The sequence below is a fragment of the Athene noctua genome, chromosome 25 (assembly GCF_965140245.1).
Source record: "Athene noctua chromosome 25, bAthNoc1.hap1.1, whole genome shotgun sequence".
NCBI classification, from domain to species: Eukaryota; Metazoa; Chordata; class Aves; order Strigiformes; family Strigidae; genus Athene; species Athene noctua.
The window spans coordinates 1,675,103-1,907,037 of NC_134061.1; the positions used below are offsets into that span (position 1 = coordinate 1,675,103).

Sequence of the window (231,935 nt, forward strand, 5' to 3'; positions counted from 1 at the left end):
ATTTAAAACAAACACAAGATAATACTTTTACCACACAATGCAATTAAACCGCAGAACTCAGTGTCACTGTCGCTATCGTTAATTATGCCAATCATTATGTAGTTAGACGTATTTATGTAGGTCCACCACTGCATATTAAACATGGGAGGGAGCCTGGATGTAGCTTCAGACTCAGGAAACCCTTAAACCACTGTCAGGCTCCAGAAAGCTGTACCAGAAGAAGGATAATCCATATATGTCCCATTTTATTATACTCTTTCCCCAAGCAATTGTATTTGGGAACTACTGGAAACATCGATCCTGGCATAAATGAACAAGTGTGGCAGTCTGAAATTCTTTATTCTGGCATTCCTGAAACGCAGCTCTTTTGTGGTGGAACAAACAGAGGCACAAACCAGCAAAGCGGTGATGGGGATGAGGTGAACGATACCTCGCTGTGTGCAACAGAATGGCTGAAGGATTTACAGAGGCAGGATGATACGGCCAGGCACTGCTAGCTGTCTCCCAGATGGAAAAAGAAACTGGGACAACGTAAGTCTTTAGGCTGTACCTAGCTGGTGCTGCTCAACTGGATAGTCTACACAGAAATGCCTCGGAGGCCCATTATTTTTGCACATTTGTCTAATTTACCTTTCAAGAAAAAATACTGCAATCACGGTCACATCGTCATGGCATTCCCACTCTCATTGTCATTCATTTAAGCAGCCGTTATCAGATGATGCCCCATCGTTATACATGGGGTTGATTTTTGGTTTGTTTCTATTTCAGTTTCACCAAGGAAAGTTCTTCCTTTAATAAAGTTTCAGAAAGAAACACAAAACAAACAACTGTCTTTGGGGAAAAAAAAAAACAACTACTGGGGAAAAAGTCCTTCAAACCAGCTGCAGCCCTCTGCTGCCATCGTATGGGAACTGCCTTCGGAGCAGCAAGAAAACCTCTCCCGAGGGGTTCAGTTACTATCCCCAAGAGAACTAGTCATTCCTAGTTAGCTACTTCGGCAGCAGAATTTGTAAAAAGAAATTGTTATTTTAAAAAGCAGTTTTCTAGTGAATACGAACTGTTTACGGCTCTAACAAAGACTGGCAGCTTGCCGTGGGTTCCCCGCGATCGCAGCACCATGGAACAATTCTGGTTTGCAGTATAATGCCATAGTGTGTAACGGCTGCTCGGCAGTTTGTAACTGCTTGTCGTAGCGCAGCCTCCGCTAACAATGTTTGCAGCTGCTATTGTGCCACAGTTTTGTTTTACGATGCTACGGCTTTGCTCTAAGACTTACATTATGGCACGCTCAGTGCTGTGACATCTTTCCACTGCAGCGTAATTAATTTGTATGCAGGCTTCACAGTCCTGTGTAAGCTTGTCCTGCAGCACCAAACTGCTACTCTGACGTTAGCAAGCGCCGGGGACTGGCACTGTTGCTTGAGGTCATGTTTTACCTCAGCAGACTGAAGATGGAGTTTGGCGAGCCTTGTCTCAGACAGGAACAACTTTGTAGGACGTGAGAGTTGTGCTACAACGCAGGGCGGTGGTGCACTGAGATATGGTCGTGGCAGCAACCCACGGAGGAGACCGTAAGTGTCCTAATGTCCAAAACCTGGAGTGATGCTCCTTGTGGTACCCCACAGTGGGATCTGGAGGGAAGGATCCATCCAGAGGCACCTGGGCAGGCTGGAGCCTGTGCTAAACTCCTGCAGTTCAACAAGGCCAAGGGCAAGGTCCTGCTCATGGGTCGGGACAATTCCCAGCACAAACCCAGGCTGGGCGAGGAGGGGATTGAGAGCAGCCCCAAGGAGAAAGACTTGGGGGTGTTGGTGAGTGGAAAATTATAAGCCAGCAATGTGGGCTTGCAGCCCAGAAAGCCACCCATGTCCTGGGTTGTAGCAACTGTGGGCAGCAGGGCCAGGGGGGGATTCTCCCCCTCTGCTCCGCTCTGTGAGACCCCCCCTGCAGGGCTGGGTCCAGCTCTGGGGCACCAACAGCAGAAGGACACGGACCTGCTCGAGCGGGGCCAGAGGAGGCCACGGAGATGCTGGGGGGGCTGGAGCCCCCCCTGTGAGGACAGGCTGGGAGAGTTGGGGGGTTCAGCTGGAGGAGAGAAGGCTCCGGGGAGAACTTAGAGCGGCCCCCCAGGGCTGAAAGGGGCCGCAGGGAAGTGGGGAGGGACCCTCGATCACGGGGGTAGGGGTGGGATGAGGGGTGATGGTTTTAAACCGACAGAGGGGAGATTTAGATCAGATCTAAGGCAGAAATTCTCCCCTGTGAGGGGGTGAGGCCCTGGCACAGGCTGCCTGGACAAGCTGTGGCTGCCCCCTCCCCGGGAGGGTCCAAGGCCAGGCTGGACGGGGCTTTGGGCAGCCTGGGCTAGTGGAAGGTGGCCCTGCCTGGGGCAGGGGGTGGCACTGGATGACATTTAGTCTCCCTTCCCACCCAAACTGTGACTCCATGTGCACACACTGGCCCCCACACACCTCAGGCCCCCACAGCAGTCACCCACTCCACGGCGGGTCACGGCAACCCTGCCCGAGGCCACCAAACCGCCCCGGGGAGCACCAAGTGTCTCACCTCGCCCAACCGGGAGGCGGCGGGAGGCGGGTACCGGCCTCCCTTCCCCGCCCGCCGCGCTGCCAGGGCCGCAGCCGCCTCCCGCCCGCCCCTCGCTCTAAGATGGAGGCCCAAGGGCCTCCAGCGTTAATTATTCATGAGGGGTGGAGCCTCGCCGGGTGCTGACGGGCAGGGATGGGCGTTACGGGGAGGACGCTTATTACATATTCAACAGGGGGGCGGGGACAAGAGGGCGGGAAAGCCGCGCCATGGCTCTCGCTTCCCGCTCCTCCCCCTCAGCGCTGAATGGGGCGGCGGGCGAAAAGGCGGGAAAATAATTATTACAAACAAATCAGCACAAAACCCCCAGAGAGGGGCGGAATTATTCATAATCCCAATGAAACACTGCCGGAATAAAACAATTGTGTTGCCTGAGGTCATTTTTTCCCCTCCAACGCTAATTTAACCGCCATTGGCCCCCCTGACAACCTCCACCCTGAACCGGAACTGGTTTGTTTTTTGTTTTTTTTTTTTTTTCTGTGTTTGCAAATATTTCTGCTCCCGACTCAAGTCCAGACGCGCAGGTGTGCTTGCCGGTGTGCACCTGTCTGCGGCGCTAAACCCAGATTCCCCTTTTACCTCCAGCACCTAGTGACGTTTGACTGAAATGCTTTAAAAAAAAATTAGGTTTAATTTTTTTTTTTTTTTTTTTTTCTTCCCCTCAGGGACACGGGGTATGGTGCTCCCCAGAGGCACTGGGGTCTGCTCGCCTCCCACCCCCTCACTCTTCCGCTGCTCCCCTCAGAGGCAGCCTGGCATGGGCCCAGCCGGAGGGTGTTTGCGGGGAGGAAATGTCCCTGAGGTAAAAAACAGCTCCTAAAGCGCTCTCTGTAAGTAAGCATCGACTGCCAGACCTTCTCTGTTAACTGCGTGTAGGTTTGGGGCCACGGGTCCCCGTTTTCAGCCCTTTAGCCCCAATTTTGACAGTCTGGGAGGGGGGAGAGGGGCTGTGGAGGGCCGAGGAGAACAGGGCCTAGACGGTCATTTGGCCTAAAGGCCTGTCATAGCCCGGCTAAATCCCAGCCAAAAGGGCAGGTAAAAGGCCAAATATAATCTACTCCCTCAAATACTGCAGTCCGAGGAGCAAACCCACCCTGAGCTGAGATAAAAAAAAAGCAAGTGCTGGCATTTCCCTTCCGACTGGGCCCTGAGGGGATGAGCCCAAACCACCCCCCCACCCCAACAAAGAAATCCCTGTTGCCATCAGCAGTGCCATCAGGGTGCCCCGAGATTTGCTTTCTAATCAGGGTTATTCACCAATTTAAATGCTTATGGGACTGATTTGAACTACCAGTCTGCTGTAGAGGCTACAGCGTAAATAAAAATACGGGGTTTGTAAATTGTCAGTGTAGGCCGGGGGGTAACAAGGACTAACACAACTCCACGGCTGCACTCGATGCTCTGAGGTTTGTCATCCCTCACTTGAACTCGAACGTTTTTATTTGCACTGACAAGGAAAAAGAGAAAATTGGAAAAAAAAAAAAAAAGAAAAAAAAAAAAAAGGAAAAAGCCCTGTCGAGTTAATATTTGAAGCAATTCGTTCTATGCTCTTTGTGACAAGGCAGGGAAACGGAAATGTTCCAAACCAATCTCCAGAGTAAACAACCTTTTGCAATAAATGTTTGCCAAATGCTAACACAGGGCTCAGAGAAATATCAGGACAAAAGTGCATCCATTAGCAGGAGTTTAGCGACTGCTTAAGGACAAGAAACATTCTAGAGGGGGGTTGAAAGTTGATGCTTTCTGCCTTGTAAACAAATTAGCTTATAGCAACAAACAAGATGACCCTTCTTGGCTAATATTATGAGTTTAGCTTGTTAAATATTTAACATTTACCTTTCAATTTCCAGTCTGGATTAAGCAGTTCTCTAAACAAGTGGTATCCCAGCAGCAGATGGAGATGCACAGACCATTGCCCAGCTCTGGCTGAACTCCCCAAGAAATAAAAAACACGTTAAGTCAAAGAGGAAGCAAATGGGAGCTTTCAGTAAAGTCTCTAAGCTTTGGCTTTGAAACTCACTGCTTGTACTCATTTTTATTTACATTAATTTCATCTAGCTCTGCTCTAAATTAAAATAGTGGTAGTCAATTCAACTTCAATCAAATTGAACAGAAACGGACTGGAACTGGCTGAGTACTTCTGAAAACCTCCCTTGTTTTTCTTCCATATAACACAATTGCAGACCCAAGGTAAGATTTAAAAAAAAAAAAAACCACAAACCCACTTGACGATGCCATAAAACCTTACAGTACAGTCCTGCTGAAGACAATAAGGGGAGTGGAGGAGGAAAAGAAAGCATCACAGGATTGCAAATGTATTTCTAAAGTATGAATCGGACACATGCATCAGATTTAGCCTGTCTTGAACAAAGTTTCGTGGTGCCCTGTTTATAAGCAGGAGTGGAGTGGCTTTCTATGTTGCGTCTTGAATCCACAGTTGTGTGTATAAAATTTCCACTGATTTCAGACTTTTCTTTCTTTGCTTCTAGAAGGTAAACATTTTCCTTCATATAACCATATGTTTATCTATAGGTGGTTTCTTGATTGTTCTTAAGGGTGTCACATCAATTTTCTGTCTCTTGCCTGAGCAGCATAAAAGTCTAATGAAACACTAATTTTAGGAGCAGTTACATTCGCTCATGAGCCTCGTCGAAGTTTAAACTATAAGCTTCTTTAGCTAGCTAGAATTATACCGTACCTAAATTAAAAATGCTTCCAGTGAAGTATAACTTCCTTAAACGTACAATGCAAACTATCCAGCACACAAGCAGAAGTCAGCCAAGCCCATTTGTAAGGCTGTTAATGAAATGCCCCGTATTCTCTCAGTTGTCTGTACAAACAGTGCTCCCATTGTGGATGTGGTAATTTTGCTCAGTGGCATATTAGAGAGGTCTGGCTTGCGTGCTTTCGTAATAAATATGAAGGATGTTTGGAACTTGTTTTCTGTAATTTTTGTAAATTTTTAATCTTTGAAACAATGAGTCTATTCTCTGACTGTATTTCCCACTGATGGTAACTGGGATGTTGCACTGCAGCTTGGACGGGTTCCAGATACGTTACTACCAGTGCTGCCAGCTCTTGTAATTATACTGCAGCACTCATTCTCTTTGGCAATTTCCCTAAAGCCTCAGCTGCTGGAGTCAAGAAGTAGTGTGAAAAATCTCAGTTTAAAAAAAATATTTAAGAGGTAGTGAGTCACTAACTCATTGTTGCCTGACATCGTGAAGTGTACCTATTCTAGAGACTCCGAAACCAGAAGGCAAATCAAAAGAAAGTATTTATCGATCTTTTAAAACTCATTATTTTTCAGACCCTCATCAATTTGGCAAAGCCTGGGTCACTGGGGTTTATTTAGATAGCAATACTATATCATTTCTGTGGATATCACACAGATAGTCATTATATGAAATTAGCCATGTATCAACTTAAATGCTGCAGGAAAAAATGGTTTGAAGGACCACTTTGTTACTTTTAATCTTGTTTTTGGTCACATGCAAGCGTGTGTATAAGCAGTTATCACTCTAATGACATTTCAGCAGCATCCCTATAACTTTTTTCTGTTCTGTTGAATAATTAGTGTAACAAGGTAAAATAATACTGATAATTATTCTAGCTTGTACCATCATTTATACTCCCTTAAGAGTTTCCTTTCAGAATTATTTTCCCAACTTTCTGATATCACCAGTGCTTTTATTTTTTCCTTCTCTAAGATCAGCTGAATACTCCATTCTCTGAGACATGGATTTAGAAAATCATGTAGTAAATTGCATGTCATTGCACTAAATTCAAACAAAAATTTATCCTACGCATATGACAAGATTTTCACACTCCATCACTGTGACTACAGTGCGGTGATTTCCTCTTAGCCTAGCTCTGGGTATAGTATTTTCCTCTTCTGAAAATAGGACTTCCATATTTTCTCTTCAGGTTAGATTTGTTGGACTAACAGAACAATGACATCCACTGCACGGACCAGCTGCACTTTGATTCCCAACCGAAAATACAGACGCAGCAACCGTCACTCCAGGCAGTGCTGGAACATCTTGGGCACAGATTCCCAATCTCTGTCAACACTTGACTATTTCCAAACGCTTCCACTAGAGATCTTTCAAATGGTATTGAATTATCTCTCAGGTGAGAATCTGATAAGAAAGGTATTACTTCCAATATCTGAAAATTGCCACAAAAGTTTTCCATTTAGAAAAAGCTATTATTATTTAAACCGTTTTAGCTGTTAGCTAGTTGAAGTCATTTAATGTGACTCATTCTCTGTATTTTCAGCTTTTATGTATGAAGAACCAAATGACCAAAATTTAAATTATAATTACAAACTATTTGAAGTGCTTTTTGCCTATTATGTGTGAAAAGTGTTCCTTAGATCTATCCATTTCTAATTACTACAGTTTGTTGGCAAAGGAGATAAACAGTAATTAATTTTTGTTTTATTTGTGAATCTTATTGCTCAGCCTATTTTTCAAGTAAGATAAAGATAGTGACTAGTGATCAGCATTTTTCTTGCAGTAAAGATTTACAGGTATACTGGGTTTTGCTTTTTCAGTGAAGGATATCAGCGTGCTGAGCATGGTGTCGAAAACCATCAGCAACAACCTTATTAATTACATCTCAACCTCATCAGGAAACCGAAGGCTCTTACTGCAAGACTTTCATAACCTTGAGCTACCTGGCAAGAGAGAAGGATCCTATATTTTAGAGCACTACAAATCTCTAGGTGATACTTTAATGCAAATGGAACAATTAGGGGAGAACCAAGCTCAGTTAAAAGGTTTCTTCTGTTATATGCATCGATCAGTAAAATGCTGAGGATACGGCCCAAATCATTTGTGCAGCTCTCTCTGAAAGTGAAGTTCCTCCCCATGCCAAATAGCCCCCTCAAATAGCATTAACTGGTGGGGAGAGGTGGGAGGAATTACCTGAAATTATTCCAAAACCTCATAGTTATGGAAAAAATAATGTATGTTCTGCCTCCTCTATGTTTATTTTTTCCTATTAAATGGCAAGCAGGGGTTGGGCAGAGGATCAGTTCTCAGTAGTAGGTGTTTCCAAATTTAGTTTGTTTGGACACCGTTACTGGAAACTGCAGCAGAAACCACGAGTCCCAGGCCCCACACTGGCTGGAGGAATTTGGCTGTCCAGGCCGCCTTCATGGATCACTTCGGAGGAGCTCGCATTCCTCAGTCTGGGAAATGCAGCCGCAGTGCTTAAACCCAGCCTAATTCTGAAGTGACCAGCAACAGTTGCCATCAGAAAGGCTGCTTGATAGTCTGCTGGAGACGTATTGCAGATCACATTCCACTGCTTAGAAAAGGAGTATGCTCGTCACAAAAATGTTATCACAGTTGTCCGTGACTAGCATTCTCCCTGGCAGCTTCGTATCAAAGGCTGAAATGGGCGTAGAGAACACATTTTCCTCTTGCTCTTAGCTTAAGGGCAATGTAAAAATGTCTGTGCTTTTGCTGTCATGGTATGGTGAGTGCGAAGAAAACCTTTCTGGGTGAAAAGATTCACTTGTTCTTTCTTTCAGCTCCTCAGACTTCTGGTGTAGCGTGGTAGAAACCTGCATCGGAATAACATGGGTGCAATAGTAATGAGTGCTGTACAGCCTCAAATCCAAAACCGTTTGCTTATTAACTTTTCTGCTAATTTTTAAAACTCATAGATTCTAATTCATTCTAAAGCATCCTATCAGAGAAGAACATTAAACAATTTGATCCATATCTATTTACTTTTACCTGTCTGATTAAAAAAAAACGTTGTTTGTTTGACAGAGAAATAAAACAGAGCCAGGGTCAGATGCAGAATTATAAGTATGGTTTGAGCTGAAGTCGTGAAATAAAGGCATTCACAGAGTAAAGGAACACTGTTAAAGCCATTTAGACCAAAACCCTCCTACTGTAAGCAATCCATGTAGGTTTTTTTAGGTATCTTAAAATAATCTTAGGGGTTTATTTTTAAAATGAAGCCTGAAACCCTACAATTCTTCAAAAAAAAAAAAATTAAACATTAGTTTGGGCTTTCTAGTAGCCCCATACAAAATGGCAACTTATTTAAATGTAGGTGTGAGCCCATCATTATGGTAGGCCAGTAGCAAACCCATGACATACTCAAAACATAAAGCTCTTTGGCAATATCTGTGTCATCACTGGAAGGCTCAAGAGAACGTTTCTGTTAAGAGGTCAGTTGCAAAATCAGTATTTACTTTACAGCGGGAAAGACTGGACTCAACGGCAAAAATTTGTTCAGAGAGCCTGGACGGGGTCTACGTATTACATAAATCTCACTTAAACTCAGAGGGGTCTGGCTCCACTCAAGTCCATGGCAAAATCTTGCAGGACTTGTAATGGGGTCAGAATTTCAGTCATTGTTTAAAATGTGAGTTATAAATGATGGTGGCACTGTCCTTCCGCACAGGGGGGATTTGGCTGTACAAAACCCGGAGCAGTCTGTTTTGCTCAACCCTTTGTACTCAAACAGTTTTTTCCCCACGCTGATGGCTGTATTCTGCTCTGCAGCTACGCTGTCTGAACAGTTTCAACTGTTCTTCAGGGAGTTCTCTCCAAAGTCTCATCTAGTCACTAGAAAATTGACTTGACTGAGCTTTGGACCATGTCCTAGGCTAATGAATAAATTATGTCTGTCATGTAGGAATGCTAACACGCTTCTAAATAAGGGAAGAGTCGATTTAGAACCAAAGGAAATGCATAAAGTACTTTTTGATATTGAAGAAGTTACGTATTTTTTAGGAGACTGACAATGAAAAAAAAAAGTCCCATCCCACACCCCCACACCCCCCCCCAAGTAAATGCATTTCTGTGGATTTCTTGATTACTTAACAGACAATATATATATATATTTTATTCTGGTAAAAGCAAGCTGTTAACCCATTTGCTATCAGTAGTGTAGAAAAGAAAGCTGCTTAACAAACAGCTGTTCCACACTATAACGGACTCCAGACTTTGACATCCTAAACACATACCATTTCGGTCCTGTATAGGAAAATAATTTTACCTCTTAGCTATGTTTTACATTAAGACAGTTTAGAATATTTTCAGAGCATGTGGCTATCTTGAAAAAATTTTGGAATCTCAGCTTTCCATGATGTAAGGGGAAAACCAGCATTCCCCAGGGTACTGTTAAAAGAGGTGCAACAAGCAACATTTATTTCCAATATTTTTAACAGCTGTAATTCCAAAACCAATACAGTAATTTTTAATAAAGCTCCAACTGTGACTAACAGAGACTTTAAAACAACACAACAAACAAGTTACGGCGTAGGAAGCCTACTTACTCCCCGACAACGTTTTTTCAGGGGAAGATGCCCCCATTACAAAAGCCCTTCCCCAGAGCACAGGGTGCTCTTGTGTCACCCCCTTTGCGGGGCAGCAGCAGCTTCTTCTGAGCAGCGGGTGCAGGTGTGGGATGTGAATGCTCCAGGTAATTCAGGGACGTACGTGTCGTGTGTGCATACTCACAGTCGTGTATGTGTTCCTTCTGTTCACAGGGTTGTTGCTTAAAAGATGCACATTTCTATTGCCTACAAAAGATCGGCTCAAGTATGTACACAAGATTCTCTCGGAAGTAAGTTCACGTCCCTTTTCACTGGTGTTTGGAATTGTCCCTTGCATTTACAATACCGTTTCTAGAAGGCAACTGCTGGTTGAATTTTGCCTTTTACTGTCCCTTTGCTGGAGTTTATTACTACTGTGTGATGAATTTATGGATTTGAAAACGCTCTCATTTTAATAACAATAGAAAAGTCAGCATACTGAACACAGGCCAGTTCTTCTGAGATTCCATATTCCCCAGTCAGTGGTTTTCAACTTTCCTTCAGTTTGTGGACTACTAGAAATTCTGCAGTGGAAGAGCACAGGTCTTCGCAGAAATCTTATTTTTCCAAAACCAGGGTTACTCTTCTTAGAGACCTTTTCCACACTCATTTGTCCAGAGTTTTGAGCTTAATGCTAAGCCGTAACATAGGTACTATAACTTGTTTCCTTACACAGTAAGGGAAGGGAATCCTTCTGAACCTCTCTAATCAGTATTGTTGATACACCAGTAGTACAGAGAATTTCAACCACAGGAATTAGTTTATGGTCAGCTGAGATAAATTACTAGTGTTTTGCACTTGCAGGTTTCCTGTTTTAAACTTAATGGCTGTCCAAGTCCTTTGAATTGTTTAGGATTACAGTGCTATGGGGTATTTTTACAGGTACAGTATCTTTATGGAGAGAAGGCAAGTATCACAAACAGAAAATTAAATTCATTTTCTAAATTAATGTGTGTTTTTGCAAGATATTTAGAAGTGTAAGATGGCTTTGAGCCTCGGAGTGTAGGGGAAAGGTATTTATTCACACAGTTCTCTGAATTTCCTTTCTGGTTGTTAAAATTGCTGATTGGACTCTTGAGAATTCCTTGGTCTGGATTTCACTACCAACCAGTCTGGATTTTGATTAGCGATTTATTATCTAAGAAGACACGGGAGAAGGGGAGCTTTTTATTACACGGCTTCAAATTCACAAATCAAGAGCAGAGATGGTTTAGTTTAAAAGTAAATGGCTATACACATCACATGCCAGAATATTTTTGTTAGCTCATGGTCGCTCGAAATTAATTAAAAAAAAAATCAGCATCAAATTAATTAGTTCAGCAATCCACAGTTTATTTACTGTAATGACTACTGTGATTGCAAATATGCAGTAAAACACTATGGGTAGGGCCTTTTTAGCACTACTTGAGATGTTTGATTGTGAAGTGTGAGAATTGCCCTAATGGAGGCTTCACTGGAGAGTAACTTTGTTTAAAAAAACACAGAAACAAGTTCTCTCTCGGAAGAACAGGCATTCTGAGCACAGTTTAAATGCATTTAAGTCTTAGAAACTTGTGCGTGCAGTTGCTGTATGCATACACAGCATTAAAGTATTTGATAATGCAAAAAATGTGACGATCTTTCTGTGGTTAAGAGTTACAGATAATTCTTTGTACTGGGATGTTTGTAGCAAATACCTTTTGTGTACTTTTCCACGTAAGGTTCAAAAAATTAGCTCTTGGCCCTGAACGTGGAACACCATTAGCAGCTTTGGATTCTGGGCTGCGTTAAGCTTAAGTACAACCTCTGCCCTGATGTGCAGCACCTCCGTAGCAGATAACGGTCCCCTCTGCTCATCAGGGGGGATGCTGTGCAGGCCCCACCCTCCAGGTACGACACCTTCCCTCCCAGTTCTTTGGAGAAATTGCAGGGCAGATTGTGTTTATCTAGTGCGAGAAATGGCATTGTGATCTGAATCTATGGCTCAATCGATTCATTTTTGCCCCCTTTCTTTTTTAACCTTCAGATCCTAACAGCCGGCTGGGATGAACTAGAGTGTCACCGGGTTTTTAACTTCCTCTGTGAGCTGAGCAGTTTACCCCGTAAAGTACAGACAGTTGTCAGCAGCAAACCGGGTAATCAGCAAAGCCGACGGAAGTCCTACAGAATCAAAACACGCTAGCATGGAGAAGTCAGAAAATGGATCTTGATTACTGCAGACACAACTGAGAATATTTTAGCTTTGCAGCACCACAATCCTTTCCTGACTCTCCTGTATGTTCTGTTAGCTCCAACATTACACAGAACGTGGGCGTTCTAAAGCAAACACTTGGCCTTCCCATAGATGAATACAGCTATTTTTTTCTTCACCAAAAGCAAGGACAAGTGCTTTTGTCTTCGACATATACCTTGTAGTGAAGAGAGCTGTCTTGAGAAGCATTTAGGGTTTTTTTGAATCATTCCATTATCAAACCAATGCGTAAGGGATGTATATACGTAAACAGCAACACGGACTTGAGTCTTTCCTACTATACACCAGTGCCAGTGAAATCAATGGGAAAGGACCCACTGTAGAAATAAAGCGATGCAGTAAAAACTTAGGTTTAATATTTCTAAAACACAACACTGAGGTCGTACATGCCTCTCAAGGAATTCTCATGTTTCCCAGCACAGAGCTGGGTATTTCTGTGGAAGGCTTTATACACACTTCCTCCTATTTCCACCTACTGGTGCCAAAAACCAGAAACTAAAAACCATAGCAGAGTGCCCTTGAAGACATGCGTGAGTTGCTGTAGAAAGGTACCAGAGGGTGCATCGATAGATTTTATGGCCTGAATTAGTGCAACGTATCCAAAAGAGCCCAGACTCAGGAAGTAACAGCTGAGAATTTCATTAAATCCCCCTAGATGTTCTTGGGCAGCTTTAAGGAAATCCTTTCTCTTCCTATTACAAAAAAGTGATCATGTGTATTGTATGAGGCTGAACGGATTTATAATATCTATGTTCTTTTACCCCAGGAAGTGCCCGAAATCTAGAGCTACAGATAAGATTATACTGTCGTAGTGTCTTGTTGAACCACTGGATTCATCAAAGTGATTCTGCGTTTTGGCTTTCTCGGATTTTAAAGCCGTGGCCCATTGTTAATCAAGCTCGCCTGCTGTATATCATCTTTGGGCCAGTGTCATCCCTTGATGGTGAGTAGTCTGGGGGGTTAATTTTTGAGGTTTGCTCCCTGAGAATGAGATTTTCTTGCTGGATGCAGCGTTTCTGAAAACCAAGCTTTATGCAAATAAAATGTAGCGTAATGTAAATGTAAAATGTAATCGTATTGCCCGCCCAAATTTTTCTGCTTAACCAGATCTCAATAACATACATAAAATACATAAATTGTATATATGTGTATATATATATATATATTAAAAAGTTACAATTCAAGTGAAGAAATTGCCCCTCTGTTCCTCTATTCTCCCCTGCTTAGGGTAGAGTTAGCTCAAATGTACCTCAAAGAAACAGCTGTTTCTCTGAGGAAAAGCATGCTTTCTCACTTAATTATTAGATCTGGGATTCTTTAAATCTCCCTTTGGTTCATGCTGCAACTACCACCATCCCTACTAAGATGACAAAAGGAGAAAAAAACCTCAGTCACAAAGACTGAGTCATCTTACTTAAATCCCTTCCTCTGACTCAGCTCTAAGGCCCAGTTTAGCACCTTCCTTGTTTTTTAAAAACAAACAAACAAAAAGTCCTTTGTCACTTAATAGCAGTTGTGATTAATATATTGCTCAGGACATGTGATCTGGCAGAAAATGATAGAAGGACCAACAGATGACACCAGTCTGAAAGGTCTGGCAGATGCCATTAAACTGCTGTACGATACAGAAGCGAGAGAATGGACAGCAGATGATGTTATCAGTCTTGTGGATGAGCTGTCAGGTGTGGTTTTGCCTTTCTCATTAATCTGTAGGATTATATGCCCATGTCCTCCAAATCTGGCAATAAGTGTGTTTCAGACACGCAGGTGCCTGGGGAAAATCACTGTAATATTCCTCACAGTAGCTGTGGCATAACTGGAAAAGTCATTATCCTTGGAAGCCAGGCAGTAGCTGGGGACGAGAGAAACCCGGCACTGATTACAAATTCAGGCTGTCTCTCCCCATTGTGAAATATTTTAAGAACCTGTGCAGACCTTTAAAATTCAAGTCTTGTCTAACCATTATTACGGAAACCTTGTCCAAGCTGTCTAAACTGAAAACATAATGTTTGTTCTAGCCAAAATTCTACCAAAGGATGTTAATGGCTACAGAGAAAGTCAGTTCGGGGTGAGATTAGATCACATGAAGAGCTGGTAGGAATCACTTATGAGACTTTGTTGCTGCAACTGTATTCCAGAGGGTATCCCCTCACAAATTCGGGTTTGCTATCAAAACCAACAGTTAATAAATTCACATCTCCCAGAACAGTTACTGCAGCACGCCTTTCTTTTTGTTCAAAGATCACTAAAATTCTCTTTATTTTATTACACAGTTGTTCCCCGGGAGTGGCTCATGGAGAACAATGCTCGGCTTCTTGTTCTGAGTGGAAACAGCATTTGCTTCACTTTCATGGCCAGTAAAGCTGTGAATGGGAGAGCCCTCGATTTAGCCAGACTTGTGGTCTTCCTGGCTTTGGTGAGTACTACTGAACAGAGCAGGCTCAAGCCTTTTGCTTCTTTGCCCACAGATTTGTTGTTTCCCCATCTACTCCTACAAACCAGGAGTAAATCCAGTCAGAGGCTTGGTACTCTTCCACCCTCTGGTCCCTGCAAGCTGGCCAGCCCGTCCTTGACTTAGCAAAAGGCTGACAAGTTCCCGTTTTAGCTTGCCAACAACAAGAACAACCTCTATGGCCTCCTAAAAAGCCGTGATTTTCCAGGCCATGGCTGCCACTGATCCAGTCATTCATTAGTCAATAGTTAATTCTAAGATTTAATCTTGCCTTTTATAACATCGTGCTCATCATAAAAGCTGTGTTTCTAATATTTCCTGTGCACGCCAGGTCTGTGAGAAGGACCTGTACTCCATGGACTGGGTGGTAAAAATGATGCAAAAGGTCTGCAAAGTTTTCAGCACTCCGGGAGAGAGAAAAAACTTTCTGCAGAGCGTGGAGAGCGCCTTTGCTTACGTGATCATGGACATGGTACAGGCAGTGCTGTGGGGTAAGCCTGTGGGTCTGCGAGCCTGAGGTGTTTGAATAACATAAAATAATCGATCAAGTGTCCTAATTGGGAGAGACATTTCTCTGAACCGGTCTCTCTTGTCTAAGAGATTCCTAGCATTGTGGATGGCGAAACCAAGAGTCTTTCCAAGTACGTCCCACCAGAGCTCTGAGGCCGAGGTCCTTCTGGGCTGGGTCTAAACCCAGGCTCTGGGCAGGTGCCAGGCAGCCTGTTCAGCTCCACAAGCTGCAGTTGCTCCCCATCCACAGCTTGTCAGCCTTGAGAAAGCCTCGAGACCGGTTCCGACGGCAAGCTGTAAGGATGAACGGCCTGCTCAGTTAGGACAGATTTTTGTCTTAACGCACAATTGTTCTTGTCCATCTTTGGACAAGCTGCTGAAGGAATTCTGGAGACAGTCTCCTGTGTTATTTCACAGCTGTCCTGCCATCAGGTGCAGTAGCTGATGTCTCATAAATCTAAGCGGAGGCTGCTGATTCAGCCTCTGCTGAAAACACTGCAGCAGTAAGATTTATCTTTGAAGAAGTCATTTGGTTTCACTAAAATGGTTTTCTTTGCCCTGGTAGGGGATCATGGTGAAGAGGACAACATCATTTTGAATTTATTCCATCTTATAAATGCACAAGCGAACTTCCATAGAGAAATCCTGTTCCTGACCCTGGGAAAAACCAGCAACACCATTTGATGCTCTGAATTTTTCAGACTTGCTGGACTTACTCCTGCTGGATTATTTTTTTTTTTTTCTTTAAACATTTGCAAAGCAGTGTCTGATTATTTCTTAAATTTCCGTTCCAGTAAGAGCTGGAGTAGCAGCAGGAGAAGCTGGTGACATAGGTGTCAGACCAGCTGAAAGAGCTGATGGAACCTCTGAGCAGTCACAGCGGAGTTGTGCACAGTTTGCTCCTCGGAGGCCGCGTTACGATGCTCGGAGGAAGCTCAGAGGGGCCTCTGGTTTGGGAACACGAACTGCATTCTTTTCCCACTGTGTATGTTTGCATACACAATAAAAATGACATGGTTTTCATATTTGGTGTGCATACACATCTTGAAGAATGTTGTCTTAGTTCAGAAGCGAAAACATTTTGATCTTTTAATTTTGTTTTCTCTTGGGAATTGGAGGAGAAAGAGACAGGCATAATTAGAGAAGCACAGCTACGTTTTCCCACTTTGCCAGGATCTCTCTTGCTAAGTCTTGCATCCTACCACAGAACTACTCCATCGATTGTCCATTCAGCTTTAGCAGAACGGGGAGATTCCTGAAAGCAATTTCACTGCTTTGATCAAGCAAGGCAGGCTTTTTTCCCCTCAAACTACAGGCGCCTTTTAACCATAAAGCAGAAGAAACTTCAAATCCCTCTCCCTGCCTGGTGTCATAACTGAACTGTTAAAGCGTATTTGCCTTTATAGGATGTAGCTAAGTTGAAGACACACGTTAAACACGCATAGGTGAAGGTTACCATTTCATTGAAGGATATAAATGTTTGCTACTTATTAAAGGTTTTGATTTTCTGCTCTATTGGCTTCAAAACAGAAATATGTAATGCGTAATAAAAGGCGCTTACTTTACTGTGCACTGTTTACAACACGGCTGGTTTCTTCCTACTATTACATAAACCTTCATCTCCACCTCAATCACTTCTCAAATGTTTTAGTGCTCCTCCAGGACCAGATTGTAGCTGCAGGGCCCCTGTTTAGCTTTGAAAACCCGTCTTCAACCGCTGCAAAGAGCCCAGCCGTGCCCATTTATCTCAGCTGCCCCCACTTGATTCCATCAGTAATGAGCCGACAACAGCTCTGTAATGATTTGCTTGGAAGTTTGCATGTTAAAGTTCTTGCGACATTTGTTGAATATACAATTACAGGCAGGGATTGACTGCGTTAAGGATACGGGATATCATTTTTTTTGGAGGCTCTTTGTGGCGTGCCGGTAGATGGCAGAGGTGAAGCCTTCCCCGAGAGGAGTGTCTGCAGGCGATGGCTGCTAACATCCCTTTTTTCTCGCTGTTTGAAGGTTATATTTAAGAGCACGCTGCGATGCTACAATTGTGCTGCAACTACGTCTTATGTCTGAAGTAAGCAAAATGCAAGACTCTGCTAGCTCTTCAGTGAACAAAACGCCTCCAGACATGTCCCTAACGACCCCAAAATGCGACCAACCAGACTGGCCACAGGGAAGTGCAGCCAAGAAGCCGCCGAGGAGGAACGCTCAGCCCGGCTCGCTGGCTGTCCCTCCCTTCCTCCGCAGGAATAAATCACCTCAACGGATGGAATCCGGAATAATGGAGCCCTGACCCACCGAGGCCGGGGTCTTGCTGGGCCGTGAGGCTGCTTCTCTGTGCCACGACACAAAGCCTTGGTGCAGCTTCTCTGCCCGTGTCCGTCTCGTCTCCCGGGGCCGCGGACACAGCGGCAATAAATTACAGCCCGTCACAAGGGGTGCCATTATGCGAGCGCGGCGACACAGGAAAAGTGAGTTCTTTGATTCCCTGGCAGCAGCCAACAAAGCTGAAATGTCAGCTCTGCTGGCGCTCGCTCGCTCGCTCTCGCAGCAGATCCTCCAGGAGCACAAGCTTTAGGAAGCTGCCAGTTGTGAAATACCGATGGCGTTATTAATTATTATTAACAGCTCTTCTTCTTACACACACACCAGCTCAGCAAGTGTTGGCCGTCAGTTTTCGCAGTGCTCACACACACGTTCCCACCAGGCGAGGCCTTTCCTCCTCAAAGCTCAAGCCCACCAAAGCAGTGCTTCCCAAACCAGTTTGGTTTGAACTGGAAAACGACACCAGGCCTTGCAGCCTCCTTTCCCCATATCTCCCTCCGATTGTCTCTCACAATTAACCACCCCCCCTGCTAATGGTGTCCAGGTGGGGAGCCCCCGGGCAGCGCCGCGCACCGGGGGAGCTGGGACAGCGATACTTGAGCAAACAGTGCTTTTTCTTCTGCTGCCAAATTTGAAATGCTGCCGTGGGGAGTCGATAAAAACCCTCCCAGGATGAGAAGGAAAATTCCCCCTGTGCCAGGGGAGCTCTTTAGGGCGCAGGGCTGCACCCTGGCTGCAGCCTGGGCTGCGGAGCGCCGTATCCCATCGGCTAAAGAGCTACCCCGGGCGCTGCGGCCCTCGGTCCGGCTGCAAACGCCGCCCCTGCCCGGAGCTTCCAACTCCTTTGCCGTCCTCAGCTGCTGGGCTGGGTCGCTTCACCTCCCCGCGCGGCGCTGGCCGGTCTGGGGCACGGCGGAAGGGGCTGTTGTGCATAGCTGGCGGGTTTGTAAGGCCCTCCGAGGGGAGAGGAACCTTCAGAGTGAGAGAAAATTATTGTTCCTGGTTTCACACTCAGCTGAGTTTCCATTCCATGCATTCCTCGTTACTCACTCTCTCTTAATCACTGCAGATGTTGATATCAGATACAGACTCACCAAGTGGAGGTTATTGAGAACATGACTTAGGCTTGAAGAAATTCCTCCCAGAGTATTTCAAGCTTCTGATTTTCGACTATATTTGGTGGCGGAGTGAGAAGCTTTTCCGCATCTCCAGGGCTCAGCGGCGAGGGACCGCCCTGGGCAGCTCAGGCTGAGACCAGAGCACGGAGAACACGCTTGGGACCGAAGTCACCAACTTCGTGTTTCTCTCGGGAGTTTTACTAACAGGAAATTGCAGTGTCCAGTATTCAGCTGGCAACAGTAACCACAGCCAGCATTCCCAGACTCTGAAATCCCTCTTCTTTCTGTAAACACCATCTTCTGAAAGTCTCATCGACCAGTAGCCGTGTACCCCGGCGGTGCCCGTGCAGCCCCCGCGCTCACCGGAGCCTCTTCCCTTGCCCCCACTCGTGTGATGGTGCCATGGTTAACTGACGAGGCATGAGCAGTTTTCCCCATTACAGATATTTCGGGTGCTTAGAAAAAATAAAAATTTCCAGGAGAGACCAGGCATATGAAAATTTTCTCTTCTAGGAGGATGAAATTTTCAGTTGGAAAAGAGCTTTGCTTGTGACTGACAGTGTAAGGGCAGGGATTGATGCAGGGCTTCATAAAAGGACAGGAAAAATTCTCTTGAGGCCTCAAATACCTCCCCAGACCTCTCCAAGCTGGGAGAAATTAAGCTCTGAAATGTTCTTTCCATCCCACAGAAATTTCCATCCTATTAAAAAAGTTCCTTTCTCTACACTGATATTGACTGAGACCTCCCAGAGCTCCCCTGAACCTGTGAGGGGACCTGAGTGCAGGGCAGAGCCTGGTTCAGACCCCCGGTGCCAGGTCAGGACCCCCCCGGGGATGCAGAGGTGTCTCGGTGGGGTTTGTGGGGATCCCGTGGTTCTCGGGGTGCCCCCGTCTCTCCCCAGAAGCAGAGTTTGCTCCCGGAGCCGTGTACTCCCCAGCCCCATGGTCACTGCCCAGGGGTGCGTTTTGACAGGGCCAACACCAGCAGACGCCTTCACGCTCTCGTGTCGTTCCTCTTTATTTAATTTCCTTCGACGTTTTTAATTAAAAATATAAGTGCTTTTCGAAAAGAAAACCCGACTGACCGACCTCGCGAGCGCTCATCCCAGGGGGCTAAGCCACCCGGGGTGGAGGGGGCAGGACCCTTCGCACCCCCGGCCCGGCAGCGGGACGCCCCCTTGCCCCGGCCACCCCATGTCCCCCCTTCGCCCCCCTGGGCCCCCTCCGTGATGCCCCTCGCTCCGCCTTGGGCAGCCGGTTCCTCGCCGAGGGTTAATGCTGTTCCAGAAGGCTCCGAGGGAGGTGGCCCAGGCAGTGGCTGTGGGAGAGAAAGGAGAAACTGGGCTGAACTGGGCCGGGACACTGGGGGGGAGCACAGGCAGCAGCAGCCCCCCTTCGCCCAGCACGGGGAGGGGCAGAGGCAGTGGGACGACCCCCCCGCTTTGCCTCCTTTAAAATGATGTAACCAGGATCCCTTCTTGCTTCTCCCCTAAGCTGTTTCATTTCTCTCCCTCTTGGGAACAAAAGCTCCATGTTTGTGCTGCGCCACTCGAAAAGGCAAAGAGCAGCTTTTCCAGACGGGAAGGGGCTGAGGGACCCCGCAGGGAGAGCCCAGGGGCCACACAAAAGCCGGGGCACGTTTCAGCGGGCGAGGTGGCCTGGTTTATAAAATAAACCCTGGTGCCCTCCTTCCAGCCCTGAGCTCGGCTGCCTCAGCCAGGCAGAGGCACCAGCAGCCAAAGAACCTTAAACCCTAAATTATCCCCGCTCCCCCCTCTCCCCCGACACGTTTCTCCCCAGAAATTAAAGCCCGGTGGGACGAGGAGCAGCCGGCTCACCTGGACGACGCTTCGATTGCGAGGCTGATGCTGAGCCGCATCTTCCCCGGCATGGCTCTAGAGCATGTAAATGATGTAGGAGAGGATCACCAGGCCGATGATGGCAAAAAACATCAGGATGAAAATATCCAGCATGGCGAGCGAGGAGCCGGTGGGGCGGGGGCTGCCGGGCTCCCCGCGGCGTGGAGAGGGGATGCTCCTCCGCTCGCCAGCCCCCGCGGCTCAGCCGCTGCGTCCTCCCTCCCCTCCCAGGCCGAGCACGGCTCTCGCTCTGCTCAGGATGGAGAGATGATGCCGGAGCTGACGGAGCCGCTTTCCTGCAGGCAGGCGGAAAATAAAGGGACAAAGAGAGGCGGTCAGAGGGGGCTTCGGCCTCGCCCGGGCGGCGGAGCCCTCGCGCAGCCCCGAGTGGGGCTCCCAGGAGGCACCGTCTGCTTCAGCCCTGCTGCTTCCTACCCAAACTGCTGCCCGGTTTAGGGGTGCTTACGGTGATGTGACCCCCCCTGTTTGCAGCTGGGGAAGGGCCCACCCTATGGGGGAAGAAGCAAAGATGAGCTTTGGGCACCACAAAGCCGTGGCGATCGGTCGGGACCCCTGTGAACTCTCACCTTTCAGGGTCTGGGGGACGCAGCGTCCTTTGCCTTCGGTGTCACACCACCTGCTTCAGCACGGTTTAAAGCAACACGGTTTTAAGTGAGCAGCAACAGCCGCGGAGCCGTTCTATTTTAATTTTTTTTGGCTAGTGCTGCTGATGCAAATACCACTGTTATCCCCAACACCTTCAAGATTTTCTTTTCCCACTGCTGAACAGTGTAAATTGCTGAAAATCCCACCTCGAGAGGCTGCAGCGGCCGAGCTAAGCCGTGGCCAGCTGGGCTCGGAGCACCAGCACTGGCTGGGTCCTGAGGGCCCGGCTGTCACGGTGCTGCGTCCCCAGAGACGGGACCCGGCGCCCGTGCTACGCTGCCCGCAGCAAAGCTGAGCATTTCCCTGCGGGGGTCTGGCCTCGGAGCGGGCACCAGCACGCCTGAACCCCAGCACATCCCAGCCCCACGCTGTGCCCAGCCTCTGGCCTCTCAGACCGAGACCCCAAAGCGCGTCAGCAAGCGGGGAGGCATCACCTGCGCCTCCACGAGGGTTTCTCCAACGTGGTTCAGGGCTGAATTTCGAGGCTGATCTCCCGGGTGGCCGCAGCACGTGAGCCAGACACACTGCAGGCGGGCTCCAAGCGCATCCCTTGGCTTCCAGCCACGCCGAGAGCAAGGGATGAGTCAAGAAGCTGCGTCCCAGGTGGGCTCCCAGCGTCTCCCACTCCCAGGGCAGCCAGGCAGAGATGAGGAGCCCAGCTCTGGCAGCTTCCCCCAGACCTGAGAACCCTCACCACGTCCAAAAGGAGCAGGAAAACAGCCAGAAAAGCGACCGCAATCAAACCCGGCACAATCGGCAGGTAAAAATTATACTTTTATTTTTAATTCGAGTAAACCGGGAAGAGAATCGGTTGGTTTGTTCCATTCGATGGTTCGGTTAAAAAGGCCAAATAACGTTTTTTATTGGTGGTGTTCAACCCGATGGGAAGGAGTACACAATCAAGCAACGGATCCAGAAGAAAACACGTTCTAAGCTCAGCACTGAGACGCAACCGGGGAAGCTGGGATGGACGAGGTCTATTTTACACATGATGAGAAGCAATTTAGCTTTTAATTTTTCTTTTTTTCTTTTTTTTTTTACTATTTTATTTATTTATTTATTTTAAATACAGGTTTAGGTGCTTTTCAGCTATGAAAAAAGGCAAAAAAGTGCATAAGTCGAGAGAAAAGGCATAAATCAAGCAGTAAGAGGTTTGTTTCCCATGGCAGGGGAGAAGAGGCAGGGCATGGGAGGGGAGAATTAGGACAATGGTTTCAAGGTAGCATTAAAAAAAGGTCCATATACCAAAACGTAATTGCCTGTGTTATTTGGTCCATTAAAAAACGGTTTATTCACATTGATACTCCCCCCCAATCCCAGACAAGAACGTGATTAAGAAGAGGATTAGCAGGGAGATGTGGACTCCCCCCCTGCCCAGCCACCCCCTCTCCCCTGCTCTTGTGCTCGCTTGTTTTAGCACCAAACGGGATTCCCATCCCGTAAAGCCCATCCTGGCAGCTTCTGGGGTCCCGTTTTCACCCCGAGGGGATGACGGTGCCAGGAGTCCCCATCTCCCCCCATCCCGTTGCAGCCAACTGGGGAACAAGCCAGGAGCAAAACGCTCCCCTGTCCCTGGCTCCTGCCCTCCCAGCGGGTCTCTGCCCTGCTGGAACCCCCTCCCTGCCAGAACAGCATCTGCTCCAGCAGCCCCCGACTCCGGTCACCCCAACTCTGGTCACCCCGACCCCAGCATCACCCACGAACCAGCTCTGCAGCCCCGTGTGCTCTGAGAAAGGGGACTGCAAGCACGAGGCAGTGGGATCCTCTCCCTCTCCATGAGACCATCCCCCAGGATGTGTCCCCAGAGCCAAGGAATGGCTCAACTTGGCCACTTTGGTCCCTTAATTCCCTCTTTTCCTTTGGGAATAGCAAAAGCAGCAGCTTCCCCTTGGAAGCGCAGCCCAAGCCCCGAGCAGCCCGCCAAGGGGACAGTCCCCTCCGGCTGCCCCATGCCCGTGGGCCGGGCAGAGCCGGGGCTGTGAGCGGGCACAGGGCAGCGCAGAGCTGGAGGCAGCACGACGGCATCACCACCGCCCCTTCGGCTTCTGTGACCCGGGAGAAGAGCATCCTGCTCCCACCCTCCCCGCACAGGCTTCCAGTTATACCTGTCCCTGTCCAGCTCTCGGACCTCTGGAGCCCAAACAAGAAGGGGACAGGGATGTGCTGCCAGATTTTGGTCCACAACGTGATCCTGTGTCTTGCTGGGGACCAACAAGAGGTGCAGGGTGTTTCGGGGTGCCAAACCCCGGCCTCTGCCACTCAAGACCGAGCTGCCAGAGGGGACAGTCACCCAGGACGGTCCCTAGCATGGTGGCAGAGGGGGAGGATCTTTCACACGCAGCTCAGAAGAGGCACAGGGATGGGGGCTGATCCTGCCGGCTCCCCAGACCATCCACCCAGCCGGTGGAGGGCTCAGGAGGGTCCCTTCAGCCCAGCAGCAGCAAGAGAAAATGAGGAAGATTCTGAGTGAATTTGGGGAGCAAGCACTAAGAGGAAGAGGCTGCCCCAGAAGGTGGGGCCCAGGGGACCCCCAAAGAAAGCTGGAGCTGCAGGGGGGACTTGAGGTCTTGGTGTCACAGTGCTCCCCCCCAGCGCAGAGGAGCGGGGAGCCCGGCCCGTCTCCAGCCCTCGAGCGGGAGCAGCAGCCTCTGGGCGAAGCAACGCTGCGGCTGCTCCGCTTCCCGCACCAGCACGGCCCCGGCTCAGCCCCGGACGGATCGGGGAGGCCGAAGGAAGAAGCCAGAGCCCCAGGCAGAAGCAGCAAGAGCTGCCTCCAGGCCTGTCCAGAGCAGCCGCTCTGAAACCCAAGGAGAAAGATTTAGCTTAAGATTTAGCTTCAGATTTTAATTGCGAACGTTTTTCTGTTTGGAGGACTGAAGGGAGCGAAGACTGAATGGAAACACGGCACAGAGGAGCCGGGAAAAGCAACGGGACAAGCCAGAGCCCGAGCGGGGCAGGGTGGAGGCTGCCAGCCCGTCCCTCCCGTCAGCCCAGGGCAGCCCTTGGGACGAGCATCCCCCACCTCGTCCACCCAGACATCGCCCATCCCCGCCACAGCGGGGGGAATTTGGTCCTAAGACGGTCTCCTCCCCCCTTTGCTGGGGTCCCGGGAAACACCGGAGCGCCCGGGAGGGCTGGAGAGGAGGGAGACCGAAGGAGAGGGAAAGCTGCAGCGGTTTGGTCTCTCGAGCCCCCAACATCCCTTGCAGACAGTCCCTCGGTCCCGACAGAGCTAGAACAAAGCTAAATTGGCAAGAGAAACCGGAGAGGGCTGCAGAAACACAGAGTAACCGGGGTGTCAGGACGCGGCTCCGGCGGGCGATGCCGGAGCGGGCGGGATAAGGGATGCTGGGACAGAGAGACGGACACACACACACACACGGGGGGGGCCGGTGTGGGCTGGGGGCTCGGCTGTCAGCCACGGGCCCCGTCCCCTCCCGCCGCTCAGATGGCCTCCACGTAGTTGGCGGGGAGCATGCCCGTGTCGCCCGTGCGCTCCACCGTGCCGTACATCCACCCGTCGTCGATCTGCTGCACGTTGATGATGGTGTCGCCGTCCTGGAAGGAGACCTCGTCCTCGTCGGCCGCGTTGTAATCGTAGACGGCGCGGAAACGCTTCTGTGGGGAGAAGAGGGGTCAGCGGGCACAGACCCTCCCCGGGCCCTGCCCCGGACGGACAGAGCTGCCGTCCGGGGGGGTTCCGGGGGCAGGGAGCTGTGATGGATCCGGGAGGTTCTCACCGGGCGCCGCGCAGGGACGCCGGCGCCAGCAGCACCCGTGCACGTGGAAACCCGGCACCCGGCGCTACACACCTGCGCCTCCCCTGCACCGGGGCGGGGAGCAAGCGCAGCAAACCCGGACCCTGGCGGGGGGCTGGTGCTGGGGCTGTGAGCCCCGGGGCTGTACTCACCCCCCCTCCAGAAGGAGCGTTGCGCTGTGTCGAGGCCGGTGCCGCAGGCTCCTTGTAGCCGTAGGACTGAGACGATGGCTGCTGGTAGCCTTGGGGAGGGGGACAGACGGGGTCTGTTACCCGGAGCTGGTGCTGGGACGTGGGGGACACAGCAAAGCCCCTCGCAAAGAGCCGCCAGCGGTGCCCGCAGCACCCCCCCCGCCTTACCTGGGTTGCTGGGTTGGACGTGGTGAGACGGCTGATGCTGCTGCTCTGCGGGTCTCCGGTAATTGGCGCTCTCCTGGGAGTTCCTGCGCTCCAGCTCAGCACCCTCGCTGGGGCTCGGGCCCATCCTGCTCCTCTCGAACTCTTCGTGGTATTTTATCTACAGCGACAGGAGAGGAAGAGGAGGTCAGAGCGCAGCCCTGCGGCGCGGGCCACCAGGCTGAGCCCGGCCCCAGCCCTGGCAGCAGCTCCCACGGCCCTTCGGCGTCAGCAACGTCCTTCACCTCGTCTCGGCTCATTTTTTTTTGCCACTGAGGACTCGGCACCAGCCACCTCACAACCTCCCAGGGGGGCTTCTTCCCCCACATCTCCCCCAGGCCATGGGGACGTTTGCTTAGACCCCTTTGTGGCACAGAAAGGAGGAGGTTTAAGCGTCCTGTGGGTGGGAGATGTGTTTTTTTCAGGCGTGGGTGAGATTCAAGACCAGGCTCCCAAGCCCCCAGGCTGCAGGAGCACGGAGCAAATCCCCCCCCCAAGGCTCAGCAGATGCCACAGAGGAACCGCTCCAACATCTACCCCCAGGTCTCTCTGAAGCCTGAGAGGGCCTCGGGGGGTTTTGCTGCGGGAGACTCAAGGCAGATACCACCAAACACACCAGCTGCATCGGACGGAGCCTTCCCCCACAGCCAGCACAGGGGGCCCCCCCCCGCAGTGGTTAACCCAACTGCCTGGGTGTGGGTGTAAAAATTAATAGGCACTTGTGTTAATGAATGCATTGCCATCGGAAAGCACCTGGAGCCCATTTGTCTGCTGGTTAAACAGTTATTTACTGAAGGGCACTACAGCAGGCTCTCGGCGCAGGCAGAGCCCGGAGCAGAGCCCCCCCCGTCCTGGGAAGGACACCCTGGGGGGAGCATCCCGCTCCCCCCTGCTTCAGGCAGCCCAAGGCTCAGGCTCTGCGCAGCTCCGCTGCCGGGAGGGTTTCCCCACGGGCAGCACCACGGGGCGGTTTGGGGCTCCTCCATGCTGCATCGGGGCCCCAGTGAGTGTGGCTGTGCCGGGCAGCCCCCCCCCCCGGCCCCCCAGTTTTGCTGCCCGTGCGCCCACCCAGCTGCACCCCTGGGAGCGGATCCGCTGAGCGCCGAGCTGGGCTTTCTGCAGGGAGAGGGGGTTTGTTTCTCGGTCTTTATGAAGTGGGTCACTGCAACCCCAGGCTGGCGGCCAGATGCTCGTGGGGAAGCTGCTGAAAAACGCTCCCATGGCCGAGAGGGGGTGAAAGGGGCCGAGCAGAGGGACACGGCCCCATCTCTCTGCTCTGTTATTTAATGGCCCCCAAACCTCCACAGATTCTCTCTGTCTCTCTCTCAAAAAAAAAAAAAAAAAAAAAAAAAGAGGTGCTTTCTGTAAGAGCCCCGTGCCAGGGCAGGGAAGCTGTGCTCATCTCCTGCCAGCTCACACCCCACCGAAAACCTGCCCCCCGGAAAAAATCTTCCAGCCAGTCCCTTGCCTTCCCCAGCCCCTGCTGTCCTGGGGGTGGGTGTGCAGGTGAGATCCCGCGGCTCCCCCAGGAGAGACCAGTGCTTGCCAGAGAGCTGCACAACGGGATCAGAAGAGGGAATAAACCACCTCCTCCTGCCCCACCGGGCATTCCCCGGCTTGCCTCTGCCAGCCCCCGCCGTGGGCACCCGCCTCCCTCTCCCTGTTCACCCCCCCTCCCCGGCCACCCAGCAGCTCCCACCCCAGGGGCTTTGTCTCCAAGACAGGGATGGAAAAGCGGGAGCAGCTCAGGGCCCTGCGGGGCTGGAAGCAGGGGAGGAGCTCGCAGCAGCCGCCGTCGAGTGGATGCTCGAGAGGTTTCTCACGCAAAGCTTGGGGGGGGGCGTTTAGTGGTCAGGGGGAAGCCGCCGGCCTTCCCCCAGCTCCGGGTGTTTGATAAGGAACACGCGTGACGCTTGCTGATGGCTAAAGGTTAATTAAGTCCCCGCGCTCTGCTGGAGGCAGATGCCACCGCGGGCTCCTGCGCTGCGTCGCCTGGGAGCGCAGGGTTGAGTTTGGGCAGGGGACAGATATAACCCCCCCGCCGCCGCACCCAGTGCCGCAGCTCTACGTGCGAGCGGAGCTGCATCCTCCTCGTTTGCCATGGCAACGCGCAGGCGTCCACGGCTGCCACCAGCACCTGGATGTGGACGGAGGCTGCTGGGGGAAGCGTGAGCTGCCCAGCCAGCTGCCACTGAACTTAGGCAGGGTTTTAAATTTTAAGGGCTGAGGCTCTTGCAGACAGGATCTCCCCTCCCAGAAGGTCACGGGAGGATGGAGATGGTGCTGCGCAACCCCTGGGTGTCAGGGAAGCTGTGCGTGGCCAAGGGACCTCGAGGAGCTCCCTGCAAGGCTGCTCTGGTGGCATGTAGGTGAGAAAGCGGTTGGTGCTGCCTGTCCCACTCTCGGGGCGGGTGACAGCAGCCACAGGGACCCTGGGGACTGTCCGTGGCCTTGGCACGAACCAACGACAGCAGCTGCAGCCAAGGGGCCCGAGAGCCGGACGGCTGGAAGGGGCTTTGCGGGCGTCAGGAGGGGTCGGGGCAGGCGGAGCCGGGCAGAGGACGGTCCCAGCTGCAAAGGGACGGGAGGAAGAGCTGGTGCTTCCACACACAGACCCAAACCAGGGAGAGCAGCAAGGGGTGAGGGGTTACGGTGACAACCAGGGGCTGTCCCCGGGCCACGGCTGCCCCCCGCAAGTGCCACGCTCCGCTGCTCCCCTTCTCGCTTCTCACAGTCCGTGTGGAGTTGAGCTCCTGGGGACTTGGATGCCCCTCTTGACCCGGCGGCAGCATCTGCCAGCATGGAGCAGCTGGGAGAGGAGCAAGAGGGGCACAAGATGCCCGGGCAAAGGCGCTGGAGAATGAACGCTGCCGGGCTTCCACGATGCAGAGCCCCCACAGCCTCCTCCGGCGGGCGGGAGGTCACGGCAATATCACACGCGGAGAGATTAGAAGCTACTCACGTTGCTGATCTGATCCTGAGTCTTTTTGATTCTCTGCAGCTCCGGGGTGTCAGCCACCACGCTAAAGCCTTTCCCCTTGTTCTTCTCAAACTCCTCCTTGTAGCGAATCTGGGGACAAACATGAAAAAACAGATTTAAACACGGGGGAAAACTGGTGTGCACAGCAGCTGGATTCAGCAACAGCTCCTCACCGTGACCCACGTGCTTCATGAGATGCAGCAGCTTTCTAGCGGGGCCTCTGCCTTGCTCAGGAGACCCCCCAGCGTACCCAGAAATAGCAAAAGGGGGTACTGCCAAGAGCTGCAACACACAGACAACTTCCTATGCATCTGCTGATCTTGTTTCTCTCTCAGCGGGGGCTGGGGTAACTCAGATTTACTCTGAATTTCCTGTGGGCTACCAGCGCACCCCAGACACGTACCACAGAGCAACTGACCCACGGCGAGCTGGAGCCTGCTGGAGGGCCCCGAGGACTGGACGAGCTACACCCCAACAAAGGCACGTCCACCTCAGGGGCCGTTCGGCTGCTCTGGGAAGGAATACACCCAGAAGACCAGAACAAAACCAGAGGGTGGAGGGTGGAGGCTGGCAAAACAAGCATCCTCATTTCTGTTTGCCAGACACTGACATCAGCATCCCTTCCCATCACACCCAGGAGCTGAATAGTCCCCGTTTTCTGTTGTGCTGGTTTTTGTTGTGCTTTTTTGTTTTGTTTTGTTTTTTTTAAATATAACTCTACACAGCTTTAAGACCGGGGTTTCCAGCTCTCCCAGGAGGGAGCTAACACAGAATCCCAGAATCATTCAGGTTGGAGAAGACCCTTGGGATCATGGAGTCCAACTCTCAGCCTGACTCTACAAAGTTCTCCCCTACCCCACATCCCCCCACAGCTCATCCAAACGACCCCTAAACTGCCCCCCCTCCCTGGGCAGCCTGTTCCACTCTCTGACCGCTCTTTCTGGGAAACATTTTCTCCTCATGCCCAGCCTGACCCTCCCCTGTTGGAGTTTCAAGCCGTTCCCTTGTTCTATCACTAATGACCCGTGAGGAGAGCCCAGCCCCAGCCTCTCCACAACGTCCTTTCAGGGAGCTGTAGAGTGATGAGGTCTCACGGCGAGAGCCCAGACGTGCTCCCAGCCCTCAGCAGCCTCAGCTCCGGGGGCTGCCGGTCCCACCCCAGTCCCCGCTGGCCCCGCTCTGCGCAGGACGCTGCTCCCACCCACCCATGTCTCCCAGAAGCAGAAGCAGCTTCTGCAGAGGCTGAAACCCAACCGCTGCCTCGATGGCTCCAACGGGGAAGGAAACAGCACCCAGCTGCCTGGCCCGCCCCAACACAGCAGCTTTGCTGACTTTCAGATCCGAGCGGCCAGAAAGACGCCCCGTTCTCATGGAGGGGGGGGAGCAGACGTGCAGAGAGAGACACCCCAACCTCCTCCATCCTCTTTGTGGGGATCTGACCCTCCTCCAATGACTGTCAGAGCTGCCTCTGCCTATCTGGGAAGCAAAGAGCCTCCCGGGGATTCACCTCCCCGGTCCCTGCGGGCAGTTGTGTGTTGTCCCCGCAGGGGGAAGGTCACCACCGCCTCTCACGGAGCAGATCAAACCTGGGCCCGGCGGCTCGGCTCTGCCTGTGCAATGTGGGGCCGATGCCCACCCCCTCGGGCCGGGGGGAGGCTGCGGGCAGTGGGACAGAGGTGCTGGGGGTGTGAGGAGCAGAGCAGGAGCCCTCTTTGACGGAGCAGGCCGGGAGAGCAGCCGCCGCATCCCTCCCCAAGCAAGGGAAATGCTCAGCCCAGCACACGCTGGTGTCTGGCCAGCGCAGGCAGTTTCCCGTAACCCTTCCCGTCCCGCAGCAGGACGGCAGCCCGCCAGACAGACGGACAGTGGGCCGGGAAGCCGGGCTGGCCCCACAGACAGCGAGCTCACAGGACGAGGGCTCTGCCTGCAGACCGGCACCGCGCTCACGTGCCGCGCCAAGATAAAGCTCGGACGCAGAGAACCGGCAGCACGGCGGAGGGGGCGGAATAAAGCTGATTTCTCCCCGACACACACTCCTACAGAGACACTCCTTCAGACCTCACATATCTGCCTCCCATCCAGACAGCACGTCCAGCTGGGCCTGGAAACACCTTTCAGGAAAAAGCTGCCAAACATGTGATAATATCTTCTGGAGAAGCCAAGACACACCTCTGCTGCCATCTGGGCTCTCCCGTGGCCTTGCCTGGCTCCAGCGCCGGCCCTGGCACAGCAGGCAGGGGCAGGCAGCATTGGGGCCGCACTGATGCGCCCAGGTCAGACCCCCCCGGGGCTGGAGGCAGCCAGGGCAGCACGGAGCAGCTCCCGCTGCCGCGCTGCTCAGAAACGGGAAACGAGCTATCCAGGGGAAGTCAGACACGGCGGTTTCCATTTTGCAGAGGCTCAGGCCAGCTCCGTGCAGCCCCTGCCCCGGCTGGCCTGGGGTGGCTCGGGGGGGGCTGCAGCGCCTGCGGCTCCGAGGGTTTTGTCGGGAGCAGGAAGGGATCAGCCGGCAGCTCTGCGCCGGGTGCTGGCAGGCTCACGGGAGCTCAGTGTGGGCTGCAGGGGGGAGGTGTGGGTACCCCAGCATTTCCTCTCCCCGTCCTGCAAACCAGGAGAAATGCAAGCGTTGGAAGCACAGCCTCTACACCTTCAGCACAGCCATGGGGGGTGACAGAAACTCTCACGCAGATGGTATGATCTACGAGCCACGTGAAATTTCTAACTCTGATGTGACACGAGAAAGCAAAGGCTTAATGGACCGGGCTGCAGAAGCCACGCTGGGTGGATATTAATACAACCGAGATGCCAAAGCACCGAGGACACGAGACCAGTTTCAAGGCAGAAGCCTCCTTTTGCTGGAAACAATAAGAAGGAGAAAAAAAAACCCCAACTTTTGCTAGCTGTGGTAGAGAACGTATCTCAAACATCACCCATTAGGAAGGAGCAACCTCGAGGTGTTAACCATGGGGCACGAGGAACCGAGGGTTTAACAGAGCTGTGACATAAAACCGATGACGCAGACCTGGAGAGGGGATCAGGAGGGGGTGAGTCAGCCCCAGCGCCAGGCGGGCAGAGGGGCCGTGGTTGTCCTTTATCTGCTCTGCTTTCAGTAAAGGCTGTTTTCCCTGGGAGCTCTGCAGCCTGGGCGTGGGATGCTGGCCCTGCCGTTGTGCCTGGAGATGCTGCTCGGAGGGTTCATCCCGCAGCCTCCTGCCCAGCCTGCCCCGAGGAGGGGGCACCGGGCGCCCACGCTGGCTGCAAACACACAAGTTGATGAGCTGTAAGAAATCCAGGCTAGAAAGATAAAGAGTCACCAAGGGAGAAACTAATCACAAGGCTAAGCAGTTCCTTTTGAGAAGTTCTGTATTTTCACCCTCCTAAATCCCACCCCCTCCACCTTCCTTGGGTTTTTTACCCCTCTAACTTCCAGGATACAGGAACTTGGCCCTAAGAAAAAAAAAAAGCCATATGGGGATGCCTGACTGCAGGGTGGGGGGACCCGACCCAGGGGCGAACCCAACCCTGGAGTCGTGGGGGAAGATGCTGGTACATGGGGGCAGGTCTCCCCCAAAACACACGTCCAAGGTTGGTGCTCCCAGCTCGCTGGGGCTCCTGCACCCCAGCACGCCCGGCCACGGAAACCAGAGCGTGGCACGAGCACTGGGGCGATGCTGGGAGGAAGCAAGGGAGGTCACGGGGCAGATGTTGTCCCCACGCTCAGCAGGGGAACGGCAATTTAACAGGATCCACGGCCCTTCCTGGCACAGGAGTGGCCGGGTCCTGCCGGGCTGCAGCCACGGTCAGGGCTGAGCGAAAAGGCCGGAACGGAGGGAGGAAACGTTCAGACAAGGCACCTTTCAGCTGCTCCCTGGCCTTACACGGGCATGGGGTTGTGCAGGCAGGAGTCTGGCAGGCAGTGCTGGGGAGGGGGGAGAGGTGACCCACGACCCCCGGCCACGGGGGAATCCCACCGCCAGCACAGGCTGCACTTGGAGAGGCATGAGTCCGTGCTCCAGCCACGCTGCCGAGGTCCTGCTCCCTTTGCTCCCGCAGAAACTAGAGTGCAGGTGACCCTGGGTGACAAAGAGGGACAGAAACGCACGGTTCGGTACATCCCGCCGAGCCTTCACAGGGCACCAGCTCAGCGCTGTGCAAAGGGCTGTGAAGATCCATCGCTCCTGCCCCAGCTGCCAACCCACACCCCCACTCCTGTCACTCCGCTCGTGGCCAAGTTTCAGCTACATGTTGGATGGAAGAGCTGAGTGAGGCAGACAGCGCCACATCCACACTTCATCCCATTGTAAGAAAATGGGATCCACAATTCACAGAATCCCAGAATCATCCGGGTTGGAAAAGCCCCTGAAGCTCCTCCAGCCCAACCATGACCCTCCCCCTGACCCTTCCCAACTCCCCCAGATCCCTCAGCGCTGGCTCAGCCCGACTCTTCAACCCCCCCAGGGATCCCGGGGACTCCCCCCTGCCCTGGGCAGCCCATTCCAACGCCCAACAGCCCCTTCTGCACAGAAATCCTTCCTCAGAGCCAGCCTGACCCTGCCCTGGGCAGCTTGAGGCCATTCCCTCGGGGCCTGGCGCTGGGGCCTTGGCTCCAGAGACTCATCCCCCCTCTCTGCCCCCTCCTGGCAGGGAGTTGCCGAGGGCCAGGAGGTCTCCCCTCAGCCTCCTCTTCTCCAGACTGAACCCCCCCAGTTCCCCCAGCCGCTCCCCAGCAGACCTGTGCTCCAGACCCTGCCCCAGCTCCGTTGCCCTTCTCTGGCCACGCTCGAGTCATTCAATGGCCTTTTTGGGGTGAGGGGCCCAAAAAATCACGTTCCCAGAGGCAATGGGAAGGAGAGCGACGACTGGTGCATCCACGCGTTCTCCGAAGGGAGCCGGAGAACAGCCCTTCACACATGACAACCCCTCGCAGGTCTCGGCTCAAGCAGTTAAACCCCGCTTACATCCACATCCTCAACGCCACCAGCAGCTCCCCGAGGTGCCGGCCGTGGGGCTGCAGGAGGGACGGGAGGTGGGTACCTGCCTCCCACACCACGGGAGCCTCCACCCTCTGGCAGGAAGGGCTGTGCCCAAAACCACCCATTTTAAGAGTTTGAAAAAGGAGCCACAGGACGGGAACCTACAATTTTCTTGCCACACGTGGGCTGTTAGAGAAGGCTGCAGGCGTAAAAGCTGTCACTTTGGAGACTCGTTTAGCTGCACAAGACATCATTATCCAGCGTCTACCAGTGACCGGAGCAGGAGACGCCTCCTCACCCGACACAAATAGCGGAGGCATCGGGAGCGACATGAACCCGCTCCGGCTCGGCACGCAGCTGCCCCGTCCCCACCCTCCGGCGAACAACCGGCTTTTCCAGTCACACCGCGCTGGACAAACAAGGGTAGTTTTGGTGGGAGGAAATATGGGATCAGCCCCCTCAGGGTCACCCACGAGGACAGCAGCTCCCCAGCAGCTCTGGCCCAGAGGAACGGGCAGAAGTGCTGGGGAATATCCCTCCCACGGCCGGAGAACGACCCTCCACGGGTTAGGAATCCCTGGCAGAGGCCACAGACCCAGGGATCTCCTGTCCCCGAGTGCAGCCCCCAGCCACAGCCTCCCCGCAGGGACACGCTCTGGGGGGAGCCTCACATCGAGGACCAAAGGCTCCAACGGCTGAGTCTGGCTGGCGAAGTGCAAGCCTGAAGGCACGATACGACTGCTCGCATCACCCTGACCTTACTCCACGAGGGATTTTACTGCCTGCCCCAGCAGTGCCAGCCAGGACGTGCTTTTAGGTGGCACTGGAACTGGCAGACGGGAGCACCGAAGCCCTCCTGCCAGGCTGTCACCGCTGCAGAGCCCAGCCAGCCCTTCTCCACAAGCCTTTCCCTGTCTCGGCGAACAGCTCCAGTTCCTCCAGTTAATTTGCAAGACTCTGAACACCTCCTCCCCCCCTTCCTCGCTGCCTCTGGAAGGGCTGAGGTGACCTATTCCCGTCCCCAGGGGTTTGCTCAGCTCTGCAATTAGTAAGAAGGGACTGTCAATAAAGCTGCTGGTGCTTTAGCTAGAGCGCTTCAAGAAATACAAATGTTTGGCGCTTGGAAAATAGGAGACTCCCTTTGTAGGCAGAACAAAGGCAGAGAGGAATTAAGATCTTATCTGAAGTGTGTTTGGGATCTCTCCTCCCCAGGGCTCGGGGCGATTCAGCCTGGCAGTGTCCACCTGGTTCAGGTTTGCCACCTCCCTCCCACTGCTCCCGCGTCCCTCCCAGCCCCTCTCCGCAGGGGCTCTGCCAGCACCCCCCCAGCACCCTCCACCCCCTCCCACTCCGAGACATCCCACTTTGCAGCTCATCCTGGTGTGAAACCAGCACTGAAAACGTGGGGTGCTGGCGTCTGGGAAACGGGAAGCCTCTGCCTGCACCCCAGCCCCTCCTCTGACACGCAACCGGGAGCGTGCCGAAGGCTCCTCCAGCCCTGTGCTGCCCCCGCTCCAGCCCCCAGTGTCCAGGGGACCAGCGGGATGTGACGGGGACAGCGGTCCTGCTGGCATTTGACTTGGAGACACCAACTTCTGGAGGTGCAGGCTCAAAAGAAGAGACACCCCCTCCCCTGCAAGGCAGCTGGCTCTGCCTCCAGTCACCTCCCACACACCGCAAGGAGCTGAAAGTCCCAACCAGCTACGGAAAAGCCCAGGCAGCAGAGCACGCTCCCTCCCCAAGGTCTCCTTTAATAAGCAACAACTAACGAAGAGCCTGAATCCATTGTAAAAACAGCGCTGGAGAGTCCGGACCACTCGCTGCAGCATTATCTCGATTGTTACCATGGAAAAGCAACTGTGTCTCCCCTTAACCGCTCTAGGAAACACAAAGCCAGCCCCAGGCTGAGCTCTAGCTCTAAGCTCGAGCCGAGCTGCACTTGTGCAAGCCAGGGAGCTGTTGGGCAACCGGCTCTGAGGAAGAGACCTTACAAAAGCAGAGGTTTCAAAACTCGATGCTGGCGGCACCAGCACCACCAGCTCTAACAGGTGAGGTCCTGAGGGTCCCCCTCCTCCTCCTCCTCCTCCTCCTCTGCTGGATGCGTTCCCAGGGAATCTGCTTCTCAGCTCCCGACACTCTCAGGCTAATGGGAAGAGAAGGAAGGTCACTGCATCCTTCACAGCGCGGCGGGGAGAGGATGCACTGAGCCCAGAAGATCACTGCTCACCCTGAAAACACCACGGCACATCCCGCGCTCCCCTCCCTCTGGACCGTTACGACGCTGAGCCGAGCCAACGTGCCTGGCTGACAACACCCCCAGCAGCCTTTTTGCCCCTTTTCAAAGGAAAAAAAACCTAAACAGATTCCCAGAACAGTCGCCACATCCTGTGCTCTCCTGTGAGACGCTGACTCAAGCCAAAATTGCTGCTGGACGCCTCTTCCCCCAGCCTGCAGCTCTGCGACACCGAAGCTCATGACGACGGTTCAGGGCATCGTCTGAGACGCTTCAACACAGCCAAGTCCTACAAGAAGGGTCACCCACGCTCCAAAACTGCCCCTTTCTGGGCCAACCTTGCCTTTCCGGCTGCTTCTCTGCAAAACTGATACTCGCATTTCTGCTCTCGGTATCTTGGAGTAAGAGAAGGAGCCTGGGGATTGCTCCTTGGCCCCAGCCAAGGGACCAAGGGCCACGCGGTTCCCACCCCGTCACCCAGAGTCGTTGGCGCGAGGACGCAGCCCACAGCCCTGCGTCACGGCTGGGGACTTTTGCTGATCCAGGGACACCTTCCGGGGGTAAAATGGGACATGTCTTGACAACACCCTTCTCAAACAGGCTCTTCTCTTCCCACTAGAGAAAGAAATCCTTATCTGTGCCAGTCGTTATCCCTTCTATCTGTTTATTTCTGCTTGCCAGAGCTTTCAAGCCCTACATGATTTGGGTTTACCTGAAATACTTGCCTAGAGAGTCAACGCCTGTCCAGATGAAGCCGTTTGCCATTTCGCCTGATTTTGTATCAGTTGGGAAAAGGTAAACTGGTGCAAGGCACAGACTGGGAGAGGCAGACTGCCTGCTGCACCCTTCCCACCTCCGGGAGGTCCCAGCACCCACGGATGAAAGGAACAGCAAACCCAGGTGCGATGGGTGAGACCTGCGAGGAGGGACCCACACCCCAAACCCGCCTCTGCCTCCTCTGGGCGAGGATGGGGGAAAGCACCAGAGAGCAGGAGGACGCGGGCAGAGTCCGGCGGCCCCGGGGCGAGGAGAGACCCGCGCGCTCACCTGGCTCTGGAGCTCGCTCTGCTGCTTTAGACGCAGGTTCTCGGGGGTGTCTGCCACCATGGTGAAGGACTGCTTCGGGTAGTGTCTGGAGAGAGAAGGGGGATCATGAGTCACAACGTTCCCGCAGGCCACGGTCACGCTCGCTGCCCCTTCCCACCCAGCGCCTCCCCCCAGCAGCTCCAAGGGCTTCGGCCCCGCTCCAGAGCGTCCCGGGGAGCAGCAGCCGAGCTGGGACACACCACGGGGGGTGCAGCAGGAGCCACTGGGGGTGACGGGGTTTCTCCCTGTGCTCGCTCACCTCTGCCCAGCGCCCTCCCCAGCAGGTAACCCAGTGAGAAACATGTATCTCCCGATCTCCATGTTAACTTCAGCTCAACCTCAGTTTTATCAAAAAAAAGGAAGGGGAGGTGTTTTTTTTTTCCCCAGGGGACAAAGCCGTTCCAGGTTTGTGCCTGTCTGATTTCTGGAGAGACCTTAATCCATCTTCAACGTTTCATTAAACAGTCCTGAGGGTAACATTAGCCCAAGCAAACGCAGAAACTTTGCCCATTTCCCTGTTTCAGCTGTGAAAGGTCAGAGGGGACCAAGAAGGTTTTACTTGCTTATTTTACTGCCGTTTCGGCCACGCAAATCTCACATGATGGTTTCCTGGTACTGCAGAATATCACACGCCTGGCATAGCCCATGCCAGCGTCACCATGCCCAGCTTGGGGCACAGGCTGCACCTCTCACCCACACCAGTTCAACACGTTCAGCGAATCCTCAGGACATGCCCGGGATGGGAGGAGAGCAGCAGCAGGAGACCTCCATCGTGGTCTGGCTACAAGCCACACCATTGCTCTGGAGTGCCACACAGCAGTTTCTGAAAGCACACGCAGCCTTTGTAGAGACGACACAAACCAACAGTGAGAAGAACTCAGGTACTGGGAGAAAGTAAATATCTAATCCTAAAGCTGGAGGCTGCTACAAGCCCCGTCCAAGCAGATGTTAAACTTCACGTGGCCATTCCCACCTCCCGGAGACACAGAAAACAGCACAAAGCACATCGCTGCCGTGACAGGGCACGTCCAAGTGTGCAAAAGCCTCCAGCCAGGCTGGGCCAGACCCCAGCGGTGGGTTATTGCTGGAGTCTCTCACGCTGAGCAGTGGCAGGGTCAGTCCCAGCACTCCACAGAATCAATCCCAGACCCATCCGGGTTGGAAAAGCCCTTGCAGCTCCTCCAGCCCAACCATGACCCTCCCCCTGACCCTTCCCAACTCCCTCAGATCCCTCAGCGCTGGCTCAGCCCGACTCTTCAACCCCCCCAGGGATCCCGGGGACTCCCCCCTGCCCTGGGCAGCCCATTCCAACGCCCAACAGCCCCTTCTGCACAGAAATCCTTCCTCAGAGCCAGCCTGACCCTGCCCTGGGCAGCTTGAGGCCATTCCCTCGGGGCCTGGCGCTGGGGCCTTGGCTCCAGAGACTCACCCCCCCTCTCTGCCCCCTCCTGGCAGGGAGTTGCAGAGGGCCAGGAGGTCTCCCCTCAGCCTCCTCTGCTCCAGACTGAACCCCCCCAGTTCCCCCAGCCGCTCCCCAGCAGACCTGTGCTCCAGACCCTGCCCCAGCTCCGTTGCCCTTCTCTGGCCACGCTCGAGTCATTCAATGGCCTTTTTGGGGTGAGGGGCCCAAAACTGAACCCAGGAATCGAGGGGCGGCCTCACCAGTGCCCAGCACTGGGGTAACGGTGTTTTCCCGTCCTGGCCCGTCACTCGGGGTCCTGCTCTTGCCCACGGCCAGACCCGCTCCGGGCAGCCGCCCTCGCTGTATGTGGAGCCCGACACGTGGTGCAGAGGAAACAGTTTGCAAGAGGAAGGTTTCCAGATTGCTCAGCACCAGCTGCTGTGGAGGCAAAGCCCTCTGCTCCCCAGGAAAAGCCCCGAGAGGAAACCTGGCACCGAACAGATGGCAACTGCTCTCGCAGGACGGCAGAGAAACCAAAGACATCCCACAGCAGCACTTCAGGTTTACAGTGCAGATAGAGAGCGAGAAGGGGAAAACTGCCTTTTGAAAGGGTCAGAGGTTTCTCTTTCACAAGAGTTGAAGCAGGATTCCCAACCCGGGTGGCAGAAACAAACTGCAGGATTTTAGGAAAGTTACGGAAGAGCAGGTGGGAGGCACAGGGACACCAGCCCCATCCCTGGCTGAACGCACACGGCATCGGGGCAGCACGTCATGCTGCAGCTCTGTTTCACTTTCAAAAACATGCAAGAAATTGATAAATTTTCTTACAAAGCCGGGCAATCCAACTGTCCTCTCACTGTAGCAGCTCTTGAAAGAGGTGACCGGGGCTAAGCAGGCCACTAAACCCAGACTGCAGCTCCTCGCCGAGAACTGGGAGCGAGTGGACAACCGGGGAGCTGAAGGCTTCGAGCACAACCCTGAGCCCAGTCCCAGGGCTGTAACTCAGCCTGTGCAGCCTCCAGCTCCCACATTTCCATCCGCGCGGCTCAACCAGTGGCTGAGCCCAGCTCTCACCCGAGGGCCATGCAGCAAACTATGGGATGGCTGCAGCTCCTGTCCCTTCCCAGACCACATGAAACGGGTTTTTAAGAAGCCCCTGAGCTCTGCTTTGGGAGCTGGTGTGCTCCAACATTAGCAACTATCTATTTAGAGAATCAGCATTAGCACCTCTGCCCAAGGCTGACCGAAGCGTGGCCAGGCGAGGGAAAGCGAGCGGAAGGCCAGCTGCATGCCAGGGGCTCTGGCTGAGAGCTGCTGCCTTCGAGCAGCACTGTCGGAGCAGGACAGCAATAGATCAGCAACCGCAGACCTGCAAGAGCAGCACATACCTCAGTAAAGCAGCAATGCAGGAAACTCAAGAATAAAAATAGCTGCCTCAGCCCCGCTGAAAAAAAATAGAGAAACCCCCCCCCTACACACAGAGAAACCAACCAATGCAGATGCGGTTTGCAGAAAGGGGAAAAGGCAACTCCGCCAGCAGCAGCTCGCTGCTTGCTCCCCTCCCCAGCCCCCCCAAAACACCACGCCACCCCCTCCCTGCTCCAGACCTCGTCCCGCTGGACGTCACCGGCTGCCGCGTCCCATCGCCCCCACCCCAGCCGCCTGCTGCTGCCAGGGGCTGCGTCAACGCCAGCGTCCCGCAGGGATGGGCAGCATCTGATGGGTGGCTGGGTGTGACAGCAGAATGGGAACGGCCTCAAGCTGCCCAGGGCAGGGTCAGGCTGGCTCTGAGGAAGGATTTCTGTGCAGAAGGGGCTGTTGGGCGTTGGAATGGGCTGCCCAGGGCAGGGGGGAGTCCCCGGGATCCCTGGGGGGGTTGAAGAGTCGGGCTGAGCCAGCGCTGAGGGATCTGGGGGAGCTGGGAAGGGTCAGGGGGAGGGTTATGGTTGGGCTGGAGGAGCTTCAACTCACTCCCCAGCCAGCCCCCACCCCTCACCAGCCCCCACCGATGCAGCCATACCCATGCCAAATAAGCCTGAATGAGCCCTCCACAGCCCCCCCCCCAAACATCCAGCAATAAGATCGAAAAGAACAGGAATCAGTTTTCCACAAACAGATCACCAAATGCTTGAAGGATATAGTTTAATCTCTGTTTAAATTAATCTGATTAGAGGGGATCTAAGACTGTGTGTTTAGGCTCCCTTCCCCACTGCCTTCAGGCACTGCTGTGTCAAGGCTTCACGCTGGGATACAGCATCAAGGCAGATATTTCAGCAAGCTACCGCCTGCGGCTCGCTGCAGAGAAATTCCTGCAGTAAGACTCCAATAACGGCAAAATCCGATTCTCCGGGAGGGTCCAGGAGCGAGAGACACCGGGCAGACCCCACACCGCAGAACCGGTTGTGGTTTATTGAAGCGCTCTGGACACTCCGGCCGCAGCTCCTGCCCTCCCGGCAGCCGGAGCCATGGGGCCGGGGGTGTCTGGGGGGTGAGAGCCTGACCCCCCTCTGGCGCAGACGCTTCGGCAAAGGCCGTGGAGCTGCAGGGGCGAGGGAGATTTTAGAAGCAGCAAACCAGAGTAAAGCACCTTGGGACCAAATCCACCCCAGCTGCCGTCTGCTGCCAGCAGAGACGAACAGCCGGGGCGGGCTGGCGAGGGGGGAGCTCGGTCTAAATGACATTGGCCCAGTTTGGCCTCTGGTTAGCAAAGGTGGCTCCTGCAAAGGCTGCTGCGATCGCACAGGGGTAATGCATTCACACCCTGAAGAGAGAGCGTCGAGAGAAGGGGGCCCTTTGTCATCGCAAAGGCGGCAAAAACCCTTCTTAGCGGCCAGCGAGCTCCGGTGGCCACGGCAGCGTCAGGAGTTTGCATTTTACACCCCTCGCTCAAGGGGTGCTGCACCTCGGCCACCCCCAGGGACGACTCCCTTCCCCTTCTGCTACGGGGAGGCTGGTACCTGGTGGGCAGCGCCAGGAGCAAACACCACGGGCAGGAGATGGGCATTTTCTTTGTCCAAACCCAGCGGGCAGCTGCTGGGGTTTAATTAACAGCGGTGCCAACCCGGGAACACCCCCCCTCAGGGTACAGGGGCAGGAGGTGACAAGTCCTGAGACTGGTCTCGTTTCACCCGAGGTACCGCTCACATCCTGGAGCCCCCTCCTGAGTTTCTTGGAAGCCACCACTGGACTCACAGCAAGGTCAAAGAAAACAGCCACCTTTAACGGACAAGCAGCCCAAACCCCAAACGCCCTCCCAAGATGAGTAATTCTCCATTTGCAGAAGGCGTGGGGCGATGCACACCAGCCCCAGATCTGTCGTGGGGATGGGAACGGAGCTCTGTCCCAGTCCTACGAGCAGAACCAAACGCCTTCACCACTGCCCGGGGTCTTCGCAAATCCAGAGGATTTTTTCCTGCTGCTCAGCAGCAGCTTTTACAGAGATCCCCAATTTTAACAGCCCCATCCCCTGCAGGGCGCTGAGCTGGAGGCTGCACGCAGCCCCCAGGCTGGCAGGGCAACCACCCAGGGAGACATATGGCTCCGTGAAGGGCAAATGCCATTTTTAAGTTGTGTGCACCGCCAGCCAGAGCTGCATTTACAGCTCAGCCACGGCCCAGAAGCTCCCGTACTATCTGCTGGTGCTGCCAGTCGAAATCATCCCATTGCCATGGCAACTGCATCCCATGCCCTGGGCATGCTAATAACGCTTGGGAGAAGACGAGTCCCCAGCAGCAGCCTCCGGATGCGGGGAGGAGGGAAGCCCCAGTCACTGCGAGGGCTGGAAACGGGAGAAATTCATCCCCGTGGAGCTCAGAGAAATTGAAAAGCCGTGGTTGTAGGGGAGGGGAAAAAAAAAATAAATCTGAAAGACAGCTGAAAGCCCTGCTTCTTGCTTTTACAGGAGCACCAGACCCAGAGCGGGTTGTGCCCTGCTACAGCCACAGCCTGGCGAGGGAGAGGAAGAGATAGCCATAGACCACACAGCCTGAGCTAGAATTAGGCTTCCGCTTCTGTCAGATTTTTGAGGAAACCTCCCAAGGATTTGAGGCAGCTTTTCACTCAGCCTTCAGCCCCTACAGACTGTTGTGAGCAGGCAGGAGTAATCTGTCCGTCTGCGCTAGGCGTGGGATGCAATGCACAAGTTGAGAGTCCTCCCCTAAGATTAGGCATCGCTTTTTTTTTTTTTCCTCAGCTCAGGAGATCTGCCTGATAACGAAAAGGCATTTCAGTCCCTGGGGAATTTAAGGTCGGGGGTTCCTGATGCAGGAGCAGTGACAGTTCCCCCCCCCCCCCCGGCCCACCGCCAAAGCCGGCGCTTCCCCTGCCCAGCCAGTACAAACACAGACGCCCAGATTCCTGCCACACACCAGAGAGGGGAAAACCATCTCCTATGCATGAGAATCAGCCACAGTAATAGTCAGCAATAAATTAAATCTTAATGAGAAGGCAGCGAGTGAATTGCCTTGGGTTGGCAGCGCGGGAGGCAGCGCGTGCGTGGGAACGGGGCATCTGCGGGAGCCGCGGCGAAGGTGGCTCGTGGCAGCAGACCCGGCTCTCCCCCTTCTCACAGTCACGGCGGAGGAGGGAGCAGAGCTGTGGGTCCTCGCTGCCCTCCCCCAGCCCTCCCCATAAATAGGTCTTGGCTGGGGAAGCAGGGAAGGGGGAGGGTGTTTATTGCTCAACCTGCCTCACTTTCAGAGGCGGCGTTGGGCACCGCACGCCAGATCCACCCGTGCAGTTACCAGCCACCCTCGCCCACGGGGCCCAGAGCTGAAGGCTTCCAAAACTGGGACCAGCAGGAACGTTGGTGCCACCACAGCAGCTTCCATGAGGCCCTGAGCCCCAAGTCTGGGGGGGACGGGGTGTCCTGCCAGCAGCTGAGGGGGCATCACGCTGCCAGAGCCCCTGTACGCTCCCAAAACATCCCCCCCCTGCCCTGGAGCCCTTCGCACCCCCTCTGCTGCAGGAACACTCGCTTCCTAAATTATTCCAACAGGTAGAGAACCACACAGGGAACAGAAGTCACATGAAGGGAAAATGGAGCTTTGAAAGGTCCTTAGAAAAACCCTCCGGGCTGCGCAGGCTTCAGGCACAAGCAGCCTGAGAAGACAAACAGGGGGGAAACGGCTTCAAACCATCCCTCTTCTGACAAACTGCAGGGAAATAATTAGTCCCACGCACCCTTAGATGTGACATTTGTGTAAAGTCTGCTGCCAAGTAATGGTTATTCAGGCAAAACGAGTAACCTTTCAAGAGCAAATGGCAGCCAGGGAGAAAAAAAACCACAACACCCGTGCGAGGTACCTGGAGGGAGGTGCCCCGGTTCCTACTTCTGGCTGATGCTACAACAAAGTCCAAAGGCTTTGCTCCCATTTTGGCAGGAGCGTCCCGGTGTTTTCCCTGCCTGAGGGGATGGGATGCAGGAGGGTGAAGTGGGGAGGGAGCCAAGTTTCGGTGGGTCTCGGGGACTGCCTGATGCTCTGCAGCTTTGGTGATGCTGCGGCTGCAAAGCAGGAGGGGTGAGGAGCCTGGGCAGGGCGAGTGCGTGTCAAGCCCTCGGCATCCCCGCAGCTGCTCCATCAGACACGGATTATTTTAACAACTGATGGAGAGGAGCCTGCTGGTCTCGGGGGCAGAGCCGCCAGACGGTCAGCGGATTGGCCTCGCACCTCGGGGTCTCTCCTCGCAGACACCGCTGGCATCCATCCTCTGCCTGATTAGAGTTGAACGAAAAGGGACACGCAGGGTCCCTCCCCCCGCGGGGGGCTGCTGTCAGATGAAGCCAAGTGGCACGCGAGTATGTGGGGCAGAGGGACACGTGACGGAGCAAAGGCTCGCCGGCGTCGCGTCCTCGCTCCAGGCTGGCGGAAAAATATCCCCTTTAATCTGCAGCTCTGCAGGACCTCGGGTGATTACACCCATCGGGAGAGACGCGAGGAAAAGCCACCCCGGATTTCACACGCTGCAGAAGTAACTGAACGGGCAGCTGAGGAGGAGCACAGCGAGGGCAGAGGCAGCTTTGGGGCAGAGGTTGTCTGTCCCGGGCAGGCAGCCAGCCCTGGCTCAGCGTGGGGCATCTGCCCCCCCGGACACAAACAGCCCAGAGCTCCTTCTGGATCCCGGCGGCACCTCCAGCCCCGCAGGTGCCACCCACAGAGGGGGCGGCCACTCGCTGCCCTTGAAAACCCACAAAAACCCAACGCACGCAGTTCCTCCTCCAGAAAAAAGGAGCTTTATGGCCCGCAGCGAGACCCTGCGTACGAGCCCTCGGCAGGAGGCCCCGGCCAGGCTGCGCCGGGCCAGCCGCAGCCCCCAGAGACGAGGCGGTTTTGGTTGTGTTGCTAAATCAGGTCAATCGAGTCTCCTCCGGCCAGATAGAGCCTGTCTGGTTCCCGCATTAGGAGCTGTGTGAACGCAGCAAGCCCGAGGCAGAGGAAAGTTGACGCTGCTGTTAACGGGGAGTTGCGGGGCTCCCGCGGGCAAACCCTCCGTCTGCACCCCACAGCCCTTCCCCGGGCAGCTCTGCCTCTTCCCCGGCACAGCCACGGCAGAAAGAGCTCACCCAGCTCACCCGAGGGGACAGCTGCACGACCAAAGGCAAGGCGAAGGAAGCTCCTTCAGCAGGGACATGAGAAAGCAAACGCAGACCCCTCCTCCCGTACACCCACCAGAAACAGCCCCATAGCAGCACCCGGGTCCCAGTTTCCTTGTGGCCACACCTGGGCAGCATTTTCACCCTCCCAGACGCAGAGCAGCAGCGTAAGGGCTTCCCCAGGGATCTCACTTCCAGATCCATGGAAATCTCCAAGCACTTGCACCCCGTCACATCCCAGTCCCGCCCAGAGAAACGCCTTCGCAGGGAGCCAAGCTGAACGGCCCTACTTGAACTTCGGCCTTCGGAGCTTCTCACAAGCTGGAGACGGAGTTGAACTTCTCCAGAAAGAGACTGGTGGGACCCATTTCTAAACCCTCATGTAGGTGCAGGTTGGCACCATCCAGCTGCTCCACAAAGAGCCAACTGATGCAGGTCTGTTAGCTACAAGGGCCAGCAGGACTCAGAACCCGTATCTGTTCCTCCAGCAAGATGGATTTACACCATCGATGCTGTGTGAGACGACTGAGGGTTTAGAAGAGACAACTGAGGGTTTAGAAGAGGCTCTCCAGCCCGAAGTGCTGCTTGTACTGGAGTACAGGCTGCTTTTGGCAGACTTGTCCAGCAAGCAGCAGCGCAGACTTTAGCAAATACACCGTCCCTTCCCCACCCGCAAACCTGCACCTCCGAGAGGTGACAGTCACCTCTGTGCAGCTGTACCGTGGTTTTGGGAAAGAAAAATTAAACAAAGGAAGTAATAGGGTCTGCTTTGCCAAAAAGGCTCCCGAGTTCACATCCTGCCTTTCAAAGAGTTGCTGATTCTTGGGGACAAGCTTAAAAAAAAATAAACTGTTCTTTTTTTAATAATAAAAGCAGCGTCACGCCGCTTTGCAGAGGGCTTGCAAACATCCTACTACAAAAGAGCAGGCTGCAGAGGAAGAGTTCAGTTCCTCCCAGCGTTTTCAGGGAGAAGCTGCCAAAATGGCAGGTCCAGCCGCTGCCTTCCGCCAGCACCCGCTCCCAGCCCGCCCCAAAAACTGGCTTTGCAGAAAGTAACTGAGAGCCCAACTCTGCAGGACGGAGCTTTGCGGAGACCCTCCCATTGCCCACCCAGCGTACCCCTGCCAGGGTAGCACAGGGCTGGAGGAGGCAGGAGAAGCAAAACCCGTGGCCAGCAGCTCTAGCACGGCTGCAGGGTTTTGCTCTGCCAGTTCTGCTTTCCCTCAGCACAGCAGCATCTACCTCACCCCCGTCCCCAAAGGCTCTGCCAGCAGCTACCGAGGGTGTTGCAGAGCAGCACGCTGCCTAAGGAAAAAAAAAAACCCAGCCTGTTTTCACAAACCTACTTTAATCCATAATGGAAAGATTTCAAGCGAACGTAGGAGAGCAGGGGTTGCCAAGCTGCGGAGTCAGAAATCACTTCTGGAAAGGGCTCTGCTCGTCACGCCGCTCCCCCTTCCCACCGCTGACCCCCCCAAAACAGAGCACTGCCTGTCCCGCCCTCCCCCCGCTGTGTTTATGGGAACAGACCAGGCTTCCCAACCCAGCTGGGTTTTTCCACACATTTTTTTGGCCCCAGGCACGGATAAGCAAGTTTAGGAAAGTCAACATCCATCTGCCCCCCTGCAGCAAGGTCAACGCTGGGCAGCCCTTGCTGCAGACTCAGCCCAAACCCTGCGCTCCTGGCTCCAAGGATGCTGCCTGGCTGCTGCCCGCTCCTCCGGGCAGGGCTGCGGGCAGCTGCCGAGCCCCAGAGCTCTGCCTGAACCCCCAAACTCAGCCCGAGCAGGGTGAGCTGCCAGCCCAGGGCAGGAGGAGCGGGGATGCTCCGTGCACAGCAGGACAGCGACAGTGGGAGGACCCTCACCCACCCAGGCAGCACCCCCTGACTACAGGGGAGGGTGTTTCTTGGGAAAACGAGCTCACTCACCATCTGCTCTGCTCAGATGAGATGGTTTAGTCTTTAGCACTAAGCGGGCACCGCACACCTGAAGCAGGAGCACATATTCCCCTCCTAAATCCAGGAGCAGTTGGGAAACATCAACCAGGTGGGTGGAGAACACCCGGGGGTATCGGGAAGGAGCAACGTGGCAGGGTGAGCTCGGGAGGGAGAGGAGTCATCTGCGAAGAGTCGCGGGGAGATTTCCTCTCGCCCACCTCTGGCTTCACCCACAAACGCTCAGGGTTGTGCACCCCATGGCATCACAGGTCTGAACTCATCTCCGGTAGCGTCCAGCACAGGGAGAAACCGGCCCTGGAGAGATGGTAACAGGCACAGATGAGGTGGAGGGAGGGTAGCGGAGCCCCTCGGAAGCGTTTTGGATCTCCAGCTGCGGATTTCAGCCGTGAGAGGTCCGGGGTACACAGGCAGCACCTGCAGTAAGCCCTTCCCGAGCACTTCTGCAAACAAGACGCTCCACCCCGAAGAGGCTTCGCTGACATTCGCAGCCTTCAGCCATGAAATCACGGCGTTACTCAGGAGCTTTCCCACACCCCAGATCCTTCTCCCCACGGAAGAGACACCAGCGAGTCCTTCCCCAAACACAGCAGAGGCAAAGCAGAGGTGCCCTGGACCCCCCCAGCACCTCAAAGCCACGTGTGTTGGGGGTCCTTCCCCCCTTGCCCAGCAGCATATGGGGACACCAGCTTTCATTTACACCAAGACAAAAAGCCGAGGCTGTTCTGAGCTCCACGGCACACAAAGTGTGCGCACCAAGACAGAAAGGCAGTTCTCATCCAGAAACTCGGCACAAATAAAGCATGGGATAAACACCTGGACTCCATCCCAGCAACACAGTTGTTCCTCTTTCCCTTCCTGCCCCCCCCCCCCCCCAAAACTTGGAAGATCGCTTTATTAATGTAGTAGGCTGCTACCAGATGGAGCAGAGAGGTTTGCCAAGAACAGATCACTGGCTTCTTGTGAAGCTCAGAGCAGCTCACTAACTTTTTCCAAGCAAGGAGTTAGCCCAGAGGTATTGGACCGCTCGTTCTGCATGGAAAGGCAACGATTTAACAGTGAGAAATCTGCCAGGGAGGTTCTCTGGGTCATCAACAGGAATTAAAAGTTTTACAGGTCCTGCCCTGAGTCACTGGGCCCCAGTAACACCAGGTGCTGGGTCTAGGTAAGCCGGGCAGGGCAACTGCCGAGCTGGGAGCCGCTTGCCCTGACTCAGCCAAGAGGAATGTCAGCACCGAGATCCCGATCCCCCGGGACACATCAGCACACACGCCACCGGGTGTGGCGTCTGCAAGGAAAGTCAGCGCCTCGAAGGGAGCCTGGAGTCAGGCAAGTACAGCAGATGGGGGAGCGGGGACCCTGCCGACACCTACGGGAGAGAGTTTTGGCGGTCTGGCTTAGCCTTTAGCCCCTTTTTTAGGTAGGGGGAAAAAAAAAAAAAAAAGGCAGTTTGTGAGGGGGATGTGGAGATGCAGCAGCACCATGATCTCCTTGTGCTCTGCACTGGGGGCCAGCCCGAGCCAGGAGCAGGGAGGTGAGCGGAGGGTCTGGGCTGGCAGCTCCGGCTCCCGGGTGCGTTCGAACAAAGGATGCTGCGTCAGGCCAGCGGCCGCTCCTCCGTGCTGGGGGAGGAGGGACTGCTGAGCAAGTAGGCCATTAACTTCCTGCCAGCTAGTCTGCAGCGGTAAGGAAATAAATAAAAAAAAAATAATCCAGCCCTGTGGGGTGTGCAGGCGGCGGAGGCAGCCCCTCTGATCAGCCGTGCTCCAGCAGCAGGACGCGTGTGCTCAGCAGAGCTGGGCTTTCCCAACACAGGCGTGTCCAACAGGGCGACTGCTTGTTCATCAGCACAAATCCGGGCAAACCCACAGCTCGGAGATGAAGTCTGGCCTCAGGTCTTGTCTAGATGTCCTCCAGGGAGAGGAGCAAAACCAACCTGTAGCCAAGCCAGAGACAGAAAAGGAGCCTCCTGCCAGGGATGCAGCTCCTTCTCCTCACGTCCCAGCCCCACGCCAGCTCCCCTCTGCGCTGCCCAGGGATGTCTCTGACCCCCCAGACCAAATACACAGCTTTGAACTCTCAGATGGGATTTTTGAGGCACAAATCCGTGCTGCAAAGCTCGGGGCTGGAGGCACCGGGGTGGTCTGGAAGGAGAGGACCAGAGTCCTGCTGCTGCAGGTATCGCCCCCGTTTGGGACTCACAGCCCTGAGCCCCCAGCCTCAGCCCAGAGCTCTGCTATCCCTTAGCACAAAAACCAACTTAAAGCCTGTAGATATAAAGTGCACATTTGGGAGCAGCTGGTCCCCTTGGACGCACATGCAGCTTTGCCTGTCCTTTACACCAGGCTCTCCCCATCCTTCATTTGCAGAAGCCTCAAACTTCAGCTGGCTCTTGCCCTTCCTCCACTCGTACCTCTAAGTTCAAAGTGCTCACGTAAAAAGAGATAAGCCCAGCCTTGAATGCTCCTCCCAGTGACTCCCCGTCACCCCAGTGCCCAGCTGAAACCAAAAGAGGAATGGTGAGGGGGGCGACACACACCATCACATCTGTCACCAAGCAAGTTCCCATCACGGGTGGGCATGGGGAGGGCGGAGGGCAGAGTTAACCAGCCACCTTCGGGAAAGGCTTCACAGAGATCTACGGCTGGGGTACTGTCAGATCGGGAGGAAGCCCAGCCCTCTTCCTCCTGCTCTCTTGAAGAAAGAAATGCAGGAATTTGGCAGAAGGCCACGGTTCAAACAGAGGAGACCCTGTGCTAAGGCATGTTCAGAAAAGCAGCCTCTTCCCTGCCAGGATAAACGTTGCTTTTCCACCCCCTTCTCAGGGGATGGAAGATGTTGCCCCTCAACTCCGACATCAGCAGGAGCTGTCTGGAAAGGGTGGGCTCCTTCTGCGCCGGGCTCTGCCAGACACACTCACCTTCCCTGGACATTTCTTCCTCCCCAGGACACTCCGGGGGCAGCAGAGAAGGAACCAAAGCCACATCCGGGCATTGCAACCGTACAGCCTCCACCCCAGCGGACAAGGGGCTGGCAGCTGCCAGAGGCAAAGCCTCGTGTGCCAGCAGTTTCCAGCTGCTCTCACTTCCCTTTGCTTTAAGGCACGGCCGGGCAAAGCAAAAAGAACAAAGCACTGAATGCGGGTTTCTGCACAGAGTTCTGAACATCCAGGGCTACCCTGGGGTAGGAGCGAGACAAACAGCTGCCTCTTCTTCAGGGAGGCTGCTAAAGGGTTAAGACAGCAAGCCAGCATCAAAGGGAGCTCTGGAGCAGAGGGGGTTGAGAAACTGAGATGGGTCGAGGTTGCGCAGACTCCTTGGAATCTCAGGAATTTCCCATTATTATCCCACTTCCCTTCCAGCAGCTTGGAGGGAGAGAGCACAAGAACAGGACCCCAGGCCCATCCCCACGGCCACCGGGGATGGGCATGCCCTAGCCCACGGTGCCAGGCAAGGCTCTCTGCGGGGATGCCCACGATCCAGAGGAGAAAGCTTTGCTCCAGGACACTAAGGAGAGCTCCGGGGTCTGGCCTCCTGCAGCTCTCTGCAAGTCAAGGTCTCAAGCTCACAGATGGCTGGACCACCGCGGTGGGCCGAGACCTGCCCAGCCCAAGAACAAGCACCCCTCTAATCAAGAGCTCTCCCTGCCCCAGACCATGGGCTTCCCCCTCATCCAGTTACCCCAGGGCAGTTCCCAGTTTCACCTCAGCAGCTGGAGCTCTGGCAGTGCTGTTGGCCCCCATACAACCAGATAAGAGTTATTTGCTACTTTTCACCCAGTTGCCACCCGGCATTTCAGGTGAGATCCCAGGGCACAGCCACTACCAGCCAAGACAAGAATGCTACAAGTCCCATCTCGGTTCAACGCAAGTTCTGGACTTTAGACAAGTCACAGTTGTCATCCACACCCGATATCAGCAACAACCAACCTATAAAAGAGCTACAGGAGTGGGAGGTTTCCACTAAGGCACCATATGGCTGATGGTCTTACTGCTTCTTTCTACTCGCCTTAGACATTAATAGGGTAATACCCGTCTCACAAGGATGTTGCCGGGGATTAATGTTTTTAGAGTACTCTGTGAATGGCCCATCCTATACAAGGCTTAGTAGTAGTACGCTATTGAATTTTCTTTCTAAGAACTGTTAATGGGTAAGAAGCAGCTACAAAAATCTTATTGCAAAGCTGCTTTATAGACATTAAGAAACAGGTCAGGTATGCAGAGCTCAGCGCAATCCTGTGGGCTCAGTAGGGACTAGTGCTGGTTGGGCAACAGCAGAGCCCAGAAAAGCCACACACAATTAAGGGTCTTTCTTGATAAAAAAAATAAAATAGGGCCCAGTGAACATCCACCAATCAGAAGCAGCCTGAAAGATGCAGGAGAGTGAAGTGAGGTGCAGCACAGGCAGCTTGTTCCACCCTGCTCTGCCTCCACCTCCCCACGCTGCTCAGGAGAGGACTCCGAGTTCCAGCTGTATTTATTTACCTTCAGATGCATTCGCCTCGCCAACACCCAGGGCAAGTGCCAGTGGATGAGTGAATGCACTTGGCCACGAGCCCAGCAGAGCCCAGCCTGCAAGCGTGACTCCCGGGTCCCTTGCTGTCTCACACTCTCTCCCCCAACACCGTATTCGGTTGGGGTGGTATAAACACCTTCTTATTTCCCTTTAAGGGGATACAGATTAAGATCAGCTCCGTGTAAACACCTGCCTGTATTTGAATTTTATTCACCTTCTGTCTGCCCAAGCTGGAACTGGAGAGCAGGCATCAGCTGGCATTTAAGCCTGGAAAACACTGGTTTAATACCAGCATTAACTGGCCTGTGTGACTCCTTCAGCTTCTTCACACGCACGCCCAGAAAATGCTGCGGAGCAGCAGGGAGAGAGAGTTTCTGCAGAGGTCAGGGTTCCCCACACCCCTCATTTTAGGGTGTCAGGTCTGGTGCCCAAGGAGGAAGAAGGTCCAGCAAACCCTACAGCACGTCCCAGCCCCGAGGCTTTCTCAGTGGCAACGAGCGAGTAGCAGAGACTTACGCGTTGCAATACGGCTTCTTCTCGTAGCCCTTGTAGTTCTTCATGTTTAGGGTCATCTTGCAGGTCTCACAGTGGAAGCATGCTTTATGCCAGAACTGGAAAGAGAGACAAGAGAATCATTAACACGAGTGACTTGCAAAACAGGGCCACGTCCCCCGAGAATCGCACAACTCAAAACTCAGCAGCTCCTCCCGCCTAGAGGTGTCAGTGGTAGCATCATCCATGGTCCCTGCAAAACCCAGGACAGATCCTCACTAGTTGAGGAGACAAGTAAATCCCTCCGGGTCCTCCCAATGCATCTTATCTCAAGAGGGCCTCAACGCTTGTGACCCGCATCACAACAGCATCTTGCTTCCTTACCTCCAGACCAGGAATTCGTGGGCTCAGCCCAGCACTGAGCAGGAGAAGCCGCCTACTCAGAGGCACAACACAAACCCCTGTGAGCAGGGAGCTCCTCAGCAGAGTTAACAGCTGGTGTTTGCAGGCTTCAAAGTTGCTGCTTTAAGGGTTTTTTTGCTGATGTTAGCCAAGAGATAGCCAGAAGAGCAGGTCAGGTAAGGCTGCACAGAGACACTGAGCCAAGGAAACGAAGACAAAGGAGAGACGGTTCTCACGAGCAGCAGAGTCTGACAGGGACAGCGCGAAGGTTCTCACCAGACACCACCCTCCTGCTGCAGCCTCAGCAGCTCCTCACAAACCCTCCGGCCCCAGGGGATGCAGGATCACCCCAAGCACTCCTCATCCTCACGGTGGGGCTGTCAAGAGTTATGACTGCTCCTGCCGGGGCTGCAGCCTAACCCCGGGCAGGGCCGGGGAAGAGGAGGCTGCTCGCCTGACATTCTGGTGAAGGGAGTTTTTGCATCGTCTCCCCCACAGCTCTTGCACCAGCAGCCTCCAGCTGCCCCCACATCCTACCCGAGATCCGTCAGCTGCACAGAGGTGTACAGCAGCAGAGCTAAAAACACCCTCCCTGAAACTCAGCTCATGGCTTCACACTATGGGTCACACACCTAAAGAACTCGGGACTCCGCTGTTGATCTGTCTTTAACAAAGTTTTTAGGGCTACTCAAAGAAATTATTTCCACGCGGCATTTAACCGGCCCAAGTGACTTTCTAGGCTGGAAGGAGCCCGATGAGAACAGCTCAGAGCTGCTACCAAGCAATTCTGCAAAGCTGCTCAACCCCACGCAGACCACGGCTGATGCTCTGCCAGGCACTAAGTGACCAGACTTTGTGCTTCCTCCGGCAGCCACAGCCACTTCAGGGGTCTGGCGTGACCTCGCGGGGACCAGACCGGGCACGGCCGATCAGGAAACACGCAGGCAGGAGCCAAGCTGGAGCAGCACAGCAGGCAACACACAGCCCTGTCTTTACTCACTCGAAGCAACGTCTTTACTCACCCCAGGTAAGGCCGTGCTGCCCTAGAGTTGCCCTTCCTCCTCAGCTGATCCCCCTATTCAGCAAGCCCCCCTGCACAGCACACAAACCCCCAGCATCACCCCAAAAAAAGAAAGAACAAGCCCAAAGCCACATTAGCAGCTCATAATACCGAGTAGATTACAGTCACCAAGCCTGCAGTGTGACACCCAGGACCGGGAGCCAGGCACACATTTAACGTGCAGCAAACAAGCCCAGGGAGAACAGCTGGTGGTTGTTGCTACGATTTCCACCCTTAAGCTTTTAAAAAGTCATTTCCACCACCGCAACTACTGGCTCTGTCTGTGTTCCTGCAAGGAGACGGCAAGAGCCAAGCCTAAACCCTTGTGCCACCTACCCACAGGTACCACACCCGGAGCACAAACATCGCCGCGGCTCTACGAGACTATGACTCAGCCCAGAAGGACAATTTGCCTCGTTTCAGTTGCTCAGAGCAACATTATTTGTTCTTTTCCTCTAGTTATACAAGTTGCTCCAGAGCTCGCTGCTAACGGCGAGAGGGGGCTTGACGGCGCCACGCGCCGCTGCGGACCAACACCCTCGTCCACATCCAGCCTGCACAGGATTATTTTCCCCCTCCCTCTCCCAGCTTTCAGACTCTTTAAGGATAGACAGATCAACAGCTGAGTGCTGAGTTCTTCCGGCACCCTCAAAGTTACAGCCTTTCAGTTGAGCTACTGCCACATTAGAGGGAATTAAGAGACCTCTCCGAGCTTGTCAGCCATTCCCAGCGCTGGCGCAGCTCCGCACAAATACCAGAGATGCCGCTATAAATACGTGGCGATGAGCTGACAGCCAACATGACTTCAGAGCCTCTTCCTCCGAGGAATACCCAGGCTCCCAAGAGCCAAGGAGTATCTGGCCAGGCCAGCTGTCCCCCGCCTGTGGCGGTCTCCACAATCAGCACAGCAGAAGCGCTGCGCTCGGGCGGCCTCGCCCCCAGCCGGGGAGCAATCCATGCCGATTCAGTTTGCGTGAGGCGTCGTTCAGCAGAGGTGTTTCTGTCCTGTGGCTCTTACGAGGGACTCCGCAGCCTGAGCTACCCAGAGAGTACCACCCCCATCTCTAAGTCTTGCTGCCACTAAAACTTTGCCTCACCGCTCTGTATTAACGCCAGATCCAGGAATCTAAACCAGCACTAAAAGGAGGGCTGCAACACAGCCCTGACACAGGGGAACAGCAGCTATGTAGGCTTCCAGGAACGCAACTGCTCGCCCTCCAGCACGGCTGCGGAGAACGAGGACAAGCTTCAAATAGGTTTTGAGGAGCACAAACGCCCGTGCTCTCCAATTCTAAGTCTGAAGAACATCTGGAGGCGATCCCAGGGACGACTGCGCAGTGCGGCTCACCCCAGGCCGCAGCAGCCCGTACCCCACGAGCAGCACGCTGGCCGCGGTCCAGGCACGCTGCTCGGGGAGAGATGGAGCCCTTGAAGCAACGGTGCCACTCACAGCAGACTAGACCCGGGGACAGAGCTCGCTGCCACCGTTCCTGCGGGTGTATCCATTTATAGCTCACGCCGGGGCCACACAACACCCCCCCACCCAGCAAAGCCATCGCTCCGCACCTGGAGCGTCACTGGGGTTAGAGGACAACACGAGGAGAGACTCCTCGGGCTGAAGGCAAATCCTTCAGCGGGTTTAAGGCGCTGTCGGGGCTAGTTCTAACTTCTAGTCATTTCAGAAAAACTCATCTGACATCAGCTTTAGGTGGGTTCCGCAGTTGCAGCTGCAGCCACCAAACCCTGCGACGGGCGGCACAGGAGATGTCACTTCCCCTGCGGAAGCCAGGACCTCGCACGGCACCTTATCCGGAGAGAGGCATGGGGGAAGGGAACGGCACCCATTTCCCCAAGCCCGAGCAGGGTCATTTTTGCCTTTTGCAAGGTGACGAAGTGAAAAGTCAAAGAGGCAGAACTTGCGGGCGGAGTTCCACCCGAGCAGGAGCTGTCAGCAGTCTCGCTGCTCCGGCTGCGTTTGGAAAGGCTGATGCAGCACCGAGTTTTCCCTCATTTACTGTAAATCTCACAAGGGAGACGGGACTCTCCCGATCTCGCTGCCAGGAGGAAGCCAAGCGCATCTGCTTGTCGACGCCGCAGCACCGAGAGCCGGAGCGCAGCTACTCGCACACTTCTCCTCCCAGAAGCCTCGTGGTTCGGCTTCAGCACTCCCAGCACTTACACAAACAACAGCCCGGCCGCCCTTTCGACTTTGCTCCAGGTGGAGCGAAACCAGGGGAGCAGCCGCTCGGAACAGCCCCGTCCTCCTACGGGCAGCGGGGAGGCTCTGCCAGGCAGGAACGCCAGGAAAAAGGAACAGAGGGGGTGTTGCGGGGGGCTGCTGTCGGGTTTGGGACGCGCTTCATCGCAACGCTGACCGGGCAATGGGTTTTTTTAAGCGAGAAAAAGCTAAAAAGCCCCCTCGGAGTACAAGACGACGGCAGCAGGCAGAATACGTGGCCGCAGGCGGCACGTCAGCGGTGCCCTCCCGGCCACACGCAAGTGCCAGCTCCGAAGGGGCACAAACCCCAGAGCGGCTGCGCGGGAGGAGGCAGCGGGTTGCGGCCCCCCCACTTTCCCCTTCCAGTTACCCCCAACTGGGACACCCCGCAGCTACGCGAGGCCAACGCGGGCTCCAGAGCGGGTTCTCCGCGCCCAAGGCCCAGGTCAGTGCCCGGGACACAGGGCTGAGAGTTGAGCTTCGAGCCATTCCCAGCTGAAGGAAGAAACATCATCTGTTAAAAACGCGGGCACCGGGGTCCGCCGAAGCTCAGGAATGTCGCCGCCGAGATCCGCGCATTCGTCAAGTTACTTTTTTTAGTCCCTAAACTGGTCGTCCCAGAAGCCTGGAAGAAGAAGGGGAGGAGAGCGGCTCAGCCCCCCCCCCACCCAAGGAGGGGTAGGGGCAAAGCCGAGGGACGAAGCCACCTCCGGGCAGGTTTGAGCGGAGCTTTGGGTTTTGATGGGAAAATGTTTCAAAAATAAAATTGAATAATAATTTAAAAAAAGAAAAATAAGCACTCAAAGCGTTTGCGCACCACGTTAAGGCAGCCTAAAGTCTAAAGATTGAATTCTGGAACGTCGAAGTATCCATTGGGATGGAAGATTTTTTAAAAAAAAAAAGGAAAAAAAAAGGAAAAAAAAAAAAAAGCTCGGGTAATGCAAACCAGATGAGGTTCCCGGCTTCAGGGGAAGCGTTTAACTGTTGCTTTCCATCGGCCTCCGCAGGCGCCCGGCTGCTGCTTTTTAATTATATATAAGAAAAAAAAAAAAAAAAAGGCCCTGAAAGCTGCCGGGGGGGGCTGGGAGTGGGGGTGCCCCCCCCCGAAACCTTAAGAAAGGGGTGAGCAGTGCGGAGATACCCCGTGGGGGGGTGGTTTAGCCCACCCCATGCGAGACCTCATGCTGATAAACCCACACACACCATGGGGGACCCCCCCCCTTACGGGGGGGGGACACACACCCCCCCGTTTTTTCCCCATGGGCTCACCTTATCCAAGCAGTTCACCTTCTCCGTGGGGTAAACGATTTTCCCGCAGCGAGCGCAGTTGGGGTTCATGGTTAGAGAAGAGCGGCTAGGGGGGGGTCTAAAAAAAAAAAATAAAGAAAAAAAAAATTTAAAAAATCAAAATACCCCCCCCCGGTTAAAAAAAATAAAAATAAAAGACACCCCAAAGCTCGTTCCGCTGCTGCTGCTTCTGGGTCTCCGCCCGCTTCGCCACGACCCTAAATAGGCGGAGAGGGGAAGAGGGGGGGGGAAAAATGGGAGGGGGGGGGGAAAGGGGAGGAGCAGCGGGGGCGCGCACGCACACGTACATCCTCCCCCCCCCCTTCAAGCTCAAACTGCGCAAACGCGGGTGTGTGTCCCCAAATTTTGATGGTGACACCCCCGGGGGGTGTTTTCCACGCGTGTGCGCGCCCCCCCCCCCCCCCCCGTTCCACGCGCGTACGCGCGTGGAACGGGGGGGGGGGGGGGGGGGCGCGCACACGCGTGGAAAAATTGGGGGTAAAGTCGCCCCCGGCGAATAATTTTGGGGCGCGGGGGTATAGCTCAGTGGTAGAGCATTTGACTGCAGATCAAGAGGTCCCTGGTTCAAATCCGGGTGCCCCCTCGCGAAATAATTATTTTTTTTTTAAATTTCCATTTTTAATATTTTTTTTTTTTTTTATTTTCACACCCCCCCCCCCGCGCGCGATTTTTCTCCTTTCAGGAAACCGCCCCACGCGGGTGGTGCTGGACGATTATTCGGTTTGGGCTCGCTGTGGGGTTCCGACTCATTTTATTTTTTTTAATGGGAAACTGTATTTTTAACGTGTTTTTTTTTTTTTTTTTTTAACGGGAAACTGTGTTTTCAACGTGTTGGTTTTTTTTTTATTTTTTTTTATTGAACGGCAAACGTTTTTTAATTTTTTTGAACGGGAAGAGATCTTTTTTAAACGTTTTTTTAATGGGGAAAAAAAAGCATTTTCAACCGTGTTTAAATGGGAAAAAACATTTTAAACTTTTTTTTTTTTTTTAAATGGGGAAAAAACACTTTAAACGGGAAACGACATTTAACTTTTTTTTTTTTTTAACGTGAAACGACATTATTAACTTTTTTTTTTTTTAACAGGAAACAAAATTTTTGACGTTTTTTTAAACGGGAAACAACATAAACTGTTTGTTTTTTTTTTTTTTTTCCGTGAAACGACATTTAAAACTTTTTTTAAACGTGAAATTAGATTTTAAACTTTTTTTAAACGTGAAACTACATTTTAAACTTTTTTAAACGTGAAATTACATTTTAAACATTTTTTTAGCGTGAAACTACATTTTAAACTTTTTTTAAACGTGAAATTACATTTTAAACTTTTTTTAAACGTAAAATTACATTTTAGACTTTTTTTAACGTGAAAATACATTTTAAACTTTTTTAAATGTGAAATTACATTTTAAACTTTTTTTAACGTGAAATTACATTTTAAAATTTTTTAACGTGAAACTACATTTTAAATTTTTTTTAACGTGAAATTACATTTTAAACTTTTTTAAACGTGAAATTACATTTTAAACTTTTTTTTAGCGTGAAACTACATTTTAAACTTTTTTTTAACGTGAAATTACATTTTAAACTTTTTTTTTTTTTTAACGTGAAACGACATTTTAAACTTCTTTTTAACGTCAAACGTTTTTAACGTTTTTTCCAGCGTGGAAAAAAAAAATTTAACTTTTTTTTTAAACGTGAAACGACATTTTAAACTTTTTTTTGACGTCAAACAACACTTGTAATGTTTTTTCAAGCGTGGAAAAAAAAATTAACTATTTTTTAACATGAAACGACATTTTAAACTTTTTTAACGTGAAACGACATTTTAAACTTTTTTTGTTTAACGGGACAAAAACATTTTAAAAGTTCTTTTTAACAGGAAACAATTTTTTTAGCGGGAAAAAAGCCATTTTAAACTTTTTTTTTTAACAGGAAATGACCTTTTAAACGTGTTTTTTAACGGGAAAAAACCCATTTTTAACGTTTTTTTAAACGCGAAACGACATTTTGAGCTTTTTTAACGTGAAAAATTTAAACTTTTTTTTTTTTTTTAATGGAAACAACATTTTTAACGTGTTTTTTTAACGGGAAACAACCCACAAAAGCAGGGCAAGAGACCGGCGTGGGCGAGCGGGAGCACCCTCACTCCTCAAGCTACGCCGAGCGCGGCGCTTTTCCCAAATCCAATTCCCAGGTGTCGCTTTTGGGCGTGGTTCTAGCGAAACCAGGTTTGGATTTTGGGTGGAATTCCAGCAAAATCCATCAACGCGGTGCTGCAGAAGCGCTCGGAACTTCTCCGCAAGGCCAAACCCGGGCCTGTGGGGGTCACACGCCGCCCCGGGTCGTGCCGGTTCTTCCCGCGTGAGTCGGGCGGGCGGCGTCGATTGGGGTCGATTCGGGTTATTACGGGGCAAAAAGCAAGAACACGAATTCCATTTTTTCTCCGGGGGGAACGACGCCTTAATTCCCCTTCCCCGGGCGCCTGGTACACGGGAACAAACCTCGGCGACGGCGGCTCGCGGGCGGGTTGAGTAAAGCACGGCCACACCAACGCGGGCTGCGCTCGGCTCTCGTCCCCCTTATTCATTTCAGGATGCGGCTTAAAATCGGTTTCCTCATTTAAGCTCAGCTTATCGGCTCCTCTCACAAAGGCGCCCACTCCTTCCCTTTCTGATCCCCTCGCCCAACGCTTCCCAGCCTCCCCCCGCCACCAAACCACCCTCCCACCCTTTCCTGGCCCATCGCAGCTTAAAATAAGATGAGTTTTTTTCTGCTCATCCAGCTCTCTGGGATGCTGGGGGTGGTTTTTCCTCTCTTGGCGCAGCAGACGCTGACGGGTGGGGGCGGTTTTTTGTCACCCAGATATTTTAGGGCCGCGCCACCGGTTCAGCCGCGCCCCTGAGGACGGTGACGCTGCCCCCCCGGGGGTGGCCGAGGGCTTCGCTCCGTCGAGGCCCAGCTCCAGCTGCTGGTTTTTTCTTTTTCTTTTTCTTTTTCTTTTTCTTTTTCTTTTTCTTTTTCTTTTTCTTTTTCTTTTTCTTTTTCTTTTTCTTTTTCTTTTTCTTTTTTTTCTCTCTGTTTTTTCTCTTTCGCTCTCTTTTTTCTTTCTCTTTCTCTTTCTTTTTCTCTTTTTTCTCGTTCTCTTTTTTCTTTCTCTTTCTCTTTTTTCTCTTTCTCTTTCTTCTCTTTCTCTTTCTCTTTTTTCATTCTCTTTTTTATCTTTCTCTTTTTTCTTTCTTTTTTCTCTTTCTCTTTCTCTTTCTCTATTTTATTTTAATTTCCACAAGCTGCACCACGTCTGGTGTCTGAAGCATCCGGCCCCTCAGCTCTGCACCCTCCTCCTGGTGACTTTGTGGGGTGACAGGTGTGAGGTGACATCCCGGGACCCCGTTTAAGGGACACCCTGGGTAGCGCCGTGGTACCACCCGTCGTTACGCCGGACGATGCATCAGTCCTTGTCTCTCATTAGCTACAAACCACACGTTTACTGTGATTTTATAGCCGTGGGGTGACAGGATACTTCTTTGCTTTCTGAACTCATTATCTTAAACGTATATTTCCCATTATTTGCTTTCAAGCTGTCAAGGCGCTTTCTCAGCCCTACGCGGAGGAGCGGGTAGATGAAATATTACAAGCAGCATCGCTTGTGCTTTCCTCCTGAAATTAGATTTAGGCGATCCCGGAGGAAATAAAAAATCATTTATTGCCACCAGGCAAAAAAAAAAAAAAAAATCTCTTTCACTTTGCGGTTAAATTACACTGGAATTTGCAGGATCAGAAATCCACGTGGAGGCAAAAGCCAGCCAAGGGCAATTCCTTCTGCTAACACGGAAAAAATTCCTGCCTCGCTGGCGGGAGCGGGGCGAGGGATGAACCTTCCTGGCAAAGCTGCTGCCGGCAGCATCGTGGGCAGAACCCGGCTGCCTGCAAATGTTTTACACCAGCTTGGAAAATAACGAATTACCGCTCTTGCTCCCGATTTTCTGCCCACGCTCCCGGTTCCCCGAACCTCCGCGCCTGGCTCCTCGCCAACCCGGGCTTTGCCGGGTCCCATCGGGAGGGGGAGAACCGGCCCACCGGACCCTCCTGCTCGGCGGTTCCCGGGTAAACGGCCCCGTAGCTCCCGTGGTGCGAGTGGCACCGGGGCGGGATGGGGTGACCGCCGGTCCCCGACCGGGCGGTGCCGGTGGAACGGGCCCGGGGTGGGGTGGGGGGGGGCATGGCCGCCGGTGCCTGTCCGGGGGTGTCGTGGCCGGCGGTTCCTGCCCGGGCGGTGCCGGTGGACCGGGCCGGGAGGGTCGTGGCGGCCGGTTTCCGCCCGGGAAAGGGGACGGGGGTGTGTGTGTGGGGGGGGGGGGGGTGTCCCGCGGCGGCAGCACCGGGAAGGCGGCGCGGAGCAGGCACCGGCCGGGCGGGGGTATAGCTCAGTGGCAGAGCATTTGACTGCAGATCAAGAGGTCCCCGGTTCAAATCCGGGTGCCCCCTTGTTTTATTTTTTTTTTTCCCTTTTTTTTCTTTTTTTTCATCTCCCCTCACCCCGAAACTAAACATCTAAAAAAGGATTTTTCGCCCCAAACGATCTCCGGCGGGGGGCGGCCCGAAATCCCTCCGCCTTGCCCGCGGCGCCCCCCGGGTCCGTCCCTAGAGCGGGGCCCCGCGGCGGGTCGCGGCCGCTCCCGGTGCTGCCGGTACCGGCGGGGGGGGGGGGGGGGGGGCGTGTGCGCTCTCCCGCCGCCTCGAGGGGGCGCCGCGGGGCGCCGTAGCCAGCGTCACGTGACTCCCCGCCGCTCCACGTGAGGCGGGCCGGCCTCGCCACGTGACACCAAACGGGGCGGGGCAGCCCCATATCCCGGCGTGCTTTGCGCGCGCCTCTTTCTCTTCCGGCGCCAAGATGTCGAAGCGAGGTGAGATGGGCCGGAGCGGGGGGGGGCGCGGCGCGGCGGCGGGATCCGGCTCCATCCGGTGTCCCGGGGCAGAGGCGGGGTCTGGCGGAGCTGGGGAGCGGTGTCAGGCTTCGGCCGGGCGCGGAGGCCGCGGCCGGGGTCACTAACCCCCTCCCGGGGAGGCGCAGGCCGCGCTGGCTCCCCGCTGCCTGGAGGCCGTTTGCGCTCCGTCCATCGGGGTTTTAATCCTCTTCTCGACCCGCAGGACGCGGCGGTTCCTCCGGTGCGAAGTTCCGCATCTCCCTCGGTCTCCCGGTGGGAGCTGTAATTAACTGCGCCGACAACACGGGTGAGCGCTGCTGCCGGGGCCTTGAGCCGGGGCTGCCCGGTGGGAGGGAAGCGGCCCCTGGAACGCTGTGGAAGGGGATTGTCAAAACCAGTTTTCCTTCTGAAAAGCTCTTGTTGGGTCTGTGCTCGTGGCTCAGTGAGATGTCGTGGAAGGAAACAGCAAAAATATCACTTCTGGGTGAAGCAGCAGCCCCTTCTGTCGGCTTCAGTCGGTGATCTGACAGGGGAAGCACAGGTCGTACGAGGAGCCGCTGGGGGAACTGGGGGGGTTCAGTCTGGAGAAGAGGAGGCTGAGGGGAGACCTCCTGGCCCTCTGCAACTCCCTGCCAGGAGGGGGCAGAGAGGGGGGATGAGTCTCTGGAGCCAAGGCCCCAGCGCCAGGCCCCGAGGGAATGGCCTCAAGCTGCCCAGGGCAGGGTCAGGCTGGCTCTGAGGAAGGATTTCTGTGCAGAAGGGGCTGTTGGGCGTTGGAATGGGCTGCCCAGGGCAGGGGGGAGTCCCCGGGATCCCTGGGGGGGTTGAAGAGTCGGGCTGAGCCAGCGCTGAGGGATCTGGGGGAGTTGGGAAGGGTCAGGGGGAGGCTCATGGTTGGGCTGGAGGAGCTTCAGGGGCTTTTCCAACCCGGATGATTCTGGGATTCCCCGGCAGCCCCGTTAATGCCGTCGCTTCTCTCTGCAGGTGCCAAGAACCTCTACATCATCTCCGTGAAGGGGATCAAGGGGCGCCTGAACAGGCTGCCGGCGGCTGGCGTGGGCGACATGGTGATGGCAACTGTCAAGAAGGGCAAGCCGGAGCTGAGGAAGAAGGGTGAGTGTGGAGAGGAGCGGCGAGTCCCGTTGCACCAACAGGCAGCTCCTGCCCGGGGCCTGCCTGCTTCTCTTCGAGGGGGGTGGAGGCAGCCCGCTCGTCCGAGGGGAGCGCGTGAAGGGGGGCACCGAATCGCTGGAGCGTCACCTCCACCCTTCTGAAAAGCACACGTTGGGTCTGCGTGCAGTGGCTCAGCGAGTTGTCGTGGAAGGGCAGAATAAAGGCATCGCTTTTGGGTGAAGTGGCAGCCTGTGCTGTTTATTTCAATCAGTGGTGTGACATTCTGCCTTGGAAAAGGTTGGTTTTTATTGTTGTGGAGGGGAATGGAGGAGCGCTTGTTGAATATTGTCTGTGAATTAATAATATGCTTCAAAACAAAAGGCGGGAAAGTGGAAAAACACTGAAATTCTCCAAGTGCAGATGCAGCTGTAAGTGTTACGTGATCAGTTTAAAGTGCCCTATTAACTATAAACTAGTTCCTGTTTGTGAAGTGCTGCAAGTATGTGATGTGAAAAAAAAATCTCCACCCCAAACCTGTGCGTTGAGTTAGAACCCGCAGCAGAACAGCTCCTCTGGGGGATCTGTCGCTGGACTGGGAGTTGAACAGGACGTTTGTGATCCTGAGCTGCTGGTTTCTCTTTGCAGTGCACCCAGCAGTGGTCATTCGGCAGCGGAAATCGTACAGGAGAAAAGACGGGGTGTTCCTCTATTTTGAAGACAACGCAGGAGTGATTGTAAATAATAAAGGCGAAATGAAAGGTACGGCCGAGGATCTGGATGCAGCGGGCAAAGGGAGAACATGGAGAGGGGTGGGAGGTTGGCGTTGGCAGAGGGTTGTGCTCTCCTGGGGCGGAAGGGCCCAGATTCTCCTCAGACACAGGAAAACACAGTCTGGCTGAGATAGTGTTTATGTAAAACGTTGCCCTGAACAATCTCTGCACCTACTCAGGCCTCTAATGCGCCGTCATCTTTCTCTCTTCTGCAGGCTCTGCAATCACAGGCCCCGTGGCTAAGGAGTGTGCGGATCTGTGGCCCAGGATAGCCTCCAACGCAGGAAGCATTGCCTAGACGCGTTCATCTTCGCAGAGATAAAATAAAAGTCCTTGTACCAAATAAGTAGTGTCTTTCTTGCCAAAGCGCCCTCCTCTGCTGAGCAGGACGGAGTTAGAATGAGGGAGGTCGTGCTGGGAAACCTTTTGACGGAGCTCCTTGCGTGGCTGGATTCAGCAGGAAAATGGGATTTGGAGTTTTTAGTATCTAGCGATGTCTCTTTTGCAGGCAGGTTCCTATATTACTGGAAAATATTTGGAAAGGGGTTGCACTGGAATGACTTAAATCTTAGCAATACGGACTGAATCGATCCAATTTATGCACAGCTAGAAACTGGGAGGGGTCTACAAGAGCCCTTCCACAAGAAGCTGTCGTACAGGGGCTCTCAGAATTGTAGGTCTGGAATTTATTTTTTTTTTTCCAGAATGGCCAGTTTTAATTGCTTAGAGATACCGGCCTGTTTCTGTGTGTGGGGAAAAACATTGCCTGAAAGCGATCTGTACCGTGAGCTGCAGTTGGCTGTGGACTGGGGGGGTCTCTTTAAGCCTTGCTGAAGATTTGCAAGGACACATCACGCCCACTGCTGCTGGCTGAGGTGGTGGCTGAAGCACATGCCTCCACACCCCCATCAGTGGTGAAACAGGCCCTGCGGTCACTGATTGCTAATTGCAAGCAGAAGGGGTGATCTGAACTTTTCAAGATGAAGAAAGGCTCTGAGATCTGAGTTGGAAGGTATGTCCGTGCAAAAAAACTCCTTGTGCGGTGTGAAGTTGGTGATTTTCCTGGTGTCCTGGCTGAAGCAGAGGAAGGAATTATTTGGCTGTGAACTGCAGGTCAGCTGTCTGCCCCTCCTGAGCGAGGGGCAGGGAGGTGGCCTTGCACCTGGGCTCGTGAGTGGAAATAGGGGTGACTTTGTGCTGCCTGTCGTGGCCCCCAGGCTGACCCCAGCACAGACGCTGCTGGGGGCACAGGGCAGGTAATGGGGGGCTGCAGCCCCTCCCTCGGGCAGCCCCTGGTGTGGTTGGACTTGGCTGCATCAGCCCTGGCACAAAGCTGTTCCCACAGCACGCTTCAATTTCCCTCTGCTTAAAGATTTCTGATAACTTTCGTGGTATTCCTGATGCTTTCTGTGCAGAGGGGCTGTCTGGAGGGTGGTGAGGGGAGCCAGAGCCTCAGGGAATTTGTACCACAAAGAGGTAACGATGGACAAGAGCACAGTGAGTTGCAAAGTGGTTTTAAACAGCTGGTTGGCCTGACAAGAATCTGCAAAATATCGTGGCCTGAAAAGGGTTTCTCAGACCTTCCCCCAGGATCCTCGGGAGGTGTGTGCTGGCAGTGGCTGGGGAGGGGAAGCTTGGAACAGGGCTCACACGGACTGAAGGCCACTCTCGTTTCTACAGGCCGTTCCACGGACCCTGCAAGTGGTTGCAGCTTCTTCCCAGCCGACGTGGCACTCACGGGAGGGCACACGGGAGCTCTGGCCGTCACCGCAGCGCTCTGGACCTGTGGCTGAAGCCCATCTCTTTCTTTCTGAGCCACGAGCGTCTTTCCAGTGTGCTGCTGCTGAAGGAGCTGTTCCTCAGACCTGGGGCGAGGTGCAGAGACCTGCTTAAGAGTAAGGAACCCCCGCAAAAATAAAAGTGTTCTCCCTTGATCTATTGTAACAGCTTGTGCTGGATTTTTGACTTGCAAGGATGTTTTTCTGAGGCAGGGTATGGCGCGATAGTTGGGTGAAACGCTTTGGGTGTTTCTTTCTGGGCATCGCCTGCCTTTGGGCTGCCCCTCGGGGAGGACGGAGGGGTTGGGGGGGAGTGTGGGAGGTGTCGTGGCAGGTGTTTCTCTGCGAGGCCGGTTGTGCTCTCGAAGGGCAGGGCACACCCTGAGACCAAACAGAGGTGCAGCCCAGCGCCGTCAGCGGCGTTTTGAAGTCAGTGTTTCGCTGTTCGTTCTTCTTCTCCACGATGGGATGATTTAGAGAAGGATAATGGGGAATTCATGAGCCTGGCTGCCAGGAGCTTGGTTTGTAAACGTGGTGAGAGAGGCGGGGAGGGGTTTAAGGTGACCTGAGGGGTAACGCCAGGGCTGGTGCGTGCGCGAGGCAGCAGCAGGAGTGTGAGTGCAGGGGGGTGGAATGCAGCAGAGCCGCCCCGTCCGTGGCCACGAGCAGCCGTACCTGGGAGTGCTGCCCAGGTGGGGGTATAGCTCAGGGGTAGAGCATTTGACTGCAGATCAAGAGGTCCCCGGTTCAAATCCGGGTGCCCCCTCCCCTTTTTCTTCTTTTTCTCCAGAAAACATTGCTTCAGCGCTTTTTATTTCAATTCTTTTCCCGTAACCTGTCTGCAGGATCCAATCTCAGTCTGATCGGGTGGTGGCCAGAGAGAAAGCAGCAGATTCCCACAGGAGGAAGAGGAGTATCGGGGAGGTGTTTGTGAGGAAAGAGAGAAGTATTTTGTGAAAAGCTGCTTTTTGTCCTGGGTTAAATTTGGGGAGTTTTGATGTGAGACCATTACCCAGGAGATTTCTGCTGGGCAGTGCGGTGGCAGCAGGGGGTATAGCTCAGGGGTAGAGCATTTGACTGCAGATCAAGAGGTCCCTGGTTCAAATCCAGGTGCCCCCTCCCTTTTTCCTTCTTTTCTTGGGATTTTGGGGTGCTTGTTCGCTGCAAGGCAAACTGGTAAGATCAGCTCAGTTTTCTCTCCTAATAATTCCTTTTCACGTTACAGTCGGAGCTGGAAAGCGTGGGAAGAATGTCCAAGACTGAGGCAGTTGCTGTGTTGAGACACCGTGTGCTGAGAAAGAACCGAGAGAAACTGGGGGAGGAACCGGAGAGGTGGCTGGAGAGGAACGGGGCCAAGGTCGTCTGGTACGTGAAGCAGAGGGACAGCGTCTGTCTGCGGTGCTGGAGAGCCGTGACACAAGGTCTTTTGGTGCTGTCGTGTTTCAGTGTTGTGATTTCTGCCGCGGGATCTGAGTCCCGCACCACAGAGGCCGGGGACTGGGGAAGAACACCCTGTCCGTGGTGTTTGGTGAGCAGGTGTGTGCGGGGGGTATAGCTCAGTGGGAGAGCATTTGACTGCAGATCAAGAGGTCCCTGGTTCAACTCCAGGTGCCCCCTCTTTTCTCCTTTTTCAGCCCTTCTCCTGCCAGAATTTCTCACAGAAGGGTGATGGAGAGCTCCTCTGGGGTCTCCTGAGCTCGTGCTGTGCAGTGAACGCTGGTGTCTGAGCTCTGTCACTCAAGGTCTTGAGCCCCTGACTGTAAGGAAAGTGCAGGGGTTGTGTCCTGTGAGAGAAACATCTCCCTGATTCTGTGTATTTGTCTCTGCAGTTGTTATATTTATCATAATTTATCATATTTAACCCCCTGTACCCCCACTGGCAGGCATGTGAGGGTGTGCAGTGGGCTGTCAATAAGGGAATCTAGCCAGTGGACATAAAAACTTGTTTCTCTTGGAGAAATGTTTTTAAAATGTCCTTGTGAAAGCCTCGTGTGCGGGGGGTATAGCTCAGTGGTAGAGCATTTGACTGCAGATCAAGAGGTCCCTGGTTCAACTCCAGGTGCCCCCTTTGGGTTTTACTTTTCCCAGGAAAAAGCCCGGGGAGCATTCCTGGTTTGGATCTGCTGTGTGCAGAAGGCAGGTCTCTGAACTCGAGTAATCTAGATATTGAGCACTCGATGAAACCCTTCCTGTGAAAATCAGTATCTGTGTCAGTAACGAAGCAAAGACCGAATGTTGGTTGGTTGGCTGTTGCAGTAGCTGTTTTAATCCACGAGGAAACTGTCAGGCCTCTAGTATGTGTGCATAACTAGACCCTGTCTGAGTGATTTGTCTCCAGATTGTGTGCAGCAGCTTTCTGTGCAGAGTTTTCCTTGTGCATCAGTGTGCTGAAGAGGGTGCTGTCATGTGACACAGTCCAAGCAGCACAGAGTCGGAGCTATGTACGGAGTTTTTTATTGCTCCTTCAGGAGTATTAACCCAGGGGGTATAGCTCAGTGGGAGAGCATTTGACTGCAGATCAAGAGGTCCCTGGTTCAACTCCAGGTGGCCCCTCTTTTCTCCTTTTTCAGCCCTTCTTTTGCCAGAATTTCTCACAGAAGGATGATGGAGAGCTCCTCTGGGGTCTCCTGAGCTTGTGCTGTGCAGTGAATGTTGGTTTCTGAGCTCCATTGCTCAAGGTCTTGAGCCCCTGACTGTAAGGAAAGTGCAGGGGGTGTGCACTGAGTAACTACTCGCTCTCTGTGTGTACTTGTTTCTTTTATGATTCTGTGTAGTAATTCCCTGCAGAGCCTTTGGCAGGCACATGAGGGTGTGCAGTGGGCTGTCAATAAGGGAATCTAACCAGTGGACATAAAAACTTGTTTCTCTTGGAGAAATGTTTTTAAAATGTCCTTGTGAAAGCCTCGTGTGTAGGGGGTATAGCTCAGTGGTAGAGCATTTGACTGCAGATCAAGAGGTCCCTGGTTCAACTCCAGGTGCCCCCTCTTTTCTTCTCCTGCACCCCTTCTTCTGCCAGAATTTCTCACAGAAGGGTGATGGAGAGCTCCTCTGGGGTCTCCTGAGCTCGTGCTGTGCAGTGAACGCTGGTGTCTGAGCTCTGTCACTCAAGACTCTGAGCCCCTGACTGTAAGGAAAGTGCAGGGGTTGTGTCCTGTGAGAGAAACATCTCCCTGACTCTGTGTTTTTTGTCTCTGTTCATGGTCTGTGTAGTAATTCTCTGCAGAGCCTTTGTCAGGCACGTTAAGGTGCACTGTGGGCTGTCAAATAAGAGTCTGCCCAGTCCTTGCAGAACCTTGTTAATCCTGGAGAAATGTTTTTGAAATGTCCTTGTGAAAGCCTCGTGTGCAGGGGGTATAGCTCAGTGGGAGAGCATTTGACTGCAGATCAAGAGGTCCCTGGTTCAACTCCAGGTGCCCCCTCTTTTCTTCTCCTGCACCCCTTCTCCTGCCAGATTTTCTCACAGAAGGGTGATGGAGAGCTCCTCTGGGGTCTCCTGAGCTCGTGCTGTGCAGTGAACGCCGGTGTCTGAGCTCTGTCACTCAAGACTCTGAGCCCCTGACTGTGAGGAAAGTGCAGGGGGTGTGCACTGAGTAACTACTCGCTCTCTGTGTGTACTTTTCTCTTCACTTGTTATATTTATCATAATTTATCATATTTAACCCCCTGTACCCCCACTGGCAGGCACGTGAGGGTGTGCAGTGGGCTGTCAATAAGGGAATCTAACCAGTGGACATAAAAACTTGTTTCTTTTGGAGAAATGTTTTTAAAATGTCCTTGTGAAAGCCTCGTGTGCGGGGGGTATAGCTCAGTGGTAGAGCATTTGACTGCAGATCAAGAGGTCCCTGGTTCAACTCCAGGTGCCCCCTTTTTAGCTGCTTTTTCACCCTTTTTTTTTTTTTTTTCTCAAATCAGAGACCGACCATGCAGCGACTTTCTTCCCCCTCTGAGGTCTTGGAAATCACTCGGTGATCTTTCGCCAAGCTTTGACATTTTTCTGTCTCTTCTTGGAAATACTGCACGTACATGCAAATCCAGTGGCTGAGCTGAGTTGCTGCTGGTCTAGTTTTTCCTGTTAGTCCTTAATTTAAACAGCAGACGTGTGTAAGCAGTATTTAATCTGCAGGTGTGTATGACAACGTCTTTCTAGATGCGGAGATCTCTCCACACGTTTCCACAGGGCGCTGGGACGGATGACCGGTCTGTGTCGGGTTGCTGAGGTGATGTCGCGCTCTCGGGCCCGCCCGGGGCTCGAACCCGCCACCCCCGGCGCCGCGGGCGGACGCGCTGCCCCTGAGCTGTGCCCCGGGCGCGGGGCGCTCGGGGGAGGCTCTTGGGCGCGACGCGATGGCTCCGGGGCAACGCGCCGGGCTGGGAACTGCGGCGTCGCCGGTTCTAACCCCGGCCCCGTCCGCCGCCAGCGGCCGCGGAACCCCCCGGCGCCTGTGACAGACCCGCTGGCGGAACCGCGCGGGAGAACTTTCGCTCAGGAGCACCCGAATTCCAGCGCTGGGGGCTGGGGGGAAAGGAACGACCCCAGGCCCTGCCTGGACGGGACCGGCGGCGCTCGGGGCTCCGCACCCGCGGGGAGCGGGCAGCTCCGCCGATTCTCCGCCGTTCGGCCCGCTCCGCTACCCGGGGAGCTCACGGAGCGTTCCATTTCCCCGCCGCACGGCGCTGGGAGGGCGCGGCGGGGCCGGCTCAGCTCCGCCGCCATCTTACCGCGCCGCGGCGGAAGTGACGACAAAGAGAGGCGCCGCGCGCCGTGACGACGCGCCTCGGGACCCGGTAGCCGCGGCCGCAGCGCGCGCGCTCGCCTGACCGACCGCCGCGATGGGGGGAGGCGACCTGGTGAGGAGGGTCCCGAGCCCCGGGGCGGGGGGGGGGGGGGAGGCCAAGAGGGGCCGGGAGTCCCCCCCGGGGCTGTGGGGGGCGGGCGGCGGTGCTGGTGGCGCGGGGCTTCGGGGCCTGGCAGCGGGGCCGCCGGTCGCAGCGGGGCTCGGTGCGGTGGGAGCGAGCGGGCGGCGTTCTGCGGGCCCCGACCTGGCGGTGGAAGGGCTGCGGGCGAGCGCGGCTGGGAGCGGGCCCTTCCCCGCGGCCAGCGGCGGGGGCAGGTGGCCCTTTAACGGTCCCGGTCTGTTATCCCCGCTCCTGCAGAACCTGAAGAAGAGCTGGCACCCCCAGACCCTGCGCAATGTGGAGAAGGTGTGGAAAGCCGAGCAGAAACATGAGGCCGAGCGGAAGAAGATCGAAGAGCTGCAGCGGGAGCTGCAGGAGGAGCGAGCGCGTGAGGAGATGCAGCGATACGCAGAGGACATGGGCACTGTCAGGTGAGGAGGGGCTGGTGCCCCCCCGCCCCAGATTTGGGGTAACCACCCCAACCATCCTCGGGGGGCTGATGCAGTGGTGTGGGTGCTCTTGGTGCCCCTGATCGAGCCGTGGATTTACGGTCTCTGGTGATAAAATGTTTCCACTCCCTTTCATAAGTCAGTGCCTTAAAATGTAATTTTAGAGCTGTGAGAAGGAAAATAAAGACGGTCTTGTCTTCAACAGGAAAAGAGAAGAGAAGTTGGAGTGGATGTACCAGGGTCCTGGAGGCATGGTGAACAGAGAGGAATATCTTATGGGTCGCCCTGTGGACAAATACATCTTTGAGAAGACAGAAGACAAGGATGCAGGCTGTTCCAATGAGACGGGGCTTCTCCCAGGCTCCATTTTTGCCAAGACAGGTGCCAATTCTGTCCTAGACATGGCAAACAAAATCCGGGAGGATCCGCTGTTCATGATAAGGTACTAAACGTGGAGCTGAGAGCAGTAGTAGAGGAGGCAGAGCATCAATATTAGTAACTCGCCCAGAGCTGTCTTACTTCTCTTTGTGAGCACCACTGTTGTGCCTGTTCCTCAAAGCTGGGTCTGCCTGTTTGTGAGCTCTGGGCTGTAGGTGGCAGTCCTGGCTGCAGAGAGGTCACTGGCCACTTACATGACCGGTAGGATTTTGGTTGGGTGTTTTAGACACGGCAGCAATAATCTCAAATAACATATTTGAGTCAGTTTGCTGCTTTGGGATGATTTTGCTGACTTGATTTCACATCTAAGATTTCGTCACCTGAATGAGCCGATGATCATGAGGTGGAAAAGATATAAATGCAAAGATTTTTATTCTGCATTGATTCATCTCTACCAGCTTAACTCACCTTTTATGTGAATAAATATATCCAGCCTGCTCTGAGAAAATTGTAGGAAGATTGATGGTAGCAGAGGACGTTTGTTTACCCTACTAGTTGCACTCTTAAGTGGAGAAGAAATGAACAGGCTCCTAAATTGGATTTACTTTGCTGGATGTACAAAACATGCCTGTTTTCCTGCTTTATGTTTTTAGAGCTTGCAGTTGATTGGTATCTTTCATGAAAATACCATTCTTTCAGTTGTTTGAAAATGCTAATAATTTTTTTTTTTCCTGCTTTAGAAAAAGGGAGGAGGAAAAGAAGAGAGAAGTTCTGAATAATCCTGTTAAAATGAAGAAAATCAAAGAATTGGTAGGTGTATCTCAGTACTCCTTTACAGACTCAAAGCATGGAATACCTTGCACCAAGGGGAGGATTATAGGTCAAAATTAGTATTGTTTAGGATAGGAAACGGAGTTCTGTTTCCTGATTCTTTCACAGAAAAACGTAAATTCAACACTGTAAATCCTGAGCAAAGTTCCTTATCAGTCTCACAGCAGGAAGTAATTTCCTTTCAAATTCAGTTTTACTCCTCTTGCTCTTTTGGTGTGCTTTACCTTAGCTGGTGATTAATGGCTGATGTAGCACAACAGGGTGGTTGCAGACGTGGGATTTGACACGAACTGATACCAAACTGACACCAGGGAAGGCTCCATTAAGCTCTTTAGTTTTGAGAGACCCTCGTTAAAGGGTTTAGGTTTTGTTCCAGGAGCCTTTCTGTGGAGAACTCTGTGATGTGATACTGACTGCCCAGGTGTAGAGACAGGGATTATTCCTAATGAAATGGTGTCTTGCTTTATAGCTGCAAAACAGTTTAGATAAAAAGGAGAAGAAGAAGAAGAAAGAGAAGAAGAAGAAGCACAAGAAACATCGACATCGCAGCTCTAGCAGTGAAAGTGACAGCAGTGATGAGGAGCGAGGCAAAAATAAGTATGTTTTGAGGTTTTGTAGTAAAAACACCATGTTTTCTGGTTAATTTGTTTTGTTTTCATGTCTTTCTAATCCTGTCTGAGTTTTATCTTTCTAATTAATGCTTTTAATTTGCCTAAATGTTTCTATTTAATTGGTTTTGCATCATTAAATTACTTTTATGACAGCTTAATGTTAAAAAAATATTGTCTTCTTGAATTTCATCTGCTTCAAAAGTACTATTCTGTTTTCTCCTTAGGTCTCAGAAGAGGATGAACAGTTCCTCCTGGAAATCTGCTCCTTTCAAGGTCTCAGGATACGGCTTGCAAGTAAGTACGTGTGTGTTGCACAGCTCTTCTGGCAGCAAGTGCTCTTAGTGAGGGAAGAACAAGAATTTTGGCAGTTTGTTGTGAGACTGCTTCACTGGCTGGAAAAGGATGATGAGGGGGGGCATGCTGTAATAAAGTTCTTATTCAATTTGAATTCATCTAAGCCTTGAAACTAAAGTTGTTCAGATCCTGGTAGGACTTTGGTCTGCTCTGAATTCAAGTTAAGCTGTAGTTAGTTTCTCTTCAGAGTTACCCATCTGTTCAGATATGCTGCCTGACTGTCTGGGCAGATTAGTTTCGCTGAGCACGATGAAGAAATAATCTTTTTTTTATTCACAGGTGTTGATGAGAAGCTAGGAAGTGAGATAAGTTAAATGCAAACCACAACATACGCTCCTTCCTGCGCTTAGCCTAGTCTGAGCTCTCCTCTGTGGCCTTACGTTGTTGATGTTGTGCTTTTCCAGGAGGTCTGCTCTTTAAAAGACACTTTTGAATTCCAGGTTAGAGACCCTGACCAGAGCCACAGGTCTCGGAGCTCTCCAGCTGCCGGCCAGGAGAGGGCCCCCCACAAGCACCGGGATCGCTCCAGGTCCAGGAGCCGGTCCCACTCCCCTCAGAGACGCTCTAGCAAGAGGAACTTGGAACAGTCGGGGTGCAGGGGGTCACGATCTCCTTCCAGACACAGTAAACAGTGAGTGTGACTAACCTGGATGGTGTAAACCCGGGGCTGCTGCGGGAGGAGTTCGCTAGAATCAAAATCCCCTTTAGTCATCTGTCACTTCAGTCTTCTGGCCGCATTGTTGCTCAGTTCTGGCTGTAAAGACAGGAGCTGTGCAGAAGCACATGGGTTAACTCCCGGAGGGGACACCTGTCTGCAATTGCTCTCTTCATCTGAGAATGTACCCTCCTAGGTACGCCCTTTAGGTGCTGTGCCAGTGCTTCATTTGGGCTACCGAGTCTCTTTAAAAGGTGTTTATAAATGTTGAATTCTCTTTGCTAAATGCTGATAAAATCAGGTACAAAGTATTTATTGTTTGCTGATGAAATAATAAAAGCTGGGTAAAAATAGATGGAAATTTGCAGTGTATTAAGGGTCATTAGGATTTCTTTTCAAAGTGGACAGGTGACAGCCCTGCACTTACGGAAGATGTCTTGGTTTTTAATGCATACAAAAAATCTGGGGAAAGCTTAGAGGTGTGATTATGTTCATCTGTCCTAACAAAAGATATTTCTGGGTTACAGACATTGCAATCGGGAGGAGAAGGGCAGAGCTAGGAGCCCTTCCCCTAAAAAGAGCTATCGCAGACAGCATACTCCGGGTTACACGAGGTAAGCAAGGTCTCGTTCCTCTGCCTTTGGGTGGAAGCTGCCCTGGTGATTGTGAAACAGCTGGGTGTCGTCTGTGAACCAAATTTTATTCTGTTGGCCAAACCAGATTGGATCGAATGTCTGGAAAGTTGGACAGACAGTCCTAAAGTGCTTGGTTTGGTGCTTTTGAGCTTGATTGTTAGTTAACACCTTGGATGGCTTCCCAAACCAATTCACAGGGTTGCTGGTTCTCCGTGGGTCACGCATCACTATGCAAGGCAGTAATGTGAAGTCACTCTTTGTCCCGTGGACTGTTAATTAGAAGCATTCGGTTTCACTGTCATCAGGAAAATATGACCTTGACAGCATCGTCTTACCAGTCAATTAAAAACAAGAAGGCTGAAAAGAGGGAGAAAACAGACTCTTGCTAGGGGTGTGGTAAAGCAGAACATTTAGACATGTACTTACAAGCTCTGCTGATCGGCTACTAAAGAAAAAAACCCTGTTAAACACCCCACCCCTAATTTTGGGGATTGTAAATCATCTTAAAGAATGGAAAGCAAGAGGGGGGTGGGGCCCAGCATGCTATTGATTCACAGCACTGCTGTTTTCTGCACAAATAGAAAGATCTCTCCAGAGGAACTAGAGCGTAAACGCCAGGAAATGATGGAAAACGCCAAGTGGCGGGAAGAGGAGAGAGCAAACAGCCTCAGGAAACACCGAAAGGAGGAGGAGCTGGAGCGAGAACTGGAGAAACTCGACTCCCGAGATGGGAAGTTTTTCAAGTGAGCGTCTTCTGTTATCTGCTTTTTCATTCAAGGGGAATGCAGGCCCCAGCTGAGGAGTGAGTGATGGCCTCCACGTTTGAGATGTTTCAGCTTACGGTATGAGATCCATCTCTGCCGTGTTTTAGAGTAGAACTAGTGACATCTGCTGTTCCCAGATTCTCTTTTAAACCCCCAAAATAGATAGTTCTGCGATAGCTTTGGTAGTCAGACTTGGAAACAGGTAACCAGTTATTTTTTGGCCAACCTGTAGAAGTGACTCCTAGTGTTTTACATCCAGATATTAAAAAGTTCTCTATTTTTAGGAGCTTGCAACAGTTTTAGGCCTGTAAGTCTGCTGAGAGTCTGTGTGCCGAGAGCTTGTGAGACTGAAACCTGCGTTCAACATAAATAAGACCGTTTCTAAACACAGGTGGTAACTTACAGTCCCTTGTGCACGTGACAGGCGAAGGAAATTGGAGCAGCACAAGGCCTCCCAGAAAACGCAGTGCTGTGTGAGAAAGATCCTGTGGCAGTGCTACATATTTGGGAGCTGCTGCAGCATAGTGTTGTCCATCTGTGAATTAGAGGAGAACGTGTACTTAATTCCTGAAGCTGCCCAGAGCTGGGGGGTCATATAAGAGTGGCTTAAAATCACAATAGATTTTCTCCATGAGCAAAATCTCTTGTGGACAGAAATATTGGTCTGTTTCCTTGTGCGGAAGCAACCGGTTGAGCTAAAAAAAAAAAAATCTTTGTGTTTAAGTTTGAAGAGGGAGATGGGCAGGGGGAGATAGTTCAGGAAAGCACAGCAGTGTGATCTGAAGCAGTAAAAGCAAGCGGGTGGTCCCAGGGATCCCTTCTCTCTCCTGTAGCTAATGCAGTTAACTCTGGCGTTTGGCTCCCGGGGGCTCGCTGCCCTCAGTTCAGGAACACGTTGCTTTTCCCTCGTTTGCTTCACAGAAAGCAACCATGTCCCCTGTGACGGATGCATTTGTAATTAACAGTTAGTTATATTTGGAAGACGGAGGAGACTTGAGAGCTACTGAAAGTATATTTGAGCACTGACCTTAAAATAAGGCGTTGAATCTGTTACAAGCCAAACTAAAAGGTATTCAGTTCTTTCTGCACAGGCTTTAATAGGAAAAAATTTGCTGGCTTCTGTGTTAGATTAATTGAGGTAGATGAGTTGGGGATGGTGAATCCTGCTAGAAGTGGTGTCATATTTGGAAAGAGATTCTGATTTCTCTCTTTGGTTCAATTTTCTGCAGTCGCTTAAAACTAGAGAGCGCATCTACTTCCACCCTAGAGGACCGGGTGAAACGCAATATCCACTCCCTTCAGAGAACCCCAGCTGCCTTGGAAAAAAACTTTATGCAGAGATGAAACTTGTTCTTCCTCTGCTCCTGTGCAGAAGTTAAACGGACACTTATTCCCAAAGGTGAGAGCCCTCCAGCACAGACTCGCTGCTCGCTGCAGGAACAGTTGCTGTCTCCCAAAGAGGCGCTGAATTTCGGTCCTGCAGCGTGTTCTGGACTCCGGGCGTTGTGTATGCGTTTGTAATGAGTACAACCTTGCAAGAAAACCTTTGTTGGAGAACTCGTGAGCCTTTGTATTCTATTTTTTAAAGTATTGCCAGATCTTTTCCTTCTCTCTCCACCTTGACTGGTATTTTTGTATATTGTTATTACCAAATTATACCCGGTGGTAACTGCTTTCTACGTTGGGCAGATTGTCCGAGCTCTTTATAGGACAGAGCAAAAGACCTATTTTTGTTAGTCCTTAAAAATCGTAACAGAACAAATTCACATGTGAGTTAATTTCGTAAAGCTACATGAGTAACAACGCAAAATCCTGTTCGATGCTGTCACCGTTTCAGGTTTGGGTTTGGAGGGTGATATTACACGGGTCTGCAAAATACCTGTTGCTGTTATTTGGTGGCTCACAGGTTTGAATGAGGTTTGACCCAAAGGAAGCTGCTTTGAAGGGAAAGGAAATGAGCAGAGCTTGATAGAGCAAATATTTCTCTGGGATTTTGTAATGTATTCCATGTGTATATGTACAGCAGTGGAGATCTTTTTTAAAAAAAAAAAAAAAAATTTAAGGAACTTTACTCTCATTTTTAAACGTTCTTTGTGGCTTTGGGGGCTGGGAGGGGCTTCCTGTCCAAGGGGAGTTTTGTGACCGGCCGTAGCTGCCCCTGGGGGGGTGACCGGGCCCCGGGGGGGCTCCCCGCGCCGCCCCGGCCCCTGTCCTGGCCCTTTAACCGGCGGCCTGGGACGTGTGCGCAGCCCATTCATAATTCCAGGCGCGTCGCTGCTTATTGGCCCGTTCAGAGCGGGGCGTGGCCCAGGCGGTGACGTCACGCCAAGCGGGCGAGCCCATCTCCGGGACGCGGGGGAGGGGCGGCGCTTCCCGTCCCCGTTCCCCGTTGCCCCGCCGGGCCCTTCCCGCCGTTGCCGCTCTCAGCCCGCGCCTCGCCGCGCTTCCCCCCGCGCCTGCCGCGGGTTGGGGCGGGGAGACCCGGCGGGCAGCGCCGCGCTCCCCCCGCCCAGCACCGGCGGCTCCCCCTCCCGGGCCGGGACATGGTTCCGGCCGCTCCCCGCCCCCTCAGCCCGCCGCCATCTTGGCGCCTCCTCGGAGCGGGGCCGGAGCGGGCTCGGCCGGGGCGGCTCCTCCTCAGCGGTGGAGCGAACCACCGCGGGGCGGGGGGGGCAGGGGGAGGCGGGGACGGAACCACTGCGGCAGCGGCGGGGGGACGGCGCGGGGCAGCGTAACGGGCCGGGCCGGACCAAGGGGCAGCGGCTGACAGGGGCGGGCGGTACCACCGCGGGAGGGGGGGCGTGTGCCGGGCAGGGCGGAACCATGCGGAGGCGCTGGTAGGGGGGAGCCCGCGGGAGGGGGTTCGGTCCGGCTCCCGGGGCCGCTGCCGGGTCCGCCATGGCCTCGAACTGCGCGGGGGGCTCGTCGGCGGGGGGCGTCGGGGCGGCGCTGGGCTCGGCCCTCAGCGCTAGCAAGACCAAGACTAAGAAGAAACACTTCGTGTGCCAGAAGGTGAAGCTGTTCCGGGCCTCGGAGCCGCTGCTCAGCGTCCTCATGTGGGGGGCCAACCACACGGTGAGCGCGGCCCGCAGCGGGCCCTCCCCGCCCCCTCAGCCGCGGCCCTCCGGGTCCGGGCCCCCCCCAGCCCCTCGGGACGGGATCCTCCCCCCCCCCCAAACCGGGCTTTTCCCCTCAGCGAGAGCCCGCTCCCCCCTCCCCCGGATCGGGCCCGTGCCCTCTCTCCCTCAGGCAAAGGCTTTTCCCGCCCCGCTCAGAGCAGGGCCCTCGCCCCCCGGCTCGGGCTCTGTCCCCCACGCCCCTTTCCCCCCTAAATCGCAGCTTCCTCCCCCCTCCGGCATCCGCTCCCTAATCCGGGTCCTTCCCTGGATTCCCCCTCCCCGGGCACCCCTGGACCCGGAGCGCTCATCCTGCCGGCCCGGTGGATGCCCGCCCTGGGAGGAGGCTCTCCCTGGGCTCTGCTCCTTCCCGTCCCTGGGGTGCCGTTCTCTTGGGGTCGGGGCTCCTTCCCCGGAGCGTCCCCATCGCCGGGTGCAGTTTGGGTGTGTCCCCGTCCCCCCCCCGCCCCGGGTCAGGGTGTCTCTCCCGGCCATCACCTTCCTCACGCCTGGGGTGGCTTTACGCTTCTCTGCTGCTAGACACGTCTGTGCCGGAGCACGCCTGCCCCCTCACACCCACCCGTCTGCTGCGGCCTCTTCCCCGACGCCTTTTCCAGCACCTCTTCCCGACACGTTTTTCTACCCAGGACTGGGGAGGGGGAGCGATGCCGTTTTGGTTTGCGTCCCTTTGTGTCGGGTGCTGTTGCCCTGGCAGACCCCCTCTCTGGGACCCTGTCCCCTGTCACAGCCCCCCCCTTTCTCGCTCAGGGCAGTCCCTGTGGCCCCGCTACAGTGAGGGGACTCCCGTGTGTCACGACCCGGAGGTCCCACGCAGTGACAATCCTGTTCCTCAGTTGGACATTTATGATGTATGAGGACAGTTACATGTGTGTCTCATCTCCATCCCAAAACACAAAAGGGTCCTTTGGCCCTGCCTGTCCAGCCCTGTCTCCCTCTGACTTTCGGCTTCAGCTGCCTGAACTTGGGCCCTGTATGTCCCCTGGACTCTCAACCTCGGTTTCTCTGGGCAGTGTTGATACAGGTTTTAGGAGGGAGCTGGGAGACGGTCCCTTGGAAATGTCTGTGGTGGCTCAGCTCCTTAATCCACCTCCTTTGGAGGTTCCTAAGACTGTCTTTGTTTTTCTCTGGAAAATTCTCCCTCATCTGTGATGGTAGGCACAAATCTCGTGTTGGAAAGGAGGATTGATTTACCACTCTTGGATGTGGGATGCCGCTCTAGGAGAATATTCAGGTGGTCAGAGAATTCAGAAACCTCATCCCTTCCTAAATTAATACGCTTTTAGGGCTCAAAGACACCTATTTCTCTAGTGGATTAGTGGATGTTTCCTAGAGAGTGAAAGGGATTTATGCTTAATTTTTGCAGAAACAAATAACACACCAAAAATAAAATTAGAATTGCATTTCTAGCTTGCCTGACGATGGAGTGAAAGCTTCCAAATGTAGTTCAACACAGCGCCGTCTTTCTGAGTTAAAGGATGTTCCAAGTGCTCGCTGCTCAGAGCCTTGCCCAGGAAGCAGGATAATGAATTTAATCAGGCTTTGATCAGTGGCGCTATTAGGAGCCCTGAAGAAATGGAAATTGGTGGAATTCTTCTAAGTTTCTGGCCTCTTAGGGACAGTTGTTGCTTGGTGGCAATTAGCTTTTTTTTTTTTTTTTCCTTTTTTTCTTTTTTCTGTAGCTGTTCGGGTACTAGGAATCTGGCAAGTTTTTTAGGCACTGGATCAGGACAGTGCAACTTCTGGGGCACTTGGCTGTGAAAAATTTCGGCAAAGGGAGGAGGGCAAGCTGTCAGTTCTGTATGAACACTAAGCTAGTAATAAGATTATATCAGATGCGTGTTATGGAGAAATTGCTGCCAGAAAGGAGAACCGTATCCTGAGGGGCTGGGAAGAGGGTTAGAAAATTTCAGCTGTGACCTCCTCACCCTCGGACAGGCATCCGGGATTTCCCAGCAATTCTTGCTAGTTCATTTTCCTCCACCTCTCTGCCAGGGGTGTCCCTTTGTGTTTGGGTGAGCCTTGCGAGTGCCTCGGAGGGTTGGTGGCCGGTGTGACCGCGCTGCAGAGCAGGCTGCGAGCTCAGGTGGCTTTATTTGCTCAACACATGAGCAGCTGCTCATCCTGGTCTGCGTTTGGGGGATGATGTTGGTGCCCTGGTTATGTGGGAAGTGGAATTGCTTATGTGATTCGAGCGGATGGGTCTGGCCAGTTGAGGAATATTTTCAGGAGTGCCTTTGGACTTGGTTGGAAGTCTTTTGGGGGGTTGTTTAATGTGTTGGCTTCTGGACCACGGTTTTAGAAGAAGCGATGAGTCTCTCGGCTGTGCCTGCAGAGCCCTGCCTTGGGCTCCCCGCAGTAGGAGGGGGAGAAAACTGCTATCAGCACAACCACAAGGTTGTGCCAGGAAGATTCTGTCAAACATACTTGCATTTGAGATGAACTTTTTCATGGACAAATCAAACAAACAACCGTTTCATGCAATCCACCGTTTCTGTTGACTGAAAAAATTCCCTTGGGTCCATTAACTGAGTCTGGCAGCAGTTGGGCCCTGCCTTGTGTTTAAACAAGCTTGTTAGCAGCTGGTGTGAATACAGGCAGTGATGGGTCTGGAGAGGATCAGGAGCAGTGATGTTAGCGCACCAAGAACAGGAACTGGTTTCTGGAACACCAGTTCTGAGCATTTCTGTTCAAAGAGTCAGCTGGGTCTTGGCTGTCCTGCGGGTCCCCAGCCAGCAGTTAAACCGAGTGAACTGGGATCAGGGTGGGGCTGTGGCTGGTGTAAGCGGGGCCAAACGTGGGTGGGTTTAGTCCGACAACTAAATTTTAAACTTGAAAATGGTGGAGGGGAGAACTTGTGCAGATAGGAGGAGAAAGTGGAAGTCCCAGAGGCTCATCCTTCCATTTCTGAGTTTTCTGTAAGGCAATGTAAAATTCAGCAGACGTGGAGATGGTTCCTGGGGAAGCTTTGCTTGCGACTGCTGTTGTCATGGCATTGGAAGAGGCGATGCAGCTCCTCGCTGGTGGTTATGTGCATGTTGCTCCGTGCACGTTCTCCACGCCCCGGCTGGACGCGTGTGCACGGGAGCTTGCCAGCGGCAGAGGGAAAGTTGTGATGGTTCTGGAAGGGAGAAGCCATCTTGCGCTGAACACGGCAGCGTTGTGTGATGCTCTGGAAACCATAGAAACGGTTGTAAGGTGCTGATTAGACAAGGCACTGGGATCCCAGTGAGTTTGGGGGTTGTTGGAGGGGTGACTCTTGTATCTGTTTGTTAAATGGGTGGCCGAGTTCGCGCGAGTCGTGGTGATGCTTCTCTAGGTGGCAGTTCATCAACTGGAAACGATCCCTGGAGCTCTGTGGATGTTGGCAGGGGCAGGGGGTAGGCATAAACAAATCTCATTTTTGTGGAAATGGGTAGATCTCTTCTGCTGGCTGCGTGGATCTTCCCCAAGGCAGCCTTCGGCGCTCCGGGTACTGGCTGAAGCACCAGCCGATCTCCTAGGACCTTTAGGAGTGGTGCCAGCCAGTACAAAACACAGCTATTTAGTATTCGAGTGAAATAGCAAAATTGGGATTTGCAGCACGCTTCTCCCTTCTCTGCAGTGTTGTTTTTGGTGTTGCCATGTTAATTCTAGCCAGAGCAGCATCTGCCACATATCAAATGTTGAAGTCCTATAAATTGGTCCTGGCGCAGGGTGAACAGCGTGTATTTGTCCTTTCCAGTACCTGCTGTCTGCTGTGGCTCTAACTGGCCTCTGGGGAGTGCAGCGTGTGGCCATGGCCATGACAGCCCCCGTGAATGGTCGAGGCCGGTGGCTCTGAACCTTCTTCTCCCAGGATCTCCTGTTAAAGCAGAGATTCCAGGAGCCCTTTTCCTTCTCAGGGCATGGAAAGGAAAAAAGGTTTTCCTGGGTGGTTCAGCGAGGGGATTGGGGCTCAGCTGCCTGCTCTGTCCCTGACTCGCGTGGCCGTGAGTGGGTTGTTTTAACCTTTCCCGTCCTCAGCTTTTGTGTGAAGCGAGGGCAGCGCCTGGGAGGCCGGGTGCTTCCCGAGGCCGTGCCGAGGCGGTGGGTGACAGGCCACCCTGCGCTGGCAGGACACAGGGCAGCACTGACTGACTCCTCTGCCCATGACGCAGCGTTGGGCTGCAGCTCCGTCAGGACACAGGAGACTTTCCAGCAGGCTTCAGAGTACTTTGGTCGGGACGAGGTGGGTTTGCTGTCACTAGGGGATGCTTTTTTTTTTTTCCTCTTAAAGCGTGCTGGTGTCCCCAGAGCGCTGATAGAAAATATTGACCACAAGGTTGAGGCTTCCATAGCATTGCATGGGGGGTTTGTTAGCTTGGATACTGATTAATCATGCTCTAATTCAGGGAAAACTATTTTTTTTTCTCAAACCGTTGCCCAGTTGTATTAAGCAGCAGCAAAGTTCTGCTGCAGATGTGGGTTTGTCTCCATGCTTAGTTAAAGTGATTTTGCTCTGTGTCTTTTACCTCCTTCCCCAGAGTATTAAAAAGTTTAACTAATGTTCACAAAGTACTTTGAGATGCCTGAGTGAAAGGCTTTGAGAGGAACAAAGTATTTTTATTTTCCTGAGCAAATTCCTGTTGTAAAGAATCCTAGAGAGTAGACTCACACACTCCATCATCTGGATCTTGTTAGTAAACAAATTGCATTTTCCCATCAATTTACTAATGGTAATTGCCACTTTGAGGCTACAGTCAGGTTTTGAAACAAAATTATGCCTGGCCTATTCGTTCTAACAGCTGTCCCTGAATGACACAGAATATTGATGTGTCTTATTGAAAAAGGAATTGGCTTTGGTGGGCAAGACAAATTATCAACTACCGATAAACCCAGAATCATCCTGACTGGTGTAGCTCAAGAATTCAAGTGACCAGGAAATAAAAGCTGAACAGACAGAGGGGCGGTGGTGTTTTTCCAGCCCTGTAAGGCCAGGGGTGGCTGTAGACTTCTCAGCGGCGTAGGCAAAAATGAATTCTGCTGACTGAGGATGAAGGGCCCGGCCACTCCTGCGGGGGGAAGGGGGGAGCTGCTGCCTGGGGAGCTGGAGAAAGCGCCGAGCTGAGCTTGCTGTTCCTCTGGCTGCTGGGCAAAAGGAAGAGGAGGGTGACGGTTGTGACTTTGGAGAGATGAGGCTCTTCTCTCCCTCACCTACTGCGGGTGCCCCCAAGCCCCGGTCCCTCCTCTGGTGGCATCTGGCTGCCTTTACACCGCGGCTCTGGCTGGGACCGTGCCGCTTGGAGCCAGCGGGCAGCCTGCTGCCTCACCTCTCTCCTCGCTGGGGTGACTTCTGGACACACTGGCCTGCTTGCCTTGCCCGGGAAATTGCTCCTTTGTTCTCAGAATACGGTGAAACCAGCAGAGAAATGTGAAGCATCTTTTTCTTAGTGCCCCTGCTGTCGCCTTGTGAAGATGTCGATTGGTTTGTCTAAAATGTGTCTTAGTTTTAAATCCTCTGAGCTCTGCTCAGAGCCTCCGAGCCTGGTGCGTGTCTGAGCCTTTTGTGAGGCTGAGGGGCGTGTGCCATTCCCGCTGCTTCTGGCCTGGGGAGGGGCAGGACCAACGTCTTAGGTCTTTCTCCAAAATGCAGGTGGCAGTGACAAAATGTACTTAGTGATGCTTTCAGCCTGGGCTGATCCCTGTCAGGTTGTCTGTGCTTTCTATCCAGTGGGGGAATAGAAAACTCCTGGCCTAAGAGAACTGTGCAAAACCAGGCTTGTTTTCAAGAGGATTCAAAGGCAGATTAGGTCTAAAAAGCTGGATGCCTTACAGAAAACCAGCATCATGCTGGGTCTGGAGACAGAACCCTGGTCTGAAGAGCTCATGCTCTAAATTAGCTGTTCTTAACTTTTTCTGCTTTGTGGACCTCTAAAGCCTTTTTAGTGGAGGTGTGGAAATGCCCCAGGCACGGGCTGCTGTACAGCAGGGACCTGCTCGCTGTGCTTCTCAAAACAGCCCCCGGCCCCTGCGGTGAGGGACCGAGGTGTGTGACTGCGGGGCTGGCTGCTGCCGCACCTCTGCTCTCTGCAGCTGCCTCTTCCAGAACAAAGCACCGAGTCCAAGATCTCGCTGCCCATCTTGTGGCCAGCGCCAAGCCCCAGAGATCTCCAAAGCTCCAGGTACAGGCAAACTTTCTGTAGCTGAGTGACATCTCTTTGTGGGAGACAGGCGGCGGGTCAGGCCCGTGGGAACAGGCTCCCTAGGAGCCAGGGCTCGCTGGGCACCTCATTGCTATGCACCTTGCTGTGACCTTGCCTTCTGTAGCATAAATACACAGAGACACACACTCTGCTATATATAATCTCCTGCTACACGCCTCTCCCTGGGGAGAAGGCGAGAGAGCAAACATGTGCCAGGCGTTAGTCACGTTGCTCTCGGAGGCTGCTCAGATTCCACCATGATAAGCACAGGAGAGGATCCCTGTAGAGCGGTGCTGTCGGCTGCTCCTTTGGGCAAGGTCTCCTAGTGTTTCACTTGGCACCGTGCTGCAGGACCTGGCCAGATGAGCCTTAGGAAGGGGAACTGGATGCTGAGGATTGTACTGTGAGAAGGGAGGGTTTGGGATATCCCTTTCCCAAGGCGGTGTGGGGGCTTTTCATTCCTCTCCCTTTGGCATCCTGAGGGAAGCGTCAAGCACGGGAGTTACTGCGGGAGCACACAGCGCAAGTCCCTCTCGCCTAAAAATCAAATAATAAAACCAACCAAACAAACAAAAAACCCTAACCAAAGTCACATTTGCTTTCAGGCTGGTGTCAGAAACAAAGGGTCAGTAGCCATCTGACCAAGAGCTGCTTTGTGCAGTGGAGGGCAGCCTGGCAGTGCTGGGACTAGAAATGGCCAATTCAACTCTTGGGCCGTGATTCTGGGTCCTGGCATGAACCCCTTCCTTCTCCCCATCTCCTCCAGTGCCCAGATCCCAAAACATCCAGAAAGCTTTGCTGTACACAGCTGGAAGCGGGGAAAGGCTTCTGCAGGGGGTTTTTTTTTGGCTGTTGTCAGGCTGTTGTATCTCGGGAAGAGTGAGGGCATCTTTTAAACAAGCTGAGGTATCCTGGCGCACCATTTCTGCCAGTCGGGAGACTTGCAACAGGTACAACATTTGCTTTGAGGTTTCTGCTTTGGTAGAAATGAGGACATCCAGAGACGTCTTGACATCTCACTTTGCTAACATTTGTGTCTGAATTTCTGGCAGGGGGGAGACAATCTCCAAATCGCTGTTCCCTCTCAGCCGTCAGCACCCTTCCTCCGCTCTGGAACAAGCTGATAATAGCTTGTTTGTGCCTTACCCACCGTCGAGAAGAGGGCTGAGAACAGGCGTGTCTAAGGAGCTGTGCTGTCGGGCTTCCCCTCCTGTTAGACAGCAATAATTAGTGGCTGGAGGCAGCGCCTCTTTCTTGATACAGAATTAGCTGTTTTCTCTCTTCCCCCCCCCACCCCGACTTCACCCTGAGAGGAAATCACTGCGTGGGGCTCTCTGATACCGCTGTTTGCAGCAGCTGGGAGCTGGACACCAGGGTTTGGGACATCCCTTCCTCACCTGTGGTCCTCTTGCCTTTCCTCTCCTTTAGCTGCAGCTGGAGGAGCAGCTCAGTGCAGGATCGAGCCTTTAGCTTAAGCCGGGGGGCATTGGCCTCCCTGCTCCACAAATGATGGGAGGCGTGTGACATTATTCATTCATCTGTGCAGCGTTCTGCATACATCCCAGAGCACTTCATGGGAGTGCTTAATGCTCCTCGGTGCTGCTATCAAGTAAATACCGGGCAGGGTTTTAAAGAGCATCATCTCCGCTCTTAACGGAGCGGTGGCCGGTTTACTTTCCGCTTATCTGTTGTGTGGGATGGCTGTGTCTGAAAATAGTCATCTTTTCTCCTTGCAGTGTGTATGTGTCTTTCTTCCAGTCTGACGTTTGTTAAATCTGGTCTGGTTTTCTTTTTTTTTTTTTTTCATTGGTAATGATGGAGGAAGGATGTGAAAAATACATACTTCATCAAAGGCTGGCTCATATAATTAGACAGCTCACTGCACATCTCCAGAGCTGGGAGCTCCGTGGTCCTTGCAGAGTGAAGATCCCGCTGCAGAATGGCTCCCTCACGCCTCCGTTCATCCCCGCCTCCTTGGGGGAGCTGTGGCAGCGGCAGCGTGTGTCCCGTTGGTTGCTCGGGGAGGAGCGGGGAATCCCGGAGCTGGAGTCCCATTTCCTGAGGCGGCCGGCCCGGGCCCGCTCCCAGGCAGCAGGGAAGTGCCACGCGCTTTCCGAGCCTGCTGGAAGTCACTTGACCTGCTTGAGATTTTTGGTGTTGGGAACAGACCCCAGGCCTGACTCCTGGCCAAACCCTGCTCTTGCCAGTGTTGTCTGCTTCTCTCCAGCATTACCTGCTTGGCACAGTAATTATGGGAATGGAATTGTGATGATATTGCTTCCTAAATCCAGCGTGTTAATAGCAGTTCAGTGAGATGGGACCCAGGTGATTCCGGTGAAATCCATGTGAGTGAAAGACACTGGGGCTGTCCTCAGAAAAGGCACCTCGGAAATGTGCTGCCTCTTGACCTGCTCTCAAACGCTGGCACAGCCTTGTCAGTGCCTGGGCTTGCCTGGAGCAGGGTAGCCAGATATAATCCAGAGGGGGGTTGTTTTTTTTTTTTTTACTATTGATGCTTTCACTACTGGGTGCTGTAGCATGAGCCTGTCTGTACAATAGTAGCTGAACGTTCATTCTTCTGCTTCCCTGTATCCCTGTGGCTGCCACACATGACTAAGGAGCAAAAACAATCTAGTGGAATGACTCATCCCTTTAGAGAAGGTGGGATAAGAGCAACAAGAGACAGCGAGCATAGAAACAGCATCCACAGGAGAGCTGTGCTGTGCTGCACCAAAGCTACCCAGAGTCTCTTCTGGCTGGCCACGATGAAGACTCTGGTCATCAGTGATTTGTAGCAGTGAAAACTAATTAAGAAATTAGCTGATGCCACATTTTCCTAAGTAAAGGCAAAGGTGATTTATTTAAAACAGAAAATCTGCTATTTCTTGGTCTGCAGGTTTGTCTCAATTCTAAGCTGTGTCTTGGGTGGTCAGTGGAAAGTGAACAGATGAAGGAGCCAAGGCTGGCTTGGGAGTACTCACCAAGCACAGCAGTTGTTCTGAAAGTCTAATGGGCTATATTCCGTCAAAACCAGCTTCTGGGATATTTGACATCCCCCTAAGTCCATTGACAGTAACTGCAGGTTAGTGGAACTTGTGTTTTGAGTCTCCATTTCCTTTCTCTTTTAGATCAACGAACTCAGCAATGTTCCCGTCCCTGTCATGTTAATGCCCGATGACTTTAAAGCCTACAGTAAGATTAAGGTGGACAATCATCTATTCAACAAGTAAGTAGGGGCTTCCCAATTTGTTTGTCTCTGTAATTAGAGCCCTTTGCTGTGGGGGGAAACCAGTGTGTTGAAGGCTTTTTGGTTTTTTGTTCCCTGTTGTAATGCCACGAGGGTCTGGCGTGGCTGGACACATGCCCCAAGTCTGCACTCGCCTGGATGTGGCAGGGGTCAGCCTGTCACCAAGACGCTGTCTTGTGGTTTGGTTTATATGCTTTGGGTGATGAGGAGCCTGGTGAGGCCGGGCTCAGAAGTGGCACCACTACACATAGATACTCACTGGACTGGGTAGAAGACAGCTGATATTTTAGAGTTCACAAAGTTGCCGAAAGCCCTGGGGCTGGAGTTTCCTGCACATCTTGGTTATGCACAAAAGTGAGGCAGGACTGTCTCTTGGCTCCTGCTGTGCCCTGTCTGGGTGTCCTGTCCTGACCAGCAGAACCCAAATCCCAAGGCCATGGAGGAGAGGACAGGAATTTGTTCTCCCTGACCTGCTAGTTCCTTGTCTTTGAGGCTGTTCACAGGATACAGCTGTGACGCTGCGTTACATGGATTATATGGAGTTATCCCCTTCTCCTTTTCCCAAAAGATTAATTTTTGGAAGCCCTTTTAAAGCCGTGGTGGTGAGTGGTGCTCAGAGCTGCGTTCTCTGCCCTGGCTCTCTGTGTGCAGGTCTGCAGTGCTCCCTGATCAATGATCCCTTTCCACTAAGTTTCACAGGGATCAGCTTTTGAGAGTGGGAGTGTGATTCAAAAGTTTGTCTTCTCTGGCACCTACAATTTGCAGTATCTTCTCTTCCCTCTTCTCCTACATAGATTTTAGTTTCCCACGTCTTGATGCAAAGGATTCTCACTGAGAATGAGCTGACAAAATCTCCCACTGTGTCCAGGCAGGACCATCCTCTCTGCCTCTTCCCACTGGGCAGAATAAGAGCTCTGGGAGGGAGTAGGTGCAGTGTCCCTCAGCGATGGGGAACGTTGCCTCTTGTCTGCTGTGCTGTGCTCTGGGGAGGCCCCGTTCTGGCTGGCAAAACTCGCTCTGTAACGGTTGGGACTGGTCTGGAACATGCCAGACTGGAGCTGATTCACCCCCTCTCTCCTTAGCGTTCTGGGTGAGATGGTTTGTCGTGAGTTGACCTTTCTTTTGACGCACGAGTGATCTGATCTGATCTGAAATCAGAGGGCCCACACCCCCCCCCCTTTCCTCCAGCTTTTCATCTTAAACAGTAACAGTGTGTTGCAGGGGGCAGCTGCGTTACTGAACAGAACAAAGCAACAAAGGAGGAGGAAAGAGACAAGTTATTCTGTCAAATCTGTGCTTGTGACAGGGGAGATTGTTCTGTGAGACAGACATCCTCATCCAGAGAGCCTGTTAGTCAAAAGCTGAATCCTGCAAGCATTTCTATAAACAGATAACTTCTGTAGGCATCCAGAGAAATAAGCTACCCTAATGAGAGTAAATACTTGCAGAATAGCACCGTTGAAGGTAGGAGGGGGCTTGGATATCCCGGGGGGTTAGCGGTGAAGTGGGAGAAGAATTGAGTTGGATTTCACAAGCTGATCATGGCACAAGAATATCTTTTCTGCTTTGCCCTAGGGAGAACTTGCCAAGTCGCTTTAAATTTAAGGAGTATTGTCCACTGGTGTTCCGAAACCTCCGAGAAAGATTTGGGATTGACGATCAAGACTACCAGGTACTGTCTCTTCTCTCCCTTGCCCTCCTAACACCTGTCCCTAGGACAGAATAACCAAGCTGGCAGAGAAACTATGATATCAAGATTCTTGTGTGGTCAGTTTTTAGGGGTTTATAATCATGGCTTGAACGATTTTACCATAACCCTAAGGGCCCACAGCAATGGAGTTGATCTTACAGTGCTGAGCACTGGGCAACTGCAGAATGGAAAGATGGTCCCTGCTCCAGAGAGCTTACAGTCAGGCACAAAATAGGAGGCAGCAGATGGTTGCAGGCAGACAGGAGCTGGAGGATAACAATGATCTAGTGCAGAACATCTGCAAAGAAAATGAGTCTGTCGTGTTTTTACAGATTCGGATGCTGCTTTAACCGAGTGTGTGTGCCAGGCATTGGTGCTGTTGAATTGGGTTTATCAAGGTGGCTGCTGCGTTGGGACCTGTCCCCTAAGGCTCAGACTTGCCTTGGAGGGGAGAGACGTTTTCTTGTCTTAGTATCGCTGGGCTTAAATCCAGCAATAGAGAGATGTCGCAAGTCTTGCTGCTACAGCAGGGCCACCCTTCCACACACAGCTCTTAGTCTTATGCACACAGGAGATGTGTAGTAGCAGGCTGCTTCGAGACCTCTTAAATGAGGGAAAAGCCAGTGCAGAAAAAGCCTGGCTTTGATAGCTGCGTGGCCTTTAGCAGGCCGGGTGTTAGGTAATTAAACCCGGTATCTTTGGCACGCCACTGCTGTTGATAGAGCCTGGCAGTGTACCAGCACTGACTGGTCAAGGGCTTCAACTAAAATACTCTCTGGAATCTGCCAGCCCAGAGGGGCACTTCTTGCTCTCTCCCTTCTCTGCTTTCAGGTACAAGCCCAGCCATGCTCCCTGCTGCCTGTGTTGTGGGGAGAGGAGATGTTCCTGCTAATCCCACCAAACTGCTTCCTTCTAGCAGTGTCTGTGTGCCCACCTCCACATACCGTGTGTACGCCCTCCCCAAGCATGTCAAAATTCTCCCTGATTCTATCTAAATTATTGCCTGATCTCGCCCTCTTTCGAGGTTAATATAATGAAGAGATCTGGTTTCTTACTCCAGCTGCATGGCTTATTGCACTGGTGAGGCACTGGATCTACTTGATCCAGTTTTTGCTCTCGTGTGGGATGAGACAAGGAGCAGATGTGCAGCACCTGCATCCCATCCTCTGCCTCTTGTTCCCAGACAGGGGGGGGTCCCTCTGCGAGGAGACTTCTGAGGATGCTGGCATCGGTGTTCGGGGCTTTTTGCTTCTTTGTGTAACCGTGTCTCAGTTGCCTCTCTCCTGGCTGCCAGGGCCCATCCTACTCTGCTGCCTGTTCTCAAGCATGCTGGGCACTCTGAGGGTGTTCGTTCCAAGTGAGACACATTTTTTGAGCAGAACTGACAGCCGTCTTTGCTTTTCTTCTGCAAGGGGCCAGCCGTCCCCAGGAGGAATAGTAAATGCTGCTGCTGCCTCGCCACTGCCTGTGGCAGCCCCGGTCTGGGCGACTGCCCGTCTGCTGTCGGAGCCAGAGCTCAGTGCAGCCTCGGGGGGCAGGTGGCCTTCTTGTGCCTGCGTGTGCTCAGTGCCTCCTAATTACCTGCGAGCCACGAGCTGTGCACACAGATCTCTCCTGCTTGTGATGGAAGATCTCTTATTTTCAGGACGCGGCTGCTCAGTCCATGCTTTTCTTGAGCACATGCCTGTTAGATTATTAATTTTATTTTTTCCCTCCTGCCATCAGGCCTGTTCTGTAGGCAGCGATGGCGTTTTGCCAGGAGCAGCAGTACCATTGCCTCCTGCTCTGTTGACAGTAGTCCACGCCAGGCTGTGTATGGCTCCTGAGGAGACTGCTTGGCCAGCAACACCCTGCCCCTGGGGCTGGCTGTACCAGGGAATGAGTCTGTGCTGGCTTCCTCCATAACCTGCAATGTACTCGCATGCAGTGAAGTCATTAGCTCCTAATTAATTATTTTTTCTCCCAGTGCATCCGCTATAGTATATTTTAGAAATTTTTTTTCTCAGTGTCTTTTAAGAAACGATGAGAACCATGTGAAGTCACTTGCATAGAAGCACCCACAATCTTGTTGGCTCTAAATACCCAGTTTATCATTTACACTTTACCTGTTGCTCTGAAGAATTACTTCTCCCATCTCTGGGGTAGAGCAGTTTGGCTCTTTAAAAGTGTCCAGCTAGCACAAAAAGCAGAAAACATTCATTGAGCTAAATTCAGGTGGGTAAAATGTGATGGCTTGAGTGGGAATCGAGCCAGCCTGCTAAATATAACACCCGAACTGTGGAAGAGGTGGGAGTGACAGGAAGGGAACGAAGTAAACCTAAGGGCTGCGAATTTGGTAATGTCCATATGTGGTCACAATTTCTGCTTCCCATCTCCTCTAGCAGAAAAGCTCTGTGGTTTTGAGGTGAGGGTTGATTAAACCTTGTAGCACAGACTCATTTGCAAATGTCAGCAAGAAGCGAGGGGTTTGGGTTGGGGTTTTTTTTTTGCCTTTATTTTCCTGACAATTTCTAAAGCCCTTGGCAGGAGTAGAGTTTTTCCCCTGCTTCATTAAAGTTTTAAAAGCTTTAAATGCTTCATTCTGAAAGGAAACCTCTCGGCTCTCTTGCAGCGTGACATGGTAAATTCCCTCTTTCGCAGCAGGCTCTGCTTGCCTGCGTCTGCAGAAGAGCAGGCTCCCTCTGCTGTCTGCTCTTCAGAGAGCTGAGGGAAGGAGAGAACCCTCTAACTAGCAGCTAAAAAAATACGGCACGAAATGCGTTCTCCAGCCCCGAGATCCTGAAAGACACATCTACCTTGAGCTGAAGCCCACTGTCCAGGGGTCAGAACCGCTGTGTTTCAGAGCACAACTCTCACCTCTCCCCATCTGCTTGCACCAGTGGCAAGGAAATGCTCGTGAGAGCCTGTACTGTTGGTTGACAAAATGGCTTCTGAACAAACAGGGGTGGCTGGGCTGGTGGAGTCAGAAGGCAGTTGCTGAGAAGTGGTGGAGGAAACACACAGGAGACTGGTGACCTGCTCGGCTTAGGCTGGAAGGTGTGAAGAGCCAGTGGCTCTAACAGTGGGGTGAGGCTCACAGCAAGTCCTCCTACCTGGGGAGAGGCATCAGAACAAAGAGCTCTGCCGTTTGCATGGGATTTTCCGATTGTGCTGCATGTATGAAAAGAAGCTGCAATGTTTCGTTGCTAAGGATGGAGACAGGGATATAAAGACAGATGCTGCTGGTTGTCGGAAGAAAAACCAAGCTATTTATACTCACAATCTTTTTCGTCTAATTGTAAGAATAGCAGAGGCTCCAGGGTAGCTTGTGGTTTCTGGATGACCTGTAAAGAATTTCCAAACAATTCAGACTTGCCGGTTTAGTCTGCTTTTTGATGGAAAAGGAGGCAGGTCATTTCATTCATTCTGTTCTGTTTTTCCTTAAACCTTGGAAATACCCTGACTGTTTTTAAATTTCCAGGAGGAAATGCTAAGAAGTCTTGGCCTGTGTATACTCTCTCTTTAAAAACCCCTTAGTAAAAAAAAAAAAATCTTCAAAAATGCATGCCAGGTGTTGGAGTAAAACACGTAAACAAATAGAAGGCCCAGATGGAAGCTCTAAAACACCACGTCCAGACTTCTAAACAATTGGGTTAACCTCAGTCGTGCTGAACACTCAAGGATCCTTGATTACTAATGGCCAGGACACTGTCACAGTCACGAAGGTGGAGCACAAGGTCCCAGGCATGTCTGTTCTTCCAGAGCCAGGCTCTGGTCACCCCTGTCTCACCTGCTTTCCAAGACTGCTCTTCTTCTCCAGGGAGGTGGCAGCTTCTGCCTCTCCTCCCCACTTTTTTTGTTCTGCTTTTCTCAGAACTCGGTGACACGAAGCGCCCCGGTGAACAGTGACAGCCAGGGCCGGTGTGGGGCCCGGTTCCTCACCACCTACGACAGGAGGTTTGTCATTAAGGCAGTGTCGAGTGAGGATGTAGCAGAGATGCACAACATCTTAAAGAAGTACCATCAGGTACGGTGAGTCTGGAACCCTGGGAGGGGAGGTGGCAAACACCTTGGGGAGCATCTTGTTGTGATTTGCTGGGGAACTGGAGCTTGGATTCACAGTGTGCAACCTGGCAGAGCTTGCAAATAGCTTTTGCAGAAGGAAACAGTGCTCCTTAGCATCTGAGAGCCAATTATGGCACAGCTGCCTGTTTCTTCATGGTGCTGAGCCCTTTCACAGCTCACCCTGTTCCTTACATCAATGAATTATGGATCGCTGGTACCTGAGATCTGTAAACATGCTCCTAACTCAATCCTCTGAATTAAACTTTCCAGAGAGACCAGGGAGGAGACGATTACGTGGAGCAAGGAAGGGGAGGCAAAGTGGGACAGCTGGAAATGTCCTACCCTGGTCCCCATTATCTGCCAGTCCATCTGCTCTTTCAGACACACTCGCATACCCACGAGAAGTGAAGTTAGCCAGTGCCACCGAGAGACTCGCCCCGCTGAGCCTGAGTGGCGGAGGTGCACACCTAGCCTGTTACAGCAGGCTGGGCATGCTTGTGGGATGGGATCCTCCGTCTCAGCTCAGGGCTGGAAGATTCTTACAATGCCCTAACTTGCTTTTCTTGAGACCCTAGGAGCATTTGCAAGCCTCCTTTCCTTTCACATCGGTGTCAGGTGGCTGGAACTGGAGGCTTTGCTATCACCTTGCCGAGCTTGTGTTCTGTCAGAGCCGGGTTTTGTGTGACAGTACTGTCTTTCTGTGCCCTCCCTTCCCCGCTCTCCTCCAGTTCATAGTGGAGTGTCATGGGAACACCCTCCTGCCCCAGTTCCTTGGCATGTACCGGCTCACCGTGGACGGAGTAGAGACTTACATGGTGGTTACCAGAAACGTATTTAGTCACAGGCTGACTGTGCATCGGAAATACGACCTGAAGGTGAGGGTTTGGAGGCCAGTCATGGAGCCGGGAGCTCCTTTTCCAGGAGTGGGGGGGGGAGTTGGTCTATGTAACACCTACTTAACGAGTTCCTGGGCTTTGCTTTTTGTTGAGGGGATTTGGTTTTGGGGGCTCTGGATGGGGCTGCACTTGAGGCTCAAGTGTTGTTGCATTCCCTAATCCCAAGTGGCCTACACTACACCACATAGATCTGTAAGTCTATCTCGGACATGAGAAAGGGTTCAAGCACTGATTTTAAAAACACTTTCATTATTTTTCTGCATGGAGGAATTAAATGGTGTCTATGAATTCCGCGGGAATATGGCACATAGTGCAGCAATGCTCTTTATTCTTTTATCAGGGCTCAACAGTATCCAGGGAAGCAAGCGATAAAGAGAAGGTATGGACCACCCCTGGCCAGCCTTTCCTTCCTCCTGGTGGTTGGAAGCAGATGGGATCCAACTGATTTCCCTTTTCCAAAGGGGTACTGAGCAGGGAATGTTAAGTGGGCCCTCAGCAATAACCTGTTTCTGTCCCACCTTTCAGGCTGTGCCCAGTAACTGCTCAGGAGGAGATGGTGCAGATCTGGTGCTGCCCTGCCCTGCTCTGTTATGTTGACACTACCAGGAGTGGGGGGAACTTCTTGGGGGACAATCCCACAAGTACCAAACCCCACATTAGTGCAGTGGTATCTTGATGGAAGGATTTCTCCATAGTGCTCCCTGTGTACCAAACTGAGCCAGGTCAGCAGTTAGTTTGTGCAACAGATGCTTTTATAAACCAGACCAGCTCCTCTCAGATTCTTGGCAAATCTCAGCATGTTTGTAAAGTTTGGTTTCTGGTGCCATTAGGGAAACCTTTGACTCAGAATCCTGCCCCTGCAGAACTTTGGCTGTGATGCTGTCATGAAAAGTCCTGTTGAAGTCACAGCAGTAACTCGTGGTATTACATGTTTTGCACATGGGATTTTCAGGTTTGGGACTGCAGAGTAAGTCTACTCCAGCCTGCCCTAAGATTAGGTCTCTGGCACGAGCCAAGGGACTCCCATTTACATTGAATGCTCCGGCATCAGGGCACAGCTTCCTCGTGCCCAAGCATCCCCAGCTTGCTGGCTGTTTACTCTCTAGCTTTTTCTGCTTGTGCAGTTTGTCTCAGACCATTCATATTAGATCTAGATAAAGCTACCACACACCCATATGTCATTCTAAGAACAAAATAATTTAATTCCCAGCTGCACAAAGGGCTTGTATGTTCTTCCGTATCTCTGAGAAATCCTCGGGGCCTGCTGCAAACAGATTCCTCAAAAAGCAGTGGTTTTAAGTTTTTCCTCAAGCCTTTAGGGAGAGAAGCAATTTTTTTCAAGCCCTCACCCCTTCCCCCTCCAGTCAGAAGCCAAAGAAATGCATTTCTTCTCTATTCTGGGAGCTGGTTGGACCATCTCTGGCTGGAGCCCAGCTGTCAAGCTTTCAGCCTGCAGCACATCTTCCCGGCAGTCTTTAAAGTTGAGTTGCTCTCTGTGTCTCCCTTCAGTTTCCCACTATGTACAGCTCAGCACGTGGATTCGTTGACAAATACTGTGCTGTGCCTGATGCCATTTTTGTACTTAGTGCATAGGATGAGCCACTTCATCTTATAAACAGGCCAAAGATCCTGGTGCAACCCCACACTCGATCAGAGTCTCTGTGTAATCAACATACTGCTAAGGGATCAGTGTACAGCCCTTCCCCGGGAAGCAGGGGTTTGGAGAATTTGACACAGGTTTTTTGTTGCAGGCCAAGGATCTACCAACGTTCAAGGACAACGACTTCTTGAATGAGGGTCAGAAGCTGCATGTTGGAGAAGAGAGTAAAAAGAACTTCCTTGAAAAGCTGAAGCGGGACGTGGAGGTAGAGTTTCCTGGGGGAGAGCTTTTACTCTGTCGCCCGTAACAGCGTCCTCACTGTGGCCTCTGGCTCACTGGGTGCAGCAGGGAGAGAAAAGCGGGTCAGGGTTATGCTGATGGCGGTGGGCATTTGAGCTCATTGGTTCTCTGGAGTCTGATAAGGGTTTAGCTCTCGCTACAGCCCTTTCTTAGGAAGATACTGGCAGAGTAGGATGAGGATTTCTCACCTGACGTGGATGCTGCTGTTCTCACTCATCTCTTTCTCTCAGTTTTTAGCTCAGCTGAAGATTATGGACTACAGCTTGCTGGTTGGGATCCACGATGTTGACCGAGCAGAGCAGGAAGAGATGGAAGTGGAGGATCGGGCAGAGGATGAGGAGTGTGAGAACGATGGTCTCGGAGGCAACCCCATTTCCTCCTACGGCACACCCCCTGACAGCCCCGGCAATCTCCTCAACTACCCTCGCTTCTTTGGGCCTGGAGAGTTCGATCCTTCCGTCGACGTCTACGCCATGAAAAGCCACGAAAGTGAGTGTCGTTGAATATTGCCCCGAAGAAGGTCTGGAGCTCAGAGGAGGAGGTGTCCTGTGGTCTGGCTGGGCTAAACGGAGTGGGAGGGCTGTCGGCAGGGAGAGAGACCCTGCCCAGTGTCTCTCCTTTGCTGAGCAGTCCCTCGCTGCGGATGCTGTGCGTTGGAAGGGGTGGAAGCGGTGCTTGGAGAGCAGTGGCGTGTTCAGAGAGCGTGCGGGCCTCTGGTGTGCTGTTTCCAGGCATTCTTCTCTGCCCTCTGCAGCCTCCAGCTGCCTCGCTTTCTCTGCTAGTTGCATCAAACCCGATCTGCCGCGTGTTTCTGAAGGAGGGGGGGGTGCAGCCGGGCTTTGCTCACAGCTCAGGGTGTGCTAGCGACTCTCTTGCCTTGCTAGGTGCCCCCAAGAAGGAAGTGTACTTCATGGCCATTATAGACATTCTTACGCCATATGATGCGAAGAAGAAAGCTGCACATGCTGCCAAAACAGTGAAACATGGGGTAAGCAGCCTGCTGCCCGCAGGGAGGATGGGCTTTGGGGCTTCTGCTTTGCCTGCATGCCTGCGTGCGTATGTGTGATGTCTCCTGACACTGATTTTTCTACCAGTATGGAAATTCTTCAGTGATCCTGTGCCCAAGGGCAGCTCTTCCCTCACTTACTGTCTGCTCAGACTGTCTTGGAAAGGCTTTTTCCCTCTGGTTGGTTGGAGATGACTTGTATTTACGTCCCAGTTTGGGAGGTGCTCGGTTTCCCTGGTGTGGCACCAGCAGCCTCACAGAGCAGGAATGGATTGAGCTGCAGGCAGATGTATTACCCTGCCCCCGTCCTGGGGCCAGTCCCGTTCCCTGTCAGCAATCCTGAACTTCCCAAAAGGGCTTGAAAAAAGCCCAGGGTGGCGGGACATGGAGTTTTTCATGCTCCTCCCAAATCTCTTCAAAACCATGAGGGAACAAATCCAATGCTTTGACTCAGTGGTCTGCAGAAGATCCAGCTGGAGCTAAAATCAGTTTCCTTGGGGATCTCTCTAGACCTCTCTGGATGTTGTTTTTTCCTAGAACTTGCAAGTTTTTATGGGTCTTTCCTGGCAGAGACAGGCTGTGCTGAGACGATCGCTCCCTGCTGTCCTCCCGCCTCCACCCTTCGCAGTGGTGCAGGTCTGCCCTTCCAGGAGGGTGTTGTGACTTGTTTCTCCTCTCTGCCTTGCAGGCTGGGGCAGAGATCTCCACCGTGAACCCAGAGCAGTACTCTAAACGCTTCAATGAATTTATCTCCAATATCCTGACATAGTCGTCTTCAGCCTTCAGCGAGAAATGAAGAGAAGAGGGGCTACTTCCAAACAGAGAATGCAGCCTGTGACACTAAAACAGACACTGTAGCAGCATGTGGGGTGTGCATGTGTGTGTGCGTGCGTGTGTGTGTGCGTGCAAGAGTGAGTGTGTGGCACTGTGTGACTTCAGAGAAAACTAATTCTAGGTGCACCCTCCAACAGTCCACTTGACCCAGGTGGAAAAGTGGGTTTTTATGTTACAGAAGTGCCCAGACATAGATTTGAGGGCTTTTTAAAACAAGAAAAGTGCATTGTTTCAGCACTGCTCTTTCTAATGACATTTTCTCCTCTCTGATCAAGAGAATCCCATAGGGATATGATATGTGGCACTGTATTAAAGGGGTCGCTCTAGATCACATTCAGTGGGAGTGAAGCAGTGCCTGATTCCACAAACTACTACTTTTTTTTTTTTTTTTTTTTTTATTGGACTGTCTTTACCAGAAAGACACACAAGCCCTTTTATTTCCCTCTTGGTAGGAATTGGAAGGAAAATAGCTTACCATTTCAAGGACGGAAAATATTACTCTGATAAGGAGGAGTCTCTGAACTTTAGGTAAATTCAGACTGGGACACTTTATATTTTTTGGTTAATTTAAGTAACAAAAAACTTTTTTTGTAACTGCACTTGATTTACAAGAAAGACGAGGGAAATGAACATCTACCAAAGATGATCGCTTAAAAAGGTGTAACTTCTAGAACCTAAAAAAAGTGTGAGAAGTAGTAGAGGCATTGAACAACCTCAGATGATAATGTGCTCGGACCCATTGTGCTTTAAATTGGCCAGCTACGAAGATTTCATAAAAGAAAACAAAACAAAACAAAACAAAACCAGGCATTTTGTACCTGTAGATATGGGATAGTATTTGACTATCTGGAACGTTTCCCTGTCGCGCCTCAGTCAGGAATTGCCGTGTCTCTTAGATTACAGCTTCACATTGCAGTTCTGCCAGTGTTAATCTAGCTAATGTTCAGTCTTCCTTACTTGCCCGATCTGCAACAGGTACTTGAATTTGTTTCCTGACAGAGGTTCTTTGGTTAGTTGGTTTATTTTTTAAATGGCAATGTGACTTGCACACGAAGGAATTGGACTCGCTACCAGTGGGAGTGCTGGGAGCTGTGACTGTGGAGCAAGTTCCACTGCTCAAGAGGACTCAGGACTTGAGCTGTGATTGATTTTACTCTTCTCTGCTCCATACCCCTCTCTAGAGCGACAGTCAAGGAGTGGAAATGTTTGAACACTTGCGCCAGATTACTTCCCCCCCCCCCGCCCCCCCCCAAGGAATTGGAACTGATTTGCGTGACTGAATAACGTCCTGTTTTGTCTCCAGAATGCTTGTAATATTTTTCACAGCCAAGCTTGTCAGGCTCGCTTTGGGTTTTGTTAGCTCTGCTGCACAACAGTTACAGACCTTTTGGTTCTTTTTTTTTTTTTTTTTTTTTTTTTAATTTTCTTTTTCTTTTTAAGCAGGATTTAGCGTTTTGAACAAACCTCTTGCAGTTGAAACACGTTGCTTATCTGCCTTGAAACTGTTTTCACATATGCCTTTGTTTCGGGAATAAGCTGTTTCGAATGTCTGTCCTGTGCCGTAACGCGTGCTACAGTTTGCTGTGTGGAATTTGGTCCTTTTGAGAGATAACTGGTGCTCATCACATCCTGGTAATTTCCCTAGACTAACGCTAGCTCTGGTCTGGATTCTGAATGTGGGCTTGGGTTGTTTTTGTTTTTTTTTTATATATGTTCACACCCACATTCGTGATGTGAATCCCACAGGTCTCAACTTCGAAGGGGACAAAAGAGGGCTAAAGTTTCAGCCCATAAGAGTGCACTGTAAATAGAGTCTTTAAGAAATCAAAAGTTAATATTAGGGGTCATAATGGGATATGAATCTTCTTATTCATTCATGGGTCATTCCCTTTGACGTGGGACAAATTTCTTCTGCCGCTGTAGTCCAGTCCCTTATTCTGTGTGATGTGGGGGCGAACACACCGTTGTCTGGGAGGCTGAAGAGTCTCATGTCTTAAGGTGTGTAGCTGGAAAAGCCACAAAACAAATGCAGCTATGACAATACTTTAAAAAAGGGAGGACACAGAGGGCATCATCAGCTTAGTTTTGTGGGCATTATATTGCTTTTCTCTTAAACAATAAGCACTTAAGTTTACTATCAATTAGAAATTAAATACCCATCACTTTTTATTCCTGACAGTTTTAAAAATCTGCATTGAATCCGCAACTTTGGCCTGGTAAGTTTGCCATTCTCCTTTTGGGAAACTAGCTTGTACCTTTTAAACTGTTTGTCTTTAAATCGTATATTAAAAAAAAAAAAAAAAAAAAGAAGAGATAAAGGGGGGAGGAAGAGAGAAGGAAATTAGTGAACTGCAGGCATCCTGCACCGAGACACTACAAAACAACCAACCCAAAGAAAGTAGAAGAATGAAGCTTGCATAGCTAGGAGCAGCAGTCTCATTCACTGAATTTCATAAACATGAATGAAATTAGAATGCAGTTAGTTCCTGCAGCAGTTTTTACAGACGTCCTGTTACTAAGGGCTTAAGAGCAGTTAACTGTATTTTCTTATTCCACTCCTAACAAACTCCTGCTCGAATTAAATTGGCTGTCTCTGGCTCAAGTGATACGAAAAGCCCCATAAACTCTATTCACTTTAGCACTTCCCCAATTCTGCCACTTCTGTCAAGTTGCCATACTGTGTGTATTAAAGTAATTAAATGCAATTTTCTCACTTAATGATGTATTACCCAGGTATGTAACTTTGTTAACATAAGCATTTTGTATATTGTTTACATTTTGAGAGGTAGCATTACGTTAAAAATGCTAATTTTTGTTTCTAGACAGTATTTTTATTACCAGAATAAGAAGTGAAGCTGCAAATATTTGATTTGTTTTTAAAAGGGACTTTTTCTTTTGTTTTCGTTGTTTTGGGTTTTTTTTTAATCTTGTTTTAGGTCACTTTTTTAACTCGAGTATTTAAAAGGAAAACCCAGCCCTTTCAATTCTGGTTTTACAACTGCTTGTGCTAGTTTGTTGTCTGTTTCTGGTGTGAATTTAGTTCTAGTTTGCTGAATGTAGATATTTCTGTCTGTAGCATGTACCCTGCGGAACACTTTACACTGAAGTGCATTTGACTGAAAAACCACCCTCAGCTGAAAGAGTTGCAGTAGGTAGGCAGATCACTCAGATCCTGGTCAGAGTGCAGGATTTTTCCAGAAATTGCAATGCAATTTTTTTTAATTTTTTTTTTTTTTTTTTCCAACTGGAGTTTCAAAAAAGGAAAACCAAACTTAGCGTGCAGTGTCTCTCTCCAGTGCCCAAAGGCAGGGTGAGTCTGTGTGAGAAGTGAGCTGCAGGATGCGCAGTCCTGCCTGTACCGAGGGTCTCTCTCTTTCAGAACATGGGCCTGATCTGTCAGAATTTCAGAACTAAAAACTGCTTTGAACCTAGAACTTAGATCTTCCCCGTTGAGATAGCTCCTACGGCGTAAATTAAAGAGTGGGAGAGGGAAGGCAGAGTGCGGAGTCACAGTTTGGGTGCTGTTCTGCTCCAGTAGTGCAATAAAAACCACTCAGAGCACGGTGGGTCACCCTTTAATAGGAACCACGTGTCCTGGAGGTACCAGGCGGCGCCCGCCCGTTGGGTCAGTGCTGGGAAGGTGGTTGCTGGTGTTTGCTCTGTGGGAGAAGAGTGTCAGCAGGAGTTGAGTTCTCCCAGCGAGGAGCAGTGGGATCCTTCCCTCTGGTCCTATACACGCCTCTGATTGACCTGGTTTTAATTATAAAAGCCACGATGGTGAAATTTGTCACGGGGAGAACTTCTGGGGTAGTAGGTGACTCTAGATTTCCAGCACACGCGAGGCTGTACTCCAGAGAACCTGGTTTTGAATTGGATTATTGCAAGAACACGAAACCACTTGAGCCTGCCTTCCTTTTCCGGGAGGAAACTCCTGCTCTCCCCTCCCGAGCCCCTGCAGCGAGGGCCTCCTCTCAGCCCCAGAAAGGCACAAGCGAGGTTGTATCGTAGTTATGGGCCGTGTTTGGGAGGGGTTGTGTCTCAGCCTGGACGGACGGATGCCTCCCCGTCCTGTGACTACTATGCAGTCTTTATCGATGCCTCCCTTCAAGCTGCGCAGAGGTCAAAGCGTTGAACCTCGAGGTGGTACAAACCTTTCAGAAGTCAGTGTGCGTGTCCTAAACTCAGTCCCCAACACCACGTAACCCATCGGAGACAGATCGTCCTTACAATAGCTCCAAACCCTGAACAGCTCTCCTCTCCCCGTCCGTGTCTTAATGCCCCGTTCCAGGTTTGCCCATCAACTTTCCCCTACTCTGCAGAGCCATTCTCCGGTATCCGTATTAGCCACTACTGATTTTCCTTGCTCTTTGACACGATTATCTTGTGTAATAGCGATGGCAAAGCTCGGGGAAACCAACTGCTGCTCACCCACCATCTTTAGTGGTTGCGGTTTTCACCGCTCGGAAGTTGTGCTGGTCCTTGTTGAGCTGCGCAGCACTAAACTGAGTCGAGCAAAGCGTATTATTACACACAGGTCACAAGGGTGGGCAGGGCTAATCAGTGCAACTGAAAAAAATGTGAATAAAATTAAGTTTAAAACTAAAAAGAAAAAAAAAAAAGCATTCTAGGTTTTTTCACTGCTGTTTTTTAAATAGGAATTTTAAGTCCTCTGTGCTTGTCTGTTTGCTAGGAGCAGTTTGAGACACTGTTACTGTTTTGAAATGCATGCATGTTACAAGATGAGTCTCCAACCAGAGAAAAATAAAATTAAAACTTTGTGTACATCTGTTCCTTCCTGCTGTCCTCTTTAAAAGGCTCTAATGTTCAGCTGTTCCTCCGTGAGGTATGTGGTCATTTTCAGTCCTCAATTAGCCACAGCTGAGAAACTGTTTTTTATACGTGCCTGTAAAACAGAGTTTTTAAGTAAGAACTGATTTTACCAAGTCCTGGCTCTGAGAACAATTTGATGGGAGCAGCTAATAGTGCCAGGCTGGCTGCAGAGATGCTGCAGCTCAGTCTCTCGTGCCCGCGGGGGTCCTGAGGGAGGTTTGTGCAGGCTCAGAGGGAAAGGTAAGCTCTGCTCCCCTGTAAAACCCGAGCTCCTCCGGGCAGCTTTAGAGATGAGAACTTAATTCCTAGTTTTCAGACTCAAGGAAAAGTTCGTTACAATAGAGAGTTTTATTTAAAAAAGTTCCAAGCAGACCGGGGTGTGAAACACGAGCGGATGTGCTGGGCTAGTCCATGCGAGCTTTCAGGGTCCTGGTGGTGATCTTGTCTTTTTCTCTAGAGGGGAAAGAGAGAAGGCTTAGTAAATCCGCGTTTAATACCAATAGACTGTCCTTTCGTTAGGAAGCTGCAGGCTAGTGCAGGCAGGATCACCTGAACTTGAAGGTGGCCGTTAGAACAGAGTAAAACCCATCCCTCTGCTGCTCCACCCCAGGGGAGCCTTGGCGATGCCACAGGGAAGTGGCACCACGAACAAAACAAATAAACTGCTGCAGAGCCCTGAAGTTAAGGTCATGCCCAGCTGTGGCAAAGAGCATCCTCTTGGCCAGTGCCACCCCTGTGCAAGGAGTCACAGCCCTCAGTAGGGATGGGAGCGCAGGCAGGGAAGCCCCGTGCAGCAAGAGGAACACGAGGATTCGTCTCCCACGACTCCTGCAGTTCCAGGAACTGCAACAGAGTGGCCGTGAGAAATAAAACTCTTAGAATGGACAAAACATTCCTGAGGATAGTGCTGGAAGGGAGCAGGATTAGGGATACCCTGGAAAGCAATGCCTGAACTGGCCTTAATGCCCAGCTCGTTAAACTCTACCTCTGTTCTGTAGGGCAGCGAGCAGCACGAGCAGCACTTACATGATGTGTACTACCACGCCCATTCCAGATATGGCATCTCTGTCCACGGCGTTCAGCATGGCCTGCGAGATGGTTTCAAAGAGGTGATCGGGTTCCTGAGGAACAGAAGCTACTTTAGTTGGTGTCAAAACTGAATGCTGAGTCATTAGATTTTGGTTAAAACCCCCAAGATGCGTCAAGATTCTTCCTCTGGGCTGTTAAAAGCCTCTTTGTTCTCCTGAGCTCTGTCGGGAAGGACCAAAGGACAGAACTTTTCATCCGACCCGTGTATCTCGGGTTCTCCGGTGAACAGCAGGAGGCTGAATCACAGATTTGAACCTGGCCACCCCACTCACCATGTCGGGCTCCCAGAGGGACTCGCACATGCCGTACATCTGCTCGGAGCAGGTGCCGCTGACCACAAAGTCATCGGTTATCATCGGGCAGCCGATCAGGTCCAGAGAGCAGATGAAAGGTTCGTGTGTGATGGGGTCCAGGCCGGCAATGACAGGTTCTGTGTAGTAAGGTCCAAACCTGTGAAGAACAATGTGGCATAGAGCCATAGTCCCACCACCGCGGAGCAGCTCCACATCCCACGTAAACACCCATCCAAGGGGAACACCCCACGGATGCCTTTGGTGGGGGGGACGACACCTTCAGCTCAACCTCGAAGCATCCTGCAGTGGTTTTAGCGTGGCAAACAGAACTTGTACTGCTACGGGATTATTTTAACAACGCTCGATATTCTTTTGCAAAAAAGTTGAACGCTGTCACTAGATTGAAGTCTCCCTTTGCCACACCACAAGTAGTCTTTACAGGAGCCCTCCTCAACCTCCCCCCTCTCTAGAATCAGAGCAACTCCACCAACCACAGCGTTCACTGACATGTAAACAGCAACTTGTTTGACAGTTACCGTCTCTCATAGAGCAGATTGGAAACCATGCTCATAAAAGTCTGAGGTTTGATCTGCCTGCCTTCCTTCAGCTCGTAGAGATTCAGCCTGAACTTCAGTCTCTGGGCACTGCAAGAGAGGAGAATCAGCATTAAAGCAGAAGCAGGTTCCTTTTTCTTTCCTTTTCACCCAGGCCTGAACTGTTCTACTGCACGTTGACGGATATCAGCTCCTGACACACGCCTGAGGCAGGTGGGGATCCCAGATACAGCTCCTTTTATACCTGAAGTTATTTAAGTCTTAGTAGTGATATGATCTTAAATCATGTGCAATTTTATTTAAAAAAAACCTCTCTGTGAAGTGAGACCAAGAAAAGGAGTGCTGGCACCCAGTCATTCTACCTTCCCCACAAATAAACAAAGACATTTATGCTCAGCTTAAGCTGCCACTTAGTATTTACTGTAAATATGCCTCTTACAGGCTCAGTATGAGAACAGGCAGGCAGGAGTCTCACTTACACCGTCTGCACATCCGTGGCCAGTCCTGCCAATCCAATATACAGTCTTTCTCCCATAGGGAAAATCTTCTGGAAGTCTGTGGTCACCATCTGCGCCTGAATCCCAAACCGCCGGTCCGCAGCAATGGCCACGCAGTTCTTCCCCTTCATGGCCATTACGGCCCCACCGTTATACGACATAATAGACTGGGAAAGAGAAGGACAGCAGGTACCGCGGGGGCTGTTCGGGGGGCGCCTCCCCCGCCTGTTCTTTGGTGAGGCTGAAGGGACCCCCTGGCCCTCGGGCACCCCCTCCGCCCTGCCCTGGCCCTGCGTCCCCAGCCGGGGGGCGGCGGGAGGGAAGCCAGCACCCCTCTCCCTCACGGTTTTGATTTTCATTTTACCGTTGTCGGGGGCCACCCCACAGCGGGTCGCTGAGGGCCGCTGCTTCCCGCCACGGCCCGGCCTGAGGGAAGGCCCACGGGGGATACGGCACCGCGGGGACGGGAAAGGCCTCCACAACCCGCCCGCCTCCCCCGGGCACCCCCGGGCCTCATCCTGCCGGTCCCAGCTCCTGCCCCGGGACCCCTCCGGGCCGCCCCCGGCCCGTCCCAGCGCTCACCATGGCGGCGGCTGCACAGACACGGCCCGGCCCCGCTGCCCTGCTCCGGCCTCGCCGCTCCGCCGCTGCTCCCGCCTCCCGCCTCCTCCCATTGGCGGCCGCCGCGGGCTCCCGGCGAACCGCCGCTCGCTATTGGTGGTTCGGCCTCCGGAGAGGCGGAGCTGATTGGTTGCGACGGCTGCGAGGGAGGGGGAGAAAAATGAAGAGTCATAGTGAGCGGGGCATGCCGGGACGGCGGCGGACTGCGCGGGGCGGGGCGGGGCGGGGCGGGGCGGGGCGGGGCGCGGCGCAGCTGGAGGGGGGGCTCGCACAGCTGGATCCGTCGGGGTGCGCAGCTGGATGTGCGGGCAGGGGCGTGGCACAGCTGGATGTGGCCGTGGAGACATGGCACAGCTGGATCCATCGGAATCTGCAGCTGGATGTGCAGGCGGGGGGGGTGGCACAGCTGGATGTGGCCACGGGGACAGGGCACAGCTGGATCCATCGGAATCTGCAGCTGGATGTGCAGGCGGGGGTGTGGCACAGCTGGATGTGCCCACGGGGACATGGCACAGCTGGATCCATCGGGGTGCGCAGCTGGATGTGGAGACAGGGGTTGTGACACAGCTGGATGTGCCCACGGGGACAGGGCACAGCTGGATCCATCGGGGTGTGCAGCTGGATGTGGAGACGGGGGTTGTGACACAGCTGGATGTGCCCACGGGGACATGGCACAGCTGGAGGGATGTGCAGGTCTGGCACCTTCTATCAGGCACCAGGAAAAGTTGGCCAAACCTGGCTGAATTTAAGCAGAAAGCCATCCCGCACCGCTCCGCCAGGTAGAGCCCGGGGGTGTGTCAGGCCTTGCGCCCCCCCCTGTCTGCTTTTGCATGTCTGGGACCCAGGGACAGAACCCTAAACTCATCCTGTGGGGCCAGGGACTAGCGGGGGCTGCCCTGAGGGGAAGAAAAATCTCTTTGGAAAAAGTGCAGGCGCAGTAAAGTCGCTCTGGAAAGTCACTCTCTAAAGCAGCGAGCCGTGGCACATCCCAGGGAGGGGAAGGGGCCTGGCGAGTGGCTCTGAGGGGCTTTTCTATTCAGAGAGCCACTGAAAGGGGGATTTGCGCTCTGCGGAGCGTTAGATTTCTTCCCCCATCTTCACTCTCCTGGAGGAGACAGGATTAAATGTTTACTTTAGGGGAGTGATGTTGTGCCAAAGGGAAAGAGATCCATGTGTTGGGAAACGCTCTCAGATGCACAACAGAGCAGCCCGCCTGGTTTCAATGAAAACCTCCGGCCTGCGCAGGGGCTGTTCATCCACCCCGAGCCCCCCGAGGCACCGCCCGGCCCGTGGCAGTTGTATTTTTAAAGTGTTTTCCATTGTAAAAAGTTTCTCGCAGGGATGAAGCTGGAGAAGTGGGTTCCTCCGCGGCTCGGGGCTGTCCCTGTGACCCCGCTGGACACCGCTTCGTTTTTTGCTCGCCCCTTGGGCTCGTGCTCTCGGAGGGGGAAGGCACCAGCAATCCCTCTCTCCCTGGGCCAGAGACACCCCCCCGGGTGCTTCCCCAGCCCCGGCACCGCTGGGCTCCACCGTGGGAGCATTTTGTGGGTCTGAGCTTTTGAAACAACGGGGGATCTTCCTGGCACGGCTTTAGGCCCTGCATTAAAACATTAAATTCATTATTTCTGCTGCGAAAATAAAATCAGGGCAAGCGGGGAACATAAATAGATTTTACAAGAATTTTGTAAGAGAGAGAAACTTCAGCCATGCGGATTTTGGACTCTTTTCAGCTTATTTTTAAGGCAAAATATGGACTCTGGGTGGAAACAGGCTTTCAAGTCTCCGCTCTGTTTTTAACGTCCCGACGTGTCCTTTTGTTTATGGGAGAAACCGCGGGGCAGAGGGACCGCAGGCTGGGCAGAGAAATGGTTCTGTTCACCCCAGGGGGTGGGTCCCCCCGGGTCCCCCCCCCGTCCCTGAGCCCACGGGGAGCACCGGGGCCACATCCTGCCCCTTCGCACCTTCCCCCCGTCCGGCCCAGCCCGGTCCTGAGGGCGAGGATCACCCCGAGGGAGCGAGGAAAGCCCCACCAAGGCCCTGCGCAGCTTTTTGCACAATGAAAAAACCACCCTGCCCGCCCCTGGGGGAAAAAAAGAAAAAGAAAACAGGTGAGAGCGTCCCTGGGTGGGCTCGAACCACCAACCTTTCGGTTAACAGCCGAACGCGCTAACCGATTGCGCCACAGAGACCGCGCTGGGAGGCTCTGCCGCGGCCGCCGCCCTCAGCCCGGAGCGACCGCGGGGACGGGGGACAGGGACATCGGGACAGGGGACACCGGGACAGGGGACACCGGGACAGGGGACACCGGGACTGGGACACCGGGACTGGGGACACCGGGACAGGGACACCGGGACTGGGACACCGGGACAGGGACACCGGGACTGGGGACACCGGGACAGGGACACCGGGACTGGGACACCGGGACTGGGGACACCGGGACTGGGACACCGGGACTGGGGACACAGGGACAGGGACACCGGGACTGGGACACCGGGACTGGGGACACCGGGACTGGGGACACAGGGACAGGGACACCGGGACAGGGACACCGGGACTGGGGACACCGGGACTGGGGACACCGGGACAGGGACATCGGGACAGGGGACACCGGGACTGGGGACACAGGGACAGGGACACCGGGACACGGACACCGGGACTGGGGACACCGGGACAGGGACATCGGGACAGGGACACCGGGACAGGGACACCGGGACTGGGGACACCGGGACTGGGACACCGGGACTGGGGACACCGGGACAGGGACACCGGGACAGGGACACCGGGACAGGGGACACCGGGACTGGGACACCGGGACAGGGACACCGGGACTGGGGACACCGGGACAGGGACACCGGGACTGGGACACCGGGACTGGGGACACAGGGACAGGGACACCGGGACTGGGGACACCGGGACTGGGGACACAGGGACAGGGACACCGGGACAGGGACACCGGGACTGGGACACCGGGACTGGGGACACCGGGACTGGGACACCGGGACTGGGGACACAGGGACAGGGACACCGGGACAGGGACACCGGGACTGGGACACCGGGACTGGGGACACCGGGACTGGGACACCGGGACTGGGGGCACAGGGACAGGGACACCGGGACAGGGACACCGGGACTGGGACACCGGGACTGGGGACACAGGGACAGGGACACCGGGACAGGGACACCGGGACTGGGACACCGGGACAGGGACACCGGGACAGGGGACACCGGGACAGGGACACCGGGACTGGGACGGGGACACCGGGACGGGGACAGGGATACCGGGACGGGGACACCGGGATAGGGACGGGGACGAAGACACCGGGACAGGGACACTGGGACATCGGGCACTGGGACACCGAGACACCGGGACCGGACACCAAGATCGGGATACCGGGACACCGAGACACCAAGACACCGGGACTGGGACACCGAGCACTGGCACACCGGGACCGGGACACCGGGACACCGAGCACCAGGACACTGGCACTGGAACACCGGGACACCGGCACTGGGGCACCAGGACACCGGCACCGTGACACCAGGACACTGGGACACCGGGACACGGGGACACCGGCACTGTGGCACCAGGACACGGGGACCAGGCACCGGAACCAGGATATCGGGACGCCGGGACACCGGCATCGGAACACCAGGCTCCGGGACACCGGGGACCGGGCACCAGCATCTGGACACAGGTACCGACACCGGGAACCGGGGCAGCGGGACGGGGATACCGGAACACCGAACACCAGGACACTGTCACTGGGACACCGAGTACCGGCACCCGGACACCGGGACCAGGACATCGACACCGGTACCGGCACTGAGTACCGGGACATCGGTACCGGCACAGGGCACCAGGACATCGGGACCGAGAGTCTGGGCACCGACACCGGGACGCCGGCACCGGACACCGGGACGCCGGCATCGGGCACAGGCACCGGCACACTGGGACACCGACACCGGCCTTGGGACACCGGGACAGTGTCACCGGGCACCGAGACACCGACACGGAGACACCGGCATCGGGACACCCGACCCCCGTGACGGAGCCCCCAGGCCGCGGGACCGGCCCCACGGGGGAAAGCGGCGCCGCGAGCCCGCTCCGCGTCTTCCCCTTTTTTCCCTCTTTTATTTCTTTCCCGCTTTTTCCTTTTTCCCCCCCTCTCCGTCCCTTTGCCCCCGTCCTTTCCTTTCCTCCTACCTTTTTTTTTTTTCCCCCATTTTTTTCCCTCCTTTTCAATTTCTTTCTCCATTTCCATTTTTCTTCCCTTATTTTTCCCTTCCTTTCGCTTTCCCCTCCCGCCGCGGCTCCCGCGGGCACCGAATCCCCGCCCGAGGGGCCCGGGGCAGGTCCCGCGGGGTCCGGGATCCCCCCCCGTCGCCTCCCGGGTGGGAAGTTCCCCCCATTTGGGGCCCAAAATGGCCCCAGCTCTGGTCGGGGGGGTCCGGGGGGAGGATGTCCCGGGGCACCAACCCGCCGTGACCGGGGGACCACGGGGACCCGTTAGCGGGGAGCGGAGCTGCCGCCGGGCACCGCCGCCCCGGCTCGGATTTTGGGTCCATTCCAGCGGCTTTTAGGGGCGCTCTCCCTTCCTCCCTGAGCACAACGAGGGGGGCGCGGTGTGGGGGGGGAGGCAGCAGAGGGACCCTCCGCGGGCACCGGTGGAGCGGTGTCCGCCGAAGGGGGGGTAGGGAGGGGGCCGGTCCCCGGTGGGGCGGGGCGGGGGGAGCCCCAATCTCGGCCCCTCACTCCCCTCCTCCGCAACACCCCAAAGGAATGAGGTCACGTGAGGCGGGGCGGGGCCTGGCGGCGGCTGGAGGAGGGAAAAAAATAAAAAAAAAAGGAGGAAAAAAAAATTAAAAAAAAAAAAAAAAGGAGGAGGAAGGAGGGAAAAAAAAAAAAAAGAAGGGGGGAAAAAAAAAAAAAAAAACCGAGCGAAAAAAAAAAAAAAAGGGCCCCGGCCGCAGCGCCGCCGCCGCGCCGAGCCGAGCCGCACCGAGCGGCGGGAGCGGAGGGGCGGCCGCGGGGCCGCCGCTGCCGCCGCCACCAGGTAGGGACGCGGCCCCGGGCCCCCCCCCCCCGCCGCCGCCGGGCTCCGCCGCCGGGCCCCCCCCCCCCCCCCCCCCCGCGCCCTTTTCTCTCCGCGTTCAAGATGGCCGATGGCCGCCGCCTCCCCCCGCTTTGTGCCGCGGCCCCGCTGCTGCCCCGGGAGGGGGGGGGAGCTGTGATCACCCCCCTCCCGTGCACGGCGGGGACCGGCGAGGGGCTACGGAGCCCTGACAGCCCCCGGTCCCGCCGCCCCCCCCCCCCCCCCCGCCGGGCCCGGTGTGGCGCGGGGCAGTGCGGTACAGCCGGGGGGGGCCGCGGCGGGAGCGCCCCCCCGAGCCCCGGGGTAGCGGGGGGGGGGGGGGGGGGGGGGGGGCTGTCAGCCGGTCCCGGAGCACAAAGGGTTGCGGGGGGCACCGGGGGGCTGCCCCACCCCCGGCCCCAAATCGCCGTGTGTGTGTGTGTGTGTGGCCGGGGGGGGGGACGGGACACCCCCGGGGCACAGCGCGGGGTCACGCGTGTCCGTGTCAGGCGGGTGTCACGCACCGCGCGGACACGTCCCGCCGCGGGGACGACGACGGGGGGGGGGGGGGGTGGGTTTGGGGGTGTCCTTGTGCGCACACGGGTGCGTGGACACGCGTGTCCGTGCCCTCCCCGCGGGGTTTCTCCCGCCCCCATTTCCCGCTGGTTCACTCGCGCTGGTGGGGGGGTCCCGTCGAGGCGGAGGGGGGGTGTGTGTGTGTTCACGCTCCGCCGCCTTTTTGTCGCGTTCCCGGTGCGTGGGGACCCGTGGTCGCCGTGCGAGGGCGCGGGCAGGGCCGGGGGGGGGGGGGCGTCCCGGTTTATTTCCCGGCCCCCCCGGGCTCGCCGCCGCCGGTGGGTCCCCCGGGGAGGGGGCAACCGGTCGGGGCCAAGTTACCGGTGACTTTGAAACGTCCTTCCCCACCCGGGCCTGGCCCGGGGAAGGGGGCCGGGGGGATTTGGGAATGGGGAGGGGGGGGCACCGTGCCGGGCCACCGCCCAGGGAGACAAAAGACCCCGAAAGTCGGGGCCGGGGGTGCGGGGGAACCGGCGGCGGGGCCGGGGCGGCGGGAGCCGCTGGCGGGACGGGGCGGCCCCGAGGGCTCCGGCGGGGCCGGTGCTGCCGCCGGCTCCGGTACCCGGGGCTGGAGGGGGGGGTAGGTGGGGGGTGTCCGGGGCTTTGTTCGCCCCCGCGGCAGGAAATCGCGGTTGTTATCACCCGGTTTATTAGAACCGGTTTGCGCCGGTGGCTCGGGCTCCCCCCTCCCGCGGAGACCCGGGTCGCCATTGGCGGCTGCGAACACCAAAAGCGGTAAAATCCACCCAAAATGCAGCCGGGGGTCGGTGCTGGGGACCCTGCCCCCCCCTCCCCAATCCCCCGCATTCTCCTGCCCGGGGGGTGCCTGGCAGTGCCCCCCCCCCCCCCCATCACCTGTGGGCTGCGGAGGACTGAGGGCACCTGCCCGGGGGCAGCAAGTGCCGGGACCCCGGGGGGGCCCCCCCGGGGGGTGAGAGCTGAGGGGGGGGCTGGGGCTTCCCGAGCACCCTGGTGCCCCTGCCCCCCCCGTTCTGCAGGGGGACCCCGGGGCTCGGCTTGGCCCCTCCTGCTCCAGCACGGGGGTGTCCTCGAGGTCCCCAGTGCTGTGGTGTCCCCGTCCCCGCAGCATCTCCAGCCCCGTCGCCGTCCCTGTGGTGTCCCCATCCCTGTGGTGTCCCCAACCCCATCCCTGTGCTGTCCCCCTCCTGTCCCCATGGTGTCCCCATCCCTGTGGTGTCCCCAACCCCATCCCTGTGCTGTCCCCCTCCTGTCCCCATGGTGTCCCCATCCCTGTGCTGTCCCCAACCCCATCCCTGTGCTGTCCCCCTCCTGTCCCCATGGTGTCCCCATCCCTGTGCTGTCCCCATCCCTGCAGCATCCCCGTCCCCATCCCCATGGTGTCCCCATCTCCATCCCCATGGTGTCCCCATCCCCGCAGCACCCCTGTCACCATGGTGTCCCTATCTCCATCCCCATGGTGTCCCCATTCCCGTCTCCGTGGTGTCCCCAACCCCATCCCCATGGTGTCCCTGTCCCCGTGATGTCCCGCGGAGCCCGGTGGAGAGGAGGGAGCGAGCGGGGCCGTGGGGCAGCTTCCCCAGGGCAGGTCCCTGGCACAGCCCCGGCATCGTGCACAGACACCTGCAGCCCCCGCCGCACCCCCCCAGCCCTGCGCACACCCATCCTGCACCCCCTCACGCACCCCCCCTACACCCTCACACATACACAGCCCCCCCGTTTGCTCCCTGGGCGCGGGGTTCACCCTGCTCCTCGCCCGGCGGCGGTGCCCGCGCGGTGCCCTCGGTGGCTGTGTCGGCTGTTGGCTGGTTGTGGCTGTCGGGTGGTTGCCAAGCGCTTGGCCTCGTGTCAGGCGGCCGGTGACACCGCTCCACGCCTGACCCTGTGCGAGCGCCTGTGCCGCAGGGGTGTGGGGGGGTTGTGCGGGTGTTCTCTGCCTGTGCGCCTGTACGTGGGGGGTGTGTGTGTGTACACACGTGTGTGTGTGTGTGTCTCCCTGGGGGCGCGGGGGGGTGTGGGTGCGTACGGGTGTTGCTGTCGGCGCACCCAGGCTCTGCCATCGCGCCCACACTCGTTTACACAAACCCAGGGTTTCTCCTCCCCTCTCCCTCTCGCCTCGGATGGTTGTAATAATATTCTGGCTCTTCTCCAAGTATCGGGGTTGCCATGGAAACAATAAAACTGCAGCGATTTCGGGCCCCGGCTCTGCCGTCTCCCATTGTAAGTGTGGAAGTGCTGGAGCGGGCAGGCGGCGATTCCCCCCCACACACACGTCTGCGCCCCACGCCGGGGCCGCTGCCTGTGCCCCGTGTGCACCCCCAGGCAGGTACACCCCGACGGGCACCCCCGGCCCCGCAGGTGCTGTGGGTGCTCCTGGCCGCGGGCGAGTGGCCAGCACCGGACTTGGGAGTTTCTATAGAAACCGTGAGGTGGTGGCTGAAAATGCTTTTTCCATCGAACAAAACAAAAATACACCTTGTGTGTGTGTGTGTGTGTGTGTGCGAAAGGGGGTGATTTCTCCCCTCTCGGAGGTGTCTCAGGATGGCGGGGACCCACCTGGGGACCCCCAGGAAGATGCAGATTGAGGCAGAGGGAGCTGGGCAGCACCCAGGGCTGTACGGGGAGGGGTGTGGGCGCTGCCTGTGCACCCCCAGGGCAGCCCCAGTGCTCCTGAGGCCCCGTGCGGCCTGTTGGGGGAAGCACCAGACACCCCCACCCTGCTCTGGATTTGTTCAAGGGGCGAAGGGGGTCCTGCAGGTCCCGTCCTCGCACGAAGCGGCCGTTAAGGGGGGGTCCGGGGGTGTTTCCCTGCAGGGAGGACCCGCCGCAGCGCTGCTCCAAAATGCACAGGACCACCAGGATAAAGATCACCGAGCTCAACCCCCACCTGATGTGCGCCTTGTGCGGCGGCTACTTCATAGACGCCACCACCATCGTGGAGTGTCTGCACTCCTGTGAGTGTCCCGGGCCCCCTGCTGCACCCAGGGGTGCCCCCAACCCCGGGAGGGGTGTCCCCAGCCCCGGCAGGGGTGGCTGTGCCGCACCGAGACCCTCCCGCATGCCCAAACCCGCCCCTGCTGCGGCACAGGGTCATGGATGGGGCCGGAGTGGGGCACCCCGAGCTGGTGCAGGGGTGTGGGTGCTTCACTGGGCTGGCACAGGGGCTCTGCCCCCTCGTCTGTCCGTCTGTCCGTCTGCTCACGCCGAGTCTCTCCCCGCAGTCTGCAAAACCTGCATCGTTCGCTACCTGGAGACAAACAAGTATTGCCCCATGTGTGATGTCCAAGTGCACAAAACCAGACCCCTCCTCAGCATCAGGTGAGCTTCGGGGGGTCCCCGTGTGCTGTACCCCCGCGTGGCACCGCACCCTGGGCCCTGGGTCCCCCTCGGTGCAGCCTGTGCCCCCGCTCTGGGGTGCAGCCCCGAGCACCCCGGGATGGGGAGCTGGGATCTGCAGGATGGTGCCGCTGAGCGAGGGGCAGTCGCATCTCCTGCAGCATCTCTCTGCTCCCGACACACCCCCCCCGCCCCCAGCGGTGGGGCTTTGGGGCGCTCCCTGGGTGGACGGGGCGTGGGGACAGTGGGCAACGCCACCACGGAGGGGACAACGCTTGGGGACATCCCAGTGGCACCCTGCGCCCTTCCCTGCGCATCCCAGCCCGCAGCCGTCCCTCCGTCCCTCCCCACGGTCCCACCGGGCACACTTGAACTTGAACATCCCCCCGTGGGGACGGTGCCGTGTCCCTGGGGGACACCGGGGTGGCAGCGGCGCAGGTGTGAGGCTGCCTGGCCGCGGTGACAGTGGCTCTGCCCCGGCCCCGCGTCTGGCTGGGGAAAGCCAGACACGTCCCGTCAGTTGTGGAATTGGCTCTGCAGGTGGTTGGCATAGAAACCATGAAAGGCTGCAATACATCACCCGGCTTTTTTTTTTTTTATCCTTTTTTTTTTTTTTTTTAGCTTCTTCCATGTAAATCTGTTTCTGTAGTAACACTTTTTTTCCGCCTTTTTTTTTTTCCCTGCCTTTTTTTTTTTTTTTTTCTGGTTCACTATGAAATATTTACACTCCGGCTCCCACGGCTCCCTCACCGAAACACCCCTGCCTGCGTGCGGAGACGGGATACGCAGCCGCCTGCGCCGCAGCCGGGCACCGCTGCCGGGAGTGGGGGGGAACGGGGGGCACCGGGGGTGGGCAGAGGTGCTGCCGCGGGGCTCTCAGGGGCCTGATCCGGATGTGGTGCTGCAGAAAACTCCCCGCGTCCACGAGGGATTCGCCTCCCCCTTTGCGTGTCCCCCCCCTGCCCCGTGGCACCCCGGCCCCCACCCAGCGCCACCGTGCTGGCCTGAACGGGGTTGACTCATGCAAGAGCAGGGACCGGCTGGTAATTAAGCTGCCAATCAAGCGGCTGAGGTTGCTTTTTCATTAGCTTGCTGTAAATTATAAAGCAAATTCTCTGGGTATGTATTATAAATAAAATCACAGCGGGGCCTCGTGAACCAGAGTGACATCACCAAGGAATTAGGGATGAAAGACATGGCTGGGCTAAAAATAATACAGGGTACGGTCATTTGTTTTTCTTTAAAATAAAGGCCTTATTATTAAAATGGAAATAATTGCAGATATAATTTACTTTTCACCAGTCCCACTGCTCTTGCTTTGGTTTTGAGATTTTATTTTTTTTTTTTTTTTTCATTCGGCCGAGCTGCTGGTTTTAAATTGTGCCAGATGCCCTCCCAGCAAAATCCCATTCCCAGCTCTGGGCTGAGGATGGGACTTGAGCTTCCCCAGTTCCTCGAGCGCTTTAGAAGATCCGACCTCGACTTGTTCACGTTTTAGGGAGCCCACTTGGCTTTCTGGGGCAACAGCCTGTCTGTGGGCACTGTCCCACCATCCGCACAGCAGAGGGAAGTCAAAGCCTGAGCCCTGAACTGCAGCCCAGTCCTGAAATAAAATTAAAACTTGCAGAAACATTTGCTGATCTTAGATTAATTTTTTTTTTTAAGTTCTCAGGGTGTTTTTGTAATCGTTTTGACTACTGAAAGGGAACCTGGCCCCAAAACCCTGCTGTCATCATCCCGAGCAATTACAAGGATTTTTGAAATGGTTTTCTTTCTTTCCCCAGAGTTAACCCTTTGCGGTGAGCGTGAGGGTGGACGCGTCTGCCTGCGGGACAGGGTTGTGGCATCGTCACGGGACGGGGAGCCGGGGCTTTGTGCTGGGGGTTCCCTGGGAGGGAGATGGGGGGAAGCAGTGTTCGCGCTGGCTGGGGCCACCCGGTGCAGGACAGCTTTCAGCAGCCCGGGGAAGCAAGCTGCTCCCCAATCCAGCTGATTTCTCTCTCTTTTCCTATTGCTTTTCCCCTCCCAGGTCGGACAAAACCCTACAGGACATCGTGTACAAACTGGTCCCGGGGCTTTTCAAAGGTACAGCCATGGACGAGTGATAACTCTGGGGGTTTGGGGTTGTTTGGAACTCGCTCTCACCCACCAGTGAAACTGGTGCCTTGGATTTCGTGCTGCCCACGCCCGCCCCTGCCCGTCTAACGGGGGGCAGCAGGGAAATGCTTGGTGTGACCGGGCAGGGAGTCTGGGTACTGCCCATCCCAGGCTCTGGCACCCCGGGGGCTGCTGCTGGGGGGCACCACGAAAAGCAAAGCTGGGAGCAGGAGCCGCGGATTTGCTCTCCCAAGAGCCTGCCCGTCCTCGGGGGAAAAAGTGTGGGGGTCTGCAGGTGTGGAAAGCCTGAGGACAGTCGAGCCACCGTAAAGGCATTCTCCCAGCAGCGGATTTGCAGCCGCTCCGGGGGTTTTGCTGGTACGATTCGATTGCTCTTGCTAAAGCAACTGCTCTCCGGCGGCTCCGACCGCACCAGGCAGCTCGTGCTGGAGCTGCTGGCGGGGAGCAGGCGCCCGGCAACCTGGGGCTTCCTCTTGCTCCCCTCTTTGCACCCGTCTCCCCCTTGGGATGATTTTTTTCCCCCCTCACCTTCCTCCTCCCTTCTCCCGCAGATGAGATGAAGAGGCGGCGCGACTTCTACGCAGCCTACCCCCTGGCAGAGGGTGAGTGTCAGCCTTGGGGACCCCCCCCCCGCCCCGGCCGTGCCCCCCCACAGCGGCTCAGCCTCTCCCTCCCTCTGCTCCCACAGTTCCAAACGGATCCAACGAAGATCGTGGGGAAGTCTCCGAGCAGGACAAAGGGAACCTGACAGACGACGAGATCGTCAGCCTGTCCATAGAGTTTTATGAAGGGTCAAGGTACCATTTTCTGGGGTGGGGGCTGTGAATAAATTCTCATCTTCTCCTCACTCCGGGAACGGAGCTGAGATGTGAGGTCGGTGGCAGCTGACACAGCCCCACCTCGGGGCTCCGCGTATCTCGGGGTGCTGGAATGGGCAGAGAAGCACCCAAACCCCACCTGCCCTGGTCCCCCATCCTGCACCCTCTGCGGGTGCTTGCTCTGGCAGCGGGGTCCCTCCTCGCCGCTCCCCGGGCCGGCAGGGGAAGGCTCCTTCCCAGGCAGCAGAGCCCAAAGGCTGCCACGTCCCTGGGGCTGGTGACGGCCTCCAAGGATGTCACCGGCACCCGGAGCAGCGGTTCAGAGGGACGTGGGGAGGGCGGCAGCGCTGGGTTGGAAATGCAGCAACTTGGGCGTGTACGTGGCCAGGGGTGGCCAAGCTGAAGGTCCCTGGGTGTTCCCCTCCCAGCCTCTCCACGGATGGCCCTTCTGGTGGGTTATTTTTTTCTCGCCGCCTTTTTATTCCTCCATAAAGTTTGCCCTGTGTTTGCTTTCCTCCCCCTCCCAGAGAGGAGAAGAAAGGGACCGTGGAGAACGGGGACCTGGAGAAGGAGAAGGTGAGTGCGGTGGGACCACGGCACGGAGAGCTCCGTGTCCAGCTGCCTCCCGGGCTCCTGGGGTGTGTGGGGGGACAGGAGGGCCCCCCCAAACCGTCTGCTGAAGGAGGTGGGAACTGCCCATTAATTGCACGGCGGACTCTCAGCAACGCCTCTCCCCCCGGCCCCCTCCCGCTGCGTCCCCAGAAGAACGGGGTCCGGTTCCTGCGCTGTCCCGCCGCCATGACCGTCATGCACCTGGCCAAGTTCCTCCGCAACAAGATGGACGTTCCCAGCAAGTACAAGGTGAGCGTGTGCCTGGGGCGTGGGGAGCACCCCCTGCCCGGCTGGGCTCGGGGCGGGGGGGCGATGATGCCATTTGGGCCGTCCCGTGTTGCGTCCCCCCGCTGCAAACCCGCCGTGCGAAGCCCCGAGGCCCCGTGAGGGGTGAGGGGGGGGCTGGCGGTGCCTCTGCCCCCATGCCCGGGGGGGTGACGCTGTCCCCTGTGCCAGGTGGAGGTTCTTTATGAAGACGAGCCCCTGAAGGAGTATTACACCCTGATGGACATCGCCTACATCTATCCCTGGAGGAGGGTAAGCGGAGCTGCCACCTTCCCCGCCGTGGGCACGGGCGCTTGCCTGGGAGAAAAACTCAGGAAAACCATCCTTTAGGGAAGGCTAAGGGCATTAAAAAGCTTAAAAACTGAAAAAAGAAAAAAAAAAAAAAAAAAGCAAAGAGCTTAGAAACTGAAAAATTTAAGAATTGGAAGAAATGAATTGAAAAGCTCAAAAAACCCGGAGAGCTTCAAAATTTTGAGCGCTGCAAAAAATTAAAACCCCAGACTCGCCGTCCGTACTAAAATCCCACTTCGCTCCAGGTGTGATTTTGAGGAGGCCGGGGGGCGTGGGGGGCCCGCACGTGCTTTCCTCTCCCTGGGTGGGAGGGCTGGTGGCGCGGGGGTGCTGCGGGGTGCCCCCGGTGCCATGCTCCTGCCCCTCTCCCGCTTGCAGAACGGGCCCCTGCCACTGAAATACCGCGTCCAGCCCGCCTGCAAGCGCCTCAAGCTGTCCCAGGCGGCCCCCTCCGAGGGCACCAACACCAGCGGCGCCTCCGAGTGCGAATCCGTCAGCGACAAAGCCCACAGCCCCGCCACGCTGCCCGCCACCTCCTCGTCCCTGCCCAGCCCCGGCACCCCGTCCCACGGCTCGCCCAGCTCCACGGCCGGCAGCGGCCCCGCCACCGCGCTCAACGGCGCCTCGAACTGCCTCCCCGGGCCGCCCGCCGCCGCCCGCGGCCGCAAGACGACGGTCAACGGCAGCGCCGCCTCCGCCTTGACCTAAGCCACGGCGGGACGGGGACTCCTGGCTGGGTTTTATATATCTCTATATATTATATATATACATATATAAATATATATGTGTACATAGGGAGAAAAAAAAAAAATTATACATACTTATTTTCTATCGATTGACCAGATTAATTTAAAATGCAAATAAGACACATAAATGTGGCTGGATATTTTTAAATGATTTTTTTTTTTTTTTTTTTCCAAAAATTTTCTTTTAACTTATGTAAGCTGCATGCCGGAGCTGGGAGCCACGCAGGCGCTGCCACCTTCCTTGCTCGTTTTCTCTTAACGCTTTTCACTCTCCTCCCCATCCCTCTCCCCTCACGCCCGCCGGGAGCGAGACGGGGCCGTGAGCGGGGACTCCCGGCTGCACAGGTAAGGGCCAAGCACAGGTAAGGGCCAAGCACAGAAGCCAAAAACTGCCCCCCCCCCCGCCACCCCCACCATGCCTTATGGTGTTTTTTTTGCTTTTTTGTGTTTATTTGGGGGGTTTTGGGGCACCAGGTTTGATAACGTGATGCCTGTGGCCGGCTGGGCCCAGTGGTCTGGTTGGTGGCATCGAGCATCACTTGCCAGCGTTGCCCCCCCCTCCCCGTTTTTTCCTTGCTGTGCACGTTTCTGTTTCTTTTTTGCTTTCTCTGTGTGGTCTCTGGACGGTGTTTCAGGCTCTGATCTAGCAAAGCCTCACACAGACGCTTCCCTTTATGCACAGTAAGTAGGTTTTTGGGGTTTTTTTTTTCAGCTTAAAAAAATTAGGCTTGCACCTTGGCAGTGAAGGGCCGAACCGGGGTGGGAGCACAAGCCCCCCCTGAACGTTGGTTTCTCCTTTCCCGGCAGCGCTGGGTGCCCACAGCTCTGGGCACCACCAGGAAATTTTGGCTGGGGGCATCTAAACCGTTGGGGGTGAGTCTGGGGGGGACCCAGAGGCTGCAAATGCCACTGCCCTGCCCGAGCTGGGCGGGGGGGCACAGGACCCGCACATCGCTGGCTCCCCACTCACCTCCACGGCTTCAGCGCCGCATTTCAGAATGTTTATTTGTGTTCCCGCCCCGTCCTTCCTACCTTCTCCTGTCCCCACATTGGGTTTTTTAAAAAAGAAAATAAAAAAAAAAAAATAAGACTACAGTGCCTTTAGCCAGGAGGTGAGGGGCGAGCGCGGGAAGGTGCTGCCGAGTTTGGGGCGGGAGCGGAGCGGTACCGGCTGCTCCGGGGAAGGGACCAACTTTCTACATTGACACAAAAAAAAAAAAAAAAAAAAAAAGCACACGAGCCCCAGGGAGCGCAGACCCCAGGGGTTTCTCTCCCGCCCTTACTGGGAAGGGGGAAAAATGGAACAAAAAAAAAAAAAAAAAAAGCAAAAAGCAAGTGCCTGCAGCGCCCGGACAGGACCCCCCCACCCAGGCTGCCCACGACGGCACGGTGAGAACCAAAGGAAAGCGGCACGGGAATTGTATGAACAGCCCGACTCCAAAGGTCAGGAAACATGGGATGTTGTTATTGTATTTCTAATTTTTTTTTTTTTAATTTTTTTTTTTTTGAAGTACTGCACCCCCAGCGCGGACTCGACAGCGGCACCTTTGCTATAGCACAGCCCGGGCTCTGCTGCCCGGGGAGGGGGGGACACCCCACGGGGTTTCTTTTATTTCTCTCTTCCCCATCCCCAGGCTGGGGCTGGACGAGGGGCTGGAAGCGTGTTGGGGGGGGCTCCATTTGTCTCGACTTTGACACCCCTTTTCTCCTTGTAAATAGGCCCAAATGGACTGAGGGAGGCAGCTGAAGTGCCTCGGTCTGGGGTTTGTGTGGGGCTCTTGGGGGGGGCGGGGGGGTGGCGGGTGGGGGGGGGGGGTGTTGTTTTTGTTTTCTGTTTTTTTCCTCTATGGTACAAACCAAATTGCTCTGTATGTTTGCATCCTGTACGACGTTTTAATGTCTTGTAATATATTCTGATATTCATATATTGTTACTGGTTAAACATTTGTATAACTATACAGCTTTGTAAATGTAATAAATGCTGCAGACCGTCCTCCCCTTCGCCTGCCCGTGGAGCTGCAGCCACCCGGGTCCCGCTGGGCCGCTCGGGGAGCACCAAATCCACTCCGCAAAGTCCCAGGATCCAGCGGATTTTTTTTTTTTTTTTTTTTTCCCCCCCCCCGCCGCAGCCACTGCTGAACCTCCGTTATCCCTGGCAGGATCCCTGGGGAGGGGGGGACAGAACGCTGGGGTGAGGCTGGTTGGCGGCAGCTGGGCTCGGTAATTAAGTTGGTAATTAAGAGCATCTCCCTATTCCCCCCCCATACCTGAGTGGGATGAGCATCCTGGTGGTCCCCAGCTCCCGGGGGCGCCGTGACCCCCCATCCCCGCGGGGTGCAGCCCTGTCAGGGCTGGGTGCTCTCTTTGTGGGTGCCGTCGCAGTAGGGGGGGGTGCGGGTGCGCTTGCACCCACAGAGCCAGACCATCTTGTCCTCCTCGGGGGTGAAGCGCAGCGGGGAGACCCCCGGGGCCGCTCGTTTGTGGGCGCCGTCGCAGAAGGGCTGGAAAGCAAACGGGGAGCAGGTAAAGGGGATTTGGGGGGGCGGGGGAAGTGTTTGGCTGGCTCAGGGGCTGCGCTGGGCATGAAACTGGGGGACCACCCCCCCGCTTTCCCCCCCCGGTGGCGCGGCGCATCCTCCGGGAATTGGGGGGCTGCGGGGACACCCGGGGGGGGGAGCAATAGCACCCCCTCGCCCCAAAGCCCTCCCCGTGGGTCCTGCCCCGGCCCCATCCGCATCCCGACGCGGGGGGGGGCTCCCCCCAGCCCGACCTGGCTCTTGCTGTGCCCGCAGGCGCACCACGCGTATTTCTTCCCGGCCTTCAGCTCCACCGGGAACGGCTCCGCGGCGGCGGCCACCGGCGGCGGGGAAGGGGCCGAGCACCGTCGCACCTGGGGGGTGGAAAAAAGCGAAGGGATGTACAAACCCCCCGGAGGATCCCGACACCGGCGGAGATACCCCCCCAAACCCCGCGCTCCGCCCGCTGCGGCGCTCATCAGTGTCACAAGCGCCGCCGGTCTCCGCGGCACCATGGCCCGGTCACCGGCCCCGGGAGCGGCTCCACCCCCGGCCCCGCCGGAAGGACCGGGCGGACCGGGCTCGGCGGGAGCTCGGTTGCTCGTTGCAGAAAGGTTCCCCCTCGCACGGATCCTGGCAGCCCCCCCCCCGCGCCTTCCCGCGGCTCCTTTTGCACGGTCGCACCCCCCCAACCGGTGTCCCCGGTCCCGGTGCGCGGCCCCTTCGCCACCCCCCCCCCCCGGATCAAACCGGGCTCTGGGCTCGCTGAGCCCTTTGGTGCCGCCGCTCCCCCCATCTCCCCCCTCCGCGGAGTTGGGGGGGTTCGCCCCGACCCCCCTGCGGAGCTGGAGGGGGGCGGTGGGGGTCCCTCTGCTCGCCAAATGCGGGCTCGGCCGAAATTCATCCTCCCTGGAAATTGGAAATTCATCTTTTAAGCATCAAAGGCTTGGATTTGCCCCCGCACCCCCCCACCCCCCCATTTTTTTTTTTTTTTTTAACATTTAACTACTGGGAAAAACGAGCTTTTTTGACAGCTGCAGTGATTTAGCTCCGCAGATGGCCGCACGCCGGAGCTGGAGGGGGGGCTGCAGTGGCGGGGGGCCCGGGGGTCACGGCCCCCGCGTGTCCTGCGTGGGGGCTGCTCCCCCCACCCCATCCCAACTTCCCGGCGCGATGGAGCGAGGGGCTGAGCCGGGCACCGCGAGCATCACCCTGAGGAGCCGTTAAGCCCAACGTCCAACCCAAGGCCGGTTTATTTTCCTTCCTAAAGTGCCCCCCTACCCCCTCCCAAGGGCTCCTCCCTGGGCCGGGGGTAGAAAACTCCCCCCCCAGGCAGCGACTCCCCAACCTCCAGGCCCAGGTTTGGTGCTTCAGCTTCACGGCGCCGCTCGGAGACATCCCAGCCGGCACCTCTGCGCATCCTGAGCTGCGGAGGTTGTAAATTCAGAATTTATTGTGGCTCTGCAGCCCGGCTGCGGGCCGCGGGTCGGCCTTTCCCCGCTCCCCCTCGTCTGCGAGTCGCTGGGGAGCTGCTGTAACCTCGTTCCGCTGCGGCACCCAGAAAACGAGCGGATCTGGAAGCGGATTTTTTCAGCCTACTTTTTAATTTATTTATTTATTTTAAAACATTCTTTTCATAAAAAGTACAAGGTCTGTGACAATTTCTCAGTCGTACAAATACGTTAATGATACAAAGACGTTCTTTGCGTTATACACAAGGGAGAGAAAAATGAGGCGCGCTGACTTCCTTTCCCACTGAAGATGGAAGAAGGGTAAACAGGAGCAGTTTTCTAAGAGATCCTGCTGCCCTTAGCACCTGATTTGGTTTTTTTTTTTGTCCTTAGGAAGAAATTAAAACTCCCTGCGAGCCTCCTGCAGCGAGCGCAGAAGACGCCGACGTGCAGCAGTTGTACAAATATGTCAGAAACGTACGTTCCTGGCTACAAACCTGCCTGTGTAGTTTTCAAATAAAAACCTTTTCTTAGGGAAAAAAAACCCACCAAAAACAACAAAACAACAAAACAACCATACAACCTAAAAATTTAAGCAGATATTTGTATTTGCAGCTCCTTGCTTCTCACCCCGCTCCCTTTTTGTGCTCGTCCCTTTTCTGCTGGCCCCCTCGAGACTGGCTCTGCTGTGGGGAGCCTGGTAATGCCTAAGCTGGGTTTAAATCCCTCTGAAATCCAGGCTGCGCAGGGCCAGACCTCTGCCGCTTCCCCAAGCAGGGGGATCAAACAGCTCCTGCGGGGCAGGACCCTGGGCCGCTCCCTCCCTAACCTGGGTCACAGACCCTCCTTCTCGCTGCGGATTTTGGGGCTGCGAGTGCTGTTTAATCAAACTGTCTTGCAGAGGCTCCCTACAGCCCAGGCAGGTGCTAAAACTTTGCATTTGCTGCTTAAATTAAAAAACACAAACCAGGCCCTGGAGGGGTTTTCTGTGCTTTACCCTTCAGCTGCGATGTCACACGTAATTTGGAGCAGAGTCACAAATTGCTGGGCAGGATACCGATGACTTTTTCAAAGTTAAACCGATAATCGTTAACTAAACAGGTTTTTCTCATTTTCCTACTTTTTAACCATTGTTAGCTCAAATTAATTTCTTCAAGTTCTGATAAATGTCGAAATATCAATTAAAAAAACCCACCGCAAGCTTCCTTCCCTCCATCAGGCCAGTTTGAGCGGTGGGTTTGTGGCGGGGAGCTGCGAGGGGGGAGCCCAGGCAGGGAAGGGATAAATGGGGATTTGTGGATTTGGCTGAGCCCGAACTCTCCCCTTGAGCACGACCTCGCCAAAGGTCTCACCAGCCAAAAAAAAAACCCAAAACCTTCTTTGTAGCGCTGCTGCTCCCACCATCTACCCCCGTCTGTACTCCGCAGCTCCCACCACAGTGATGCCCCGGGCCTGGTGTCCTGAGGAGGGCAGCTGTGGGTTGGGAGAGGATTTTCTGTGCTGAGGATCCTCACGCAAAACCCACGGAGCTAAAGGACAGGCTGCGCCTGCCCTCGCTGCCCCGCGCAGCCGCGATTGCCCCGAGAGGCTGGAGCTGGGCTGTCCCCATCCCGTGCTGCTCTAAGGACCACAAGGGCTGGGAGCTGCACACGCTTGGGAGCTCCTGAGCTGTCTCCGCACCCCGTGGGTCCAAGAAGCTTCCCCGCAGGATTGAAACCACATGGGACACCCAGGGGCCCACGGCTGGGTGGGTACCAAAGAGCTGGCGTCCCTTTTCTGGGCAGGGGAGGGAAGAACAAAGCGCAGGAGACGTGGCTCCTGAGCCAATTAGTCCTTTCTGCGCCTCTGCTTCCCCATCTGGAAAATGGGAGGGGAGAGGACACCTCTGAATTGCAGTTTCAGACCCGCTGCTGCAAAGCTACTATTAAAATTATTGCTACTTCACCCTTTCCTGCAAAGGTGACATCCACAGCCTTTATGACAACGCCATTTCTCAGACTAAATGCACAGAGGAGAGGCACCAGGGACCCATTCAACTCCCTGCCTCAAGGCTGTTTTGATCACAGGCACTTGATTATTTTTACTTATGTGGGTTTAAGAAACCACACAGCACAGCATATACCAAGGGCAACGGTAAATAACAGCGCAGCAGGAGCTGCCAGCTCCGACAGACCGGCTGGGCTGGAGGAGAACCCTCAGAAAACCACTTTGGGCACAGCGCTGGCTGCTCGGCCCCGACCAGGCGGGAACCTGAGGGACGATGCAGGTCTCCTCCTCGGCAAACACAAAACAAAGCCTTTATTGCCAGCTGGACGGGGCGACGCGTGCGCTGGAGGGGGGTGTGAAAACAAGCCAGGCTTTAAGGTGAAAGGATCGGGAGTGCTCTGCGTACAGCCGGCCCCCGGTGCGAGCCGTGGCCACGCCGTCCTCCAGAGAGCTCTCGGGAGCCTTTAGACCAAGGGGTGGACTTGCACGGAGCAGCGAAGGCCCCGGGCAGATTTCCTTTTCTGCAACAGGAAAGTTTCTGCTCACGCCAAACACCCGCCGCCTGTTCCGAGCCCCGAGGGAGCTGCTCCACCACCGCTCGCTTCAGACGCATCGGTCACCTCTCGCCCTGCCAACTAGCCCGAACATTTCACCCCGAAGAGAATGACACCATCTGCTTGGTATGTCTTCTCTGGAGTCCTCTCCTGAGCACGTGAGAAGACCTCATCCATGTCTCTATTGTCTTTGGTACAGAGCCAAAGGGCTCAAGCCGCCTGCGTCCGCGCAGCCTGCGGGGACGGTGCCGGAGCCTGAACCTGCCCCGTCCCACTGGGGCGGCTGGAGCGCGTGTGCCAGCGCGGCAGCAGAGAGAAAACCAGGGGTTTGCAGAGTCCAGAGAGTGCCGGGGCCGTGGGAGCCCCCGTTTGTACCAGAGCTGTGTCCAGGGGACACTGGTGACCGGTTGGGTGAGACCTGGCGCCGAGCGTGTCAGATCTAAGGCCCGTGGCAGAAGGGCTCGGCGTAGGACGGCTGCGTTCCACGCACCTGCTACAGGGGTGTTTTCCCTCCTTATCCCGGTCCAAGAAGATGCCACGACCTGCTCGTTGGGCACAAAACCACTGAACGTTGCTCAGCACCTTCCTCACACAGCTCTCCAGTCCCCACCCATGCAAAGGAACAGAAATGCTACCGAGAGCCAAGCAGTGGAAAGAGAAGAACCATGCCAGGAACAAGCCAACACAACTCTGCAGAAATATTCATCTTCTTTTTCATACTTCAGGGCTCCAAGAAACACAGCACAAGGGCATCTGGGACCTCGGTGCTCCACAGGCCTCCCCTGGGGCTTCCTCCCAGCCCGCGCCCCACCACTAACCACAACCAGGCACAAAGAGGAGGATCCGCAGCCACCAGCTACTGCAGAGAGCAACCGAGTCCTCAGAATCAGACACCAAACCTCCTTTTCCCTTCAAAAATCAGCTGAAAGTTTCCTACAACGACCCAGAGCATTTGATGGCCCAACTCTACAAGACTTCACATGCCAAACTCCGCTTCCTCTGGGTGACCAAAACCACTCTTAAAGATAAAACTCCCAACTCCTGTGTCTCCAGCTCACTCTGCGTGCCCTTGGGCTGTCTGGAAAAACCTGGGCCAATTCTTTGGTGTCCAGTTTGCCCCTCCCGGGTGGCAACACTGCCTGCTGGTCAACGAGAAAGAGAAAAGCACTGTGGAAGGATCGGGTGCCGGGGGGGGGGAAGAACTTCTCCTGGGCCGTTGAAAGGAGCCCCACGAACTCAGAGGGCAAGCAGGGCCCAGCTCGCTGATGGGACGCGGGCACACGCGGGTGGGGAAAAACAAAAGGTCAATAAAACCAGTTTCTGATTTAAAAGCATAAGGAGAAAGCAGAACCGTGGAGCCTGTGGGCTACGAGACGGAGAAACACGCAGTTTTGAAGCATGACCCAGCAAAGTGCCAAGCCAGATCTAAGAGCTGAGCACTGGAGCGGGTTTTCTCCAGAGCGGGACATGTCTCCAAACCATATTTTGAAAAGATCTCATCACCCAGCTATGCGGGGCTGTTTGGGGGGAAAAAAAAAAAACAAAACAGAACAAAGCAGAAACAGCACGAGCCCTTCCCTTTGGTGCTTAAGAGAAAGAAACTCTTGGGAGCGGGGCGGACCAAGGAGCAGCTGCAAAGCTTAAAGTCAATGAGTTTGGTTTTGGGCATCTCCTGCCTCACACGGGCTCTCGCTGGTCTTTGGGGGAGCGAGAGACCTTTTTGCTACTGACCACCAACTGCTCCTGCCTCCCCCTTTGCTCCCAAGGTGCGAAGCTGGGAAGGAGCCAGGCTGGGAACTTCCCCTGGGGCCTCGCTCCTGCCTCCTCGGCGGCATCGTGGGCTCAGGGCAGGGCCAAGCAGGGACCTCAGCCCCGACGCAGGACGTCAATCACACAGACCCTATTCTCATTTCAATTTTTGAAACCCTAGCTGTATTAAAAAAGTCTTTGATATCAATATTAATATTATTTATTATAATAAAGAACAGTCAAGCAGCGTGAAAAAAATATATCTTAGCTACATTACCTTAAATTGCCAAAAATATACACATTTTTCTCTTTTATTCAATAAAAAAACAAATCAAAACAAAAAAAAAAAGACACATGCAACATACTAAATGAGACATTAGCATCAAAACGGGTAAAGAAACGTACCCCAGTGCAACTGAAACACAGATAATCTTTAGCTTTTTTTTTTTTTTTTTTCTTTTCTTTCCCCTGCTCTCCCTCTTTTTCACAGAGATACAAATGTTTGATGTCGACCTTCCAGCAGTGCCCCCCTCTCCCCTCAAGCTGCCAAAGGGACCTTTGGCTCTGGGACAGGTTGAGGCGATTAGACAAGGAGCACACTTCAAAGGGACCGGGCGCCTTTGGAAGATGTCAGAGAAATGTGTAAGTGCTATATGTCTCTTCCCCTCCACCTCTCTCGTCCCTCCCTGCTCCGGAGAGCCCCGGAGAGCAGAGGGGCTTCATCCCCAAACTACTGCCACCAACAAACCTCAACGGCACGGCCAGGACGGGGACGCAGCGCAGCTCAGCCCGCACTGCTCCCGCCAGCAACCCAGCTGCAACACCCCTTCCGTCAATTCAGGCCTTGATTTCTGACACACGGGCTCCCAAATTCCTTCCCAGGAGCAGTGCAGAGCCCCGTGCGGCACGTTTCAGCCTCCTGACTGCAAACTCACCAGGAAGGACCTCTCACCGACCCGCGAAAAGTTTTCTGTTGTTGCCCAGGGATTTGGGCACCAAACCACTGATGGTTTTTGTTTGTCCTGCGAGACAACGCACGTACCATGACTCACTACGGAAGGGACAGATGCCAACCAGCCTTCCCTCCTTCCCGTCCACTCTTCCTGGTACCGGCGTGTTTCTAATTCCAGGGTGTGAAATGTGGTTAAATTTTGAAAGTTTGACCAGGTCTGGGCACGATGTCAGGCCCTTGTGGTTACAGACTGGTTTGGAGGCCGTGCTGATGGTCAGCATGACAGCAAAACAGGTGGCAACGTAAATTTGGGACCTTAAGAGTAAAAAAAGTTAAAAAAAAAAAAAAAAAAAAATCAACCCCCAGAGTGAGGCAGCCGGGCAAGCAGCTGGCAGAGACCACATCTGCACATTTAGAGGCCACTGTTTCACCCCGAAGCCTTGTGCCCATCACCTTGCTGACCCAAACCACCGCTAAGGAATGTCAGTTCCCAAATCCCAGGGAGCTGGTGCTTGCTGAGGGCGGGCAGGGGCAGCCTCTGCGCGCACGCAGCCACCACACGCACGCAGGGCACTTCGGGCCTGAATTCAGCACATCAGCCCCAAAACAGCATCTTTGGAGCCCAGGACTCCTCAGGCATGGAGAGGGCAGCAAGGCAAGAGCCCCACTGCACGGTCTCTGCCCCTCGCAGAGGGAAGGACAACACAGCTGGAAGGGGGGGGAAAAAAAAAAAAAAAAAAAAAAATTAAAAAAAAGTGCACGCACACAATTGTGCCAGAGCAATTTTGGGGATAGGGAGCCAAAATTAAACCTTTTGCAAGTGAAAGATGTCGTTCACAGTTTGTACCAGGCGGATGGAGGGTGGCACAGCTCAGCCCGGGACGTCCTCGGGAGGTGGCAGGGGACAGGGACCGTCTCGGCTCAGGGCTCCTCTCGGTCTGTGCTGCTGAGACTGCAAGCAAGGAAGGGAGACTTTTTTTTTTTTTTTCCCTGCATTTTCACTTTTAGCTGCCATCTCCATCTTTCCAATAGCTTCTTAACTTTGTTAAAACATTAGTTTTTCTTTATAAAAAAAAAATTATATATATATAATATATATATATTTCTGAGCAGACAGCAGTGTTCTGCCCAGTTCACAGAACTGGAGGCTGAGATCAGAAAGGTATTTTCTCTCCTTTTAGCCTTATTCAACCATTGTGGTGACAATCTTCCAAACAAACAAAAAGAAATAAAATAAAATAAAAAGGAAGAAAGATATTTAGCAGATGAGTTTTGCCTACAACAAGCTTTTCTAGTACTATCAGCACAGACCCACTGCCGACAAATTTGAATAGTGCAAACTAGTTAGAGGCAGCGGGAATGTGCTGAAAAATATCCATTAAGGTCTGAATTTTTTTTTTTTTTTTTTTTTTTTTAAGACCCTCAGAGTTTCTATTAACTGGAGTCTTCCCGCCTGCCCCCAGGAGCTCTGGATTTAACCAGGGGATGAGGAAAAGAAGGGGCGTTTGTACGTTTGACGTAGATGTTCCCCCTCTCCCAGAGCTGCCCCACCTGTCCTTCAATCAATCCATCGCATCCGAGCTCAGAGGAAGCTGATTTCTGTGCTGAAGTTCCAGGTTGCAAGACGGAGTTAAGGTCAAAAGGTGGAAAACAACGAAGGGTCCAATGTCCTAGCTCAGGAGACTTGTAATTGTCCCATTGCTTGGAGATCCCTCTTCTGAAGTGCCCAAGACCAGTGGAAGAACGTGGTTTGGCCAGACTGGAGCGATTTGTGGTGGGTGAGAAAGAACAGGTCCCGGACTGGGGATTCTCTCTTCCCCACACACATTTTAGCTGCCAGCTCAGGCCTGGGAAACAACTGCCAGGTTCAAATGCACCTTGGGAAGTTGGCTACGACGGGGGTAATACCGGCTACAGCCCCTTTTTGCAAGCTGAAGTTTTAGCCTTTGGAAATCTTGGAAGGAAAGAGAGATGGCACAAGGAGCAGGAGTGTGCTTTTTCACGGGAAAAGTACAGCACCGACCCGACAGCAGCCGGCGGAGCAGATGTGGCAACGTCCTCTGAGGAAGTTTTCACCTCCTCCCCCAGCACCGGTCCTCACCCATCGCTCCACCGCTCGTGTCTTTTCAGGCTGGGTTTGGATCCACCTGAGCCGGGGCTTCGTACGGTGGCTATAGAGAGAAGAGCATCCTAAGAGCCCAGCAGATGAAAAGCAGGTGAGAAATCTCAGCCACAGGACGACTTCTTAACCTCCCCATCGGGGCGAAGCAAACCACGCAGGCACCACGTCCCGCTTGCCCAGCTGTGTCACAAGCCAGCGCTGCCTCCACGGGCACCGCCAGAATCCTCTGCACTGGGCAGAAAGTCCTCAGCAGAGGGGCCTCCCTCCGCCAAGGTCTCGGCCAAGGATGCCCGGTGGTCTCTAGTGCCTCGGCCTGGGGGGGTTACACACACCTGAACACACTCAGGGCAGGGAGGAGGCTGGCAGCCATCGGGTGTTAACTCTCTCCTCCACTCTGCCTGGAAACGCAGCTTCGTTTGGAGCATGTGTGGCACGGACCAGGGCGGCAGGCAGCCCCCCGCCTTCGCTCCTCCCGATAGCAGGGCTTGGGCAGAGACGTACTGTGTTCCAAAGCACCTCTTGGCATTGCCCAGCGGCAGGAAATGCTTCTTGGAAGCCTTGTGCTCATTGCTCTAACAGTATCAAAGTTGACTGTGGAAAGCCATATTCCCCTGGCTGAGAGGAGTTGGCTGCTGGTTTGTTCGGGGTGAGGGGGGGAGCTTAGCCCTTGTCCTGGGTAAGAGGAGCTCCCTTTTCATTCATGCTCTTTAAAAAACAAACAGAAAAAAAGAGACGCAGAGGAGACAGGTGTCAGTACTGGATGGGCAGCAACACGAGGGGGCAGAAGCAGAGAGCCCTGCTGTGCTGCGGACCCGGCCCTGCTCACCGCAACCTCTCGGGCTCCTCCGAGATCAACGGAGACACGGGAGCCCCAGGGGTCCCCTCTGCCCAGTTCAGGCCGAACTGGCCCCTCAACCCTGGCCTTTGGCTCCTAAATGTTTCCAGCCAGGGCTGGACCTTCTGGGCAGAGGTATAGGCCAGGGGAGGGATGGAGATGAAAGTATCACACCATCAGTCCCTAGACAATGGTGTTCCAGTACAAGGCTGCTTTACCGAGGGGCTGTAAACCTGGTCGCAACCTCTCGGGCGTCAGGTTCCTTCTAAACCCTGGGTTTCAGCATGCAGTCACCTTCGTATTTCCTCACGAGGCTCCAATAAGGGCCAGGGGCACATTGTCCCATCCACGTCCTAGGGTTAACGGAGACAAAAATCTATGGCCTGTCTCTGCCGTGCTCCTGCAGCAGGTCTGGCGTGTGTCTGCACACACGCGTGTGCAAGGGCACCTTGGGAGCCTCTGGGCCTACCCACGACCCTGTCTGGGCCCTACAAAGTCCTTGGAGGTAGGATCAGGACGTGACAGTGGCTAGCCAGGGATGCAGCAAGGCCAGGGGAGCGTTCTGGCTCTGTTGCCTAAGCGGTGCCCTCGCTGCCCCGGGGTAACCGCAGCCTGGAGAGCGCCTAGCACCACGAGCTCGGGGTTAGGGTAGTGCTAGCAGCATACGCACCGTTCCTTTCGGGGTGTTGCCATCAGCCTGCAGGTTGAGAAACGGGTTAGTCTGTGCTGTAAGGACGGGCGGGATGCCCGTCCCCGAAGCCAGGAGGTTGCTCCCAGGAGCGCTGAGCGGTGGGGTGGCCTGGGGGGCCAGGAGGGCATTGCTAGGGTTGAGCTGCTGGGGGGAGAGGGAGGCCATGAGAGAGCTGCTGCTGGGGGGCGGAGGGGGGGCCGAGGTCATCAGGGCGCTGGTGCTGGAGTGCAGGGGGGCGGAGGTGGCTGCCAGGAGGCTGGTCATGGACAGCTGGGACGAGCTGGTCATCTGCAGCCGCTGCAGCTCCCTCTTCTGCTGGATTTGCTGCATCATCTGGAACACCAGGGCCTGCTGCTCCTGCGGGGAAGGGTGAGGAAGAGAAGTCAGAGGGACAGAGGGCTCAGGAAGCAGTGACACCTAATACAAAGGAGCCAGGAGCCACGTGGGCACTCCCCACCCCGGGCAAAGCTACTGGGGACAGGGAGAAAGTCCCCTCGATCACATCTCTATAGGTAGAGAGAGGAACAGTCTGTCCTGTGTCTGTTAATAGCCTGTGCTCCTGACCTTTCCAACCCAGTTGTTTCCTGGAGTGGAGGATTAGTTAACCCTGACTAAGACACCTGCAGGCACACATTTCTACCCAGCTCTTTCCAATCAATCAACCCACGGCTTTTAAGTCTGGGGCATTCACAATCTTGAATTTCTAGATTGGCTGCTAATTTCCTTCCCCAGCCCCATCCTGCTTCACAGCTCGGCCCTGACCCACAGGGTCAGGGTAGGTGAGCCAGGCTCAGGGGGACGAGGGCCACAGCTCACCTGCACCCGGAGGGACGCCCTCAATCCAACCAAACCACGGCAATCACTATAGCAACCATCGACCAATGCGGCAGGCTGAGAGCTGACATTGTTCCCGTACCCACAGGGATGCAGCTGATGACACGGTGACATCAGCTGCTGTAAAGAGAAGCCCTTTGAAATTTGCTTTTCCACGAGTTATAAATAGCCTGACCCAGAAATCTATCCAAAGCAACGGGCCAAGTTGATGGGAGATATAAATGAGCACAGCTCCATTGACGGGAACTGTTAGCACTCCTGTGCAACTCCACCGCAGGGGAGGGACACCACAGCGGGTTCTACAGGGCACGTGAATGCGGTTCTTAACACACTCGGGGGCTTGTTTACATCTACCCATGCAGCCATTCCCACAGCAGCCTGGGACGGGGCTGCTGTTTTGCCCGAGAGAGTGCAGGCAGAAAGCCAAGATCCTCACAACAGCTGCCTGCTCCTTTTTCTGACCCTGAAATCCTCAGCTACCTCCACGTTACAAGTGCCTCTGGCACCTCCAGTTTGCCCAGACACAGCTTGCCTGCCTCAGGACTAGATAATTTGGTGCTTATCTCTTTCTAAACTCAAGAAGTGTCCTCAGGTGAGTTCCTCTTCTCCTGTGGGCCCTGGCACATCTGCAAGCCCAGAGGCCAGCGTGCTCGTGGCAGCAGGAGCAGACAGGATTTGCACTCAGAGATGGCTGGAGGAGGTAACGGCACTCCTGACTTTGCGGTGGCTTTAGTTACCATGTTCTCACACCCTCAGGATGTGGGAAACCCACATTAAATTCTTTCCTTTGTATGAAAAAGTTCAAATCCCCATCTCCCTCCCTCTGGGAGGGGCCGCACCTTCCTGCCTAAAGCTTTTCTCCTCACACCACCCACCGCAGCCCCGGAGCCAAGGAAAAGGCACATGACTCTCACAGCCCTGTGGGCAGGGGATTCAAGGTGCAGGAGGGAGCCCTGAGTTTTGCTCTCTGCTCCGAGGCTTTCCCATTAAACACTTCATCAGATAAAAGGTGCCAGCAGGCACGCTTACCGGATTAAGCGGCTGGGAAGTCAGGAGCTGCTGAAGCTGCTGGAGCTGCTGTTCGTGTTGGTGCAGGACGTGCCGCTGCTGCTCCGTCAGGGGACTCAGGCTGGGCACGCTGCAAGGGGAGCAAGGGCGGGGGACGTCAGCGCGGCCCGTCTTGGTCCTGCACAGGCAAGGCCTCCCTCCATCCCTCCCTCTCGGTGCTACGCTTCTGCTGGAGAGGGCAGGGCTGTCCCCGCGAGCTCCCCGTCCTCACCTGCTCAGGCTGGTGGAGAGCTGCAAGGTCGGCGGCCCGCTCGCCTGCGTCAGCGCGCTCGGAGGCTGGGCGGCCTGAGCTCCGTTCAGATTCCCCAGGATCCCGTTGATGGGCATCTGCTGGCCTCCTGCCAGGGTCCCCATCAGGCCGTCCACCATGGGCACCGTGGAGAGGCTGTGGCTGGCAGTGGTGCCTCCCCCCAGCCCGCTGCCTGCCACCCTGGCCAGGCCATTCACCTGCTGCACCCCGGGCAGGGGTAGCGAGGCAGGACTCTGCTGCAGCATGGGCAGGGGTGGAGGAGTGCTGTGGAAGGACAGGGAGGAGCTGCTCCTGCTGGGGCAACCTGAATGAGGGTCCTGGGGGAGAAACGGACATAAGAGCATCGGACTGGGGCAGCTTGTGAAAGGTCAGCTCAGCTCCGGAGGGGCTTTGGGCAGGAGCCGGAGGTGGGAAGGGGGGGCTGTGAGTGCAAGTGCAGGCGTGCGCTCGGAGGGGTCCCAGAACTCACACCTGCTTTGCTGGATCTCTAGAAGCGTGGCCAGAATAACCTAGAAGCTTCCTCACCTCACGCTCCCAGCCTCAGCTACTCTGACTCAGACCCTCAACGCTGAGATGAACTGAAGAACGGGCACTCCAGAGAAAAAACCTGATTTCTGGGCCTGGACTACGAGGCTTTATGAGCTGGCTACGGAGTCAAAGGACTGGGACTGTGCTGCTCTGCTCCCTCCCCGGGTCCCGTCCCCAGCTGGCTGGCACACGTGGTGGCCAATGTACCTCAGAGGAAGTGGAGAGCGAGTTCTCGATCCCAAAGCTGTTCTTGCATGGGGGGCTCTTGCTGATGCTCAGGGAATCGTTGTTGCAGACTGTAGGGAGGAAAGAAGTGAGGATGCAGAGTCAGGGATGGAGCCTGACGTTGCCACAGCAATAGCAAGGGACAGTGGCTACAGAGAGATAAATGGGTCAGGTCCTCCCCACTGCGACCCCCTCCCGCCCACCCCAGGGCACCGCTAGGAAAGGGCAGAGGGTGATGCATCCCCCCGGTTCCCTCACCATTGGGAGGCAGGATGTACTGGGCCTGGCTGCCTGGGCCGTTGCTGCTGGTCACCACGGGGAAAGGGACAGAGAGCTGGACGTTGAGGAGCTGCAAACGCTCCTTCTTGGCCGTCAGCGTCATGATCTGCTCCTGGAGGCGCTGGTTCTCCTTCTGCAGCGAGTGCAGGGCTTTGAGCATTTCTACAACTGCAGGGAACGGAAAGGGGGAAGGGGGACAGGGTCAGGGGAGAGAATGGGGGACGGAGGAGAGAGGAGAAGGGGATCCACAGGAGGTACCACAGTTAGACCACACTGAGGGAGGAGATTGGCCCCAGATCACAGTCCCACTGCCAGCTACTTCCCCATGGCACAGAGCAGTGCTTTGTCCCCCACCCAGCTCCTTTGCCCGTGGGCAAAATCCCAGCTGGCTCCCACACAAACATGCAGAAGGACCTCTCCTCCCACAGCCCATGCCCTGAGCGACTCACTGTTTACGCCAGCTTCCCCGTTGCCCTGCTTCTCCAGGAGCTGCTCAATGTTTGGGGTCGCCTGGGGAACATTCTCCAGCTGCCCACTGCTGCTGCAGGACACCGTCTGGTCAAAGAGGGTCGGCAGGCTGCTGATGGGAGACCTGGGAGAGGGTTGGGGAAATGTCAGAGCTATTTCCCGAGTCTGCACCCGTGCTCTGCTGCTCCCGTCTCCCCGCATCTCCTCTGCCTCACCCCTGCATCCCTCCCAGCCCGTCTCCTCCGCTCCCGGCTCGTGGCGGAGAAGCAAACCTGCCTCCTCCCATCCCACTCCCAGCCCCAAGGAGGAGGGAAGGAGCTGCCTCTACTTCCCCCAGACTCTCTCCCTTCCCTTGCTGTGTCATCCCACGGTGTCCCAGGGTACCGCCCTGCCTACCCAGATGTGGAGAGACACCCCCCCCCCTCCCAAAGCCCGGCGAGGACTCCTGAAGGACACTCACATGGAAGAGAGACTCTCCTGGGGCGACGTCCCTCGGCAGCCAAAACTGCAGTCCTCCAGGTCAGGCTCTGGGTGGGGAGGGGGGCAGAGAGGCACAGTGTTCATGGGCGCCCAGCCCTCGCAGGTGCCCGGTTTGTCACCCGAGGGCGGCCGGTCCCCGCTAGATGGGAGCACCGAGCAGCGCCGGGCACCGGCATTGCATAACGGCGGCGGCCCCGCCCGCCGGGGGAGGGGCTGCGTGTCCCTGCGTGTCACCCTGTGTCACGCCGGGAGGGGGGGGGGGGATGGTGGTGTCACCCTGGGAAGGTCACCCGGGTGACCTCCTTCGCAAGGGCAGGGGACAAATCTGCCGGGGGGGGGCGGGCGCCGGGGCCGCGGGGAGCTGAGTGGCCGCATCCTGGCTCCCCCCACCCCAGCCCGGCTCCCCCAGCCCCCGAAACCGGGGGGATGAGCAGAAAGCAGCTGCTGGGGGTGGGACACACACACACAAACACACACACACTCGCTTTGCCGAGCCTGCAAGGATGCAGCAATCCTGTGCAAAGCCCCCCCCCCCCCCCCTCCTCTCCAGGCTCTCCTAAGTGCCACCGCAGCCCCCTGCCTCCAGGAGCCTTGCCCGAAACCCAGTGGGAGTCCTCCAAAGTTTCCAGATGCTCAGCTCCTTTCTAAAGAGTTTAAATAAGTGCTTCGGTGTCCAGGAGCTACCCCCAAAGCCATCCCTCTGTCCCAGGGAGCCGCCACACTGCAGTGCTGGGGACGGAGCCCCTGCACCCGGGCTGGGTATCTCCCATCCAAAGAGTAATCGAGAAGTGAAGTATATTTATCTGCCATTTGCCCACCATCCCCAGAGCCTGCCAGCCCATAAACACACGCTCCCCTCGCTCCGGGACGTGTCAGATGTTGTGACTACAGCCTGCACCAGCTGGTTGACTTGCCCCTCCTCTTCTTCGCACAATAAGAGACATTTCTTGTGTGCAAGAATCCAGGAAGTCTCCTGCAGGGAACACTGTGATTTACAGCGTAATGCCCTGAGCAGGGCATTAGTTATTGGCAGTATTTTCTACTGCTGAGAACAAGCAAACGCAGCTGCTCTTCAGCAGCTCCTAGGGACAGGTACGAGTGGGATCCTCGCTCCTTCATCCACCTAGGAACATCTTTCCGGCCATCAATTATAACTGGTTCACCCTCCTGGGGAGAAGCTGCTGCTTTCTGGAGGTGACCAGCAGTTACCAGTATAAGACACCATGTGGAGACAAGTCTTGATTTCAGGGTCACCACAAGGCATGAAATCTTCCTAAATTCAACCAGGATCAGCTACCAGAAGGCTGGGAGCAGGCAGACCACAGCAGTGCTTCTCAGTATCGTTTCCAGCCAAGGACCACCTAAACCCTTTGAAAAATATCCTCAGCTTCGCCGCAGCGGTTTTAACTTGCAACCAAATAAACATTCAGCTAAGCCCTGACTGCCTGCTTCTTACTGCCGCGGGAGGCTGCGCACATACACCATATACCATTCTGGTTTTCTGAAACACTACCAGGCTCCATGTTCAATTATCTCCTGGCCAACACCACCCTGTTGTCTACAGAACAGGGAGATGACTGAGTTATCACCCAGAGACAGCACTTTCCAAGGCAGCAAGTATGAAAAGAGGCTTGAAGACAACTAGAGAAGATAAAATACATTTGGCCTGTCATCATAATGAGGCAGGATCCAGGACAAGCCGTGGGAGGAAGAACTAGACGGTAGCTAAGGGAGTGGGAAGATAAGAATCAGACTTTTTGTACTGCCAAAGGCACCCTGGTATCAACCTGCATCAGTGATAACAGTTTCTCAGTTCCCCCATCTGTAAGACAGTGTAACACCATTTCCCTACATCACATTAGAATTGTGAAAAGCTCAAATATTACTGCGTGAAGGCCACGTCTCCATGGGATCTGTCTACACAGACACTCTCAGGAAAGGTGATCTGAATTAAAGACAGGGCAGGATTACTTAAAACTTCACAATCACCCTGTTAACGATTTGGGATTAAAGCAGTCACAACACTTTTAAGTGCAAACGACCCCATACAGGAAGTTTAATGCACGTTAATTAATCCCGCTGGAGAAAAAAAAAAAAAGTGAATTTAGTTTAACACCCTCTGGGCCACTAGCACCAGCAGGAGGAGATAGTGATGGACAAACCTTAAACGGGACCAAAAATAAAAGGAGCTGTTCTAAAGGCTGCCTGGAACTGCAAAAAAACACGTCCCGAAGCTTAGAAGATCCCAGTCAAACAAAACAAGCAATCTTGGAAATGGAAACTAAGGATCAGGCTTTTTTGAGCACTTCTGTATGTTGGATTTTGCCTCCATGATTCATTCATTAGTAGCCGCAGGGCTGGAACAGAACCCAGACTGCCGAGCCTCCGCGTTGGGCCTGACCCACAAGGCTATTCCCGGCTCGCTTCCTTCTCCTGTCAGCACCTCGCCAAAATAACAGCAAAGGGGAAGTGGCACTGGGTCATCTCCTTGATTGCCGTAAGGGAAGAAAAACTCTTTGAATCATCCCATTTTTTTCCTTAATTCCAGGTGACTGAATCACTCCTGACTCAGAGCTCCCAAGCGAGGGCCCCGGCTCCCGCTGGGCTCAGCCGCCCCGTTGCTTTCCCGTCGCACTCAAGCAGATTCAAGCTGCCGGCGGGGACGTACAGACAAAATGCTGCCACTGACACACGGAGAGACAGACAGGCACCTCCACGGGCTTGCAAAGGTCGTCAGTAAGCATACGTGTTCATTCATGCTTTACATGCAGGCATGCACACTTGTTAAGGCAAATAAGGGCACACTGGTGTCAGATTATCCGGAGAACTCAGAGCCACCTCTAACGAGGACGGTGGGTTTTAAAGTGCTTGTCACTCAGCGTGACACTGGGCAGGGTTTTACCTCCCAGGAGTTCAGCATCCAGCATGCTGAGCTGCTAACACTTCTGGGCTAGGGGAGCAGGAGACAGTTGCACCGCTAACTGCAACGTCTGAAAAATCAGGAGGGTGCTTTTGTTTAACTACTGGTGCAAAGCAAAAACCAGGCCCACTCTGGTTTAGGAAGGAAAAAAAAAAAGCAGCAATCTTACAATGCTTCAAGTTTCCTGCTTATTAACGAGGCAATTTTCCAAGAAAAATGAATTTGCCTTGGTGGGAAAAAATGAGCAGTTGTAAGTAATTCAGTGTTGGCATGTTCATGTTTGGAAGTTGAAAACTTGGATTTTGTTGCATTCATGACAAAGCCAAAGGGGAAGGGCAGAAAATAACTCAAAACAGAAATGGAAGATGAAAATTAAGAGCATGAGATATCTCTCATTTAAAAAGAAACCCAGAAAACAAAACCCCAACAAAATCTTTTAACTTATTTTGAGCAAGCAAAAGCTCACGATAGCTTTCACTAGGTTTGTGCAGCTCCGGTGTGTAAAAAACCCACAAATTTCCACAGGGAAGGACTTCACATTCTTGCACTTTTTTAGCACATGTCCAGGGACACCCCTTATCCAATGGACACGGCAGCAGATGTGCTTTTACAGGATTGCAAGCCAGCACTTCATTAAGGCAAACACAAGCACCCCCTGCCTTGGGGAAAAAGCCACTGTCCCTCTCTCCTAGCCCCTGGCTCTCACACGCACAGGACGGGAGCAAGCAGGGAGGGCAGCTGGAGAACTAGGGATGCAGTTGTCTCGACTCTTCCAGGGAGACCCCTTTGGAAGTCCAAACTCACATACCTTCTGATTCACGTACCTGCCCGGCTGCTTTCCGACTGATTTAAGAGTGGGTTGATTGATAGCCCAGATGCGAGGGGGCTTCCAAAAATATGTGAGGAAGGGAGGCTAAATGTTGAACCTGCCAGGGAGAACACCTACATGGCAAAACAAGGAGGGGGAGAGAGAGGAATGACTTCTCCAAAACGCAAGAGGAAAAATAACTTCATTGTTCCATCTCTTTCTGACTCTTGAACCCAGTTTGCTCATGAGAGAGAGCGTTAAAAATATCTCCTTGGAAGTCTCGCTAGACAGTTGAAATCTTCCCAGCCCCGTCTCGGAGCCAAGAGGTCTGAACAAGCTGTGTTAACGCTGAGGCTGTAAAACTAACTCTCTCCTCCCTGTAGAATACCTCTCACAGTGAGGTCCCGATGAAGGACAAGGCTCTGTCTCCTGGCACACGCAGAGCCCACCCAGCTGGGATGTGCGAGCCCTCCCACCACGTTATCTGTGCCGCAGAGCGGAGGCAGAGCTGGTGCTGGTGGCAGGATCCAGCCGAGCAGCAGCACGGGGATGGGGACGAGCAGCCGGGACACGGCACATGCCGACAGCCAGGCCTCTGCCACCCGAGCACTGCCCGTCCTCCCCTTACAGTCAGGGGAAGGCAACGCGTCCTTTTAGATTGCAATTCCTCCCACCCCGAAACAGGCTGCGTGGGGCTGTGACACAAAATCACCTACATCTTTCTCCCCACTCTAAGGGAAGCTGCAGTTGGCAGCTCCCCTCCAAACAAAAGGAAGAGTAGCTGTTCCCGAGTGGAAAAAGCAGCTCCTCTGTGCCCACAAACTGGCCCTGCTCTGTCCAACCCTCTCCCGAACTACAGTCCCTCTCCTGGTCCTGATGTTCTTACCTGCGTGGTGGAGACCGAGGAGGAGGAAGCTGGGATGGTGCTAGCAAAGGGAGACCGGTTGAGCTGTGGGAGAGACGACGTACCCTGGTGTGCCAGCAGGCTGGAAGAGAGGGGTGTACTGCACACAGCTCGGAGCACTCCGCCCCCGTGGGAAATAGGGTCCTTGTTACTGGTGTAGATCCCTGCAAGAGGAGGAGACGTGTTAGAGAGCCACGCTCCCCTCCCGGGGCCGGGAAGCAGCTGGTTTTCCACAGGGCTCCATCTCAGAAAGGGAGGGTGGCACCAGTGCATAAGAGCAAGGGTAACGCGCGCTTCGGCATCTCGTAGCCCGGCACACAGCGAGGGTGGTCACAGCCCACAGCCCTTCGATCAAAAGGTATCACAAATTTTTCCAGCCTTGCCCTTGCCCCCCTTTTGTTTGCTCCTCGCACCCCGATGCAATCCGACAGAGAACTCGCAGCGTGAAGTCACTCACCGAAGGCACAAATCAGTGGCAGAAGAGGGTAGTGGGCTCAGAGTCCCACCCTCTGCTGCCTGTCAATAGACCACACTGAGCTAACCTTGCTGAGCATCCCCTTCCGTGATGCCCAGGGACCACAGTGGAGCACGGGCAGATAAATGAGGAAGAAAGGGTGAGGAGAGAGCTGCTGCGGAGGGAGGGGACCCATCTGACTTCCCCTTGGCTCAAGCATGTGGCACAGGCAGTGCCCAAAGCCAGGTCCCTCACGGCCCTGCCAACATCTCTCTGCAAGAGAAGAATGGGAGAAGGAGCAGGCAGGAGAGTGGGGCCTGGCAGCCTCCTTCTCTCTGAAACATCCCTTTGTTGTTCCAAGGGGAAGCAAAAAAAATTGGCCTAAGGTTATGATTATGGAGGTTGCATCAATTCCTGCAGCTCCTCTCCTCTCTCGGGCAGCACAGACAAATGGGCCAGGGCTCCCGGGTGCACACAACAAAATTATACCTCCCCCCCCTTGCAATCTGACCTAAATTGGAGCATCTGCAAACAACCCACAATAGGCCAATGACAAGTTCTGCTGCCAGAACAGTGTCAAACCCCAGGCCTGAGCTGCAGGCCCCTCCTCTGCCTGCTGCCTTAACCCCTTCCTGCCACATGTCCTGGCTGCCCACATCCCTGCCAGGCCAGGGGAGGGGACTCAGGCTGGGAGCAGCTTTAAGCTCTGGGCAGAGTTAATGCCGTGCCAGTCTCCCAACCCTACCGGGATTTGGTATGACCAGGATGAGAGTTTTGCTTTTAAAAGAGGGGTTAAACTTGAACCATTTACACGAGGTCAGATTGTGGTCATTCCTGTTTGGTCTGTGAATATCCCTCTCTAGGCTTTGGAAATTAAGCTCTGGCTAGCTGAGGTTTTCCAGCATTTGAGCAAAAAGGGTTTGAAATGCTCCCCAGCTCCGATGTGCAGCCCAGTTCAAATGAGAGAGGCGCTGACCTGGAGGAGATTCTAGAATGAAGGCCAAGATGAGAAGGGGAGACCCAGATGTGGATTTTTACAGCTCCTGGGACTGAATTAAAGGGACTGGACTCTGTGCAGACAGGTCCGGACACCAGGCAACGTGATGAAGAGCCAGCAAGGGCTGGGGGGAACTGTGCACACCTGGAGCCCTAAGGGGGAACATACCTGAACCCAGCAGCGGGGACTCCATGCTGAGGCTGGGCAGATTCCCCGTGTGGCTGAAGGACCGTGAAGAGTTGCCGATGCTGGAGCTGACAAGAGAGCCCCCGGAGAAGGGTGACGAGGAAGTAGATGTGGACCCAGCCAGCTGGGCACCCAAAATCTCTTTGCTTTTGCCCCCTTTTGGCCTGCCAGGCCCATGCTTGTTCTTCTTGCTACCCTTGTGCTTCTTCTCCTTCAGCACCTCTCCCTCCTCCATGCTGAGGGACGGCATGCGCTTGTGGCTGCTGCTGCCACCACTGGTCCCACCGGTCCCCGCCGAAGGGCCGCTGACAGGGTTCGAGGCCTTATAGTCCACGGGGGAAGCATCACGGCCTCTCTGCTGGCTCACCGCGGAGGTGGAGAAGCGCATGATGGACCCAAAGCCTGAGAAGATCACCTTCTGCTCAAAGATGTCCCCCTTCTGGCCTTCATACAGAGGGGAGCAGTGGGAAGAAGAAGAGGAAGAGACAGGCTTCCGGTACTTCTCGTCGTCCTGCTCGAGCTTGGGGAATGTCACAAAGTCCTGGGAGCACTGCAAATTGCTGCAGGAGGTACCTGGGGGGAGCAGAGACAGGAAGGCTCGTGGTGGCGGTAACTCAGTCCACGCGGCAAGGGGAACATGGCCACAACAGAGGTCCTCTGGCACGGGCTGGCCACCCAGCTGAAGGCCATCCCTGTCCCCTCCCGGCCCTCTGCTTTGACTTTCTCTGGCAAGCATGAGAGGTGCTCACCAGCAGCTTCATCCCACCCAACCGTGCACATCTCTGCTCCCCCAGGACCTGTGCCACCGTCGTCCCCCCAGCCCCGACTGGGGTCCCAGGAGAGGAACATGCTAGCCATTACCACAGCTCGAAAAAGAACCAAGCAAGGTCAGAGCAGATGGGAGCCCTGCAAGGCTTTGACTCAAAGCTCAGGGGAGCCTGGATATCAGGTTTTGGCTCAGTTCTCTCCACTAGTACTCCTTAAAACACTGCTGCAGACAGTACCACCTACAGAGGAGAGGACAGGTGCTGCCCATATTGCCTGTGCACAGTATCGCTTCCCTCCTCCCTCCACTCAGACATCTGGATCTGTTTTTCCTTGCAGTGCAGCAGGCCTGCACAGGAGGGGAGCTGTAACACTCATCTGACTCGGTTCTTCCCTCTGTGCAAGGACTTGAGTAGCAATAAGACTTTTCCCTTTCTCTTCAAGGGGTTAACGAAATACCCACCAGCAAAGTTTCACAGCACCAGCTGGTGAACGGGTACCTTTACAGATACAGAGACATCAAAGAGGAGCAAAGCAAAACATCACCCCCATCCTCCTCTCCTCTCTTGTTTCTCCTTCACCCCTTACCTGCAGGCTGGAAGGTCCCGCTGGATGAAGCTGAGCTGAAGCCAACGGAGCTTTTCCCGCTTCCCGTCTTTTTCCCTTTGTGGCTGCTGCCATGGCTTGAGGACTTCCTGCCTTTCACCTCCGACCTGCCGACCTCCGAGGTCTCTTTGCTCCCCTCATGGTGGCTGGTAGAGCCCTGGCAGCAGCAAACACAGAGGTGACTCACTCAGGCCAGATGTGGCCACAGCAGGGGCTCTTCTTACCAATTTCCCCTTAAGAGAAGTAATTGCCCCCTCGGCCCACAAAGTGATGGTCAGGTCATGTTACGCAGGAGAGAAAAAAAACAACATTTCCCTCTCTTGCTGGTTGGTGGCACCAGGCTTTATGCTCCTAGGGATTACACTCATCCCATCTAATGGCAGGAAATTAAACAGGGCGCTGACAACGAGGGCACAGGCATCAGAGATTCCTCCCCATCGTCAGCAGAGGGGACTACCTCAGGGGGTTATTCGGCGCAAATAAAACGTGAATTTGGCTGTGATTCAAACATACATTTCAGCTGCATCTCTCACGTGTGCTGTTCTCAGCAAGGTCATTCCACCTGGGGGAACCTGCTTGTCCTTGTGCTGCAACAGGAGTTCCCCTGGATTCCCTACAGCATCCACTGAAGCAGCTCCACTCCAGCCCAGGGCTTTCCAAATCTACTGCAGTAAATATTTCACAGCGATATTGTTAGAGCAGCATCTGACCACGCAACAGATGCTAGCCAAACCCCATATAAGCCTGCAGGAGACAGGGAAGCAAGGGGGATGAAGAGGCTGGCCAGATGCTAGGAAATCCAGGAGCTTGCGATGAGAGAGAGAAGTGTGGGAGCTTAGCAGGGGGAGAGTGGAATGAACTGAAAACCAGATTCCCCGGGGCACCCACGCTAGGATATGAAACCTTCACCTTCAAGTCACTTCAAAGCCAAACCAGCAGCGTTCAAAGATCACTCCTTGCAAGATATTACTGCAACCAATCAATAATATAGATACAGTTCTATTGTGATGGCTACAGCCCAAAATATAACACCTGTGCATTAGTGCTAACACCTTTTATTTCTTACTGAGCAGATACAAGGAAGACACAGAGAAGCACAATACCTTTCTTACATTCCACTGTCCCTGACTCCAGATGACCTCTTCTTGGGGAGAGCTCGAGAAAAAAGGGCTTGTAATGCAGACTCATGAATGCCCAGATAAAAATCTTTTCCCCATTCCTCCCACATGGTTTAATCACTCCGCACAATGCAACAGCTGGCAGCCTAACACACACCAGATGTGCCGGGAATATGAAAGACAGGAGGAAGGGAGTGGTGGAAATTAGGGGGGAGAGGAGGGGGAATCTGTATTTTCTCATCACAGACTCCTGGATGTAGGAGATTAAGCCTTCTTGATTTATGAGCTCAGAGGGAGCATGAAAATCTTTCCGACTTTCCACATCTGCCTGGGGAGGGAAAGGAGAACAGTGTCTGGGGGCTATGGGAAGTCCTGAGACTGCTCACCAAGTCGTAGGAACGAGATGGCTCATGTCTCAGCAGAAATGCAAAGCCCTGAATTTTCCTCCCATAAATTCACCTCTTTGGAGCTCCCCACAAGGTGCACGAGGCCACAGAAGGGCAGGGGGAAACCACATGAGAAGACATGTTCTAAATCCAGAGTGTCAGGAAGGGAGTGCAGGGCAGGTAATGAATTAGTGCGGGGTGGAAAGGGGAAATCTGAGCTGGGAAATAAATCTTAATGCGAAATTAAAGGGGAAAAAGAAAGGAGGGGAAGAGAGGCTGAGCTGGTTCAGCTGAAGGCAGTGAATGGACAGGCACTCACCTGTAGGGCTGATCTGACCTCACAGACCTCCCTGAGAGACTCACAGAGATTTCAGGGCAGGATTTTCCCATCTCCTGCCAAATGCTATCCTAGATATTGTTTGCCAAACAGATCAGGGCAGGCAGATCTATATGGTACTGTCACAAATCCTCCTCACCACAACGGGCCCTTCTCTAGCAGCCGTTCCAGAGAGCCTGAATTTGGAGCAAGAGCCCAAGTGCTGCAGCCGAGGAGCAAAGAGAGGGAACCTGAAACCACACTAAATCACTTCCCCTCTCTGTGCCTCTAGTTCTTTCCCACTTTGCTCCGTGGAGCCTGCGAGCTCTGTGTGGCAGCCGAACCTTCCAGGAGACACACGTGGACTGCCAAGCACAACACGGCCTTGATCTGAAGGGGAGGGCTCTGCTACCATAATGCCAATATTAATAACAGTAACGAGGGCTGCAGTCCCCTCACCTCCCTAATGAAGGAGATTCTCCAGCTCAGGGCTGCTGCCTAGAGGGAGCCGGGCTGGAGAAACCTGCATGCCTGCTGCTTGCCTTGTGCACAAACAGAGGGCTCAATCTCTGGGTCACTGGCTTTTCTCCAGCACGGAAATCTCTGTGTGTGTGTGCGTGTGTGTGTGTGTGCAGAAGCACCAATGTTCTGTGTGTTGCAAACAGGTGTGTGGGGGAGAGCACGCTGCAGAGGAAAAAAAAAATTAAAATAGGGAAGCGCTGAGGAAGTGAGAGCTCTCTTGCAAAATGAGGCAGCAGCTACATTTTGAAGGTCTATTTAAAGCAATCAAGTGAAAAATGTCATCAGAATAAACCTACTGCCCCAGCTAGAGGTGACAGTCTGAACGGGAAACTCCTGCCTCAACCCCGGAGGAGTGGGACGACGTCGCGCGGGCACCCAAGCGCAGGCATGCACACACCTCCTCCCCCCGGCGCTCGCTCTCCCCCAAGGGGCTGTACCTGTTTCCTGGCCTCTCTGTGACACTGTGCAGCACCCAAGCTCTTCATTCATTAATTTATTTATGGGAAATCAGAAGAGCATCTCTTTGCCTCCTGATTGGCGGGGCGAGCTCCTAGAGGGAACCACTGACAAAATACAGAAGGGGTGGGGGAGGCTGGTGCCGCGTCGGAAACACAGAGTGGCTTTGCCCTGGATTAAACTACTGGTGAGGGGAAGCAGGGAGGACACGAATGAGGAACGATGCGACGAGAGCAGGAGCTCCTCCAGCCCACGCACGGCAGGGCGATGTGCTGAAGCAGCCGCCCAGGCAGGCTGGAAGCATCAGCTGCCTTTCCACGCTGCATCACGAGGCTGAGGTCGGAGCCTCCACCAGGAGCTCCGGGCACCAGCTACAGCATCTCTGTGTCAGAGCCACTCGCAGCCTTTCCCACATCCCTTCCCTCCACCTGGAGATTAGGCAGCACCGTGCTGCGGTTCTTCATAGGTGGGGAGAGGAGACACAGATGGATGAAGATTGTATTTTTCAGTCCCTGATGTCGCTGGCAAATCCCCACTCATGTCAGCACAAGGGATGCTAAAAGGCTCAGGGATTCTGACTGCGAATACCCACGCTGAGCCACGCTTGGCTTAGCAGGGGTAATCATCAGCCTTCCCCCACAAACCCCTACCCCATCCCAGCGACTGTGAATTTGCCTGAGCCAGGCGCAGTGCAGAGGTTCCCAGGATCTGTCAGCTCCAGGCTGGTCCTGGGTAGATGCCGAGAGCTCAAATAACAGTGGGAAACCTGGAAAGTCTCCCTGCCTCCGGTGGCGTCTGCAATCGCGAGCCCCTCGCCCCGCTGCGCTCCCTCTCCAGCACCTGACTGGAAGAGGGTGGGTGCGGGGAGGCCTTGGCATCCGCGGCTTAGATTACAAAACCCAGAGCAAGCCAGATGTTGCAGCCTGAAACACGTAGCATGTGTGAGTGTGTGTCAACAAGTGATCACGATGTCTGCAGCTGGCAGGAGGAGGCAGCTGGGGTGGCTTGCAAGCCTGCAGATTTACTGCAAGTGCAACAGAGAGCGGCAGGACGGCTCCCCAGGGGCAGCTGCAGGGGGAGGGAAGAGGCACGCTGCTTGCTGTTCGCTGAACCCGATCCCAGCACCAGGCACCAGCTCCACGCACGGATCCTGAGCACAGAAAAACCTCCTCCTGAATTTGTCGGGAGGTGCGTGACTGGAGAGCCCTGGCTGCCAAGACTTACAGGTGCAAAACCCTCCTCTGCCCCAGGCCTGCTCCGTCTTTCCAACAGGCTGCTCGGAAGTGTTACTAGTTGGCAGCATTTTGGTGTTTTTGGAGACACCACATAAAATAGCCAGAAATTGTTATAGCCAGAAACTATTACCCACAGGGGATGTTTTCTGCCTCTTTCCCACTCCCCAGAAAGTCTGTCTGAGCTGCAAGTACCCCGCGTGACGATGAATGAGAGCCCGTATCCAGCACAAATTCCCTCTCTACAATCCACCCAAGAGCCCTGAGCCCTGCTGGGCCACCTGCTCTGGACACTCCAGTGCCCCACGAGCAAGGTCTTTGGCCCCTCTCTGAGAGCCATGAAAATCACATCACCCAAAGATGCTTTCAGAGGCAGGAGGAGAGCTCAGAAGAGGTGTTACAAGGAGTCGTTTCATGCTGTGAATTCACACCCTAGTTTCACTTTCCGGTGTAGAGGAGAGCTGAGGCCACAACAGCACTTTGTTTTCAGTGTGTTTATCCCCCAAACCCGAGTGAGGCAATGAGAGTTTGTCACTGCACAGACAGGACACGGAGGCCTGGTAGAGTCCAAGTGCCAGATATTAACGGTATTTAGATTCCTAGAAGACACAGGGAAGCGCTCAGTGAGATGTTCAAAAATCTGGCAGAAGTCAGAGGTCTAGCACAATTGATTTTAAGAGGAAGCCTGAAACCACATCAAAGGATCTTCTTCACGACTAAAAGGTTCAAGAGGGGAGCACGGGGTGGACGACACATTAGGTGAAAATTGGAACTGAAAAATAAATCTGGATTGAAAAATTAAAAGAAAAACGTGAACCCAGAGGCCAGGTTGATGGAACAAGGAAGTGGGACATACCACAGTTCCTCCAAAGCAATGAAACAGTTCCCCTGCTGTCAGCCTAACCTGGTGAAGTAGCTTGAAAAGTCCCACTGTACAGGACTACGGCTCTGAAAATCCATTATTAAAAGCTTGCTGAAAGCTTCAAAGGACTTTGGTAGCAAGATCAGATGCTGGAGGTCAGATGTCCCAGGCTCCTTTTAGGCTAAACAAACTGGGAGCAGACTGGAGCTTCAGTTACCAGTAACACCTCTGCACAGCCCGGTGGCTGGTGCCACGCTGCAGTCTGCTCGCAGCCTCGGTGCCCATGGGGCAAGTGGTGCCAGGGCCCTTCTGCTGATCCGCCTGACTGATGCTCCTGCTCCTCACTGCTGGCTCCAAAGCACTGGTGATGCTCAGTGCCCCCCGCCCAAGCCCTGCTCCAGCACTGCCAGGATGGGAGCCTGGGACTCGCTGTAGTGGTGCCACTTTGGCTGCGGCGTGGGCAGCACGACGGGCTGGCAGCAAGGGGCTGGCACGGGCAGCAAGGGCTGCACCAGCTTCCTGTGGCTCTGCACGGCTGCTCCGGGCCACTGGCCTTCTCCCAGGAGCCTGGACATGACCATCTGCCTCGAGATTATCCCTGGGGAGACTATGCTCTGGTCCATTGGGTAACTTGGAGAAGACCATGGAGGAGATAAATTATTTGCCCAAGATCATGCAAGGGGTAAGGAGAGGAAGAGAGACCCCAGGTCTCTTCAGACTCTAACCACGGCACAGCAGGGACCAGAAACGCTCTTGTGGTAGTCACACCATGAACATCAGCTTTTGGTTTGCTGCATCTCCCCGGTGCACCCTACTGGGATGAGCTGTACTGATGTATGATCCAGAAAGGACAAGGATGGTTTTGGCTTCCAAGCAGAAACCTGTTTGGACATGCTCCATTAATGTGTCTCAAGGTTTTACATTAGTTTTACATCTAACCTGTGCAATGTTACACTGGTGCAACTCTCCAGCAAGCCTCATACAACCACCCCGAGGGGTTTGTGCGGGGTTGTAGCATGCTGCTGAGCAGCTCTTACATTTGATCTGGAGTGAGTACCTTTGGTAACAGAGTTTGAACAATACTTTGGGATCTATGCACAAAAAAAAAAGCAAGGGAAATACACTCTCTGTTATGAGGATTAATAATAACTCCCTAGGGAAACACTAAAACCCTGTCACTCAAGTACAGCTACAGTAATTAGGATCTCCTGAATTTTAGCTTACAAAGAGTTGAAAGCTGCCTGTAAAACTGAATTGCACCCTTCCCTCCTTATTTATAAAGGTCTGGCAGGGCTTTGGAGGAGACAGTGGGTAATTGTCTAACAACCGCTCTAGCTGGCCAAGAGTCAGGTTTTGGATTTCAGTTCAGCTTGAAAATAATCTTCTTAGGCTATCGGTTCCTGACAGCTCTGTTAACTGGGTGAATCTGCTGTTCCCAAAAGCCAGAGCTGAGCTGCCCTAACATCAGCACAGGTAAATCAAGAGTGATTGCAGCTCGGAGGCTGTTCCTCCACTCTGTCCCGCTGTAACTTTCTGCTTCTCCCAGCCTGAGAACCGTGAGGCCAGCTTTGCCATTTCAGCTCTGACCTCCACCTAGTCCCTGCTTCCAGGCTTGGCCTCACCCAGAACAGAGAAAATCCTCTTCAGCCCTAACCCAAAGCAACCCCGTGCTGACTGGCAGGAGCTTTCGCTCTTGCAGACTGCCCCTGCAGTGCTTCTCACACACGCAGACACTGCTAGCCTGTGAATTTTCATTTTCACAAGGCAGTCCTGCCATGTAAAGGACACCCAAGCCTTTCCAAGTAGCATTTCTGTGCACAAAAGGACATTCCTGGGACATGTTGTTTATTTGTTCTAGCAGGAGCTTGGCCCCAGTCCTACTCACACCAGAACAGCCCTGCTGAGGAGTTGCATTAATTTACATTCCCACTCCGAGAGGAAAGTACAACTCCAAAGGTCCAGGTGCTGGTGTGACCTCACTTGTTCCCTGACCCTGAACAACTGCAGACTTGGCCTTCACCTTGTTGCATGCAAGTTCCACTGCCTCTATTCTGCATTAGTGGAGTCTGGGGCTGGCACGAATTACAGAAAGCTCAGGGCTCTCCTGATTTACAGCCAGGTGCAAGAGGCCGTGTCTGCAGCACGATCAGCAGCGAGGAGCGGAACACACTGACATCCCGACTGCACCCCACCAGCCCCACACACCCCGGGCCCCGAGAAGACAAACCCACACAAGCAACATCTTCCCAGCAGGGAACTGGGCTGCCTCTACACCTCGGGAGCAAAACAGGCCACCACACTGTGCCCCTCTGCCTGAATTTCCCTGAAATGGAGGAACTAAATAGAAACCAACCTCCCATTGTCTCACACAGAAAAGCTGCCTCTGTTACACACTTTGAAGATCTGTGCTTGCAAGATTGGGTTTTTTTTCCCCTCAGCTACATCAGTTTGTCTAATAAAGGCTAACACATCCTCCCACAAGCCTTGCCTTGCTTATCCACCTGCCTGAGCTGTTCATGATGTGGCAGCAGAAAAGGCCAAAGCGTGGATATTTATCTATTCTGCAAGAGCTTCAAATCTGAACATCTGCTGCAAAACAGGCTGGCACTTACAGCTCAATCACTTGGGAGTTTAGCTCCATGATTGTGTCGTCAGTGCTGACAGAAATCAAGACAGCTGCCGTGTTAAATTCCCAAGGTGGGCGTCGAGGTGGGGAGTCAGGCAGAGCGAGCGAGAATGTGACGAATCAGGAATCAAAATAAATGGACAAAAGCCCTTTCTCTGCTCTTCTGCCCTGTCCATCCCACTTCTAGGAAAGGCAGCGTTGATGGTTTCCCCCTGCCCTCCCTCCCCACTCTGCATTCACACATCCTGGGGTTTTGGTACCTTCTCTGCAGCGACGGGCACTGAGGATGGGGTAAGGCTGGTGGGAGACTCCGGACGTTTTTTGTGCTTCTGTTTAGGTCTTTCTTTGTCCTTCCGACTCTGCAAAAGAAACGAGAGAGTACTGGAAGGCTAACTTTTCCTCTGCTGAGAATAGCAGTTGTAAGGGAAAAGAAAGCAGGGTGTGTAGGGGTGGATTTACAACCATACATTCATATTCCTCTTTCCTTCTCCACCCATCCACACGAGCCCAGTATCCCTTCCCCCACATCCCAGCTTCTGGCTGGGAGCGTCCCACTATCTCGACCCCAGCTGCAGCCAACATCTGGAGTGCAGAATATCAACAGAAGCCCCCAAATCAGTTTATGGTAAGATGATAGGGAAGGACTTAACAAGCTCTGGCTGATTTCAAGAAACCTGAGCTTTCCTTTTGCTATTTCCCCGAAGGGACTCTGTGCCCCCTTACCCGCGCTCTCCACCTTCTCCAAGGGTTTCTCAGATCCACCCTGTACAGACAATGGGAGAGTCCTGATTTCAGCACATGCTGCACGTGCACAGGTAAAACGATCAGTCACCTCAGAACCTAACCTAGAGATCCCCCACATCTCCCCTCCCAGCAGAGACAGCTGGTCTGGGTCCATCTCTGCTAACAGGAGACAGACTATTTCGTTTGATTTCTTCATCCTGGTTTTTCTCTCACTAAAACCCCCGAAACACAGGATTCTTCAAATTGCAAACATGGAAAAATCACAGCCTGAGAAACACTAAGTCCTGCCTGCCCTGACTTTATATTCTCTTGGGGAATGGACTGTAACCAAGGAGGTTATTATACAGTGCTGTCTGGATGTTTATGCTAAAACCGAGATGTTTTCTGTGACTGAAAACGCAGGCCTGTGTGACCTCAAGTCAGGCTTGAGGATGCCCAGGCCAGCTGGCATACAGGATGGATGGATCAAAGAACACGCTCCATCACACACTCCTGCTTCCTCCCTGTCTTCCTCAGCTGCACGTTCCCATGGGAACGCACTCAGCTGACTGCAGGAGCTTTTCCGTGCTACCCATGTCAGCTAAAGATGTGGCCGCCTTTGCTGAAGCTGAAGAAACTTCTTTCCCAAGTGCCAAAGCTCCCAGTGTGGTTACTGGTGTGTGGACCAGGAGAGCTGCTGTCAGATAAACACTTGCACGACAAGCAGGGCTTCCAAAAATCCGTCCTCCTGTCTCGGAGACCTTTTTGTGGCAAAAAAAGTGCCTATTCTGGTACACCTCCCTTGCACGGGTGTTTTATTCTAAAAGCTGAAGTCCTCAGTCTGGACTGAAGGTGCGTTCAGAACAGAACAGTCACATCAAAATTCACTGACTCTCCAGAAAGATGCTGACTGTTTCCTCACGCAGGCAAAGCCCCGAGGCTACGGCTGCCAGCACATGCCAAAGTTGGGATGCTGTCAGGGGAGGATGCAACTGCAGCAAATATCTGAGCTCCGCTGTGTGTTTTGGGGGAGAAGTGGCATAATTAGCTTAGGAAACAATACACTAAATGGGAAAAAAAAAAAAATGGGCAAGGAGGAGGGACAGGGCAAGAGAAAAAGGCTGGAGAAGGCCAGCATGAAGTGAAGTGGAGGTGAAGCCAAACTGCTCCAGAACTCTGCACCCTCCAGCGTGGGTTTGGCTGAATTTCCACTGAAAGGGAGCCCCATGCTGCAGCCCCCAGTGACCCAGCCAGCGGAAACCTGCCGTGACACCACAGAAGCTTTCACCGGGATGAGCTGGCGAAAAAAAGGAAACAAATCCAGCCTAGAGCTTCACTGCACTTGCTGAGTGCCCAACCAACACTGCCAATATCCATAATTTTATCACAAGACTCCTGGCGTTTGACATATCTGTTAAAGCCTCTGTTCTGAGAGCTACAGTATTTTACAAGAATCTCTGTTTCCTTTTTTTCCCCCCCTTTCTTTGATACACATTTTCAGCTTTGGCAGTGAACAAGGAAAGCTTGAAAATGTGATTTCTACAGACTAAGTGCTGAAAGAGAAATTAAAATTAAATCTTTACTAAATCTCATAACTTTTTAAATACTTGGGGGCTTTCTCATGCTATAAACTCTATCTAAAGTCTCATGGGTCTTCTAGGAAGATGGGGAAACTGTGCCCAGTTAGCGAAGCAGCTTGTTACAGACCATGTGCACATCAACGTTCAGTATTCCAGTGGTTGTAACAGTTTTCACTCACTTAATAGCACACAGCAGAAAGTTTCAACGAGCTGAAGAGAGGTTTTTAATATCTACATCTCATTTTACAAATGGGGAAACCAGCGCACAGGGCATGAGAGAACTTGCTGATATTTCGCAGAAAGTCAATCCATACATTCAGAAAGAAAAGTCAGGGACCCCCAACCCCATCTGGACACACGCTCGCCTACTTGCAGATGCTGCCAGTGCCACTCACGGAAGCCAGAAATGAAAAACAGGAGCCAAACACCTCATTACAATACATTTTGCCAAATAACTGCACAAACCCCGGTCCTTAAACTTTCTGAATACCACAGAGCTTATTCCCTCGTTTCCAGACCCTGAAATCTCAAATGCATTTCAATCACAAAGTCGCAACAGGAGGCAATAAGATGCGCTGCTGCAAACGCCAGCAAGACAGCACTGTAATGATTTAATTTCACGTATCGTGGTCAGGATGAGACAAGGCAGGGCCAAACCACTCTGGCTAATGACAATGAGCCTACACATCTCATACATACACATACACACGTGCAATGCGTGGGGAAAGACAGAAATGTCCTGACTGTCACCACAGTGAACCAGAAAACCTCCCACAATTACATTGTGATGGCAACCACCGAACTCACATCTTCCAGCTTCAAAATCCTGGCTGTCTCCCGCCTGAAAAAACCTCCCTTCGCTGTCGGCAGCGCAGAGCCTACAACAGCTAACTGAGCAGTCCTCTGGTTATATGTAGGAGTGCGTACATATGTACATATTCAGCAAGAACCCAGCCTGCACAATAGGGACCAGATTTCTGGAATGCCTCAGCTCCCATTTAGATGCTTGAATAAAGGGGTCAGGTTTTCCAAAAAGCTAAACGCTGGGTATTGAGCTCTTTTGAAGATCTGGCCCCAACTACATGTGCAGAGCAACTGCACTCAAAACTATTTAGCAAATCTGTCCCGCAGAGCCCAGTCTTCGTGCTCTGCTCAAAGGACTGCATTGAAACCAGAGCCACCGCAGCCTGAGGAGGGGCTCAGCACCACTTCTGCCGGGTGTCCCTGCACGCAGCCCCAGATGCCCACGGGCACACCTGGCTCCTCCGTTGAGCTCACCCAGCACTTCTCCCGCTCCCACAGCACTCTCTGTGCTCTCTGTGTCACTTCTGCTCGGGCAGAGCAGAAACCCCCAGGACTGGGCTGCCACGAGCCTTCTGGGCTGCAGCCTGGGTGTCCGCTGCCTTCGCACACCCAGCAGCACCCACCTCCCACCCTCCAGTTACCCTCTAATCCTTTCGGGTACTCAGAAAGGCAACAGTATCTGACACCTTCGTCAAGATTACTGGGGAAACGCGTTGCCCCGTGTTAAGCGGGCAGGACAATTCACTCCGTTACCCCACGGACACTGTGCAGACGGGCCGGGCTGCCCCAGACCACGGCCCCGGTGGGAAGGTTACGCTGGCTGCCCGCCGAGAGCACGGCGCTGAGGCGGTCGGGGTGCCCCGGCACTCTTGGTGCTCTTGGCTGTGTTGACAGGCCCGCAGACAACCCTGGGCATCCCCCAGCTTGCACCAGAGGCTTTTAAACGTGTGGGTTCTCTCCAGGAAGCCGAAGGCTTCAAATGCTTCCTGCAAGAGCCACAGGGCGCAAAGGGCGGGGAGGGCAAGGGTAGAGGGCGAAAGCAGCACTCGGTCCCCTGCCTCTGGAATGTCCCCTCCCCACCTGGCTCTTCCACGTCCACCACTTCACCTCCCCGGCACCCTCCTCTGCAAACCCTCCTTCCAGGAATCTCCACAGACTGCCAACAGCCCACGGAGACCTGCCTGGCTGTGCCATGGAGTGGGATTCAGGGGAGGCAGAGGAGGAGGGAGGACGCTCTGTGGGAGCAGGAAGCCTTTCAACACCCCCCATCCCATCTTCCCAAGCAAAAGCCGAGCCCTACCTTGCAGCCGCTCGGCGCTCCCTGCAGCAGGCGGGCTGGCTGGGCGAGCTGCGGGCTGCAGGGAACGGGAACCTGCCCCCAGCAAGAAACTTCAGGGAAAACAAACTCTCTCCATGCAGGACTGAGCAGCTGGGGCTTGGCATGTGGGCATGGAGCAGGCCAGGCCTGCGGCGGGGGGAGCGCGGCTGCATGGGGGGGGCGTGCCGGCGACACAATCTCCCTTCGAGCTCCTCAGCCCAGGAGGAACGAAACAGGATCTCTCGCTGCCAAAAAGGGTTGTGCACAGCTCCTCCTGCTCCCCCCACCGCCGTCTCCCCTTCCCTGAGCCCCCTCTTCTAATCTGCTGGACACCAGCAATTGGATCATTAAAAGTAGATTGGGCAGGGGAAGGAGGGAGGGAAGAGCCGGGAGCTGGGAAGAGCCAAGTGGGCTCTGCTGCTCCCTCCCCTCTTTCCCAGGCTCTCTGAACTCCCTCACCCGGAGGAGGAGGAGGCCTGGCTGTGGGCCGCAGCCATGGCAGCCACAGCGAGGAGGAAGGCAGCATGGGTGAGGAGGAAGGCAGCACCAGGCAGAGGGACGCTAAGCCCCTGCCTGCAACCTCACTCGCTCCGGGGTCGTGCTGGGGATTTCACGGGTTTGCCTTGAGCACCCTCGGAGTACATGAGAGCTTTTACACAGGGACAGGCGGCCGGTCCTGGCAGGGCTTTGTGTGCTCGCGAATTATTGCTGCACGCCCGCGGATGGAAGGAATTGCTGGAGGCGGTTAAACACCCACATAACCACAGGTCACAGAAAGCTGGTCAAGGATGCTACAATACACTACAAAACATGGCTACTAGAGGTAGATTAGGGCAGGTTTAGGTTGAGTACTCCGTCCCCAAAGCTCTGTGCTGCTCCTGTAAGCAGCCACCTGCATCCCACTTGAAAAAAAAATGTCCACTGTGCCCTGTGGTGCCTGCGTGGACACAAAACTCCAAGAGGCAGAGCTTCGTCACAAACACAAAGCCCCTCACAGACCCACTGGGTTTAGATTTCAGCCCAGTACAACTTCTCCAGTGTGCTGAATCTGCCGGGCTGGATCCTTGGCTCGTTTCCTCCACTGGCATCGGGTCTAGACAGACAGGCAGTGCCAGCGGGGAGACAGGCTCTGCCGGGCATCTGCTCCGACGCCACGGGACCAGGGGCTCGTGCACCGCCCTGCCTGGGGCTAAAGGGATGAGGGGGGCAGGACAGACACTCCCCGTACCCCGATAAAGTCATCCCCCACCGTGGCTAGGGAAGCAGTTCAGGAGCTCAAGGTGTGTTCTGATTGTGGAGAACTGGCTCTGTACCCAGACCTGAGGAACAACTGCAGGTGGGCTTATTTGCTCCAAGTGCCTGCCTCTCCTTCCTATGTCACCGGGCAGGGACTGTTCCTCTTGTAACAAATCCCATAGCCAATTCAAAAGTCTCCTGATTTCACTTACGGCTTCCAGGTGTTCACTAAGAATAACACCGGACGAGTGTCGCCCTCCATGGGGTATATGCCTAAAAATGTTGTACTGCATGTGCTCCTGTCTGCTCCTGGCGTGACAAATTTCATTCCACGGAGCGTGGTAATTTTTTTCTGTGTGTTTCAAGCGGACAATATAGGTGACAGAACATCTGTACTTCATTCAACCCCTGTGCGTCATCCAGCATTTTCTTGGTATTTAGCTATTGTTTTCTTTCTGTCTTTCTTCTTTCTTTTTTTTTTTTTTTAAACAAACACTCCAAAGGCTCCCACAGGGTAGAGCACAACCACTGCAATACCAACCCCGAAGAAATAAATGCGGCTGGTTTTGCTAAGGCCTGGTATGTTCTGAGGAGAACCCAAAGCCTGGAGCTTCCCCATTTTCAGGACAGCACAGAAGGAAATGCTTGGGCTGGCATCATTTGCGCCTGCAAGAGGCGGGGGATGCCGATGCTGGCTTGCAGTCCCACATCACAATTGTCCCTTGTTCCCCAGAGAACAAGACTCTTCACAAATGCTGAACTGGTTTACAGCAGGGCTTAGAAGTCCAAATCCCAAGTCTTTGCTGTCTTACTGAAGCCACTGGGTTAAATCCTGTGCCCCTCACTTAGTCATTAACTCAGTTAGGGTTTTCCTCCATAAAGCCTAAGCAAACAGCCACAGCCCTGCACTGGAAGGGAGCTGTCAGGCTTCTTCTGGAGCAGAAAGCTAGGAGCACCTGCAGCTGGGGGACTCACACACAGGCTCTGGTCTGCTGCTGAGTGATCAGCTCCCCTGCAACGCCTCCGGCTCTGGGAGGACGGGACCAGCCGGCTGCACAGCTGGACAGGCTCAAGAAAAAGCTGTTCTGCTTCAGGTCAGCACAGCAGCACGTCCAGTTCCCCTGAAACACGTGCAATTAGATCATGCACCGCTAGTCACGTACTCCAAAACCATGTGGGAAGTCACAGTTCAACCCCCCTTTTCGGGTACCCCTTTGAAAGGTCTCTGTTCCCTCAGCGCCTCGCGCCCCGTCCTCCCTCCCTGCACTTCACGGCCGCTCCCAGACCTGCAGGACTCCCCAAGGCCCCTGGAAGCCGAGAGTGCCTTCCTCACCCTGCCCATCCCAGCTGCTTGGCACACCTCGGCCCCCTTTCCGTGCTGACTCCCCCTCTCTCAGTGGAAGGAGCTGATTTTGCACTCGCGCTGCGGCTGTGCCAAGCGATCCCAGCCCTGGAAGGGGCCTCCACGGGATCTGCTGCTCGCAAACCCGACGAGCCATCACGGGGGGAGAGGGGTGAGGCAGCAGCGTGACGGAGTCCCTGCACGTCTGTGAGGAACCCATAGGCTAACAATAGTGGCAAGCGCCACCGAGAAGCCTATAAATAAATCCACATTCCTCCTGTTTTCGCTCTCCCCCTGGCGCTGACCTGCTTTCCAACCAAAGCCGGGGAGCAGCACCACCCCTGCTCCTACCTGCCAGGCACGTGACTGCGCTCCCACCCCCGCCACCAGGAGCTGTGCAAATATAGAAACCCTGGTACGGTCCCCAGCCTTGGGCTCGCACGGTCTGTCAGTTATAATTACAGCTGAGCCTCCGTCAATCACCCCGATCTTGCCCTCTCCCCCACCCCCTCTGCCTGTTTGTTGGCTAAAAATAGCACGTTCCAGTGCAGCCGTTCACCTTGTGCCAAGCGCTCGCTCCCCGGCCATGGCACAGATGCTCTTTCTCCCTCCTGCCTCCTCCTCTGCTCGCAGCAGCTGAACACACAAGAGGAGTAAATACTCCCCAAACGGCCTCGTCGGCAGCGTGAGCGAGGTTTGCCTCGTTTGCCCACGTATCAGGTACGGTTTGGGCAAGCTTCCCAAACACGTAATGGACATGGTGGGCAGCGTTTCAAACTGGATATTGCGGGATAACCTCTGTAAATAAAAAAGGGAGATGGCTTTCCTGCCCACACAGTTTATGGCCTCTCAGCCGGGCATGCCAGGAGGGTGTCGGTCAGGATTAAGGGATGGCCGTGCTGCTTCTGAAAGCCTGGATGCCCTTGGCCTCCGGAGACTGGGCTGGGATCCATCAGACTGAGCCCACATAACCCACCGGAGTGTCATCAGGCTCTTTCTGCGTGTGGGTCACTACCATTACCATTCAAAATCACTTACGCTTTGTGAGGATGCCTACTGCAACAAGACAAAAACAAACAAAAAAAGCAGTAAACAGCCAGACAGCTATGGCAAGACTTAAAATCGGATTCGTGCTGTGATTTGCAGGGGTATCATCAATCACGTTTATACAACAAGGTAAATCTGGCTTTTGACTATAGAGAAATATATCCAGAGGTTGCTTGGTAGAGTAATCCTGGATTTTTGCTAACAAAACCCAAGATATGGCCCATAAAGTATTTAAAACTATCTGACCACGCTGACAGTATCCCTGTAAAAGTTATTTCTGCTTTAGATCCTACCCCACTGCTTTGGACAGACGGGGTGGAAAGGAGGGCAGCAGTACAACGTTGTGGATTCTTGCTGTTGCAAAAACTGTATTCATCAAGGGGTAGGAAAGATTTCTTATTCTGCTGCCTTAGAACCTGAAACCTCCAAAAAAACACGTGTCCTGCACTCCAGGGTTATTTATTGTTATAAATAACAAATACCTCACAAACCTCTGGCCTCCTCGTTTCTTTTGGTTCAGACCCTTCCACACTGGAACCTGCCCCCCTGTCAGAACCCAGGAGTCTGCTGCGGTTCTGCCTTACATGTTCACTGCTGGTTTTCCTTGAAATATGAGCATTTGTCACGTGAGTCAGTTGGTTAATTATGAACCTTGGCGTGCTGTTAACATGTCCTATAACACCACAGCAGTTTTGATGAGTACATCTTAACCAGCAGAGCTAGATAAATAACTATTGGACCAGTCAGATCTGGCATGCGATGCTCTTCTAAATAATTGCTTAACAAACTATTTTCACAGGTAGACTTGCAGGTGGAATCCCCGTGGCTGGTTAATCCGACTAACAAAGCACTACCTAGTTCATACTAATTATTCTTCTTGCCTACAATCAACCTGCTGGCCACAATGCAGATTACCAATCGGTATCTTTTTGTCCTTTAAAACTTGGACTCTGGGAGCTGAGGACAACGACCTCGAGTTCACGTTCTTGAGCTGCTGCATTGAAAACCACAGCCCAAACCACTTCCACGCAGATGAACTCGGTAGCTGGAAATCATAGTCCAATGTCAGCCTCCAAGTGGACTGGCCACAGGACAGGAAGGGGGAATCTGCACGTTTCACAGGGGTGTTGTGCCAGGACCCCTCTGGCATCATCTGAACATGCAAACTCAGCCTCATGTTCCCCACGGCTGTGCTGCTCTGTTTGCATACACCCTTCTAGGGGCCTGTTTGAAAACGCAGCGGCTATTCAGATCTCTGACTGTGAAATTCTTTGCGGAGTCAGGGCTCACCCGGGGAGCTGTCAGTGCTCTCTGCACACTTCTCTCCTTCTCATCTCCATCCCACACGGCTGTGACTCTCTGGATTGACAAACTCTGTGCAGATCTTACCTTCTTTGGCCTTTCGTGGTGGGATACATGCTTCTCTTGAGCAGGGGATGTGGATCGACTCCTTCTTCCAGCAATGAAGGAGCTACCTCCAGAGTGACGTGAGGTCTTCTGAAGTAAGAGGGGAAGCAGCGAGGAGTTGGAGAACAGGAGAAAAAGAAAAGGAGAGAGAGGAAACAGTGTTACAGAGTCCAGCTTTCGCTGTTACAGTGAGCAAAGTTCCAGTAAATGGCTTGTCTACCACATGCAAGACCAAACTCTTTTTGGACCAGATGCCCAGCCTGGTTCCCAACACGGGGACCACAGCGGATACCGTGACAATGGGCTTACAAACAGCACGTAGATCTGACTCCCCAGATCCTCGGTGGCACATGCACACTGACACTTGCACAAGGAAGGCACAGCTGCTCAGAGACCAGTCCGTAAACAACACGCTAAATGGCAGCAGCAATGCTGCTGAGACAAGCCACTCCTGAAGGGCAGTGCCCAGCTTTCAGTCCTGAGCGGGGCGTGGGGGGGTGGAAGGATGCCCTGTTCTCAGGCTCCAGGCACCAGCAGCAGTCCTGCTATCTATCTCGGCATCAGCTAACTTGATACAGAGCTACACTTGTGTCAGATACTGAGGGTACCTGAAGGGCAGGGAAGGTGTCCTGCAGTTTGACTTTGAGGGGAAGCTCAAGGCATCAGTCACTGTATGTGACAGCACTGATAAGTGGGAAGGAAAGTGGGGAGGGCCAGCAACAAAGGAGCCACTGAGACATAAAGCTGTAGTGAGAAGATCAAGTTTCCTTTTTGCTGGAGGGGGGAGAGCAGGTGTCTACTAATTATGCAGGACAGGAAAAGGGTTACTCTCTTTCCTCTCGGTACTGTAATTAATAGTGGGGGGGGAAGTCCTTTGCCCCAATATCCCTCAAACAGTGAATGACTCCATGTCTCTTCTGGGCTGCCTCTGTCCTCAGGCAGAAGGTCTGGCTGCTCTGTTACACCCTCCTGCCCCGGGGTGCCTGCGCTACACCCCCAAGTCCCTGGAGCACCAACCACCACGGCTGCTCTCCTTTCTTGGGACTTCTCTTTCAGCCACACAGAGTGGGTCAGGGAAGCCAAAACAGATGGGAAGAGTTCAACGCCTACTTTTGAAAATGGGTTTAAAGATGCTACAGAAATGAAAAATATAAATTAATCTTTATTCCTAAGTGACTCTGGCTGGAAAGGGAAGCAGGCTGCAGACCTCGTTTATGTGTCTGTGGCAATTCTTACTGCTCTGAGCACAGACACAGTCTAGGAGGAAGACAATGCTTTTTATGTGACAAAATAATTCCATTGCAGGGATGAGGAAACTCACCATTTTATTGAAGTGGTACTTGCAGTAGCCACAGTATTTGACATTGTCGACTTCCAGCACTTCCTCTTCACATAAGAGGCCGGCCATCTGGGCACTGAAATACATGCAATTAGGAGGAGGATAAAGCAAACTGTACAGCCAGACCACATATCCCATCAAAGGGCAAAGAATAGTTCAGGGTACCCAGGCAGAGTCTTGAAGTTTCCTGTTCTGCTTGGCAAATGATATGCAAGGAAGGGAAAAAAGTTCAGACTATTTTTAGTTCATATTAAGCTGTTCAAAATGGTCAGTACTTTTCTACCACATTGTCTTGCGATTTTTTGTGTTTCTTAAAAAGAAAACCAAAAGGGACCAGTTACAATTCCAACAACAGACATGCCATGAGCAAAGAATCCCTGTAAAGCTGGGAATCTCCCTGCTCTGCTAGCAGGCAATGTTGTTTTCAGGCTGCGAGGGTACATGAGGGTATCAGCCTTTCAAATCACATCATCTAGATGATACTTTTGCATGTGCTCTGCTGGAGAAGGAACATTCCTGGGTTGTGAGTCACCTCTTCTCTTCTTGGATTCCACATAGTCTTAGGGAAATCCCCAGCCTTCGTTCTGAGCAGGGAAGGCTCACTGGTGAAACCTCAGCCTTCCTGGGGAAGTTCCCCTCACAAATGGACCAGGGATGAGATACCCCTCGCACAAAACCAACCCAGGGTGATAAACCCAACTCCCCACCCCAGCCAGTTAGTGCTGCCTCAAAGCCCCAGCAGCAAAACCAACAGCTGGGGCTATTCTCGGGGTGATGCCGTGGGGAACTCACCAGGTGACGTGGAAAGCTTGCCGGCAGCCGTGTCGGTTACAGGCCATGCACGCTCCAGAGGCTGCTTTGCTCTCCCTGCCCTGCTCTTCACAGATGTAGCAGGTCTGCAAGAAAAAGGAAAAGTGCTCACTCAAAGAGGCAGACAAAATGTCTGCTTCACTCTCACTGTTCACCAGGAGACAAAGCCTTCGAGGAGTCCTAACTCTGTGTCCAGTCATCTCCCTCCTACGACAACAGCTCTGGTTATTTCTCAGTGGCACACACGAAGCTCATGCACCTTCTTTTTCTCCCCAAATGTGTCAGATCAAAACATGGAGTCACCAACAACCCCAAGGCGGAGGTTGCTCAAGTTGCAGGGAGTTGGGGAAGAGAGAAATGGAGGACCAAGAAGTTATTTGTGAGAACATGGATTTACTTTGTTAGTTATTTTTAAAGGAATCTGAGTAACTGGGAACTAAAATAAGTTGGACAGGAGATGTGGTAGCATAAGATGATCCCAATAAGCCAAGGTGGGGCAAGTGCACTTTGGGGTGGCTCTAGAAAGAGGTGGCATTACCTTGTTGAAGCGGTCATGGGGTACATACTGCAGGACAATTGGCTCCATGGTGAGCACGTTGGCAAACTGCACCTCTGGGATGTACAAAGCACAGACAACGTGGGCCCACCCTGGGGAAGCAAACAAGACAGAGAGCAGAGATTCACACGGAGCAACCCAAGAGAGTCTTAACCTTAGGCAGAGCTGCAGACAAGCATGGGAGGGAGAGAAGGAAGAAAGTGTAGGAAGGGAGCCAACTTAAGGTAGATGTTAGACTTGAAATACTGCCTGTTGTAACTTGGTTAGGAATCAAATCCTTTGTGGGTGAAAGATAGACGGATACCACCTCCAGATTAAATGAGAAAGCAGAGATTTCTTTGGGAAAAATGTACAACGCTCATCGTTCTTAAAAGCACCCCCTCAGGACTTGAGGCCCGGAGTTGAAGACCTAACCAAACCCAAGAAAAGCATCCAAGCAGCAAATGATGCTGATGGGACAGGTTTGACGTGTAGTCCCATGCCACTGGAAACAAAGCTCCCTTTATTGGCTGTTATCAACGGCTAAAGAAGGCTCTTTTTCAGCCAGCCAAGTTAGATTAAAATCTAAATCCACCAAGGCGCTTCCCAAATCAGATGTGTACGTTGAAATTCCATCTGGTCAGGACAGAACTGAGAAAGTTTGAAAGTCAGGAGCCTTTGGGGGGCTGATCCATGACCGGCATGGCTACTGCACTGGGAGGATTTAGCTCCAATTAGGATGGAGTCACCTGGGCAGGCAGAACCAAACTCCATGGTTACAGAATCATACGGTGCTGTAAGTACCTGGGCTGTGTAATTCTGTACAGTGACACAGCTGTAACACTTCTTATGCCTGTCCACACAGACCTGGCTGAACCACGCAATAACACGTCTGGAAAAAGATGCTGTGTTATTATAAAACAATCCCCCAACGTGATACTTGTGCTATTGCACTAAGACTCGTGGCACTTACGACCTGCTCTAGCAGATGCTTCTACAAAATAACCCGGATTTAGCGCTTCTCTAAATATGGGATCTATCAGAATAAAGACCTCCTTGCCTAACTTAACTCTTTGTGTATTAAGGTGAGTGACAGGAAGGTACAGAAGCTTTTCTGAAAAAGAAAGAAAAATTAAGTTTGATCTATACAGCCAGTAGCATTGACAGCCGCAAGCTCTGACAACCGAAATCAGAATCCACAGCATTTCAGAGCCCCAGAGGCTGTGAAGATCAACGATGAGCACATAAATCCTGCAGAGAAAAACATCTTTACTGTGTCCTAGTCCCTGCTCTCGGGTGGGGACTCAAGGCTGAGGCTCTGTTAACTTGAGGATCACACTGCTGCTGCGCAAGCAGGCAGCAAATAACTCTGCAATGTTCACACTTGTGTCAACAACGCCAGATCACGCACTGACTCCTGCGAGGTTAAACTCAAGAAACTGCACATTTCAGGGGCTGGGCTCTGATGCCAGCCAGAGGTCAGGCAGGTTCTCCCCCCTGGGGAAAGGTCTTCTCACCATGGAAGCTTCAGAAAGGGAAGTTTTGTAAGAAAAAGGCAGAGTGTTTTCAATCCTCTGGAGCCTCCAGCCTTCCCTTTCTGGTGACACAGGCTCAGAAATTAATTATTTTGCACGTGGGACAGGTGCCGAGGCCCCAGAGGCTCCGTGTGACATACCCGGCTCCGCGCAGAGGTACTCACCTCCGTTGTCGGTCCGTTTCAGGGCTCCATCTTTGTGGGGACACAGTTCACATCTCTTGAAATTAAGCAGAAACAACAAGTTTAATCTAACTCCCAGGGGCGTGGGGCCAGAAAAGAGATGATTCATTTACAACATGGTTATGAAAGATGGGGCTGCTTTCAAAGAGAGGAAGTAGAAGAAGGGCTGAGAGCGGTTTGGGTGCAAAAAGATACTCTGACACAGCTCGATATCATCCTGTCTGATGGGGACGTATTTAAAGCCTCAGCCCAAGAGCCACGGGGCTACAAGTGAACTTTGACTTTCACGGGGCTTTTTAAAAAAACTTTTAGACTTTGTGGTTGGGGAGTAAAACTGAAAACCGTGACTCAGAGAGCAGAACGCAAATAAAAAGAAGCCATTATCTATCTTTGCCTCTTTCCTTCCTTCCTTCCTTCCTTCTCTCTTTCTCTTGTGATATTTTTTCCACTCTCATGAGAGGCGGGTGAGGCTGTCATGACATTTTTGCAGGCGGGACGTGGGGGGCCATGGCGAGCCCGGCCCCAGTGGCTGGGACTGGCGAGTGGGTACCCTGCTGCCCCCCCAGCCCAGTCTCGGGGGTGGCTGAGGTGTGGTGGAGGGGGCATGAGCGGCATGTCAGCGCTGGAGAGTCCCTGCCACTCGGGAGGGTGGAGGAAGCTCCCTCAGCGCCATCATGACGGGCGAGAGGCCGCAGGCCCGGCGCCACGATGGGTTGGGAGGGACCCAGTCGCTAATGGCTGTGTTTGGGGAAAACCATGAGGGGGAAACCCACCGTCCCTTCCACCACGGGCCAGCAGGCACAGGGTGATCAGAGATGGGCCCCCTCACACCAGGCCCAAGAGCAGGGGGGCCTCTGAGGCCAAACCTGCTGAAAGGCCTCCCTCATGGCTGGGGTGGGAACAGGCCTCACCCCCTGCCACCACACACACCCGGCGAGGGGACAGAGCGGCTCTGCCCAGACACGATGGCACGAGCCAGGGAAAGCCAGCGCCATGGCCCTCGGCGCCTTTCCTCGCCTCACAGCAGACGGCCGACACTCATTTTCCCCACCTCACTCATTCCAGCCCTGCCCAGCCGCCATCAGCCTCCACATCAGGCGGCTGCCACACGCCCCGGCCGTAAGGCCCCTGCGAAGGGTTGGTGGAAGGTGTGGGGGGGTTTCAGGGCGCGTTGCCACGCATGGGGGAACACGCTCCCAGCCCTGAGGGCTCCACTCAGGCTGAGCCACCTGAAAACAGCCGCTGTCTTCTGGCCACATCACTCGGGGAAAATTTCTGCGTGCTTTTTGTTTTCTTTGATTTTTAAAAAAAAGCCTGTGAGGCGCAAACCTTTTCCTTCCCCCGTAGAAATGTCTGATTTGTTCAAAACACAACAAAACAAAACCAAACCAAAACAAAAAAAAACCCACCCTGTTTTTCTGTGAAAAATGTGCTTGGTCAGAAGGTTTTGAAATGAGGTGCTGGGTGTCAAAGCGAGACAGCGGGCTGTGCCGCTGTGAGGGTGTGGGACCCGGCGTTCTCGCCTGCTCGCGCTTCACCACCAGCGCTCGGCTCCGGCGAGTGTAACGGGGCAGGTGCTCCATGCTGTGAAAAACACCAACGTATAGAGCAATAACCGGCCACGAGCAAAAGCCTCGGCCACTGCGTGGTCCCCAAGGACCTTCCACAAAGGTGGGAATTTTCCCCAAGCAAGATTTCCTCTGTGGAAATTTCACCTCCCAGACAGACAAGCGCAATAAATAGGACGGCAATAAATTGGAGGCTCAGCCCGACCCTCCAATGCTTTCGTGGGAGTCCAGCGTGTGGGGCTGTCAAACAAGCACCTTTGGCAAGCACGAAATCCCTGCGGTAACGTATAAATAAGATGAGGGGGACAAAGACCAAGTGTGGTCATCAGCGGCCTCTCTCGCTTTCCTTTGCAACTTAGTTCGAAAAACGGATGGATGACCACAGGAGGTGTTTCTCACCACTCCTGGTTAGGTCTGGGCTGCCAGAGGGCTGGAGAGCTGCTCCCACAATTACTATGGAAAGCCCGACAGAGCCAAGACAGAAAAAGAACTGGGTTAACTGAGACACTGTAATAAGAAATTTGCACTTGAAAAGGCCCCTCTGCTCTCCCCTCCACCCCTCAGATCAAAGCGGCTCTCCCACCATGCGATTAGCAAAGCTCTGATTGTAACAAGAGGGGTTAACAGCTCCATCGGCCCCACACAAGACTTTTAATAGCCCTGCCTCGAAATGACAGCTAAAGCCTTCACATGATCCCTCACATGAGTGCCCTCTGGCCATTGCAGCTCACCGGGCTTCCTAGACAATTTGATTACAAAGTGGATGGGCTTTCAGTTGCTTACTGTAAGCACAATAGCATCCACAGCATCCTTCGGGGACCTGAGCATCTGAGGAGGGGTTATGAGCAGGATTAGCGGTACCTCTGCCTTTTATTCAACCTGTGTAGGCCAAGGTTGTCTCTGGGGTTTTGATTTCAACTCTGGGAAAAGAGCAGAGCTTGGCTGATTTAAGCCAGGTTGTGCTGGGTAAGGTTTGAGCTCCTGACCCCCTGGGGTTTCTAACTCGGGGATCTACCACCTGCTGCCTGAAAGTTAGAGCTCCTGAGCTGTCTGCAGCCAAAGCTGAAGAGCAGATGGAGTCCATCTCTCTAAAGAAGACATGCAGAAACCAGACCTGTGTTTTAAACCGCTAAGGAGCGCGCTATCCTCCATGCCTCTAAAAGCTAAGGAGCGCGCTATCCCCCATGCCTCTGTACCTCATTTTCAAAGCAAAAGTATCAATATTTACCCAATAAGTATGTTTGTTATGGACAAAGCGCGTAAGCTGCTTTAAGATTCTTCTACAAAGGCAGATGTGGGAAGAAACACACTGTTGTTTTTCAAAGGAGTTTGCCACACAGTCATTATGAAAGAAATACAAATATGAATTCGCTCCGCTGCTGGTGTCAGTGCTTTTAGGGCTCAAATAGCAGCATCTCTCACTCAAGATTCTCAAGGCGGTGTCTGCAGGCTGAGCGTGGCCCTTTTACAGCTAGAGAAAGCCGGGCACAGTGAAACTCCAGGGCAGTCCTACCCTCCTGCTTCACTGGACCACGGAACCCCAACTCCGCGTGTAGCAGAGCCGTGCACAGATCTCGTAAGACCTGACTCATTTCCTTTACTCTGATCATGCCGTTCCCTACATCAAAGAACTAGATTCTTTTTAAGTATTTACCCATCTGCGTGTCTGTTGCTATGACTGCTGGTGTTTAACTGAAAAGGTGAGGGATTTAGATAGGAAATCATCCCCAGCTCTGCTTAGGAAGGAAGATTATCACTGTTCAGTTATTATAGTAGCAGGGCTGAATGCCACAGGACTGAATGGCAGGACTGAAGCCCACCACGCATTGTCTAACGGATTTCACCGAGGGCAAGTTAAATAAAGAGCCACCTGCGGGGGTATTGTTTTCCTGATACTTTGGAGGCAATCTGAAGTGTAAGATGTGCAAGTAAAAAGTTACAGTCCTTGCAGTGAGCGCAGGTGAGGAGGACTTGCGTGTACACGTGTTACTACAGCCTGCACTGAACGGTAGCTAACGCTGAAGAGCTGCTCTCTGCCTGCACGGTTGGGAGAGCCGGGGGAAGGAGGCCCATGAAATCCAAATTCCTTTCTTTGCTATGAAACTATCTGCAGGATGTAAACCCACTCAAAGACACATTTGATCTTTACTGCAGCGCACATAAAAGCAGCATCTTACAATGGGAAAAGAGCTCAGGTCTGAAAGTCTGGTCTTGTTTACGCTCCCGCTTCCAATGAGGAATGAGTTAATGCAGTGTAGAAAGCATGGCACAGATACCTAATTCCCCCATTCACTCATCTTTGCCAAGTTCTTCGCCCATCTGTGAAACAGATTAAACTTTTGGACTGCAGCAAGCAGCGAGCCCAGCTGAGATGGAGCACGCTATTTGCTCAGGCCTGCACAGATCCGCAGATTCAGAGGTCACCTACAGCAGCCTTCGCTAGGTGCGTACTTTAAAACAAGGTTTAGCTAAACCAGTTCTGAAGGCAGCGCAAGGCATTAATAAACGCTGTTTGTGCTGACTGAGGCCTTCTGTATTTAAGGAAAGCTGAAGTTTAATTTCAATCCATCCTTAAGGAAGGGAAGCAGGGAAGCAGTCCCAGATTTACTGTGTGGCACAAGCAGCATCCATGGCATAAACTAACGCGTTAAAGATCTCCAGCCCGGCACCTCGGCAGTTGGTTGGTGCAGCCGTGTTGGGTAAGGGCTCACATGGGAAGTTATTGCAGAGTAGCTGGTGTGCTATAAACTCACAGCCTACTTTACTGCACAAATAACTTTGCCACATAGACAGACCTAAGAGGCAGTCCTGGCCTGATTGTTTCCACTTTCCTGCCTCACCGGGAAATGCCAGAATTAATTAAGAACATTTGTAAAGTGTTCTATACCGCTAAATTGCTACTTAGACAGAAACTAAACCCTGATCCAGCTTCCTGTCATTTTCTCGGCTGTTTTACAAATGCAGAAGTCTTTATGCAGGAGACTGTTGCTGCAAGATACGAACGCCAATCCACCCTGTCAGTCAGTATGATAACTTCGACAGCATAGCATCATCTCAGGTGATGCCAACTTTCCTCCACTCCAGAACTTCCTCAGGAGTTGAACAGAAAAAGCAGCAGGGAAACCACCTTTTTAGAAGAATGCCACTAATTTTTTTTAGGAGATTGAGGTCTCTAGACTCAAAAATGTTGACAGTGATAACTTGCTTAAAAACACCTCTGGCAGCATCTTCATCACAATGGCTAGCAGCATTGTATAAAATCATTTGACGCAATTATTCCTGTTGTCTAAAGGAGGTAGAGTAGGTTACAGGCAGAGCTGGGATTACAGTCACTGAAATGCCAGGCCCTACTTTTGCCAGGTGACCGCACTGCTTCCAGCAGAGACACGAAGGGCATCGGACAAACCTACTTAGTGGAGGTACAAGTGTGCTGCGTACTCACCACCCTGGCGGCTCTCTCTTGAGATTCACATTTCCGACAGAACCAGGGTCCGGTAGGAACCTGGACAATTCCATAGCAAGCTGGAAGGAAAGCAAAGAGAGTTCATTAGACCATCTTTAAACTGACCGTTTCACTTCTCAGGTGTATATAAAAGTTTGCCAGAGCTGTTATCACTCAGAGATGGGTGACATCTACGCAGCGTTTTATTCCCCTTTCCAGTTTCCATATCCACCAACAGCAGACAGCCTTTTGCAAGAGGTCCAGCATTACACGTTTATTGAAGCTTTCAAAGAAGCTCGTGCCCGGTGTGAAAAATTCCAACGAAAATCTGGCCTAAGTGGAAATCGAGTGCTTCATAAACTGCGTCTGATTCTGGTCTAGCAAACAGAAACGGAGCAATTTCTTACCCCTTAACTTTTCAAGCGTCACTACTAGTGATCTAAATATAAAATTATGAAATGGATGGCTATGAAGCACCTTAACCATAAACAGGGCTAAGATAAAAATCTCAGCATCACGGAGGAAAGAATTCAGACAAGACACCAGGAGAAACTCCCATTTATCCTGCACGCCCTCAGGTCTGTACGTCACGTCCAGCCGCAGCCTTTCACACCGTGCTCTCAGGATCACTCAATTCAGGGGTTTTAGGACCAGGAACGTGGTTCTGTGTTAACACAAGTCTCCAGGTGCTCACCCAACAAAACTGCTGGTTTTACCCAGCTAGATCATGCGTCCCTCTTGCGTTCTGCATCGCTACTGATGCTCTCAGGGTCTCCCTCTGCAAGCTGCAGCTCCCATTTCTTTAAAATTACCTCCCTTCTCTGATGGGGCAATGCTGCTTGAAGACAGTTCACCTTTTTCAGGGATCTTCTCCCTCTGACCATCCAAGGATGGTCTTTGTGAGTCCCAAAGGAAGCGTTTCTGACCCTGAGAGGGCTTTTAGCTACCACGCAGGTAGGTTTATAGCCACAGAGGCCAGTAAGGATGGTAGTAAGAAGTAAGGGTATGCATCTCAGACGAGGGGATGAGTCTCCTAGGAAAGAACAAATTATATCTTCCTTATTCCTCCTTCAAACGCGAGCTGACGGTTGGAATGGAATCCCAGTCACTTGAGACATTTGAAACTAGGTTGGACAAAGCATCTGAAAATATCCTGCTGGAAGCAATCCTGTGATGTTCCCTGGGGGGTGGACCAAACACAACCGGCAATAGGTTCTCTCCATCTCTCTGATGTCTATTATTCCGCATCAGCCAGGAAAACGAATGCAATTGTAGAGTTAAACCAAAAGAGCTGACTGCAAGATGAGCCAAGGCATACACATAAGAAAATAGAAACTACATGAAAGCAACGACAGAGGAGCCTTGGGTCCATCTTTAGCAGTGGGCTTGGGGCCAAAAGCAAGCACTCAGCTGGAGCCAGCCCGAGCTTCTGTGCCCACTGCTTCAAAAAGGAAGAAAACAAGGGAAAATGCAAAACATAAGTAAGGCAGAGCTGAAAATACGGTTTGGAAATGTTCTTAACTATCCTGTTAGAGTCTTAATTTTCATTAACATTTTCAGTTTTTTACTGGAAAGGTAAGATTTCTAACCATCATCAGAGAAATAGCACTGATATTTTTACATGTCAGCCCGAATCTGTAGCTATGATACAAGGTTTTTTTAAAAAAACAGGGTTCTTTATTTAACTGTACAATCATTTCAAAAGGTAACTTTGGTTTTGCGGATATTCAAGCGGTACAAAGAGATACCAAACCCAGTGTGTGATTGCACGGAACGAGACTAGATGACCCAGATGATCTCCTGCAGTGGTTTGTTTCTATTTAAGAAATAAAAGCCCACCAAAACACCCCACTATGGCCAGGCTTAGGAGCAGCCTTTAAAAAGAGGGTTGAAGAACGTCCACTACGCACTGCTACGCTCCTTATGAATTATTATATCCTGAAGGACTCTTACAGGACCTAAATAGACGGTTGTGGTTTTCAAACACGCCAGCAGTGCCCTCTCTGAGACTTTTCTAACACGTTCTGACTCTACAAGACAACGCTACGTGCCCGCTCCCCCGCCGCAGCAGCGAAAACATCCCACATCCCGACTCCGTACCTGCACGGGCCTAGGAACAGGCACCTGAAAAGAATAAAAGCATTGCCCGTTTGAACCTGCTCTGGCCCACTGCAAACTGTTCTTGATAGCAAGCAAAAGTGTTTATATTAATCTTGGGAGCGGGCATAAGGATGTCAACGCCCTTTATCTCCCCCTAAAAAAGAGAGCGATGAAGAAACCTACTCTCTAGCGTAGGGTTTGATAAATAATGGGAAGAATTAAAGACTTAGAGCAGCAAAATGAAACCAGAGAGACCCTTACGCGGCGCTGGGTCACTGGCAGCCACCCTGGCAAGGCTGCCTGATGCCAGGAGAGACCCAAGCATCGCCTCCGAACGACAAGAAATCCCCCGCGAGCTTCGCTTCCTCATTTTATCTCCCCTTTAGTCACCTGGTTGTAAACGACTTGTTACTACAGCCGCGAGCAGGGATCCACCAACCGTACGAAAAGCAACAAGAAAGCCCAACCTACAGACCCAGAGACCTGCGCCTGCCAGGCGGGCAGAGGCAGGGCAGGAGACATTCGCAGCTGGAGGCAGGAGCGCGCATCAAGACACCGAGGGAGAGATGATACAGGAAGAGGCTGGAGATGCGCTGCGAGAGGGATGGGATAATAATAGATGGAAAAACAGACACGCCAGATGAGACCAGAAACCTTCGCGTTATTCAAAACAAACCAGGCAGGATAAGCACGGTGCCTTTCTGCTGGATAGGAACGAACGCAAAGGTCTATCTGGGGGGAATTTTTAATATTTTGTTGTTGTTGTTCGGAGAGCCGAGGGCAAACTTTCCGGCCCGATACCGTGTGTTAGGGGCGTGCTCCGAGTCATTTAAAATGCAAATAGCCCAGAGCCCGGGGAGGAGAAGCGCTGCCTCCCTGCCTGCCCTTGGAAGCGGCGGCACCGGGCCCCGCGGCCGCCCCCGGGGGTTACCCGGGGCCATGTGCGGCACCGGCCCGAGCCCGGGGCACCGGAGCCCCGGGGGGCAGCTGCGGCGCTCCCGGCCCGGCGCTGCTCCTCCCCCCGGCCCGGGGCCCGCCCGCCCTTCCCGGGGCACCGGGGGAGGAGGGGACCCGGCTCCGCCGCCCCGGGCGACACCCCCCTCCCCCCCTCCTTTCACGGAAGGCAAGGGCCGGCGCTCCCCGCCGGTACCGAGCACCCCCCGAGAGGTTCGTGTCCGCCCGCCCCCCCGGGGGCGCAGCTGATGGTCAACTCCGAGCCCCCCGGCACACCGCGCTGCCCCCCGCTTCCCCCCCCCGGCTCCTCCGCCGAGCCAGGCCAGCGGCGACACCGTTATTTTGAACAATAGCGATAAAACAAAGCCCCCCCCCCCTCCGCCGCCCCCCCACACCCGCCTCCCCCCCCCCCCCCCGGCCTCCCCGGGGCGCCCGGCGGGGGGAGGCGGCGGCGGCGGCCCCGGTGGCGGCGGGGGGGGTGTGGGGGGGGCCGGGCCGGTGCTTACCTTGGTGCACCGCCACATTGCAGCCGTGCCCGTCGCAGTACACCAGCGGGTTCTCCGCCCAGCCCCGCTCATCAGAACAGACACAGCAGCCTCCCACCATCTCCTTCATACTTCCATGAGGGTTTCCTTCCCCCCCCCCCCGCCTCCCTCTACGCACACACTCCTCCTCCTCCTCCTCCTCCCTCCTCCTCCTCCTTCTCTTCCCTCCTCCTCCTCCCTCCTCCTCCTCCTCCTCCTCGCCCCCCCTCCCCGCTCGCAGCCTGCCTTTCACACGGCCGCCCCGCCAAGGGCCGCGGGGTGTCCGACCCCCCGGGGCGGCGGCGCGGAGCCGGGCGGGGCTCCGGGGCGGGGGGGGGACGGGGACGGGGCGGGGGGGGACGGACGGGGGACCCGGGGGCGGCGCGCCCCCGCCCCGCTGCCATGCACACGCAGGGACACACACACACACACACACATCACCCCCCCACCCCCCCCATACCCCCCCCCCATGTACAATCATGGCTGCGCCGCCCGCACGCTCCGGTAAAATTTGAGGTTCAGGGATTGCAGGCTGGCTGGGGCGGGTGCATTTCTCTGCGTGTGAGATTATTTATTTCTTTTTACCCCCCCCCCCCACACCCCTCCTTCCCCTCCCCGCTCCAGCCGCTTTATGTCGCTTCTTTCTTCGTGTTTTTGTTCCCCCCCCCCTCCCCTCTCCCGAGCAAACCGAGCAGGAATCCGAGTGTGCACCCGTGTGTGCAAACCGCTGGATGCGTGCCCGAGCCAGGCAACATGGATCGCTCCGGAGGGATGAGTTGGGACCGTTCCGCAAATCCTATTATCTCCGCAATTCCTCTCTGACAGCTCGGGCTCCGCGAGCGCCACCGCCTGTCCTGCTCTCCCAGGCTCCTTCTGCAGGAGCTTTTAACCCGTTGGCACCTGTTTTGTTCTCTTTAGGGAGAAAAATACCCCTTTGGAGATTTATGCCCAGCAGGACGAGTGCCAGAAATCACCTGGAAACCAGTCAAAAAGAAATAATCCTACTGTGTAGTGAGTAGCTCTATGGGATTGGGTCCCGTAAACACACGCACTACCACGAGGCTCCTGGTGTATCACGAGAAACAGCCCCTGTCTTGGCCACATCACCCAGAACACACAAGGAGAAATGAGGAAAACCCAAGTACAGAGCACAAGAATAATTAAATCTTAGAAAAGAGGCCTAGGAGGAACCCAAAGAATCCAGGTAACGTCTTCCCGAAGCTCCAGCTCTACCTGAAATCATCAGCCCGAGGACACGGAGCAGCTCCGAGGGAACAGGGGTTTCATGGTCTCTCGTCCTTAGCGACCTCATGGAAAAAAAAAAGGAAGGGCCTGATGCCAGAGCGGGCAAAGAAACAGTAGAAGGTGTAACTGAACAATTTTTTGCCTGCACTGATAAATAAAAATGTCCTCTTAGGTTGCTACGCTGTATAGTAGGGCGTTTTGTGGGGCTGATGGAGGAACAGTATACAGGAACGTCAATAAAAATGTGCCTGATTTGCATTACTACTTTTCAATCCCGTTCCTCTAATTCCTTGGGGGTTTAAAAAAGAAGTGCCGTAAATTAGATCAAAAGGAGAGAGGATTGTGTCTTGCTTGGGAAATGTATGGGGTTCATGGAATCGCTAGGCTCCCCAAAATCTTCTTTTTCCTTATTCTCTGTGGATCGTGAGGGCTGAAGAGAGATGGTTGCATTAGTGAAGGAAACACCGAGAAAATAAATAATCAAAAGCTGTTCTCTCTGCTTCCACGAGCAGGCACTTAAAATTATTTTCAGATGCTGGCACCTACGTGAACGGCCAGGTTGTACCTTTACCCAAAAGTCAGTCTTGGAAGCCATCAAGGTTTCTGCAGGAAGATGCCTCCCTGGAACCCAACCTCGGCAGTTCTGCTCTCCTGCTGCAAGCGCATCGCTGCAGTGACTCCGCGGGAACTCGTCCTGATTTACAGCACCTTCAATAAGACCAGAAACAGTGTCAACGCCTCGGACTGGCGACCCTCTTCTCCCTCAATGAGCTTCTCTTGCGACAGGTAGTCTTCGAAAGGTCAGCGTATCCCATCATATAGTTTCTTTTTTTAAAAAAAAACCCCAACCTTCTCATCAGAAAGCGGAGAGGAAACCCATTCCCGCAGCCCTAATAATCACCAGTTTAGCATCCTTTATATTGCACCTGTTCAAGCGTTACATCAAGGGGCTGGAAGGCAGACGGCTCCCTGAGAAGCTGCCTGCTGGGTTGCTGTCTTCCTTTTATTACATTCCTTTGAGAGTCACAGGGGCAGACAATACGTTCACCACATTGCTGGAAATTCACTCAGCCTTAGCTCACTTTTCTGGGAGGGTTTCCCCTCCTCTCCCCCTCTTCTTTTTTTCTTTTATCTATTGTGTTATGAACTTGTTTAAAAGAAAAAAGGGGGGAAAATCTGGCTGGTTGCCTTTGTAACCTGAAGGAGATCCTTGTGGTTTAAGATTGTCTTAGGCTACAGGACAAAATGCTAAACATCCGCCGTCCCCTGACGGTCTTGGTTCCAGTTGGCCATGCTAGCAGACACTTGGACTTGAACTGCAAATTTGCCTTTAGGGGATTAAGTTCCAATTTACATAACTAATCCCTGTGGTGAGGAAAGGCTAGGCCAGAGAGGAAAGGGCAGGCTGGTTTCTTGAGAAAAATTTAGGGGAAAGTTACAACCGTGAAGACTGAGACAGGGCGATATTTAATTTATATTATTCATCTGTTATTTTATCACAGTCAGTGTTTTTCAAATGTGGCCATACGTAGGAAGGAGGCAAAATTAAAGGGATATGTACTGACTCATGGGAACCGCTACCCTTGCGTATCTCGGGCATAACTGCAGACCTAAGTTACAGAACAGTTGTTACTAAACTTAGTCCTTTACTACTATATCTAGAAAATTGTGGATAAGAGAACTGGCTTCTGCACAGGCTCATACATCATGAGCAGAGCTGTTGGCCTTATCTCCATCTGCAGAGGCTTTGTTACAGACGATCTTTCATTTTCAGGGGGATCCTTTGCATTTACTTGATTACTATTTAAAAATAACGTAAATTTAGCATCCAAGTGCTTGACATGGAAATTCTTGACTTACAATAAATAAAATACTCTTACTGGGGTGTAAGGCCGCATTATTACGTTTTCCAGATTATTCATACTTCAGCTATTTTATCTATATCCTATATTAAAGAAAAGAAAAAAGGCAAGAAAATTTATCTTTCCTATGATAACTCCACATGCTTTTAGGAAATTTAAATACTGATCTGTATGAGAGAAGTGCTTATGGCCCAGCTTACACAAAGGGTCGATGCGAGGAAACACTGGGATGTACAGACTTAATGGCTTGCAGTGATAGATTGCCTCTCTGCACAGTGTCCCAGCCTTTCCCAACGGCTTCTCCTGGGAATGAAGCCTCTTCCTTCCTTCATTTATGGGGAAGCTGTCACTTGAGGTTATCATGAGTAAGGACTGTAATTTATCCGGGTCCAAGGAGGGCTAAAACTTGCCTATTTGTGGACAGGCAAATCTGTGCCCCTGTTTAACGAACCTGTTTGCTCTATCAGATTTTATCTCGTTCCCCTTGGGCAGATAAGAGTAGTAATCCTCACTAGGCAGCCAAATTCCTTCGAGTCGCTAGCAAGAACCGCTATTTTAAAGTATAAATCTCTCAGCTGGCACTGCAGGATCAGTTCCACAGATAGCAGCAGCAAAGTCTTATCCTCCGTTAGCAGCAGCCACCAGGGAGAACGTGACAGAACCAGAGAACTCTCCAGACCGTATCTCTTTCAGAAAGTTGTTTTCTCATTCTAGACCAAACTTTTCATCCGTCTCACCGGAGCGGGTACGTTGAGCTCCTTCATCGCTCCGTACACCCTTATGAGAAGACCACACGCATTATTTAGATACGTAATTTAAACAAAATTATCGAGTTGGGCTTTCTTTAAAGCTTTTGCTTGTGATGTTTTTCTCTGTAATCCTTTGTTTTGGATACCATAGCGTCTCAAAACATTGGGAAGGATTCTGCTAGTTGTCAAATTTCAAGGCCAACAAGTGTCCCACCTTGAAGAGGTAGATCATCTATGGCAGAGAATTCTTCTGCGAATCTGGAAAGGTGGGCTCCAGCTCTGCCACTGACCTGTTGCAAGACATTAGGTAAATTATTTTGCTTTTCTCTTCTTCTCTGTCTGGATTATTAGACCTTCGAGGCGGGGAAGCCGATTTATCACACCTTCTGTGCTAATCCAGGATCAGTAGGGTCTTGATGGTACTCAGAGCCTCTGCATGTTCCATCATCATAATTAATAATAATCGTAATACGAACAAAAATGAGAATGATGGTAATGATAGTGACAAGTCATCAAATGTGACAGTAGTATACACAAAACTGCTCCCTAATTTATTTTTTTCCTCTCCCACATACAATGCTGCTAACCAGATAGTTCCGGAGTTTCGCAGCCTATGTGGTGGGTTGATAAATGATATAAACTTTTTCCACTTCTCTCCACCAAAAATTGATTTTATTACCTAGCAACAGAAGGTTCATATGCACAAGGCAGGCAGGACAAGGGGTGCTTGCTAATCTTGGTATTTCTCTACGCTCTAGATGGGGGAGAGCTCTTCCAACCCGATGAAATCTCAGCTGCAATCAGTCAGCACTCTGGTGCCCGTTTCCCTGCGGTATATACGGCCTCTTTTCACATGGTCGGACAAGGAAAAAGCCCACGGAGGTCTGCAAAGGCTTCTCGTGCCCTGCAGGACTGGCAGCTGGGAGTCTGGACTGCGACCTGCGAAGGCAAAGGCTCTGTTTGAACAGGAGCTTCAGCTGCCTTGGCAGCGCGTGGTTCCCGAGGGAGAGAAAGTGAGACCTTTGCCCCTGGTCTTCATCAACCACACCTACCAAAAAGCCCGTCTCTTTTCTGCCCTGCTCATATCCCCACCCAGAGCATTTTGTCAGCGTATCTTTTCTTACGAAACAACTCTGTTTAGTGAAGATATTCCCGAAAGAAAAAGAAACAGCTTTCAGAACAGATTGTTGACTCGGCGCTTATAGTTTCCTGGACAGGTTACTCTGTGCTGGCTCCATTACGGGCGAAATGCTGCATTTCTAATGTACAAACACCCTCGGAAAGATTCAGAGAGTCAAGAAAACCAAGAGCCAAACACACTCACCCCCCGGGGCTTTGCTTCGTCAGTAACTTTCTGGCCTTGGACAAGTCACTTCCTCCCTTTGTGCCTCATTTTCCCTCTTTGTCTGACCAGTTCCCTACTGCAGAGCACTTTTGGGTTGTTTATCAGAAAAAGCACTATACAAGTGCAAGTTATTATTCATTAAACAATGTCATTAAGGACTTTGAAAGGAAGCAGTGAGGTCATTAGCAACTTTGAAATGAAAGAGTGCCATTAGTGACTTATAAAGGAAAAAAGTAGCAATTGAAATATCTTCTATGCCTGCTTTTTTTTTTTTTTTTTTTTTCCTCTAACAGCTTAAATCAAACAAGACAGCAGATCGTATTTGTCTTCAGGGTTTTGATGCCTTCAAAACAGTAAAATTGATTAATATAGTAGGTCATTGTACAGGAAGATGACAAATTTGCTTTTGGTACTAAATTACTCTTTTATGAGTGGAAATATTTTGAAGGGATTGTTAGAATCGCTCTGTCTCTTCTCGCCCTAAAAGCCGAAACTCCCACGCTTTTGTGACATCCCCGTATTTATGACCGCTTTCCAGCCCACTTACCTCACTGTCCTCTCCCTCTGGGGTGACAGGAATTCCTCTGGGTCGTGTATTTAAAGTGGTTTATTCACTTTTTTCCTGCAAAAGAGAGAATGTGCTACAGACCATGGAGTTGGGGAACATCTCTAAAACAAGTCCAGTTTAACAAACCTAATGGGATAGTCATAAAAACCACATAAACATTGCTTTGGAAGGAACTTCAAGAGACCAATTAGACTAATTCCCTACGGGGAGGCAGAACCAAGGACTTACTAGTGTCATATTATTTTTATTATTATTTACATTAGGCAGTGAAAATACACAACAATTACTAGAGAAATAAGTGATGTGGTCTGTGTCCAGAAACCAAGAGTACTTCCAAGGAGCCTGTACTTAGGCTTTCGAGTTCATTTTTAGGAATCTAAGCAGATGCCCTGGCTTTCAAACCAAAACCAGCTTTGGAGCTGCTCCAACCTCTCGGTGTGCCCAGACCTCTGCTGAGGTGTGCGGAGCAGGAGCAAGGCTTCGGGGAGCATTTAAACTCTCCCGGGGTGCTTTGGCATGGCAGAGTGTTCGGTACGTCGCAGATACGGGCCCTGAGCCTTCAGCCTGGGGCCTGATGTGAAAGCTGAGGATTCATAATCACAAACAGATTATTTTTTTTTTTTAATGGGCGTTAGGCACCTGTTTCCCTTTGTGCCTTGGGACTTTTTCCGCACATTCCTGTGTTTTTCGCACCTTTAGAAAATACTCAGCAGCGTTGAAGCTTTGCTTATACCCACCAGTCGCTCTCATTTAACTGGTTTGCAAACCAGTTTAATTAAACGCTCTGCTCCGGCGTCCCTGCATGGGTTTGGAGCGTTGCATCAGCTCAGCTCGCACTTGTATGTTCAGCTCTTGGCTGCGCTATCGGAAACTGCCTTTAAGACAGGAAACCTGAGGTAAAAGCCTGAAGGTAACAGCCCTGCAGCGACAGCACAAAACCGAGTCGTTATTCCAGGCCCAAGTGATTTTCCCAAGGTTGAAAATATCCCGCGTGGGCCAGGCCTTGTGGCACGGCAAGGCGGGGGGCAACCGGGCGGGGTGAAAAGGCCACCGTCCCTCGCCGGCAACGGTCCAGGGTGCTAAACCTGCACAGGGTGAGGCTTTCTGCTTCCTGCCACCCGAACTGCCTCTACATTCACTCTGATACGGATGTGTGTAAGGACTTCTCCAGCTGGTTTCCAGTCTGCGGGAGGATCCATCCCAGAGCTCTGCGGAACGCGCCGCGCGTGGGGCTGCGTCAGCTCCCACCGGAGAGCAGCAGGGCTGGGGAGGGGTGTCAGCTCCCACCCCAACCCCTCCCGCCCCCCCCAGATTTCTGCCAAGACATCTTTACCCACGGCCCAGGGCGGGGTGCTGGGTGCTGTACGCCCGGGGAAGGGGGCTACCAGGACCCCCGGAGCGGGTGCCGGGGCTTGGGGGGGGGGAGCTGCCCGGTGCCCCGTGGGCCACCCGGCCCCTGCCCGGGGCTGGGAGCCGTCGGGGCTCAGAAAGCCCCGTCACTATTGACAGGAAACGATCGGCGGCTTTTCTGGTTGCGAGCTGCAGCGCTGAGGTTCAGGCAACGACATCCTGCCCCCGCGCAGCGCCGGGGCCGCGGGGCGCAGGCAGCGGGGGCGGCGTCGCGCTCCCGGGAACCGGGCAGGAAGCGGGGGGCGGCGGGGGGGCCCCAGAGCAGCCCCGGACCCGGACCGGGCGGGCCTGAGCGCAGGCGGCCCCCTGGCGCCCCTCACCCACACCGCAGACGGCAGAGGCGATGCACCTCGCTGCAGCACGGCTGTCCCTGCATCCCCCCCGCATCCCCCCTGCATCCCCCCTGCATCCCCCCTGCATCCCCCCTGCATCCCCCCTACATCCCCCCTGCATCCCCCCTGCATCCCTCCTGCATCCCCCCTGCATCCCCCCTGCATCCCTCCTGCATCCCCCCTGCATCCCCCCTACATCCCCCCTGCATCCCCCCCGCATCCCTCCTGCATCCCCCCTGCATCCCCCCTGCATCCCCCCTACATCCCCCCTGCATCCCCCCCGCATCCCTCTCTCCCCCCTGCATCCCTCCCTGGACCCATCCCTTCATCCACCACTGCTGCATCCCTCCCCGCATCCACATCCACCCACCATCTACCCCTTGAGAGCAGCCCCCAGGAGAAGGACTTGGGGGTGTTGGTGGGTGGAAAACTGACCCTGAGCCAGCAACGTGCACTCACAGCCCAGAAAGGGCCCCGTGTGCTGTCTGCCCCCAGAGCAGGGTGGGCACAGGGCCAGGGGGGGATTCTCCCCCTCTGCTCCGCTCTGGGAGACCCCCCTGCAGGGCTGGGTCCAGCTCTGGGGCACCAACAGCAGAAGGACACGGACCTGCTCGAGCGGGGCCAGAGGAGGCCACGGAGATGCTGGGGGGGCTGGAGCCCCCCCTGTGAGGACAGGCTGGGAGAGTTGGGGGGTTCAGCTGGAGCAGAGAAGGCTCCGGGGAGGCCTTAGAGCGGCCCCCCAGGGCTGAAAGGGGCCGCAGGGAAGCGGGGAGGGACCCTCGATCACGGGGGTAGGGGTGGGATGAGGGGTGATGGTTTTAAACCGACAGAGGGGAGATTTAGATCAGATCTAAGGCAGAAATTCTCCCCTGTGAGGGGGTGAGGCCCTGGCACAGGCTGCCTGGACAAGCTGTGGCTGCCCCCTCCCCGGGAGGGTCCAAGGCCAGGCTGGACGGGGCTTTGGGCAGCCTGGGCTGGTTGAAGACGTCCCCGTCGTGGCAGAGGGGTTGGACCATGTGACCTTTAAAGGTCCTTTCCCACCCAAACCATTCTGTGGTCCTACCATCTCTCCACACTCAAAACTACAAAACCTAGCGCACCCTTTGAGCCCCCCCCAAGCCCCACAGGGCTGGCGGGACGGGGGGCAGCGGATGCCCAGTGTGGGGCAGGGTGGCCACAGGCCCGCGGGGGCTGAGGCAGCTACAGGCTGCACTTCACGTTTATCAACCAGCGAGTAGCTCTGGTTCTTAGTAAGAGCTGCAAGAACGGAAAAGAAAATATAATCAAACCTTTAACCCTTCATTACTGCTCTTAGGAGATTTGCATGGACCGGTCTGAGATGCCTGTTTACTATAAATGTCCTAATTATTTGTCAGAGGAAGCAACTGTTTCCTTTACTGATAATTTCAGTGATTTACCAGGGACTCTGCCGATGTGCCTCGCTGTCAGGACCGTGTGTCTACTTAGTGACTGACGGAATGGGTTAGATCCTCTCGCACACCCTATTACTCATCAGAAATGTTGAGGCTGTAACCTGTTACTTAGTCACTGGTGAGTCATAGCTTGTCCCTTGGAAAATAAAAGATGGCCAAATTCTGACACCCTTGAGGTTTACCTCCAAAACAGTGTGTGAAGTCACCGGCACCACGTCCCAACGAGAGCTCAGGGATCAAAATTAGGCTCATGGCTTCAGCCTAATTAATGAGTAATATTTGGAATAAATCAGTTTAGCCGTGATTCATATCTATCTATCTCGACGCTCAAATATTTTTGCACTTCACTCGAGAGACCCAGGAACGGGAATCATTGCTAAAACTCAAAAATCGGTGCATGAAGGTCTCCGAGGGCAAGGCCGTCGCAGGGTGCTTTGGAGCAAATCTGGAGATGTGTTGTGCTGACTGGCCTATGCTGAGGAATTTCACAGGTGCAAAACCTGTTCAAGGGCGCTAAATCCAGTTTACATTCATTTAATTCGATCCGGTTAATTGCCGAATTAAAATAATCTGCCGTAAGCACAGTATAAAGTAGTAGTGGGGCTGCATGAAAGGTTTGCGCAAACACGGCAGTATATTTAGAGGAATTTCCTAATATAGACAAACCCACTCTGTTCTCTTTCTTTCTTTCATTTTGTTTTGGCTCGTTGACAGCGGGATTATAAAAATAGTGAGAAGACCTGAAATTGAAAGTGCAACTCGGTTTACAGAACCGAATCACTTCGGGGGGCAGAAAGGCTTTAGGCTAACGTGATTTTCTAAGTGTCAGCTCTAACGTGGCAGGTTTTAGTGGTGCTTTTCCCTGCACACCCCCCCCCCCCCACACACACACCTCACACGCACCTTTCTGCAGGGGAATTGTGATGGTGGGGTGGGCTCATTTCCCCCCCCATGGCTCTAACCGCACCTACCCAGCCCAGCGGGGGTTATTTCCAGGTCCCTGCCCTGATTTTTGCTGCCCACTTCAGTCAAATCAGCTCCCAGCCATCTCTGCACGGTCAGGCTGCTTGCTCCGTGCCCTGCCATGCATCTCGGCACGAAGTGTGCCGGGAAAAGGGATTCCCCCCCCCCCCCCCCCCTTCCCCGCTGTTTCTTTCTCCCGTGCGAGGAATTTCTGGGCAGCTTTGCCGTGGAGGAGGAGGAGGAGACACCCCCCCCGCCCGAAGGAGGGTCTGTGCCAGCCCCACGGGGTCCCAAGCGCCTGGGGCCGCCGGGATGTGATGCTCAGGGCCGGGGGGGGGCTGAGCAGGTGCCCTGGGGGTCGGCTGGGGGGGTCACGGAGGTGCCGGGGGGGGGTGCGGGCAGCGGCACCGGCCCGGGGTGCCCGGGAGCCGCCCGGCTGCTCGTGGGAAGGCAGCCGGGGACCTCTGCTGGGCAAAGCCTAAAAATGCCCTTTTTTATCCCCAAACGCGTGCCCCGCGGCCAGGCTGGCGGTGGGAAACCTCCGGAGGGCGCCCGCATCTCGCCTTTCCCCACCGGGACGGGCCCACCGGGTCCCAGCCCGGCTGCCCCGGGGGGGGGGGGGGGGGGGGGCGCTGAGCCCGCGGCCGGGCGAGCCCCAGCCCCCCCAAACCCCCCAAACCCCATAAACCCCCCAAACCCCCCAAACCCCGGCCGCGCCCCCGGGGCAAGGGGCAGGGACGGGGACTAGCCCCGGGCAGGCTCTGACCCGAGAGGGCGAGGGGGGGGTCGTGGCTGGGGGCATGTGGCGGCTTTTCTGGGGGTGTGAAACCGTTCAGAAATGGGAATGACCGCGAGAGGATGAACTAGTCCTCGGCTATTTCTCCCACCAAGCCGTCCGTCCGTCCGTCCCTCCCTCCCCTCTGTCAGTCCGTCCGTCTGTCCGTACTGCGCCGGGCTCCCCTGTCTGTCCAGCCCAGCTCCCTGCCCCATCCCAGCAGCCGAAGTTAAGCCGAGGATTAAACCCGGTTTAGCAGAGATAAAACGCGACGCACCCAAAAGCCAACTCAGTCCCGCAGGGAACGGGGGCAGCGGCGGCACAGGCACCCCCCCACACCCCCCTCTCGGGCAAGGGGCAGCCGAGAGGCTCCTCTGATTTATTTATTTTATTTTTTTAAGTTCATCTCCGGAGGCAAAGGCGAAAGCTGCGGGCGAGGCTGAGCTCGGAGCCGGTGCCGAAAGGTGCGGGCTTGGGAAGGGGGGGCTGGCCCGGGGCGGGGGGGGGGCGCAGCCAAGGGACGCTGGGCTGAAGGGATGGAGCCGGGGAACGGGGACCGTCGCTGTCACCCGCTTTTTCATGCCCTGCTCCGGCTCCCGTGTCCCCCCGCCCCGGGACCCGATGTGGCCCCCCCCGCCCCGGTGTCCGCTCCCTCGGGGACCTCGATTTTTAGATGACAACCTGCGGGCGGCCCCGAAGCCCTCCCCAAAAGCATCTGCTTCATCTCTGGGGACGAGAGACCCCCCCCCGCTGCCGAGGCAAAGGCGGCTGCAGGAGCTGCCGGGGGGGGACACAACCACAAGCTCTCCTGTCCCTCCCCCACGAAGCGGGACGTTTCTGCCAGGCGATTCCTAGAAAGCGGAGCCGAAACTGAAATGTCCATTTTGGAGTAAAAGGCAAATATTTTCTATTTTGTTGTTTCCCAGCTCGGTGCCTTCCTCTCCCGTTAAGTCTTAGGGAACCGAGAACCATTTGGCAGCTGGGAGATACCACGGTCTTAAAAAACAATAATAAAATCAAATAAAGACAAACAGATGGAACCTCCCCCACCCCCCCCACCCCGGAGTAACGCGCGGAAAGTACTTGAGAACAATTCTCGGCCCTTTAACAACGTTTTTCATCCCAAATTCCAGCGTTTAACCCAGCTCAATAGCAGGTAGAGCAGTTCCTGCCCGGGTCGCGGTGGGCACGGAGATCCCACACCCTGTTCGTGTGTCCGTGTGTCCGTGGGTCCGTGTGTCCGTGGGTCCGTGGGTCCGTGGGTCCGTGTGTCCGTGGGTCCGTGGGTCCGTGGGTCCGTGGGTCCGTGTGTGCACACACCCGTCCGGTCCATGCTCGAGTCCCCCCGGTCCAGGGCTCCTTGTGCCCCAAGAGACTTTGATGTGACTCTGTACCCCTGTACCCCAGGTTTGGTGTGAAACTCTCCCATAACCCAAGATTTCCATCAAAAATTCAGGCTATTTACCCCCCCACACACACACTATAACCCCCAGATCTTGCCTTCAGGTGCGTGGGCCCCGCGGGCAGGAACTACCAGAATTTTTTCTCTTTGGCTGCGCAGAGCTCTGGAGCGTTATCCCCTGCACCCACCGCCGGGAGGGCTTTGGGGTGCGCACACGAATGTCCATTTTCTCTACATGTACAAACGGACATCTCAGCCGGGTCGAGCCGAAACCCTGGCGAAACCCTGGGGACCTGCCCGTACGGTGAGAGATTTTATTATTATTGTTGCTGTTGCCAGAAACCAGCAAACTTTACAATCCAGATGTTTTGAGAGTGTCAGAACAACTTGCTGCTGCTGCTGCTGCTGCTGCTGTTGTTTTTTTGTGGTGAAATCAAAAGCAATCGCCGTGGTTTATAATCTGAGAGCATCCAGCCTCGCAAAGAATGCAGGTTGCTCTTTGCTTTATACCTATCTAACCCAGATGCTCTGGGTATCTCCCACTGCTGACAGCCGTTTTCTTCAAAGGCTTGTCTTCAGCGATCCATCAATTAGGATAAAAAATGAGCTCTCGTTCTCCTGCATTTGTTTTGGGAAGAGGGAAATTATTTAAACAACTGTATCCCCATTAAGTGAGGGGGTGAGGGTGGGGAGCGGATCCCTTTACTTTCTGAAACGGAGCAGAATGCTGTTCCACAAAACACACGCTCTCTGGGCTGCACACCAGCTCTCACAAATAATTATTAGCTCGCCCACAAAGCCTGCACGGTAACGGAGCAGAGGAGCTGCCTTTCGAGGGTAGGAGGAGATGCTTTTCCCCTTCATTTCCTCGCTGAGTGGGAGAACAGACAAAAGGGTGAATATTAACGCTGATATCCGCTCTAACCTTTTTTGATTTCACCCGTCCCTGCTGACCCCGTTTCCAAAGGCCTTGCTTCCTCTCCCTGCACCAGCACCAGAGCTCGGCACAAACCCAGGGTCCGGCCTCGGGGTGCAGACCCCGCACCGGGGACGCACGAGGGAGGGCGAGTGGCTGCGGCAGGAGTGGGCCCGTCCACGGCCTTCCTCTGTTTCCCTCCCTCAAGGAGGCTGCCGTGTCCAGCTTGAGCAAATTCGGTCGCTTTTCGAAACGGAGCAACGCTCACTGAGTTATCACCCGGGCAGCCAGGAAACTCAGCAGAGCCAGCGTCAGCTTTTCTCCTTTTATTGTCCCAATTAGGCGTGTGTGGGTATAAAAAGGGCTCCGAAGGCTTCCAGCACTCCCCATCCAGAGGGGAGCTGCGATCCTTTAGGACTTGTTCCTTTAAACAGCCCCTTTGCCTTTTTTATTTACAATAAACACATTTTTGTTAATGAAACCCTCGCCCACTTTGCCATCTCCCCCTCCCCTCCCCAAAGCTCATAAAGCTCCAACTTTGCATATCTGAGCCCTGTTCTGTTGGGCTGGGTCCTTCGGGGGTCCCAGGGTCAGGCTGGGGGCAGCAGGGTCATTGTATAGCCATCATGGGTCAATAAGCAACTGGTCAGGCTCTCAATCCACATCAGGCCTTGAAGAGGACTGGGAAATGGGAGAATCCATTCATAATAATAATAAACTTGTCAATCAATAACAGGCAGGAGAAATACTTTGTAAAAGGTAAAAAAAAAAAAAAAAAAGTTTTTCCCCTTTTAAAGTTTGACAACATGAAACTTTACACAGTTTAAAAATGCTCTGAGGGTATTTGTCTGTCTGGGAGGAATTTTAAATCATAATTGCTTTAAACATAATACTTAAAAGATAAGGAATAAGTGTTGTAGGTATGAGTGCAATTTAAATAAGAATTGATAAATGTTTCCCAAAGAATATAAAATGCTCTTTGAGGGAAAAGGCGATATCCAAGACCATTCTCTGTCTTATAAAAAGACTGAAAGGTTGTGGCTTTCCTGCATGGCTTTTAATTTCTACCGATACCAGCAATTACTGAAGGGCAAGGAAGAGTTTTGGTTTAAGCTTATCTTAGCAACAAAAATATTTTCCAGCATTCTTTTAATTCTAAACTGAACTAGCAAACAAAATCCTGTGTTAGTAGTAAATCAATGGGTTAGACATAATAAGAGACTTTCCCTGGTTTAGCTGGGCTAGATTTAAAGGGAAAAAAAAAAAAACCCCTCTGTGATTTAAGATTTCTTCGGATGAAATTTGATAAAGAGGAAAAAGTTCTGGGTTTATAATTTACTAATCTGAATTTATTTATTTATTTTTTTAGTAGTTGTTCCCGTACAAAAGGGGTAAGAACCTGGATTAAACAAGAAGAGGGAAAACAACCAAATCGCAACGTAATATAGGAAACATCAAAAGGCGACAGAAGACTAATGCAAATTCTCTGCTGGCTTTAAAATCGAGGCATGAAATCTTCCATCTACAAACTCGTTTTTCCTCTTTTTTAGAAGGCTGTTGGGTTGGGGGTTTTCTTTTAAAGGACACACACTTCTCTCTACCGCCACACACACAAAAAATATTAATCTTTTAAATAATCGGGGGAAAAAAATAGGCTCGTTGAAGAGAGCAGGAAAATGGAGGTTCTCTCCTTCCAGCCTCCCATCGCATCCCTCGAAGTTGCCGGGTTCACCAGGACCCTCCTCCGAGCCTCTTCGCAAGGATTTCTCCAGGAGAAGAAACCCTCTTGGAAGTATTTAGCTGCATTTGCTTAGGAAAACAAACAAACATTATTTTTTTTTTTTCCAATCGGCAGTGTTTATTACTGTATAATTTCCTTCAGCTGCTCTCTAGAAAATGTGGTTTCTTTGTTAGAGGATGGTGAAAGGCTGTTTAGTAAGAAAGATGGAAATAAAGCAGAAAGTTTGAACGAGCGACCTTGGGATGTTTGAAGCCAGGGGAAGGACGGGCGCGTTTTTCATTCCCTGAACTGGGACCCTCCTCCCACGCCAGTAAAACCTCGCGAAGGAGCTCCGGAGCAAACACAGCTCAGCTGATTCAAAAATAACGACTCGTTCCTCCATCCCTTCGGGATCCGCTCCCCGGGACCTGCCCCGGCTTTGCCTTAAATCTCTCGGTTTTACCCCAAGCAACGCTCAAAACCTTTTAAACGTGGCCTGAGCAGCACCATTTGGTCTGATGCAATCTATCGCTTTTCCTAGGCCTCTCCGGTAGTTTAAGCAGTTTTCATCAGAAAGCACATTTTCGATTTATTTTTGGGGTGTTTTTTTTTTTTGCCCCGACAACCGTGTTGTTTTACGGGGAGGAAAAGGGAACAACAGCAGCAGCAGGGATGGCCGCAGCCTGCAGCCCCGCAAGCCGAGTTTATTTTCAAACTAAACCCACTTTCCTCTCTTTGTATTTTGAGACAAAAGAGAGGAGAGGGGATTTGCATCTTTCTAAATTGTCACTAAATACTGCTTTTGTTTGAACAGGGGTAGTACCTAAAGGAAAAAAACAAAAAACAAAAAACAAAACAAAACACAAAAACAAACGAAAATAATTAAACATCTACTAATAACAGCCTGTGCATCGCAGCAGATTCACTGCAAATTATCCCAGCCCGGCGGCCCTGCACAGCCCCTCACTCCGCTCTTCTCCTCAGCCACTGGTTTTCCAGAAGCCTTTTCTAAATATGAAAATTCATCAATAGATAAATTCAAGTATCGGTTTAGGAGCAGTAGGATTCATTAAAATAGTATTAATTAGTGATGCAATGTGCCCGAAGTTTAGAGAATGGAGAGACTTTTTTATTTTTTTTTCCCAGTGGTTTCATTGAGTATCATTCACAAACTGCTCATGGAGAAGAAAGGGGGAAAATCCTGAAAAATTGGAGAGAAATCCTGAAAAATTGGAGAGGATTCCTGAAAAATAAGAGGGAAATCCTGAAAAATAAGAGGGAAATCCTGAAAAATAACCCTATCCCGTGTGCATGAGAGGGAATATCTCTGCCCTTGAGTGCATCCGAGAGCATTTTATCAATCCCTGGCAGCATAAAGGGGGGGTTCCTGGAGCAGGGAGAGCAATTACAAAGACACCCCCCCACCCCAAAGGGAAAGAGGCTTTTTTTTTTTTTTTTTTTTTTTCCTCCGGGCTGGCCCTGGCCCATCCGTTCGTCTGTCCTGCAGGTCGTTTGGGTGTGCTCCTGCAGCTCCCTCCTGTAGTCTGTAAAATGTACCAGAGACGTTTAAAAAGCCAGTGCACCAAGTGATTTGTAGAAATATTTTCATCCCGGACAGTTTAAGTGCCTGTCAAGAGTAACTGCCTCTGATCAAAATATTGGGGGGTTTAACCAGTGCCTGGAGCTGGGCGGCTTTCAGCTCCCCCCGAAGCCACGGGCTTGCCTGCAGGGCTTTCACAAACTGAAATTTGAAGAAAAATAGATCAAAATTGCAATATTTTCCTTGAAAACACCCCTCGATTCTGAGCCAAAGGTCTTTGCCATCCCCGCAGAGGGCCCGAGTGTCCCGGTGGGAGCATCAGGCCCATCCTGCCCCAGCGGGCAGCGGGAAGGGGGGGAACTCGCAGCCTCCCCCCGCAGGTTTCCAGCTGGGATCCGCCGTGGGAGCATTTGCCGAGGGGTGCAGGGGCACGGCCGGGCTCCCCCTGGCTTTAGGGATCTCTGCGTGGAGGGATCGCAGCATCGTTTTGGCCGCCTCATTTTCAGGGATTTGTTTCTCGCAAGAAAAGGAAGAGAAATGAATCGAATCTTTGCCACTGAAATAATTCCGTTGGGCCAATATTACTTTCTAATCACTTTTATTTCACGGTAAATCTCATGTATCCTGCTGAAGTGCCAGTGTTCTGTGAATTCCTCCTGCTCACCCCCTTGTCCCAGGATCTTCAGCATCTCCCCTGTTTTCCCCCTGGCACCTGCTTTTTTTTTTCCCTTTTATTTTTTCTTATTCTTTTCTTTTCTTCCCCCCCCCCCCCCCCCCCAGGTATCTCCCCCAACTCCTGTTCTCTGCAAGGGGTGTAAGAACCACAAGGGAGATCTGAGCTGCCAGGCCAAAACCAGCCCCCCCACCTCGTGGACACCGCGCACAACCCGCACAGAAGAGCCCCAGTCCCTAAAACTTCTTCCTAACCGGCGCAACTCCAATATATTTGGGGTTTTCAAGGTGTTTGTTTGTTTGGGTTTTTTTAATTTTTATTTGCCTCCCCCAAGCTTTGCTGCTCTTGCACCAGGCCAAACAGAAAAATAAAAAGCCGAGAAACCAACGTGGAAACCCCACGGGAAGCCCCAGCCGGAGCCTGAGGGATCCGCGCTGCTGCGCGGCCGCGCTGCACCCCGCGGCCGCGGAAGAGGTTTGCAGCGGCTCCTGCTCCGTCTCCTCCCGAGAGCCCCGGGACGGGGGTGCGGAGCCGACCCCGGCCCGCGCAGGACGGACCCTCCCGCCGGTCCCTTCCCACCCGGAGCCCGCGGAGGCCGCGGACACGCGTGGGTCCCCCCCCCCGCGCAGCGCCGTGGGCGCGCTCACTTCCGCGTCAGGCAGAAACGCACCTTCCTCCGCACCCGAGCCCACCCGGGGCGGTGCGTGCGGGATGAGCTTCCCGCAGTAAGCTCACCTGAGAAGTGCCCCGCTCCCCGAGGGGAGAGGGGTGGGAGGGAGGGAGGGGGCGCCCTGCGCCTCCAGGATCCCCTGGAAGCGGGGGTACCCCCAGAACCCCAGACCTTTCCGCCTCCCGCGGAAACAACCAGCCCCGGCAGGTACGAGGGAGAAATCTCCCGGGGATGGCTCACGGGGGGGGGGGGGGATTACCGCGGGGGACCCCCCGGGTTATTGTCCTTCCCTCCCGGGGGGGTGGAACCCCCCCGTTCTCCACCCTCGGGAGCAGCAGCTCTGCTGAGATGCGAGTACACAGAGATACTCAAATATATAGATGCAGAGATACACAAACATACAAATACGCAGACACACGGATAGACAAAAATACAAATATAGAGACAGACAAATAAATACACAGATAGACAAATATACGAATAGATAGACAAAAATACAAATATAGAGATAGACAAATAAATACGCAAATAGACAAATATGTAGACACACAAATCTACAAATATATAGATAGACAAATAAACACAAAAACACATAGATAGACAAATATACAAATAGACAAATATACAAATAGATAGATACACAAATACACGGATATACAAATACACAGCCACACGAATATACAGATATAACATCCCTGGGGGTGGGTGCAGCCCCGCTCGCCCCCAGCCCTCGCGTGGGAGCCCATCCCGTGGCCATCTCCGTGCCAGGCCCGTGGCCACCCGGACAATAAAGCCTCGTAGAAGCCGCCGTGCGCCGAATAACGACCAGCTCGTCCGTCGGTTTCTAAAGGAAGGCGTTATAGCCGGGCACACCCGCGGCGAGGGCGCCTGTAGCAGAAGCACCGGGCACTTACGGAGCCACTAAAGCGCTTTTGCTGCCGAACCAGCGCCCTGGCCGCGAGTACCCTCGTACGTATCTATGGATGTGTAGCTACGGACGGGTTTGTAAAGTGTCTCTCTGTCCCACATCGGGCTGTCTGCGTCCCTATAGAGACGTCAGCGCCCACACACACTATTAAACTTTATCCATAGCCAAAATATTGCCTATTTGCGTTCCTATCGACAGATTTCCTGGGAAATGACGTATCCATACATTCGCCTCTGCGCGGCTTCTGAGCAATGTTTCCTCCTGGCCGGCGAGCCGGGGGCTCCAGGTCCCCTCTAAAGCCCCACAAGCGATTGGGAAGAGTTTAGTGCGCTGCTCGAACTTGTATTTTCTTTACCAGCTCCCCCCCGTCCCGTAACCAACCCCCCCCCCGGCTGCATCAGCCGCATGGGGCAGGGATATTCCCTGCCAGGTCCTCCCCTCCACCCCACGCTCCCCTCCTCCAGTCTGGCACGGAGCAGAGCTCAGCCTATAGGTAAAATGGCTCTGGCTTTCCGTGGAAAGAAAAATACCCAGGATCTCCCTCAGATTTGCGAAGGGAAACTCCAGGCTGGCTCCAAACAGGACTTTCTGTGGCCCCTCGCAGCGAGCCACGCCGCAGCCCCCAGCTGCAGTATCCCCTACCCGGCCGCTTTCCGTCCATCGCGATGCAAAGTCTCCCCCCTCCCCTCTGCCCAAACAAAGAGGAATTTGGTGTTTGTGTTGGCCGGCAGACCTTTACTCACAGGAAACTCTTGCCTGTGGAAAACGAGGGGTGAAATGTGGTGGTTTAACGCAGCCAGATCTGGCAAACGGGGGCTTTGCTTCTGGCAGCAAGGCCAAGCGTTTGCGGGGGGTGCGCGCCCATGGGTGCTGGGGAGGGGGAACCCCCTCGGCAGTGATTCCTCCCCCGGCAGAATCGGGATTGGCACCGGGAGGCTCCGCTCCCCGTCAGCCGGCGAGGAGGTAAAAAGCAAATCAGGTGATCTCCGCTCCCAAATTAAAGGCGATGTTGGAGTTATTTTAAATTTTTTTACACGCATACTCAGGAATGCGCTTCCTCCTCCTCCTCCTCTGGGATTGTTTCTAAATCGGGATCATTTGTGGTTGATTGTACATATAGTTTAACAAATTATTATTATCAAATTACTCAGATTTTGCCATTTGAACCACAAAAAAAAAAAAAAAAAAGCCGAGGAAGACTAAAAGCAACTTCTCATGTGGGAGACAGACGAAGCTTGAAAGGGAACAGCATGCGCTGCAGAGCTGCAGCTTCCCTTCCCCCAGAAAGGTTTCCGAGGTAACTGTTTCCCCAAAATTAGCCTCCTGAGCGAGAGTTAAAATCCCTCGGTCCAGCCTCCGCGGCTCCACTCACTTCGCTTAAGTAGCTTCAGGTTTATAAAGAAATAGAGGGGACGGGACAATGGAGCTCCGGGCGGGGTAAGGGGTTGGGGCTTTTTTTTTTTTTTTTTCTCCTTTTCTTTTTTTTTTTTTTTTTTAAATTTTCCCCCCTTGAAGACAGAAATCTGCAGCCCTGCTTTTGGAAAAAACATCGCCTGGTTTGTAAGACAGGAGCGAGCTACCAAATGCCGAAGAAATCTTGGGACTTAAAGTTCGAAATAAAGTTAAGCAGCGCAAAGGCATGCAAAAGAAATTTTTTTTAATTTTTTTTTTTTTTTTTTAAAGAACGAGTTTGGAAGAAAAAGATGCGAAGTGAATAAAGAACGTGTGTGAGTAAAAAGGAATATAAATATCTTTGCATTGCTTTTATTTGCACATATTGCCGATGTTATTGTTGATACCGCGCTCCAGCCCGTGCTCATTCCAGATAATAAATACAGTAATTGGCAATTAATAAGCATTCCACTCCGGGTTGAAGGATGAATTGTTGCGGAGTCAATCGTTTTGAACAACTCGCTTAGAGGAATATCGTTCACGCTTTATTAAATATATACGCACACCCCCCATCCCAGAGGAATCCGGGCAGATTTGGGAAGGCGCAGCAACCTCTCTTAAAACAACCCTACGTGGAAAAAAAAAAAAAAAAAAAGCAGCTAAACCGCGGAAACAATACGGAGGCACCCGCGCTACCGTCACCTCGAAAAGACAGCGTAATTTGTAATTTTTTATTTTTTTTTTTTCAGGGAAAAAAAAACCCCAACAAAACCCAACAAAACCAAACAACCCCAAACCACCCAAGGCTGCCTCTATTGTGTGCGCCCGGGTGTCGGGGCGGCGGAACCGCGGTGCTGCGCGGTGCTTGCGCGGCCCGCCCAAGGGTTTCTGAGGTTTTGCGCGGGGGTGTGCGTGTGAAATGTTGGGGTTTTGTGACATCACAGGCCCGGAGTGCCCAATCAGCTGGCGGGTGGCGGGGACGGCGCGGTGGGGTGTTCCCGAGGATATACCGTACGCGGCGGCGGGGCCGCGAGTGCGGAGCCCGCGGAAGGTGGGAGCCGCACGGAGCCCCGGGGCTCCCCCGCCTCCCAGCTCCCCCCCCCCCTCCCCTCCCCTCCGCTACCATTTTTCCGCCCCCCCCCCCCCCTTGTCGGGAGCTTTGTTTGCTTAAGCATCTCAGTGGCTTCGCACAGCAAAGGGGGGGGTCTGTGCTTGTTGATTCCTCCCCCCCCCCCCCCCCTCATCCCCAAGAGATTATTTTTGAAGTGGAAGGTGGGGTGCGCGGCCGCGGGGTGGGAGGTGGCCGTGGGGAGCCTGGAGGATGCAAGATGTTTGACTTCTTTATTTTTCTTTCTTTTTTTTTGGCTGGGGAGGGGGAAGACGAGGAGTCAAGCCCCGGTACAGGCGGAGGAACTGGGTGTTTGGAAGATGTTGCAAACCATTGACTGGAGCGTTTGAAAGGGAGATCGACTGCTTTTTTTTTTTTTTTTTTTCCTTTTTTTTTTTTTTCCTCCCCTCCCCCCTTCCCCCACCTCTCCGGAGGGGTAGGGATGTGTGTGATCAGGGAGTGGAAACAAATATGTCCTTATTTTCAATGCCCCCTTTGAAAGAGACAAAGTAAATGCTCCTTGCAAAATGTTCCTGACCTGCGAAGGGACCTTCGGAATTGTTCCAGCCACCATGGATTACAATGGGGAAGCCAGGCCGGGGGATTTTCATGCTGGCTATCAAGAAATCGAAGGGATAAACTTGGGATACTTACAGATCAATGGCACCCAGATGTTTGCTTTGGCCCAGGTCCTCAGCGACCTGTTTAAGGATATCCCCAGGACCACCATCAGCAAGAAGATGGAAACCTTAAAGATCAAGAGCCGACGCTGCGATCTCAAAGAGCTCCGGACCCTCAAAGCCATCAACTCGGTGCCCACCCGCGCGGTGAAATGTTCCCTCATCTCCAAGGCGGACCTGGAGGCTCTCTGCACCTCCTGCAAGAGCCTCAGCCCCCGGAGGAGGAAGAGGAAGAGGAAGAGCAAGAGGAGGGAGCAGCTGCTGCTGCCGGCCCCGGGGGAGCTCTTCCCCTGCCCCCGGCCCCAGCTCCTGCCGCCCTGCCGAGCCGGCGGCTGCTGCTCCCCCGCGCCCCCCGGCCGCCCCAAGCTCCCCCCCGCTTTCCCCAAGCCGCGCTCGGCGCCGGCCGCGCTGCTCCCGCAGCCCTTCCACCGGGCCTTCCCCGCCTTCGAGAAACCCCCCCGCGGCCGGAGGGGCTGCGGTTTGGGGGACCGAGGTGGGTTTTTTGCCGGTGTCCTGGCCGGGTACCCCCGCGATCTGGCGCTGCTGCACCCCGCGGCCGCGCATCCCGCCGCGCAGGCGGCTGCGCTCGCCCAGCCGGGCCGGCGCAAGCGGGGTCCCTGCTGCGGGAAGGGGCTTTTCCCGGCCGAGAAGGGGCCCGCGGCCCCCCGGAAAGGCCGCTCCTCCGTTTTCCCCGGCTCCAAGCGACAGGGCACCTCCGCCGGCTACTCCAGCGACTCGGACTCCAGCCTGGATTTGGGGGGGTCCAGTCCCGCCACCTCCAGCGACTCGTCGGAGGAGGAGGAAGAGGAGGAGGAGGAGGAGGAAGGGGACAGCTCGTGCAGCAGCGAGGAAGGCAGCTCCTCGGAGTCGGAGAGCAGCTCGCTGTGCAGCGGGGACTCGGTGCAGAGCACCCGGTACAGGCAGGCGGCTCTGCCCCGCTTCCAGCCGCAGCCCCCCCGGGAGCCCCTCGGCGAGGAGCGCCCCGCCGAGCCCCCCCCGAGCGTGGGCAAAGCCCTGCGCCCCGACCCCAACCTCCTCTTCCTCTCTCAGCAGCTCTGGGCCAGGACTTTGCGAGCATCAACTTTGGAAAGTTTGAGCCCGGCTCCAGCCCTGGGCTCGGGGGCCCAGCCGCTGCCGGAGCTGTACGCAAAGCAGGAGGCCTCCCCTTCCTCCTCCTCCTCCTCCTCCTCCTCCTTTCCTCCTCCTCCTCCTCCTCCTCCTCCTCCTCCCCCCTCCCTCCCCGAGCAGCACCCCTGGGGGGGCTCCGCAACAAAAGGAGGGAGGCTTTGGGGACGCGGAGCCCTGCGCCAAAGGGAAGGATTTGCACAAAGATGCCTCGAACAATAGAGCCTCGTTAGGCCCCAGTGACCAGGCAGAGAGGCAAAGCGGAGCTTTAGCTGGGCGAGCGCCTTCCCAAGAGCCGGCCCCGGGCTCGGCCCCGCAGCCCCCGGCTCAGGAGCTGGCGGGGAGCCTCGGCCCGGCCCCCCCGGAGGAAACGGGGGAGCCCCGTCGGGAGCACTTTGACCGGCTGATCCGGCAATCCAAGCTGTGGTGTTACGCCAAAGGGTTCAACCTGGACGGGAAAAGTTTACGCCACGGAGGGAGGACGGAGTCCTGTAAAGCTGCAGAGCTCAAATCCCCCGGCTCCAAAAGAGCAGAGAGCCCCAGCACCTTGTCAAACAAAGCTTTGAAAGGCAATGGCTCGGAAAGGAATGCCAAGCGCAGACGCCTTGCCAGAGGCGCTGAGGCAGAAAGGCAACAGAGCTCCTCTAAAGGGAGGCCACAAAAGACTCCGAGGAGGAATGCCAAAAAGGGAAACACTCCCTGCAAACGCCTCGGCAGCGCCGGGCCAACCCCGCCTCGGAATTTCAGCCTCATGGGCAACTTCCCCTGTACTCCCTCCCTGGTCGTGGGGGAAGATGGGGACCTCTGTCCTGCCTCCTCCCTGGGGGTCAAAAACTCCTGGGCCCTCTCCAAAACTCACCCGCTGTGGAGCTGGCACCTGGGGGGCAACGCCATCCCCGTGCCCCCCAGCCTCAAATTCCGGGGCTATAGCTTGGAGGATCTCTAAGGACAGCGGACGGCCCGGAGGAAAGGTTTACATGCAACAGATGAGAGATGCAGGGGGAGCGGGGGGGGGGTGGGGAGGCCTGGGGGGGGGGTTGGAGGGCGGGGGGGGAGCGGGTCCCTCCGTCCCGCCGGGGCCCCCCGAGCCGGAGGGTCCCGGGCAGGGAGGTGGATGCTCAGAGGAGCCGTGCGGGATGCGGGGCGGGGGGGTGTGTGTGGGGGGTGCGGGAGCGTTTCTGGGGGGTGCGAGTGAGTGTGTGCACGGCTTCGGCTGGGGGCAGGACGGGGGGGGTTTCCCCGCTCTGCCCAGCGGGGGGAGGATTATTTTTTTTTTGTCGTTGTCGTCCGTGTATTTGCCAGGCTCCGCTATTAGTTTCGCGATGAGTTTGAAGGGGCGAAGCTAAAACACGCGATCAAACCGAGGGGGCGGCGGATGGACGCTCCCCTTCCCCCCCCCGCCTGGCTGCCAAAAGCGATGGGTTATTCCCAGCAAAGGGATTTGGGATGAACCGCACGGCTGGGAGGGGAGGGGAAGGGAGGGGAGGGCCGGGGCTCCGCCGCCGCGCACAGCTCGCCCCGGCCCCCGCTCCCGCCGCCCCTTCCCACCCCCCTATGCCAAAAAACCCAGGAAAGAATAGATCTAATTTCTGCCTTTTCCTCCAGAAAGACATTGGATTAAACTAATAATAATCACACGCAGAGAGAAATAATGATGTCACGCAGCATAAACACTCCTTTTCGGCCCGAGTCAATCCCGGAGAAATTGGGAGCAGCGATTCCAAATAACTATATTAATAGCAATGTAATGTTTTCTGTCTGCTTAAGAGACAGGAAGAAAACACCGACTTTAAAAAGACCAGGAAATTCTGTTTACTAAAAGAAAACAGAAGGCTTTGAGAGGAAGTTATTTGAAACTGCTGCACGTATATTAAAAAAAAAAAAAAAGAGGAAAAAAAAAAAGGAAAAAAAAGAGAAAAAAAGTGAGTTGTTTGCTGGATAATAACCCAAACTCCGATAGCCTAAAGGTAGCAGGCCTGTAAAAGCTTTACGGGCACAAGAAATAGGATCCAGGAGCATTAGCAATAGAGTACAGATGGACAATTTGATCTCTCCCGAGCTCCGGAGTGGAATGCGGGGAAGAATGCGGATGTCTCTCTCCTCTGCAGAGGAAATCATATCCCACTTTAACTTTTCTTGCAAACCAGTGGCTTTGTCACTGGCTCTTTTGACTATTTCTGATGTGATTTCCACCCCGCTTTGGCATCAAAGCCCGACGGGCTCTCTGAAGTCCGCTGTGTTTTGGAAACGTGAGGCAAATCAAAGCTGATGTGTGGTTTTGGTTTTTTTTTTTTTTTTGGTTGGGTAGGTTTTTTGTTTTGTTTTGTTTTGTGTGTTTTTTTTTTTTTTTTTTTTTTTGGGGGTGTGCGTGTTTCTTTTTCGCCCCCTTCTTTACAACAGAAAATATTCGCAGCCCATGGCCGGGGATCACACAGTGCCCGCTCGGGAATTTCTATTTTTCCTCCAAAAATTGGTTTCCTTCCCCAAACAAAACCCCTTCACAGCGTCCTTCGCTTCCCGTGGAAAGGGAAGAAAAGGAGAATCATCGCAGAATTCAAAAGAAAATATTCAGATCTGGCACGGCCCGTTTTGATTTTTTTGGTTTAATTCCATCAGTGGGTAAAAAAAAAAAAAAGACATTTTTAAGGTCAAGCGTATTTTGTATCTATTAAGCGCTGTTTTTCTTGGAGATGGTGAATTGTTGCTAAAAGCAATGTTTGTTTTACTTGGGTTTTTAGCGGGTTTTTTGGTTAACAGCGGTTTTTTGTTTACTTCACCCCACCTCCCGTTGCTCCCATGCCGAGCAAAAGAGGGGGATTTCTTCTCTCTGCGGAATATTCAGGTTTTATATCCGTGGCCGTGGCCGGTTACCAAAAAAAAAAAAAAAAAAAAAAAAATCCCAAACCTTGCGAGTGTGTAGGAGCGAGAAAAGCCGATTTTGGGGAGTTTGACTCCGCATCGCTGTCTCGGGGTGCGCACACAAGAATCACACAAACTGGGGGTTTTCTGCCCCGCGTGTCCCCCGCAACACCCCTGCTCCCCTCGGCCTGCCCCCCCGGGGGGGGAACCGCAGGGTAGAGCCGGGGAGAGGGCAGGGGACACGCGTGGGGGGGGACAAGCTCCCGTTTTCCGTGTCACTGCCGAGCGCGGAGCACGATGGCTCGCTCTCTCCCCCCGACTCCCCTAAATCCGGATCGGGTTAAAAATGTATTTTCTAGGAAAAATAAAATTTAAAATAAACTGCGGGCGGGTGGGTGGGACGGAGCGGTGCCGCGGGAGGGAGCCCCGGCCGCACAAAGCGCCCGCGGAGACCGGGCAGAAAACCCGCCCCGAGATCCGCGCTGGGAATAAATGCTAAAATATATATATATATATATATATTAAAAAAAAAAAAAAGCAGCAAACCCCAGACTCCGCAGCTCATCTGCCGCGGGCAGTAACAGCCAAATAACTCAGGAATATTTTCTAAGGGATAGAATCACCTCGGGAAGTGCGCGCGTGGGGTGGGCGGGCAGGCGGACCCCTCCGCGGGTGCGGGTCCGCGGAGATTTCTCTCCGTGTGTAGCTGTACGTGCGGGTGTAGGGAGAACACAGCTCTTACTACACGCTGTGTGGGCGCTCACGCACATCTTTATCTGCTCGCACACGTAGGTCCGTGCGTGTGTAGGTGTAGATAATCTGTATATAATGCAAGGGGGGTGTAGCAGGGCTGTGAATACAATACAAAAATACCTCAAAACTTTCCACACAAACACACACCTTGAATGGCTCCTCGAGCAGCAGAACCATCCCGTTCACAGCAAAAAGAAAAATTCTGATGATAATAATAATAATAATAATAATACCTCCCCCTATTTGTTTTTAAACATGTTTCAAGGAAATTAAGCGATCAAAAAAAAAAAAAATTAATCTTCCTAGCGATCCCTCAGTAAGAGACTGGAAAGGGGGATGGCGATACGTCGAGAGTAAATCAGAAAAAAATAAAAATAAAAATAAAAAAGAAGGAAAACTCAAGCTGTTATCTGAAATAGCCTGTTTTGGACTTAAAAAAATGAACAAACCCAAGCGGTAGTTGGTTGGAAGAAGCAATACCTCTGCGGGACACAATGAGCCGGGAGGAGGGAGCGGTTCGAGCGATACGAAGTAGTTCTGGTTTTGAGCAAAAGATCAACTCGCATCGCCAGGACAGCATAAAGGATATAAAGGCACCTTTCTAATGACATTAGTGACATTGTTTTATTTCCAAACGGGTGCAAACGAAGCAAAACCGGATTTTTTTTTTATTATTTTTTTTTTTTTTCCGTATAAATATTTGTCTAGGTAGGAGAAAACCGAAAGTATCTTGTAAAAAAAAAAAAAAAAAAAAAAAAGAAGAAGAAAACTTTTATGAAAGGGTGCTGCTTTTAAAAATGCAGCCTGCTTTAGACTCAGGAAAAAAAAAAAAAAAATCTCAGCTTGGATACGGTGTGGTGCTTTGTAATCACGGTTTGTAAGGGTTTATTTTGGGGGCTGGGGGTTTCAGGGACCTTTGCTCTCTCTTTGCGTTGCTGGATTAAAAATTCCCATCCAGTGGGTTTAAAAATGTCGGTCACTTCGTGGGTGCTTCTCTGCTGGACCCCCAGATCCAGGGATGCTTCTGGCCGGGGATAATTTATTTTTGAGGGGTGCGGGAGTTATTTCCCAGGGCTGGGCACATCCAGAGGCTGATGCTGCCTTTCCTCCATGCCCCGGCCTAAAACATGCTTTTAAAAATAACCACCCAGGGGAGGAAAGAGCCTTTTCCAGCCATGTATTGGGTTTTCTGTTTAGATTTACTGTACCTTTATTTATTTGAAGTTGTTGTAAGTATATGACGATGAAAGTGTTAATTCCTGCGTGCAATATGGAATCTAGGCTGAGAAATAAATACTTTTTTTTTTTTTTTTTTTTTTTTTACAGAACTGGCTGATATTCGGCCCTTTTTTGTGGGTGCGTGCCAAGGGGGTGGGGGCTGACTGGCGTGTGTGTGTGTGTGAGGTGTGGGTGCTCGCTTTGGGGACACACACGCACGCATTTGTACACCCAGAACACACGTGTGTGTGCCCCCACAGAGGGGGTGCGTGTATCAGCCTGCGCCTCCCGTCTACGTACAGCTGTGGCCGTGCACATCTGGCCGTGCGTGTTTATTTACGTGTTTAGGAAACACGTTCCTCCGCTCCCCCCCACCTCCTCCCCACGCCCCCTCCATGGGCCTGGCACCCTCCTGTGTGCCAGACCCGCGTGGGACGTGGCTCCGTGCTCGCTCGCCGGGCTGTTTGCGTGTGCAAGCGTGTCCCCGCGTGTTTGTGGCCACGGCCTCGGCTCCGCGTGGCTACAATCCCCCCTCCCCGTGCCCTACGGCTGCGCCAAGCGGCACGTGCGGGCCCGTCGCCCTGTGTGAGTGTGTGACTGTGCACGCGTGTGCTCGGCGGCTTTCGGGAGGGGTGTGTGTGTGTTAAGCATTTCTCTGGACAAATTTTGCCCGAAACAAACATTTTTCCTTAACATTTAATCGGAAATCAATAGCTCCTTCCCTCTAATTTGTAGGCCAGAGATTGTTCCCCAAACATGTGTTTCTATTTTGAGGGCCTCAGGAGTTAGTGCCCCTTATGGAAGGAGCACTCCAGATATATTTTTTTAATCTCTGCCAAAGGGAAACACGACCAAAGACTGGAAGATCCCGTTGAAGCAGCGTTGGTAGAGCCAGATCCAAACCCAAATCCCGGCTTAAAGCAGAACGAACGACCCAAAGACCAGGAGGGGTTTTTATCTGCGCAGTGTGTTAAAATGGGCCTAAAGTCTGTCATTTCGGAGTCGGGAACGTTGAAATTCTGACCCGGGGAAGCGTTTACCCGGCTCTTTCGCAGCCAGAAAGATTCTCTCTCCAAACCGAGAAAAATGGAAAGAGAAACGAAAACGTAGCCCCAGTCAGGACCTCATTAGTTGTGATTAATAACTTGGTATTATTCGATTGCCACAAAATCATCTGATGACCTCGCTTTTGCAGGAGGGCAGGTAAACCCCCCCTCCGCCCTTAAAAATCACTGAGACCCAAATTACACAGGAATATCCAGCTGTAAATCACGAACGCGGCACTTGAAACCTATTTGCAGGGTTGGTTTTTTTTTGGTGTCCCCCGTCCTCCCCCCCCCCTTCTTCTTTTCTGGCAGAGAGGAAAGGAATCCAACTCAAAATGACTCCCATTTAAAAAACATTTAAAATTTCGAGAGGCAAAGCCTGAGAGCAGCCCGAGCAGGAGGCAGCGACCCCGGCGAGACCGCACCAGGTCTAATCGCAGCCAAATGACCCTGCTATTATTATTATTATCTTTTAAAGAAGGTAATTTAATAATGATGTTAATTATCTGCAGGAACCAGCACGGGACCTGCCGGGGAGGGGGCTCTGAGCCCCCCCCTCACCTCCCAATCCTCTACATTTGCGGCTGGTTCATACCCAAAAACTCAAAGGGGGGGAGGGAAGAAAAAAATCTGTAGCCCCGGAGCAAGGTGTGGGGGGAGCCGAGGGAAGCTGCTGCATTTATTTAGTTTAGTGTCAGGGTGTTAATGATAAATTAGATAGCAGAGGAGGGGCTCAGTAAAACAGCAAGCTGTGAGAAAAAAAGCAGCGTAACCCCCTCCCAGGGCAGGCTGGGCTGGGGGCAGGGAGGGAGCGGGGAGGGGGTGAGGGATTAAGTGTCACTAAAGGCCTTTCATTTACCATGTTTACATGTAGTCAATAGAAGAGAATGGACAAGGGTTTATTGTGAGTTATGAGGCTCTTTCTAACTCCCATGTTATCAATATCTCCCTCTTAAAAAAAAAAAAAAAACAAAAAAAACGGTGGTGGTGGTGAAGCAAAAAATGAGTTGAAAAAAAAAAAAAGAAAAAAAAAATAAAGCAAAAAAAGAAATTATCCACCAACCTTTCTGGAAGGTGGGAGCTGGCCCTCCCAGCCAGCCCACAAAGCGCTTTGGAGGATCCTTCAGCTGTTCCATATAAATCTACGGGCTCAATAGGTGGAGTTTATGCTTTTAGCGATTGAAAGAAATTACCCTAAATGAGGCCATATGGGAAACTGTGCTCATCCTCCTCCCCCTCCCCAAAACCAGGGGAGGATTTCGCCTGCCCTTTGTCAGAAAAAAGAGGTTTGGGCCAGGGACAGGAGTCCTGCTCCGGCCAGTGTGTGGCTCCGGTTTTCTCTCTTTCCCGGACCCCGGGGGGGTGGAAAAGGAAATTAAATCCTGGCTTTGGCCTGGCTCACGTCACCCTGCCCAGCAAACAGCACGGATCCAGGCTGGGTTTGTGGGGAAGGGGGTCCCCAAAGCACTGGGGTCACCCCTGGGGGTTTCTCCCCTCGGGGGCTGCTCCCCCAGGAGGGCGCTGGGGGTCCCAGAAGGTGTTGTGTGTGTGTGTGTGTGGGGGGGGGGGGTTCAGGGCAGTGTTGATCCTCTGACCCATTTTACCCCCATTTCACCCCAATTTCCCCTCAGCCTCCCTGCAGCGTGCCCAGATCCACTCCCTCTCCCCGGGAGGATCCATCCCTCCCGCACACCAGGACCCTGCACGCTCAGGGTGTTTACCTTAAATTAAATTTTTTCCTACGGTTTTACACACTGGGCTCATCCAGCCCTTTAATCAGCTGGAAATACCAGCAACCGCCCAGACGACTGCTTGTAATTAACCATTCGTTACAGCGGTTAACCCACCCCCCCACCCGCCCCAATAACTGAAGACGTTGGGTAGGAAACTCAGGATCCCGCATGCAAGCGGCTCGTCATAAAAGAGAAGTGACCCATCGGGGTGTGCTCTGAAATCAACCCCCCCGAGCTGCCTCCCCGAGCACCGAGGCCCAGCCTTTGCTGTCTGTGGCTTCTAACGCGATGAAGAGCCCTCCTCGACTGGCCGTAAAGATCTAAGTTGAGGATTATTCTCCAACTGTTCTTTAACTTCTCGTCGGAGATTACTTTGGGGGATGAAAAAAGGGAAAGAACAAAAATGCTGCTGGTAGATTCAGAATTTTATGTTCTTAGCTCTAGTTAATTTTATATATTTCTCATCTCGCTCGCAAACACTGGGGTTACTTTTCCCAGTGCTGCACGAACAGAAACATCAGTAACGGGGAAAAAAGTTGAACCCGAACCCCCTGTGCTCTGGATTTGGGGAGCGGGATGCTCCGATGAAGCGTGTGCGGGTCCAGCTTGTCCCCCGAAATCCGGTGGGCGCGTGGGGAGGCCGGAAGGTCCCAGGAAGGTCAGAGATATGGGGTGCTGCTGTCTCCCCTCCCCAGCCCTTCACCAGCTGCTTCCAGGCTGGAAAACCCTGAACCAAGGTGATTTTTCTGGGAAATAGGGTTATTCTGGGTTGTGGGTGCTGGGGCTCTGTCCCCTCTGCTGCCATTCTCCCTGTTGGGCCCGTGCTCAGACACCCCCCGTCGGTTCCCAACAGCAGAAATACATAAATACACGTGAAGTGAAAAACCTCCGACGGGGCGGGGAGGGCCTGGGGGGAGCAGGGAGGGTTTGGGGACACAGGAATGTCACGGGGCTGCTTCTGCCCTGCTCCGTGTCCCTCTGGCTGCGGGCAGGACCAGAGGTGCCCTGTGGAAACGGAGCCTCCCTTCCTCCCCTTCCACCCTGCAGATAACTCCCATTCTTTACCCGCATATTTGTAGTTTTTTCTCTGCTAATTCCCATCTGTCCCTGCATTTATCCAGGTGGGATTCCCTGCCCTGAAAGGTGCCCCGGGGGAAATATTCATACATGAAGCTTCCTGCACCCCTAAATCGCCCCAGGGACTCTGTTGGGCACCCGCCATGTGTCCTGAGCGGACAGAGCCGTGGGGCGAGGGGGCAGGAGGACACCATGACACCCCCGTTCCCTTTCTTATTTCCTCTTTTTTAGGCCTGAGAAGAGGAAACGGCGCGGAGGGAGCTGGGGAAGGAGGAGGCGACCGGGGAGCACTGGCTGGCGAGCAGCATCCTTGGGGGAGTGAGGCTGGGCAGGATGGGGCCCTGGGCCGGCTGGAAGCGGGGTGTCACCTGGCTGCACCCCCCCCTCCCAGCCCTGCTCCATGGGGCTCCCTAACGAGGTGACAGGGGCTGCAGGGCCGGCTGTTGGCCCGGCTAGGGGGGGCTCCCCGGGTGTCAGCTTTCCCTATCTTGCCCTAAAATCTCGGCAGCATGAACTCTGTGAACCCGGGGCGGCACCAGCTGTGCTCCCCCAGCTGTGGCCCGTCCAGCTGTGCCGCCCCGGGGGGGGCTGGAGGAGAAACCCCTTTCAGCTGGTAAAGGGGGGAGCAGCAACATCTTCCCCAGCCAGGATGGGGGGCACAGTGGGGTGCAGGCACAGGGGCGCATGGCTGGATGTGACCCCCAGGGTGCACGGCTGGGCTGCGAGCACCCAGGATGAGGGTCCCTGGGGCGCAGGACCCCGGGGTGCAGGTCAGGACCCCCCCCGGGGGAGGTCTCAGTGCACCACCACGATTTGCAATATCGTACATTGGGTTTTTAATCAGCGATTACCGGGGAGAGTCCCGTCTGTGGTGAGCTCTGCTCCCCGGTATTTCCATTATTAATCCTTACTGCTCCTACAATTATAATGAGAATTTCAGCAACTTGCTCTCTCAAGAAAAACACTGGTACTGAGCCTTTGTAAAACACTTCTGCGGAGGAGAAAAAAAAAAAAATCCGTTAATAGTAGTTTGTGACAGAAAATCGTTTGGGCTATGCTGTCAGCACACCTACTAATACCTGAATAATTAATGTCACACTTTTTTTTTTTTTTTCCCCCTCTTCAAATATTAACATCTTCAGAGTCCTCGTCAAAACTGAACACCCCTCCTTGAAATTAATCGCCAGTAAAGATAAGGAGAGGTACGCTGTTTGCAAAGTTTTTTTTGTTTTTTTTTTTTGGAGGGGGGGGGGCGGGAAATGTGAGAAAAATCTAGACAGGAAAAAAAAAGTATCGGGGAGTCCGTGGTGTGTTTTCTGCATTACAAACTTTGTGTAGGTCGTAATGTGAGCAGCTGCGTTCGCCTGGTTTATGGGTGTTCACGTACGTGTGCGCACACGCGCTCAGCGACTCGCACGGAGCACGTATGTCCACGTGTACTTATATATAATTTAATGTGCTCTCGCAGAGACCAGGGATCACCTTTGGGGTGGGTGAGGGGTTCTGGGGCTGTGGGGGGAGCAGCCCCCCTGGGCAGGAGACAACAGGACCCTCCTGATTCCCCCCCCTGCAAGAGCAGGGGGGTTGCAACTCCCCCTCCCAGTGCTGATCTGCCCCTGCTGATGGTTTTTCTTCTTGAGGAGCTTTTTTGGAATAATTAAATAACGTGGCAACTGGAGGAGAGGAGAAGCTTTTAGGGGGAGCGGGGGGGCTGCTTCTGGAAAACCCCTGTGCATCTGGAGGCAAACCTCGGCTTGTGGTCCGGAGATCGGGGGAGAAACGTGGGGTCGGCCGGATTGGAGCTGCCATCCAGGAAAATCGAATGACGCCACCCCCCCATCCTCCCGGTATATATATTTATAACATCCCAAGGGTGTAGCTCTGTCTCTCTTGGTTTAAAACAAAACCAGACAGAGTCTTGAGGGTCAAAAGGGAGGTGGGGGAGGGCTTTTCTCTACCTACCCCCAGACAAAGATCCCTTTGAATCTAATCAAGCAGAAAAGAAACCCCTTTCCTGTGTGTTTTTGTACAAGGGGAGAGGGGTTAGGGCTGCCCTGGAAGGTAAAAGGAAAGGAGATCCCATTTTTCCTTTCAACAATGAGATCTTTATAAATGTTCTCAAAAAAAAAAACCAAAACAACCCACCCCCAAACCCCAGCCCAGCCCCAGCCGTGGAAGGACGTTGCTGTGTTTTCCCAGTGGACAAGGCAAAGGTGGGGGTCGGGGCGATGCCCCGGCCCGGAGGGGACATGGAGGGGACACGCTGGGGCATGGCAGGCGGAGGGGTGAGGTGATGTTTGCGGTGAGGGTGGGGATGCAATTTGCTGGTTTATTTTCTGCAGGGGGAAGGGTTTCCAGCGCTCCCACCCCGCTCCTCCGCCCTCGGAGGGTGCCCGGCGAGGCACAGACCTGCCAGCAACGAGCAGCGACCTCGCGCTGCGGCCCTTGCGCCTCGCTCCCACCTCCCCTGTCCTACGGGAGAGTGCTCCCGCCGCGGGTCTGATCCTGCCTCCACCCAGATCGGCTGGAAAACTTCACCCAGGCCCTATTTCACAGAATCCCAGAATCATTCCGGTTGGAAAAGCCCCTCGGGATCATCCAACCCTCAGCCCGACTCTACAAAGTTCTCCCCTACCCCACATCCCCCCATGGCTCATCCCAACGACCCTTAAACACCCTCAGGGGTGGTGACTCCCCCCTCCCTGGGCAGCCTGTTCCACTCTGACCGCTCTTTCTGGGAAATTTTTTTCTTCATGCCCAGTCTGACCCTCCCCTGTTGGAGTTTCAAGCCGTTCCCTCTTGTCCTGTCACTAATTCCCTGTGAGAAGAGCCCAGCCCCAGCCTCTCTGCAATGTCCTGTCAGGAGCTGTAGAGGACCTTGGTGCTGGTCTCTTTATATATTTCCTACATTTCCTATTGTCCGTCACCTGCCACAGCCCAGCCGAGGGGCCCAAAGGCCCTCCTTGTGCTTGAGGATTTTTCCTTCGATGTAAAACACTCACTGGGTGGAGGGATGGGCCACTGGTCCCTTGGCGGGGTGGCCACAGTCCCGGGGCTTCTGCCTGGCGATGGTTTATCTTGGCCACCTTGGGGACGCCTGGACAGAAGCCGTGTCCCTGTCCCCTGTCATGGGGTGACTGGGGAGACCCGTGTGCTGCAGGGTGAGGATCCCGCCGAGATGCGCTGCGGGACTTGCCGGCATCACCCGTGGCACCTCCTCAGCCCGGGGGGGGGGTTGCTGTGCCAGAGCTCCTGGGGTCCCTGTACAGGAGTGCTGGCGTCCCAGCATGGGTTGTGTTGACAGCGCTGCTCTCTGGGTGCTTTTTATCAGCGTCATAACAAAACCATCCCTGTCCTGTTGTAAAAAACCCCCCCATTTATCACTGTATGTGCACCTACCCCCAGGTCCCCGAGGGTAAAGCGGTGGCAGGAGCCCCGTCGCTTCCTTTCTTTGCGACGAGCCCCGTGCTACAGCTCAGACAAGGCCTCAGATGCTGCTTTTTACATCCTTTTAACTAATGCCACATGACAGTGATTTAAGCTAATCAGTACAACCTCCCCGTGTCAATGCAAGAATCCTCATAACCTCGGTGTTTACATTAAGTACAGCAGCGTTTCAGCTATAAAAGCACTTTCAAACTGACATTAACTGCAGCGTAACGATGTTAGATTGACTGGAGTTGGGTCAAACGCCTACCAAAAGCCTGCTAGGAAGAAGCTGCTGTCGAATTTATGGCGAAAGCATTAGCGTGGAGTTGTCCTTGCGAGGCTGGACTTCTCCTGGACCCGCATCGGCCGTTTCGCATTGATATTTTGTACCGGCCCCTCCTGTCAATTTGCAGCAGCCCCGGGTGTTTTGCCAGGGTGAGGATCCCGCCGAGATCAGCCCCCTGCCTTGTAGCGCCCTTTTGGTTGCAAACCTGGTCACCCATGAGGTGCTGGAGGTGGTTGGAGAATTGGTTTGTTCCTTTTCCCTTCCTCCCTGCCGGAGTTTGCTGTCGCGTCGGCAAAAGGGGCCGCGTTGGAGCAAAGCAGCCGGGTTAGTTCGAGGTGAAGCTGCTGCTCAGGGTGATGGAGGAGCTCGGGAGAGGGGTGCTGAGCCTGGGGGGACACCCCACCGCGGGCTCAGCCCAGCCCAGCAGCGTGTGGGGCTGGGGTGGACACCCCAACGCCTGCCGTGGTCACACCCGGCAGGGACCCTCGTGCTCCCCTGTGTGGGAGCAGGAGCTGCGGTGCAAAGGAAGAACACCCCCTGCCCCCCGGGACTTGGGGGGGCCACCACGAGGTTTCTCCTACCCAGAGACCTTCAGCCGCAGGGAAACAGAATAAACCGCGGCGCTTTATTTCTGCCCATGCGCATCCACGTTGGTGTTCGCAGCGTTTCAGCTCTTTTGGTGGAAAATTTAGTGTTGAAATATTGAAACCAACACAAAGATGGTGCTTATAAAACACTTCGGATGCACAGAATTTGTTTTTTTTTTTTTTTGAGAGTGCTGGGTTTGCAGACACAAGTGCCCCGGGGTTGGTTTTGTAGCACAATCCCAGTGGCTGTTGGACACCTCCAGTCCCGCTGGTCACTGGCAGGAACAGGTTTCCTGGCTGTTTGCTTCAGGTGTAACCTCTACCCTGCTGGAGGGAGCCCCAAACTGCTTCCTCACCTCACCCCAGAGACCCCCAGCTCCCCATTTTCTTCCCCACGCTCCCTGCATCCTCTGCATTTGCTTCTCCTCAAGCGACAGCCGCTGCCCCGCTCCCACCCAGCCACATTTCACCGCTGTCGTGTTTAAAAATAAAACAAACAAGCTATTAAATGAAAAAAGCCATAAAAACAAATAAATAAACTATTATTACTATATCCCCAATCCCCCAGAGCTTCAGTCCTGCAGTCGAATCCCCGGAGTGGTTTCTGGCAGCCTGGAGGCAGAGAGATGAAGTCGGAGCACGAAGTCCCGTCCCGGTCCCGTGTGAATCTGGGGGCTTCAGCGGGGACCGTGTATCTGAGCGCGCACACACGTACGCGCACGTTTATCTCTATAGAGATATTTATATCTCCCGTATCTCTGCTTAATCCATCTGCTCATGTAGCAGCAGCTTTTTATTTAACCGCTATATATATCCTTTCCCCCAGGCTTTAAAGCCAGGAGGGACCACGGGCCGTCGTTCTCGGCACAGCGACCACCCAACCGCCTCGCAGGTTTTTTGGCAACGTTTTCCTCAGGAGAGGGGTCCCCCAGCACCTCTCCTTTCCCCACGCACCGATCTTAGAGATGAAGGAGTCAGAGCTGATGCCCGGGCTGACTTTTGCTCCTGGCTTTGCTGGGTTTCTGGCCCAAAGGCACCCACCCACCCTGGTCCTTGGGTGCTGCCCGCCAGCACGCTGCCAGCGCCCTGACCCGTGGGGTGTTTTCAGGGGGCAACTGGTCTTTTATTGCCTGTAAAATCATTCCCTGGGCTGTCTCACCCCCTTTCCCAAGCACTCGTGGGGTCTCTGTGGGTGCCGGTGAACCATCAGCGAGCAGAGCTGGGAGGGTCCCTCCGGGGTCTCTTGGAGGGGGAGGCCGCAGGTCCAGCTCCAAACCTTCCCCATGACCTTGAGCGTGTCTTTATTTTCCACTTTACCCTTTGTCCCCTTCGCCCTCAGGTGTTTCCAACCCTCCCCACCCACAAAGCGTATCCCAGGGGAGCCGAGGGCTCCACACGGTGCAATTAAACCGGCTGATAATGAACTTATTTCCTCAGCCACCCTCCGCAGCTGCCCGGGGAGCACCCATGGGGTCACAACCCTCGGGTGACGCTGCCCTCACCCCACCGGCCCCCGCGTTACCCCCCAGCCCTGCTCTCAGCAGTAACCTCCCGGGGATGGAGCGGGAGGGGTTCAACACAGTGAGGGGCAATTTTTATTATTTTTTTTTTTAGCACGGAAGGAATCTAATTCAGAATTTTCAGCATTTCTCCCGAAATGCAGCTGGTGCTTACGAGCCCTGCCCACACGGTGGCAATATCTGCCCGGCAAGTGCAGGCAGGGCTGCGCTGCCTGCTCCTGGGGTCTGCACGCACAGGTAAGGGGGTTGTTGCCCAGAAATTCGTGTTTGTTTTTTTTTTTTTTTTTTTTTTTTCCTCATTTTCTCCGTTGTGTTTTGGCGGAGAGGTGTTGGTGGTGCAGTGCTGAAGGGGGGGTGGGCTGGGCGGGATCCTGCCTTCTCCTTGTATAGGGGATGTGTGGGCGCAGGGGGCTGGAGTCAGGGGGTCGTTTGTCCCCGGGGAGGGGGTGGCAGTGTCCCCTGGGCCATGGTGGCGCAGCAGCAGGTCAGGGTTGTTGAGGAGGGACGGTCTCTCTCCTGCCCCATTCCCCATCCCAGGGCTGGCTGGGAAGCTGCTGTCCGTCCCCCCCTCCCGCTGCCAGACCCTGCTCCGAGGCTGGGGTCGGTCTGGGGGTTGGGGTGATGCAGGAGCTTCTCCCCCCACCCACCCCGAGGTTTTGTTCCAACAAAGCCCCTGGGGACCCGACAGCTCCCGCGGAGGCACCCGCTGCACAAAGTGTCTTGTGGGGTCCATGAGCCCCATCCAGTCCGGGATCTGCCCTCACTGGGCGTTACTGGTGCTTTCTGGAGTCTTTTTTGCTGTGAGAATTGAGATTTCAGTGTTTTCCCATTTCTGGGGGTAAAAAGGTGTGGTTGGGGGTTTTTTTTGTTTTGTTTTTTGTTTTTAAACCCAGTGGAAAATCCACAGATCTATCTGATTACGGAAACATTTTTCTTCCCACCACTTCAAAAACATTGACTTGACTTCTCTTAACATTCTTTCCCTATAAATTAAATTAGGAAACAGAACGTGTCACAGTTTAAAGGAAATAAAGTTCCAACGCGGTTCTCCTCGGTCCTTTTCCTTTAACTGGAAAACTTCTCCACACCAATTATTTCAAGGCAAACAAATTCAATCTCAACCAGTTGGAATTTTCGATGAAAAATATTTAATCAAAACATTCCCAAACAGCCCTACTGCTAGAAACCAACAGATGCGTGCGCGTTCATTAGCCCGAATGCTCACGAGGAGCCTCTCGGCAGCCTTGGGCTGAGTGAGCATCCGAGTGGCTCAGCGGCCCTGGATTTTGGCGAGTCCTGGTCCTGTGGGCGAGTGTTGGGGAAGGGCAGCGCCGATGCTTGTTCCTGGTGTAGGAAATTCCTTGTGAAGGGGATGGTCTGTGTCGTTACCACCTGGCTCTGCTGGGTCTGTGTCTCCCAGCCCCTTCCCTGCTGCCATCCTGGGGGTTTGTCTGGGGAAGGGAGGATTTTTGGAGCAGGAGGGCTCAGGGTGGCAGCTGCCGTGTTCTTCATCGCACACAAGAGAGCGTGGCTGGGCTCGGTGTGTTGTCCCGGGTCCCTGAGGGTGGGTGCTGGGGGCGAGCACTGGGTCTGCCCTGCCTGGGGATGGGCAAAAGGAGGGGGGTGGCATCCAGCTCACACGAGGGGAACCAAGGTCCTGGGGTGTTTTCTGAGGTCAGGGGGTGAGTGATGGGGCTGGCACCCCTCACCTCGAGGGGAGGATCCCACCCTGCGGTTCCCTGACAGCACGCCAGTGTGTCTCAGCCCAGGAGCACTTGGACCCAGCAAAGCTGCTCTTCCAGGATGGCTAATTTGGGGGTGGGGGGTCCAGATCCGCCTTTCCCCTTTGCAGCCCCCTTCAGATCTGCTGATATTCTCCCTTCCCTCCCCCACCATGATACTCCTGAGACAAAAGCCATATCAACCGCTTTTATTTCAAAACACGAAATAAAATTAACTAGGGGGAGAGGGGGGAGCGAGCTCTTCTAAAGAGCACCAAATTGTGTTGCTATGGAAACGGGAGGAGAAGCCCAGTAGCTGATGCTCTCCTGGGGCTCAGGAGCCGACTGTACCAGCCGAGATGTTTTCTCATCTCTCCTTCTTTCTTCTTTTTTTTTTTTTTTTTCCTGTTGTGGTTTGTTGGTTATGTTTTTTCTTTTTTTTCTTTTTTTTTTTTCCTCCCCTTCTACCCTTTTGAAATTTGTCTCGGTGACTTAGCACTGGCCAGCAGCCCTGGCTGCCAGCTCAGGGAATTGTGCCCTCTATTTGCCCGCAGGGCTGCAGGCAGGGAGGCTTCCTGCACATGCTGCCCTCTGCCAGCACCCATCGTCTGCCTGCCTGGAGGTCGTGGGAGCTGCGTGGGTCCCACAGCTGAATTTGGGGAGCACAGAAGCTTGGGGAAGCACCCCCACACCCCACCTCTCCTGGCTCTGCTTCCTTGCAGCAACTCTGCCCTTTAACACTGTTGCAGCTTTTGAACTGAAAATGTGCTTTAAAAAAAAAAAAAAAGCCTCAAATGTCCCTCTGCGTGGAGCGATGGTTTCAGGCTTTCTGCAGACTCAAGCGTGTTGGGCACCTTTAGCCGGGGATGCTGCTGCTTTGCTGGCGCTCCCATGCTTTGGGTGAGGCTGGGTGACTCCGGGTGCCCATGGGGGTAACTCCAGGACTAGAGCAGCGAGAGCCCTTGGCTGTCTGCAGACACGTGTGCTCCTGGTATCTTCAGCAAACCCAACTTCCAGCATTTTCTGGCCAGCTGAGCATCCTCGGAGATGCAGCCTTGCCTCTGCCAGCTTCCATTTTGTTCTCTGCAAAATGTTCGGAGGCACTCACAGCTATCGACCCTCCTGCAAGCCCGCTGCTCCCAGCAGCTCCGCTCCTGGTGCTGCTGCTGTGACTCCCTGTTTTTTTTGGGAGGTGCCAGCAGCCCTTGGCAGCGAGGAGGAAGGCTGTTTGGACAGCCGTGTTCTCAGTGAGCTTTTATTTTTCCTCTGATTTCCCAAGTCTTGTCTCCCCTGACAGGACACTGGTGTGAAGGGGAATTGCTGATGCTGCTGTGGGCTGAGTCCCCCAAGGTCTCCTCTTGCTGCGTGGGGTGTGTGTGCCCTTGGCCTTCCAGAGACCCCAAAACTGGGTCAGAAAGCCTCTGGGGAGAGGATGAAGCTGTTGCTGGGCTCGTGGCAGGGTTAAAGCTGCAGGTGTTGCTGCCATGTCACAGCAGCTGTAGTGCAGGGCCCTCTTGTCACCAAAGGATCTGGAGAGGTGAGAATCTGCCGCCCATCGCCCCCCATCATCCCTCTGCTTGTGTCATTCCCCACCTTGGAGGCATTTCAGTCAAAGTAGAAGGAATCTCGAGCTCTTTAACTTCAGGGAAGCATTGATTGAAATCTCTGCGAAGCCAATTTACCCACTGGTCACCCCCAAATCAAACCACTTCAGCCCGCGTTAGAATGTGGAAGGGGGTGTGGATGTGAAGGTGCTCCCCCGGGTACAGGGGGGGTCCCCCCCTGTGTCACAGCTGCTGCCATCTGCCCCAGGCAGCTGTGTTGAGCTGGCTCTGGAAGTAGTTGGCAAAGTATTTAGGGGAGGGGAAAAGTGCAATGAAAGTAATATTTAATTAGCCCCAAGAGGAGCATTAATTGGCAGTCTTAATTTGAAGTCTTGCCAGAGTCTGTTGTATTCCTACGCCATTTAGCATAAAATGGGTCTAGAAGCTAATTTGTAGGTCACGGTGATTTGATCGCATATGTAGGGCTGCAACACCCCAGACTGGGCAGCTGAGGGGAGGAGGGCAATGGGCTGGGAGTCGGGAACCTTCTGCCACCTTGCCCCAGCAGCCTCCCTTCCCCATCCCTCGCCCCCTTCCCTCCTTTAAAACAGTGGTGATGCCATCACCCTGCTCCTGGCTTTGCTCACGAGGGGCTGTGCGATGCTCTGAGCTCTCTGGATGAGTGGGGGCTGTGCTCGTTGTTCCCTTTCTCCAGGCTCCCCAAACGGCTCCAGCCTGGGCTGGATGTTTCATGCCCGTCTGGCTATGTCCCAAGTTATAACTGGGGAGGAAAAGGCTGGGGGTGGTGGGGTGTGTGCTCCTCTAACCCTGCTTACTGCCCGCAGTCACGCAACACTCATCGTGGGTAACGCTACCACCCCTGCCAGGTATCCATCTCGAGCAGCTCTCGGTGCATTTGTATTCAGAGCGACCTGGCAGGGAAAGGCCATTTTTCTTTGCTACAGAGGTGAAGCCCCAAGGCTTGGAGAGGCTGAATAACTCACTGGGAGCAGCAAAGCCTGCTCTGCCCCTTGTGCCTTGTCCCCAGCCCTGGTGCCAGCCAGCTGCGGGGTTCAAAACCAGCACGGCTGATGGAGGCCGTCAGCTCAGGGCCAAGGAAAGGCGATGTTGCTTGGGGAAGCAGCGTGGTGGGGATCTGCACCCCATCTCCCTCCTCTCCATCCTCCTGCAGCCGGTTTCTATAGCGACTGGGTACCTGCCTTTCCCCATGGCCCTGCCAGCACCTGACTCATCCACAGCCTCACCCTGCAGAGGCAGAGGGAACCGCAGCAGCAGCAGCTCCGCGACCTGGGGGCATGTGGGGGTGCCGAAGGGTCCCCGCGCTGCTTGGTGGAAGAACACGAGTGTGCTTGCACGCTTCAGTTTGGTGCGTACGTGCTGCTCCCTGCAGCCACGCCTGTTTGTAACGACACGTGCAGCCCCAATCCTGCAGGTTTTTGGAGTCGACAGAAGCTGGGGAGACCCATGAAGGTCCTGGGTGGGTTTGTGTCTCGCTCTGGATCTGGAATGCAACCCTGGTCCGAGGTATCAGCGTCTCCTCATAGAGGCTGGGGGAAAAAACCTCAGCTCTTTATTAGGACAGAGACACACAAGAGCCTCCGTGGCCGGAGTGGAGGTTACTGCGACACGCTGGGGTTTGTCTCCCAGCTCAGACCCAGCAGGAGGTCGTTGTGCCAGCCCAGGACTGGGGTCAGGGGTCTCTTTTTAGCTCTACCAGGGATTTACTGCTGGTAAATCACCATCCCCCTTCCCTCCCGGGCTCGCGGGGTGTCTCATCAGGCTCCAGGCTCGTTAGCAGGTCTCCCAGGAAGCCATGCCCAACCTCTCCCGTGTCTGGGCCGCTGTCTCCAGAGAACGCTGCAGATTTATTGCATGATGGCATCGGCAAGGCGCTGAGCCCGTCAGCACCGGCCCCTGCCGCCGGCCGGGCGCGAGGGGCCGGCTGCAGCCCCGCTGTCTGCAGCCCGGCCATAAACCACTCCAAAACGCCCAAACAAACAGCCAACCTGGACCCCGCGCAGATCCATCCCGCGGTGCCCCGGGGAGGGTCGGGCAGCCCTTTCCTCGGCCCCGCATGAGATAACGTGCCCAGATAGAGTCGTGCACCCGCTCGGCGAACGGCTGACAAGCAGCTCAGTGGGGAATGAAGGTTACAGGAGGCAGGAGACGGGTCTGGCTCGCTTGTTCGGTTTATGCTAAACAGCTGACACGAAGAACGAGCTTGTCTTTGATAGGGAAGGGGAATCCTGTCACTGTTAGCACGATTTGATGCTCTAAACTGGAAATCAGTCCTGCTAGTTTCCAGGCAGCCTCTTCCCGCGTGTGGGTACGTCTCCCAGGATAGACAGAGCTCGCCTGTAGCTCTAGATACTCCTGGCGTGCTGGGGCAGTGCTCAGCAGTGCTACGGTGGGAACCAAAAGCTCCCACAACGTGCCCAAAAGAGTGATTGTGAAAAAAAAAACAAAAAACCCCCAAAAATTGGGGGTTTGCATTGCCCTGTTTTGTTTTGTTTTTTTTCCCCTCTCCTTGTCTGAAGTACTTTGCGAATCTAACAGTCCTTTCCTCCAGGAGGGCTCCTTTGCCTCTGCACTTGCCTGCCCAAGGAGTTTGCCTTCACCCAGGGTTTTTCCTCCCAGACACCTTCGCAGGGAGTCGGCGCTTCATCACTCGGGGTGACCGGTTGCTCGTTGAGCCAATCAATCCTGCAGCTTTGTGCCTGGGTTGGTGGGTCTTCACCTCTTGGAAGCTCTGTTAGCTTTGCTAATGACAGCACTTTTCTGATGATAGATGTGCTTGTTTTCTTAGGGAGATGCTTTCTCCTTAAAGGTGCCCAGCCTTTGGTGACACGGCTAACGAAGAATTGCACGAAGGGAAAGCTAGAGGGGACCTTAGAAGGTAACTTAATTTATCCCCTGCCTCAAGGCAGGATCAACCATTCCTATATAACTTCTGACAGATATTTGTCTGCCTTGTTCTTAAAAGCCTCCAGTGATGGATATCCCACTGCCTCCCTGGGCTGTCTGTCGCAGAGCTCTAATAGTCCTTATTATTAGAAAGTTTTTCTTACCATCTAGTCAAAATCTCCCTTGCTGCAGTTTAAGCCCATTATTTCTTGTCCTTTCGGCAGCAGACACAAAGAACAGATTATTCCTGTCCTCTGCAGCTGCCCTTTATGTCTTTGAGGACTTTCATCATGTCTTCCTCGGTCTCCTCTCGTTCAGACTAAACAAACCCTGGTGTCATCAGCCTCCCCGCTGCCTCCCCACCTTCCCTGGGTGCCAGTGCTGCGGGACGGGCTTTACTCAGGCAGCTTCAATGGGTGAAGCTGCAACAACATCTGCTCCGAGCCAGGGAGGAGCTGCTTGCAAGTAGAGTTTGGATGTTGGTTTTTTTTTTTTTGTTTTGTTTTTTTTTTTTTTTTTTTGTTTTTTGTTTTTTTTTTTTATTTTGCTGGAAGCTGTGACCGGTACTGTAACCTGTGTAGGCTTCCCGCAGGGTCACCTGGGAGGTTTGAGGAGGTGGTGGTGGTGGTGCCTTCGTGCAATATCTATGGAAACTGCAGAGTTGCTGAAGGTAGGGCTGCTCTCTGCTGCAAACAGATGTGCCACATCTGCCTGGAACTGGCCTTGGGAGTTGCTGGCAGAGGTCAGTCCCTTGTGGTGACGGACCCGCGCTGTCCTCATGTGGATGTGCCATGCTGGGGCGTGTTGCAGCAGCTCCCAGCAGAGGAAGACCCAAGGAGGGGAGCAGTTTAGTTGCTGCCCCCCTCCATCCCTCCCACCCCCTGGGATGGAGCCCTTGGCACATCTGATGCTGGCCAGGGATGGACGGGGCTCCCGGGGAGGAGCAGACACCTCCCCTGGCAGGGTCCCAGGCTGCCTCCCCGCTCCGCAGCCCTGGCTAGCAGCGACCCCGGCCCCTCTCCCAGAAAAGCCTCTCAGAGCCGCACTGGAGAGTGGGTCCTGCCCAGCCAGGTGCGTGTTTTGACCGACGCCTTGGCTGTGCCCTCAACCTGATGTCAGCCTCAGAAAACCTGAGAAAAACGGCTGCCTTGTTCCCCACCTGTTTTATCTGGGATTTTTCCATTCCCAGCAACTCCCCCACCCCAGTTATCCATTCCCCCCCATCTTCTGAGCTCCCTTCTCTCTGCTTTTACCATCCCATCGCATCTCCCCGCTGCTGGGCTGTGGCTTCCCTGGAGGCACCCAGCTCCCGCTGCCCTCTGTCCCAGCGCTGACCCCTTGGTCTGCTCTTCATTAGGCTGCAGCTCTGATTTGCATGTTTGATATTTAATTGCAAGCGTGCCTGACAGATCTCTTCCCTCCCGTCAGCAGTTTGTAGTGTAATGACTGTTTTGTTTCTGACTGTCAGCTTTGCAGGAGGCAGTTTGCTGATAATCTGGGAGAAGAAATTTGGAGTTTTTCCACACCCACCCCTCTATTCTTCTAGGCTTCTTAAATTCTTAAAGAGTGTATTTTTTCAGGCATAGATACTTAAGAGGGTTGGCGTCTCCACCCCTTCTCCCTACATCCTTGTGGTGATGAGTTTGATTTATTGGGATTTGGGACCTTTATACCCTGTCCTTCAGGTGTTTTATCAAAGCATCCGGTGGCAGGATGAGAAATCTTATTTCTTCTGCAGTCTGCACCATTAATTGGAAAAATCATTTAGGAAAGCACTGTGGTTTAGGAGATGCCAGGAGTCCTGGCACCAGAGGAGATGAATGTTGGCCCCTCCACGTGGGTGCAGGGTTGTTTCCCTGGCTCCACGTGCAGGTGGGGAAGATCCTGGTTTTGATCCATCTGACTGTAACGGCAGTTCGTGCCGACTCTTCTTGGGCTTACGAGTTTCACCGCTATTCTGTGGTCCGACATTATGGTTCACCAAGATTTTCATTAGGGAAATCAATGAGCCATATCATCCTGGTGCTGTCTTGGTCATTGAAAAAGCATAAATAATGCTGAGGCCTGTTGTGTCTCCAGGGCAACAGGAGCAACCATCAAACAGGTCTGGTTTCTGTGCAGAATACCCTAAATCTGTCACTCTGGCGAGTTCTGGGCTCAATAAACACCATCCCTCTCCTTCTCTGCAGACCTTGGTTGCGTGATCGTTAACACCACGGTGCAATCCCTGCCGGGCTGGGGGAGCGGCGCTGATCCAGCCTTGCCCCGGGCTCTGCCAGCGTGTTCACAACTTTTTTGGCTGCAGAGCAGGGGGGGGGGAAAAATCCTCAGGCTTTGCCAGCTAAAGGTTTAGGCAGTAATTTCTGTCGTGTGTAGCTGCTCTATAGAGCAAATGGGCTTAATTTTTCCTTCCATGGAGCCTGGAAAAAATACTTGGCAAGCTCCTTGGCTGCAGTGAGGGCTGCGGCTACCTCTGGATCTGGCCTGGCTTGTGGCAGCTATTAGCACCTTCGACAGTGGCGTGGAGCTGCTTTGCACCCGGGTGGGCGCTCGCCTTGCAGGGCCTGAAGTATGTTGAGGTGCGGGTGGGTTGTGGAGCTGACGGGTGCTGCTGAGCACCGTGCTGGGCTTGGCCCCCAGCCCCGAGCGCCTCTCCTGCCTGTGGGCACCACCGTGGGGCCCCTCGCTCAGTGCACGGTGCCCTTGGCATCTCTTCTCCCCTCCTGCCTCCAGCCCTGCTGACAGACTCTTTTTTTATTTTTCTTCCCCCCCCCTCCAAGATTCACACAAATTGTTTTTCTGTTACAAAATTGCCAGCAATTCCACTCAGTGTGAACTCGGTAGCGAGGCATCTCGGGATTCCTCCCCCTGCCTCCTCCTTCCTCTCCTGCCATCTCCAGCTGCCCGCTCTCCCTCGGGAGCTGTTTTCATCCCACTTTCTCCTCTGATTGGCAACGTTTGCGAAAGGGAAGGCACCTGTGCGTGAGAGCCAGGACAGCTCCGGCTCCTTCCCTTCTCCTTGGCTAATGACAACCTTCACCCCTACGGGATGAAGGAAGAGGGAGAAGCAACCAGCCACCTAGGTTGCCGGCTGTGGTGCCCCTGGGGGTGAGGTGGTTGCCCAAAAACCCTTGAACATGGTGTGTGAGCCTCCGGCAGTGAGGTCAAGCTCTTTCCACGCTCCCTCATCCCTGCCCGGCTCGCGTCCCCTGCACTCACACGGCTGGGCTCTGGCTCCTCCATCCCAGGAATATGATTTATTTGCTGCATCTTCTGGACTCAAGTGGTATTGAACGGGCTTATTGGAGAGCTGGTTTCTAGACAGGTTGAATTAGGGGTGGGAGCATGTAAGCACATTTTTTTTTTTCTTTCATCTCCTTGCTGTCTCCCTGCCTGACTCTGAGCTTTTCAGGGACAACATGCCAGGTCCTGGCATCAGGGAGTGACGCTGTGAATGGAGCCAGGCTAAACCTGGGCTGGCAAGTCCTGGTTTCGCCCTGCCCTGCCCTGGACATCACACACCGCTCTGGTCTGCAGCCCCCCATGGTGTCTAGCCCTGCACGTCCATCCTACTCCTCATCCCTTGTCCCCAGCAGCTCCTGCTGCTCCCAGGCAGACCAGGCTGGGACTGCCAGAGCTCTCCCAGACTGCGCTGAATGGACATGTTGTAGGATGACGAGGCTATCCAATTTACTCTGCAAGTTGGTACCCAGCTTTCATAAGAACACTAAAAAAGTCCCGCAAAGCACAACAGCTTGTGATAGCCTCCCCACCACCCACCTTCCCTTAGAGGCAGGCAAGTATGGATTGCCCAAAAATAGAGATGAAGAGTCCCAGAGGAAGCATATGGCAGATGGGACTAGATCCCTGGCTATCGGGTTTTCTGTCAGTGCTTTAACTGTATGATTGTCCTCTCTGCTTAGCTTTGAAGTACTGTGCTATTCCCCATACGGAGGGGATAGACTCTGGCTGTTGGGTTAATGCCTGTGAGGGCTTCTTATGACTAGGAGGACTTAGTGATGTGGAAGGTACATTAAAGAGGTTTCCCCAACATTTTAAAGCCATGAGGCCTTTTGAAGTCTCCTTAAAGCGGAAGCCACAGGAGGAGCAGGTGGGATTAGCTGGAGGAAATCAGGAGGAGAGAAAGCGTATTGCTGTACCTGAGCGTCCCTGAGTTGCAAATGTCACTTTAATATTCCTGTCCTGTGGTAAAAATCTCCTAATGGAACACTGCAGCAGACTGGGTGATGTCTTCCCATTGCTTATGGGTCATGGCTGGGGGTTACCCCAGAGCCACAAGCCTTCACGGGGGACCAGTGCATCAGCAACACCAGGGGCTCTGCTGATCCCCCCATCTCCTCTTTTAATTTCTCATTTTCCTTTGTTCATTGGCTGCTGGAAGGTGTCTGACAGCTTTGCCTCCTGACCAGGGGTAGGTTAAGGGGCGAGAGCTGCCTTTCCCGGCTGCCTCCTGCCAGCTGGGAGTCATAAAGTTTCCTTTGCAGCTCTGGACGCGCTGGCCATGCAGGCACAGCTCGCTGTCTTCAAGGTAACTTTGTGCTGTGGCTGGACTGTAATCTCTCGAGCTAGCTGCTGCTTTTGGGCTCCAGGTTGTTCCTGCAATGCCTTCTGCTGCATCAGTAGAGCAACAAAAAACCTGCAACGCAAAGCTCTGGGGCTCCCCTGAGCTCTCGCGATGGACCTGGTGTCCGCTGGTAGCATCGCGCACCTTGTAACCCCGGGCAGGGCTGGATGCTGCAGAAAGGCAGCACCTCTCACCCCGGGAACTGCAGCGGGATCCTGCATGTGGCCCCTCATGTACGTTATCTACCTCTTGCAAACAGCGCGGGGGGTTAAGCCTTGGCAGGCTCAGGGGAGGGGGGGTCTCACTCCAGACCCGTGTTACGGCCCTGGAGCAGGTAGGACCACGCTGAGCTGGCTGTGGCAGATGTTCTTGCTAGATACAGGCAAGAACAGGCTGGCTCCATCCTTGGCTTTGCTGTTGCAGGAAACAAACTTTCATTTAAGCAGTGACTGCATCCAGGATTTAATTAGCTCCGGCTGGCAAACCTAACCCTGATAAGGTCACATTGAAGGGGAGTGTGATTGGCGTCTCTATCCTAAACAGCATCGTGTCAGGACGCCCTTTGGGCTTGGCTGGGTCAGGACCAGGCGAAAGCCTCCGCTCCTGCCCCGCTGTGGCACCCCCACACGTTTTTGGGGTGTTTTGGTTTAGTTTTCTAGCTCTGTCCCTTCAGCTGATGCTCCCCAGGGCAAGGTGCTGAGGACTGGCAGAAGCGAAAAGCCAGCCCTTCCCTCCTGGGCACGGTCCAAGCCAAGCCCTGGTCCTGGCTCTGGGTGAGCTGAGCTTGCTGGTCCTCTGCAGCTCCCTCCGCATCATGCGTTTGGCTCCTGTTGTGTTCCCTCCAGCTCGTGGGGCTGAACATCATCTTCACAGCCTCTTAAATACCTGCAGCCAGGCAGGCTCTAGGCTCCGCTCCGTGAGCCTGTGTTTGCTGATTCCCAGGGACTGCAGAGGCTCTTATCCCTGCCGGAGCTGTGGATCTGCCCTTTCCAGCTGCTATCCTGGGGATCAGCCTGACTGATTTAAAGGTACAGTCTGCTGGTGGCTGCTGCTGCATTTCAGAAAAACAAATGAGGAAAAAAGTCTATCAGAGCTGGTTTCCTCAAGGCTCACCAGCTCCTTGCATATTCCTTTTAGAAATGGATTCACCATCCAGGTGGCTTTCCCTGCCTCTGTCCTCTTACAAATTCCAGGGAGTTTCTCCAGCTGAAGGAGAGAGGCCAGGGCAAGGAAGCTGCTAAGGCTGGTGTTTTAATGTCTAAATCAGATTAAGAAAGTACCAGCAGCACAGGAAGATGCTGCTGCCTTCACAGGGAAGAGGAGAGATGCAGTCAGCTAGCTTTAGATTTTCAGGAAAAGATTTTATTTTTTTTTTCCCCATCCTGTGTGATTTTGACTTTTCAAAAGTTTTGTTTTTTTTTTTTTTCCTCATTTGTACTGGGATGAACCCAAGTTTTCTAGAAGCCTTTGCCAAAACCCTTCTTTTTGTATGGCAGGAGAGATAATCAACAATGTTTGAATTGCCAAGTCTGGATCAGTGAGTCACTGGGAAGCAAGAAGAAAACCTCATGCAAACCTCCTGTTGCTTATCGATCGCCGCGGCGTGTGTCATCCCAAACTGCCGCCTGTCGCCTTGCCCCCCCGGGGTGGGCACAGCGCGGTGCCGGGGGGCAGCAGGCTCCAGTGTGGCTTTGGGCAGGATCGACCCATCTCTCTCAGCTCCTGTGCAAAAAGCTGATCCCTTTGCAGTCCCAGGGGTTGCTGGAAATGGCACCGAGTCCCTGACCCCCAGCGGGGGACACGCCTGGGCCCTCAGCTCTGTAGCGGGGTTGAGCTGCTGGCACTGGAGTTTGGAGAAACACGTCTTCCTCACCTAGCAAGCCACTGACGTGTCTCCTATCCCTTCTGACCCAGATTTCTGGTTCTTTCTGCTCCCGAAATAGCCTTCGAACTCGCTCTTTTTAGACATTTCCACCTCCTGAGCTTTCCCAGCGTGGCCGCTCCGTGCAGTGCGTGATTCTCAGGCGTCCTCCCACCCAGGGCAGCCCCTCCGTGCCAACGGGATGTCACGGGCAGCCCGAGGACCCTCTCGCTTGAAGCGGTGAAAATTCTGCTTCAGGAGAGGGAGGACCTGGAGAAATCCAAATTATAGCTGTCTTGGATTTGATTCTCTCTCCATCGCCTGCTTTTACTTTGGGGCACTGGGAGGAGCAGCCAGGGTCTGCGAGCGATCCTGCATCTCTGCTAATGACTCAGGATTGCCTCTGTGCTGTCTCCTGGTGGCTGTCTGGCCATCAGCTCAAGCACAGCCATGGTAAATAATATTTAATCCCTATCTTTGAGTCCTCTACGCCTTTTCCTTTCTTTTCTGGTTGCTGCAGGCAGTGCTGCTCTGCTGCTCCACTCAGGCTGTGGCATTTACCCGTGAGCGAGGTGTTAGCCATGACTCAGCTCTCTCCTTGCGTTTCACCTTTCCACAGTGTCTTAATCTTAACAGCCCCCCCTTTTTTTTTTTGGCACAGTATATTGCCCAAACTTCACTTTTCCCAGTTGCCTCTAAAGCCCATTTCTGGAATCTCCCCTGTTTCTGTCTCCAGCAGCCCAGGGCTGCCCTCGACAAACACCATTTTGCCAGAAGCAGACCCTCACTGGATGCTGCTGTGGCTCTTCAGGCCTGATGGTTTTGCTGCGTTGCTCTTCTCTTCGCTCCTCTCTGCTGCCCTTCCTTCTCCCAGCAAAGAAAAGATAATAAGTCAACCGCTGGTTTTGCTCTCATGGCTTCTATGACCTCTCCCTGCCTGTCCCAGCACGTCTCCTTCCCTTTTAACTGTCAGCGTTGTGATCATCCTGTGATAACTCTTCACTCTCGTTCCATCCCTGAACTTGCCAGCAAACACCTTGGCTTTCTCCTGAGCTGCCCCGAGGCTTTGGAGAAACCCCCACAGCAGGAGGGAGCCTTCTGACTTCCCTGATGGCTCCTGTTTCCCCCCCAACCTTCACTGAGCCCCGGTGACTAGTAAAGTGCTGGTGAACTAAAGTGATTTCCATCGTCCATATTCACGTGTCCTCGCTGGGACAAGGGTGATGTGTGGCTGTGCCAGCAGGTCCCAGCACCCTGACCCGGGCAGGTTTTACAGCTGCTGCTCCATCCCCACGTTGTCCTGAGGCTGTGGCCGGCTTGGGGGCTTGGGGGGGCTTTTCTCTCTCTGTTCAGTGGAAGACCCTCCTGTTGTCCCCTAAGCTGGGTCTAGTGGGGGCTCTGCTAGGGGCAGGGCTGCTGCCATCCTGAGCAATAAAGGAAAGGGTGGATCGAGTCAGCCGAGTGTGGTGAGCCCTGAGCCTGTCCTCCCCTCCCTCCCCTGCCCCAGGCTGGGGGTCAGTGCAGGATTTCTTGCCTGGTTAGTGGAAATATCGGTCATCTCCACAATCAGCAAAGCTGCTCCTTCTAATGAGGAAATCCTCTTAAAGCTGCAGGAAGAAATCAAACCTCGTAAAGCATCTGGCTTTTCTTCCCCTGCCTAGAGCTGGCTCTGTGGGAAAGGGGGAGGCTTGGCCATCTCTTGCAGGATGCGGAGCTGTCTGTCCTGTGCACGGGTCTGTCCTGTGGCCGCGGGCTGCCATGCCACCAGCCGACAACTGCTCAGCCCCCGAGGAACCATTGCCAGACTCTGGGAACGAACCCCTGCGTGGCCCAAGGTCCCATGGACCAGCACTGGGGAGGGCAGGGGGGTTGCGAGGCTTCAGGGAGCAAAGGGTCCACGTGTCGCAGAGACAGATGCCAAATCTGGGGTGAACAGGGAAGAGACTCGACTCTCAACCCCTTTCCTTCTTTCCTTTCCTTTCCTTTCCTTTCCTTTCCTTTCCTTTCCTTTCCTTTCCTTTCCTTTCCTTTCCTTTCCTTTCCTTTCCTTTCCTTTCCTTTCCTTTCCTTTCCTTTCCTTTCCCTTTCCCTTTCCCTTTCCCTTTCCCTTTCCCTTTCCCTTTCCCTTTCCCTTTCCCTTTCCCTTTCCCTTTCCCTTTCCCTTTCCCTTTCCTTTCCTCTTTCCTTTCCTTTCCTTCTTTCCTCGTTGGTTCTCTTCCCTCCATCCCCCTCCTCCTCAGATGTCCATACATTATGCATCAACAATTCTTTGCCCACACAGCACTTGCGGAGAGAAACGTGGCTACCGGTTGATGAAAGATAGCGCCTCCTCTTTAACGCTAGCCCAGGAAGCCGGCCGGAACCTGCAAAAAATTTGGCGTAATTCACAGCACATCCCACCTTCCTGCTTGCAGCCTGCCTGTCAAACCCAGGGGGGGGAGAGGGCAGCCCCAGCACCCCGGCTGAGCTGGAGAGACTGGGCTGGGGGTTGGACGTGGGGGTCCGGCTGCAGTTCCCCTGTATGACCTTGCCCAGGTTCCCTGCTGTAAAATTTGGGCGATTATAGGTCCCCTGTCCTTGCGCGAGGGGGCAGAGGGCAGCTCTCCTCGCAGGCTGTGGTGTGTCTGGTACATGGGTACCTCGTTCAGCCCCAAAACGTGAGCGTGAGCGCGCTTACAAGTCGTGGTCACATCTGTCCTCGGTTGCCATGGAGACTTTTCCTCTCCCCGATGCCCAGAGGAAAGCAGCGGATAACGGCAGCGACAGGGAGCTGCTGCCGGAGCCCGTCAGCCCCGGAGCCTCACGCCGGCACGGCCGCTGCCATCCGGCATCCCCGGCTGCAGCGGCCCGGGCCCGGGCCCAGCTCCCGGCGGCTTCGCTCCAGCCGCCGCTGGACTTATACTGGTGTGACAGCGCTGGGTGTTCCTGTGAGGGGTCACTGGTGCCCCTGGCTGCAGGGGCTGTGTACTCACACCCCTGTGCCGCTGCGGGCGAGCCGTGACCCCCGCGTGGCCACGGGTGGGCGAGGGGCTGCCTCACACCTTGGGGTTTGGGTTTCCACATTAGGGCTGAAATTTTTTTTTTTTTTTCCTTTCCTAAGAAACAAGCTGAGGGTCCAACCTCCCTAACCGAGGCACCCCTTCTCTTTTGATATTCTGCATTCTGCGCTTTCAACCCCTTTTCCCTTTCAAGTTGCCGCGGTTGAAGGTTGTCACCTCCTTCCACCAGCTGCCTCCGTGGAGGATGGGGTGGTTGCCCCCCTCGGCACGCCTGGGTTTGCTGCGAGAGGACGGGGGGACGAGGAGCTCTCGGTGTTGGGAGCTGGCTGAGCACACGTGAGCTTCGCAGGCCGGTTCCCAGTGGAAATCAGGCGCGGACAGGCTCCGAGGGGGACTGCTGCTTCCTCACATGCTCCAGATGGGGAGGGATACGGAGGCAGCAATGGGGCCCCTTTCGGAGACAATAAAATCTATTTGCTGCTGGTGGCTTTGCTTATAAACACCTGCCAATACATATATTATTTAACTGTTATTAAGCCCTCACCAATCACTGTGAAATTAGGCAGCGAGCTCCTCCTGGTTTTATCCCTGTGTTGGGGCAGGCTGGGAAATTTATTCAGATTCTGCAATGTTTTCCCTCTTCTAAAGAGCTTTTATTGCTTGTCCAGCTCATTTCTGGAGCGTTCCAGCCTTTTCCCTGCGCTCCCAGAGAGAGATTTCCACGGACTGAGGCAGCTGGGGCAGAGCAGGGACTCTGGGCTGGCTCCAGCATTGGAGGGACCTGTAAAGCCCCTTCCTCCAGGCTTGTTTTCCTGGATTTATGTTTGGGAGAGGAATAATAGGGACCTTATTTAGAGGCTGGAGCGTTGTAGGTGCGAGTCTGCTATTCTTTGCCCATAATGGGGCTGCTCAGGAGTGGGAAATCTGGGTGTTGCAGGCAGGACCCTGTGGAGAGTGTTTGTTTTTTTTTTAGGAGGAAAGGGGAGGATGGTGGCAATCCAAATGGTGCTTGAAGGGAGCGCGGATGCTTTCTGAAGCTTTTCAGGTGGATTTTGGAAGGAGATCGAGTGTGTCTGGTAGGGGGGGCGGTGGTGGTGGGGATTGGAAAAGGCCCATCCCCAAGCCCGTGTGTGGCGGGATGAAGATGCGAGGGCTTGTGCGTGACTGGGCGTGTTATAAATGGAAACGTGTGGCTGTGCGGCCAGCGTGGGCAGGGGCTGGGCACGCGGGTGAATGTGAGCCTGTGCCGAGGGGGACAGATGTGTGTGGGATGGCTCTGTGTGAAGCTATATTAAAAATATGAGCAAGGCAGACTCTGGTGCTTCAGATGCTCAGGCTTTGCTTCAAAGGAGAACAGTGCTGGAGGGCAGGGCTGAGCCTCAGACATCTCAGATTCGTTTCATTTCTTCCCCCCCCCCCCCCCCCCCCCCCTCCTGCTTTTGGGATTGTGCAGGGGAGGGACAGGCTGTCGCCCACCATGTTTGGATGAACGGAGCCCAAACGTGTCCCTCCTTACACCTGTGGCTTTTTGGATTGAGCTGCCGCACACACAGCACCAAGATCCTCTGTTAATGTGGGGGACAACCTCAGAGCAACCCCCCCAGGCTGGTGGGGGGGGGCGGCCAGGTGATGCTCATATCAATGCTCCCATTTACAGCCTCTTCCCAGCACTCGGTGCCTCCCCTTGGGTGCAGCTGGTGGGTTTTAAGGATGGGGCGCAGACAAGCTGGGGCTCATTTTTTGCTGGGATCATGTTGAGGAGAGGAGGTGGGGGGGGGGGGCAGGTTTGGCGCTACCTGCTGTGGAGCACCCTGTTAATGGGGGATGTGAGTCCCCAGGGAAGTGGGTGGCAGAGTCAGGCTGGTAAGAGGAAAAACCCTTTTGCTGGCTGCGTAGGTTGGGGGCTTACTGCTGGGGGAGTTTGCTGAGACCAGGAGGAGGGATATTGTGGGGTGAATAAGAGCATCCTGTTATTAAACTTCTGGGGTGCTGGATCCTCAGGCGTGGTCTGATCTGGCCTGGGTGAGGGGCGGGGCTGCAGTGTTGACCCCCACCCTTCATGGGTGGCATTTGTGGCCCTTTGCAGGGGCCAGCTGGCAGGAGCTCCTGCTCCCCAAAGTCTTTGTCGTGTGCTGGAGCAGGAGGCGTGAGCTGCCCTGGGCTGCCCCGCAGAGGAGAGAGGATGAGGATGGCTCATTTTGTGGGGAGGGCTAATTAAAGGCAAGAAGCACCCAAATCTCCTTCTGCAGTGGGCACTTCAAAGGACTTTTTAGGACAAGTCAGACAAAAAAAGAAACATATGATAAATAATTGAGAACCGAGGCTCAGCTTTCATGTTTCTCCCATCCAGCGCCAGAGGCAAAGGGACCTCGAGCCCCTTCTGCAGGGCTGGGGGGGTTTGGGAGCGGGAGGGTGAAACCGCAACCGCGCTGCTGCGAGGCTGCAGCCGAGCTGGGGAGAAGGGAAGAAGGTTTAGGAGCCTCGTTTCTTCCTTTTCCCTCTGGAAAGGAAAAAAAGGCTGCCAGTCTCTGCAGCGGGGTTGGCGTTGAGGGTGTTTGGGGAGAGCCAGCCCCCGCGGGATCCCGTCCCCGCAGCTCTCGGGTGGAGCTGAGATGTCGGCTCTTTTGCTGAAGTGCCAGCTCCCGGCGTCGTGGAGTTATACATATATCTGCTTTCCTTTTCAAATAAATTTCCTCTCTCTTGTGGCTGCAGGACATTCCCTCTCCCTTCCCCTTTTGCAAAGCCTCAGAAAACAGAAATAAATAGACTTGTGCTCTTGTCGGCTTTCTTCCAAGAAGCCTTGGATGTTTTCAGGTCACTCCCGTGATTTCGGGTGGGGGCTGGCTCCTGGCCCCTGCCCGTGGTGTTGGGGGCCGTAGGGAAGCCCTGGGGCCACGACTACCCTGTCCTGCCCTGCCAGCCCCCACAAAGGTACTCGGGGTGGCCGGTGTCAACCCAACCTCATCCCCAGGACCGGCCTCTTGTGCACGTGTTTTTAATGGGTTTTTGAAAACAGGAGATTGCCTCATGGTATCTTGCGTGCAAGGTTATTGGAAGGAGACCAGCAAAGGTCTATAACCTCTCTGCTGATGAGGATGAAGTGCTTGTTTAATACATTTTAGCTTTCAAATATTTCTCCTTAATGTGTTTTTGAAATGACTGGAGCTCTGAAGGGAATATGTAACTTGTTAGAAAATAGATGTGCCGATTAGACTGCATTTCAGCTCATTTAGAGACATTTCACCGCCTCACTTGGATCTGCCATGATCAAAACCCCTGCCTCTCCGCAAGCAGCAAAGTCGGGGAGCTGTCAGCCAGCATCACCCCGTGGTGCGGCCCCGGAGCCAGGGCTGGGTTTGCTCTCGCTGGTGTTGAAGGCGTGTGGTTTCGCTGGTGGCGTGGGGAAGCTGTCCCAGCATCGCTGGCTTTGTGTCGGGTTGTCTTGGCCCTTCCCAGCTGCTCAGTTCTATGCCCATCCCAGATACCCCAAAACATCTCTGATCCTCGGTGGTGGGCGGCTGCGTCAGCCGGGAGGGAGCGGTTGACTCCTCTCTCCTTGGATTTCCCACCTGATGCTCCGTACAAGTGAAATCTCCCCCCAGGTCCACACCAGGCAGCAGCGGGGGGTCTGCTGTGGGAAACCCCAGAGCCGTGGGGAGGGCAGGACCTGTCCCACTTGGCCTGGGAGGTGCCTGGGTGTGGGGTGGCCCCATGGGGTGGCCGCGTTCCCCTCCGGCACGAGATGGTTCAGACTTTCCCGGTGGAATCTCCCAGAGAGCGGCAGATTAGGATTTGGTATGAAACGAGAGACTTTTTAATGCCGGGGGGAACTTTCGCTCCTCTAATCTGCCTACCAGCGAGACACAGAGCGGCGGATTTCACTCCGTGTTATAAACACTTCACCTCTTATTACATCTCTGAAACGCTTCCAGGTCTAACAGCAACTCTTCCCATTCCCTTTTTTCATTCATCGTTTTTCCGCCCCCAGCAGGCAGAGCTCCCCGTCTCCCCCTCTCCCATGGTTGCAGGGGTGCAAGGAGGCGATGGGGTGCCCTGCGAGATGATGGAGCTTCCTGGGACCACGGGACGAGCCTCCTGGGGTACGTCACCGAGCAGGGACAAGGCAGCACGTTGCAGCGGGCCCCATCCCCGTGCACAGCCCTGGTCCCTCCCCGGCCGCGCGTGCTGGGGCATCCTGCTGTCAGGAGCACGTCAACCCCATCAAGATGCACTTGACTGGCGCTGGAAGAGGCTTTTGCCCCACGGATGTTCCCTAATGGAGGCGGCGTTGCCGCGCTCCCCCGCACCGCCGGGCAGCAGCTCTCCGGCTAATGCAGCGCTGCGGGGGGCTGCGGGGGTTCGGCTGAGCGGGCATCACCTCCACCTGCCCTGCCCCTCACCGGGGGGGGGCTGCTCAGCTCCGCAGCCCCCGGCCCCCAGCCATGGGAGCAGCACTGGTGGGAAGGGAAGGGAAGGGAAGGGAAGGGAAGGGAAGGGAAGGGAAGGGAAGGGAAGGGAAGGGAAGGGAAGGGAAGGGAAGGGAAGGGAACCCACAAGCTCTCCTTGCTGGTCCTGGGAAACCGCTCAAAACAAAGAGGCACCATTTTTTTTTTTTTTCCCCCCCCTGCTCTATCCCTCCCCTTTCTCCCTGGTGGACCTTAGGTCGGTTTCTCTTGGCAGGGAGGTGCCAACCGGGGTGAGGTGCCAGCAGGGCACCTTTGTGTGCCTGTCACACTGCGAAGGCTGCTCTTCCTCAGAGCCCGCGGCGGGGTCCCCACGGCAGCGCCCCGCCACCGCCGGTGCTGTGCCACGGAGGGTCTTTGGCTGCTTGTGCGGGGGTTTTGCAATCACCAAATGCTGCGTTAGGAGGGAGCTGCCATCCCCCAGGGCTGGGTATGGCCATGGCTCTGCTGGTGGCATTTCCATCACCATTTTTGCTTCGTTTCCCCCAACCCACCTTTACAGCAGAAGGCGCTGCCCATGTGGGACCGCAGCAGGATTCTGCCCCCCCCCTCCCCTCTCCCAAGCCATGTGCCAATACGATTTTTCTGTCCCCTTTCGAGGTATATGACGTCTTATTGAACGTTCCTCCGGCACATCAC

General features: G+C 53.8%; 10 protein-coding genes and 12 non-coding genes across 30 annotated transcripts; 18 read left to right on the forward strand and 4 right to left on the reverse strand.

The window, feature by feature from the left end:
- Window positions 1-6,554: 6,554 nt before the first annotated feature.
- On the forward strand, window positions 6,555-15,822 carry FBXO47 (F-box protein 47). The gene is made up of 10 exons (XM_074926968.1): window positions 6,555-6,735; window positions 7,160-7,330; window positions 10,121-10,197; window positions 10,751-10,828; window positions 11,952-12,060; window positions 12,943-13,119; window positions 13,712-13,858; window positions 14,450-14,592; window positions 14,960-15,119; window positions 15,704-15,822. The coding sequence occupies exons 1-10, from the start codon at window positions 6,555-6,557 to the stop codon at window positions 15,820-15,822; spliced, it is 1,362 nt and encodes a 453-aa protein (XP_074783069.1).
- A 6,037-nt stretch (window positions 15,823-21,859) lies between these two features.
- On the reverse strand, window positions 21,860-56,633 carry LASP1 (LIM and SH3 protein 1). 2 transcript variants are annotated; one of them, XM_074926938.1, is made up of 7 exons: window positions 56,435-56,633; window positions 51,510-51,604; window positions 36,490-36,574; window positions 28,219-28,326; window positions 25,240-25,377; window positions 25,014-25,139; window positions 21,860-24,721 (listed from the first exon to the last, which is right to left on the reverse strand). In XM_074926938.1, the coding sequence occupies exons 1-7, from the start codon at window positions 56,501-56,503 to the stop codon at window positions 24,548-24,550; spliced, it is 795 nt and encodes a 264-aa protein (XP_074783039.1). In that variant the 5' UTR covers window positions 56,504-56,633; the 3' UTR covers window positions 21,860-24,547. The 2 variants fall into 2 exon arrangements, with proteins under 2 accessions (XP_074783039.1, XP_074783038.1); XM_074926937.1 differs by having other exon boundaries at window positions 25,014-25,102; window positions 25,221-25,377; window positions 56,435-56,628.
- A 351-nt stretch (window positions 56,634-56,984) lies between these two features.
- TRNAC-GCA (transfer RNA cysteine (anticodon GCA)) lies at window positions 56,985-57,056 on the forward strand. Its single transcript has one exon. It is a non-coding gene; the product is annotated as a tRNA-Cys (tRNA).
- A 3,828-nt stretch (window positions 57,057-60,884) lies between these two features.
- Window positions 60,885-60,956, forward strand: TRNAC-GCA (transfer RNA cysteine (anticodon GCA)). Its single transcript has one exon. It is a non-coding gene; the product is annotated as a tRNA-Cys (tRNA).
- A 353-nt stretch (window positions 60,957-61,309) lies between these two features.
- RPL23 (ribosomal protein L23) lies at window positions 61,310-63,625 on the forward strand. Its single transcript, XM_074926695.1, has 5 exons — window positions 61,310-61,375; window positions 61,620-61,703; window positions 62,381-62,509; window positions 63,155-63,268; window positions 63,495-63,625. The coding sequence occupies exons 1-5, from the start codon at window positions 61,363-61,365 to the stop codon at window positions 63,575-63,577; spliced, it is 423 nt and encodes a 140-aa protein (XP_074782796.1). The 5' UTR covers window positions 61,310-61,362; the 3' UTR covers window positions 63,578-63,625.
- Window positions 62,661-62,793, forward strand: LOC141970554 (small nucleolar RNA SNORA21). The gene has a single exon (XR_012635202.1). It is a non-coding gene; the product is annotated as a small nucleolar RNA SNORA21 (small nucleolar RNA).
- Window positions 63,626-65,751: 2,126 nt separating the features above from the next.
- TRNAC-GCA (transfer RNA cysteine (anticodon GCA)) lies at window positions 65,752-65,823 on the forward strand. Its single transcript has one exon. It is a non-coding gene; the product is annotated as a tRNA-Cys (tRNA).
- Window positions 65,824-66,104: 281 nt separating this feature from the next.
- TRNAC-GCA (transfer RNA cysteine (anticodon GCA)) lies at window positions 66,105-66,176 on the forward strand. The gene has a single exon. It is a non-coding gene; the product is annotated as a tRNA-Cys (tRNA).
- A 111-nt stretch (window positions 66,177-66,287) lies between these two features.
- On the forward strand, window positions 66,288-76,656 carry CWC25 (CWC25 spliceosome associated protein homolog). Of its 2 annotated transcripts, none has more exons than XM_074926628.1 (10): window positions 66,288-66,422; window positions 70,212-70,384; window positions 70,608-70,844; window positions 71,521-71,590; window positions 72,081-72,208; window positions 72,447-72,516; window positions 73,017-73,207; window positions 73,759-73,845; window positions 74,448-74,609; window positions 75,860-76,656. In XM_074926628.1, exons 2-10 carry the CDS (start codon window positions 70,350-70,352, stop codon window positions 75,972-75,974), a joined length of 1,095 nt encoding a protein of 364 aa, XP_074782729.1. In that variant the 5' UTR covers window positions 66,288-66,422; window positions 70,212-70,349; the 3' UTR covers window positions 75,975-76,656. The 2 variants fall into 2 exon arrangements, with proteins under 2 accessions (XP_074782729.1, XP_074782728.1); XM_074926627.1 differs by lacking the exon at window positions 66,288-66,422 and adding an exon at window positions 69,817-69,905.
- Window positions 66,603-66,674, forward strand: TRNAC-GCA (transfer RNA cysteine (anticodon GCA)). The gene has a single exon. It is a non-coding gene; the product is annotated as a tRNA-Cys (tRNA).
- On the forward strand, window positions 67,054-67,125 carry TRNAC-GCA (transfer RNA cysteine (anticodon GCA)). The gene has a single exon. It is a non-coding gene; the product is annotated as a tRNA-Cys (tRNA).
- TRNAC-GCA (transfer RNA cysteine (anticodon GCA)) lies at window positions 67,539-67,610 on the forward strand. The gene has a single exon. It is a non-coding gene; the product is annotated as a tRNA-Cys (tRNA).
- On the forward strand, window positions 67,970-68,041 carry TRNAC-GCA (transfer RNA cysteine (anticodon GCA)). The gene has a single exon. It is a non-coding gene; the product is annotated as a tRNA-Cys (tRNA).
- TRNAC-GCA (transfer RNA cysteine (anticodon GCA)) lies at window positions 68,405-68,476 on the forward strand. Its single transcript has one exon. It is a non-coding gene; the product is annotated as a tRNA-Cys (tRNA).
- On the forward strand, window positions 68,852-68,923 carry TRNAC-GCA (transfer RNA cysteine (anticodon GCA)). Its single transcript has one exon. It is a non-coding gene; the product is annotated as a tRNA-Cys (tRNA).
- An 866-nt stretch (window positions 76,657-77,522) lies between the features above and the next one.
- PIP4K2B (phosphatidylinositol-5-phosphate 4-kinase type 2 beta) lies at window positions 77,523-102,327 on the forward strand. 3 transcript variants are annotated; one of them, XM_074926423.1, is made up of 10 exons: window positions 77,523-77,705; window positions 87,057-87,154; window positions 88,751-88,847; window positions 92,719-92,871; window positions 93,638-93,784; window positions 94,146-94,184; window positions 95,557-95,670; window positions 95,936-96,194; window positions 96,590-96,693; window positions 97,400-102,327. In XM_074926423.1, exons 1-10 carry the CDS (start codon window positions 77,529-77,531, stop codon window positions 97,478-97,480), a joined length of 1,269 nt encoding a protein of 422 aa, XP_074782524.1. In that variant the 5' UTR covers window positions 77,523-77,528; the 3' UTR covers window positions 97,481-102,327. The 3 variants fall into 3 exon arrangements, with proteins under 3 accessions (XP_074782524.1, XP_074782525.1, XP_074782526.1); XM_074926424.1 differs by having other exon boundaries at window positions 87,057-87,131; window positions 88,782-88,847; XM_074926425.1 differs by lacking the exon at window positions 92,719-92,871.
- A 377-nt stretch (window positions 102,328-102,704) lies between these two features.
- PSMB3 (proteasome 20S subunit beta 3) lies at window positions 102,705-105,498 on the reverse strand. The gene is made up of 6 exons (XM_074926426.1): window positions 105,391-105,498; window positions 104,791-104,975; window positions 104,294-104,401; window positions 103,737-103,914; window positions 103,402-103,496; window positions 102,705-102,828 (listed from the first exon to the last, which is right to left on the reverse strand). Exons 1-6 carry the CDS (start codon window positions 105,391-105,393, stop codon window positions 102,780-102,782), a joined length of 618 nt encoding a protein of 205 aa, XP_074782527.1. The 5' UTR covers window positions 105,394-105,498; the 3' UTR covers window positions 102,705-102,779.
- A 1,987-nt stretch (window positions 105,499-107,485) lies between these two features.
- On the forward strand, window positions 107,486-110,107 carry LOC141970497 (uncharacterized). The gene is made up of 3 exons (XM_074927150.1): window positions 107,486-107,537; window positions 108,017-109,124; window positions 109,283-110,107. The coding sequence occupies exons 1-3, from the start codon at window positions 107,486-107,488 to the stop codon at window positions 109,938-109,940; spliced, it is 1,818 nt and encodes a 605-aa protein (XP_074783251.1). The 3' UTR covers window positions 109,941-110,107.
- TRNAN-GUU (transfer RNA asparagine (anticodon GUU)) lies at window positions 107,545-107,618 on the reverse strand. The gene has a single exon. It is a non-coding gene; the product is annotated as a tRNA-Asn (tRNA).
- Window positions 110,108-110,371: 264 nt separating the features above from the next.
- PCGF2 (polycomb group ring finger 2) lies at window positions 110,372-119,410 on the forward strand. 2 transcript variants are annotated; one of them, XM_074926585.1, is made up of 10 exons: window positions 110,372-110,483; window positions 113,871-114,010; window positions 114,278-114,374; window positions 116,422-116,477; window positions 117,062-117,112; window positions 117,199-117,307; window positions 117,856-117,904; window positions 118,091-118,189; window positions 118,397-118,477; window positions 118,895-119,410. In XM_074926585.1, exons 2-10 carry the CDS (start codon window positions 113,899-113,901, stop codon window positions 119,222-119,224), a joined length of 984 nt encoding a protein of 327 aa, XP_074782686.1. In that variant the 5' UTR covers window positions 110,372-110,483; window positions 113,871-113,898; the 3' UTR covers window positions 119,225-119,410. The 2 variants fall into 2 exon arrangements, with proteins under 2 accessions (XP_074782686.1, XP_074782687.1); XM_074926586.1 differs by having other exon boundaries at window positions 118,094-118,189.
- A 4,025-nt stretch (window positions 119,411-123,435) lies between these two features.
- MLLT6 (MLLT6, PHD finger containing) lies at window positions 123,436-173,957 on the reverse strand. 4 transcript variants are annotated; one of them, XR_012635191.1, is made up of 21 exons: window positions 173,837-173,957; window positions 170,277-170,356; window positions 165,249-165,303; window positions 163,553-163,662; window positions 162,997-163,100; window positions 162,187-162,280; window positions 160,848-160,955; window positions 151,669-151,767; window positions 143,873-144,047; window positions 142,502-143,092; window positions 140,865-141,046; window positions 139,995-140,112; window positions 136,231-136,297; window positions 135,752-135,894; window positions 135,282-135,470; window positions 135,006-135,094; window positions 134,232-134,587; window positions 133,982-134,090; window positions 132,098-132,475; window positions 130,022-131,297; window positions 123,436-129,422 (listed from the first exon to the last, which is right to left on the reverse strand). XR_012635191.1 is itself a non-coding variant. In XM_074927101.1 (20 exons), the coding sequence occupies exons 1-20, from the start codon at window positions 173,943-173,945 to the stop codon at window positions 131,253-131,255; spliced, it is 3,198 nt and encodes a 1,065-aa protein (XP_074783202.1). In that variant the 5' UTR covers window positions 173,946-173,957; the 3' UTR covers window positions 123,436-131,252. The 4 variants fall into 4 exon arrangements, 3 of the variants coding, with proteins under 3 accessions (XP_074783202.1, XP_074783203.1, XP_074783201.1); XM_074927101.1 differs by having other exon boundaries at window positions 123,436-131,297; window positions 160,848-160,952; XM_074927102.1 differs by having other exon boundaries at window positions 123,436-131,297; window positions 135,282-135,464.
- A 21,119-nt stretch (window positions 173,958-195,076) lies between these two features.
- On the forward strand, window positions 195,077-197,697 carry EPOP (elongin BC and polycomb repressive complex 2 associated protein). Its single transcript, XM_074926857.1, is given in 2 exon segments — window positions 195,077-196,774; window positions 196,776-197,697. Coding segments are annotated over 2 exon segments (2,223 nt in total). The 5' UTR covers window positions 195,077-195,412; the 3' UTR covers window positions 197,637-197,697.
- Window positions 197,698-231,935: the final 34,238 nt, after the last annotated feature.

What these genes read in the sequence shown, in the direction of transcription:
- CWC25 (XM_074926627.1), top strand. An exon ending in CATACTCCGGGTTACACGAG is followed by an intron (nt 73,846 to 74,447) that starts GTAAGCAAGGTC and finishes CTGCACAAATAG; the next exon opens with AAAGATCTCTCCAGAGGAAC. An exon ending in CGAGATGGGAAGTTTTTCAA is followed by an intron (nt 74,610 to 75,859) that starts GTGAGCGTCTTC and finishes AATTTTCTGCAG; the next exon opens with TCGCTTAAAACTAGAGAGCG.
- PSMB3 (XM_074926426.1), bottom strand. An exon ending in GCCACGGATGTGCAGACGGT is followed by an intron (nt 104,402 to 104,790) that starts GTAAGTGAGACT and finishes CCTCTCTTGCAG; the next exon opens with TGCCCAGAGACTGAAGTTCA. An exon ending in CCCTCTGGGAGCCCGACATG is followed by an intron (nt 103,497 to 103,736) that starts GTGAGTGGGGTG and finishes TCTGTTCCTCAG; the next exon opens with GAACCCGATCACCTCTTTGA.
- MLLT6 (XM_074927100.1), bottom strand. Translation starts at nt 173,945, where the DNA reads ATGAAGGAGATGGTGGGAGGCTGCTGTGTCTGTTCTGATGAGCGGGGC. An exon ending in GAAACGGACCGACAACGGAG is followed by an intron (nt 163,663 to 165,248) that starts GTGAGTACCTCT and finishes TTGCTTCCCCAG; the next exon opens with GGTGGGCCCACGTTGTCTGT. An exon ending in CTCTCCACCAGCCTGAGCAG is followed by an intron (nt 134,091 to 134,231) that starts GTGAGGACGGGG and finishes CTCCCCTTGCAG; the next exon opens with CGTGCCCAGCCTGAGTCCCC.
- LASP1 (XM_074926938.1), bottom strand. Translation starts at nt 56,503, where the DNA reads ATGAACCCCAACTGCGCTCGCTGCGGGAAAATCGTTTACCCCACGGAG. An exon ending in CTCAGGATCAGATCAGCAAC is followed by an intron (nt 25,378 to 28,218) that starts GTGAGTAGCTTC and finishes CTGTCGCTGTAG; the next exon opens with ATAAAATACCACGAAGAGTT. An exon ending in AGCATCAGCCGTCTCACCAC is followed by an intron (nt 25,140 to 25,239) that starts GTCCAACCCAGC and finishes TCCCAGCACCAG; the next exon opens with CTCCGGGTAACAGACCCCGT.
- RPL23 (XM_074926695.1), top strand. An exon ending in TAACTGCGCCGACAACACGG is followed by an intron (nt 61,704 to 62,380) that starts GTGAGCGCTGCT and finishes TTCTCTCTGCAG; the next exon opens with GTGCCAAGAACCTCTACATC. An exon ending in GCCGGAGCTGAGGAAGAAGG is followed by an intron (nt 62,510 to 63,154) that starts GTGAGTGTGGAG and finishes TTCTCTTTGCAG; the next exon opens with TGCACCCAGCAGTGGTCATT.
- PCGF2 (XM_074926585.1), top strand. Translation starts at nt 113,899, where the DNA reads ATGCACAGGACCACCAGGATAAAGATCACCGAGCTCAACCCCCACCTG. An exon ending in GGTCCCGGGGCTTTTCAAAG is followed by an intron (nt 116,478 to 117,061) that starts GTACAGCCATGG and finishes CTTCTCCCGCAG; the next exon opens with ATGAGATGAAGAGGCGGCGC. An exon ending in ACATCTATCCCTGGAGGAGG is followed by an intron (nt 118,478 to 118,894) that starts GTAAGCGGAGCT and finishes TCCCGCTTGCAG; the next exon opens with AACGGGCCCCTGCCACTGAA.
- PIP4K2B (XM_074926423.1), top strand. Translation starts at nt 77,529, where the DNA reads ATGGCCTCGAACTGCGCGGGGGGCTCGTCGGCGGGGGGCGTCGGGGCG. An exon ending in TCTTAAAGAAGTACCATCAG is followed by an intron (nt 92,872 to 93,637) that starts GTACGGTGAGTC and finishes GCTCTCCTCCAG; the next exon opens with TTCATAGTGGAGTGTCATGG. An exon ending in CGCCATGAAAAGCCACGAAA is followed by an intron (nt 96,195 to 96,589) that starts GTGAGTGTCGTT and finishes TTGCCTTGCTAG; the next exon opens with GTGCCCCCAAGAAGGAAGTG.
- FBXO47 (XM_074926968.1), top strand. Translation starts at nt 6,555, where the DNA reads ATGACATCCACTGCACGGACCAGCTGCACTTTGATTCCCAACCGAAAA. An exon ending in GCTATGGGGTATTTTTACAG is followed by an intron (nt 10,829 to 11,951) that starts GTACAGTATCTT and finishes TTTAACCTTCAG; the next exon opens with ATCCTAACAGCCGGCTGGGA. An exon ending in TTGTGGTCTTCCTGGCTTTG is followed by an intron (nt 14,593 to 14,959) that starts GTGAGTACTACT and finishes TGTGCACGCCAG; the next exon opens with GTCTGTGAGAAGGACCTGTA.
- LOC141970497 (XM_074927150.1), top strand. Translation starts at nt 107,486, where the DNA reads ATGAAAAAACCACCCTGCCCGCCCCTGGGGGAAAAAAAGAAAAAGAAA. An exon ending in AAAAAAGAAAAAGAAAACAG is followed by an intron (nt 107,538 to 108,016) that starts GTGAGAGCGTCC and finishes ACACCGGGACAG; the next exon opens with GGACATCGGGACAGGGGACA. An exon ending in GCACCAGCATCTGGACACAG is followed by an intron (nt 109,125 to 109,282) that starts GTACCGACACCG and finishes GTACCGGCACAG; the next exon opens with GGCACCAGGACATCGGGACC.